The 240764-nt window shown below is 41.9% G+C and overlaps 10 protein-coding genes across 13 annotated transcripts; 6 read left to right on the top strand and 4 right to left on the bottom strand.

The window, feature by feature from the left end:
• Positions 1–39169: 39169 nt before the first annotated feature.
• On the top strand, positions 39170–47187 carry fosb (FBJ murine osteosarcoma viral oncogene homolog B). Its single transcript, XM_034096788.2, has 5 exons — positions 39170–39418; positions 39796–39986; positions 41095–41475; positions 41924–42031; positions 42432–47187. The coding sequence occupies exons 1-5, from the start codon at positions 39364–39366 to the stop codon at positions 43017–43019; spliced, it is 1323 nt and encodes a 440-aa protein (XP_033952679.1). The 5' UTR covers positions 39170–39363; the 3' UTR covers positions 43020–47187.
• A 902-nt stretch (positions 47188–48089) lies between these two features.
• Positions 48090–56314, top strand: c13h19orf47 (chromosome 13 C19orf47 homolog). Of its 2 annotated transcripts, none has more exons than XM_034097961.1 (8): positions 48090–48172; positions 49181–49268; positions 50620–50734; positions 51281–51362; positions 52125–52250; positions 52356–52505; positions 54992–55065; positions 55138–56314. In XM_034097961.1, exons 1-8 carry the CDS (start codon positions 48154–48156, stop codon positions 55678–55680), a joined length of 1197 nt encoding a protein of 398 aa, XP_033953852.1. In that variant the 5' UTR covers positions 48090–48153; the 3' UTR covers positions 55681–56314. The 2 variants fall into 2 exon arrangements, with proteins under 2 accessions (XP_033953852.1, XP_033953854.1); XM_034097963.1 differs by having other exon boundaries at positions 52356–52430.
• Positions 56315–58242: 1928 nt separating this feature from the next.
• On the top strand, positions 58243–83223 carry ttc9b (tetratricopeptide repeat domain 9B). Its single transcript, XM_034096712.2, has 3 exons — positions 58243–58980; positions 78018–78200; positions 79282–83223. The coding sequence occupies exons 1-3, from the start codon at positions 58533–58535 to the stop codon at positions 79374–79376; spliced, it is 726 nt and encodes a 241-aa protein (XP_033952603.1). The 5' UTR covers positions 58243–58532; the 3' UTR covers positions 79377–83223.
• Positions 83224–85102: 1879 nt separating this feature from the next.
• On the bottom strand, positions 85103–115824 carry map3k10 (mitogen-activated protein kinase kinase kinase 10). The gene is given in 12 exon segments (XM_034097688.1): positions 85103–87178; positions 87751–88279; positions 89181–89452; positions 89541–89653; positions 90366–90504; positions 90595–90658; positions 90660–90718; positions 91790–92033; positions 92728–92903; positions 94742–94890; positions 95669–95849; positions 113031–115824. Coding segments are annotated over 12 exon segments (3477 nt in total). The 5' UTR covers positions 114181–115824; the 3' UTR covers positions 85103–86777.
• Positions 115825–117895: 2071 nt separating this feature from the next.
• sipa1l3 (signal-induced proliferation-associated 1 like 3) lies at positions 117896–202817 on the top strand. Of its 3 annotated transcripts, none has more exons than XM_034097796.2 (24): positions 117896–118047; positions 164524–164611; positions 175248–175971; positions 176649–177630; positions 180208–180338; positions 182449–182637; positions 183172–183346; positions 184266–184369; positions 185902–186059; positions 186740–187322; positions 188020–188118; positions 188234–188409; positions 191876–192127; positions 192669–192842; positions 193441–193565; positions 194160–194275; positions 194360–194802; positions 196124–196348; positions 196625–196787; positions 197198–197372; positions 197590–197766; positions 198320–198446; positions 199029–199110; positions 199393–202817. In XM_034097796.2, the coding sequence occupies exons 3-24, from the start codon at positions 175486–175488 to the stop codon at positions 199585–199587; spliced, it is 5337 nt and encodes a 1778-aa protein (XP_033953687.1). In that variant the 5' UTR covers positions 117896–118047; positions 164524–164611; positions 175248–175485; the 3' UTR covers positions 199588–202817. The 3 variants fall into 3 exon arrangements, with proteins under 3 accessions (XP_033953687.1, XP_033953686.1, XP_033953688.1); XM_034097795.2 differs by having other exon boundaries at positions 117896–118042; XM_034097797.2 differs by having other exon boundaries at positions 117896–118042; positions 197590–197739.
• Positions 202818–203195: 378 nt separating this feature from the next.
• On the bottom strand, positions 203196–207457 carry LOC117457121 (ribonucleoside-diphosphate reductase large subunit). The gene is made up of 4 exons (XM_034097001.2): positions 207265–207457; positions 204075–206056; positions 203660–203848; positions 203196–203580 (listed from the first exon to the last, which is right to left on the bottom strand). Exons 1-4 carry the CDS (start codon positions 207281–207283, stop codon positions 203398–203400), a joined length of 2373 nt encoding a protein of 790 aa, XP_033952892.1. The 5' UTR covers positions 207284–207457; the 3' UTR covers positions 203196–203397.
• Positions 207458–208088: 631 nt separating this feature from the next.
• On the top strand, positions 208089–214361 carry qpctla (glutaminyl-peptide cyclotransferase-like a). The gene is made up of 7 exons (XM_034097002.2): positions 208089–208785; positions 209909–210055; positions 210130–210423; positions 211511–211672; positions 212232–212331; positions 212420–212536; positions 213221–214361. The coding sequence occupies exons 1-7, from the start codon at positions 208570–208572 to the stop codon at positions 213364–213366; spliced, it is 1182 nt and encodes a 393-aa protein (XP_033952893.1). The 5' UTR covers positions 208089–208569; the 3' UTR covers positions 213367–214361.
• A 272-nt stretch (positions 214362–214633) lies between these two features.
• On the bottom strand, positions 214634–216660 carry six9 (SIX homeobox 9). The gene is made up of 3 exons (XM_034096890.1): positions 216259–216660; positions 215388–215548; positions 214634–214796 (listed from the first exon to the last, which is right to left on the bottom strand). The coding sequence occupies exons 1-3, from the start codon at positions 216658–216660 to the stop codon at positions 214634–214636; spliced, it is 726 nt and encodes a 241-aa protein (XP_033952781.1).
• Positions 216661–217124: 464 nt separating this feature from the next.
• On the bottom strand, positions 217125–224497 carry six5 (SIX homeobox 5). Its single transcript, XM_034097941.2, has 3 exons — positions 223431–224497; positions 220323–221737; positions 217125–219813 (listed from the first exon to the last, which is right to left on the bottom strand). The coding sequence occupies exons 1-3, from the start codon at positions 224114–224116 to the stop codon at positions 219170–219172; spliced, it is 2745 nt and encodes a 914-aa protein (XP_033953832.1). The 5' UTR covers positions 224117–224497; the 3' UTR covers positions 217125–219169.
• A 9785-nt stretch (positions 224498–234282) lies between these two features.
• Positions 234283–239781, top strand: tbcb (tubulin folding cofactor B). Its single transcript, XM_034097602.2, has 7 exons — positions 234283–234415; positions 235675–235817; positions 235947–236090; positions 236932–237025; positions 237405–237596; positions 238490–238562; positions 238663–239781. Exons 2-7 carry the CDS (start codon positions 235698–235700, stop codon positions 238775–238777), a joined length of 738 nt encoding a protein of 245 aa, XP_033953493.1. The 5' UTR covers positions 234283–234415; positions 235675–235697; the 3' UTR covers positions 238778–239781.
• The last annotated feature ends 983 nt before the right edge of the window (positions 239782–240764 follow it).

Below are 240764 nucleotides of genomic sequence, written 5' to 3' on the forward strand. Positions count from 1 at the left end.
TGCTTTTGTGTCAGCTTTACATTAACCCAGTCATTGATAGCTGTAGCCTCAACAAGGCTTTTAAAAACATCTGCAGGCCTCACAGGACTCATGCACGTGTTCTTTCAGTCATTCTGTTTAAGAACAGCTAAGAAACTAGAACTACAGTAAGGTCAGAGGCTGTGCTTGGCTGTACTTGGGCACTGCAGAGTTTCAAACTAAATGCTGATAACAGGTCAAATAAAATGTACATTAAAAACAAAGCACAGGCTGGTGGGAATATCATTCGCTTTGCAGGTAGCCATTTTGTCATAACCCAGACTATTGGACAAACCCTGAAATAATGAAACGTCACAAGTTATAACAATTCATCCTCATAAGCTTGAATGTGCAATTCAAAAGTTGTTGGGATATTTTATGAAATACCACAAGGAGAAGTATGGGATCACCAAGAGGTGTAGCATCCATCCTCTTTGGACCATGAATGTTTTTGTTTTTTTTAAATCATACCAATTCATCGAATAGTTGTTGAGGTATTTCAGTTTGGACCAAACCGTAGACCATGCATCGAGCCACTCCGCTAACATGGCTAAAAATATTATATTATTAATTACACCTCTCTAAAACCTTTGAATCCAAACACAAATTAACTAACTATAACACTAACACAAACATTTGGACAACCAAAATGACTGTCATCCCTTACAAAACATTATTTATTGAAGTTCCCGGCATGGAAGCCCCGAGAGGCGCAAAAAGTGAGAAAAACAAATAATCCTGGTCGATGAGTGCAGGTCTGATCTAAATAGTTTTGTCCCCAAGTTTAGGAATCACGATGAGTGTGTTACAATTGGTGTAAAAAAGTTTTGCTCGGATCATTGAACTTTTTTGAGAGAACATGTGTGTTGTCGTTATACTTTTTTTGTCCACAATAGGCTGACGTGTATCACTATGTGTTAGAAATATGACTAAAAGGGTCCATGTTTTTTTCCATATTTTTTCCATTTAATATCTCCATGCACACTGAACACAACTTACATATATTGGGTATGGGTGTTAGGACATTACTGTCATGTCATATTTTTGGCTTTAAATGTTTACAAATCGGCTCTAATCTAATGCTTTAATTTCTATGTAGTGCACAGGGGTATTTAAGGATGACTCCAAATAAAGCAGTTGTTATGACCCCTGATTCTCATAAACGTTATCATATCAACAACACCCATCAGTCAGATCAACAGAAAGAGAGACAGTGTCTGATCTGTCAGGATATAACTGTAAACGGTGTCCTCTCCCTCACAGACAGAGTGTTTACTTTTTCTTTCCACTCTGTTGATTCTGTTCTCTCAACAGCGGCGATGCTCATCCTTCCACCTGCTCTTCCTCTCCCTCCCCCCTCCCCAAGCTGTCCTGTGGGATGTGATGATGCTCTGACAGGCTTTGCGTCTGTTCTTCGAGGTGCTGGTATTTCTGTGCTGTGGCGGCCTGTGCTGGTACAGGAATAGTGGCGGAGTTGTAGAGTGGGGGTGGGATCTGAGGAGGGCTGGGATGCTTTGAGATCTGTGTGTTTTAAGCCATTGTATAGACACAGGAGGGAGACCAGGGAGGATTGCGTAAGTTCCCTGGCTACAAATTTAGCCTGGGCTTGCTCACGCACAAATTTGATGAGCAGTACTATCTCAGTCGTCAGAGCTGGGGTATTTAAAGATGTGAGTGTGTTGGCATGGGATGTGGGGTGTATATATTGCGCCTGTTTATTTACAAGTCGTGATGATGGCTGATCATTTGGGATTCAAAGAGGGGCATTTGCATCTAGCTCAGCAGCTCTCCCCTTCACTCTGCTCTCTGTTCCTCATCCTGCTGTTGCTATTTTTTTCTAACTGTGTTTACACCGGGGTCACCAGATGTTTCATAATCGGTGCCACATTAATATAACATTGACGAAGCATGTGTTTGTATGTTTGTCCAACTTCGTGACATGGCCTGAGATATTTAAAACGCAACAAAGGTCATTCAGGTAAATGCATGGATTGCAGTGTGTCTATTATCTTGAGTAGATGTCTAAATGGAGTATTTTTATGCAGTATTACAATCTCAACCTGTGCCAAAGTCCTGAGGTTAAAGCAGGGCTGCCAACATTTGAGTTCAGCTTGGAGTGAGATTTTGTTTTTGGTGAACCGAAAAAAGAAACGTTCATGTGTACAGTGTTACAAAAGCATTGAACATGTACAAACTAGGGTTTCCCATTAATGTACCGGGCGCTACACAGTGTACCCGCGACTCTTACAATCAAGTGCTATTTTATAAGTGTGTGTGTGTCCTCACCTCCTTTAGGGGGGTCCGGGGGATTTTTTTTTAAATATTTAAGTTAAATTCATCAACCTGGTGCACTTTGAGAGCAAAATTAATTTATGGATACATCTCTCAACACCCATATGAAGCAGAACTGTAAACAGATTTTTCTTGGATATTTTACAAATCACTCACCTTTTAAACTGTATTCTTGTTTTACTGTCATATAGTATTTCATAACTGTTTTTAATTTATTCTCATAAATGGTGACCAAAATGTTTGAGACCCACTGAGATAACTAGACTAAAGTTAACTATCTAAACACTCAGAGAGTCCCTTACCTCACTGAGCTGTTATCTCTCTCTGTCTGACAGCAGAGAGCTCTCCCTCTCCTTGTTTTAGAAACAGCTTCTAATATCCGTTAGCGCAGTTACCTAACAAGATGCTAACAACAACAACAATGCAAATAGTGAATTTGGTAGAAATATACTGTATAATAGTAAAGTTATTCAAGATAATGCCATATTTATTGAAGATTTTACATTATAAATATTCCCCAAAATTATTCAAAATCATATTCTTCCAAACTCCTTGCTGTAGTAGCCTATGACCACCAGGAGACTATTGATGTGTGTGGTGAGTTTGGTAGTAATATACTGTATAATAGTGAATATTATTGTATTCTCTTTTTTCGGAGTTGCACTTTGCAGACTGTCCCTGAGCACTCGTTTCTTCCACGGCTGCCGATAGCGACCAATGTAATGTGCCCAGCTCGGATGACGGCGTAGCCTATTGGCTTGTCTGATCAAAATGTGATTAGAGTTCGTTGTCCTTACCACGGTACAAGGAGACGTCATTTGTGTCTGAATAACGTTTTGTTTATGAGTTATTGATCCGTGAAATCCGAATCTCCAAATATAGTTCCAACCTTACTGAACTAAGCCAGAAGACTGTCTCGTTTCGTAGACCGCTCGGTTTACTGTTCCTTCACTTTATTTTCGCAAACATTTATTTTGGACGAAAATTTAGCGTGAGGAAAGGCATGTGTGGCGTGAGTGCGTGAGATATGGGTTAATTGCGTGACTTTCACGCTCAATGCGTGAGTGTTGGCAGCCCTGGTTAAAGGGTAGGTAAGAATGGAGAAACCAGTTCGAGTAAATTAGAATTTGAAAGTACACAACCGAAAAAAATCTGCCCCTTCCTTCAGGGTCCGTGTACTTTTTGTCAGTTTGATTTTTCGTTTAAAACAAAAGCCAAAAAACGGAAATACCAGCCTTTTTTCGTTTTTTATTTAAAACGAAAAAACGGGATACCAAAGCCGTTTCCCCGTTGTTGTTGTTGTTGTTGTTGTTGTTGTTGTTGTGTGAATAAAAAAACGGATGACAAGAAGACCTAATAAAAAAAACGGTCTGATTTTGGTTTTTGATAACAACTTCATTCAATTTTCCGTTTTGTATTGAAGAATGAAGAAAAGCAGTCCGGTGGACCGGAAGTTAAAGAACATATTTCAAAATAAAAGACACGAGGATATAATGGCAATTCTAAAAAAGACCCAGAAGTCTGACGACCCTTGGCCCCCCTGCTTCCGGCACCCATGCTGACAAGGATACGTTTATCTCTGCATTCACATGCAGATATGCGTTTATAGAGATTAATACTTGTATGCAAGCTCTGTGCATAACTTTATTCCGGTTTGTACGACTTTCGGTTTGTACTGTGTCGGCAAATCCAGTGTCCAGCTTGTCGCTGTGTGACAACCATTGAACAACGTCATGTTTGTTGCAAACCTGCAAGATTTACCTGTGACAAATGTCAGCGATGTGAACAGAACTGTCACCCTACTTTCACCTGCACCCAGCAGCAAGCGGGAGAACGATATCTCATACAGTTCACACAGTAATGGAACAGTTGTTAAGCATTATTTTGTCCAACTAGTCTCTACATTATGAATTTGATGTTTGTCTAAACTGCTAAGAAGCTGACAGCTCAGTTAGAACAGAAAGACATGCAGGCGATAATCACTAGACGCTCAAAAGAGTGTGTGTAAGGCTTACATGAACTGAATTTAAACACTGTCCATTAGTTGATTAATAAACAAGACATTCAAGTCAAAGTTTTAGGCATTTTCATTTGGAGCACGCTGTAAATATGGACTATGAATGAACACATGCAATGTGGAAACACACAAATGGTTTATTCTCAATACTCATAACAGTATCAGGCACAATGACTTTACTGAGAGTGAAGATGAACATATAGTTACTGTATGGCACTGAAGACAAAATACAGTATATTGCATTTACCTCTTCCTCTAATTCTCTCTCCAAAAGTGGCCTTCATCGTTGTGCACAACAAAGTGTTCAAGCTCAGGTTTCTCAGTGATCTAATTGGTTACATAGCTTTTAACATGTGCATTCTGGGGGCAGGGGTTTGATAATTGAGTGTGGTATTTCAGTGGCAGTGTTTTGCAAACAACACACAGGCTGTCGGTTTTGAATAACGTGTCTAATGTAAATAAGAGTGTGTAGTTATTTGGTCAATCCAGTGTCCAGCTTGTCGCTGTGTGACAACGTCATGTTTGTTGCGATACCTACAAGATTTACCTGTGACAAATGTCAGTGATGTACAGAAATGTCGACCTGCTTTCACCTGCACCCAGCAGCAAGCGGGAGACATGTTTCAAGTTGTACTTGTGAAGTTACGTCTACAATTAGGAGGGTGAGTAATTAAGCTTTTATTTCTGTAACGTTCAACTTATTGTTTTTCTTCAACAAGTTTGACTATATTGAAAGACAGAGGAGGGACATTATGTGCACTCTTAATGAACATACTATGTATTTTTGTATGTGTCAGGGTGTTATGCTACAGGTCCATGAGGACAGGCCCCACAGTGAGTTCAGGATGAAGTGTTACTGTCTTAGTTACCGTCTGGTTCAACATGTTCCTGGGGATTTGGCTCATTTTAGACAGGTTAGACACAGCCAATAGTAAAACATCAACTTTAATATAACTAGCACAAGGTAGCTACTCCCCAGAAATTGACTGACTGGTATGTGTGTGCTGCACAGAGGTCACAATTGTGTTTTGTTCCTGTTCTGTTGTTAAAGAGTTATTTTTCTTCGTTCATAGTGTAAAAGTAAATCAATTCATATCAGTATAAGAAGTTGTAAGTATAGAAAAGAACAAAGTCATATAGGAACAAAGATATGACTTATTTTTTACTCCTTAAAATAGCACAATGTTATTAAACCAAAATGTTACCATAAAATAAATAATACAAAGCAAACTGAATACGTATTTATTTTGTTTCTCTTCTTACAGGAGGGGCTGAAAGACTCGACCCCCGTTGAGCTAGAGCATCATGGCCGCAGGTGTGGCGTGTGTTACTCTCCTGCTCCAGTCACATGACTCCCAGTGGATCCCCAGTACTCAGCTGTACAGAGCAGAGCAGCAGTGGTACAAACCAAGAACTATGGCAAGTCTGAGAATAATGTCATTGTAATTCAAATGCTAAAACTACACACTCATCATGTCTCATCATTTCTATTTATTGCTTAAACCCACAGTGTGTAAAACCAGGCCCGGAAGAGAACATGGCTGGGATGTCCACAAATCCAAAGCAGAGAACAATGTCACATGCGGCTTTCACACCAGCGCTTTTCAGTTTCTAGCTCCGAGCGGGAGCTTTTCTGGTTCAGCTCCGGTTTCCCTTTTCAGCTCCCGCTCTGTTCACACCGCCCACTGGCGCCCCAGAGCTGCATCATGACGTCACCGTTTACATCGCTGATTTGCTCCTCAGTGGCAGCCATTACGGCGCTCACAACAACAACAACTGCGTCGGGTCGATGATCGCGTTGATTTAATCACACGAAGCCAGAATAAATTGAATAACGACTTCTCCAACCTTATACTTTGCTCCAGAGTGCCGTGGTTCATTGTTTATTCATGTGTTTCTGCAGCATTTACCGACCGCTGCAGTATTGGCTGCTCTTCCACGGGAGTTTATTCTCCCGTTAGCTCCCGGTTAGCTCACACTGCAGCGGCCGCTCTAAAGTATTCACTGTCCGACTCACACAAGCAGCTGATGCATATCCCCAGTTCCCCTTAGCCTAAGTGAATGTGTGTCAGTCTGAATTGACGCTGTTTGGCATCACAACGCTGTTATGAAAGTTTCTCTGGTATAAAACGGGTGATGTTAGCATAGCAACCGAAGCTAAACTGACTACTTGCATCCGATAGCTGCAATAATACAAAACAACACGTCTGCCTCTCTCCACAATGATCGATAACAGTGAACGGATGGTCAAAGTAAGGTACAAATAAACAGACTCACACGAAGCCTGGTTAGTGTTGCCTGACTTTATTAAGTGTGTTTATAGGCACTACTGCTTGTAGGCAGGCATGACAGTCGACCCATGTTCAGGGGAGGTGGGTTTAGTTTCCTGCACGCCTCGACGTAAGAGAGACGTAAGCGACGTCGCCTCTTAGCTCCAAAGCTCTTGCCTCTGGACCGACAACTTTTTGGAGCTGGAAATGAAGCGGATTCCGGAGCTAAGAGCCGGCGCCACTGCGGTGTGAACTGGAAAACCCGGCGCTTTTCAGGCTCTAGCTCCGAGCCGGAGCTGAAAAGGCGCTGGTGTGAAAGGGGCTTCAGAGAGAGTAAAGTGAGAGATTAGTAGTTATGTGAAAGTAAGCTATGCACACAGAATAGTTTATGTGTTGATGTCTCTGAGAGCTGAGAGCTGCTGGATCTGTCTGCCCTCAAAGTGCCAGGGATCTACAAGGACTTCACCGCTGCTTCTGCACCATAGGTATCCCTGTGAGGTGCCACTAGTGGACTCTGCTCTCGGTAAAGTTCAAGCTGGCAGTCCCTTGTCATATGAACATCACCATGACAGCTAGAAGTCACACTGCTGCCCACCACCATGCTCCACCACCATGCTCCACCACGGCCAGATCTACCACTGGCTGGCTACAGACTACAACCATCTGCATGTGCTTTTTGTTGTTGTGAACATCAACAGCTGCCCTTAAGGGGATAGTTCTGGTCTTTTGAAGTGGGATAGTGTGTGGTATATATCCATAATCAGTGTATTACCTACAGTAGACCAGTGGAGAAACATATAGGAGCATAGCCATATACTGCTGAGGACGTGGGCAGAAGCAACATTTATTTTATTCACCCAAAAAAGCTATATCAGTTTAAGTGTACGTTATTTAATGCTAAATATAACGATTTTTTTCAGATGGGCCTTCATTTTTGGGTGGATTGCTGCTGGATTAGGTTTTGCTGCTGTGCTGGTACTCCTGTCTCTCCTACTAACTGGGGTCGTGTTGATCGCTGTCTTCTGGAGGTTATACACTGACTGGATAAGAACCTCAGCCCCATTTCAAACAATCCAAACTATCAAATTAAAGTCTCTTGAGGTCAAGAGTTATGTGCACAACAATGGAGGCCAATATCGGAGAGAGAATTAGAGGAAGAGGTAAATGCAATATACTGTATTTTGTCTTCAGTGGCATACAGTAACTATATGTTCATGTCATCTTCACTCTCAGTAAAATCATTGTGTCTGATACTGTTATGAGTATTGAGAATAAACCTTGTGTGTTTCCACATTGCATGTGTTCATTCATAGTCCATATTTACAGCATGCTACAAATGCAAATGCCTACAACTTTGACTTGAATGTCTTGTTTATTAATCAACTAATGGACAGTGTTTCAATTCAGTTCATGTAAGCCTTACACACACTCTTTTGAGCGTCTAGTGATTATGGCCTGCATGTCTTTCTGTTCTAACTCAGCGGTCAGCTTCTTAGCAGTTTAGACAAACATCAAATTCATAATGTAGAGACTAGTTGGACAAAATAATGCTTAACAACTGTTCCATTACTGTGTGAACTGTATGAGATATCGTTCTCCCGCTTGCTGCTGGGTGCAGGTGAAAGTAGGGTGACAGTTCTGTTCACATCGCTGACATTTGTCACAGGTAAATCTTGCAGGTATGCAACAAACATTAGTGATGGGTCGTTCGCGAACGATTCGTTCTTTTTGAACGAATCTTTGAAGTGAACGAGATGAACTGATTCCTCCCACAAAACGATTCGTTCGCTGTTCGCAAACGACGAACTTAAAGAACTGGCGGAAACAGTTCAGAACTGTTTCCTACAGTGTAGCTACTGTAATCAGAGCCTGAGCTCCGACACACACACACACACACACACACACACACACACACACACACACACACACACACACACACACACACACACACACACACACACACACACACACACACACACACACACACACACACACACACACAGAAGCGGGACATCCTCCTCAACCTGTCCGCAATAAAGAGGACGGATACCTGAACCGTAGCGTCCAGCTAGCTTAGCGATAAATACACACATCTTTGTATTCTCCTCCCCCTGTCGGCCCTAAAAGCTTCAGATGGTGGATACCTGAGCTCCATAGCGTCCCGCTAATGTGAAAAACACACACAGCGTTAGCGGGACATTCTCCTCCCCCTGTCGGCACTAAAAGCTTCAGAGGGCGGATAGCTGGGCTCCGTAGCGTCCAGCTAGCTTAGCCGCTAGCTTAGCAATAAATACACACAGCGTTGTATTCTCCTCCCCCTGTCGGCCCTAAAAGCTTCAGATGGCGGATACCTGAGCTCCATAGCGTCCCGCTCATGTGAAACACACACACCGCGTTAGCGGGACATTCTCCTCTCCCTGTCGGCCCTAAAAGCTTCAGAGGGCGGATATCTGGGCTCCGTAGCGTCCCACTAGCTTAGCCGCTAGCTAAAGGTAAACATAGATGGGTACATACTATAGAATATGAATAAATCGTCACCGATGTAGAGGATATATCTTTGTATTCACTTTGAACTCGCCCAAATGGAGTTTAATGCTTTTGGATTTAAGCACATAGTCCATGCATGGGTTTGAAAGTATAACGTGCTAGCCTGCTGTAATACATCGTATAGTCAGGCACACATTTATGAGAGATTTAACAATGGCCAATTATATTTCTTAAATAATATGTAGCCTATTCCCAGAGCATAATTCATGGGGCAACAAGGTGAGGTGTAAAATGTGTTTTAATATCATAAATGTTACGCCAGCAAACTTCTTGTACGGACTTTGGCAGTAGTGAAGACTCACTGAACGAATTAAGTACAAAGACGAATCGTTCGCGAACGTGCAAATCACCAGAAGTCGTTCGCGAACCGGTGAACGAATCAGTGAACGAATCTTTCAAGTGAACTGAATCAAAAGATTCGTGTCCCCGAAGGGAATCGGAATTCCCATCACTAACAAACATGACGTTGTTCAATGGTTGTCACACAGCGACAAGCTGGACACTGGATTTGCCGACACAGTACAAACCGGAAGTCAGCGAAATAAAGTTATGCAAAGATTACTTGTATTGTCTATAAACGCAAATCTGCATGTGAATGCAGAAATAAACGTATCCTCGTCAGCATGGGTGCCGGAAGCAGGGGGGCCAAGGGTCGTCAGACTTCTGGGTCTTTTACAGCATTGCCATTATATCCTCCTGTCTTTTATTTTGAAATATGTTCTTTAACTTCCGGTCCACCGGACTGCTTTTCTTCATTCTTCAATACAAAACGGAAAATTGAATGAAGTTGTTATCAAAAACAAAAATCAGACCGTTTTTTTTTATTAGGTCTTCTTGTTATACGTTTTTTGATTCAGACAACATAAACAGGAAAACGGCTTTGGTTTCACGTTTTTTCAATGTACAAAGCTGGTATTTTCGTTTTTTTGGTTCAAACGAAAAATCAAACTAACAAAACGTACACGGACCCTTCAGACTTCCTTACAGAGCCCCTCCTGCAACACACACGAACGCACACATGACCAATGAGGGCACGAGATAAGTTTGTGCACGAGATGGAAGGCTGAAATGCAGGTAGGCCATCCAGTTATTTTAGCCGGGCCGAGGCAGATAATTGGTCGTGCTTTTTACAGCGCCACCTCCACAAAATAAATATTTGTATATATTTATTGTCAAGGCATTTCATGTATTCATTGCTATCGGGATGTTAAGAGCCTTCCATGGAATATAACAAAAAGTGTTTCTGAAGTGAATTACCTACCTTTAAAATAAATGCCACTACAGTATAAAGTACGGCTGCCTGCACCTATCCAACATGTTCTGTTCTGTTAACAATACCTCAATGTCGCCAACAGTAATCTGATACCAGCGCTCCCTCTTTTCCTCTTTTAAAAATGTTTATTCCTCAATGTGTGGAATAAACAGGAATATATTTTAGGTTAGGTAACATGAGGCAAGCAATACAGAAACCCTGAATTGTATAATGACATTATCAAAGAAAGTATATTTTATGTGGATTGGTGACTTAGTGGCCAACACTCAATTAGGGTATCTGCACCAAGTGTCTGATCCCTATAAACTACTGTATAGACGCTTCTCAATACTCAAATTTCCCCTTCTTGACTCCTTGGTCCTCCGGTAGTGACCCGGAAATGAATTTCAGCGCGCCATTTTGAAGGACATCTCATTTCTATAAATGCACACCGAGGATCGAGCGTCGAGGAGGCTCTCTGGAGGAGCTATAACCGAGGATACACTGATGGTTCCTCCACGGATGCATTTCCGGGAACGGTGGAGGCGTGACGCACGGCTGGACTTATCTCAGCCAATGACAGCTCTGCATGCAACCCCTGGATATTATTTTAGAAACTGCTTTCATCGCGTCGCGATGTTTACAGTGAGAACAGCTGTGAGGTCCGTGCAGAAAGCAGAGCAGTGTGTATAATATGTATCACTCAGTATCTTTATTTGCTTTAGTTTAGTAGATATCTACAAACAAAGAATCGATATTTTTCTAAGACCATTTAGTGCTTCACATAATAAAATACACAACGACTGTAGCCTGATTATGCTTTAGGAGCTGTAGGTGTGTGTGGTACAGTGTGTAGACCTGTGTGTGTGTGGTACAGTGTGTAGGTGTGTGTTGTACAGTGCGTAGATGCGGCGGACAGACGGGTCTCAGTTGGTTTGGTGTCCTCTGCTTACTTTTAATACTTGCAAATACAACTTTTGGCCCGTAATTTCAATTCCCCATTTCAGCGACAAGAGAGGGGGGGGGGGGGATATATCCAGTCTCTGATTGTGTTACGTTATTATGAGAGTGCTCTCATACTTTAAATTGTATATATTTATATAAATATATTTTTGTGTGTGTGTCCGCATCTGTAGCCTGTTATTGTCTCATTATACCGCACTCTCAATGAATTCAAAGTAAATATGTGGGGGAACAATGTTCAGCTGATCTAACAGAGATTATAAAAGACAGCTGATGCAGCTGTTGCCACGTAATAATGAACGGACGTCGCTTTAATATGACCGCTCAGAGGAGAGGAGTTCTCATTTCTTTAAACGTCTGCTGCTTCCCCTCCTCTCTCCTCGGTTCCCCTCCTCGGTCCTCCGCTCGCATCTCCTGTGGGCGGGACTAAGTCTCGAGGAGGGGAGTCGAGGAGGGGACATTTAAGAATTGAGAAGCCTCTTATGACTCGTCGGAAAATATGGCATCCAGTACCTGGAGGTTTCTTAAAATTAATAACCATCGCAATGTAACCCCATAGACTTAATTAATATTTATTTTTCCAATACTATACATTACCTGAAAATGACAATTGGACATCCATTTGACCAATGTTGTTATGTTTGCATCCTTAACTGCACACATGAACACACGGCTTTAGTGTAAGCCCTTACTTTGTGATCTCTTGTCAGTCCTGAAAACGAACATTAATCAATTGGATTACGATGATACTCAGCTCATTTCTGCGCCTGCAGTAACCCATAATCTCTGTTTTTAGAAGCCTGTCATGTGACTAAAGTGGGACGGTGTGTCTAAACTATAATTAATTAAACAGTTTTAATGGGACCTATTATCATTATCCTTCCTGCCATTAGTGTCTTAGCGCTCGCTGATGTGTCTTTCATATTAGATATCACATTTTTATCAGGATTGGTAAGGAGGCTGGAATTTAAACAAATCACCTGCCACAATTGTGACACATTTGATATGGTCATATAATAAAGTATGCCCTTATGTGATAACAATAAAACTAATAAGTATACACTAGAAGAAGACAAAAACATCAAGGCACTAAACTAGTGTTATGTGTGTTACTCAAATGCCTCACTAAAAGATGACGTTACGCCAATGACTCGACTACCATGTGTCACATACTCAACTTGTTAGTACACTGTACGCAAACATAGTTTCAGGCACCTTTAAATATTTACAGTTAAAAGTGTTGGCTGGTTGAATGGTGAAAACTTAGTCAAGATATTTCAACTTTTCTATCATAGATCTAGAGATGGAGAGAAGAGTGATACATGAGAGTGATGCACTGTGTGGGCAGAGAAGGCCAGCGAGGTGAGCGGGTGGTGGGGACATGCAGGTCTTTCTGACGTGTGCAGTTTACCCACAGTCCTCTCTTCTACCCCCATATATTTTCTCCTCTTCCTCGGATCCCATCCTCTATCAGTCCCTCTTCCTCACCCACTCACTCCTTTTATTCCTACCTCTTACTGGTCCCTGACAAAAGAGGGCAGTCCTTATGTAAGAAAAGGAGAAGAATTATTCAGGGTGGGGGCTGTGCAGAGAGAAAAAAGGTAGAAACAAAGCCTTCCGGATAGAAACAAGCAGAGAGGCTGAGTGGGGGGAATATTGGCATTGGTTGGCATTCATGCTCCTCATCCAGGTGGTAGAAGTCCTCTTAAATAATGGCAGAGACATCTCTGCAGAATAAGTAGGTCATTAATTTGTCATTTTAATAACTTCATGTGTTGAAATTCCATCAATGCACTGTGTTTTGTAAGCTCTTTGAAGAACAGGTTGTGGGATAATTAACTATTGGGGACACACTCTGGCAAATGGATAAGAAATAAAACTGTGATTATTTGTAATGGTGTTTGAGGTTTTTAAATAGCAGGAATAGTGACTGAAACACAGTAGCCCCTTTGCCCTTGGTAGTAAATACAAATTATAATTTCCTTTTTTTTTTCATACGTCTTTTTTATTTTCTTATAGTGTACAATAATTGATGCCATTTCATTTACATTGTAATATCACAGTACACTCACTACACTTTCAGCGAGTTCAACGGGCTGCTACAGCATCACTTGTGCTTTTCCTGCAAAGATAACTAGTATGGTATTTTCTGATAAAGGAAGTGGACTTTGAAAGTAGTAAAATTTGACATGCCATCCAATATTTCTGTCCAAACAACAGTATCTGAACAAATATTCGGAGTAGCTTTCAACCTCTGATCTCATTCTCCCTCACCCCCTCGCTCATATCCCTCCCTCTATGGCATTTTGCCTCTGACTGGCAGCGAGCTGTTGAAAGTATGCTAGGATTGACGCGCTGCTTGTGTCTGACTCACAGAGAGCTGTGAAATACTGAAACCCACTGATTGCATTCAACTTTAGGCATCCGACTCCCATGCAGTGCATGATACAATAGAGCCATTTGCTTTGCTTTATGCACCTCACGCTGACGTTTACTGGCTGCACTTGGAGCAAAAAAGAACGTCAATTGTTCTGACGCTGTCAACAATCTCAAAAATGCTATTTAGAGGCATTGCCAATATTGCAGCCTATAAGAGCACAAACACTACAATTAGATGATCCTTCTTGTGACACACACCAATAGATTTAGGATGTGACCAAACAAACTGAAGAACATTATCTTAGTGTTCTGCTATGGTAATTGCCACACAAAGCATCTTTTAAATTAGTGCTTTAACATGAAGTTGTCAAGGGCCTATTTACAGGGGGTTGACAATAGGCTCATTCAACACATAGGGACACATGAGTTAGAGGCCTGATACAACTCTGCTGGATGAAACAAGATGCATGAGAACGTTCAAGTCTCAGAAGAGACCACAACTAAAGCTCTGACACATTCAAATGTTTCACCTTCCCCACAGATCACTGTAAGTTCTTACTTTGTGTGTGTGCTGTGTGGGTTCCTATAAACACACAAGCTTGTTATTTAACTGGAGAGGCACAAGGATTGCACCGTATAAACAAAAGAACATTAACATAAACAGGACACAAATGAACTGCAAGGGAGCTGTGTGCCAAAGCAGGGAACAAGAAAAACTGGAAAGTCACAAGTGTACATAATGTAACCGGCTCGAAGTTCAGACACTAATGGCGCGTTTCCACTGCAGCGGGTAGCTCGCTTTAAGCGTGCCGAGCCGTGCGGGGCCCGTTTTTGGTTGCGTTTCCACTTGGCCTAGTTTTGGCCCGGGGCTACTTTTTCACCTTTTTTCTGGCCCGACTAAATCGTGGTTCTAGGGCCAGGAACAACCAGTCTGAGTATGCTAAACTAGAGAGAGAATCGCTGGCAAGGGGGCTACAACTACAACAAGATGAACATATTTGACCGCCTACACTGCGTTACTATAGTAACTGCCCCAGTTCCTAACCTGTAATGGAAGCGCAGCATTAAAGTGAGTCGGGCCTAATAAGGCCTAACCAAACCGAGCGAGGCCGAGCGAGGCCTGCAGTGGAAACGCGCCATAAAAGGGTCATGGGAATTTCCCTTTAGGTCAATATGAGTTTTGTGGTCTTGAATGTTCATTGAGTTGACATGGGGGGGTAAGGGTTAGGGCTGTGCGTTGGCAACACACTGTTAAAACTATAAATATTATAGTAAATGGTTAACATTTGAATGTATTGGGATACTGTATTCAATGCCATTTTTTGCATTTTTTTAAGATCACCAGTAAAATAATGGAAAGAAAGACTCCCCCTTTCCTACCACCAACAGACATAATTCTCAAGATGACTTACCGGCCAATTTCAAGGTTCAAGGTTCTTTGTTTAGTCATACGAACATAGCTACAGTGTAGTTATGCTGATGAAAATCTTGTGTCATAGGCTTCTCCAACAGAGCAACACAAAACACAGATAAACAGAAAAAATATAGTGCAAGTAAATATAGTAAATGGTAATACAACAAGAAAAATAGTTTTAAAAAAGTAAAATAGTGAAATAGTGCATAAGAGTCTATATGCAAGTTATTTAAATAGGATATATAGGCCTAGGTAAATAAATAATTTAAAAATATTTTTTAAGTAGCAGCCAGATGAATAGGGATGTTGTTTCAACTGTTCAGGTGTTTAACAGTCTTATTGCCTGTGGGATGAAACTGTCCCTGAGTCTGGTGGTTTTAGTCCGGATGCTGCGGCATCAGACAGAACAGTTTGTGGCTGGGGTGATGGGGGTCTTTTATAATCCGTAAGGCTTTCTTCCTGAGGCGCTGGGAGTATAGGTCCTCCATGGATGGCAGCTACGTCCTGGTGATGTTCTGTGCAGTTTTCTCCACCCTCTGTAAAGCCTTACGATTGAGGGCGGTGCAGCTGCCGTACCGGGCCGTGATGCAGCCAGTCAGGATACTCTCTATGGTGCACCTGTAGAAGTTGCAGAGTATCCTGGAGTCCATGTTGAACCTCCTCAGCCTGCGGAGGAAGAAGAGCCGCTGTCGAGCTTTTTTGGTGATGCTGGTGGTGTGAAGAGTCCATGTCAGGTCCTCAGTGATGTGGACCCCAAGGAACCTGAAGCTGCTGACTCTCTCCACCGTAGTCACATTGATGGCGTTGGGGGCGTGTCCCTCTCCCTGCTGCTTCCTGTAATCCACAATCAGCTCCTTTGTTTTGCTGACGTTGAGATGGAGGTTGTTATCCTGGCACCAAGATGTCAGGTTTTCAACCTCCTCTCAGCAAACTTCACGATGGTGTTGGAGCTGTGTGTGGCCATGTAGTCGTATGTGAATAGGGAGTGGAGGAGAAGACTGAGCACGCAGCCTTGAGGGGCACCGGTGTTGAGGATCAGGGTGGAGGATGTGATGTTTCCCACCCTCACTGCCTGGGGTCTGCCCATCAGGAAGTTCAGGATCCAGTCACAGAGGGCGCTGTTGAGCCCGAGGTCTCTGAACTTGATGACCAGCTTGGAGGGCACAATGGTGTTGAATGCTGAACTGTAATCAATGAACAGCATTCTCACATATGTGTTCCTCTGGTGTGAGAGGGCAGTGTGGATGGTGAGGGCTATGGCGTCGTCTGTGGACCTGAGTCCACAGGCTCAGTCTGTAGGGACTTGGTCTTGGAACCGAAGGGTCGCCGGTTTACATCCCGATCGGACCAAAAAAAGATGGAGTGAGCTGGTAGCTGGAGAGGTGCCAGTTCACCTCAAAGGCCACTGCCGAGGTGCCCTTGAGCAAGGCACCTAACCTCGAAACTGCTCCCTTGGCGCCGGGTACATGGCAGCCTCTCCTATCTGCATGTGGTTGTGTGTGTGCACGTATATCCTTTGTGTTTGTGCATGTATATCCTCCCCTGTGTGTGTAAACACAACAGAGTGGGGAAATTGTTTTCCCTGTAAGGGATTAATAACGTGTATCTTCTTCTTCTGTTTGCTCTGTAGGCAAACTGCAGGGGGTCCAGAGAGTCAGGGAGGGAGGAGGTGATGAAGGTTTTGACTAACCGCTCAAAGCACTTCATTATGATGGAGGTGAGTGCTACTGGGCGGTAGTCGTTGAGGCTGGTGATTTTTGTCTTTTTGCAACACATCCTCACTCCCAGGTCGGCCTATGTTGACGTTATGTCAAGTCCCCTGCCGGCTTTTTCCAACGCAAGGGGGGGGGCCTTAGCGTCCATTTTCAACGCAAGGGGGGGGGCCTTAGCGTCCATTTTCAACGCAAGGGGGGGGGCCTTAGCGTCCATTTTCAGCTTTCCGGGATGTCCATGTGCTTCTATGGACGCTCATGGAAGCACGGCATTCATTTGTGTCGACTGCAATGTGAGCGTCCATTCTCATTGGATAGCGGAGAATTGTACACCTGGAAGTAAATATTCCCCTTACTGACGATTGATTTTACAGTGATATCTGCACTACTCATCGACTAAAAAACACCAGATTATCCTTGTTAATTACACAACATTGATTGGTTTAAATTGTGTGCAATGCTTTTGTATTTTTCCCCTTCGATTCGGAGAAACAAATCTTTTTTCGGAGTAAATGATGGCAGAAGACACTACACTACCCAGAATCCCCAGCTATCATTTCTCCCTGCAGAAAAAGAAAACATGGCCGAACTTCGTTTTATTCTGGGTGTAAAATGCCTATTTTAAAGTTAGTTTGGCCATTAAAATGCGTTTTGATGTCATTTGATGCGAGAAATATGAGTTGTTATTTCAGATTATGTGTGCAGTGGATGTACATGATCTTTAGTTTGCTAGTTATTACGAAGATTACTTCAGGAAATTGCGTCCAACGTTTTCATTGTTACCAAGGTGGTTGCTAGGGACGCTGCTATCGATATTATTTCTGTTATGTTGTGTAACTGTTTAATGGTGTTATCTTTATTGCTACCCCCTTCCCCGTCAATGTATAGTGTTGGTCCACAGCGCAAACATATTAGTTAACAAAATCCGCATCTAAAGATACGTTATTTCCCCCTGTGCAATTCCAGTCTCACATCTCACAGCACATCGTCATTAACAAATACCGGAAACAGACCGAAAACATTTAAAGAAAAGAAAAGAATACCTTATTCCGAGTGTGCTTGCTTTTCTCTTTGAAAGTCATCACATAAAGGCATTGTAATACACGGTTCGGCTGCATTAAATATTACATATCTGCCGTAGTTCTGTATTTATAGCCCTGATGAGAAGACAAACATGAGGAACTGAAAACGTGACGTGGATCATAAATATATCAGCCATTGAACAACATCTTACATTTCTTTTCACACAATACGTCTCCTTGACGTATCAACACTAATTCGGCTCACTTTTATATTTGATCCAATTGGTAGATAGGCTGTATTTACACCATAAAGGTGCACAGATGATATAAAGAGACACCTGGTGGTTAAAGCATGTTATTGAATTTCATTATTTTTATTATTAGATATTAATAGGATCCCTATAAAGTATATTCATTACTCGTTATTCTCTACTAATAGTTAATTAAAGACTGTATATAATGACTATTTTGCACATCCCGTTCAAGATTTCAAGATGTTCTAAGGTGTATTGACATATCTTATAGGCCTACACAACTATGGTGTAGTTCTGCACTGAATGAAAAACTTGGGTCGCAGGTTCCTCAACAGTGCATTACAAGACATCTATCAATATGTGTGCATACCTCCAGCAATGTTAACTATGTTGAAGCACTTATTTTAACTGATATTATACATAATGTATTATACTCTTATAAGATGTATGCAGATATTTCATCTCCGGCCTTGTCAGGTATTGAACAATCAATAAATAAAGAACACAGAATTGTTAAATATAAAACACAGAATTTGTGTGATTATACTAAATGATTTTCAAATAAACACCACTGCATATTTAACTGTTACACATGCTGATGTAACGCAAATGTTCCAACTTGGGATCAATAAAGTATATCTTATCTTAAGCTGATCGATGGCTACTGCCATATTTGCAAAATGTGCCTCTGAACCTTGACAAGTGCATGTTTCAGGCTTATCAATTAATGTAATGTAATGTAATGTTATCAATTAACAACAGGAGGGGTCACAAACATAAGTCCAGCTGTTAAATAAAGCTCTTCTGACCTTAGCTGGCGTGTGGGTATATATATTAATACTGCCCATTATGGGCACCAGTAGTGCTGCGTACCTGGACTCACATTCAGGTTCAGGTCCGGACTCAAGTCCAGAGGTTTAGGTTCAGGTCCGGACTTATAAGTCCGGACCTGAACCCATGGCTTGTGTGAAGTTGTGTGAGTAACTAAAGTGAACTTATTGTGAGCTAATTATCAATTGAACATTAACTCATAATCAACTCAAATTCAAACTCGTCAGGTTTATTGTGCTCCCTTCCAACTTGTGTCTACATTTCTCTAAAAAGTACAAATGTAAAAAAAACACTTTTTTCCACTTAGTCTACAAATGACTTATGACAGCAACTACAGTGAACTACTACAAAGTTCAAACATGTATTTCATTTACCAAACTAAAGTAACCAAACAGTCCCTGAGCTGACTGAGCCTCAATCCCTAAAACGTTGCTGAAAGGTAGAGTGTAGAGTAGACTATACGCATTACACTGTTACACACCTACTATACAGTATACACTACACTGTAGTGACTGTACAGTCAGAGTGTACTGTACTGTCTGTACACCATGTCTTTTCTACAACTCTACATGTTTACATTAAACAGTACATACTACATACATAGTGATGTACATACTGTTAGAAATTAAAATCAATGTTGATATGGCGTAATTTTGAATTAAATACACTATTTAATTTAAATCAGTTTTATTCTGAAAATCCGAAAGTTCACACTATTTACTTAATACTTTTATTCTGAAAAGTATTCACTTCCGGTTAGCATTAGCATGTGGCGAAACGCTACGTTTTCAAACCGTGAATCGAAGGTGAAATGACATGTGATGTTGTACACTGAGCACACTGGGATTAGCACTCATTTATTGACACTGAATAACGTTTATCAGGGAATGTTTAAATAACCACAGACACCAGAATATACGTAAGTGCCAGTTTTTTTGCGAGTCCAAGTACCGGTTCCTGACGTTCCGGTTTTAACCGGACTTGAACCGAAACTTTTTACAAGTCCAGTACCGGTTCGGCGTACCGGTACGCAGCACTAGGCACCAGCAATTTCCACCCATTTATTAATTATATGTTTTAAATGTGAGTGTTTCCTGTCCCCTAAACCTCCAGGGATGTACACAGTTTAATACTGGCAACTTCTTATTATGGGAAATACGAAAACGTCTTTTAAAACTACAACTCCCAGTAGAGACGTGCCATAGAGAACATGTTGCGAAACAGAATAGCCAGCATGTGTAGTTCTGGGGAGGGGGGGGGGACGCGGTGGACCCGTTCAAATCCAGTTTTGAACAGTCTGCCGTGGTTCCATCCCATTTCAAGTGCTGTTCGAGGCTCGGTAACCCTCGGAGCACACTCTCCAATCACAGAGCTTGAGGACTATCACGGGGTTTGTCAAACAGAGCACATGGTGTAGTCCAAATGATAGCTGGGGATTCTGGGTAGTGTAGTGTCTTCATTGCCTTTAAGGGCAGTTGACACAAACGAATGCCGTGCTTCCATGAGCGTCCATAGAAGCACATGGACATCCCGGAAAGCTGAAAATGGACGCTAAGGGCCCCCCCCTTGCGTTGAAAATGGACGCTACGGCCCCCCCCCCCTCGCGTTGAAAATGGACGCTAAGGCCCCCCCCCTTGCGTTGGAAAAAGCCGGCAGGGGACTTGACATAACGTCAACATAGGCCGACCTGGGAGTGAGGATGTGTTGCTTTTTGGGGACAGGAACGATGGTGGAGTGTTTGAAGCATGTGGGGAATACAGACTGCAGCAGGGACCTGTTGAAGATGTCTGTGAACACCTCTGCCAGCTGAACTGCACACACCCTGAGAACACGGCCAGGGATGCCATCAGGTCCAGGAGCCTTGTGTGGGTTAACCCTTTTAAAAGGATGTGCACACATCTGCCCTGTTTAAAACAAAAGGGCAGGGCTCCTGATCCTTCTGTGCCTCCACAGCCTGGCTGCTCTCAAAACGTGCAAAACTGTTCAGCTCATCTGGGAGAGATGCGCACGCAGACACTCCCGCAGCACCCCCCGCTGCTCCTTTGTCGTCTTTGTCTTGTTACAGCCTTTGAAGTCAGATTCCACCTTGTCTTTGTATTGTCTCTGTCCAATTTGAACTGGAACAAACGAGACAACAAAGCTGGTGAATCTTAAATTGCAGATCAATAAGTGATGTTTATATTTAGGCATCACTTTAATTCAAAGTCACCTTAATGACTTTGACAACTTGAATTAATGACGAATTAAAATGAGGTTTTGTTGATGCAAAAAATGAATGTTCCAAGTTCAAAAGTGTTTGGTTCAATCTGAACTGAAATATTAATCAACTCAGAGCTCCACTTTTTTTTTTTTTAAATCTCAAGCCTTTCAGTGAATACAGTATACACAAGCCCTGTTTACATAGGCGTGCAAGAAGGCCTCCGACTTTGCCAAGAAAGAATTACTGGATTTAGACAATCATTTATGTATTATAAAACAGTTACAGGGGCAGAACTAAACCCCCATGCACCTGAAAGATCATATTATCAAAGGCTTATTTAGAGCTTCTTCTTGATCAATCTTATCCTCCCATTTGTTGCTATGAATTGCTGAGTAAGAACAGCTCTGAGTGAAACCAGCTGACAAAGACCGAAGGAGACTGTTGAATGGCTGAAGGAAAAACTATGGTATGAGAGTATCAGACATTTTGGTTGGCTGCAGTGAAAAGACGGATCAAATTTCTCCAAGTGAGGTTGGGAAAGCCTGTGATACTTATGCAATGTTGTTGAGAAACAGAGCCAGAAGGGGTGTTAACACCCTTCTGGAGTGGGACAGGCCTAACTGTTGCCTAGTAACAATATTTTGAACAGGAAGACGGGGCAAACACGGCCCGCCTTCCAAGAGGAAACAGGGGCTGGCCTCATGAGCACTGTGCAAGCTAGAGGCTTCCCGAAAATATGCTTAGAGACAGGGCAAGCAAAACAAATCACATGAGGGGCATTAGACAACACTGCATCTTGTTTTACCTGGCTTAACCGGAGTCTAGAAACCAAAAACTGTAAACAAACTCAAGAAACAAAAGTGTTTAAAGGATTGCAATCTCAATCATGACTCCAATATGCCCTCCAAATGTAGACATGACTAGAACATTGACTTAGGTATAAACTAGGGCTGTCAAACGATTACAATTTTTAATCAGATTAATCACAGCTTAAAAATTAATTAATCATGATTAATCACCATTCGAACTATGTCCAAAATATGCCATTTATTTATGTATATTGTTGTGGGAATGGAAAGATAAATGAAAGAAGGCGGATATATCCATTTAACATACAGTATCTATGTTTATTATAACATTTTTCTGCATGTCAAAATGAAAGACAACCCACACACCTATCAATCATCAAACCGTGGGGTCTTAATTCATTACGTGTTGATTTCTATCAACGGGGGAGTACTTCAGGAAAGTCGACAGAGGGGGGGGCTAGTGGAGTACTTCGTGACCACAGAGTGTGAACGTTGTGATCAGCTGTTTTAGCGCAGTTCTCCAGTGAAGGGGAGAGTCTCCCTCCGCAGCCGGTTGGCGTAGTTTTGGCACAGTTCCGTTGTACAGACCGACGTTAACAGCAGCCCTGTCTGTGCACACGGAGACCGACTCTGTCGTCCGGTGATCTAACCGCCTTCTGGAAAAGCTTCACAAGTACGTCGGTACGCAAATGCGCTTTGTGACACAAGTGACGGTACGCATTTCAGATTACGCACATAACCTGCGTACCAGTTATGTGCACCCCTGTACCAGAGCCATATTATTACTATTATATGGCTCTGCCCTGTACTACAGCAAGAGTATTCTCCGTCGGGACTTCCTGCAACAACACCACGCCGTTATCAAAGATGTTCTATTGAGAAGACGATCACTACGTGACAAAAGTTTTCAAAACCGTGGCTACTGAAATCAATCTTACTAACTGCTGTCTGTGCAATTTACTCCGCGCGAGTTGGCAGACTTTATTTTGCTTACTTTAACATCATTTTTCATGGTGGATTTCTTGGTATGGGTGTAGCCTACCCCAGCCATACCCTGGCGCTGCCACTGGTGGCACGTATGGGGCGGGCCATTCTGCACATGCGTTAAATGCGTTAAATATTTTAACGCAATTAATTCAAAAAATTAATTACCGCCGTTAACGCGATAATTTTGACAGCACTAGTATAAACATAACCTATGATGAGACATACAAATTTCAACAAGCTGTCAGCAGTGTTTAACTTTTATTTGCATTTTTCCTACAAGCCTTCTAGTCTATGGCATGACTTTTTATTTTGGGAGGGAAAAAAAATTTCACCATGTGTTTTAGGAGCTTAGGGGTCCCTGATATTATTATGGCGGGTGCTGTAGGCTAGGGAAGGCTAAGCCTTCCCAAATATTTGTGTCACTGCATCCTGGTAAAATACAAATATAATGTATGTCTGTGTCTTTGACATTAGCGCTGCTAGCGAAGCCAGTTCAACATACCCTGGATATGTTTGAGTAACAAACAAACTAACAACAACAAACTAACAAACGAGATCTCGCTAAGCGGTCCTACGACGCTGGTTATCAACTCCGTAAATCAAGCCAGGGTTTCTCTCTCCAGCTGAGAGCGCGTTCACGTGAAAGGGGCGGGGTTAGCTACATTTGACTAATCACAAACAGGGACAAGTGTACTGACAGCGCAGCGTCATACTTCATTAATGAAAAGCATACTAATATTAGACAAATATGAGCTTTAAACATCCATGACTTAAACATATAATCCAGGATACAAGCCCAGAGTTGCACCTGCAAGGTGAATACAGAACAACCGGTTAAAAAATAACTAGGCCTACCGAGTGTTTGAAAGCGTATAGTTTTATGATATCACTGCCCCATCTAAGACACGAGTGGATCTGACTTTAATTACATTTGACTCGAGTGTTTCGTCAACATAATGTGTTGCTTAAAATAATACTTCTGCATACAGTAGGCTATGTGACACTGTAAGTGTTGCACGGCCAGATACGGCTGGAGAAGCTGACTCAGATAAGGAAATATATGATATATTATGATATTATATGATCGATGATCTGATTGATGATGTAATATGAATGGTAAGTGCGACACGTCGGCGTCTTCTCTGCATACGGCAGTTTACACTGTATTTCCTTTATCCTGTAATATGACATGAGAGATTTAAACTCCGCACACTGAGTTGATCTCTTTTCTATAGACGCCGGAGGCGAACAGCGTCAGGTAAAAAAAGTTATTTAGCCTTCCCAAACCTGAGCCTCACGCGCCGCCTATGCCTTGTCAGACGGAATAGCCCTAACAGCCTGATCGTGTCCCTTCTGCCAACCCTGTCTCCTAAAAATTACGTTCCCACAGAACTAAACTGCATTCTCAATTACGTTTAGCTAGAAACGTATTTTCTCCCACGTTACGTTAGTTATGAACGTATCTCAAATACGTTTATTTTCTACATATCTTCTAGAAACGTATTTTCTCCCACGTTACGTTTGTTATGAACGTATCTCAAATACGTTTATTTTCTACATATCTTCTAGAAGCATATTTTCTTCCACGTTACGTTAGTTATGAATGTAACTTAAATACGTTTATTTTCTACATATCTTTGCCATTTATTGTCTTGCTTATAATAATGATAATTCGTTATTTATAAATATCATTTTAGAGCACACCTTTGAAATCGACAATCGGGCTCGATATATAGTTAAATTAAAATCAGTAGGCGAGGCTGTAATTTCGCTAGCTGTTACTCTCATGAGCGAGGCAGAACATAATAGTTTTAACATGCCAAAAAGCTGCTGTGTCGTTTATTGCACCTCAAACATTAAAACAAATCCAGAGTTACGTGTTTCTGTACTTCCTCTAAGAAGAAAGGACAGTATCAGAACAGAAGAGCTCTGTGACTTCAGGCTTGATCGCCGTTCAAATGACAGCGCTGGTTTCCCCAAAAGTGGGCGGGGCTGTAAAGTGAAGTAGATTTACTCTCATCTATTATTCAAAACCATTCTATTTATTCTAACGTAAATTACATGCCAGTGTTTTATCTTTTATTTATTTGTTTTTATTTTAAATCGTATAATGTCTGACTTTTTTTCCGTCTGTGAGGAAAAGAAATGGGGCTCAGAGCCTCAAAATACTGAAATCTGTATTTTTTAAAATCTTTTCCTTCTAATTTATTATTCTTTTCTAAATAACACACTGTTATTTACTCAACAATAACACACAATTATCCTTGTTTTTATTTATTCATTTAATTCTATAATCTTGGGCTTTTTAGCCGTAAATAAAGTCACCGGAAACAGACGGGACATTTTGAGCGATACACACCACAAACCCACTAAACTGATTACCCAAGATCCTCAGCTTGAAGCTTGTTGATTGGATGTTTTAGCCGCAATGCACGCTGGGATATGGTGTTGATATTATATGGAGATATGATATCCGACAACGAAAAATAAAATAATACCTAATTCAGAGTGTGCTTGCTTTTCTCTTTGGAAGTCATCACATAACGGCATTGTAATACACGGTTCGGCTGCATTAAATATTACATATCTGCCGTAATTCTTTATTTATAGAGAGAGACAAACAGGAGAACTGCTGCCAAAACTGAATACTTGACGTGGATCATAAATATATCAACAATTAAACAACATCTTCAATTTCTTTTCACAAAATACGTCTCCTTGCAGTATCAATAGTAATTCGGCTGACTTTTATATTTGATCCAATTGGTATATTGGTTATATTTACACCATAACGGTGCACAGCTGATAAAAAAGGACTTGTAGTTTTTAAAGATATTACTGATTTTCTTTGAATATAAGAATCTAAATACTGAGTTGAGAGAATAGTCAGGGGATTTGGGTGATGGGAGACACATCTATGGAATCACAATTTCAATAGCTTACTATTAAATGAAGGATAGCCTATGCCTTTCTGTCTGTGATGTTTTACAAATCAGATATTAATGTGAAGAAGTAAAACAAGAGAAATAGTACAGCAATATCCTGTAAAATTATGTAAAAACATGAATAAAATTACACATCTTCAGATGTTATACATAAGTGTCTACACTAATAATACAAAGTTATTATTAGTATGCTGTGTGTACCTTGTGTGCACCGCCTAGTGGTTAAAGCATGTTATTGAATTATTTTTGTTGAATAATCTTATTTGATCAAAACAATATTAAGAGTACATACTTTCATAGGGGGAAAGTAGAAGGTCAATGATAGAAATATAGAATATAAAAAGTCAAGAAGATACTAAGTGATCTCTACAATAAAACAGTTTAGTGCTGGATGTTCAAAGATATTAATAGGAGGATGTGCAAAACAGAAAAACGAATTAACCTTTATTAACACATTAAAAAATACTTTAGGTTAAGGTCTTCTTTTAAACAAGAAAAAAGCTCTGGGGGTATCTATCTACAGATGAATATTAAGCCTGACAAAGTACTTAACGTCTAAAATATTGCTTTCCTGCAATGTTAACTATGTTGAAACACTTATTTTAAATGATATTATACACATTAATTATACTCTTATGTATGTAGATAGAATAAGAAATGTGCAGAATATGACAGTTTAATGGTGGAGGTATACAGTACACACATATTGATAGATGTCTGTTGAGGAACCTGCGACCCAAGTTGTGTATAAGATCAATACACCTTAGAAAACCTTGAAATCTTGAAAGGGATATGCAAAATAGCCATTATACAGTTTTTAATTAACTATTAGTAGAGAATAACGAGTAATGAATATACTTTATAAAGATCTGCAGATAAATGTTTAGTCTTCTCAAGCACCAACTATCAAATATCTCTCCTGATTGTTGGCACTTGACAATCACCTTCCCTGAATTATATTCAGGTGTAACTAAAGTCTGCTTTAAGGGTTGTTTATATTCCACATCATTAATCAGAATCTGCAAAGTAACTAAACTAAATGTAGTGGAGTAAAAATACCAGGTTAACCTCTGAATTGTAGTGGAGTAGAATAACAAAGTAACAATGAGCTGTCGTGTGGGTATATATTAATGCTGCCCATTATGGATACAAGCGATTTTCACCCATTTAGTAATTACATGTTTTAAATGTGTACACACCAATGTGTTTCCTATCGCCTAAACCTCCAGGGCTGTACACAGTTTAATACTGTCAACTTCTACATTTGGGAAAAAACGTCTTTTAAAACTACAATTCCCAGTAGAGACGTGCCATAGAGAACATGTTGCGAAACACAATAGCCAGCATGTGTAGTTCTGGGGGGGCGTTCGAGTCCAGTTTTGAATAGTCTGCCGTGGTTTCGTTCCATTTCAAAGAGCTTGACGCTCGGCGTAACCTTGGCGCAACATCACGGGGTTTGTCAACGGGACTGTAGTCCCAAACGATAGCTGGGGATTATGGGTAGTGTAGTGTCTTGGGCCATCCTAAATCTCGAAATGTCCCGTCTGTTTCTGGTGACTTTATTTACGGCTAAAAAGCATGCTAAAATGCCCAAGATTATAGAATTAAACGAATAAATAAAAACAAGGATAATTGTGTGCTATTGTTGAGTAAATAACAGTGTGTTATTTAGAAAAGAATAACAAATTAGAAGGAAGAGATTTTAAAAAATACAGATTTCAGTATTTTGAATCTCTAAACCCCATTTCTTTTCCTCAAAGACGACAAAAAAAGTCCGACATTATACGATTTAAAATAAAAACAAATAAATAAAAAGATAAAACACTGGCATGTAATACGTTAGAATAAATAGAATGGTTTTGAATAATAGATGACAGTAAAATCTACTTCACTTTACAGCCCCGCCCACTTTTGGGGAAACCAACGCTGTCATTTGAACGGCGATCAAGCCTGAAGCCACAGAGATCTTCTGTTACTGTCCTTTCTTCTTAGAGGAAGTACAGAAACACGTAACTCTGGATTTGTTTTAATGTTTGAGGTGAAATGAACGACAGCAGATTTTTGGCATGTTAAAACTATTATGTTCTGCCTCGCACATGAGAGTAACAGCTGGCGAAATTACAGCCTCGCCTACTGATTTTAATTTAACCATATATCGAGCCCGATTGTCGATTTCAAAGGTGTGCTCTAAAATGATATTTATAAATGACTATTATCATTATTATAAGCAAGACAATAAATGGCAAAGATATGTAGAAAATAAACGTATTTCAGATACGTTCATAAGGAACGTAACCTGGGAGAAAACATGTTTCTAGAAGATATGTAGAAAATAAACGTATTTGAGATACGTTCATAACAAACGTAACGTGGGAGTAAATACGTTTCTAGCTAAACGTAATTGAGAATGCAGTTTAGTTCTGTGGGAACGTAATTTTTAGGAGACAGGGTTGCTTCTGCCCATAACATGTTTTGGTGTCCATTTCCTGTAAATATCAGTCGATGGTAAAGTAAAAACATTGACTCGGTTTATCATTTTACAGCTGAGCACATTTGCACACTGACTTTGACATTGCCTGGAAAAAAGTGGTCCAAGTGGCATAGTGTTGCCCTGAGGCAACGAACAAAAAAACATAGTTTTAGCTAATTAATAAATACATAATAAGTCTTTAAACAATCAAATATACTTCTTTACGTATTAGGGGTGTAACGGTTCACAGAAGTCACGGTTCGGTTCGTACCTCGGTTTGGGGGTCACGGTTCGTTATGGGTTCGGTACAACAAGAAAAAGCAAAAAAAAGTCCCAAATGCATAATTCCAGGTTTGAACAGTAGTGCAATTCAGTTTAAAAATAAGGAATTCTGACATTTTGAGTAATTAACTGTATTAAACAGTTAAAAACAAACCACAAACAGTACCACACACACTCAGATGGCCATATTATCTATAATGGCTGATGTCAAACAAAAAGGTTTCATCAAGCTGTAAAACTAAAAAGAATGTCTTGAAAATATTAGGCTCCGAGCCGGAGCTGAAAACACGTTGGTGTGAAAGGGGCATCTGTGGTCACGAAGTACTTCACTAGCCCCTTAATTGTCTGGTATTTGTAACAACATTCCCTAAAAGGCATAATCACCACGAACACGACTAAAGGGTCAAGTAAAGTGGGTTTTCTCTGGAAGTTTTTCCTTGTACGATGTGAGGGTCTAAGGACAGAGGGTGTCGTATTGTCATACTGATATTCTGTACAAACTGTGAAGTCCACTGAGACAAATGTAACATTTGTGATTTTGGGCTATAAATAAACATTGATTGATTGATACAGTAACTACAACTAGCTAACGTTGTAGCCTAGCAGAGTGGACCAGTTGCTGTTAGCTGACAGTGAGGCACGTACCTGTCCATCAAAGTGACCACTCCCTAATTTATGCAACAAAAACCTAATATAAATAAAAGGGTTGCGTTATAAAACAATTCACTCAACAATTAATAATCATTAAGGTGGAATCTAAGTATATCCAGAATAATTTGTATTGCATCCAGGGGTAGAAACATGTTTATTTCTGCTGTAAAATTGGGCATTTTAACATTTCTATGGAAATTCCTCCTTTCTGCAGTCATCACCTATCGCCCAATAGATGAACTGCAGTTTGTGGCACTTCCTTATTGGCGTCCCGGCTCTGCCCCAGAGTTTGCCGCTTGATCTAGAAGCAAGAACCGCATACGTCACGCTTACGTCGGAGGGGGGTGAGATTAACTTGAGCTAACAGTTGAAGGCGAGTAAATAAAAGTTGTAACAAGCAGTAGTGCTGAGCAAAGTGTCTAGAACGCAACCACACACTTGTAAAAAAAAAAACTGTTGGTCTAGCTTCAGACATGCCCGCCGGCAAGCGTCAACACACGCCACCGTGTGTAGGGGCCGTCAGGGGCGCCGCCAGAGATTTTGGGCCCCATAAAAAGATATCACATTGGTTACTTACATTTTTTTTTCTTAATGTTCGAAAATTGTTTGGGCCCCTGTCAGTCACGGGCACTTAGAATCGTCCTAACTTTTCACCCCCTTACGGCGCCCCTGGATCAGGCCCGGCGCCACGAGGGGGCAAAAGAGGGCATTGCCCCCTCAGTTGTATTCTTTGCCCCCTCACCTTGAGCATCATTCATCCATCAAAAAGTACAATAAATGTCACAATTTAAATAATAACTTTAAATAATTATCTTCCCCAATACACGTTACTATGTTTATATCAGATATGTGGGCAGGCAGTGAAGAAACGTGTAAAAAAGCCTCAAACCCAAGTGAGCTTGTAGTCTTATGTTAGCATGTGTGCTTAGCTGTAAACACAGTCGGATGGGTGAACAAAACGTCCCTGTTTTCCGGGCAAAGTCCCCGTTTTCGGTGGCCGGTACCCGGTTGAAACTCCCGAAGATGTTACCGTTTTTGAATGTGCGTTAAAAAACATAGAGCAAGGTGAAATAAAACGTTACATGTCAGTAAAAACAGAGTAACAGTGTTGTGCCTTTTTGCAGCGTTAGAGTATTTCTTCTTCTACTAGTTCTTCTTCTACCTACTTCTTCTTCTTCTTCTTCTTCTAATTCAACTCGGCTAGTAGTGTCAATTAAATCCATAGTATTACAACAAAAGTGCTTTAAACGAGGTAAATTACGAATTTATGTTCTCAATCGCCAAGTGTGGGATTGAATATTAAATTAGTTTAGATTAGATTTATTGTCCCCAGGGACATGCTACTTTAACGCTGCGACGCAGCACCTGAGATTACTTCCAAAAAGTTGTTCACGTTCTCAATTTTTTACGTTTAACGTTATATTCGTTCGGTACACACGTGTACCGAACCGAAGGGCCCGTACTGAATAATTTTGGTACGGGTATGTATACCGTTACACCCCTACAAGACAGACAACTATAGATAGCACCACACATGATGGTTACTTGTTATTATTTAGAGCTGCAATGCCTGTATGGATCAGGTTTTTGCAAAAGCGAGCCCTTTTACTAGAACAATAATAATAATAATAATAATAATAATAATAATAATATGTTAGACCTATGTATTATATAAACCGTATTGGTACAATGAGCGAAATCTAGTGACGAATTTTGGAACATTGATTGGATATTCTCATGGCAGTTAGACTCTGACAAACCAGGGGACTTTATTTTTAATCTGTGTCTGTCCATTTGGTGTAGTATTTTATCCAATATTACATTTGTTTTATATATTAGTCAATTTCTTATGAAGTGCCAGGTTTTAAGCCTTGGTTTGAACATTCAATCCTGAAAATAATTGTTCTTTAATCCTGACATGACTAGAGTAGATAGTAAGTAAGTAAGTAAGTAAGTAAATCTGTATAGGAAGACGAGTTAAGGGATAGGATAAAAGGTTATGGTATAATTACAGAGCCTGTCAATGTATACATTGAGGAAATCAATGTTAGTTTGTTAACCAAAGTGCAGCTATCTAATAATGTACTATCTATTATTAAAGATCAGAGGAAAACAGAATGAGAGGGGTAAATCCGGAATAAAAATAAAGAAGCAAAGAGATTGTAGAGCAGTGAGAAGGAAAAAAGCTTGGTGTGTCAATGAATTACATTGCCAGTATTTGTTTGACTGCCCCCTCAGTCATTTCATCCTGGAGCCGGGCCTGCCCTGGATACGCTGCTCACCACCAGTCTTGCTGCCGCCAGGGATAGCTGGGTTAGCTTCAGCTGAATCCGAGGAGGATGGGGAGGCAGCCGCAGACGTACTATCCACCCCTTGTCGCCTCTGTAGGGGCGTCGCTAAATTCGTTGTGCTACTCGTGTGCTTTATAGCGGCACAGCATCGTTTGCAAATAGCTTGTGATTTGTCAAGTTCTCCGTCTTGTTTGAAAAATCCAAACTGTTGCCAAACGTTTGGTTTATATTTATTTTTCGGTGCGCTGTGTATTTCTTTCTCATTGGCCCTTTCTCATTTCATCAAATCCCCCTCCTCGACTCCTCGACTCCTCGGTCCTCCGGTAGTGACCCGGAAATGAATTTCAGCGCGCCATGTTGAAGGACATCTCATTTCTCTAAATGCACTTCGAGGACCGAGGATCGAGCGTCGAGGAAGCTCTCTGGAGGAGCTATAACCGAGGATACACTGATGGGTCCTCCATGGCTGCTTCGTGGATGCATTTCCGGCAACAGAGATGTTTCAAAGACTCGTGACGCACGGCCGGACTTATCTCAGCCAATGACAGCTCTGCATGCATCCCCTGGATATTATTTTATTAACTGCTTTCATCGCGACGCGATGTTTACAGTGAGAACAGCTGTGAGGTCCGTGCAGAAAGCAGAGCAGTGTGTATAATATATATCACTCAGTAGAACAGGCCTACTCTTTTTGCTTTAGTTTAGTAGATATCTACAAACAAAGAGTCGATATTTTTCTAAAACCATTTAGTGCTTCACAATTAAATACACCACGGCTGTAGCCTGTTTTAGGAGCTGTATATTCGTGTGTGTGGTGTAGGTGTGTGTGGTACAATGTGTGCGTCGATGCAGCAGACAGACAGGTGTCCGTTGGTTTGGTGTCCTCTGCTTACTTTTAATACTTGTAAATAAAACTTTTGGCCCGTAATTTATTTTCCACATTGTAGCGACCAGAGAGGGGGGGGGATATATCCAGTCTCTGATAGTGTTACGTTATTATGAGAGTGCTCTGCTTGATTCTGAAATTGTATATATTTATATAAATATATACATATATATATGTGTGTGTCCGCATCTGTAGCCATTATTGTCTCATTATACCGCACTGTGAATAAATCAAAGTAAATATATAAGTCGTCATGAACACATCTGTCCATCAGACAGAGGGCTGCTGTGCCTCCTGTCATCATTAATGGACGTCTCTTTAAAATGACCACTCAGAGGAGAGGAGTTCTCATTTCTCTAACCGCCCGCTGCTTCCCCTCCTCTCTCCTCGGTTCCCCTCCTCGGCTCCTGCGCTCGCATCTCCTGTGGGCGGGACTAAGTATCGAGGATAGGAGTCGAGGAGGGGAGTTCGAGAAATGAGAAAGGGCCACTGACTTCCATGTTTGTTGATAACTTTGACGCAGCTTCCGGGCTCCGTAGTAGCGAAGCAAAGATCAAAGATCGTCTCTGCAGAGTGCTGACAAGTGGATGAGTGGATAGTATTATATATATGAATTAATCGGTTTTTACCGATGCAAAGAGACGAGTTCAACCAAAACTGTAGCCGATGTGCACTCTTTCAACCGGTGCACTCGCATCTTGAACGTTTATGCAGGTGCACCCAGGGCCGGCCCTAGATTTTTGGGGGCCCTAAGCGAGCTTTGTCTTGGGGGCCCCCCTCAGCGCGTTCTCACTACACACAACACGGAACCAACTTTTGTCTAATGATGTTAGCATGAGCACACATATTGTATAAATAAGCATGTAAACACCGTGGACCTAACATCCTATAGGGGGGGTCCTCATCCCCGCTAGGGGGGTCCGGGGGCATGCTCCCCCGGGAATTTAAAAGCATCAATCTGGTGCACTTTGAGAGCAAAATTAAGAGATCGATGGATACATCTCTCAACACCCATATGAAACAGAACTGTAAACAGATTTTATTTTTCTTATATTTTACAAATCACTCCCCTTTTAAACTGTATTCTTGTTTTGTCATATAGTATTTCACAACTGTTTTTCATTTATTCTCTCTGGCTGTCCATCTCATAATGTTCACATAGAAACTAGCTGTCAATAGGAATATCATTCAGAAGAATTATAATTTCATGTAAAAATCTGTCACAAAAAGAGGTTGCACATTTAAATGCAGGTATTGTTATGGCAACGTCAGTGGCCAAACAGCCACATTTACTGCTGCAAATACGTTCAAACATGCTGTCGACACTTAAAGCAGTGGCATGCCACCATTTCAGCTGACCTTTTCTCAGAAATACTGTCACATAACATCCATATATTTCATTGCTAGGTTGATGCTTAGCTAAGCTAACTATGAAACACTTTAACTGACAGGACTCAGGACTCAGTATCAACTGTGTAAGGTAGCTCTAGCTTCATGTCGAACAGTAAGTCAACATTTTCCAGAGAGCTTTCTTTGAAATCACCAGGTAACGCTAAAAAACATTACATTTAGATTGTATGACTAAGTGTTTATTTAATATACTGTATCTGACTAGCTATAGCTACTTGCTAACGGTTTAGCTTACCCCCGCAATTCAAAGTAACGTCAACGTAGCTGTAATTTATGCTTTGCTTACATGTTCGCATATCTTGGACGTTTACTGACATTTACATACCATTTACCTGGCTCAAGTGGTGGCTCTGGGGTTGTTGTGTGAGCCACCACTTGAGAATTGTCGTCTTTTTTAAGAAAATATGTTCTTATGTCCATCTTCAAAAACTCTGAGTCCGACTGACAGTTTATTTTAAACATTGTCACAGCCAGCCAATAAGACAGATGTTAGGCTTGTTTGAGACAAGCAAGACCTGCGCAGACCTGCGCAGACCTGCGCAGTTGCGATCAACGTCTTGCTAGTGCGTTGCATGATGGTTAGACATTTTGTCCGACTTGCTCTGGAGGCTCGCCCACATGAGACTTTGAAATCTCGCGGGACAAAGACGCCCGCAGCCTTGAGAGCGAGGCGAGGCGAGTTGACGCAGTTGCTCTCCACGAGCTGCGGAAGCGAAATGCTTGATGGGAAACGGCTCGCTGGTATCTCGAGCTGAGCGCTCATTGGTGGTTTTTACCACGTGCTGCTGATGAAACTCTCCAATTGGCTGTCAAAAGTGTGTTGTTGTTTTGTGTCAGTTTTACGTCGCCACATCCATTCCCATTTTTCATCATTGTTCCACAATGTTTATCATCATGAAATTAATATCTATATATTTTATACTATACTGCTTACCGTTTTCATACTTTATATATCTTAGCATATTCATACACACTGTTCATACTGCTCACAGGCTGATATCTAGTGTATGCATACCCCTTACTGTTTATTCATCATTCAATTCATTCTATATTTTATTCTGTAGATGGTGTACATTACTTTTCACTTTACTGCTTGTTGCACCTGGTTAGAAGCTAAACTGTATTTCGTGGTCTCAGTACCTGTAATCTGTGCAATAACAATAAAGTTGAATCTAATCTTGAGCAGGAACAAATGTATTTACTTAGTACATATCTGACATTAACGATTAAACACATGTGTGCATTCTTTATAAATGCAAACCGAGTCAAGCCGACTCCGGAGGTGGCGGTATGCACCTTAAAGTTGTTTGCAATCCGCCAAAAAACCGAGAGAAGAAGAAGAAGAATGCAAAGAAGAAGATGAAGAAGAAGAAGCCGACTCGGAGCTGTCCGACTTCAGGCGAGCTTTTTGACACCTCCCCCGGCTGCGATCGGCTACTCTCGTCTACTTTCGAGGCGAGCCGCAATGTGTCTCAAACAAGCCTGTTTATTTCCATTCAACTCTCTGGTTGGTCTGGTGTCTTGCCTCTGTTACATTCACTGAACACGGGAAATTACAATTCTGCCGTCCTCTCTAGTGTCTAGATGAGGTTCAGGTAAAGCACGGTGGATGTATTATATGATTGACTCAATAATATAATACATGACTTTGAGAGTAGGCAATCTAGGCATATTAACAAAATTAATTAAACATACTTATCACGGCGACGGTGTCCTGAGATTATTATTATTTTATTTTATCTTTTTTTTTTTTGTTGCTAGGGGACTACGGGGCCCCTAGTGGCTGTGGGGCCCTAAGCGGCCGCTTATGTCGCTTAATGGGTCGGGCCGGCTCTGGGTGCACCGATGCGAATCGGTGAATCTTAACATCACTAATGCACATGCATGTATTTTTTATTTTAAGTTTTGTACATTTCTAATATGTTAAAAAGTGAAATGTATCTTACCAAGTGGTGGCCCTGAGTCCCCTGCAGCTTTGCTTGCAGAAAGGACTGCTCCACCCCCAGACAAAATGCCACACCCATATAATTCCCTCATTTTATTGGACACCAGCATGTCAGGTGAAAAAATAAAAATATTTAGAGGGCCAGTGTGAGGTCGAAAAAAGTGGTTTGTTGCCTGAGGGCAACAGTATGCCATAGACATAGAGGGTTAAAACGTATTAAATATAAACTAAAACCCGGGACAGCAGTGGACTTGATTGACAAACTGTTTTATTGTGTTATGCGGATTCCCTGGAATCAGAATAAACTGAGCAAATTGTTTTAAATAAAGTAAACTCAATTGAATAACCTGCTACACGATAGCTGAGAAAAATATGCTGAATTAATTCAAAACATAATCACTTTATTAATGCCCATCTTTTCCACATCAGCTGCTGTAGCCACTTGAAGATCACAAAGTGTTATTCTAGTTGTTGAATCTGAATCTGTTTATTACATTTAAGGAACATAGTCTGAAAACAAAGTAGTCAGAATGTATAGGGGTTTGTTTTGTTGATACTTAACCAGTATTGGTTAATGGAGAGATATATTTGAAGAAGAAAAAAACTAGTTAGGCGATTATTACTGAGCACAATGAAAGGTGGGGCAGGTAATTTTGGAGAAACCAGCTCGAGTGCGCTAGAATTTGAATATACACAGCCGGAAAAAATCTGCCACTTCGAGCCCCTCCTCCAACGCGCACATGACCAATGAGGGCACAAGATAAGTTTGTGCACAGATGGAAGGTAGGTAGGCCATCCAGTTATTTTAGCCGGGCCGGCTAAAATGATTGGTCGTGCTTTTTACAGTACTACCAGAGCCCTAGAGGCAGATGACATTTTCTTATGGATTTTTTGTCAAAGCACTTAAGATATTCATTGCTATCTGGATGTTAAGAGCATTCCATGGAATATAACAAAAAGTGTATCTTGAGCCGGTTTCTCAAACTTACCTACCCCACCTTTAAGAGTCACAGTAAAGTAGTTGTCAAGCAAGCAGATTAGTTGAAATAACATACAAATTCACGAAACAATGAATCAGTTGCTTAAATTGACGTTTTAAATCAATGTATTTTAATAGGGCGAGCAGCGTAGATATTTAAACATTGACAGTCAATCAAGCTCTTCACCTTTGGTGAAGAGTAGCCTATCAAATAAACATATTGAATGTCATTCGCAGTATCGAATATGTACATAACTTCCCCTGTTGTGGCTTACTTAAATACAATGGTACACGTTACCCCATTGTATAATAGTCAAACTTCTACTTAACTTTATCCACGAGCAAAACATCGGAGTAGCCCATCCTCCTCCACATCTGCGATACAGTAACAACAACATAGGTCTACCGTGCGTTTCGAACTTTATACAGTCTATGGTTTCGAAGCATTTCACTGGCACGTCGAGTAAACTGTACAAAACACCGTTTTAGTAAACTGCTAACTAGTTCAACGTAACTTCCCTGATTTTACAAAGATACGAGCAACTGGCTTTGACGGTTAAAACTGTGCTAAAACAACAATAACAGTCGCTGTTGCCTGTTGTATACTCAGCTTTCCTCGGATATCCAGCACAGAAAGAATCCGGAAGCCATATTGTCTGCTCCTCCTGCTGTAGCCGGTTACCACGGAAACCTGTTACCAGGCAGCATAACAAAAAAGACCAATTTGTATACGTCAGAGGCACAGCATATCCATGGCGACAGAACAACGCTACACACACTCAGTCTCGAGGATAGCACCGGTTACCTTTAGCCTGAAAACCTGTTTAACGTGAGTGTTTGTGATATTTTTGCCATGTATAAAGAAATGGACACGTGTTTGATTGTGTTACTCTTAAATCTAATCGTATTTTAAGCAGCAAATGGTGATATTAACCAGTTATCTCTGTGATTTCTTATACCCTCGCCCCGGAATGTCGTGGCATTATCGTATATTTATTTCCCCATGAATGTGGTTTGTTTGCCTGCGTTATCAGCTATCCACCTCAACAATTCCACACCATGAACAACTTACATCAACGAGTTAGTCATCCCCGGTTCAGCGGCACTGGTAACGGCAGCTCGGATGGGACACACACGTCCTCCGTGGATCCTCGTTTGTGACGTTGTTGTTGTAGTGCTGCTGACTAATAACCTGTTGGCTGTTATCCCCAACTCTTCCCTTTTGCTCATGCCTTTACACACATGAGCAGTAGCTGTAGTCCTTTACACAGCTGCATGCCCGCCCCTTGACATTCACCGAAAATACATTGCATTTTAGATTTTCATTCATGACTTGCCACCCGATTTTCCCGCTATCTCCCCCACCAAAGCCAGCCTCCCACCTGCCACATTCCCACTTGTGTCCTCATGTAGGCTATCATAATGAATCACTTTCTGCTCCAACGGGTGATGTTTGCAATGACAGGAACCTATTTCCGTCACTGCTGCCCACTGTCCATGATAGAGTTATACTGTTTACCATTTCATGTTTTTGTTCATTGTAATGAGGATATTGTTGCTTCTGTTTCATAGTCTTATTACAACTAAATATGTATCTGAAATTGTATGTTATTCGGTGCTGCTATAGCCTAGCGTAGGTTTGATGCTGTGTTGCAAACCTGTGGCAAATAAAGGCTTGGCACCGTGCCTGCCTCCATGTAAAGGGCGTGTTCAGACACAAGTGAAAAGGAGTCTTTCCTCACATTACGTTAACATTACACATTACGACTCCCCAGGGCGTGTCCTGAGAAACTTTACAGGAGGGTTTCCCTTGAATGCCTGCCAGGATTCCTTCAGAGAGGGACATACATTTGTGTGTGTTGCATTATAATGTATAGCCATATCTTGTTTACTACCATGCTGCTAAAGCGAACCTGGTATGCCATTCAGACAAACTATAGTGGCTTTGGCATGTTATTTATTCCGTTTATGTAATAGTAGCCTAACTGTTATAATGTATTGACGTAGGCTAACCTACATGCCCCAAAATAATGTTCCAGCATAGATAGTCATAAATAGATACTTTCCAAATTTATCTCACCGAAGTTTCTTAAAATTTCCTCTCAGAAATAGTCAGACGGTGAGAAATATCCTGTGCCTATGATAGTACTAAAACATCTATTATTATCCAACAGCGAGGTGAGCTTCTGGTCCATTTCTGTGGGAGAGGGAATCCCTCAACGTCACCAAGGATACCAAACACAACATTCGGTCCAAATATGGGCATGTACGTCAGAGGAACTCCACCTCTAGAAATGCTCTGGTTCTCCGCGAGGATGGATTCATTCATAGGACCAGATCTGCTACTGTGTACCGTAACAGATCACTTCTCACGTCCTCCAGCGTACATAGAGTGGACTTTATGGATACATAATCGCACATTTGACGAGCGGATAAAGGACCACGCTTCGAGGATTTAAAGCTAAACGAGAGGACTTTTTAACACATTGAATTGGGACGCTTCCCCGTAAACACGGGGAACTGGATTAAGCTTCTTCATGCAACTTTTTTGGAAGAGCATTTTACCAGGAAATTACAAAAAGATCAGCAACGGTAAGTCAACATTGATTTTTTTATGGACGATGTGTCTATGTGTTTGATAAAAAAATGCATTCTAAAAGTAGGTCGGAAACATTAATAAGTAGGCTACACATCTTTCGATAGGCTTTTTAAGAGATTACCAAATAAATACTTTCGTGCTTTCTTTACTTTTACAAAATACCTCAACATGTTGTTAGGCATAACATAAACTGGATTTAGGAATATTCTTAAACGATTCATTTATTCATGCACACACAATGAGGCTAAAACTTATGGTGGGGTTATCCAACTTTGTATCCATTATCCGTTTGGTTGGGCTCACTTCACAACGCCTGTCACATCATTCTCCTTTAGTTATGTTTTTGTGTGGGACTGCCCTGCCATTGCAGGTAACCCCGCGCTCTCAGAAGACCTCACTGCGGGAGTCCTGCTCTCTCTCGGACCCTCCGGGGAGATGTACCAAGGGTTCCCCGGCGACCCAGACAGCGGATCCCGTGGGAGCTCCTCTCCATCTATAGAGTCACAGTACCTTTCCTCGGTGGACTCCTTCGGAAGCCCACGGACCACTGTTGCTCCACAGGTAAGACAACATTCAAAAATAATAGCAACAATACATTTAACAATGTTAAAGCTGTTATATTTGCATTTATTCATAACTACAGCAGGTCTTGTGGTAGTTTAGCAATGTGTTTCGTAGTTGAGACATTATGACATAGGCTATCTGGCTAAACTATCATAATAATAGACAAATCAATAGCGTACAACGTACGGTGCTCCTGCCACTGGGTGTTCAGATAAAACATTATTTTGATAAATATATAATTCAGTCTTAATGTAGTAGGTATATCTGTTGCTAGTAGTCCCGGCAGCAGCCCTCAGGCTATGACAACGTGCTCAGTTTACAGCACACCGCAGAACGGAACCCCCGTACGTAAGCAGCGGAGCCTCGCCGTGACGTAAATGCTTGTTCTATTTTGGAGTGCTACGTCGCGTTGCCAAGGGAAACACCAGGGGTGTGACGAGGAGGGGGGAGAAGGCGGGGCCACGCTCTATGAGAGAGATGATCGGTCGAGCCGCCTGTCCGTCTTATCACGCTTTATATGAACATTAACTAATGCAATACCTTCTCCTTCCTGATCTAAAATAAAACACAAAACACAAGCGACAGATTTAAACTTTATTGTATATTTATACAAGCCTAAAATATATCAGTTGTGAGACAAACAATTCAAGATTCAAAACGAGCAAATATACTGATCTTTACCAAGGTATTACAAAAGGCTTCCTAAATTACACCAAAACAGGGCAGGAAGTTTAAAAGATTTATTAAAATAGGCTAATAATTAATATGCATCACATTTAAAATGTAAGGATATTATAAAAAGAAATTACAAAATAACTTTATGTCATTTCATGTATTCATTTGTATTTGACCTTAATTCAAATTGAGTTGAAATATATTGGTTTTTAACAATTGGAACCTTGATAGCAGCATTTGGTTGTTTAAGTTGCCTGTAATGCGGTTTGCGTGGCTCCAATAGGTTATAATTAAATATGACAAACACTTTAAGAAAGCAGTTGATCGAAGCTTGTTTCTGCCTGCATTTCTACGTATGTTTGTCTGAATATGTTTACTAACCTACGGCTTAAGATGATGTTTAAAACCAGTTTTACCATTTCCTGCACAGGAGTGTGTCTCAGCAGGAGCTGGCTTGAGCATTGTGGGCATCGGACCAGGGACCAGTGTCGGAGGGGAAATGCCCAGTTCATTCGTGCCCACCGTCACCGCCATCACCACCAGTCAGGATCTGCAGTGGATGGTACAGCCAACCCTCGTCTCCTCCCAGGCCTCTGGCCTGAGTGGGACTGGGACAACAACAATGACCCAGCCAGTGTCACTGGTTGACCCGTATGACATGCCAGGCCCCAGTTATTCCTCAGGGTCTGCATTCAACCCCACAAGTTCAGACACTCAAGGCCCAGCTCCAGGCCCCATCCGCCAATCCAGAACCCGCAGCCGTCGTACCCGAGAGGAGTCTGTGAGTGAGGATGGAGATGTTGGTGTGTTAGTAAGTGTGTGTGCTTGAATTGTTTGTTTGTTGACATGTTACACATACAGTATAGGTACATTGTTTACATTGGGGTCAAAACAATCAGATTCAACCACAGTTTACTGTGTTGATGAGTAGTAGTGTGCACAAACACTTTCACGGTCATAGGTAACAAGCATAAAAAGACTAAGAGTAACTTCCAGTCTACTGAATGCTGACCATATGCATATGCTAGTATGAAGTTTTGTCAGAGAAGGTCAGGTATATGTTGGGGTCTGTGGGGGGAGGATAAGCATTTCCGCCAAACTTTTAGGAAACTTTTTTTTTGAAAAAAGGCATTTTGCTCTCAAGACAACCATAGCTGGTGTTGTCACACTGACACAGTCTAAACACAATATACAAATATTTTCAACAAAATATAAAACTTTGATCTTAATCTGTTTGATCTTTTTCTCCTTCAACATAGCTAACACCTGAGGAGGAGGAGAAGAGGCGTGTTCGGCGAGAGAGAAACAAGTTGGCTGCCGCTAAATGTAGAAACCGCAGACGAGATCTCACAGACAGACTGCAGTCGGTGAGCTAGGCCTTGTTTTAACTACCAGAATGAGTAATGATCATAATTACATACTTTACCTTGCCTCGCATTGCATTGTGTGTTGATAAATGTGGACATGTTAGATTATGGTTTATGATAATGGGGTGTTGAGCTGTGGTAATGCAAATTACAGTCCTCAATACAAACTATTTATGGACTAATTAATGGTCTCTTACATAAACCAACCTACATATTTAACTGCAGGTAAAGGAGGTATTTTTGCTGGGATGGATACATCCACCCACAAACACTATAGTAGAGGTTTGGAGTAACTAACACATGTTCTCTCTCTTTCTTCTGCACATCTTCTTCCCTCCTCTACCATCCTTTGTTTTACCCTCCTGTTCCTTTTTCTTTCTTTCTCTGTTCATGCCCACAGGAGACGGACATCCTGGAGGAGGAGAAGGCCGAGCTGGAGGCTGAGATCTCTGAGCTGCAGAAGGAGAAGGAGCGTCTGGAGTTTGTCCTGGTGGCCCACCAGCCGTCCTGTAAGATCTCGTACACTGAGGCATCACAGCAGGGCTCGGTGCAGATGCCTCAAGTCCAGCTCCAGCTCCCTCCCGTGACCTTACAACCTCCGGTCTCCATCGTGGGCTTGGCTGTGAGGGAAGACTCTTTCTATCTGCCTCCTGCCTACACAGCCCATCCGGCCTCCACACAGTCCCAGCCTCCGGTCCAGCAGCAGCTTCCGCCAGGGATAATGCAGGAGGTAGAGTTTTCTCGTTCTTTCTATGGCTCAAGTGAGCCGGCAGCAGGCAGGCCGTGCTTCATTGCCAGCGACAGTGGTGGTGGTGGTGGTGGTAGTAACCATGACGAAGCGGCCATTGGCAACTACAACACCTCATACACATCTTCATTTGTGTTCACCTACCCAGAGGGAGCCTGCGGGGTCAGTGCCAACCAGTGGAACAGCAGTAGCGAGCAGTCGTCTGATTCCCTGAACTCGCCTTCGCTGCTGGCACTCTGACTAACCGACAGACACGCGCACACATATCAACACGCACACACATTATGCCCGCTGGAAGTACAGGCTGAGGCAAGTACATACAGAGAACCCATCAGTCTCACTTATTGAAGAATATAGTTTGTATCTGATGGGGTTAAAGTTTACACATTCCAATCAAGAGCCATATATTTGCACATTAGTTACATTAAATCTAACCTTAACCACCAATACATAAATCATTTAATGTTTTGTATTAGAATAGCTGCAACAAGATACGTGAATAAAAACAGTGAAAATATCCACGTTGCAAATCTTAAAATGATTTGATGTAAACTTAAGTAAAAGATTAATTAACAATGAACATTCTTCACTCAGTCAATGATCCAACCAGCACCAGTGCCCCCACCTCGTTCCCTCTGTCGGTTGACTTCTCAAGTGCTCTTGCTCTCATCCTATTCCATCCCTTTCCTCCTTCTTCCTGTTGCTGAATCTATTTGTGAAAATCTGAAATGGGGTCGAAGGACATTTTGTTCATGGTCTTTTTTTTGTGAAAGACAAACTGATGGTTTCTCGCTCACCTCTAACCTTTAATCTGCTCGACTTCCCTTCGCCTCTGCGTGTGTTGTTTGGACTTGCTATATCGGGGATCTGAGTATCCGAGCCTCGTCTGATTCTTGTGCTTACTTCATTCGTGTTTTCTTCTTTTTTAATTCTTCTGCCGTCTGCGTATCTTCTCCTCTTCTGTCTTGTGTTTCTTCCTCTCCCTCTCTCTGAAGTATTCGAACCCTGTGAGCCCGAAGACCCCCACCTGCCCTTGGGACCTTGAGTGACTGACCCAACCAGCAAGCCCTTTTGCACCCTTTCATACAAGGACATGGATGAAACACCGCCCCCCCCCCATGCAGACACTTGCAGTGAACAGGATCTAAATCCTTTTAAGCACACACATAGATAAAGTGATGAACGCAAGATGCGAGACAGATGCAACTGTCTTCTGATGAGCCATGTTTCAATGTTCACATAATGAAGATGGGACACGTCTTTTGTTGCGAGGCCGGTTAAGAGCAAGGACAGAGACAAGTTTAGCAAGGAGGAAGGAAAGGTAGTGCGACTAAGCTTGACAGACTCAAATGTGGACGTGATAGATCAAGAGAATGACTCCCATGCTAACCATCCGTTTTTGGAACCAAATGCAGAAAGAGCCAAATGTTAAAAACATAAAAAAGAAACAAAAGTAGATCTTGCTTTTGCCAACTGTGTGGAGGTGTAGCCTTAGTAAGAACACCTCCATAACACAGAGCCTACATGCGTATGTTAACATCATCCCTTTCAAGTCTCTGAATTGAAGATATGATACTCTGTGTTTTGCTCAGAATCAATCAGATGTGAACCAATGCCTTTATTTACAGGACAAACGTTTTTTAGCAGCGATTCAGGCAACCTCGAAACATTTGGGCTCAGTTGTCTCTGTACCTCCCCTGTTCTCTCAGCGGAGACGAGGCGGGGGTGCGTTTATTGTGAGTGCATCCACTCTGAGACACCTGGCCCGTTTATTTCTTTCTTTATTGAGGTTGATGTGGTGATTGAGCCCAAAGCAACACCTGGAAACAAAAGGGGAGAAGATGTCGTTGAGTTTGCGTCCCTTCGTTGCCTGTGAATTTGTACAATTTGTTTTTCCTGTATGTTTGAGTGAGAATTGTTATACATTTTAATGTTTATGTTTGTGTGTTCGATCGTTTTGCTTTTACCATGGCTTTCACTTGTGCTGTTGCCATTTCTTGTTTTGTTCTTTTTTAATCTGGTGATTTTCTCACAACTGTTACTATTATTATTGCATCATAAATATTATTTCATTATTTTATGGTATTTTCATTTGGCAACTTTGGAGGCACGTTGTGCACTGCAAAAAATGATCATCAAACCTTTATGCATACATATATACAGGTTACACACATATATATATATATATATATATATATATATGTGTGTATGTACCATGATTGTAAAATATGAATGTTTGCAGATTTAAATGGGATATTTTTGTCAATGAAGAAAAAATGTTACCGAGGTTTAGTTTTTAAAAGAATATTTTTCTAAAGGAAGAAAAAAAGTACTGCCCTGTCCCTCAACATGAAGCACGATGTAACTGCCTCTTTCAATGTGTATTTATGTTTTGTAAACAATATAAAGAACTATTCAAGTTACATTAAATGTATGTTTATGATGATGATGTTAGACATTTGTGAGGTCTGTCCAAAAGCTACTGACACCTTAATGCCACTTCATTCTTAGTTAGCACAACATGAGGAAATACAAACTAGTGTCATTTAATGTCGATACAGATATTAAAAGTGTTCGGATTTATTTAAGGACTAAATGTTTCATACCAAGTATGCATTTCTGTCCGTTATAAACATATCACTTAATAAATGGTTACTCTGTAAAATAAATGTGTGTTTTAAGGAGAGCCACAGATTAAGCCTTGATATGAATATGTATTATGATGTTAATCCATGTCCATGTGTACTAAAAGAAAACATGTAGTTTTGTTATGACTAACATGTTCTGTGATTGTATTTTTGCTGAATAAGAAACTTTATTTTCAATAAATACACTTGTTTATTCAAAAACAATCGCTAGATCAATGGTATAAATGTTTAGAGGTGGCTCTTGGCGGTCCGAAAATGGACAGACCTAATTTTTATTTGTTTTAAATGTTGAGTAAGGGCGGTGTTGGATGTTAGAAATGCCTTTTGATTTCTCTCCAAATACAAATGTGATGAGAATATGTTTTGGTGTTAGAATAATCATAAAACATATTCGATAGTTCTCATGTACATAGGTTTTGTGGTGCTACTTATAACAAACTGTAATGGGCCAGAAGGTTATACATGCTGTAGGTGAGGCTCTGGATAAATAAACGCACTGCTTGTATCATCAGAGCGTTTCATTTCCAAAGGAAGCCAATAACACAGTGAACTCCCAGCAGCTGTCGCTCTGAGAGCCCTGTAATCATGTTGTGCTTTCATCATGGTTCAATATGAATTGCCTGCTATATCTTCAACTGTTATAAACAGATCTCAGAGGGCCCTTGGACTTTAAATGATAAAACACTTACTGTTGTCACCACACGTCTATTTTATTTGCCTAGGATTTCATTGACATTATTAAATATTTTGTTTCTGTATGTTAACAATCACATATCATCTGCTAATGAATTTGAAAATGTGACAAAGAGGGTTATAAGAAATAGAAATGTGACAAATAAGACAAATAAGAAATGTGACAAAGAGAGTTATAAGAAATCCTCTAGTAATGTTCAAAGGCTATGTTAGAGTTAACTTAACAAGAGCTTTCCTATTTTTCTATGATGGGAAGAATGTTGGATTTTCTTTTATCTCAATTTGTACACTCTGTTGTCATGTTTTCCCTGGTATGAAATGCAATACTTCTTGTCCTCTTGGATAAACGTTATGTAGCAATTCAGGCAGTGCTCAAACTGACAGCTACTCTATGTCAAGTGTGATGATATATTGTTTGATTCTCCTTTCTGTTACCATATTAAAATGTTATTCAACATACTTCTTGGACCACTAAGGTTTAAGACAATGATCATGACAATCTAACAAGTTTTCACTTATGAGTGATGTGCAGCCACAATGTTCCTCCATTTCAGAAAGGCAATGCTTATTTTCTTATCCATCCCTGTCATCGATGTTTTGTTATATTTACATCTCATTGGAAAAGGTTGCACTTTTGTTACACAGATAAATTGTGATTTGATACATTGATAATGTGTGAAATTACAGAAGTGAAAGGCCCAAAGAAACTTTGTTCAAAATTTGTATCAGACTCCAGAAATGAAAAAGAGCGATATTTAGGGTGCATGGTTAATTACATGACAACGTAATGATGGTGCTTTCATATCAACTGGTCAGTTTTTTCAGTCATCATAAAGTATTGTTTATTTTGAATAACGAATAACTAACTAATCGTTTTAATTTTCTTTTACTTTGAAAAGGACCAAAGTGTTACACATTTTCTAACTCACCTTTGAAGTGAGAGCTCTGTGATCTTCTGTATCCAGATTGCAGCTTCTTCCTTTGTGCTGTCTTATACAACTTTAGATTTTAAAGGTTTGTGTCTTGATTTTTAAGCAGCAAAAAATGGGTGAGCTATCTCTGATTTGAACAAATGGACTTCCTTTCCAATTTGTGAAGAGATTACATAAATAAACAACATATTACAAGATACATGTCTCTCACTTATAAATGCTTGAACTTTGCAGGATTTTCATTGGGCTACTTGAATTGAAAACTATTGAAAAATACTTTTCAATCAAGATGAAACAGCAGCATTTTTAAAAATCATATAAAATGAAAAAATAATTGAAATATTTCTTACTTGTCCAGTTTAATTATACAAGGCTGCACTAACGTGGGGTCATTTGGTCACATGACATGGAAGTTATTTAAATCAAATTAAATATTTTTAAAAAAACGAAGAGAAGAGGCGTAAAGTAGGCCTACTATTTATTAGCAACATCTGTGGGTTTGCTGCTTGTCGACCTGCATCATCTTCTTCGCGAACCTGACTCAAACCTGTTTGTCATGTTCACAAAGAGAGAATAGGAAACTTGACAACAATACACTGTGTCTACAATGTGTTAAAGTTTCTGATTTGTATTAATGTTGTGTATTTTGCACATTGTTGGGACATTTTAGAATCAGACTAAGGGGGAATCTTTTTTTGACAACTTGCAGCAATGACTGGGCCCTGTTGGACAAGAAGTGGTGTAATGTCACAACATTTACGCATTAAATAATACATTGAGGTACTTGCACTTTACTTGAGTGAATTGATATAGGTTATTAATACAAAATATAAATCGACACGCATTGAAGTGATGAACACATTAATGCATCACTATTTTCAATTAAATTAATATGGCAATTAAAAAGTGTCTGGTGCTTAACATTTTCATTTTGCATGATCCATACTTATACTGTTGGTGTTTGCTTGTGAAGTTGTCTGTTAGTTTGCAGTCTTTGCTGTCCTCTAGCGTCCATACATTAAACTACATGACTAGTCGTTTGGGCGGAAGTAGCGTCACAGGAGCAGGGCGAAATGACGTCACCACACGTTTGTTGTAAACATGGCGTCCGTGACAACAGGTGAGAGCATAAAGGCCCGACGAGCCAGCGTTAACACTTTGCAACGTTTAAATTATGTTGGTGGTTTCTCTGTTTGTGAGACATGGCTGTTGTATCCATTCAGAGGATTTATAACCGGGTTTCCTTGTAGTGAATGTCGAAGACGACCGGTCGCGCCTTTCGATTCATAGCTAAAGCTATGCTAATGAGGAATGCTAACAAAAACGTTTCTAGAAACGGATTTAATACCTAAAACGCTTGCTTTCACTTTCATTGATTAAATGAACGTTTAATCCAGAATGGTACAATGAATTATCGACCTTTTACATGTTGAGAGGGGCTATATTTAGCGTGTTCATCATCTTATGCTAACACGAGCTAACCGGCACTGACCAAAACGAATAGCGTTTCACACCGTTCCCCAAATCTACTGTAATATTATTTTTAAAGTATTGGATTGTGAGTGGTGGTTCTCTCTCTTTCCAGGTGCTAAATGATGTTTTAGACGCAGTATGAGTTTTGTCTTTTTGTCAATGTTAGATCATCAGTCACAGTCAAAGCACGTTAGACAGAGTCATTGTTCTGGCAGCTGCTAATGTGCACCCTTTACCCTAAATCTAAATCTGTTACTCAAACCACCGGACGGTTCATAATGGGTGTTATAAATAACCTCCAACTGGCAGTGGTCAGCATGCTGATGTCTGCTCAGGTTTGCGGCCCCCACTAGCGTTTAGAGCCACTGTAGTGTTCAGTATCACTGGGAGTATAACTTGATACTTTTCTTTTCCAGGTCTTTATACTGTTCATATAGTTAGAAGTAGTGGTGGAAGGTGTACTCGGACCCTTAACTTGTTAATGCACACAATACTCCATTACATTTAAAATCATTCTTAAGTAAACCACTAGTTATTTTCTTAAACAATATACTGTATATCTTTTAATTATAAACCTGTCAACATAATAAATGTGTTTGACTGAAATAGTTTCTGTTGTATGGTTTCTAACAGTCTTTATTTTATTTTTCTTAAGCCACGTCGGAGTGGATTCAGTTCTTCAAGGATGCTGGGATCCCAGTCGGCCTCGCAGTCACTTATGCAGTCTCCTTCGTGGACAACAGGTAACCTAATGTCTGCTTTTCATAGGCTGCTCTGTACAGCACACTTTAGCCCAGTGGTTCTCAAACTTTTTCTGTCAAGTCCCCCCTTTGGAGAAAAAAAAAAGTCGGGCCCCCCCCCCAACACAAATAGTCAGGCTCAGTGGCAGCGCCAGAGATTTATTTTGGGGTGCTGTGGGGTAGCTTGACATTTCATAGAGGGTGCTCAAACATTTAGGGTTTCCCATTAATGTACCGGTCGCTACAGTGGAATTTTCTACTGCAACATTCCCCACGCATATACACAATGTACCCGCGACTGTTACAATGAAGGCTCGATAATCAGCACACGGCATATAGGTGTAAGCAGGGGTAAAGTGCTATTTTTATAGGTGATGTGTGGACCTCACATAGGGGGGTCCGGGGGCAAGCTCCCCCGGGAAGATTTTTAAATATTGAAGTTAAAAGCATCAATCTGGTGCACTTTGAGAGCAAAATGAAGAGATCTATGGACATCTCTCAACACCCATTTGAAACAGAACTGGAAAAAGATTTACTATTTCTTTATGGATATTTTACAAATCACTCCCTTTTTAAACTTTATTCTTTTTTTAATGTCATATAGTATTTCATAGCTGTTTTTCATTTATTCTTTTATTTTTTTTATAACTATAATGATCATATAAACGTGTGCCTCGAAAAGAATTGTTTACATTAATGGTGACCAAAACGTTTGAGACCCACTGAGATAACACTGAGAGAGTCCTTTAGCTCACTGAGTCTTTCAGTCTCACAGGAGAGGACTCTCCTCCACTTTGTTGTTGAAAAAACTCCTTACAGTATATCCGTTAGCGTAGCTCGCTAGCACCAGAAGCTAACAACTACGATCTCCGGTACCGCACGCACGCACACAAAATGGCTCGTTCCACACACACACACACAGAGCCGAGCTTTAATGAAACACAGAGAACCAGACGTAATAGTACTGTACTGTATCATATTATTTTCAATCAATAATTTTTCAAAATGATTATTATTTTTTTTTTTTTTTTTTTTTTTTTTAGTAACCATTTTCCCCCCTGGTCTCTCACGCTCCCCCTGTCATGCCTCTGCGCCCCCCTGGGGGGGCCCTCCCCCCACTGTGTTGCGCTGTGAACACGTGCATTTCCTTTGCCCCTTTCTAATCAGACTGTCTGTAAGTGAAATAAAATGCAATTCATTCTTTATATATTATTGCTCACTAGTGGGGAAGTGACAGTCTCTTTCATGAACTGAGCTCTCAATACAATAAACGAATACGTTTCAGTCTTATAACGTTTTCCAAACAGACACAAATATGTATTGATATACATTTTTTTCTGATTTTTCGCTGCAGAATTAGCAAGAACATGCTGATGGACCTCAACAAAGACATCATGATGGACCTCGGGATAACAGTCATTGGTGACATCATTGCCATTCTTAAACATGCCAAGCAGGTCTACAGGCAGGTAAGATCAGACGTTTGATAATATTTATAATCATCTTAATAATAATATTTGACAGAAAAGGCACTTTTAGTTTATGCATCATTGTTGAATTAAAAGAGACTGCATGCAACACACGGTGCAGATTTTTTCCTGCAATGAAAGTGAAGGACACTGAAAGCACCGACGTCAGTGTGCATAAACAGCCAAACGTGAACAATGCCGTTTCACAAAATGTGTGTTTTTGCATTAGGCATGGGCAACTGCCCTCTCATATGTCATATCCATGTTCATTTTGCTCTGACAGCAGTGTTGATTGGCTAAAAAATAAATTAAATAAAAGGACAGCAAACACTACGTCTATAAGAGTGCTAAGTCACATGGACTAGCAAAACATTGGTGACTGCTGCTACTTGTCACCTTTTTGCCCATGTGCTGATATAAATGCATAAAGTATATTTTTATATCTTGACTTTTGTTGTGGATGCAGTCATGTAGAATGGTTGCCTTTCAAAGCTACTGCAGTAGGCTGAGCTTACATAACCTCTGTCATTTGTATCCTCTCTTCAGGACTTGTGCAAAATGGCCACAGAAGCCATCTCCTCAGGACAGACCAGTGTTAAAGCTGAGCTCAGACGAACTGCCAATTCTCGTAAGTGTCTACATTTTATCATATTCACTTTTTTTTCATTGCAGCCTTTTGTGAAAACCCTTTTTCTATAAGCAATTTAAAAGAATGTGTTTCTTCTCATTTCACACAACTTACATTGCTACATTGTACTGAGACAACCATGTGACCCATATATCAGCCCAGCCTGAAGATAAAGAAATCAACAGTTATTAAATCAAAGAAGCCATCATTTAATACTTGAAGCCATTCACACAGGAGCAGTATTACCAGCAGACCTCATGTGATATAGAAATTAACAATTTAGGTTATTTTTCTAACTAACTCGATCATCGCATGATGACGCAGTTGTTATGACAAGTATTAGGGAATTATAAAGAGTAATTCTTTCTTTTTAAAGATAAAGAAAATCAACCTTATCTTATGTTACTAAAACAAGCTGCAACACTTTCTGACTTTGCAGTGTCTAGAAATCCCACATAGAGCTGCACAATGAATCAGATATAATTACTCCATTCTTCGCTTCGTATTCTGCTCTGCAAGCTTAATCTACAATAGTGTATCATGATTTGTGACTTATATAGTGGTAGTGAAGTATGATGTAGCAGCATTACATTGAAATGCTACTCAGTGCGTGGTTTATTTAAATGCAGATTACAACAAAAATATTTTGTTCCTAAAATCATTGAACAAAATAAATTTTAATATTGAGTTAAACACTTTTTTGCTCTAGTCTCCATTTATTTTTTAAACACAACTTATTTAAATGTTTCTGCTTTCCCTCAGCTGCCACTCGTATGATCGCCAACGCTTTGAGCAGCGACTCCCCGCCGGCCACTCCAGCCCGTCGGCCTGACAACCACCTCTCTGTCACTGTGTCCAACATGCAAGCAAACAAGAGTGGCAAAGCGGGTAAATATATTAAACCTCTTACCCCATATTTCCTGTCCCTATGTAGACATCCTGCCTAATTTCTTACCTCTGTTCATCCTCATGTTCCGACCACTCTGTTGTCAGTTGTAAGTCCGCCGGCTGACGAGGGGAACAGTTTGCAGGCAGTGAAGCGCCGACGTGTGACAGCTGAGATGGAAGGCAAGTACATCATCAACATGCCCAAAGGCTCCACGTCTCGTACACGCCGCATCCTGGCCCAGCAGGCCAAGAAAGGTAGGCCTGACCCGGGGGCCTTGCTGACAACTCGCGACAATAAAGCTGGTGCTCCACATCTAATCAATACTTAACATTTTCATGGACTTCATTCATATTCAAACGAAATGGGGTGACTCGGGCTGATTTAAAGGAATGGTCCACTCATTAGATAATTAATCAAAACTTCAGTATTTAGTGAAACGTTATGTTTAAACCATACCCTGAAGAAATCAGCGATATTCCCCGGTAAATAATGATTTTATAGCTCTTTTTTATCAAGACCTGTATATTCCGTCTGGCCGCCGCCATGTTTGCCATTTTCAGTAGTCACGTGATGGTCGTGACGTCATCCATGCGTTCACTTTGTCAACACACAGAAACATGGTGGAGTATTTCAGTTCGGACTCGTCAGCAGAGGAACAAGTTTTGACCAATGTGAAGAGATTGGATGGGGGAATTCAGCCATACATATCAGTATGACAATACGACACCCTCTGTCCTAAGACCCTCACATCGTACAAGGAAAAACTTCCGAAGAAAACCCACAGTTTAAAGGGAACATGGGAGAAACCTCAGGGAGAGCAACAGAGGAGGGATCCCTCTCCCAGGACGGACAGACGTGCAATAGATGCCGTGTGTAAATTGAAAAGATAATACATTTGCAACATAGGTAGTCCAAATGTTTGAAAATGCATGTGTGTATAATGGGAAGATGATATAAGATACTATATGTATGCATGTAGTACCACCCTTGCTAGCGATTCCCTCTCTAGTTTAGCATACTCAGCTTCGTTGTCCCTGGCCATAGAATCACGATTTTATGGGGCCGGAAAAACTGGGGGGAAATACACACTAGTCGGTACTACGCTATATGGAAAGGCCACCAAAAACTGTCCTGGCCTGGACGTTAAAACGGGGCTAGCCGCTGCAATGGAAATGCGCTATAACATACCTTATTCTTACTCCGAGCACTACTTCTGCTCCTCCGTCGCTTCACACTTGCAGAGGGCGATTTCTCTACTGGCCGAACTGGTGTCCTGGTCGGTGATGACACCAGAAAGACCGATGGTACTGCATCTCAATTGAGTAATGGTTGTTCTTTAAATCCCATGTTATGTTTGATCATACTCTCAGAGTAGTCGTCCGGAAATGTGAAATGTTCGCTGCATACATGAGCCTGTAAATCTCTCGGTTCGGGCCGGCCACATTTCGCTAGCCACTGCCTCCGAATGTACTTCTTATGCTTACCTTTTGGCAACAGATGGAACCGAGCATTCCGTGGATTGTTCCTATCCGAATTATGGCAATATTTCGCGATACAGTGAGGCATATTTGAAGAGAGAAACTACAGTAAATAACATGGAGATCAACGTGTCTTCGAAAACCAAACGCATGATTACGTCACGTCCGGGAAATGGCGGCGCCCACAGTGTTGATGTTATTTCGGTATATAATCAGTTTAAAATCACTGATAATGTCATCGGATTAAAAAAAAAAAGAGAGAGAGACTGGCAGAGACTGGTCTGTTTTATCGGATGATAATTTTTTTAAAATGAGTGTCATGAGCATACCATTCCTTTAAGAAAGCCTTCGACCCTCATTACTTTCTCTCGTAGTTGAATCCCCTGTCTTCACTAATACTTCCCCCTGCACCCTCTGTCCCTCTGCTGTTTTTACTGTCCTTTGTCTACATTTAACCCAACTATAACATCTTAGACTCTTGTCTTTTCTGTCCTGTGACACCAATTCTCCGATTGGTTCTGTCTCTTTAAAAGAGTTGCAACTCTGTAAACTGCTACAATGCTCTATTTCTGGTTGCCTGTTTCTTTTGAAATAGTTGATGTCATTAGAATTCATTAATCATTAGTCACCATAATTCTTAAAAACAAAAAATCATAGTATGAAAACACAATTGTTTGTATTTCATTTGATTAGATGTTTAAATATAAAAGCCAGTTTCTCAACATAGGGCATGCTTTGACAAAATACAAAGTCCAATTTTGGGAATACATTTGACTCTAAATACAGATATCTGATTTATTTCACAATCTTCACAGCATTCATTGTATTCCATGGCTTTTACCCAACCGTTCTAAAAGCTGTAAAACTAAGGCTTTGGCACAGTTTAGGTTTTTATAATTTAGAAACAGTATTATGAAATGTTAGCAATTCACTCTTTTGAAGCTGCTACTTTAATTTCTGGAAATAAACCATTATTTTAACTTGTGATCTTCCCTAGTCATGTGAACTTATAAAACACAAGAGGGGGAATCCTCTGCTGGATTGCTGAGGATACGCGTAGTAGAGTACGTCTTTGATTACACTATTGTGCTTCTACAGAGGCTTGTATTGTACGTTATAATCACAGTTTAGTTTAGTATATGCCTCATATATTTTACGTTATACAGCAAGGCTCTAATCAACTCATGGTGCTCTCCTTTGAATTTCCAGTAGCAAATCACAATAGTATTTGTGTAATAACTTTTTCTCTAATCCTTAAATAGGTAATAAGCGCAACTCTGTGTTTTCAAGACTTGGGGCTGAATCGAAGGCAGACACAACAACAAGCAATAACAAGGTAAGGCCTGTCAGGAAACATGAATACCTACCTTTGTATTTAATTGTATTGTAATGGTTGCTTGTCTGGCAGGCCACCGGTGTGTTCAGTCGTCTTGGCCGAGGAGATGAAGAGGAGAACGGGCAGAGGCCTGTCAAAATGGCTGCAGACGTGGATGTTGACGACGAGGACAACAGTGACGGAGAAGGCTCCGTTCTTCAGTATGCCGGCGTGCTCAAGAGAAGCATGCCCTCCCAGAAGAAAGAGCCAGTGGCCAAACCACCACCGACCACCCTGCGGCGCCTGGGAGGTAAATTCAAACTACATCCCTCTGACACCCCCACCTCCTCTTGCGCCCCAAATGGCCTCCCCCCTGCCAAGGTGAGTGTGCTTCAGAGACTGGGCAAGCTGCCTCCATCACACCAGAGCGCCGCTGCGTTGCCCTTACCTGCTGACACACAGGACAACAGGGTGACCAGCACCAAGCCCAAAGCCAAGGAGGGGCTGACTCTAGCCAGCTCCAAGGTCAGCAGCAGCACCGGGGCGGCGGGAGCAGGAGGAGCCGAGGCTGTGGGGGCCCAGATGGATGTCAGGGCTATCAGTGTTTTCAAGAGACTGGGGAGCAAGAAAACCTAACGCTAATCCCTAAGAAAGTATTCAGACTCTTTCGACACGTCCTTTATAGAATTTGTACCAACTCTTTGTTTTTGCATTTTTCCTGGAAACATGTAAATGCAGATGGGAGCTTTTTCCTCTTTTGAGTTGATGGACTGTTTTAATTAGATACAATTTCACGTTTTTTTGTTTTTTTTACCTAAGTCATGCTGCCATTGGAAAAACACCTTTGAATGGACCCTAAACCAATGTTTTCTGTGATTTATGATGTTCCACCTGGAATCTATTTATCATGTCTCAATCATATCTACCATTTATCTTTCTGTAAAAAAAAAAGTATATTTAACTTAAAGCATGAGCATGACATGAACCAAGCTGCCATAACGGTGGTTTTAATTTTACCCTCGCACTCCTCAAATAAGGATGCTGCTGCCAACACTTTCCTTTTCTCCCGAAGGAATAGATCAGTAGTGGAGGTGATTGTTACATTTTTCTTGTTACCATCATGTATTACCTCTAATGTCGGGTAAGTAGAAAAGGCGTTAATGAAAGGCTTATAAACTTCAGCCCTGGATTGACTTGCATAGTCAATTCGGTTTTTACACATAACGACCTCTGAACACTTGAAAAGAAGAAAATAAAACGCTGCACCTCCTCCACTTCTCCTGTGCTTTATGGAGTAACATTCTCACCTCTGAACTAAAGACACCCATGTCACCTCTCTATCACAGTACTGAACGTTTCCTATAACCTACTTGAAGGCTGGGTCACAGTAGGATACTGTTTATTTAAAAATGCAATGTATAGATTTGTTAGACTTGGTTTCACACAGAAACAGTTCTGCTGCATATTTTTCTATGTGGACATCCTTCTGTTATTTACCCACTGAAAGAAACTCAGAGATGCCTGGTGTCAGGGGAGTGGGTGGGGGGGGCACTGTAGGTATAAGTAGTTTACCTTTACCCAGTGTGGACCGTTAACACCTGTGTACTATTCTTCACACCAGAACTTTGTTACACTGTAAATACTTTAAATGTTTAAAATCACATTAAGATTTATTTTTTATGTTTTTAAGAACAAAGTAGAGCAAAATACAGCTTGATCTTTTATGATTCTTTAAAAGGACATTAAGGAAAAAGGTTATCAGTTTGGAAAGAAAAATACTTGGACAATAAAAGAGAAACGTTTCCAAATGTCTTTCCTCTTGTTTGTTTCTTTCTCTGCAGAAAACATTTGCAATGCATGTCATGTTCACATGCGGTACTTTTCAACTCTTAACTATGAACATGACATCAAAGTCAATATTTATATGCCCCTGGGAACATATAGCTGATCATTTATCAATAAACCGATTAAACTCCCACGGCTCTCGCAATGAGTTTGCTGCTGCATAATGTCTGCTCAACTGTCACGGTGGTATGTTAATGAGGCTTCATCTTCCCTCTGCACAGCTGCAGCCAGAAACACTGATGGCATCCAGAGGCTACAGGGGTTGTTCAATATGTGTTTGTGTTGAGGGGATTGTTCAGAGTTTGTTGTAGGCTTACCCTTTATGTAATTATTCTGCACTGGAATTTAATTTAGACACTTTGCACAGAGACAAGTACATACGTTTCAGTGCAGGAAATGATTTAATCAGGAAAACTAGAAAAACATCCTGCCTTTTTACACTTGAATTTGGTAGTGCTATCTCTACAATATGCAGAAGACAGTAATTGGTGTTTCAGAGTGACATGCATGCTGAAGAGCTATGAACACACATCGCTCTTATCCCTTTTGACACAATTGTGTAATTTAATCAAATTTTGTGATAGCTCTAACTTCACAGTTAAACAAATATTTACATCATAACAAATCTATTTTTTGTTATAAAACTTTGATTCAGACTTCTGCGTTGTGTTAACGACATACAAGATAACAACCTTGACATTGCAATTTAGTAGAGGATAATATAGGCTATAATCTTTACAGATCTATTATGACTGTTGATGGTTGGCCACATCACGAGAAATAATAGGTGTAATGGAGACTTTGTCCCCTTGAGGTCGCTCTCTTCCTCCTCTGTCCATGCAGCCCTCTGCTGTCCGTCTCCATATCCTTGAAAACCTTATCAGCTGAAATCGGTATGGCCATAATGGAATGTTTATTGACGGGATGTAATTTAGGTTAACGCTGAATCAGCCTGTTTTTTGTTTTTGATAAAGAAGACTGGCCTGCTACAAACAATGGGAGTGACGTAATGTGCAATCCGCTAAGGCTATTAGTTATTAATTTAAATATAGTAGCCTAATTATGGGATTACTGTAAATGTGAATGTTGTCAATAGGACCCATCCTTTAAAAAGAAAAAAATGGTCCAATACTATGTAAATAAGATGTAGTTTACATACAAAGTATTATGTTTTAATTCCTACGCTTATTTTTACTATGTTTACCTAAGTGCATTGTTGTTTTGACAAATAATCTTTCATAACAGCACATTTCTGTCTTCGGTTTTCACCATAAAATCTGGACTGCAGCAACCAGCAACGCCTCACGACTTCTCTTTTTTTCTCCCACAATGCTGTGCGGTTGGGGTTGTCGTGCGTGCGCTGTTTGTGGTGCTGAAGCTGCGCGTGCTACAGATATTCACTCGAGCATCCCTCCGCGAGACGACCAAAACGAGGAATCAGGTAGCGACGGATAGGAACATTGAGTTTGTTTCTGCTAGCTGTTTCAGCCTCATTCAACGAAATATAAGCTTAAATATTTTCGACATTTATTTTAGCTTAAATTCTTTAAACACACACTAACACCGCGGTATTTGACGCTGTTTTTGAGGCACGAATTCTCTCCTGCTCAGCCGCGTCTCTGCCTCTCCGTCCTGCATCCTTTATGCACAGCACGCTGCTCGGGTCTTCCCCAATAAAACACACCTTAGTGTCCAAGCACCATGGCCCGCTCCCGGCACTCTCACTGAGAGAGATGGAAGCCAAGCAGCACCAGATAAAAAGCCTTAAAAGCTACCCGGAAACCGGTGGCCGGAGCCTGGCCGCGGCTGCCGGAGCAGACGGGTGTCGAGCCGCTGAAATGGACATGGAGGCGAAGATCCAGAAAGCCATCGACTTCAAGGCAGAGGGTCACCGCTGCTACAAGGAGAAGAAATTCCGGGAAGCGATCGGCAAGTACCACCGGGCGCTGCTGCAGCTCAAAGGGGTGCATTTGGTGGACGGGACCACGGGCTCCGAGGTCAACCTGCTGAACCAAGCCACCGGCAAGCTGACCGAGGATCAGCGGAGAGCCGTGCAGACTACCGAGATCGAGTGCTACGACAACCTGACAGGTGAGCAGCACCGGTACACTTCCTACAAAAACATCCAGACCTCTATAGCCTCTGACACCTTTGTTCGTTCCGGTTCACTGGGGCCACACAGCCAGGTTATTTCTGCAGGATTTGTGCAGACGCAGGTGAAATAACAATGAATTCAGCAATAAATCCTACTGTGTCCTGGCGTGATAAAACAGATTTAATTTGTGTATAATATCTGACAAGATAAGTGCATTATTTAGCCTATAGTATCACACTAAATGAACACATTTCAGGCTCTTAAACAGCCCTTTAAATGATGTGTGTGCTGTTTCTTTATACAGCACATTCATGCCTTTTACACAATAGGCCACCTCATCAAAATGTAATATTTTAATTGTAGTAAAAAGAGTTTTTTTAAAGACCAAATAAACCCACAGGGCCAACACGCCTTGTGTTATAATACATGTATGTTTTCATTATGTATTGGTAAGTTCACCAGCTGTTGTGATGTAACATTGACATTTCACAAGAGTCTCTGAGGTGAGAAGAAATCCCCTCACCCATCCACAGGGTGATGTAAGGCTGTGTCTACTGCAGGGTTAACTGAGGAGCACAAAAGATTAACTCATCACTGCTCACTGAAAATGCAGCTGTTATTAGCCTATAGGTGCTACAAAAACATTCATCATAAAAGAGTTGCAATTAATGTTCTTTTTCAGTGTCTATGATGTCCTTGATTCATCACAAGCACAGCAGTACATCAGTGTGAAGGCTCTGAGGCTTTTATTTTGAATGTGTAATGTCGGGAGAAAACCATGCAAAGGAGGGCGTGTCTTATAGCTTTTGTTTGTCAAGCACCTGGCTGATGAAAGCACAAGGTTGGTCAATATTGCGTTGGCTGTTGTGATTGATATTGGGTGACATTGTAGCCCAATGTTGTTTTGTGTGTGCAGTCATGCTATGTTGGTTAAATGCTCCTTAATTGACGTCATGCTAACAGTTGGCAGATCATTGGCTTTGCTACATGAAAGCTATGGTCTGCAGACATGCTGTAGTGTAGGCATACTGTCTGTGGAGGTGTGTGTTGCAATAACTGTTTGTTTACTGCATTTTGTAGATTGCTTGGTATGGGAAGTATATGGGAAGACAGGCCTTATGGTTTTGTAGTAAGCTATTCATTAAGTGTGTGTCAGCTTTCACTCGGAGAAGCACTCACAATATAGTTACTGTAACATATAAAAACGTGTACATATGAATATATTGCCTGTAGCTTTGCTGTGAAATTGGTAATTATTTGTTATTTATGTGCATTTTAAGAAATTATTTTATTACAAAGCATACATAGCAAAATAAACACGTAGATACATAACATAATACATAACAATCGACAAATCAAGAAATAAAAACAAATTGATATTCATTTACAAGACATAGCTTACACATAATGGATACAACAATAATAATCATACCTTAATGTTCAGATCTCATCACCTGGTCATGATAAATGTTGTATTTTCTATAATTTACTAATTGTTTCCATTGTTTCCATCTTTCCGATTCTGTATGTATTTTCTCCAAATTGGTAATACCTGCGTCAATATATGTGCTCCGTATGCAAAGTGCAGCATATCCAGATGGATGTGGGCATCCAGGAGCTACATGATGGTGGAGTTTATATCACAATACTTAAAAGACATATGAATATTATTTTGGGTCATGACGCAGGCAAGTGTGATGTAGTGTCTGGTAGCTTGTGTCCAGGTGCTGCCCTGTCAAACTGTCGTGATGCATTGAAGGTCGCCTTGTTCTGCGCAGCGTTCAGGGCCCTGTCAGGAGCCTGCAGGGCGGCCAACTGTAGCGTGAAGAAGAGAGTGGGGGAGGGAATGAGAGGGACGGTAAAATAAGGAAGGAAAGCGGAGATTTAGAGGCAGGAAAAGCAATTCAAAGGCATGGTGGTAGTTTACAAGGAAATCGGTTGCTATGTATATAAAATCAATCCTAATGTGGTAATGATCACATTGTTATGCAGACCCTGTCCAATTATTTTGGACAAATTGTATTTCTATGCTTTGTTCTTAAAACGTAAAGCCAATAAATCCCCTTAATCATTGTAATTTAGAGCGATATAAGAGAGGAATAGTGGAGCGCGGAGTCACAGAGAGGAGGAGGAAGGGACTGCTAGCACGCGACAGGGAACCATATTTGCCATGGCAACCATCGCCGGGCCTTTTCCCTGTTGTTGTACTAATCTCATCCCCTCCCCTCACTGCTTCAAACAGCAGTGTGTGTATTACACACTCTCTCACACACACTCACACACAAGAGACCTCACTTCAACCCTGCCTTGTCACCGTGGCTGTTTACTACAATAATAGTGTTTATTCTGATTTAAGATGTTATGTGATAGGTTAATAGAATATTTGATTTCACATTCCGGCTGATAAACATGGCCGTTTAAATGACTGAAGATGTCGGTTCCACAGTGTGCCACATCATTAACCCTAAACTCTATCTTTTCTGTACTTTCCCACTTCCCCTCCTCTATCTGTCTCACACTACAGCCAAATGGTTTCTACTGAGGATTGAGATATTTGCTGAAACCTGCTCACAAACCATTCATTTCAGTTTTCTAAACAGGCAAGGTCATTTCCCAAAAGAGCCGGGGACTCAAACATTCCATAAAAGAGAAAATAGTGCGCTTATTGGGGAAGATTCTAAGCTGTGGATGAATGCACATTTGGTGCTCTGGTGCGTATTTCCAGCAGCAGGACGGTGGGAGTGCCTCCACATGTCGCAAACTGTAACTGCATGGCTCATTGATGCGTTCCAATGTTTTGTGAACAGCAAGGAAGTTCTGTGGTGCAGAGGAATAGGATCAAGTATTTAGCTAGTGGCTATGAGGATTGTTTGTTGTTTTTGGTCTTAAAATGACATTTCTTGCCAATAAGTGAAACATAAAACAGCAGAGCCTCCCTTTTTAAAGAATAATTCATCTGAAATTGGAATACTCCGCATGAGGCTGAATCAATACGATCGTCATCTTTCCATAACTCTCATCATTTAAGATGTCTTGGTTCACAGCGCCCATGTCGGAATGATTCATGGTAGGTTCATCTAATTCAGCTCGAGAATTAAAATACTCATTCTTCTTCTCTTGAAAGCCCACGTATAACTTGAGAGCATGTTGAATTCTTCTTTAAAAACGGTTAAACTAAACATTTGACTCGCTGGGATAGATGTGGTGAATATTTTATAATGTTTTTACTTCCAGATAATGTTCTCCCACCCAACTCGGAATATATTTGCGCATTTACATTTCAAATATGACTTTCCTCAGGGGGATGTTATACATCTCATATTCATGGTAAGTCTCAGCATCGATGATGCCCCTTTATGAGTAAAACAAAGGCAGTTCTTTGATGAAGGTTCATGTGTTTCTAGGAACAGAATAACAATAATTTCAGTAACTCCGGCTCTGTCTCAAATTAAGCAGTGACTCATTACTGTAATCCTGCTGCAGGTGTTGTTATGCGGCTCCACCTGGTTACCCAGAGTTCAGGCTGTGGTCGCCCTGGTTATGAGTGAGGAGCTGCTCTCTGATTGGTCGACTGTCTTTGGTTCTAACGGATAAAAGGAGAACAACAAGCAGCAGCACCAATAACGTGTGTGTGTGTGTGTGTGTGTGTGTGTGTGTGTGTGTGTGTGTGTGTGTGTGTGTGTGTGTGTGTGTGTGTGTGTGTGTGTGTGTGTGTGTGTGTGTGTGTGTGTGTGTGTGTGTGTGTGTGTGTGTGTGTGTGTGTGTGTGTGTGTGTGTGTGTGTGTGTGTGTGTGTTCTTATCTTCTTGACATTGTTGTGATAAGGGCAAGCTTCTTTCTTTTGTTGTGCTACTTGTACTTTACATGAGTTTGCAATTGTGTGCAAACTTTATAGTGCTTTACATATAAATACATTTAATCAACATCTATTAGATTTCATGTCCATAAGATAAAAGAAAGTTCATGACCACATAAGAAATCGTTTGATCCAAAAAATAAAAATGTTCTTGGTGGTAGCATCTCATTGTGGAGATGTACTTCTTTCCCTGAACTGAATGAACGGACAAAACAAGCCATTACAAGCGTCTCCTTAGACTAACTGTAACCCATCTACTGAACGATTCACCCACTAGCTCAGGTGGGAACAGTCTACATAAAGCAATCTTAGAGGAAATCAGAGAGAGCCTGAAGATGTTTTTAGAAATAGGAAATAGCAGAGGAATGAATGAGTGGATTTTGATAGAAAAAGTAGAGAGATAATGTGAGTTTGTAACACTTTATAATGGATTGAATGTAGAGAAGAAAAACAGATGAATAAGTCTTAGCCGATTCTGTCAAAACAGAAAGAGGACGGGTGACGAATGTCCTATTTGCTGGCCTTGTTAAGGAGACATATCGAGTCTGTGTGTCCCTGTAGGGCTGCATCTCAATGGGTTACACCATCACCTCCTACTGTGTCTGTCGCCGATCACAGTGGTGCAACATGTTGGCCAGAGGCAGACTCTGAGCCAGCCATCCTCCCACTGCAAACACACTGGGAGGCACGCGCAGTTCGTTTGCTCTTTTCGATCATGAAGAATCACTTTCACAGCTTGTCTCTTTACTTAAACAGCAGCAGACAGACTTTATATCAGTTTAGAGGCTGTAATAAGTTTATATCCCTTTAGATTAGAAAGTGTACACAGAATAAACCGACAAGCTGGATGGTGTGATCGAGTCGTGAGAGTTTTCATTAACTCCTCCTCGCTCTGATCTCTCTCTGACTCCCTTTGTTCCTCCTGACTGGCCCGATCTGCGGATGAGTCATAAGTCTCAGCCTCAGAAGAGACGCAGCAGGGGGGGGGATGAGTGAAATTGTTTGATTTGTAACACCAGCTACCTTTTGTTCAACTACGGCAGCTCCCAGCCACGCTGCTCGCCATAATGATGATCCAGCAATTTCCACCCACTCATCACATTTCTTTTAAATTAGTCAACAAATCAAAACAAAAACAAATATTCTGTAGTGAAATAAGCATACATTTGATACTAAGAAAACGTTGCTTGTATTTACCCAGAGAAATCGCTATACCTAACATTTGCAGAGGGGTTATGAATACCATTTAATATTAAAACTCTTCCCATCAGTGTTTGTGGAGACCCACTGTGCAGTTGGAGTTTACAACCTGGAGCTTATGCTGCTTTATCTAAAGTAAACTCTACGTGAAGTTATCATTTCCTGTTTCCGACCAAGTGAGCAGGTTCTAATGGTTATGAACACAATCATTTTAATCAGGGAAATGTAGCCGCCATTTTTATGTCAATATTCAATCAGTCTTTGTAAATATAATCATCTGAACCAATTCCTAGTTGCATGCTATGTTGACAGAGAAAGCTGAGCAGGGCTGTGCCGGCAGTGTAACAGGATGCGCTGCATGCGCGCTTCTGATCCTAAAGTATCCTATACTGTGGCCTAGAGTAAATACAGGGGGGGGGGGGGGATGTATCCGTCTTCATATCAATGTGTGCACATTTGACTTTGGCATGCCATTTTCAGTGTTGTATAAAAACACAAACAGTAAGTAATATAGAATAAGTTTGCGTCAGGCAAGCAATTTTATCGAATCTCAGTCAGGCATAAATGCAATGTGTACATCGTTATAGCGTGTTCAGACAAACATCCAAAGTGTAATGGATGCCTAGCTACAGCATAAAGAAGCCGGGCAACTGCTACAGAGAATAGCATTAACGCTAACTTGCCTGCAGCTTGGATGCCCCTTTCATGACACCTAAATGCTTTGTTTATTGAAATCCAATCACATTTTTCACAATCGACATAAGGGCAAACTATTTTAATACCATGAGTAATGCAAAGACACATGGATCATTATTAGGGCACATATTCAGATACAGATCACATGTACATACCGGCTGTGAAGGTGTTTCCCATCATGTGTCCTGTGTTCAGAGCTTCGGGCCGCCAGTGAACCTCCGAACCATGACATGCAATTACAGGCCCAACATTACAGATTGAATGAGTCTGTTTATGGGCATCAACATCTGTTCCTTGCTGGACCAGAACTAAAACACAGCGTTCGTCATCAATCAAAGACACACACAGCCGCAGTGCTTTCGCTGCACTTTCTCACTTGAAAACGCACCACATCACAGGCTCTAAGCACAGTCCTGCTGTTATTAAAATAATATCCGCTGTGTGTAACAACGCAAAGCTCCTCCCTTTCATCTCCTGCCAGCTCCGGCACCAGGGGACGAGATGAGATGGACTGAGACGAAGGAAGACGAAAAGAGATGATGGGGAGGATGGACGTGAGATGGAGGGGCAGAGATGAAGGAAGACGAAAAGAGATGATGGGGAGGATGGATGTGAGATAGAGGGGCAGAGATGAAGGAAGACGAAAAGAGATGATGGGGAGGATGGACGTGAGATAGAGGGGCAGAGATGAAGGAAGACGAAAAGAGATGATGGGGAGGATGGACGTGAGATGGAGGGGCAGAGATGAAGGAAGACGAAAAGAGATGATGGGGAGGATGGACGTGAGATAGAGGGCAGAGATGAAGGAAGACGAAAAGAGATGATGGGAGGATGGACGTGAGATAGAGGGCAGAGATGAAGGAAGACGAAAAGAGATGATGGGGAGGATGGTACGTGAGATAGAGGGGCAGAGATGAAGGAAGACGAAAAGAGATGATGGGGAGGATGGACGTGAGATAGATGGGCAGAGATGAAGGAAGACGAAAAGGAGATGATGGTGGAGTGATGACCGTGATGATAGAAGGGGGCCACGGAGATGAAGGAAGGACGATAAGAGATGATGGGGAGGACGGACATGAGATAGAGGGGCAGAGATGAAGGAAGACGAAAGAGATGATGGGGAGGAGAACGTGAGATGGAGGGGCAGAGATGAAGGAAGACGAAAAGAGATGATGGGGAGGATGAACGTGAGATAGAGGGGCAGAGATGAAGGAAGACGAAAAGAGATGATGGGGAGGATGAACGTGAGATAGAGGGGCAGAGATGAAGGAAGACGAAAAGAGATGATGGGGAGGATGGATGTGAGATAGAGGGGCAGAGACGAAGGAAGACGAAAAGAGATGATGGGGAGGATGGACGTGAGATGGAGGGGCAGATGAGGGGAAAGCAAGGCTGTGTGAGATGAACCGCACTGTGCTTGTAGGAGGATGGTGAGTAAATCTGAGGGGAATAAATGTAATGCGAGGGTGAGAAGGGGGATGGGGGTGAGGTTTGGTTGGTGTTTTTTCTTCCCTCTGTGCATGTACGTCTGCCATTGGAGAGGTGGCCAGAGCCTCCATGTGCCAGGGCTGCAGATGGTGTAGCTTTGCTGTCAGGAGTACGACTGGCACTCCCTCTACTGTAACACTCACACTGTACTCTGCCTGTGCCATCTCTAAAAAACTCATCGCAGCTGAGAGAAAAAGGATTTGGAGCATGGGAGCAGGGGTGAGTCAGTAGAAAAGATGAAGAGGCTGAAATGGGGGAGGGAGCGAGTGTACTGGACAGAACTCTTAAATATGATGGGATTATATGACCGCTGAGGGGGGTACGATTTTATAGGAGAGCCACAAGTAGTGAAAGAGAGGAGAAAAATGCTCGCCTCTATGACCTCTTAGGGAGAGTTTTTAGAGCTGCATTTTTATTTATTATTCTATTGTGAGGAGGAAGCTGAGAAATCCAATTCAGGCCAAGCTGATATATATCAGAGCCCTGGCAGGCCCTGATGACTCCTGTCACAAGAGTAAATAAGACCCAGTCATCTGTCAGGAAGAAAAGAGAGTTTGAGTTTAATATGTATGCGTGTGATTTCGATTTTCGGACTGTAATCATGTTCTGATGTGGACTGACAGTTGTGTGAAGAAATGAATACATTGAAAGTGTCTGTCAAAGCTTTTTTTTTTTGTGCGCAGTTGAAAGTCATGGCATCAGCTGAGAGGAAACTGAAAAAGATGCCCTGTTCTGACACCCTCAGAGAGAGAGAGAGAGAGAGAAAAAAAAAAAAATGCAGAATATTCATTCTCTGTAAGCCTTCAGTAATGAGAATTGGCTGAAGCTATTTAAGCATATCTAACACCCTGTGCTCCGGCGGACAGTGCGGAGTAAACCAATTGGCTGTTTATGATTACCCGCAGAGCTCCATGCTGATACAAAGCCCATGTTGGTCTCTATCTGAGCTCTGCCTACTTCCCAAACATGCTCTGCGGGGGTTGACATTGAAAACTCGTCCTTGTTACATGCTGTTTGTGACGGCAGTGACATGTAAAGGTTGTGCACATCTTTCTTATCCCTCGCTGACAGTGATCCTCAGTGGAGCAAGTAACCAGCACTTCCACACCAGTGCTGTCAAATAAAAAAACAAATATGGAGATCAATGTGAAGCTAAAGCTGCTATAAGCAATCTGTATACTAATAATAGATGTGACTGCTTATCTCTCAAGCCTGCAGATATGAGGGGCTTTAAAGCATCTGTCGGTTACTATCTGAATGATACAGAACATTTTAATATAAAATGCAATAAAAGCATGTTTCCCATCACTGTTATTATTGACATATTTGGAGTTGTGCACATATAAACAGCTAGTGCGGATATCCTTTTTAATTAGTTGAAACTATTTTGGTTTATGTATTTATTTGAGAAACGTCTCCTCGTCGCTTCTCACAAATCTGTGTCCGTCTGCCATTTTGTCTCTTCAGTGTTGTTTAACTTACACACATTTGATTTTATGGAGACATGCACTTTCCTACTTTAGCCAAAACTTTTTGGGTGATATGTAAAAAAAGAAGAAGAAACAAGCAGATACAAATTCACATATTGTTTGAGTTGCCTACTACCACACTCATTAGCAACCTGACGACCTCAGCAGGCAACTGTTTCTGCACAAACATCTCAAACAATGTCATTGTACCTTTCTGACAGACACAGTTGTTAAATAGCTGTCAAACAAAGTGAAGCATTTAGCCGCTAAGGTTCCAGGTGATTCCTTCAGGATTAGAATGAAAGAGATTTAGGGCTTAGACTCATCAGGTGGACACAAATATCACTGCGAAGGAATCTTTATGTTGCTCCGTGTCTGCTCGAAGTGCAAATGTTGGAGTAGGGACTGATCCATATTGGAAGAGAACAGGCTGCCAACACGTGGCTGTATCTTTTTTGGTAATTACGGAAGCCCATGCTTTAGTCGTTACTCCAGTTACTGAAAAAGCTTGAACTACCTCCCAGATTAAGGCTGACTCGATGCGATTGAAAGCCAAACCATTTGGCAGCTCTCTCTGTTGGCCTTTCTAAAGACTCCCTCATCTATTTTAAAGCCAGCATAATGCAGAGAGCATGTTTCTCACAGCTACTGTTGTAGGGGCATCAAATGAGTTGGGTTATCATCACTGTGTCACTGTATGTAATAGTGTGTGTGCTGTGTGGAGGTGTGTTTATATCAGGTGCACCTAGGGTTGCAAAGGGGCGAAACATTTCCGGTACATTTCCGGAAAGTTTCCATGGGAAGTTCAGCTGGGGAATTTTGGAAATATTCGATGCAAAATTAAACAAAAAACATGACATTTCAACAGATTTTTAATTTAATTTTTTTTAAATGTTTGTTAAGTAGAACAGAACAAGTTTTAATTATTTTATTGAATAATTATTTGTTTCATTGAAGAAGGAAAACAGGAATGTTGAGTTAAATGTTACTCATCCCCCCCACCCCACTCATTAAAAAATGAACAAAAATGCACCCCCCATCCAAAAATCCCCACTAAGTCCCATTCAAAATGTTAAATGAAAAGAGCCCTTCTCCCTCCAGAAAGTCCCATTAAACATGCACATCTTCCTTCAAGCAATCCTCTGCTTTTTGCTAAACCCTTTCAGTCAACGGGCTCTTCCTGGGCCTCATCAACATCCAACTCTGAGTCTTCCTCTTCCTCTTCAGTGTCCAGCCTTGTTGAGGATGGCTCTGTGTCGGCTCAGAGAGCCTCAGGTTTGCCCGAATGCCAACCAGTTTTTCCACTCTCACATTTGTGAGCCTGTTGCGATGCCTGTTGCGACCTTTGTGTGGTCTCAATAGCCATGCACTAAGCAATGTGCTATGGCATGGATATTCAAGTGTACTTGAATGGCATCTGTTTGTTTTAGTCAAGATTATGCTAAAATATACTTTCCCCAACTATATTTAAGTTCCCTATGAAGAGCCAACCTTCAATTTTGAAAATTCCCAGTTTATTCCCATAAATTCCCATGGAAAGTTTCCATCTTTGAAAATTCCCGGAATTTTCCCGGAATTCCCCGAACCTGCTGATCATTTGTTTTGTTTTTTACAAATAGAGGAACAGTTCAAGGAGCCTTCATTTCTGTTCTGCAAATATATTGCTTTGCATTGATTTATATTGCAACGCATCGCATGATATTGCAACATCGTACGCAACGTAACTTACAATAAATGGATTTTTACTCAACCTTGCAGTACGGCTTCTTTGTATGGATCCATGAACCATGTCGGACAGACCTCCCTTCATTAGCCCTCTCAGCAGCTAAATTGTTTCTTTGTGGATAGTCGCTAACTACTGTACATAGATTATCTGAACAAACCTGACAAAAATAAAGTGTGTCAATTTTAGCAAGGAAGGCCTTAATCTGACTGTACATTATTAGAGTGTGTGTGCAGAGTGTGTCACTGTTTGACAGTAGCCAAAGGTCTGCTGAGCAAGACCAGACTCTGCTTAATGTCCACAGAATATCAGATAATGGCCCGGCTAACAGAATGATGTCTCTGCCCGGGAGTTCAACTACAAGTGTAACCTCAATAAAAGTCTTGCTTATTCTTTATTAACTGCACTTATCTACTGTTTGAATGCCTGATTTTACTTATGAGAGTTAAAGTACTAAAGACAGTACCAGATCCTTCTTTGACCCTTGGACATTTAAGGAAATAAAATAAATGTACCGGTTTTAATGAGTTAATTAAAAAATTATGGCTACATAAACTGCTCTTCATTTCCTTTTGAGGCCTCAATGAGCTCTGTAGGGTTACAGCACAGACCAGAAGAAACTGCTCGGAAATGGAGATGTGCGATGCAGAGCAATAAATGGTTTCATCTTTGGTGGAGTCATAGAGAAGACAGCTTCCTCACTTGTATAAATATTTAAGTAGATGACCGTTAATCCTGAGTCAGCGACTATTTCAGGAGCGCAGAACAATGTCGGAGGGTGTTTGATGAAGTACGGTGGAAGGTGGAGGAGCCTAAGTTTGGGTTTGAGGATAACGATGTGCGGTAAAGGTGAAACTGAAATATGGTTTCATCTCCCAGTCATGGAAACACTCAACATACTGTGTGATTTACAGTCAGATAAAGGAGCAATAAGTCAGTAAGACTATCGTATAAAACTAACGGCCGCCATTTTAGATAAGCCCTTTGCGTGGTCTCTTGACACAGAACGGTAGCGTGTTGCCTACGTTGTAACACGTGACGATGCGTTGAGTATCATAACCTTGGAGTGAGGTTAATGCAACAAATCCCCAGCTTGGTTTCGAAATACAATATCTATATATATATATATATATATATATATGTTATAAATTAGCTAAAGAAGTAAAGGCTTGTGACTCAGTGACGTAGCGTTACATTACATTTCACCCCGTGACATAGGAGCATCATTGCATGGGAATGAAAGTCCTTTGCTTGTCTGACCCATTTGATGCCAGCGCTTGGTAAAAAAACAGATGGGTTTACATTGGATTCTTTGAGGTTCCTACAGATGCTAAAGGGTGCCATGTACATTGGTATAAAGGCACCCACATGTCAGTAGTGAGACCAGCCTGCTCTGTTCTATAGGAGATTCAGAGAGGGGGTAGCATCCCCACTTATATTGCTACTGCCTGTGAGATCTATCAGAATAATCTGCCCACTTTACTTCACTTCCCACTGTTAGTGAATTCTAGAACCCTGAAGGCAGGAGAGACTGAAAAGAGTCACGGGAAGCTTATAAAAGTTAACAGCATTTAATTACACAAAAGATGCGGTGGTGTACAAAATGAAATGTGCGAGTGGAGGAGCTCTCCTCATCTGACAGGTCAGTCCAGGTCAGCAGGTAGAAGAGGTCAATCCTTGGCTTGCTCTTCCTGTTGTCATCTGAGGTCTTCTCCTATTGGCCGGCGTCGTCGGGGGCGGGTCCAATGCAATTCCTGCGTTGTTCTACATCATTCTGGTGTCTGTGGTTATTTAAACATTCCCTAATAAACGTTATTCAGCGGCAATAAATGAGTGCTAAACCAAGTGTGCTCAGTGTAAAACATCACATGTCATTTCACCGTTGATTCATGGTTTGAAAATGCAGCATTTCGCCACATGCTAATGCTAACCGGAAGTGAAGCATTTTCAGAATAAAAGTATTAAGTTAATAGTTAGTGAACTTCAGGTTTTTCAGAATAAAACTGATTTAAATTAAATAGTGTATTTAATTCAAATTACGCCATATCAACATTGATTTTAATTTCTAACACCACCCAGGATTAGTGTTGCACTGTGGGTAATCCCTGCCCATTTGTTTGATGTACCAGCAGTTTACAAGCATGACAACGGTGTCAGTGTCATTAGGGGATCAACATGACAGGTGGGGGGTCCAGACAAAGCCTAGAGCCTGAAAGAGCCACCTCTGTGTTACATATTTGGAATGACTTGTTGATAAATGAAACTACAATATAATAAGAAGATGAATCCACAAGGATGTCAACAATCCTGTGGGAGCCATCAGGGAAGTAGTATGATGAGAGTCAGGCAGGACCGCAGAGACTGGATCAGCCACGACTCGAAGTCCAGGACTCAGATCCAGTGCTCAGGATAGAGGATCCAGGACACAGGACCACAGCAACAGGATTAGCCTCGACTCAGGATCCCGGCGTATATGTATATATGTATATATGAACTAGACTGATCCCCCATTATCCATTCACATTTACCATTAAGTTTACCCCACTCACGCAAAACATGTTCAGTCTGTACTCCTCATATTACTCATGCTCATTAATCGTAGCTCTGACTCATGTTGAATGCTGGTCCCGGCACTCCCCCACTCCTCCAGAGGAGCCTGTGGAGGCCTGTGAGACGCACACAGTCAAACAAGAGCAATAGGAGTGTAATTACGAGGGTTTTTTGTCACCATATGGAGCTGCGTTAGTCTTCCGCTACAGTGTCACATAATCAGAGAGATCATCTGCACCACTTGTTTTAAGTCAAATGGTATTTGATGACAAGATTTCCTCTCTGCGAAATGATAAATCTCAGCATCCATGTGAATTTCCGCTTTGGGAAATGGCCTATTTTATATTCCTTATTTGAGTGATATAAAATATAATACAAACACTTAGCTGCTGTATTATGTGAGCTTCCTTTTAACAGCATTAGATGATGAAAAACAATCCTTACAACAGCTCTGAAATCAAATGAGGATCATGTTGAAGGTGGAGGAAATGCTGTGTCATCCCAGTGCTGACGAGCCCTTTTCATAAAGCGAGCTGAGAGCTAGCCTGTCCCTCTCAGAGATAGACGTTCACAAAAGGCTTTGGGTGGAGCTATTCATAGAGACAGAGACTGTCCGAGAGGAGACATGTGACCTCAGCATGTTGGATCGGATTCTGCTCAGCGATTGAAAGTGTGAGAGGATTTCATGATGATCACTTTGCACGGTCAATTTGTCTGTAAATAGATATTTTGCAGGGCATTTGTAAAGGAGATGGTGTAAGGTGAGGACAGTGGTGCACAGTGACACTGCGGGAACCAATGGAGGAGTGAAGGATGAGGGTTGTGTGTGAGAGTGAGAGTGAGAGTGCAGAACTAATTACAAGGTGATCGACAGCAGACTAATCAGCGGGGCCTCGAGTGGCTTTAATTAGCCGAGTCGTGGTGTTGCGCCTGGTGTGATGGAGAGGAGGGGAACACAGGTCCAGAGGGAAGGGGAGGGGATGTCGAGCAAGAGAAGGAGGAAGGGTCAAAGGCATTTTACATAGGATCACTGATCTTTAATTACATCACGACATTACCTCTTCATTTCAATTGAATATTTTCCAGCGTATTTCAAGGCATATTAAACCTAATAAACTTTTAGTGTTTTCCACTTTTATATTTGAGCTCCCACTTTTCATCTGAACTGTTCCCTTTAATGTCTCTCAGCATCTTTATGAATACAAAAGGGCTTGCAAATATCTGAATACTTCTTTCACGATATTTTATAACTGTGTTAGGATGTTTATTACTATATTGTCAAGTCAAGAAATAAAAAGTCCATATGAGATAATGGATATTCCTGTAGGAGTTAAATACTTCAAAGTATTGTCTAATTTGATCAAAGACGAGTTATTAAAGTGTCAAGGGTCGTCTAATGAAAGAAATATTGCAGTTTGGTTAACGCTTTAGCTTGCGATAGAAACCATGTATTAGACATCTTTATATGGCTTTGACGATATATATCATTTTGTGGCTCAGGCTTAATCCAATGGTTACTCTTTTAATTCGTCCACCGCACAGTCTGTCATTGGACAATCTGAAGAACCGCAATGCATTTTGGGCGGTTGAGTTTTTTCCAGTCATTTTAAAACCTTTAAAACATTCAGGGATTTCTGGTGTGTACCACATTTCTGGTGTGCACCAAATCCAACTACAACAACACCATCTGTGACGATTATAATTATTAACTGTCACATTTTGTGCCTTGCTTCCTTCACTTCTCTTATCCTCTGTAGCCTACTTCAGAAGTTCTCTTATGTCCCTCGGCTGTGCAATATTTCCTTGTCCACGGATATAATGACCGTAAAGATCTTCTGATTCTGATTTAGATGTGTCTGTGCTGTCTCTATCTCTGTCTCTCTTGTCTTATTTTGGCTTCCCGCCTCTCTTTCTCTATCTTTCTCTTTTATACCTCGCAGGCTTTGGAACATCGTCTAAAAACGTCTCTATGTAGGCTCAGTTTTTTCCGACATGATGCCTGAGGCGAACACCGGGGTTCCTGAGCATGTGTGAACCACTCCCACTCACCTCACCTCTCATTGGACTGAACACAACAGAAAAGCACATTCACAAACTCACATTGAATGCTGTTCTGCACCTGTTGGCTTTGTTCTCGGTTTCATAGTTTCATTGATTTCCAATTTCCCGTGTTTCATCTATTTTTACCTCCCCAAATCTGGCTGTGAGACAGGTACCTCAGAAAGTGATCGTCATGACGCTGACAATAAATGTGCACACACAAAGCCAGTGTCGCAGCTCATTTTTCTCTCCCTGTCTTCACATCAAGTTCCTCATTAAGCCAAATCCATCTTGTCTGCACCACTGTTTTCCTGTCTGCGGTCACACCTCATTATTCTTCGTTTCTTGTCTCACATGTAGCCTACTCGTAAAAAGTTGTTGAATGCTGCATTTTTAATTAAAGCAACAACTAGCAAGCATATCTGCTATTCTGTTGATGAAGAGGGATAGCCTTCCGTTCATTTAGACGTCAGAGTTTAAGGTCATGGTTTCAGGATCTTAACATTTGATTTGTATGGATGTGATGGGCCGTATCTCCTGGTTAGGGGCGTTCTCTTTGGCTCTTGATGAGGTCTGTCACTGATTATTGTTCACTTAACGGACAGAACATAATTATTTTCCACATCCCAAGGTGGCATTTTCTAATTACTTTTTCAAACAACCCATTCAAAACGTAAAGATATTCAGTTTGCCAGCACATACGATGGAAATATTCTCACATTTAAGAAGCTGGAGAAAGAGAATTTTGAGAAATATTTGTTTTGCTCATTTTTGAGTGTATGTTCCAGGACCTGTTGGTATTGCACTGATTCCCAAGCTCTCATTCAGAGATGTATCCTGACTCATAAACAAAAAGGCCTTTTCGTTTAACGCCAAGTTATAAACAAGCCTTATCTAGTATATCGCAAAACAGTTTGGCCTTTTTTTGTGGCTCAAAAACTGAAATCTATTGAAACTGTTGGTCTCATTTTATATCAGTGATATGTTATTATCTGCTAATGTAAGGCATGAAATGAGATCAATAAATCCCTGTTATTCTTATCTTAAACTCCACCTTGACTGTAGAATCGTAGGGATGGGTGAGATTTAACTTCTGTTTGTCATGGATGAGAAGAGGGAGACACACCTTGTGGAGATCTACAATACATACTTTTTTTTGTTAAGCCTTGTGTCGTAATCATCTAACATCCTTTCTGATTTATATTGAAACCCTTTGAGGTAGTCCTGCACTGCCGTTAAACATTTAAAATAAAAACTGGACACAAACAGAAAGCCCTCAGACTCACATGGCTCTGTCTCTCATTGACTGAGACACCTTGGCTCCGGTGATGTCGTTCTGCTGTCTTTCTGTGTCCCTGCCTGCTCCGTTGGGCCTGTCATCATCACACCCTTAATGCATCTCACCACACTCTACATTTCCTCTGGCATGCCATCCATCTGCCTAATGGGCCAGCAGGGTGTGGCCGGCCAGCCATAGTGCACACTGCTTCTGTGTGTGTGTGTGTGTGTGTGTGTGTGTGTGTGTGTGTGTGTGTGTGTGTGTGTGTGTGTGTGTGTGTGTGTGTGTGTGTGTGTGTGGGTGTGTGTGTGTGTGTGTGTGTGTGTGTGTGTGTGTGTGTGTGTGTGTGTGTGTGTGTGTGTGTGTGTGTGTGTGTGTGTGTGTGTGTGTGTGTGTGTGTGTGTGTGTGTGTGTGTGTGTGTGTGTGTGTGTGTGTGTGTGTGTGTGTGTGAGTGCCAGTGAACTCTTTAACTGCGTCGGCCATTATGGAGTGTAACCGAATCCTCTGAAAGCCGCTCTCTACTGCAGGGCGGTGATGGGTGTGAGGAGGGACGGGAGGAGTCATGTCGGAGTCACACGGTTGTAAAAACAAATAGAGGAGTGGACTCTGTCGAGAGGTGTGCAGGAGAGGAGGGCGTCTGAGCGGACTTACTGTATATGAGCACTGAAGACGGGGAACAGATCCTCCTTTCTGCTCATGAGCTTAACTGAGAATTAAAAGATTGTTAGGCTTTTACTCTTCTTTTCACCAGACAGGGTGTGTACTTCCTTCTAATAAAGATGGTATTAATGTACTTAAATACTGTATTTAACAACTTTCATACAAGAAACTGCAAGGGTTGACAGGAGGAAACAACAAAATAAAACCGTTTATTAGACTGCAAGAGCCAAACCTCGTAGTAAAGATCTAATTTTTAGAGAGAATATGTGTATTATATGTGTAATGGAGGTTTTACTAAAGGTATAACTTTGAGGTACTGGAGTATTTCTATGTTATACTACTATCACTTCTAATCCACTGCAGTACACTACAACAGATTTCTTTATTTTATAGATTGAGATTATTAACACAAAATAAATGAACAAATACATTATGACACATTGATGTTAGTTTTGCTACCCGTCAGTACCTGGGGTTTGAGAGGTCAAAATGTCAGCTGTGAGGTTATACCTCATGAATTTCATTACATCTTTCCATTTTTATTTTGTGTTAACCAGCAGGGATCTCGTGAGAATATTTAGAGTAATTATAATTAGAAATAATAATCAAGCAGAGTATCTTTTAAATGGCGACTCTAAAGCCCATCCCCCCCCATGTTAACTGCATATGACGGAGCAGAGTTCATGTCCACAGCTGTGAGACTTGAGGCAGTGACCCAACACACACAGACAGACAGACACACACACACACACACACACACACGATATGCCGCAGGAATCGAATAGACATGTCACTTTAACGTAAATACCAAAACACATTGATTGTTATGGAATTGGTCCATCCCCTGATGTCCATGGTGAATTATTTAGTGTGTTGCACTTGAGTTGTCGTCGGGCGGACCCTGGACAATATGTCTCTGAGGCTCAGGGGGAGATGACAGGTAGAGGACCACAAACTGCTTTTAACACACTCCCCCCTCACCCTGTAGTCTCCCTCAGGTCTCACCTCTCGCCCTATAGTCTCCCACATATAAACCTCATCTTCCTCTTCCCATGCCCTTCGTCCTTGCCTCCCCCCCTCTCACTCCTGAGTTCTGACTCACCCTGCCTCCCGGCTAATAGATCCTGACTCGTGTTATTCACAGAGCTGTCTGCGTGCGGCACACTCGGGGGGGGGGGGGGTACAAGGAGAGAAAAAGGAAATGTATTTGTGATGTATCATCAAATAGATCAAGGCACTGGATGGAAAGTAGGATGGAGACATAAACCTCAAGTGCTTGTGATCACCAGAGGGAAAGTGGTATCTGAGCCATCAGCTTTAGTGGACTAAAAGCAGCGTGTGTGTGTGTCGTTGCTAATGAAGTTATTCTGGTCTAAGCTGATTTTAGCAGCGCTGAAGAGAGTTGCTGCTGCAACACACATCCATGCCATGAAACACAAGTATTTTACATTGCTTTTTTGTTCGTTTTTAAGATAGCAAAGTGCCAGTGGCTTCAGTTTTAGATCTCCTGCCCTCTGATCTGTACTTCACTGCTCACATCTCCTCCCAAAGGTCCTCTGCGGTAACTGTCGCTCACTTGATCTCTGCATCTGCCCTTCAGCTCCTCGTCCCTCCTGCTGTCCTCGCTGCTCACAACACATCTGCTCAGTCAGGAGAATAAGACTTGAATATCCTCAAGATTTGGTCCTTACGATGATAATGTCCTATTCTAGTATTCTGCATGTCAGGCTGAGCAGCCGCATGTAGAGTCATTACTGTCCTGCCCGGGGCTCTAACTGCTTGCACGACTTTTTTTGTGTCGTCTCTTCGCCGCGAGACGTTTAATGTTAATTTATTTATAGTCGGCTCACTGCCATCCTGAGGAAGAACTGTGGAGGCTACATTTCACTGTGTCCCTATTAAAAGGCACAGAATGAAATGTCAGCAAATGATCCCATCTTTGTTTTACACTCATGGGACGTACTAAACTTCCCTAAATGAGACTCGAGCAACTGTTTTAAATGAGTGATTATTACAATACATTTTTAAGTAAATGACTTACTTGTTCCCACCCTTTTCTTTCTTTTCTGCAGCGTGTCTGTTGCAATCAGAGCTGGTGAACTACGAGCGGGTGAAGGAGTACTGCCTGAAGGTGCTGAGCCACCAGAGGGATCACTTCAAGGCCATGTACCGAGCCGGCATCGCCTTCTATCACCTGGGTGACTACGAGTGTGCCCTGCGCTACCTGCGTGACGCCAAGAACCGCGAACCCTCAGGTGAGCCTGTGCATTCAGTTACACTCGCATAACAAGAGACATGGATACAAATATAAGTATTGCTGCGAGTCTAAGATGATAAGTAGGTACATTGAATTATAGTTGAGTGGATGTAGTTCATGAGCTTAATGTTAGGAAGAACTGTATATAGGAAATATGATAAGCAGCCATATTGCTTTATAACATGCATAATGCAAACTTTGTTTAAAATGTAACATGCTTGGCCTCTTAGATCAACCAATATAAAGACATGTTAACTGCTCAACTTTTACATTAGAGTATAAATATGTATAATATTTTAACTCATGGTGTGTTGATAACTCTCTAATACGTTAGTTCATTTAACAAGCAGGCTCATTGGTATTCCTTCCTCCTATACTTCACACTCATAATCACACGTGACCCAGATCATCCTCTCCCCCAGCAGCACTCCACCTCCTCCCTGGATGCAGGTGTAGATAGATACATGTCTACATGTCCTTAATATTACCTTTCTAAGTTACAGGGAATCCAGAATGCAGTGGTGTAGGGTTTCAAGTCCTTGTATAATCGTGTGTTATGCATCTGTGTCTTACCTGTGCTTATGTGATGTGTGTGTGTGTGTGTGTGTGTGTGTGTGTGTGTGTGTGTGTGTGTGTGTGTGTGTGTGTGTGTGTGTGTGTGTGTGTGTGTGTGTGTGTGTGTGTGTGTGTGTGTGTGTGTGTGTGTGTGTGTGTGTGTGTGTGTGTGTGTGTGTGTGTGTGTGTGTGTGTGTGTGTGTGTGTGTGTGTGTGTGTGTGTGTGTGTGTGTGTGTGTGTGTGTGTGTGTGTGTGTGTGTGTGTGTGTGTGTGTTTTGACTGCATGGCAGCTGCGGAGATTCATGGGAGTAGTAGTTTATCCCAGTTGTGCTGTTGGTGATTGGTGGTTAAAAACAAATGACACTTCATGGCAACCATGGCCAAATGGTAGCTCTGTTAAAACAACTTGTAATCTCTGACATTAAAGGAGCATAATGTAACTCCAGCCCTTTAACTAATGACATTACAATGATTGAATCAATGATGTGCCTCTCATCCATTACACTTCCTCTCCCCGTCTCAGACACCAACGTGCTGCGGTACATCCAGCTCACAGAGATGAAGATGAGCAAGTGCAGTCAGCGAGAGCGAGAGAGCTGCAAAGAGACCCAGGGCTAACCCTCGACCTTTCGACCTCCTGACCCCATCGACCTTTGACCCCGCGGCGACCCTCCCTCTGTCCTCGATCGACTCCTGGCAGCAGCACAGCCCACAGGCGAGAAGAGACGGACCCAAACACCCGCCAGCAATGGATACAAACGGGAGACATATCAAGCTCTGTCTGCAACCCGACCTCCTTCTCTCCCCTCTTCTTCTCCCCCTTTTTCTCCCTCAGGTGCTGTGGCTCCTCTCCGTAGACGCAGACAGTCGATCAAACATAAAAACAAAAGAAAAAATGCTGTATTTTACTCATACGAAAAATGAGCTTCAAAACATAGATATTAATAATTGACATTTGCGTGATTTAGTTAATGTTTTAAAGACATAAGATGCATTTAGTTTCCGCTCTCTTTTTCTCTCTCTTTGTCTTATTTCAAACTCTTGAGGAGAATATGGGGATTGTGACGCTCGACCACACCGGGAGGAGAGCATGAGTGTGTGTGAACATGAGCAGGGGATAGTGAGGGGTGTGTGACACATATCAAGACCTTACCCCAATTTGATTGTACATCGTCCCCCAACAGGGCTCCCTGGGGCCCCTTAACGCAGACGGTGGGACAGACTAGCTCGGGAAATCTTTCATCAAGTAGAGAAAACGCCTGCCTCTCTGCTTAATCTATCGCTCTACTGGCTCTCTTTGCTTTCCTGGATGCCATGTATCTCACTTTATGGGCCGTTTTCTTTTTCGATTCAAGGGCTAAATCAAGTGTTTGAAATGTTTATTTTGCTTTTGGTGTTCATCAAACTCAGTAGAATTGAATCTGTGTCTCAGTGTTTCGCTAAACTGGTGTGTTTTGAGTCTTGTGTCCAAAGCCCCTCCTTGGTCGTGGGTCGTTGTTAGGACTGTCGAAGCTCCCCCCCCCTCCCTCCCTTCCCATCTTCCCCGCCACCCTCGTTCTCCTGTTAACGATGTCACAACGGAAAATAGCCAATGGGATCATAGTTCCAGCGACCGCTGTTGGCTAGATGGAAATCCACTTTAAAGTTTCACAGTGAGAAACACTTCAAAAGTCTAATCGGAGGTCCAACCTTTTATCACTAATGCTGAAGCTTCCCAGACATCGATAACTCACGGAGGAGACTCTGGGCAGCGTTAGTGCAGGGGAAACAATTACACACACATCTGTCCCGACAGGCAAGACCACCATCTAGGAGCACTCATCTTTAGTGCACTTCAACAAGAGTGTGCCGTTTGAGATTTCTTCCTCTTTAGTGTGTTGACAAAGCTTCTGTGCTGTAAGGACAGTTAACACACAGCACTAAAAACACCACTGATGATATGGTTGTTGATATCTATGGCTAGCTGTCAAAATATACATAGATAGTTTGCTTCTCTTGTGACTTGGAAAGCCAAATTATTGATAATGCAAATATTGCTTTTATGATAGATTTACAACAAGCTTAAATCTGCCTGCGCTGTTCTGCAGAAGGTTGGATTGAGGATTTATGAAAGCATGACCTGGATTTCCCTTCTCTCTGATGTCATGAAACCCAGTTTCCTCTTGTGCGGGCCCACCTCCTGCATGTACGTGCGGCTCCAGAGAGTTACTTCAGATGTATGGGATGGGGATCATATCTGCTCTATTGCTTTCTGTCATGGCATGCTGCCACACTGTTCTCTCATACCTCCATGTTATCCATTATGTCCCTGATGAACACAGAAGGTGGTGACAGACTGTGATCACAGCAGTGGAATATAGATCAAATAAACGTGAGGAAAGAAAGAGGACTTTAATGAACAGGGTCACATTCTGCCAAGGTGACAGATAAGACGTTATTCCACTGCGTATCCAAAAAAGATGTGGGAGATGAAATCAAAGAAAGATTTCCTTTACCCATTTTTCAGTGACCTGCTAGGAGGTAAATAGGGACAGAAGTGTGTCAATGGGTCTCTGGAGAGATGGCGGCATGCGCTGAGGGGACCGACATGATACAGAGGGGCTCAGTGGGGGGGGGGGGGGGAGTAGAGCAGCTGCAGCAGAGACACAACATTAGAGGATCAGAGCTGGGAGATTTATTATTACACATAATTTGGCTAAAAGTATGGAAACCTGATACTTGAAATATTTGATTGCCATCTCATACACTAATTGCATGTGTTAATCTTCTATTATAACAACCATTACTGCTCTGAGTCCAAATAAAGTACAATTGGACTCTCAAAGTAATGGCATACTGTACATGTAGGGACCAACACTAGACAGATGATTCACAGCTGAGATTCGGTCCTGTGAGAATAAGAAAGTCATCATTCACTTTTTGGAGCAGCATTACGTTTTCCCCCAACTGAAAGTAAGAGACTCGAACAGAAAGACCAGGGCTGTCTACTGAATTGTGTAAGCCATATGCTGAACATGATATGACATCGATTTGTATCAATATATAAATAGCTAATAGTGTTTTCCTAGTCTTAATGTTAGTGTAACGTTTTCTTAAAGGAAAAGTTTGACATATTGGTAAATGTTATAATAATGATGCTGCAGCAGCCAGCAGGTTAGCTTAGCTTAGCACAAAGACTGAAAAACAGGTGGTAACATCAAACAAAGTTACAAAATCCACCTGCCAGCACCTCTAAAGCTCTCTCATTAACATGTTGAATATTGTTTATGTAATCTGTAATAAGTCTGAAGTAAAGTGATTAAACATATTTACCAAACTGTTGAACTACTCCTTCAAGTTATCCCACTGTTTGATTTGAATGAAATGCAATCAATGTTACCGATTTATCAGGGAAACCAAATCAACACAACATCATAAATTAAAGGTGAAAGAAAATAAGGTGTAATGATGAGTCAAAAACATCTGATCTCTCACCTCTGGGGTTGAGGCTCTGGTATCAGAGGAAATAGATCAAAACAACAGAGAGTAATGGCGCCCACAGGCTCGGTCTCCATGGCTGCCTGGGCTGAGTCTCCTCACCCTCGGGCCCCTCGGGGATCGGTCTCCTCCCATGGTCCTCTCTCCATGGCACTAGTCCGCCATCTTGTTTTTGTCTAGTTGTGCCAAGTCATTCTCGCTCAATGTGTTTTACGACCGCCTAGGGACAACTAGCTGCACATTACACAGGTTCTTGATTAATGGTAGAGTGACTTTCGAGGTTGTTATTGTGAGCATAACTTGTGCAAATAGAGATCTCTGCATCGGTGTAGCTTTGAAACAAACAACAAAAAGCACAACAACAAAAAAAGTCAAACTACTGGCTGTGTTATTTTTGCTTTGATGTCATTTGAGGTAAATGTTTGTCAAATGTCAGAGTCGTTTTTGTGAATTATATGATACAAATGTACAAAAAAAATAACAAAAATGTAAAGTTTTATGGTTGTGAAGAGCTTTACTTTATTGAAATACTTTATCAACAGAAAATAAAAGCAAGATATAGAGAAAGATAATTTAACTGAAGCTCCTCCACAGAGCTGCTTTGTGACTGTTTATGTATTTGTTGGTCTTTCTGTTGACGTCCATTTTCGTCAGGGGATCCAGAACCGGCTCCAAGTATGAGCGTCCTTTGACCCTCCTGTTTGGATGACCTTTGACCTCGACTCTACTGTGTCTCCGCAGTAAGACGAACAGCAGAGAACTTTGAGGAACTTGTGTCAGAGCGCAGAGCGGCTCCTCACAGCCACAGATCTCCTGTTTGTTTCTGTGGCCGTGGAGGGGAAAGGGAAGCGCGTCAAGGCTTTGACTGCCTTTGGGCCTTTTTCCATTCAACATCCAAACATCAACTCCATCACTGGTTTTACTGAACTGCTAGCCCGGGAATGCACTATTGATTGGTAAATGAAGAACGAATAAAGTTTCAAACAAAGAGGAATGTTGTTGTTAATTTTTAACAAACTTGTCTTTGTCAACATTTTCTTCAACATGGGCTCAAGTTATTTTATCCTTAAAATACTATTTGACTCACATTTATTTTGTATCATGTAAATTACAAACCACTATCACTTTACCTTTACCATTTTAATTTTTATCTCATTTTAGTGTATGTCTCCTACCTGAATTTATTTGTAACCTTGTACTGCTGCAACAACATAATGTAGCCTACCCATTAGGGATACAGGTGCATCTAATTTTTTATTTAATACACATATCCTTTTAGTATAAAGCTTCACTCCTGGTTAAAATATGTATTTTAAGACAAAGAGAGTCCTGCAGATCTGAGGACCATTTGGCAGGCAGTCTGTTTAGTGTCTTTTAGTTGTTAAATCCTTTCGTATTCAGAAAGAGTATGACGTGATGCTCCCAGGAACAAAGAGAAAGAAAGCTGGCCACATGGTGAAAAACGGTTGAGTAAAGATGATTAACATGTCAGTCTGCTGTCAAGGCAGATAGAGATGTGTGTGTGTGTCAGCTGTGAACTGGCCTGCTTAATCTTTATTTTTGCTCTCTCTATAACATCTCCCCACTTCATTTTTAGTCCCAGCTTCCCCTTTCTCTGCCTTTTTCTTTGTTGTTACTTTTAATAGCATCACCATGGAAGTGAAGAGGGGTTGCTAGGTAACTGGCTGGCGTCTGGAAGCGCGTGTGATTGGCGGTCACGCTGACAGACAGTGTGAGTTTGCATCATCTGTATACACTGCATGTACTTCGACTAAGGTTATCAGTTTGACATTTCACAGTTTGTTTTCTTGGTATTTAGAAGATGTAGTTCCACTCTTACAGCTCCAAATGTGTTTTTAAATCGTTGTTAGCTGCGTGGGCAGAATAATTGCTCCTTCATCACGCGTTCATTGTAACTGCAGAGTCAGACAGACACTATAGGAATTCATCACACGGAGAAAAACAGCAGACTGGGAAATGACATGACATCATAGGCCTCAGTGGGGACCCCTGCAGGACTGAGTCTGCTACTGCAGCCTTCTTTGTCTTCAGATAACCACCAGTGCAGGTTACTTTATTTTGTGATAATTACTACTTCTACTTCTCTACATTGCAGAGGGGAATGTTGTTTGCATTTAACTCCAATACATTTGTATGATAGACCTAGTTACTGGTCGATTTTCAGATTAGAATTCTCAGAATAAACTCATGAAGAACACATTTTTACAACAACATTAGACGATAGTGCTCATGTTAACTAATGTGCATTTTCCTTTTACATTTTTGTAATTATGAATACAAATTCAAACTTAGCTGTCAGAGAGTCCTTCCCCCTTAACCTCTCAATCATTTCTATAAATATTTCGAGGCACAAATAATAAATAATTGACACCACACATTATTTTTAACAGTCATAAAAAAAGTTTAGTTTAGTTTTTGTTGTTCTCCTTTACTCACATCACTATCTCTCAAATGTATATTGTGATTCTTTGACGCACTCTTACATTTTAAACTATTTTAAATACCTTACTGCATATAAAGCAACTCCAACTCGGGAAGCTACAAAATTGCTATCAACATTGCTTCTCCCAAATTATAAATCTATGATGTAATATTCATTGGTAAATCAGTCAAAGGGGGAATTGTACTGCAGAATGAATACCTGTACTTTTATGTACATTTTTCAGGAGATAAGTCTGTACTTTAAAAGCAGAACTTTTGCCTATAAAGAAGGATTTTACCATTGTTGTTTTGATATTTTTAGTAAAGGACCTAAATACTTCTCCCATCAGTAATCGCATCAAACATAATCTGTTATACCTCATGGATATAATGGACAGATACAAGATTTAGCAGTGACACTAAAGCATCTTTCTTTGATTTTTATTTGTCTCTCATTCGTCACGTTTCACACTTATTCTCCATTGAACCCAGAAGTCACAGGTTGAGACTGGACACAACAGTAAGCAGTGTCCTAGGTTTTTTCCTTGGTTTTTTCCTGTTATATTTAACAAATATATACAGATATCCCAGGAAGAGCATAGTCATAACAATTAATTTGTCCAATAATAACAATAAATTTAATAAATACTCAGTGTTCTTAACCACACAAGGAGAATGAGTTTGCGCTCACTCTACTTCCAACGGGATTGTCATCATCCCGTACAAATAATAACACATACACACACACACACACACACACACACACAATCACACCCACACTCACTTAGAGAAATGTGCACTGCCAAGTCAAATACTACCTGCAGCCCAGACAAACTTTTCGACCTCTGTGCGAAAATAACTCGGCTGATTAAAGCTGATTTGTTAGCCGTAAGTAGAGTCCACGAGAGGCTGCACAACATGGCTCCTAAAGGGCCACACATGTTGAAAACAAGTCAGACGTGAACATGAAGCTTTCGAATGGTCCATCATGAGGTCGACTTTAAAAAGCATTTCCCCTCAGTTTCCTTTTTTCGTGTCTATTTCAGTGGCATGAGCGGAATCCATACTTAGTGCTACTGACTGCTAATGAGGAATGTAAAACGTGTAGAAGACAAAACAGATGAGCTCTTATTTCGAAGATAGTGCCCCATTACAGAGAACCATTCATACGTAAAACAACATGCACTGAAAAAGCACCAGCACATACAAAAATGAACCCATTTTGTTCTTCCACACATGTACAGTAATATATACACATTCACACAGAGATACACACCTGGTCTGCCAAACCCATAGAAAAAATATGTTTGCTAACAGGATTCAGATGGGATGGTGTAAGCACTGAGAAAATAAACTCTTTGTTTCGTACTGTACAAGGCTGAGGATTAAACCAGTCCATCAGTGCTGAGAGACAAAAGGCTTGTTCCTGTCCTGGTGTTGGAGGGGAGAGGACGAAGACCCCCATGCAGAGAGATGAGGAGTGAAGAGGAAGGCAGGGGGGATGTTTGTGCAGCAAAAGAACCAACAACGTGCAAAATAAGAACAAAGACACTCTATTGTACATTTTTAACAGTCCTACTCCAAGTGTTGACAATGAAACGATGTTTAGGGGAATGTTTAAGAAGATTTATCGCTTTGGAGTGACAGATGTGAGCAGAAAATGGGCAGCGTCACAGAAACGGCACAGGCAGATGAGTCGGGATGAACAGTTAGCAAATTCTGAAAACGTTTTAGGAACTTGAATGGCTTTTGAAGGTTGTGAGTTTGTCCTGGTCATGTCGCACTAAGAACCAGGGAGAGATGGCTTTCATAGAGGGGGGGAGAGAAAATGCTGGGTAAGGTTGGGTGAGCACACTACAAGGCTTTTAAAAGGCCTCCAGGACCCTCATAGTCGTGCAGGTTGGAGACCTCTATCAGGGAAAAGGCTTGCTATATGGGTTTCACACCTTATTAGGATACTCAAAGGACACATGAGAGGAGTGGCTTCGGAGTGCCTAAAACATGACGAGTGTTGTTTTTCTTAGCAAAAGCCTCAGTGAGTGCACTTTGCTCAGTAATGTCCCGGATCAGGTCCAAATGCAGGAAAGGGGACTTCTTCCTTCACAACAAGTACGTCTGTCCACAAAGAGCGGCCGCCTGCCTCTTCCCACACAGGGGGACGGTGGGGTCTGTGCTCTGGCCCTCCGCGTCCAGGTCCATCAGGGTGGGCCGCGTTGTGCTGGGGCCGCTGTCCCCCGAGCCCAGGGGGCTGTCGCAGCTGCTGCTGGGTGACGAGCTGAGGGTCCGGGACAGAGAGTTCAGCTTCCAGGGGTCGGGCCTCCTGGTGGGGGTGGGCCGCGGACGGGGGGCGAACTCCAGCGTCTTGGGTCTCTTCAGGGGGCTGATGAGGGAGAGGGGAGCCGGGTCAGGGATGGGAGGAGCGGGGGCCTTACGCCGCTGGGGGACCGGGAAGATGATGGAGGGCTCAGGGAGGCGGGGGATGTCGAGGATTTCTAGAGTACCTGAGACATGACGGCGAGAAACATGAACAAAATGTAGCAATTTAGTTGTTTAAGCAAAACTATTATCTAATTCTAGCTTCTCAAAATGGAGTAGGAGTCTCTTTTCCTTGATATGTGAAAGTAACCCTGAACATGTTTCTTTGGGGACGAAATCAAATCTGCAGACCTCGAGAATAAAAAAACATTAGAGGATATATCATTGTCCTTTTAAGTAGTAAATCTGAAAGATATATTTTTCAAAGACCAAAGGCAGTAACATTTTGAGATCATGTGGTTTGGAGCAGGAACTGCTTTTATAATGAATCCCCAACATCTTAGACTCATTTTCAGCCTCTCGGAAGCTCAGACAGGAAGATGTTTATAGTCACATGTCCCACAAACTATTCAAGCATATATGTCCGTGATGTATCTCTAACACAAGGATGTCTCTAAATTCTTTGGCACCAAAATACTCCGTATACAAAAAGGAGAACTGTAGTTTATGTATAAGTACATTTAAGTACATTTACTCAAGACAAGTATTGTACATTACTTATCTTTGCAATGTCATCAAAACATCACTAGTCCCTTACCTTTGTAAGTAGTGCGGTGTGGCGCCCCCGGTGGAGGGGGCATCGGCATGCTCCCATCAGACGGCGTCCTGTGGTGTCCCATAGTTTGGGCTCGGGGTCTTATCGCCCCGTCTGAAGGGGTCCGTCGGTGTCCTCTGCTGAAGGCCACAGACACGTGGGTGGGCGTGAGCGACTGGTTGGGCTCCTTCTTGAAGCTCTCCGCCCGCAGATCCAACAGCGGGTTGAGGGCCGGAGCTGGGGGAGCCACTGGGGTTTTGCCCCCCGTCATCGGGGTGAGGGGGTACTCGTCCGGGTCGGAGGGGAGGAGGGACTTGGTGGAGTTGCAGTCAGAGAGAGAGGACAACGAGAGGAGAGTGACAGAGGGAGACGGGTCCATGCAGGGGAGAGCAGAGTCGTGATGTCTGGAGAGGGAGAGGGAGAGGTTTCTGCTGGGGGGGGAGGTGCTGCGGCGGAAACGTCCCGTCCGCTGGAAGAGACCCTCCTTCTTCTTACGCTGCTCCTCTCGCTGGTCCTGCTCGTCCTGGAGCACCTGGAAACATCAACACACTGAGACCACCGAGCAGCACTCAAATAAAGTCACCTTATAATCAGCTGAACAATTTACCAACTCCCTTCTCTTTAAAAACAAGCTGCTTTACTTTTTAAATAATTCCTTCCTCAGCCTACTATAGCAACTACAGCAACAGATTACTTCCAAATCATTAGTCATTGATCCTCCCACTGCATGAGGGGATCAATGGAAGAAGATCTCAGTGCTTAAACCAAATTACATATTTGGTTAGACACTCTTTTGATTCCACCACAGACAGAAATACACATAATTAACACGATGCTGGAAATCCTTAGTGCTTATTGTACAGCATGGCACAGATTATTTAGCAGCTTGTTTCATCCCACAAATCAGTGTGAGATATGGAGGCGGTACGATCATAAGACGTCGGCTCGGTTACATGTGTTTCTTTGTTTAAAAAGACAGTGTTTCTGCCTGCAGGAGGAAGCTGTTTCAACAGGGCCGGTACCTTCTTGAAGGAATAATGAATGTGTGAATTCATGTATAGCGTTTCACCACAATTTCAATCTTAAAGGGATATTTAAAAAAAGAGCCAATTTAAACAAACTTCTTATGAAACAAACATCTTCTGTACTTTGTGGTTTTCATTTGAAACACCACATTGGTACATCTTAAAATGTAATTGTTCTCTCATGGTACGGAGCGGTTTTAAGGTACGTTCATAAATTGAAATTAATCTTTATATGATATAATTTAAATTATTAACACATTCTAAAGTGAGGCTGAAAAATAAAGGAATTCCTTTTGTAGATTATAAGAATAGAGTTTAAGTTTTTCTCTGTTTTCCTTCAGTTTTCTTTCAGTTTTCTTTCAGTTTTCTTTCAGTTTTCTTTCTGTTTTCTTCCTGTGTTTCTCTCACCTGTAGTTTCCCGTGCTGCAGCAGGTCTTGCCCCAGTCCGACAGACGCGAGCAGAGAGGCACAGCCCAGCAGGAACATGTCGCTCTTCTTCCTCTGGCTGCAGCGCCGCAGAGAGTCCTGGTAGCTCACCCCCGGCCCCAGGCCCCCCTGACAGGAGCCCGTGTTGGGTCCCAGGCCGCCCCACAGAGGGCCCGAGTCCTCCACTGCCCCGTTACTGCTGCTCTCTGGGGGCAGCAGGGACCCCGGGGACTCCTCCAACTCACAGCACTCCTCTGTCAGAGAGAGCAGAAACAGGTTAGTGAACAAAGAGTAACGATGATTGATTGTTGTCACTAATTTATGATGAAAGTAAAGACTCACCCATCTCATTGAGGCTGGAGAAGCCGGCGCTCATCGGTGCATGTTTGGGGGATTTTCCCAGATTTGGTGCACTGGACGACCAAACTTTGCTTCCCTCTCCGAGTGACTTCAGTCTGCAAACAGAAACCATGATGTCAACACAACACCAACCAGAAGTAACTTTGAAAACTTTAAGATAACAAGAAATAAAACCAAGGAGCCCTCAAACACAACATAGATATCTTTCTCAAAATGTCCACAGACTGTAAGGACCTGGAGGGTTCTGCTTCCCTGTGTAACAAAAACCTGTCCAGAAAAACACGAGTAAAGACATCTACTTCTCGCCTGTGATAACTTTAACTCAATACAATCCTCATGATACACTTTTTGTCGCTGCAGTTTCATCAAATACTTTGAATTGATCCTCCTTTAAAAAAAACGTTGCGCGATTGTGAGGTATGAACAGTTTCTGAATTTCTGCTACATGAATCTGTCAATATCTGTGTAGATTTGCTATGAAACTAAATGAAATACACAGATCCATGCTGTTTTTAAAACAAAACTTTGAATGTTTTTTACGTTTATGTTTTATGTTTGCATTAACGTTCTATCATGCTTTAAAAACGTTCCCAGGACTCTGGAAAAATGAGCTTTTGTATCCCAATAGGACCTTCCTGACTTAATAAATTGAAAAGAGAATAACAAATCCAAAACTCATTCCCCCAAACCCGAATCTTTGAGTTGGGTTTGGGTAAAGAATATAGCACCGCATAAACTATGAATGACTTTATCAGGTAAAACAGATTTGACATGAATCTCAGATACGTAAACTCATATTTCACATACTTCTCCTCCCCGCCCACCCTCTCTTTCTGGAGGGTGGAGCTCGGCCCCCAGGTGCGTCCTTTCTTCTTGCTGGTGGACAGATCCTCCTTCTTACACACTGCGCTGCGGCCCCACGTCTTACTGCCGTCGCTCGGTGTCACTGAGGAACAGTCGGATAACATTACTGTCACACCGTACACACACTGTCTCTCACACGGGATGCTTTCTGGCTTTGGGTGTTCCCACTCACGTCTTATGGCTCTCAGTCGGGGAATGACCCCCGGGCTGGCGGGGGGGGGTGGTGCTCTCGCTCCTCTGAGTCTTCCTCTTGTCCACACAGGGGGACGCCTGAACTGTGATCTTATGCTCAAAGCCTACAGGTGAGCGAGAAGAGAAAATATGTTTACATTCATCCGTTTCATTAATAGGACATTTCAACTGTTTCTAAATATGGGAACACACGCAGCAAGGTACTGTTTATTATGAACTTCAAAAACACACAATTTAAACAATAATACAATATATTGTCATGCAGCTCTTCTTTGATATAAAATAACTACCAGGCATTATATACATGAGAAGCATTTCCATACAACAAAAATACTGTACTTATGTCTGTTGATTGACAGAAAAATCATCTACAACTATTAGCGATAAGCGATTGGCTTTTGACTAACAAAACAAGAAATGTTTAACTATTTTCTGACATTTCTAAAAATATAATCAATCAATTAATTAATCTGGAAAATAACCTGCAAATCAATTGATTATAAAAATAATTTGTGTTTAAAGCCCTATCTCATTAGCAGCTTCTCTGCTTCGCCGTTGTCCCTCCATACACCTCAGCCTCTCATCTGCCTCTCTCTTCCAGCTGATCACCTGTCCCCATTTGACCTCATCAGCCAGTTGTTATACTGAGAGGGCTTTCCCCTTTATTCCCTACCAGATTGTCCATGTTGCTTTTATATAATCACACCCTGGATCTAGAGCTGGCTGCATGTAAGCGTATAAATCGTTGTCAATAAATCTTTAATTGAACAACATAAACTGTGAATTCCCTACAATGCAAATATTTTGAAAACAAACTGCTAAAACAAATAGTATATATAAAAAAGCTGATGGCTTAATGCCACATATTGTTGTCAGTTTGGTCACTAAATATTAATAATTTGACATGAATAATAATGAACGATAATTATATTGTCATATCAACATTTCAACCACAATTGCCTAAAAAAACTTGTGAAATGTTGATGATACATTGAAGTCATTGGATCATAGTGTGTGGTTTTTCTTCTCTTCATATTAAAGGACACTTAAGTGATATTGAATTAGCAGTATATCAGTGTTGATTACGTGTATTAATGTTGTCAACAATACAATGTCCTACATTTGCACACTTAAAACGTAGTGAACAATGAGCCTGCAGTCCCCTGTCCACCCACCAGAGGGCAGGCTGATGCTGTTGCTGTCGCGGCCCAGCTTCAGTCGGCTCTTCTTGAAGTTCCCTTTCCTTTTCTTCACGCTGGGTTTCTCCTGGTACATCTGGTGGATGATGATGTTCAGCTCTCGCTCCACGATGTCGATCTCTCTCTCCGCCAGCTCCTGCTCTCTCCTCTTCAGCTGCTCCTCCTGCTCCTTCTGCTCCTCGGCTGCACGAGCCAACGACTCCTCCCACGACCTCAGCTCCTGGAGAGAGGCCGAGGAGAGAGAGGAGAGAGAAAACCAAAAAGAGGAGACGAAGATGGGTGAGGATGACGAAAGGACATGGGACACAAAGGAAAAGAGTTAAGAGGAAGAGGATAGGGTAAGTGCAGGAGAAGAGAAGATAGGTAAGAGGATGAGGAGAGGGGTATGAGGAGAGAGAGGGAGAGAAAGGATAGAGGATGAGAGTGACAGAGGAGGAGAGGAGAAAAGGAGAGCGGAAGAGGAGAAAAGCAGAGGAATAGGAAGAGGCAGGAGAGAGGAGGAAGGAGAGATAGAGGGGAAATAATGAAAGGGATGAAAAGAGGAAGAGGAGGGAAATAGGAGATGAGAGGGTAAGCCAGTGAGGAAGGAGGTAAGGAGAATAGGGGGAGAGGAAGGAGAGAGGGTGAGAGGGAAAGGTCATTAGCACAGCAACACGTCCTCTGACACTTTGTTTGGCAAAACGCTTGTTGCCAAGGTAATTGTGATTTGCAGAAACAACTCAGATTGGGATGTGGTGATAATCCTCCCACTCTCAATATGGAAATTGATGACTTCTGCTGAAATCTAATTCTATTTTGGAAGTCCTCCGAAAAATGTGTGTGTTTTAGTTTCTTCAAATACTTTAATGTCTTTTAAACCATCTTTAGTGATGATGTCCCCTCTGATAAGACCGGATCTGTTTCAGGGCCCTCACCTTCTCTTTGGCCCTCAGCTCGTCAAACATCTGCTGGATCTCCAGCCTCCAGTCCTCCTGTAAGGAGTGGAAGGACTCCAGAGGCATCTGAAACATGGCCGACTGCTCGATGGCCAGCAGGCGCTGCAGGATGCTGCTGAAGGAGGGCCGGCTGCGGGGGTTCGGGCTCCAGCACTCTGAGGGGGTAAAGAGGGGAGAGGTACCATCCAGGTTAGCGACATGTTTCATGTGTTACATAGCTCTAACAGATGGTTATATGAGGTTTATTGTATTAATTTGAGCACATGCTGTTAATCCAAGTGGTTTACAATAAGTGCATTTCATCTCCGAACAAACAGCAGCTTGGTGTTGTCAAAGTCTTTTGTTTTTTTGCTAAAACTGACTTAGCTGTAAATGTTTTGTTTCGACTCCTGCTGTCATACTATCCAGAGAAATCATACATGCCCCTTTCCATGTTTTAAACAACCCGCTTTATTTTGCGTCAGTACATATCATTGATGCATTTCCTGTTATTTAAAAAACTTGACACGTTTTCTTACTTTTACTTTTATCTGTCTTTCAAATTTTCCACCCAGTTTTTACCACTCAGGCTTATTTATTGCTACCTTAAAACATACCTGTACATTAAGTCCTTACCATGCAGTTTAATAAAAATAACGTAGGCATTTACTAACAGCTGGTTACAATAGTCTTTGTCAAATGTTACTCAAACAGTAAAAAAATGTGTACATTTACTAGGTACTATTGGAGAAGCATTTGTTGCCCCTTCATATGGAAATACAACTGGTTGTGGCTTCACCAACAATACTTGTTAGTAGGTTCAATTCAGTGTTGGAAAACAATTCAGAAAAACATAATCTATCGGCTATCGGCACTTGTTTATTTTTGATAAACCATGCATTTTTGGTCTGGATATATAATTCCCTTTCTGGCACCAACCAAAGTGTAAGGGAGCAGGATGGGACAGCATATGGCGGGCATGTTGAGCCAAACCCTGAGTGACAGAGCTGCAGACACACAGTGCACACCTACAGAGAGCAGAGCTCGACAACACCAGACCATAATCGTCTACTTAAACGCAAAGTAAAATGTCATTAAAGGGCTGTTTCACAGGCTGAAAATATATGTTATAGCAGGTTATTTTACTAAAAATACATGAGCATAAATAGTATGTTGGTAAAAGCTGTAGAGAGGAGATGAAAGTGAGATGATGACAGGACGGAGTAAACAGGGAGCAGCGAGGGATGACAAAGGAGAGATTAACGGATGAACACGGATAAGAAGAGGAGGAGTGAGAGGGGAAGTGAGGAGGAAAAGAGCTTTGGGAGCAGAGCGGGAGGGAGGTGGATGAAGTTGGCTGACAGTTTAAGAAAGCTCTTTTTGAACCTGAGCCTGCTGCTTATTCATCTGCATTAAAAGGTAGCTTCAGTGTTGAGCATATTAAGGCAGCCTGGATAAAAAGCAGGTGTGTGTTTAAACAGAGATGACCTGCACGGTGAAACCAGAGCTGTTAATACTCCGCTGCTGTTAACAGAGCTGCTGCCTGGATTATTTGTGAGGGGAAGAGGGCAGCTCTGGGATGTATATAATGCAACCTAATGAAACCGTCTTCATCTATGTTTAACTCTTAGTGTTCATCTCTGCTCCTAGATGAAGATCAAAAACAACTGTAACGCAAATATGTGTGTAACGTTACAACACTTTAAAGTGGATGGGAACCTCCAAAGGGCTTTTTTTCAAAGTGAGTTTCTGTGTCACCAGTGACTGGTGTACAGGAAAAGAAAGGAATCTCAAGGGCACATAAAGTGAAAGTAGACTTGTCAACCATGAATGAATGGGACAAGTGAGACATGCATGAAGAAGTCATAGAAATCAAAAAAGACAACGACTTTTGAGCAGTTCGTGTCAACTCCGGGCTTCTTGAAAATCCCTTTGCAACCCAGCACAGCAGTTTTATCTCTGTTTTCTTGGATTTAATAATCACTCAAAGGGTCCTGGTGGTCGGGCTGCTTACCTGCCAGCAGCTGAGCGAAAGGTTCAGGGCACGTTGACGGGACAGGAAGTGTTAGTTTGTTCATGGCGACACCGTAAGCGACCGCCAGCGCGTCTATCTCTCTGTAGGGAACCTCGCCGGTCAGCAGCTCCCACAGTAACACCCCGAAACTGAGAAGAGAGGCAAACAAGGAACATTTTTTTATTAATTTCTGTTTTAATGTAACATCTGATGCCAAAAACTATCCTTCAACACAACGATAGTGACCAGCTCTTATCTGTGACCGGAGCTCACTGAATAACAACTGAAGGATCCTGAAAATAACTGTCAAACTTCAAACTAATTGACATACATTCCATTACCAAACAACATTCTGACACTCACTTTTTTGTAAAGGTATATTTACATGAAAAACATTAACAACAATCTGCATGTATTCACGTATTGTACTTATGTGGTACTTAAAGTGAACTTGAGTGTTTCATATTCTACTCTTACATATTCTTTTATATTCCATTTATCTCACAGCAGTAGATACTAATTACTTTACAGCTATTATAAATTAACTGACTTAAAACCTGCCCTATAAAAACTATGCATAAGTGATATTTTATAGATGTATTTTTTATTTGTATTTAATTGTTTTACTTCAGTGAAATGTATGTTTAACTGCAAAGGGGTCATTTTAAATTGAAGTTTTTGTTTTCTTTGACCCAAGTTAAGTATCTCAATACTTCTCAACCTTCTCAAACTTCTCAACATGGAAAAAAAATGATCACAATCCAACTTAACAAAATGTAATAATATTCTTAATTGAACCCAGATTTCTTTATGCATAAGTAAAACATCTGGCGTTCACATTGTGACACATTCATCTCGACAGCCCGTGTGAGGACATTTGTCACTGTTTAAATGAAAAGATGAATCACAGAAGAGTGACGGCAGTACCTCCACACGTCGCTGCTCTTGGAGAAGAGCGAGAGTTTGATGACCTCGGGGGCCATCCAGGCGTACGTCCCCGCCGCGCTCATCTTGGTGGTCTGGTGCCACTCTCTGGCCAGCCCGAAGTCCGTGATCTTCAGGGTCCTCCCCCCCAAGTCTTCTCGCTCCGCAGGCTCCTGGATGAGGACTGAGGAGGAGGAGCAGACAAAGATGTTAGTTCAAAGCTGGCATTACTCTAAACACAGAGTAGTATCATACAACAACAGACAAATAAAAACGCTTTCTGAGACGATCAAGTAAAAGCTCTCTGAGAAAAGATCAAAGAGGCAGACATTTTCAGCTGAATACTTAAGTCAAATGTAATGTTAGAAGTCCTTTGATCTCAATAATCAATAGTTTTCTGACTACTTTGATTATAGTAACTGTAATATACTGTATTGGGTGTTGGACTGTTAGTCAAACAAAACTTGCAGTTTGAAGATCTAGGCTTGCTATTTGAGAAAATAGTGATTTTCCGTATTTTTCCCATAATTTTGGAAATGTATGAACCAATCATCGATTTTATAGGAAATGTAATCCGAGGGTAAGATTGTTAAACAAAACCTGTATAAGGAATACTAACTTTTAACCACAAAGTCTTACTGTTTTAAATTACATTTAAGTTGTTCAGACTGGCAAGTTCTGAGAGCGAAAAACCCTGAAAAAAAACAATCATGGAAATAACTTTAATACTCCAAATATCCAAAACTTTGCAACATTAAAAACTCAATGTCAATGGTGTGTTTGTTAAATAACACAGTCATGTTTACAGTGCAGGTGTGTGGTGTCAGGTTACTATAGAGGGCACTACTTTCCCTTAGGGTCCAGTACTGTACCGATACGTTAGTGTCTATTTTCCGTACAGTGATCAGTCATTTTGATGTATCCTTATTAATATTAGCATTAAACTAATCTCCCTGTCCCTTTTCTCTTTCTTCCATGTACAACTTCCTCCTTTATTTCCACATGAGAGCTGGCTATGGAAATATTTGGAGTGTACACAGTTCACAGACTCTGAGTCAGGTCCGAGTTTCTCTCTCTCTCTTATCTACAGGCCTATGCAAAGGGTGGTGGAGAGAGACCACACACACACACACACACACACACACACACACACACACACACACACACACACACACACACACACACACACACACACACACACACACACACACACACACACACACACACACACACACACACACACACACACACACACACACACACACACACACACACACACACACACACACACACACACACACACACACACACACACACACACACACACACACACACACACACACACACACACACACACACACACACACACACACACACAGTTTCACGTGATAAAGGTGTGCCTCTGCTCTGTCCACAAGCTCCCTGGGAGACGAGTTTCAGTGATAATGAACTGATCTCAGAGCAGTCTGTAGTACGTATTTCCATAGGCAGAGAGAAGTATTCACAGACTGTATCACGCTGTAAGATACTCCAGGAAAAGTACTATCCAGATCAATTGATATCGAAAATAGTTGGTAAAGCAACAGAGCACTGATCCGCAATCATTTCAGTTGAAATTGTGAATATTTCCTGCTTTTTTATTGTTCTATTAACTTATTCTTTATTGGTTAGGTAAATAACACCTCAAGCTTAATATTTGTATAAAATCCTCACATTTTGTGCATGTTACATTTTTTCATCGTCACCTTTCCAGCTAAACTAAAACTAAAAGTATAAAGTAGCAATAAATGAGGAGAAGTATTTCTCTAATAGCAGTGGTGGAATGTAATAAAGTACATTTGCTCAAGTACTGCACTTAAGTACAATGTCGAGGTACTTTTCCTCAGTATTTCAAATGTAACCTACTTTATACTTTATTACCTTTTGGAAGCCGACATTGTGCATTTATCTGAAAGTGTCAGTTACTAGTTGATTTATAGATTCAGATTATAAGGTGATAAAATAAAAAACAACTTGAAAACAAACTTTGACATATAAGTATAGGTAAAGACATCCAGTAGCAGTTTGTAAAATAATTGTTCAAAAAATAAGCTCCACCTTAACCAGCTAGACACGAATGCATAGATAATCATAACCTAGTCATTAAATATATGCTTCTTAAATAAAGTACTTTGGTAATTTAAGTATATTTTGTTGCCAATATTTTTGACTTTTACTTGTAACAGAGTATTTTTACAATTAAGTATTTCTCCTTTTACTTGAGTAAAAGATCTAGTACTTCCTCCACCACTGTGAAATAGTCTCCAGCCATCTTTTCTATTCTGATGCCGACGTCTCTGAGGGACAGCTGTCTCCTCGGGGCTAACTCTCTCTCTGTGTCTCTAAAAACAGAAGATGGAGTGGAGACAGACGCAGAAAGAGCTAGAGGACAGGATCTGTTTGCATGCTTAGATGGGTGTGTCAACCTTTACTAGTTTGCTTTGTGTGTGAACATGGAGCACATCCATAAAGGGAAAAGGACATCATGGCATGTGGATTGAGGGCGGGGTGGGGAGGAGAGAAGACAGACGAGGGAATATAGAAACTGAACAGAGGCCTGTTTACAGAAACTGAGAGCGAAGCAGCACTTCCACCTGCTCCCACTCTCTTTCTGATTTAATTATAACATCATTGCGTTACTCTCACACCTCGTGGTTCATCTTGGTGCAGCTTCTTCACACCATTCATTCATTCTTCGTGCCACAGCTTTTCCCTGCTCCTGTCATGTCAAACACTAAAGATCACAGTGTGCGTGCCAGCTGGCAGCGCAGGAAGTGCAGCGAAACGCAGACAGCACATTTCATAACAGTGAAGGGAAACAAAGTCCTCAAGGTGAGAGTGGCTTTTACACAATACAATGCTGCTGGAAATGTTATTTTAAAATAAAGTAGTTTGTTACGGATGAGAATAAATACAGCTGACAAGCTCCCTGGTTACTACAAAGTCCTCCATAGCAACAAGCATTACGAGAACGATCACAGGCATCATCACACAATCAGTTGACTATTTCTCAACTAGAAAAACTGCTGCTGCTCTTTAATGTCATGATCAAATGATGCACATTCACTGTTTCAGTACAGCACAAAGAAGATGACCCATTTATTTTTACATGCAGCGTTGATATCAATAACCTGTGTTTGAAACTAGGTGTGCACTATATTGTTTTTTTCTGATATATTCCAAATAATTTTGACAGATTGCTGATATAAAGACATGTTTTCCACCTAATCGAAGAGAACATCCTCTGTATCTTTTCTGTCCATCCTGCACTACATAAATATGCCGACTCTTATCTACCTACTGGTAGATATAGTAGACATAAATAACATTATCTTAAATGTCACTCTGCAAAAAAGGAAACTCCTCAACTTAGGTTACATAAAAACATGTATTTGTATGTAACATATCGGCCTGTCTAATCAGAGAAAATGTTATTTTTCTGTATAAAAGCCTTTATCTGCTGATATCGATAACATGGTGACATTACCGTGCATAGATATTTGTAACCTACAGAGAGGTGCTGAATAAATGTGCCATGGCTGATGACTTTAACACCAGTCTGCAGCCGCGCTAGCAGCTCTGTGAGGCTGTGAAAAACAAACAGCACGATAAAACATGAGGTCCAAAATCTGTTTGTGCATACATGTGCATGTACACAGGGCCGGCCCTAGACATTTTGGTGCCCTAGGCTCTCTCTCTCGCTCTCTCTCGCTCGCTCTCTCTCTCGCTCTCTCTCGCTCGCTCTCTCTCTCTCGCTCGCTCTCTCTCGCTCTCTCTCGCTCGCTCTCTCTCTCGCTCGCTCTCTCTCTCGCTCTCTCTCTCGCTCTCTCTCGCTCTCTCTCTCTCTCGCTCTCTCTCGCTCTCTCTCGCTCTCTCTCTCTCTCGCTCTCTCTCGCTCTCTCTCTCTCTCTCTCGCTCTCTCTCTCGCTCGCACTTTGGCTGTGAGCTGCGGGCTCCTGCTAAGTCAACATCCCCCACTTCATCACTTACAGCGCAAATTGTACAGGGCAAATGCAAAATGTTGCCGGTCCAGAATGCAAAGGGTGTTTACTTTATTCAATTATTAACGTAAATGTATTACATCAAGGGCAGAACATTTCTACCGTTCCTGCATGTACACCATCCTAATTAAGTGTTTTGACATTCCTATAAGTTACTAACTCTTCGCTTCATTGTTAACTCCCTTAATCCCAAGAAGATTGGTGATGCAGCCGTCGTTATGCCCCAAAGCTTTGGAACAAAATACCTGTAGATATCAGGGGAGCCTGCTAGGTGTAAGTCTTTAAATAAACAAAAGCTAAAAACATATTTGTACAACTTAGCCTTTTAGGAAGCTAACTCCTGATTTTGTTTTGTATTTGCACTATCCTCCGTTTAACCGTACCTATTTTTTATGTGTATTCTTTGCTATTTTATGTTTGTTTTTATGTATTTTACTGGTATCTGTATTCTATTTGACATCAGTTTTTTTCTGTGCGCATATATTAACTGCTATGAAGCATTTTCTACTGATATTATCGTAGGAAAGGTGCTATACAAATAAAGCGTATTATTATTTAGGTATATGAATGTCAAACAACTTCAATATAAAGATCAAGTTTATTAATAAAAAGTATTGTCAAGTATTCCTATTCTTGCTGTTGATTCATTGATGACATTCCTTTCAGCAGGATATCCAGATAATATAGAGACAAGGCTCCAGGTCTTTGTTATGTATTGTTGTTGTATATCTCTAAACCCATTCCGCACTGGCTCACTGTGGGAATGCACCAGCTGAGTGCAGCCTCAGAGGACTACAGGGTTTACATTATAAAACATTCAAAGAAGTTGCAGTCTAACAACAACAGTAGCCACGTTTTATTGATCAGCTGTCAGAAACACATGCTCATTGTCACACAGAGTGGCAGTTTGCTGCCTGTGTGACGAAGTGTAAACTTAAACCTCTAAAGTCTCTCTTTCCTCCGCCCTTGGACCCTGACCCCGGCTAAGTGTTGAGAAATGCCGCCGAGCTACTGTTCAAACACTGAAGCAGCTAGCAGCCTTTCACCTGAACAATGATCTCCAGCCTGGTTAGTAAGTGCTGTGAGAACAGGTCACACATTCGCCAGCTCAGATACTTCACCACACAGGAATGCAATCAGACGTCTTCTGAGTGAAGGTATTTTTGCCATACATCAAAGTTTATTACGCCATAAACAAACATGTATGAGCTAATCTGGAAACTCCCTGCAGAGGAGAGCCAGGGCAATGAGGAAATTATTCAGTTCATAAGTTCTGGAAGTATTTCATGCAGGATTTGGGGTTTTCAGGGTTGGTAAATGTTATTTCCTCCTTTAGTGACATCAGCATTGTGGACTATCTGGAGGTGGTGAAGCTGATGGTGGAGAATAAGACTAACATTTAGTCATCTTGATTTCTATTAAATATAATTGAATGCTACTTTTAGGCAATTGGATTTTGATCTCGTAAAAAAAGACAGGAAACAGAAATGCACAGACACACAGTTACAAGCAAAGGAGCGGCAATTGTGTAAACAATAAATAAAAAGGTTTCTCCTCATTTTGACAATAAAAACGAAATAACAAATGTTAAAACTTGACTTTGATATATTGTCAAAATACCAAATCAAATACCGCTACAATCACACATTAAGACAATCCTGCACTTTGATCTGGATATAAGACACATCATAAAGACTTAAAGAAGACATGAACTTCTGAGTCAGTCTTTAGAGAAACCCTGAGAGTGAAGGACACACGGCGCTCGCCTGGTTAGTCCTTATTGTTTTGTGTTATTTTAGCTCAGTCAGTCTGCTGTGTCATTAACTTGTTGTTATGGTAACAAGGGCAGAGGTCACAGCCCGGCCCTGACGCTGGGAGAAAAGAGGAGAAACCCTCATGCCCGTATGAGGATGCTTTGTTTCTCTTTTTTTTTCTTTTTACCTCTTGCTTGATTTTTGGTTGAAAGCTGCACTAAACAGATTTTACATGTTATTTAGGTGAATTTGATTTTAAATGTTTGCTTTTAAAGCTCGAAACAGTTTGGCCACAATCTATATTTCTAACCTTTACCTCCCTTTGTGCTGTTAGGGGCCCTAGATGCTGCGTCCTTGGTGTTTCCTAAATCCAGACTAAAAAGCTACGGTCAGAGAGCAAACTATAAGAGCCTATACCAGTTTTATCTTTTCATAAATCAAACTTTTATTTTCTAACCTTCCTGTTATTTTACCGACTAGCACCAGTTGTTTCATGGTTTTCATTATAATGATATTTTATTGCTCCGTTTAATGTCTGATTGCTTCATGTCTTTTGTTTTATTCACAGTGCTATCGTCCTTTATTGTTTTTATGAATAATACTTTCATGGTTCTGTTGTTTTGACCCTGTAAAGCACTGTGTATCCCTTCTTCTGGAAGGTGCAATATTCATAACGTTTATTGTTATGCTCTCAGTGAAAAGCAGAACGTAAAGTTTTCTGCAGACATTTCCCGTTTCCTCTTTCTAACCCATCCTTCTTCCCTCATCAGTCCTTCCCCCCCTCCCTCCTCTCTTTTGCAGAACAGGTGTAGCCTGCAGGGTTGAACAGCTGTTGCCGTGGCGCCAAGTCAGCGAATCGGGTCCCTACAAACTCCCCACAGAGTGTGTGATACCTCCTCTGACTCCAGTCCTCACCGCCCTGAATGCCACAAGCTGCTGGTTTTTTAGGCACAACACCTCCTCAGTGCTGGTCCCAGCCGTCTGTCTGGGGGGGGGGCGATGTGTAACTTGACTGTCATGGCAACGAGCCGACACAGATGAGATTTGGGCCCGCGGGATGCTGAGCAGCGAGCCCCCAGCCCCCCAGGCCCGACGTCTCTGTTTCTGTTCAGCAAAGATCAAAACCTTGCTATCAATAAAAGTAAGCCCCCTCTCCAACCCTACCGCCTTACCATGCCTCTTCATCTTCGTACCCCCTCTTCTCCCCCATAGTCATCCCCACCTCCCTCTGCCGGTGCCCACTGTCTGCAGCTGTCGCCAGCCTGGCTACCATCACAACACACCAGGGAGCAGACGTGGAAGAAGAGACGCAGGAAAAGCAAAAGGGTTCAGGGAGTTATAAAATACAGTAACTGAGAGGTAGATTGTGTGTACAAAATGTGTTTGAGGTGGTGGTGAGATTTGGGGGGGGTTAAAGCTGAAGAGGCAGAGCGGGTGGTGGTTTGAAGATGATGAATGGGGGAGGGGAGACAGTGGAGGAAGGAGGCAATAAAGAGACAAAAATGACAAGAGGGAAGAGCTGCAGAAATGAGGGCAAGAGAGGAGAATGAAATATGGGGAAGAAGCAGCTGAAAGGGGAGAGGACTCAAGAAACAGAGAGTGGGATGGGGGAGAAAAGGAACAAGCCCTACAAGAAAGAGGGTAGTAATGATGAGTGGGTGAAAAGATGTCGGCATAGAGGTAAAGAGAGATGACTGGAGGGAGAGCTTTTGTCATTTTCCTGGCTGCACATGCCTTTGTGTCTCAATTGGTCTCTCCATTTTCCCTTCGCTTCCACACATCTCGACCCTCGAGAGATTTCAAGCAGAGGAACCAAATCTCTTCAAACAGGCACGAAAAATGTAAATTCAAGTCCATTTTGTTCAAATACAGTGTGAGGAATTCAAATACAAGGAGTAGATGTATAACTTGCGCAAAATCATTATGTTATCTCAAATTTAGAAAATGTAGATGTGTGGTGAACTTCACACTGCAGACAGGATTTTTAGAGCATTTCAGCACACAACTTAATTAAGATTAAAAACGTATGAACACCAAGTGAGATGTGCAGCGAGTCACAAGGTCTCCAAGCTTTGATACGGAGGTTGTAGTGAGTATGCTCCCATGTCATTGATACCCTGGCCCGGCTCCACTCGGACCACCACAGGCCATCGGGGCTCTAATCCTGAGCAGTGGCACAGTTTCACCCCGCAGCCATTCACTTTGTCTCCATACAAACAGCTGCCAGATTCGTGTGACCAGGCAGCCTCTCTCAGAAGAGATGGAGGTATTAAATGAGGCGGCTTTCTTTCGGGCTCCTATTGCGTGTGTGGTATGTAGAAAAGGAGAACTTCAAGTGTGGGAATTTTGAGTTTCTTCATTTTAACTTGTGAACATCTGTAATTTTTTTGTGGTCTACAACTGAAAAACATTGTGCTGAATGTTAAAATAGACATACAAACTAATGTGTTCTTCAAATTCAAGGCAGAATCAAAGAGTCTCCCATCCTTGCAGAGGAAAAAGAGGAAACAGGGGTGCTTCACTTTCACTGAAAAAAATACAAGCTTGTTTCCCCTAATAACATCAGGGACAAACTTGGAATGAAAAAGCATCATAATCACTTCCTGTCCTGATCACTTTGGTGACTTTTGCTGCAGCAATGTCCCCTCTGTGGGACGAATAAAGGTATTCTGATTCTGACTTATAATTGACAAAACGCTACAAATACCACCAATGAAAAAATCAAGACACCTTTTTTTACTCGTCGACTGTTTCTACCATCTATTTTAGGAAAACAAACTCATCCAAGTGTGTTTCTATTCTTCTTATTAATTATGCAAAACGTTACCCACCAACAGACACAAATCTATTTCCCCCAACAAGAGTCCTTTATTGCATGAATATATCTGACTTCATAACATCTCTAATGTCTAATTGATGAGCACCATAACGCTAAAATAACACACTGGTGAAACTGAGCCAATTGCAAACAATTTCAATTGATTTAAGAAGTTATGGACGGACCTGAGCTCTCATTAGGTTTTCACAGGAATCAACTCAAGCGAACGACACGTCAACGTCCTGGTCAACATGTATTCATGTCAGATCTCTTGTGCACACAGACGTTGAATAAAACATTCAATTCTAGTATTGACTCCAAACATGTCTGTTGTCTGACTGAAGTGTCCTCTACTTGACTCCACTATGTAAGTGGGTGAAGGACTTTGGATTCGGGGACACCCAGCGCCCTCTCTGCTTGGCCCGGCCCCCCACTCTCCGTGCCAGGCTGCTGGCAAACAACAATGACCCTCTAACAGCGAGTCAACAGCCAGCGAACATACAACCGTACAGGAGGTCAATGTAAGCGTGAGTGTGTGACTTTACTGTGTCTATCGCTTTGTCTGCTGAAATGTATGGCCTTCCCCTTGTGTAGTGGTGGAAAACACAGTGATATTGTGCATATATTCAGGAGTGTTACTCCACTCGGACTTAAGGGACACAATTGGGATTAGGAGCTAAAGTAGATTTCATAAAACAACACAAAGTACTGTTTTGCAATGTGTTTTCCGTCTGGTAACACTTCTTTGTCGTCTTTATTTTAACTTCAGACGATGTCTTGTGCTGTTGCTTCTCAGACTGAAGAGCTGAGGTGAATTAGAGGCGATGATGAGGAAAGGCACTGCCTGTGGCGTTTCATGTTGATCTTACTGCACTACTGTTTGCCTGTTTCTGAATCAGAGTGAAAATACACTTTGAGCCTGTTTTGCAGACGGGGATTTAGAAACCCTAGACGCTAGCGGCTAAATGTTCCAGGCTTCTGTCTGTTTATGCAAATACACTTAAATATATAATCCACTGGTGTACAGTGTGTGCTAGTGAGTATGGATTTCACGATCCAAAATTTGAACAGTGATCATAAGCAGCAAAACACACCACAGTGTGTTTATGACCTAAAGTGTTGCTCAGCTGTATTATGCAAATCACAAACAGCAGCAGGATGTGTAAATGTGTGTCAGTATGCTTGGCAGCTCCACAGTGCAGCAAGGACTCTTTCTCACTGATAACTGGCTCCAGATCAACTTTATATTGAGCAGTGGAGAGAATAATTGTGATGTGTGTGTGTGTCGTGTCTGAGTGAGAGGGCGCATGCATGTGTATTCATTGGCAATCATGCAGCCATTGACTGGGTGTCACTGTTTGGTTTAGATGTGTCACTGTAGCTCTCCCTGTGTCTGTCACTCACTGAAAGTCAGCAGTGTTTCCATCTGACAGCGAGGAGATACAAACATCTGTTAGCAGTGTGGCCCAGATCACGTGATGCAGGAACTGAAAACAGTCTTCTCACGATCCTTAAAACTCTACACTGTTTGATGCCATCAGCCTGACTTCTGTTTGTTTTTGTAAAGTACTATAATCTTCTTTCAACCTGCGTTTTCTGTCAGCTGTGGGAATCCAACCCTTCTACAAATATGACAATTATGTCGTGTGGCAGCATTATTGATGAGACAACTGATGTACTCAATATCTCTCTGGTTTCCTCTATGATGTTGCGGCTCTCAGAATAAAACTGAGTCTGAGTAAAATGTCCTGAAACATTTTTACAAACACTTGAGATTGTTGAAAAATCAACTCCATTGCAGCTCTAATGTAGAATCCAGATGCTGAATCTCATCAGGACATGACATGCCTATTCCGTTTAAAGTAGCCTACAGCCACACTACACTACTATTGCTTTAAGCTAAATGCTAGCGCCAGTATGCTCACAATGACTTGATGTTTACCAGATGTAATGTTTATCATTTTCACCATTATTTTTAAGGTTGTTAGCATGCTAACATTTGCTAATTAGAAATAAACACTGAAGTGTAGCTGAGGCTTATGAGAATGTAGAATTGGAGGATGAACCCCTCTTTAATGGTCACACATGCACACAGTGAAATGTGACTCCTGCATTTCACCCATCCTAGTACTAGGAGCAGTGGGCAGCTATTGTACAGCATGCATGTACAGTATTCAGATATAAAGCAAAGTACCGTACACATTTTAACTGATAACTAAGTGGGATCACCAACATCATTACAATGATCATGGATCCCTGGACAAAGTGTCATGGCAATCCATTAAATAGTTGTTGAGATATTATAGTCTGGACCAGTGGCTTAAAAATAAACATATAAAGACAGTAACTCAATATTACTGCAACTAATTTAAATTACAATGTATTATTTGAATATATCTGACAATTTATATGCTATTAAATGTACTTTATGTACAGTACAAGACGAAAAGATAAAGATGCTATGTCTGCTTAAACTCAAGAGGACAAGGACCTAGATTTACCTGCACATGTTGGTTTGCAGTTGTAAATGGATTTGAAGTGTATTGATTTAATGTGGCTTGCAGTCCATCAGGACCGTTAGCCTTAATCTTTAGCTCACTGAGAAAAGAAGAGTGATTTGACCTCCTGTAAAACTGGTCATACTCCATTTTCCTGCCTTTATTTCTCCCTCCCCCATCCATCTCTGTATTCCCTTTCCCAAACAAGCCTCCAGGGGTTTCTCCACAGCCACTGCATTCCTCTACCCATCCTCCCTTGCTTCCATCCATCTCTCCGCTCTGTCATTCTCGACCTACAGTCGCCCATCGCTGCCTCCATCTCCCATCCTTCGCCCACCATCCCCCTGCAGTGACTCCTGCCATTGTGAGTCCTGCTCTCTCGCTCTGTCTTGGGCTGCTGTGTGAGAATGGGGACATTGTTGCCCTATTGCAGCGTGTACATGAGTGTGATAGGAGGAGTGTGAGATTATGAGTTCCCTGCCCTAGCGCCAGCATGTCCTGCTTTACGACCTCCATACGCACACAGGCCAAAGAACCCGACTGCAACACAGCCTGTAATCATTTGTCTGGAAGACTTATTTCCACTTTCAGATTGGTATTAAATGCATTTTAGAATAAGTACGACATTATTTATAATGCTAATTTAGTTATTTGTTCATTTAATGTGGAGCCTACAATTCTTAAGTAAGTCAAAATAAGTGCACAAACAAATCTTTTCTTTAGACTATTTGAATTACAATGTGAGGTATGTTGTGATATCTTCGGGAGATATCGTCTGGATGGACACCACACGTATGATATGATACATGTTTAAATTTAGGAACAGCTTGTGCAGCTATCTCCAGGTCTCAATCACTGAAACGCATTTCACTTAAAATACATTTAAAGTATTGTTAGTGCAGTAATAACATAGCAGTATTCCCCCACCATCATATCTGAAATGTACCTACATTCTTAATCAATAAGACCCTACACATACATATAGCAAATGTATTATATTCCTCAAATCCATACCTATTAAATACTAGCTATCTTACACTTAAGTCACAGTCTAGGCCTCCACTGCTCTGTCTCTCTGAGGGATTATCAGACAATCCCTCAGAGAGACAATTCATCCTTTCCTCAGCAGATTGACATATTATCACACACACAAATACAAACACAAAGCCAGATGTAGGCTTTTTAAAAACAGCAACTATTGCCATATCTCGCCATGTTAATCGGTTAACTAGCTATTACATCATGTGCTGTTGTTGATGTTGTGGTAACTAGTACAAGACTATATTAAAATAAAAACACCCTAACAAATGTCTTACTTCATGTGTCTTTTCTTGCTTTGTGATCTAAATACTCAATGAGCAAACAGAATACTTGACAAGCCTGCTCTGAGATACGGGGCTCCCACACTATTCAGCTGATTGTTGACTGTGTAAACATGGCGTCCATTTGAAGCGACAGCAGTCAAAACAGCTGGTAATGTCAACCGCACAGTGTCTTTATTGAGTGTGTCTTTTAGGTTTTTTCTATAGAGCTTTGAAGCTTCATCTGGCAACAACACATTTGAACTTATATTAGGTGGAGACATCTTATCCAACAGGTGATCAAAGGGAAAATGAAATGATATTTGTACGTATGTATGTAAACATCCACATTGAGACATCATACTACATTTACCATACGTAAGCGAAGGCTGCAGGTACAGTTATGACCCGGCCTTTCTGTAACTGCGACAGGTGATCGGCTCACCTGTATTGTCTTACCTGCAGCAGACCCAGAGCCTCTATAGAGCTATATAACGTTTCAGTGATGTACATTTATCTCAAAAAGAACCATGACTAAGTCTCATATCAGGACAGCGTTAATGAAACAGATCAGCTCAAGGTCCACTCACTCAGCAGGTTAGTTTAATGTATATTAATATCATTCAATTAAGATTTATCAGCAGATGAAGTCAGTTGATTTATTGTCCTAAAACTCAGATGATCTTGTGCGTATCCACATTGAATTAGAAATATATGAATAAACTTAAATGACTTGTGTCCCTGCTTTTGTTTGAATGTCAAATCTAAATGACTGGTTGAATAATTGATTAGTCAATTAATCAACATTAAGTTTACAATTTCCCAGTTTTAAGATTTTCAAATGAGAATAGTCACTTCTTTGTATTCTGCAATCTGAATATCAGACAACAAATACATTTTTCAAATGTTAATGTTTGCAGCATTTTATACATCATACAAATGGAAGATAAAAGTAGCAGCCCTTATTTCGAACAATAGTGTTATAGTGATCAAAAGCACTATTAATCTTCTCATTGCTTTAATCCCAGGGGTTAATCCTGCCAATCAAAGAAGACTGGTGCCCTATGCTTGGAGAGACTAGAGGCTGATCCGGGATCAGAGCGACAGGTAAGGCGTGACCACCAACCCACAAACATGCTGTGACATCCCTCTAAGGAGGTCACGGTAATCAGATTATCCCCGTTACACAGACTCACTGCAGGCCTTTAACGACATACAACAGAACATTCAGCTCCCACAAGCACAAGGAGACACACCTTTTAAAAATCATTCAATTGGCTGGGATAAAATTAGATGAAAGCATGTGAGTGAGCCTAAAATAAATCCTGTGTTGTCAAATGTTTGTAAAGCTTCAAGCACATACTGACTCTCAGATCAGTGTCAAGTTTTGCTTTTATCAATTCTTCAGAGCGAGATGAAGATAGTGGCTTTGTTTGAAATCCCAAACTGTAGTGCTGCACACTACATCCTTTACATACTCCCTACTAATGTTGTGCCAGTTCACCTCCTGGGCACTGCTGTCGTGCCCATTAGCAACTGGACCCCCACACTTCTCCCCACACACTGTGGGGAGAATATATTCAATACATGCCCATATTACCAGGGTAAGTTAACATTGTACTGTGTGTGCGGTGCTGTTCACATACAAAAATTAAGATTTCATTCAAATCCACCATTCAATTTTCTGACTGACGGCCTGGTTGCCAGTTTTTCTTTTTCCAAACAGGAATAATTTGGATAAACTGACCACATATTGGGAATGTAAATGGTTTCTTTTTGTCTGAAAAACTTAATAAAAGTGACATAACAACAGATACTAGTGTGGCTCAAAATATGACATGGCTGATGGCTGGTCTAAAGGCACCTAAATGCAATGCATTGTGGGACAGTTAACTATGTGCAGCTAGCTCAGTCTGCATAATCAGAAATTCATGCAAATGTAGTATACATCCGGGTATGTCTTGCATATACAGTACAATAACCACTATGCAGTACGCCTGCACTGCTGTTCATACCTAGTATACATTGTATGTTGGTATGCGATAAGAATGCAGCATGTGTGTGTAGTGTACTGGTGACAGGAGCAGGTTGAAGTCACAGGAGGCTCGGGGGCTGAGCGGCTCTGTAACCGCGGTGATGCCAAGTGGTCGGCGGTTTGAAGAGGATACCTGAGACCAGCGCACCTGGACAATGAGCTGAGGTGAAACCCTAAACTGAGATGAACCGCTGTTTATCCCCCGCGCTCCCCTTCTCTTGTTCTTTCCCATCACTGTCCTCTCTCGCCTCTCTCCGCTCTCTCTGGTCCCCGAGCTTAATTTCCCTCCACGATATTATCTTTTCCACTCTGTTATCCTCAGTCTCTTTCGCTCTCCTTCAATGCTTCACCCTCCTGGGCATCGGCATGCTAATGCAAAGATCCCTCAGTACGAGTGTGAGTCACAGTCTAATCACGTACTTAATGATGAGCACCCACACATTTCCAGTCAACATTCAGGGGAAAAAAAGGGTCCATGAGACATTCCTGCATTCATTCAGTTGCTATTTTCACACAGACAGAACTCTAAATTGGGGCTCTGACATTTTGTGCAGCATCTGACAGCAGCTAGCAGCAGCATGACTCAGTGACACAGAAGCAGTGCCATGTCACCATGGAAAGGCAGAGTTATGGTGTTGTTGCCAAGGCTCTGCTGTCCAATACGCATCTGATCCCCCATCGTTACTGTTATTGAGCCACACGAGCAGGAGGGAAAGTAAAGAGATGGGAGCAGGGTGCACATGTTTCAGAGTGAGACTCAAGGAGAGTAAGGGATTGAAGATTAGGACACATTTTGGGCAGATCAGCAGCGAGTGTTTTTAAGCTTCACTTTCTGCCTGTCTCCTCCTTTAAAAGGGCCCTTTAGTGAGCATCCTTCGCACCCCACCCATATTTGTACGCTCCCTCCCCCATCACTCATGTCACTTGGGATGAACGCACACAGTCTGACCAGCACGTATACACACGCATGAAATGCACTTAGATGCTCGCTGCGTGTCATTTCTTTGATGCACCAACAACTGCAACTGCGTCTTTAAACAGCAAGTAGCACAAAGGACCAAAAATAGCTCAGTGAGTTGCAGAGCAGAACTGCTCTTCTTTAGGAGGAGAGGGAAGAGGAGTAAAAGGAAGAAGAGCAAGAGGAGGTGCAGAGAGATGACAGGGAAAATATGGCAGAAGTAGACCCTCCAGGACTTAGGCCTCCTCACTGTGTTCAATTTAAGTTTCTCCTCTCTACCCAAAAGACCCCCCTCAATGTTATGAAAACATTATGATATCATTTTTGTAATGCCATGAACTGATTATGAGAAGGCTCAATGTTTGTACATTTGTAAATGACAACTTATTTGCCCATGTGGATTAACACAACCCAACTATAGAAGCTAAACGATGCGACAACATAGAGTGTGATTTATAATCAATAGAGCAATATATCACAATATGCTCTTTTTTTAATAGTTGATTTGTTGATAGTATAAAGGTATTACTTTTATTTGATTTTACTGTCCTGTCCCAAGTACTGTAAACAATAATAGATTTTTGCCATATGTGAAAGATTTATTGAAGGATGATGATGAGAAATTAGAAGATTGATTCCACTCACATAAGGACAATATGAAACTACAGCCAGGAGACTAAAGGTGGTAGCTTAACTAAGCACATAGACCAGAAACAGCTAGTATGACTCTGCCACTAACAGGCTCTAAAGCTCATACAAAATGTAATAATCATTATCAGACTTTTATTTAACTTCCTGTAGTTATCAATCTATTTTGTTGGAGATTTGCCCTGAGCTGGAGATATCAGCCATAGGGATACAGTCGAAAGGCATCAATGTCTCTTCTCAAAAATGATGACCAGTTTACTCAAGAAGTTCCACAGATCTTGATTTGCTTGCTCATGGACGAGAGGCGTGTGACTGAGGAAGAAGTAAACATGAATGCCGTCCTACTCGGCTTCGCTGTAACGTTAGCTATAGCTCAGGTGAGCTCAGGAGAGCCTCTCATCCTTGAGTAGATGTACTCTTCCTTTTGCTCTGTTATAGGGTAGAAAGAAAAAGGTTCCTGCATGAAACTGCACACAACAATACCTCTGGATTATCGTCAGTAACTGGGTCACCATTTCTGGAGAGAGAAATTGCTGTTTTTTTGGCGCTTTGAGCACCAAAAGCCGAGTGCCTCATAGTTCCATTATATTCAAGAAGTCTGGGATCTTTACAGACATTATCTTCAACACCGATCAACTCACACAAAAATAATCTAGATTCATAAATATTTCACGTGAACTGCACCTTTAATGGCTAAATTGACCTTTTAAAAATTGTACTGTGAGAAAGAATAAGTTGTGCAAGGTGTACTTAGTGTAAATATTGAAGTGACAAATTCAATATTTAGTGACAAATTTCTCCTAAGGGAAACAATAAAGCTCTATCTTATCTTATCTTATCTTAAGTGTCTCACTCAAACTTTGGTCATGTGAAAACAGGTTTACATTTCTCTTACCTGTAAGTAACTCCTATTGTCAACATGAAGCATAGTCACATGATAATAGGGCTGCAGTTTAGGATTATTTGTAAAATGGATTCATTTGCCGATTACTTTCTTGGACTATAAAAAAATGTCGATTTCAGTTTCTAAAAGTCTAAGCAGATGTATTTGTCTTTTTTTTCAGTACAACACCCAAAGATATTCAGTTTAATATTATTTAAAACTGAGAACAGCAGGACATCTAGTAAGTCTGAAAACAGCCTTTTCTGTCAATTTTGCACGAAGATGTCTCTAACAGTAATCAAAAATAATTGTCAAATATTTTTCTGTCGAACATTTAATGGATTAGTAATATTTGCACTTTATTTGATATTAACCAGAACATCTACATGAAACTCAGTGATTATAAGTGTCATGTGTTTGCAGTACTTACTGTTGCTGGATTTGAGGTCTCTGTGGATGATTGGTACGAATGCCTGGTTGTGCAGGTAGTCCATCCCTGTTGCAATCTGGACCGCCCAGTTCACCAGGACCCTCGGGGGAATCTTTTTCCCAGCAAGTGCTCGGTTCAGAGCCCCTCCTCTGGCGTACTCCATCACCAAGCACAGGTTGGGCTCTCGCAGGCATACCCCACGGAGAGAGATTATGTTGGGGTGCCGGAGCATCCAGAACAGCCTGGCCTCCTGCCGCACACTCTCTGCTGTCACACTTATATCCTCGTCTGGGTCTTGCCTTGCGGCCTTCACTGCTACTTCTTCTCGAAGCCATAATCCTTTATACACCTTCCCAAACCCACCCGCTCCAATCACCTCCTCCAGGGACAGTTCTGAGAAGTCTATCTCCAGGGGGCAGTCGCCCACCCCGCCTGCAGTCAGTTGCTGGTAGTTGGCAGCGCCCCCCCTTGTGACATAGTTGCATGGAAAGATACCCACCTTGTCCTGGATCTTGCCTGTCCACCAACCCTCATCCCCAGACACTTTGGAGTCTTTGGAAAGAACCTCGAGGAGGTCTCCCCGCCGCAGGGTTAGTTCCTCGTCTGCTGTGGCCTCGTAGTCGAAGACTGCAGTCCAGTAGGGGTTGTTTGCAGCACAGTGGTGCCCAGGGTGGGAGTCTGGGGAGGACGAGAAGGTGGAGGAATTCCAGCTGCTGCCATTCTCCACCTGCACCATCGGGGCCGGACACATTGGTGGCGGAGAAGTCATATTCGGGGGCAAGCAGGAGGAGGAGGTAGTAGATGAGGGGGGGTCAGGAAGGATTAGGCAGGGGGGAGGTGGGGAGCAGGAGCCCCCACAGCTGGTGCAGGACCGGGGGGCTGCTGTGCTGCTCGCTCTGCCGTATGGATGCATGGCAGCCAGACTGTTGTTTGACGCTGTAGGCCTGCCCTCTGTCAACTCAGGGACAAAATCCATACAGGGCCCATTGACAGAGACGGGGAGTCCTAGACCACCAGTGGGGGGATCAGGGATCAAAGGATCAGGGTGCTGCAACTGCTCTCCCCCATCACCACATCCCGCTGTGGAAACTGTGCCAAATCCTCTCACCCGTTGCTGCTGTGCTGTTGCTACGCTGTGTGTAAGTAGCATGTATTCCCAAAGGCAAGTTCATACAGGGACAATGTCCATCAAGTCAAATATTGACACTCAGCAGATCCATGAATGTAACCCCCTCAGAAACGTAATTGATTGTTTCCACTATTGTGCCTCTTGGAAAGCTTCTGCAGACTTTCAAAGCAGCCTTGATTATGTATTTATCTAAGAAACAGCAGGTCATCAGTTAAGATCAGGTCCTCATCAATCCTGATCCCTCAATATGTGCCTACAACTAATAAAACAGTAACATAGTTAATAATGATGTCTTAAATTGCTGTTACAACTAAGTAGATTGTATCTAGACTCAACAAAAGCTGGACTCATGGTTTGTACTTTTGAAATGTTGCCTCATAACCTCATGAAGTCAATATCAGCCAATGGTATAGCTACTTGACTGAGTGCTAGAGACACTCAGGGATGATATTAGAACAACAGCTGAGTAATATCAGTATTAAATATGGAGTATATAGGCTGCCAATAAAAACAGCAGTCTGTGTTTGAGCTGAGTGAAATCCTCTGAGCAGGGGTCTTCATTATTTCTCATCCAGCCGAGTGTACATGCACCTCCCCCGTCAGGCCGTCTCCATGAACACGGGCTGTTTCCTCTTCTGTGTAGAGCCTACTGTGAAATATCAGCGGATATTCGCCCTACATCCCGAAAAGCCGGTCCAGGATAATTCCTACAACCATGAGCCCGTTCAACGTCCATGAATATATTTTATCAAAAAGGCCCCGTCCATTTTAAGAGAGCAGGGGAATTACAGAAACAAGCCGGCGGCAGGTATTCAGTACGGACCATGTTCAACATCCAGCCTGAGCACAACAAACCCGCCTCCCTCTATGTGCAGCGGCCTGCTTCAGTCGCCTCTGCTGGGCTACATTTGTGATGGAGACCAGTCCTCGGTGGGAAAATAAACTCTTCTGGACTGGAGACAGGGAGGCAATGTCAGCATGTATCATTATCCTGCTGCCTCAAGAGCACGCGTGGTAGTTTTAAATTAATAATTAATAATAGCGAAGGATTGAAATGTCCACGACTTCTTTAGAAACCATCACACGGCGGCAACAAGGCGGAAAGTATGGTTTGCATGCAGCCTTGCACAATTACAGTATCTCTCATCCGGGTGGACGAGATGAAACAAGGCGATGAATGCTCCATGTTACCTTCATAAATAGATAGAGCGCCCCATCATAACAATACAAATAATTATCTAATAATAGGCTATTTAACGTTTATTTAGGCCAATTATTTGCGCTAAATGTTGTATCCAGTCCCCACTTGCGTCTTCCGCCGCTAACGGCTTTAATACGTAAACAATTAACGCTTAACTCACTGTAACCTAACCTGGACAACGATGGCAGCAACATACACCGATATCGTCGCATGGGCGTGTGATGCATCCAAGTAAGCACCATCCAGGTCAGTCTCCCAATTTGGCATCAAAATGAAACACTCCTGGCAGTCCTTGCTTGTGCTGCTCATCCGGCTGTCCGGAGGTCCATCGTATTCAAACAGGCTTTAATTCCAGAGAGACGTGACATTTCGAGCAGCGAGCTGTCAGTCTGTGGGCTGACTTTGCATCCAAACACACCGGGGCGCAGTCCACATACGTGGGAACAAGTGCTTCCACTGTGCAGATCTACAAACACAGGGATGGGTGGAAGCACGCGCAATGACTCCCATCACGTGTGTGCAGATCTGGGTTCAGCTCCACGTTCAGGGCGGAGTGAGGGTGTGCTGTTGCACTGTGGGTACTGTAGTTTCTGAGGGATCTCCTGCTGACCTACATTATTCTGGCAGCTCGTATAGATTAAATAATTGGCAATATTATAATCATAAGGACAGTTACGAGCTTGTTAACTTATTTTACAATACAGTGCTTTGTCCTGTTGCCTACCTACAAGTGTCTGCCTAATAATGCATTGGAATATATTGATAGGTGGATTTATACTTATTGGAAAAGATTGCTTCTTGTATTCTGTCCCAATAGATGCCAGGGATGTTTCTCAAGGACACCTAATCTTACATTACATATCTACCCTGATATCTATAAGAATATAGAATTACTATAACCTGAACATGTGTTATCAGGTTTTTTTTAAGGGGAGATAACGTGAGAACAAATAGCGTCCTATTTCTTCTTGACATTGAATAACATTAGGTTTCTTGAGAAAAATAAATAACATCACATAGTGTATGGAACCAGTTTTTATTAAAACAAAGGCACCCCGTGACGAAATGTCATTGTATTACAGAATACAATCGATATAAACTCATTCTTATGCTACACTGACCCCTGGTGCCTCATGAGTGAAACACAAAGTATTTAGTGGTTTTGTTCAGTGGTTCATGTGTTGTCTTTGTTTGTTTGAATACATCGCAGTAACTAATGCCAGAAGAGCTGCAGAGATCAGAAGACATACACCAAACAGGCAGCTGATCAGAAGACGTTCTGTCTGGCTGTGTTGCCTACAGATGATACATTTGCAATTTGTAATAATCCCTCTTTCACATTTGGCAGGCTGTCTCTTTAATATTCTTGTGCAATATCAACTTGTGCATTATTTTGTTTATATCTTACCAATTGTAGCATATGTTTATTTGTATGTTTATTTGGGAAGGCAGGTCAACAAGGAATTTGTTTCTTAAAATGGTCGTATTAAGTTAATCATGGTAAAACCTGTCTTTGAAAGTTGTGAAGCAGACAGTAATTGATTTGACTCTGTGCAATAACACACAAATGTTATCAAATACTAGCCACTTACAAAGTTAGTTACACATACAATGTGTTAGACTCGTATACATTATTTCATTGTTGCTTCACATATACCTTTTAGAGATTTTTTTATTTTTCGTTCTTTTATGGAATGTTTATGTCTATTTATGTAAGTACATTGAGAGCAATTTTAAATTGAAGACAATTTATTTGTATGTAATTTACACACACTTCGCTAATAAAGCTGCTTCTGATATCAGAGGACTGATTTTCCTTTGCAACCACAAGGTTGTGCTATTGACTAATGTTTTGACCATGTGCCATTATAGATATAAAAAATGCATCTTGTGTTATTTCTTTAAGCGTTTCCCTCAGATGTAGTTTTCACTTTTACCTGACTTCCATTATTAAACATATGTTACAACGATATAATAGAAAACAACACTAAAAAAGAAGAAGACAAATAGATTTATTTTTTAATGCTAGAGTTTCTATTATTGGCCAATGTATAACGTAATGATCTTAATAGCGGTTACATTTTTTTTAGATAAGTTGCTATATTGTTTAAATGTATGAAATAATCATTTTTTAAGAATCCATAATACATCTTTGAATTGAATAGTAGATATACATCACAAGAGTAGGTATGACGACATGTTCTAGTATAGTAAAGCATCCAAAACAATATAGATAAATAGATAAAAAATACACAATATAACATGTTCAGGATGAATTGGAGTATTCTATAAAATACCAATATACTTAGGCCTACAGCCACAGAAACATAGACATAAACTACAGTAACAGAAGAAAAAAATATGTACATAGGATATACATTACAGTTGTGCAAGGTAACTGTTATATCATACTCATACTAAGGTTTTATTATTGGTGCAGTATTTTTACAGTATTTACAGTATTTTGGTAGCAGCGTGCTGCTGTGTGTTACTATCGTAGGTTGCGCCAGCCGGAGGTGCGCATGCGCCGTGAGTGTGCGGGTGGTTTCGGTTGAGCATTCTTGGCAGCGTCTCGCTCGGTGAACAGGCAGTCGACCGACGGCTACAGCGACTCTTTCCTAAATGTCTGGAGATTAATGTTAACGGAATAGGAGCCGAGAGAAAACACCGGAGCAGCATTAGGTAAGGTGTGTGCTCTTTTCAGGATTCTCTGAACAGTTTGGGTTGATTCAAAAGCGCTGAAAAGTGACGAGCAGGGAGCTGCGAGAGAGAGGCAGCCGACCAACTTCAGTCAATGCAGAGAACAGGCTGTTTACTACGGCTCAGCCGGCACTCTTAGCCCCGGCTAAACACATCCACACAGCTTCAACGCTTCACTTAGACCTGCGGTCATTCAATAGAGTAGATGTATTACCTTAAATATGCCGCTACTCGCAACAATTCATTAACTACTAAATATTCTACAACCTTCCTGATAATTAGGTTGCTAGTGCGCATGCTCGAAGTGCCTAGGATTTGTAGTTTTTCGAACCTAAGTTAATCACAGTTATGAGGGCCAAAAGGAAATGTTAAGACTACAAGTTCCAGACAATGGGAGCTTTGTTTGGGGGGCAGAGCTAGCCTACTAGTTAGCCTGGACGCGCTTTGAATTTCGAGTAGTTGTGGTGCAAATCGGAAGTTGCCTTGGCTGGAGATTTGTTTCAGAATAAGCTGCATGGAGAATGTTTTGCACGGGCGGTTACGAACACACACACGTATTGTTTTATCGGGGTGTTTCAGTAGTTGTAAATGCCTCAGGTTTGATATGAGCAACATGTTTTAAATGTGGTCATTAAAGGAGACCTGGTCGTGGACGGACATGCAGACTCTGTTCAGCTGTCAAAAGACGTGTGTGTGTGTGTGTGTGTGTGTGTGTGTGTGTGTGTGTGTGTGTGTGTGTGTGTGTGTGTGTGTGTGTGTGTGTGTGTGTGTGTGTGTGTGTGTGTGTGTGTGTGTGTGTGTGTGTGTGTGTGTGTGTGTGTGTGTGTGTGTGTGTGTGTGCGCGCACACGCGCACTTGATAGAGAGGTGATGATGCCTCGGCGTGTCGTCTCCCTTTCATAGAGATCCCCCTTGTTGCTGCTGTGTTCCCCAGCCCTCAGGAAATGACACGTCGAGGATCAGCATGATGGATCTATCGTGCAAGAGCAGCAGAGCATTGCAGCACTGCACATATTCTGGGCTCCATTTACTCTGGTTGCCTCCCATCTGGAACTAATGGAATAATTATTACAGGGGTAAATCTGGGAATGATGCCTTAATGTCTTACCTCGATTATCCTACTGCAAACCCGCCTGTAAGAGCAGATGTTGAGCACAGCACTGCCCACTGTTTGCTGCATAATGGCCATATCCTGCATTTCATCCCTCGTTTGAGAGGAGAACAGATTTGAATACATTTCTCAAAGGTGAAGTTTATGCTGAATGATACTGACATGGTTCTCCATATTGTAAATCCAAATGCCTTTGATCAGAGGCTATGCACACTAGACTGTTGAAGTGTCTTCTTCCAGAACGAGTCCCCCAACCTTTCAATGGTTGTTTGAAAGTCTTCTATATCAAAAGCAGAACAACACAAACCTGCTGTATATCATGGCATGTTTCGTTCTGTGCTACTCCAGATTCCCCGGTTGTATGATCTCACTAGCGTTTTATTTTCCTGTCATTCTTTCGTAACTCTACACCTGCCTGCCGAAGCAAAGAATTCCATAAATTGATAGTTGAAGGAACAGTGTAAAAGTAGCTCAGCATGATTTATTACAGCAGAGTGCAGCACCATGTCCCTGAAAGCTGTTATTGATGTATAGAAAACAACAGGAACGTGTGACTTCCAATGACGGTCGCAAACCAGAAAGAAGTTAAAAATGGAGAGTAGGTAGAATCTGCAAATGCGCTGATTACCTAAATGTTTTTGTTTATCTCCTTAAATCCTCTATTGATGGGGCCTTTATACAGTCAGTGTGTTGCTGCTATGGTAGCCCTTTCTTTACTTGTCTTGTGTGCAAGAGGCCAACACAAATCTCATTTGTCTTACTCTTCAAATATCTTAATTCCCGTGTTCTGTTTTTACATTGCATCGTAATTCTGCACAGTGTAGTATAGTATTGGGTTATATTGCATTTAAAGATTTATATTTCTGCTATGCAGCCTTCTCGAGTACCAAACCCTTCGCTAAATGCCGTGTAGTTCTGCAGATTTTACACTTCGGGTCCAGATACTCAATCAAACTGTCACATTTCCTCTGCTATTGAGAACAAGTCTAATGTATTTACTATGCGATATTTATGAGCTCTTAATATGTTTTCTGCAATACTACCCAATGGAATTTGTAAATCCCTGCAGGGTCCGTAATATCTGTATACTTTTTGGTATTTTTGCAAAGATATCACATTGTCCATGTCCATTGTAATCTACACTCCTTTTGGCCCACATCACAGAGTTGTAAAGCTCCTCCAGCAGACAGACTTGAGTTGGCACCACACTGGGTACAAGATTAGATAACAATTACTCACTGCCTGTGATCTTGAGGAACATCTCATATTTTCTGCTACTATTTCAGCGTTTCATAGCAAACAGCTACAAGAACAGAGGATAGTATCTTCAAAGGGGGGCCACCTGAGTTAATTCACCTGTGAACATGGAGTTGAATCACTATCTCATATCTCACTTAATATGACTCAGATTTCTTTCTTGTTCTTTTTATTCCTGACGACGATTTTAAAGAACTCACCCAGCTCTCCGTTGGGTGTATAACACATTTCCAGAAGGGTCTTTTCTGTGGTGTTTTTAAGGCAGCTCTGGTTAAAGACCTCCTTTCCTAACCAAGCCATTGGCAGCTCTCCTGCTGGTTGTTATTTTAGAATGAAAGGCCTCTTGCCAGGTTTCTATTTAATCCTCAGAGGCTGCTTAGTTAAATAAAGGTTAATAGAAACTAACAATGTTGTGCTCTCACAGTGTGCAGATAAAACACACACACCTCACACCACATCCATCACAGTCATTGGCTGTTTTTGATGGGTCACAGAGAGGAAGAATGATACCTCGGGCTAAAGATCCCATCTGGTGTGTGTCACGGTGCAAAGTGACGTCCGCGCCGTACATGTGTGTGTATTTTCAGATTGTCTTACACTTGAGCTTACAGAGTTCAGCCATTGAAATACATTGCAAACGGCTCTCTCTGCTTATTGCCGGCTCATGCTAATGGTTTATACTCCTTTTAAACCAACACTGTGATGCAGGTTCAGCCCATGTTGGTGGTAACTGAATGGCTCAGCAGCACACGTCACCACGTCTGGCATCACCAGGTCTCCCTTGAAAAAGAGATCTATGATCTCAATGGGACCAATCTGCTTAAATAAAGGTTTGAAATGAAACCAACCGGAGCTGAAGGCAATGGAGGCAATCATTGACTGTGGTCACATGTGTCGATTTGAATGACTCTTTTCTGATCACATCATAGCTCAATGAATTGCTGGAGCTCAGCTGACCATACTATTCTTCTCCAGATCTCCAACATGCTACAGTCATCAAACTCACTTAGTTCATACATGCAGGTTAAAGACATAACAGTCATTTTATTCTAAATTAGGATTGAAAGACTTTAAAATAGATAAATAAAAGACCTCAAATCACCCCACGTCACTGTGAAAACAGTCAAATCCCAATATTCACATAAGTCTGATTTTTAACAAGATTTCACCCACAAGAACAAACAGAAAGCAGCACAGAGGGTGAGAGCTGTGTGGGCGAGAGACTTGGTGTGGAGAGGAAATAGAAATGTGGTAATTATGAATGTAGTTTGGTTCTGTGTATTTCTATGGAGAAGCTAGGATGTGTGTGTGGGAACAGTGACGGCCCCAATGACCTGGAACCATGGATCTGCACACCTGAAGAAGAACAGGTGCATCAGAAGCAGAACAACTTAACCGTCGTGATTACCTCTGGGCAATATAGTTTTACCACTTTACAGTCAACCTTCATAGGCGTACATACTTCAGTATACATAGAGGCTGTGTAAACAACAAGATTATTTACCCAACAACGGCATTAACCGCTGTGATGGTTGTTTAAACATCATAAATTAAAATACAAGGAGGAACCAAGACAGTGCTGTTTTTTAAACCCATTTGCAATGGACTAACCTATAGCAGCACTCATGTAGATATGCGTTCAGTAGCCCTGCGTCACACACGTGTATTAGTCAGAGTGCACGTGTTGCCGTTCAAGATGAAATGGCATCAGACCACCATATTGAAAGCTCCCCCGTCTCCACTCTCTTTGATGTATTTGCCTCCCCCGAGGGTCTTATCCATAAGTCAGGGTGCATGTTTGTGTCAAGAGGTCAGAGATTTACAGAAAGAGGAGCACACACCAATGTTTCCTGAGATGACTGCTTTATAGCCTTCTGCACCGCTATCAGACATTTGATAGGTAGGCTCTTCTTCTTCTTCTTCTTCTTCTTCTTCTTCTTCTTCTTCTTCTTCTTCTTCTTCTTCTTCTTCTTCTTCTTCTTCTTCTTCTTCTTCTTCTTCTTCTTCTTCTTCTTCTTCTTCTTCTTCTTCTTCTTCTTCTTCTTCTTCTTCTTCTTCTTCTTCTTCTTCTTCTTCTTCAATCCTGCCTTCCAGCTCACTGTACCTTCTGCCCGCCTGACCACCATGGGGTCAAGAGCCTTCAGCCCCTCTGCCCCCCCCCCCCGTCTCTGGAACTCTCTCCCACAAGAAATCCGCAATGTGGACTCACTCTCAACCTTCAAATCCTGCCTGAAAACCCACCTTTTTAAACTGGCGTATTCAATATCTTAATGCTTCTAAACTGATTGTTGTTTTTCAGGCTTTGTTTTTTAAGTCTTGAATTACTGTTTGATCTTCTTTGTTGCTTGTTTTTAATTATGCTCTGTAAGGTGTCCTTGAGAGCTTTGAAAGGCGCCCATAAATAAAATGCATTATTATTATTATATCAAACAATGTGTGTAGGTTTCCCAGACTTAGCATAGGCTACGTCCCAGGCTACATCCTTCTCCCTTTGCCTCCTCTCTGCTCCGGGGATGTTTGACTGGGTTAAATATAGCCTGCTGGTTTGAGCCAGAGGATAAACACAGATGTGGAGGAGGCCTTTCTGGCCACAGGTCGGCCTGCGTCCTCCCTCCTGGTCGGCCTGCGTCCTCCCCCCTGGTCAGCGTTGGTAGCAGAGGGGGAAAGTGAGAGAGAATGCCTCTATCCGTCCCCAGCACACTTTAACAGGGTTGCTGGACTCAACACTGAGCTTTTGACGGGTTAACAGGATGTATACATTAGCTACAAATCATTGAGACAGCCTGACAAAGTGCTGCGCATAAAGAGTGATTTACGCACACTGTCTATTTAGCCATTGAAAGTGGAGGCCACTCAAATATACAGATGGTTGTCCACTTAACACAGAGTGTCCTCAGCCCTGTCAGGGGTGAGTTCAAACTAGACTATTCATTTATTTGCTGTTTATATTCTTGACACATCAGTTGGTTGTTTGAAAATGTCCATCATAGTTTACGAAATAGAAGATGATGTGTATGATTGTTGTCAATCCAACATCAAAAGGTAGATGGACTGTGCTTATAAGGCGCTTTATCAGGTCTTTACGACCCCTCAAAGCGCTTTACATATTGTATGACATTACAAGTCATTCACACCTCATTCATGCTCTGGGAAGCATTCATACACATTCACACACTTGGCGATGCCATCGGGGGTAACTCATGGGTTAAGTATCTTGCCCAAGGATACATCGACACGTTGACTGCACGGGCTCCCTCGAAGCCACAGTCGCCCTACAACTGACTTTTACTTCAATGATACAAAACAAAGAAAGAAAGCAGAACTTTTCCATATTTGAGAGACTAAAACCTAATGTACTGCCTATCTAAGTAATTAGTTAAATGATACATGTATTTCCTCTAATATATTGTTTTAATTCTTCTCACAGACAGGACTGTAAGAAAAGCACACATGACTGTTTGGGTTATTTCTAAATTCTCACGCTCAATCCAAGGCCATGAGGGTTAGGAATCTGCGATAACTGACGATAGGCCTGCGTAGTCCTTGAGAAAGATCAAACAGCTTATCCACACAACATAAAGAGCTCTTATTTGTTACTCTACCCCGTTTATAATAAGTATCCCTAGCCTATAGTGAGTATAGTCCTTTATCAAAAGGGCCTGATGATTTTGAATGTTGTTTCAGTGCCGTGTTGAAAGAAACGCGTGATGATAGAAGCACAAATCACTCATTGGCTCTCCAGGGAACAGGCCTTGTTGTAAAGACTTGTGAAACCTTCAGAGACTCATCCTTTGATAAGAAATGTCTTCACTGCCTTTATTCCCCAGACTCCTTGTTCCTTGTGTCTTCTTGGGAGTTGTGTGTGGCTTAAAGGGGAAGAGCGTGTTGGTACACCTGCTTCATATCTGTCTCTAACTGAGGCTGCACACATCGGGGGGGGGGTGTGGGTGGGTGGGTGTGTGTGTGGCTCTGTCACATACATTGCAGAGGAGGAAATGAGGAAATCTGACATGACTGGACAAAGAAACAGCTGATTCTGTCTACGTCTGGTTTTTATGGAGTGAGAAGGAGTAAATTAACTTTGTGATACACACACACACACAACTCAAGTCATGAGCTCGCTCGCTGTTCAACTTAATCTGAGCTGTCTGCGCTACGGTTCTAGTTGTATAGGAGTATAAACTGTATAGTAGTCTTCACTCAGTGATTGGTGAGTGTGGGCAGTTGCTGTTTATTTGGTCATATCATTGTAAACTGGATATTTGGGGGCTTTTGACCATCGGTAATAGGAAACAAAGACAATTAAAGACGTCACCTTAAGCTTTGAGATAATGTCACAGGCATTTTATTTTTGTAAACAATTTACAATCACTAACCAGAGAAATCAGGAAATGCTCCGCATGTGAGGTGCTGGAACCAGAGAAAATTGTTCACAAGACCTTGATGATGATTTAATTGATTTCTTGATTAGGGTGCTAATGATATTACTTATCCACTAATCACTTGAGCTCCAAACCACACCAGGCATTTTAAATAACACATTCAGGAGAAATAATGACATGAGAAGAAAGTGAGTAACTCAGCCAGTGGAGATCTCATGAGATCTCTGTAGCATGCTTTGTGCTGAGGTAAAAAACACGTCTTAACTTATAGATTTTCATGTTGAATATAACGACAGGATGTTTGACCTCTTTGATAAGGAATGTTAATGTAAATGAGGAAGTTTAAAAGCCCTTCATCTTAGTCGTGGCCTGAATCACTGGATCAACAGGGGACTGTAATGACCCAGCCCACTGCACCCGAACAATGAGTCAGTCCTTCTTCCTTAAAGATGAGTACATGACCATTTCTGTAAAGCGATCGAAGCATCATTGTAGCCCCAAGATACCTCGTGTGTTATTTTGCTCCTTCTGGCTCTCTGCTTCCCGTTGGAGGTCAAGCTGTTGGACAGGAAGTGAGTATGTACTGAGGAGGATGCAAGTGTGTGGTGGAGATGAGTGTAGCGATGAATCACACAATAGGCATCAGAGAGAAATGACTTCACACTGCAGAGGTCAGGCACGGAGAAGAATGAGCAGTTCACATGACACGAGTAAAACATTACTCGCAAGCTCAGATAAATGTTAACACAACCATTCTCTGGCATGCAGCTGATATCCTGGACTCTGTATTTGTCCATCCATGTTTGGGATAGTTTAGTATTTACTCATCTCAAACAGTTGGAGGAAAGACGGTTGGAGTGAAGGGCGTAACTCCAAACGGCATCAGGAAACATGAAGATAGATTTGCATGTTTCCTCTCAGGATGTTGTGTTTGTGACCTGCTCGTCTGTAAAGCCCTGGCAGATCAACACACACAGCTCATGTGTGTGTTTGGTTATGTGTCTGGGTGGGATTTGGTCCTTTTTTAAAGATGTTTTTACTTTATTTAGTTTGTCTCGTTTTGAAATGTTTTAGGAAACAGTTGGTGTCTTTTAAAGACAGGAAGAGTCTTTCTTTTCTCTGATTTGTGGTATGTGTGCGGGAAGCCGTGCACACATACATGCACACATATGGTCCCCCTGTCCCCATGCATCTTCACGGCTCAGATCGCAGGCTGTGACTGCTGACTGTGGAACCATTGTTTCAATGCTAATTGAGTATAACATGTGAATAACTCTTGGCCCAGTTCTTTTGGTACTGTATCAAAGCGTCGCCTCATTTCCAAATCAGATTTGATACCAGGATGGAGACTATTCACTGAGCTGTTTCTACACAAGTGCATTTGGTCTAATCTGCACTGAGAGGGTGTGTTAATGTGTTTGCCTCACTGAAGCAGGGCAATATGTTAAAGCCGCTCTATGAGTGGGATTTAGAGTAAGGGGATTATACAGAAACATACAGCTGTTTTGTTTAAGGCCTTAAACATCTTGCTTATCATGTAATCCATTGTGTGTGTGTGTGTGTGTGTGTGTGTGTGTGTGTGTGTGTGTGTGTGTGTGTGTGTGTGTGTGTGTGTGTGTGTGTGTGTGTGTGTGTGTGTGTGTGTGTGTGTGTGTGTGTGTGTGTGTGTGTGTGTGTGTGTGTGTGTGTGTGTGTGTGTGTGTGTGTGTGTGTGTGTGTGTGTGTGTGTGTGTGTGTGTGTGTGTGTGTGTGTGTGTGTGTGTGTGTGTGTGTGTGTGTGTGTGTGTGTGTGTGTGTGTGTGTGCATTAGCGATGACTGACAAAGTGACAATGAATCTAGTTGAATCAATATTGTCAATATTTTTGGAATAATTGATTATTGTTTCTTTTGGTCAATTTGCCAGCAGATAAGCACAAGCTCATTGCCTCTCTACGTGGCCGTTAAGACAGAAGAGCAGAGGTTGTGTTACATCAGGTAAGATGAGAGGATGAAATATGACGCTTGAGGGCCAGTTGGAGTTATAGATCCATTAGTTTGAAGTTTTGAAGGAGAAAAATGGCCTGGCTGTTTATTATATAGTAAGGAAGGATTTAACAACTCAAGTAACGCCAGGAATATGTGCCTGCACATATATAACCAATGAGGTGCTTTGCTGATTGATGAGCAAACGTCAATGTTTGTTTATAATGGATCCCTGAGCACCCCACCGTCTCATTGAACTGACCTTGTTTTGTTCCCCCTGAAGGGCTTTAGTCTAAAGGCTCTGACACACCAACCCGATTTTGGGAGTCAGAGGCTGTCGGGCATTCGCGGCGCCGTAGTCAGGTTGGTGTGTCCCGCACCGTCGACCGTGACACGCCTTATTTGGACTGCCAGACCCGATGTTGAATCGGCCATGCATCGGGTCTGGCAGTCGGACCAAATAATCACTCTGATTGGCTGTTCAGCTAGCAAATCAGTGCATGAGAAGCGAAGTGGAAGTGAGGGACGTAAACAAATGATTTAAGAAGGCACACACAGACTGCTATTCATTTTCATCTCATCATGGCGATCTGGAATGATGCAAACGAAGACCTGCTCATCACCTTGATCCAGGAGAGGCCAGCTCTGTATGATATTACGGAGAAAAGATACTCTTCTTCTTCTCTGTCTTCCGGTTGTTGCCTCTTTTGAATGACGAATACACACTACCGCCGCCTGCTGGTAAGGAGAGTTATTGCCACTCATGCACTGAAAGTCGGTGCGGTGTGTTCCCGTGCGACACATGGCCAAAACGCAGGAGAACACGGCCAGGCAACAGCCGACTTCAGCGTCGGCTAGTCCTCTGGTGACTGCTTGGTGTGTCAGGGCCTTAAGGCTGCGGCCACACGAGGACGAAAACGGCTAAACGCATAGGATTAACGCAAACGCAATCGCAAACAAGCTTCCGTCCACACGCAATAGTTATCCGGATAGTGTCTGTCCACACGAGACCGCTCCGTTTAGCTCCAACCGCTGGAGAAGCTGCAGTACATATGCAGGAGCCTGTACGTGGCGCTGTAACTTCCTCCACAAAAGCAGCGAAGAAGCATGGTTGTCATGGTTGCCCTTCTGTTTATTCTCCGCGGTGGGGGCCGAGGGAACCGGGCAGAGTTTTTCGCCAGTCAACGTGTATTAAAGTTGAAATCTTCCGGACAAAATTATAAAAGTGCCGGTCAAAGGTCTTCTTTGTTATTTATTGAGCTTTAAAACAAATGAATAACGACTCTATATAATATAATAATAAAATACCTCTCTTTGGACAGCGTCAGTGTCTGTCTCATGCAGCAGCTGATCCAGTAATGAGTGACCCGGCCGACAGTAAAAATAAACATATTTATAACTAGTTTAGTTTGAGAGGTAATTAAAATATCTAAGGGTGATGATCTGACTTGAAGTGTGTGTTTTGCTGCAGCGGGAGGAGCTGCAGGTGAGCAGAGCTGCGTGTCTCCGTCCTGTCAGATTAGACTTGACTCGCGTTTATGTCCATATCGAGAGAAAGATACATAATCTGAATTCAGTGTGCAGTTTACTTTGACGCGGGGGTGAGCAGCAGAGGTGGGGAGAGGCGGGGCTATTGCCTCATCATTATTGCTGTAGATGTTGCACAAACAACTGTAGCATGGTCAATAGCGTCCGGAGCACGATAGCAACTCTGCGATCCGCCATTGTTGTTGTTGTTGTTGGTGGCGAAACACTTCAGCAATGGCGCGGGGTAAGCGGAGGTGAGCAGAAGAGGTGGGGAGAGGCGGGGCTATTGCGCAATCACTATCAGTGATCTGAAAATGTTCGGATAGGGCGCACACACGGAGCCGTTTGACCCCCCAGAGAGTTGCGTATGCCTTTCTATCCACCTTGGGACCCGTTATCGTTTCCTCAGTCGTTTAGTGCCGTATTCGGTCGTCCTCGTGTGGCCGAACGGTCTATATGACACTAAACAGTAACGCAAACGACCAAATTCGTCCTCGTGTGGCCGAAGCCTAACTCATGGCCTTAATTGATGGGTGACCACAAACTACAGTAAACAAACTCTATAGTATCTTTTGGTTGTGTCATTAGGCGCGTTCACACCGAGTACTTTTCACCCGTACTTTTCGCGTTTAGTTCAGTTAGTACCCCTGATGTTGCGTTCACACCAAAAAAAGAACTAATACCTCATTCACACCAACGGTGTTTCAGGGCCGGTTCGGAGCTGGAGCTTGAAAAGCACAGGGTTTTCTTGTTCACACCGCAGCGGAGCAGCCTCTTAGCTCCGGAATCCGGTTCATTTCAAGCACCAAAAAATTGTCCGGCCAGAGTAAAAGCACCACAGCACATCGAGGCGGGGGGCAGGGGCGGGATCAACTCCTGAACAACAACAAAAAGCCGGCGTTTTATCCAGTTTGTACACAACGATGGAGAAACTTCACAAGCAGCAGTGGTCCACTGAAGAGACCAGCTACCAACTGGGAATCTGGTCTTCCGAAGAGGTACAGAGGAAGCTGGAGCACAATCGGCCATTGTTGTTGTTGTTGTCGTTGTGAGCTGTGAGGGGTTTCCGTGCGCTTTGGCTTTATGAAGCTGGCACGCAAACGGTTACGTCATGACGCAAACGATGACGCAATGACGCAGCACCAGTTGGACTCTGGGCAGTGTGAAAAGAGCCGGAGCTAAACCGAAGAACCGGTTCTGAACCTGAAAAGCTCTAGCACGGAGCTTGAACCGGAGTTGCGTTGGTGTGAATGAGGTATAAGTGCCGGGAACTTTTCACCCCATTTTTAGCGCCTGCTGAGAGCAGGTACTTTCCTGGGGAAAAAAAGTACCACAGTTCTGATTGGCTGGGCGATTGTAGAGCTGCCATTTTATTATCCTCGCATTAGCATTATTAGCATTAGCATTCGGCCAGCACACAAACGCAGAGAGACTAACTTATGGCAACACAAAAGAAAACATGGGAGCGGTGGAGATGAGGAGGTGTCGGCGTTCTGGCGATTTACTCGGAAGGCTTCAGTAGCTTCTACTGAAGCCAGTCCCCAACTCCGGGGACTTCCGGCCGGGGACTTCTGGTGGCAGTATACGCCGTGAAGTTGTTTGCGGCCTGCCAGTAAACCCAAAGCAGAAGAAGAAGAAGTGACATCAGCGGCTCATTTGCGTAATCTTCCATCGGGAACTTATTCCGGTGTGAACGTGATCGGCTCTTAGTTCCATAGGGAAACTAAGTGCTGGGAACTAAGTACGGCAAAGTACTTGGTGTGAACGCGGCTCTTGAGGTTTCTGGCTGTGTTGATAAGCCCCTTTAACCCACCGTATACAACTCAAATACAGCATCTTCACAACTAATGATGCTAGTTGCATTAGGAGGGTAAGGTGTTGCATAAGGTATCACGTCAGAAGTTTTTCTCCTTAATCTAAGAGAAATGCTACAATATTGAGTGTCTTCAGTGTAGCATACCAATAAATAGTTAATTACATAAAGTGTATTATTAAATACATCTCAAACAAATCCATTGTGTAGTACCACAACAAGCAGGAGCCATCTAGCTGTGCCCTGTCTCTCCAACAGCGCTTAGGGGTAACTATAAAGTGGCCTCTTCCAGCAGGAGGACACACATATCTGATCTTCTTTGTTGCTGAGTCTGAGACAATTCCTGAGCCTGTGAGCTTTTGTGTGCCTCCCAGGGCTGTTTATTTAAGTGCTTCATTAAATTGTGATTAGGTGTGCTGATGCCACCCTTTGAAACTCTCACACTGTTCAGTTTGCAGCGACTCCACTCTGCACATCTGGCTGCTGTCCAGCTGCTTTTCAGATAATGTAAATATACTTATGTCCCAGTCAAAAGCATCGTTGTAACTATTCGCTACAACTTTAGACAGTGATACAAACTGTCATCCACACACTCTTTTGAGAGCTTTGTTAAGAGCGTGTGCAGCAGTAGCAGCCCGTTGTCTCCCAAAGGCCAGAGAGCAGGGGAGGGAAGTGACTGAAGTTAGGGTGTTTCTCCCCAAAACAGTAGAGCCTGTTATCAACGTGGGAGAGGAGGAGACAAACCGGCTGATAACTGAAAGGGGGAGACACGGCGTGACAGGGGAGGGGGATACAAGGGCACAGAGAGAGAGGCTCCGCACAGGGAGACAAGAGAGCCGGCCCATGTGCTTCCATCTCCTCTTTCACCTCCTCGATTCGCTCTCTCTTTCTCTCTCAGTTTTCCCCATGACCTCCGCAGCTGAGCTCTGATTAGATAACGAGATAATAATTATAACCAAAAAGGAGAACGATAGAGTGGGAGTGAGGACGACAACAAAACGTTGAATGTGATACGACTCCCCCCTAGAGAGAGGATGTATTGTCTCTTGTCTCCTGAGAAGATGTGGATCTCTGAAATAAGAGATAAAAGGGACAACAGTAGACACGTTGTCTCTGTGCTGCAGCGACCAGGTCTGTGAACTGAAGGTCGCTGCTATCACCCGCATGACGAAGCTCACTTGACCCACTTTGTAGGCCGAGGCGCTGAAACACCCTCAAAGTCTCGTCTCTCCTTCGCCTCAGACATGCACTTAGGCAACCTCATGAACTCGTGTCACTGCTCTCAGCCCAAACACCTCAGCGCACACATGGCTGCGTCCATTAAGCAGATTTCTGACATGCAACTACTGCAGACGCTCTTTCTTTGTTTCCCCTCGTGATGTGCATGTACACATTCACTTGCACAGTTGTGTACAGACTAGGCAGACTTTTTCCAGTGGTTCCCACGAATTTGACAGGAATGTTGGCAGCCCAGTGGGGAGCCTCGAGGCAGTGGATTTGTGTTCCTCGCTTCACAGTTGAAAAAAGGCATAATCGACTTTTTGGTAAATGCCTCCATATACTTTTTCAACAAGAGTTAGATTCGAAAATCAATACCATGCTCAAATACTAATGTTGAGCCAGGAGTCTCTTAGCCTAACTGGAAAAAGGATTTTTATGAAAAATCTACCTAGCATTGACTCTAAAGCTCTCTAACTGATATATTGCCTTTTGTTTCATCTGTACTCCAAAGTCAACTTATTGAGTGGTTATCTTCTTATCTAACTCGCAGCAAAAAAGTGTTACCCTCAAATGTGAAATACCAGCTTTTTAACTCTCCTCTCTCTTCCCCACGTTCCACCTTTCTTCCGTTGTTTTTTCTTTTAGCCGTCTGCGCCTGAAAAACAACTTGTATGCTTTTGTGAGCACATGTGGAGCTCAGTGTTGTTGCACATGCATGTGTGAGTGCCCGCATGGCTTAAGAACCACACCCTGGACTCACGCCACGCTTCAAACCAAACACAGAGGCGACTTCTGGAGGGATTTAGCTTGTTGTGACAACGCTCTGCAATGCTTTAGATCTTTGGGTGAGGACTGAGCAAAGTGACAGCCGTGCAGCCGGCCTCCACGCCATCCCTGCTCCTTTAGCCACGGCAGAGTTTTGAGGAAAGTGATGACGGTGATCCGGCGCTACAGTCCCTCTGTTGGCGTTTTATTTGAGGCTGGTTGGAGCAGACACACCTTCCACTCGGCTGTTATTTCTGGCCGAATTCCACCTCAGAGATGCTGCTGTCGGGCCGGATGCCTGGGATAGTTTTGAGGGGCTGAGATCTCTATCGTCGTGTAAAACTCCCCCTCACCTTCCGCTGTGTGATTGATACTGCAACCTGAAACCAACAAGCATACATACATTATTACAGCTACTTCGGCATCAGAACCATATGCTGGCTGGGTTAATACAGGTCTTAAAGGAAGTCAAGGTTAACCTTCTGGACTCTGAAGGGAAAGACCTGACGGCACTTCAACCAGATCCTGTGTCCCCATTTAGCCTTTACCTTTAAATATTTGCGATACACACACACACACACACACACACACACACACACACACACACACACACACACACACACACACACACACACACACACACACACACACACACACACACACACACACACACACACACACACACACACACACACACACACACACACACACACACACACACACACACACACACACACACACACACACACACACACACACACACACACACACACACACACACACACACACACACACACACACACACACACACACACACACACAAACACAAACAATGCTACCGTGAGTTAATAGGAGCCACACCTCTCTCCTCTAATCCTCCTTTAGTCGAGACAAACCCCTCTTTATAATATCTTCTGAATAGACTGCGCTCACCACCTGCCTCTCATTTTGCAGGAGTTTATTGTGTATGAAGCACTTAAATGTTAACGGATACTTTTTTGCTGTGTATTTTTAATCTTAAAACAAACAATAAAAACACAGAATTGTATTATGGCAGCCAAATTAGAACAAATGGTGTGACGGGGAACAGAGAAATGTGATAATTAAATAAATACTTGTTATACTTCATTCATTAAGATATATATTTTCAGCAACATTAACTTAAGAGCACTGAGTTATCTTACTTGCAGTTCCCAACAGAGGGATTCAGAGCTGATCCTTTCTCCAGTGAGTTTAGCTGGGTGGGGTTTCTTTCTTCTGCTTTCGTAGGATCAGTCTTCTGGCACCCAGAGACACAAAAGCAGTCGTGTTTAATTTATATTGTGTAATACTAGTTTCTTTAGCAATTCCTCTAACCGGCGCAGGGGTGAAAGGGATACCTTTAAGAGTTTTTTTTGTTTTTTTAAAGTAGCGTTCCATTACCATCAGAATAGATGGCAATGTGAAGAACCTTTGACCGTACGACTTTTGCAACAAGCACAAACAATAGGAGAATAACATCCACCTTTAATGGCCAAGTTTGTGTAAAGAAAAACAGAAAAAATACCTGAGAGTGCAGCACTGAGGCGGCCATCTCTGGCACCGCGTTAAGTGTTTTCTATGTGTGTTTTTGAACAAGTACACAGTGTGCAGTTACTTTTGAGATTTACCTCTGGTGCTATTTGCTCTATTTTAATTCCCTTGGCTTGCAAGCCGCATTCTTTGTTTCTATTTTCTCACAGTTTCTCGGTTTTGTGGAGCTCTGTTTCAGCCCAGTCTCAATGGACCTACTGTACTGTACTCTGTTTGCTCTCACTAGTCAAAGTCCCTCAGGCAAACACTGCCTGGTCTCTCTGGGGCCCGGGACAGAGCTGCAGCAGAGCCCGGCCCACCGAGCTGCACGATACAGTTTCACCTTAGACTCATATTACCACAGTGTGTTGTGGTGTGGTGTTGTGTGAGAAGTGTATGTGTTTCTGTGTGAGCCTATAAGTGTTGGCTAGGGATTCATGGTGGACTCCAGATGCAAGTAAGTGAACACACAGATCAATAAATGGTCACTAGGATGTAAAGGTTTTAGCTCTACACATAGTTTGAGTAAGTCAGGTGAAGGGGGGGGGGGTGGAAACACCAGATCACACATTACAGCAGGTGTGAGAGGAAGAACTGCAGACCCTTGTTAAAAAAGAAAGAGATGCATCCCCCTTCGGCAGGGAGACTTGCCTTCAAATGATTCTGTGGTGTCCAGAAGAAGTTGCGTTTTCACATTTTGGTTCACGCCTTTTTTTGATTTAATATAACTCCCTCCACCTTTGCAAATCCAAGTATTCTGTGGGACTTGAAATTGCTCCCCTCGGCTGGTGTCGGCAGACGGAGAGAAAAGACGGAGGGGGGAGGCCGGAGCGATTATGAGACTCGGGGTGTGCTTTAACCCACTTACCACACCATCTCAGGGTCTCCTGCCAAAACGATGAGCTTAGTGGATCTAATCCTCTTCCCAGAGAGCTGATAGTTTGTTGCTGCTCTCTTTTCTTACTTCCTAGCTATCTGTCTGACTTTGTTTTATTTAGCACTATTTGTACTACTATGATTTTTTTTGTATGTGTCTTATAAGTGGATGCATATGAGTGTGGATCTAGCCATTTCGTTTGTGAGAGTTGTCAGGCAGTTTCCTGGTCATAAACACAGCAGTGTAGTAGCTAGTAGCCCTGCTGTGGTTTGAAGTAAGCCCTTCCAGCGCTAACACAGGCTTGTTTATCTGCGCCCCCCCCCCCCCCCCCCTACAGACTGGTTTGTGCTAGGCTGTCTGACTACAGTCTAGTTTGAGTCCATCATATCCCAGCTTTCAGCTAGCATCACATGCCCTTATCCCCCACACTATGCCGGGCTCCCTCTCTTAATAAAACAGGCTCATAACGCCACGTTCCTTGCATTCTTGGGTCCTATGTGCAGGCTTCTCTCCTCTTTTTTCACATGCATGGATGGCTCCCACTGAGAAATGCAAACCACAACATTAATGATGCCAACAATGGTGCACAAAGCTTTTAATGTGGCTAAATCTTTCAGGGTTTTATTTGCCAATAATGGGTATTCATAGATATCCACACAACATTTCAAGATGCTTGCCGCTTTTGTGCAAGTGTAAAAAAAGAGCAGATATGAAGGAGGAACAAGTGAAGGCTGATTCACTGGTGGGGGGTGTGTTGTTGAGCAGCAGCAGCCCTGTCACTGTAGGTTTACGTCTGGACTTCCCCCCCCCCCCCCCCCTCCTTCTAGCAGAGCGGAGTCATGGCAGAATCGGGGTCAGCTACGCTTCCTCTCAGTTGCTGGCCGGTTTCTTATTCCATCCTTCTTTCCTCAAACCAAACTTTCTGTTCTCTGTGTCTCTTCTCCATATCTGACCTCTGCTTTCAAAAAATGCAGTCTCGCTTCTTTCTCCTTCTCAAAACCTCCCTTAATATCTATCCTCATCTCATGAATGTAGTATGGAAACCCCCCCCCCCCCCTGTTCCTGTTAAGGGAAGAGGACGGGGTGGGATTGATAATTAACAAAGGCTGATTCTAGCACTGAAAGGCTGAGCTGTCTGGGAAGTGTGTGGAGGGGAGTGAAGGGTGGGGATGGTGAACAAATTGGGCTTTTTAAACAGAGTATCAAATGCTGAGAAGAATGACAGAAAGCACACTGATGGGACACAATGAGTGATGTGATCTAATTTAAAAGAGGCAGTGTTTGTATTTCCATGTTTTTGCCAAGTCCTTGCAGTTTAGCCATGGCAGAACTCCTCTTTAACAGCAGCACAGTGCGATGGTACAAAGTCCAACACTGCATAAAAGCTCTGATGAGCTTAGGCAGCCATGAAGACTCATTAGCATCCCATAAAAGATCTTTGTCCCCTCAAGACGACATTATCTCTGGTGAAACTACCACTAGTGCTGTGTTGTTGTTCATCCACAGTACAATGACACGCTATATGTGCTTCTAAAGGTCAGAATCTATGATTTGAATAATTCCTCCCATAAACACATTGTAATGTCACAACAATAATGTATTGTTGTGTTGGTTCATATATGCTAGGTTATTTATTTAATCAAGGAAAGCAGTTTAAATGAATGAATGCAAATCATATCCAAAAGTAACCCTCTGCATCATCAAAGATTCAGGCCTCCTCTGAGGCTAGAAGGCAGGGCCTGGCGTGGCCTGGCACAGCCTGGTTGGTTAAACAGATGGCTCAGTGCAGGCCAGACAGACTCTTAACCCTCTGGGCCCCAAGTGACACCAGGTCTATTTCTACAGTACGTAGATACAGTAGACCTGATTGTTTGTTCCATACAAAAGTGTAAACTGTATGTGGTTCATGTCCTGGATGTTAGCAGGTGGACTCATTGTTATATGAAAAGAAAGTCACGTAATAGTCGTGCAGGTAAACCCTTTTAAATGTGCAATTTTGTTAAGCTTTCCAGTCTTTTGTGTCAATTCCCCTTCATATTGGACGGTCAAAATGAGAGTTGTTTTGATCTTCTCATCTAACTTGCACGTATTTCCCAAAACATCACACTTCCCACCTTGATAGAAACATTTCAAAACATACAACGACATAAAGCTGGTAGCGCATCATCTGCTCCACTGTCAGTTGGTGGTCCATTTGTCCAGAAATAATCATAAAAAGACACGTATATAGCATGTTCCTTTGCAGGATACAGCTTCCTAGACTTTGAGTTTCACTTGGTCAACCACACATCTGCCAAGTCAGAGATCCCGGACTCTAATCCTGTATGAGTCAATTTAGAGACAGGCTGGTTAAAGCTTATCAGAAAATACAAGCTTGTTGGAATTAGTCACTGCTTTATTTCACCTTCCCCATGTGACCACGCCTTTTATCAAAGATAGGTTGGACTGATAGTGCAACAACAAAAAGCAGTTCTCCTTATTTTATAATACAGATGTGGTTGCTGTGGTTTAGTACAGCTGCGTCCTCCTGAGTCTAGGTAGAGGATAACAGAGGCAGGGCCTGAGCCAGCCCTCAGTCAATATTTGCCTCAGTGAGTGCCTAGCCACTGGCAGGAGAACAAAATGGTCTGGAACATTTCCTAGGCCCCGTCTACACGGAGACGAAAGCGAACCTTAGTCGTTTTCAAAAAAGTATTCCGTTCAAACGGAAACGGCTCAAGAAACGTATCCGTCGACACGAAAAAGCTGGAGACGCTGTAGTACATATGCTGGGCCTGTAAGTGGCGCTGTGCAAAAGCAGCGAATAAGACTGATGACGATTATTATTATTAGGGATGCACGATATTGTTTTTTTGAAACCGATACCGATAACTTCCTGCTTCTCAAGACCGATACCGATTTAAAAAAAAAAAAGTTACGCCACTAATTATTTTAACGCGATTAACGCATGTGTATTTTTTTTTCCTTGGCCGCCCCGTAGTTTCAGAGCGCATCGAGTTTAAAATACCATCTACAAGCTGATGCTGACAGCCCCGCTCCTGCCGCCCGCTTGTGGCAGACCACACTTCCACGCTCCCCGGCAGGCACCGACTGGCCATCTGGAGGACCGGGAGGGTGTGTGTATGTGTGGCCCGAGCGAGCGAGAGAGAGACCTTACGTGCATTGTTGTTGTTAGCATCTGGTACTAGGTAGCTGCGCTAACGGATATAAGGAGCTGTTTAAATGAAAACAGAGGAGCGACATTTCGCCACAACTGCGCCGAGCACTTGACTTTATGCAGGAAGCCAGACAGTGGGACATTGTACGAAAAGTCAGCACACTCAGCATGGATAGTGCGCAACATGATTGCAGTGTCCAGGCAGCTCCGGTTCGAGCATATCCCTTGAGTTGCACATAGCTCCAACGCGCGCACACACACACACACACACACGCACACACACACTGTATTGTATTATTGTCTTCGTACACTTTTAACACACCATCGTAGCGATGGCGATGTTTCAGGTGACTGATCAGGTTCGAAGTATTGGGGAGCGCTGGATTTGTGAAGAACTCCCCTCTTCCTAAACCACTAATACCACAGTACTGGCAAAACGGGAGGAGTCGAGTGAAAAACAAGCGCCCCTCATCCCAATCCACCCACACCGCAGTATTTTTTTCTTTTTTTTTACCCAAAAAATATATTATCGGGGCTATTAATACTGGTATCGGGTTTATCGGGATGACGCCATAATTCCTAATATCGGACCGATAATTATCGTGCATCCCTAATTATTATATTATTATTGTTGCTGATGGGTAGAGTGAACTGTATATTTTGCACTAAAATCTGTATCATGGTCAGTAGCGTCTGGAGCACGAACGCAACCCTGTGATCCGCCATTGTTGTTGTTGTTGTTGTTGGTGAAACGCATCAGCAATGACGCGGGGGTGAGCAGGAGAGGCGGGGCTATGGCGTCATAGTTTTCAGGAAATGATCGTATAGGGCGTACACACAGAGCCACAAGTGTTTCGTCCTCAGACCTACCCACTTTGGGAGCCGTTATCAAAGTGTATCCCGAATCCGTGTTTCCATTTCGGCCTCGTTTGGACGAACCGTCTATACCAGGAAAATGTCATTGACACATTTAGCACTGTGAATACAAAGGCAACCGAAGCATCATACCGAGTGGCGTTACGGATAGCTAAGGCAGGTAAACCTCACAACATTGGTGAAACGTTACTCCTCCCTGCTGCTAAAGACATTTCTGTCTCAACTATTTATCTCCGAGTGCAAGCTGCCATCCTTAACCTCAACATGTTTAAAGCATTAAGATAAAGAGGTTTAAAAAACCTATGAGAACCGCAGTGACGCGTCGTAAAACCCGGAAGTAAACTTCTTCCGATTCCTTCGTCAAAAACGCAATGCAATTTCTCCATAGGATTTTGGAAAATAGCTCGAAATAAGGTCTGTGGTTGACACACATTTAAGAGAGGGATCACGTTTTGTTCAGCCGGATAATCTCCACATGTCAACCCTACTTTTATAATTTTTGAATCATAAATCTAGTCGCCAGAAGCAAAATGCTAACGTTATGCTATAAACGAACCACAAGCTAGTACAGCAGCTAGTGCTGGGGGGAAACGATTATTTTGAAAACGATTAATCGGGCGATTATTTGATCGATTAGTCGACTAATCTAACGATTATTTTTCTGTTGTTCAATTCATAAAAAACGTAATGTAAAAAAAACGTAATGTAAAAAAACATTTTTTCTCGATACTGTGTCTCAGGGGATCTTAATATTTAAGAACCTATTAATGTGTTATACCAGATTAACGGAAATAATCTCAGCTAACTGACGATACAAACCATGTTTACCAAAACAAAACACAAGTCTCATAAGAAGCATCTAAATGACCCCTGAGCGAAAAATGCTAACGGACATTGGCACAGAACTCAAGATAAAAGTACCCTTATTACTTATCGTAGCTGCACATACAAGATATCCGATTAAAGCTGAGACTCCACAGATTATGTAGGTATATAGTATCATCACTGAGTGATCCGGACTCGCGACAGGGGAAGCACAGTCATCACAACACGTACCTTTACAGAGCTTCTAGGGAGATCGTCTCACCTCCGTAGCTGTCAATCTGATCAAAAGACGTGTTCAATTGCATTAAAAGGAGAAAAAACGCGGCTGAATCGGTTAATCCATAGGTTTTTAACGTCTATGTATACAAAAATGATTGAATTTATAATCCATAATTCCATTTTAATGTAAAAATCGGAGAGCAAATGCTAGCTGCTAATGGTAGCCACCATAGCTAGAACTGCTTGTTGCTGTGGGTGACCCACGTGTGTGTGTGTAGCGACGCGTCGACGCGGAAATATGTCGTCGACGATATTTTGAAGTCAACGTTGTCGACGCGTCGCTACAGCACTAACAGCAGCAGGGTCGCAAGACTTCAACGTCACGCCAAGTTAAGATCGTTTCAACTGACTTGCACTGAAACTGCACTTTGAACACTTTAAATATATTATTAACATTTTAAACTGTACACCCCGGTTATCTAGGCCCTTTTTTTGTTTGTTTAATGTATACCACGTTTATCTAGGCCCTTTTTGTTTTGTTTTATGTATACATGTCCAACCCAGTCTCACGGCATTTCGTGTTCACCAACACGATTTTTAATCTATTGATTCGTGTTCACCATCACGATTTGCCCCTTTTTTTCGTGTTGCACAGGACGATTTCAAAAGCAATGTATTTCTACTGGTAACGTGTTTCGTGCCTGCAGGCTGCAGCACGTCTTTTTCTCCGGTCGGGTCGTGGAAGACCGGAAGCTGTGTGGTTCATAAAAACATGTTCTTACTCAATATCAAGCCACAATTATTGCTTTTATTTTAAATCGTATAATTTCGGACTTTTGTTGCCGTCTGTGAGGAAAATAAATGGGGCTCAGAGCCTCAGGATACTGAAATCTGTATTTTTAAATATTTTGTTCCTTCTAATTGGTTATTCTTTTCAAAATAACACACTGTTATTTACTCACCAATAACACACAATTATCCTTGCTTTTATTTATTGGTTTAATTCCATAATCTCGGGCTTTTTTGGTGTCCGTCAGGAACTGAATTTCAAAATAAAAATAACCGGAAACAGACGTAGGCCTATAAGGGACATTTCGAGCATCATTGCGATTGTCAACATTTCTGAGTTTAGGATGGCCGAAGACACTACACTACCCATAATCCCCAGCTATCGTTTAGGACTACAGTTCCCGTAAGGTTACGCAGAGCGTCAAACAGCTGTGTGAAATGGAACGAAACCACGCCAGACTATCCAAAACTGGAATCGAACACCCCTCCAGAACTACACATGCTGGCTAGTGTGTTTCGCAAAATGTTCTATGGGACGTCTCTACTGAACGTTTTCGTTTTTCCCACAATTAGAAGTTGCCATTATTAAACACATTGGTGTTATCAAATGTAAAACATATAATTAATAAATGGGTGAAAATCACTTTTGTCCATAATGCGCAGCATTATATTAATGCCGTATACCCACATGACAGCTCATTGCTACTTTGTAATTCTACTCCACTACAATTCAGAGGTTAACCTGGTATTTTTACTCCACTGCATTTATTTGAGTTACTTTGCAGATTCTGATTAATTATGTGAAATATAAACAACCCTTAAATCAGACTTTAGTTACACCTGAGTAAAATTCAGGTAAGGTGATTGTCAAGTGCCAACAATCAGGAGAGATATTTGATAGTTGGTGCTTGAGAAGACTAAACATGTATCTGCAATTGACATGAATGGAAACAAGTAATAAAGTATATTCATTACTCGTTATTCTCTACTAATAGTTAATTAAAGACTGTATATTATGGCTATTTTGCACATCCCTTTCAAGATTTTCAAAGGTTTATTGACATACACAACTACGGTGTAGTTATGCAATGAATGAAAAACTTGGGTCACAGGTTCCTCAACAGTGCATTACCAGACATCTATCAATATGTGTGTACCTCCACCATTAAACTGTCATATTCTGCACATTTCTTATTCTATTTACATACATAAGAGTATAATTAATGTGTATAATATCAGTTAAAATAAGTGCTTCAACATAGTTAACATTGCAGGAAAGCAATATATTAGACGTTAATTACTTTGTCAGGCTTAATATTTAATATTTAATGTTTAAATAAAGGTTAATCCGTTTTTCTGTTTTGCACCTCCTCCTATTAATATCTGTGTACATCCTGCACTAAACTGTTTTATTGTAGAGATCACTTATAGTATCTTCTTGATTTTTTATATTCTATATTTCTATATTTATACTTTCCCCCTATGAAAGTATGTACTCTTAATATTTTTTTAATCAAATATAACATAAAAACAATAATTCAATCATGTGCTTTAACCACTAGGAGGTGTACACAAGGTACACACAGCCATAACAACTTTGTATTATTAGTGTATATGTACAACATCTGAAGATGTAATAATAATAATAATATATTTAATTTATATAGCGCTTCTCATCTGCCAAGACAAATCTCGAAGTGCTTCACAACAAGGGATACTAATACGCTTTGAGATAATAAAAGACAAATAATGTATAGTGTATGATGTATAGTTTTATGCATGCTTTCACATAATTTTACAGCATATTGCTATACTATTTCAGACTCAGTATTTACATTCTTACATTCAAAGAAAATCAGTAATATCTTTGAAAACTACAGTCCTTTTCTATCAGCTGTGCACCGTTATGGTGTAAATATAACCTATCTATGAATTAGATCAAATGTAAAAGTCAGCCGAATTAGTGTTGATACTGCAAGGAGACGTATTGTGTGAAGAGAAATTGAAGATGTTGTTTAATTGTTGATATATTTATCATCCACGTCAAGTATTCAGTTTCGGCGCCATTTCTTCCAGTTTTTCCAAAGGTCTTCTCATCAGGGCTCTCTAAATAAAGAAAGTTCTACGGCAGATCTGTAATATGTAATGCAGCCGAACCGTGTATTACAATGCCGTTATGTGATGACTTTCAAAGAGAAAAGCAAGAGCACTCGGAATTAAGTATTATTTTATACTTTTAAAATGTTTTCCGGATTTCATATAATATAAACACCAAATCCCAGCATGCATTGTGGCTAACACATCCAATCAACAAGCTTAAAACCATAGCTGAGGATCTTGGGTAATCGCTCGAAATGCCTACGTCTGTTTCCGGTTATATTTATTTTGAAATTCAGTTCCTGACGGACACCAAAAAAGCCCGAGATTATGGAATTAAACCAATAAATAAAAGCAAGGATAATTGAGTGTTATTGGTGAGTAAATAACAGTGTGTTATTTTGAAAAGAATAACAAATTAGAAGGAAAAAAAGATTTAAAAAATACAGATTTCAGTATCCTGAGGCTCTGAGCCCCATTTATTTTCCTCACAGACGACAACAAAAGTCTGAAATTATACGATTTAAAATAAAAGCAATAACTGTGGCTTGATATTGAGTAAGAACATGTTTTTATGAACCACACAGCTTCCGGTCTTCCACGACCCGACCGGAGAAAAAGACGTGCTGCAGCCTGCAGGCACGAAACACGTTACCAGTAGAAATCGTGCTGTGCAACACGAAAAAAAGGGGCAAATCGTGATGGTGAACACGAATCAATAGATTAAAAATCGTGTTGGTGAACACGAAATGCCGTGAGACTGGGTTGACATGTCACACTGTGGGAAACGATATTTCTGGATGTATAACAAATATCCATGAAATAAACATACAGTATAGGCTATAAACAATTAAAGGGATAATTGGGAAGGCATTACAAATGTAAATATTAGGGATCGTTGGAGCTATGTGCAACTCAAGGCATAGATATATAAGTTATTATATATACAAAAGTATGTGAGGGATGGAATATTAAATTGAATATAAATGTAAAATGTACATACGTCCAAGAGAAGCTATGGAGCAGAGAGTTCTCTGCCAGCCAGAGGTGATTTGTTATTAGTTCAATATGTCAAACTGATTTCCCTGACTACAATCTTTAGTTACATGGTGAAACGTTATGCTGCTTGTACTAATTAGACTTATCATATAAGCCACACAGGTTTTAATAGGATGTATTCATTATCTTTACTTATGTTGCGGTCTTTTCAGCAGTGCCATCTCTAAAACGGCGATACAGTCACTACCCATCATTTAAATTTCACCGTGACATGGACAAAAATGTAACGTCAGCTTACCTCATGGCACGAATCCAGACTCTCCTTTGGAAAACATTGGCCGGGAAACGATGGAACGAGCACGTTTCATGCGAAGACCTGTGGCTGCAACCCAGAGCAAAGCAACTAACCATTGCGTAGCTAACTAGTAGCGCTAGCTTTAGCTAACGTTAGCCAACGAAACGAACTGCCGAGTAAAATTGGAAAACACTGGTAATTAATTGTTCTATAATTTGTAAAACTACGGTGTTAAAAATGACAATTTCAAAAATACAGATTCTAATGGTCAGATATAGATATACAGATACTAAAGATAGGCAGGTACTTGCTTTCAAGCAGAACACAGGGGAAAACAAACTTATCTGGAGTGTTTACGTGTTAGGCGTAATGACGTACAACGGCCTCGACTGTAGTCCTATTCAGCCACTCGGTAACAACCATCGTTTTTCAGACACGTAAATTCTTCAAAAATCACCAGTGGGGTCACTGCTGATGTATCTACTGTCGTAGAACAAAACGTGATTTATCTCTTAAATTTGTGTCAACCACAGACCTTATTTCGAGCTATTTTCCAAAACCCTATGGAGAAAATGCATTGCTTTTTGACGAAGGAACCGGAAGTGCTAAAAATGCTAACTTACTTCCGGGTTTTAGGACGTGTCACTGCGGTTCTCCATTGTTTAATGTTTTAAGAAGGTGCCGCTCAGCCAATCAAAAAAGAGAAAGGTAGCGAAAACAGAGCATTTTATGACATTTTCTCTTACTGGACCTCTTTGAAATGCAATTGAATACCCCTGCATTATAGCAACAACAATAATAATACTAATAATAATAGCAATACTAATTGGGAGGGGGTTCTCTGAGGGGAGGCTCACCTTCCCACACTTTGGGAACCCCTGGTCTATACGATAGAGAACGTTAGCGGATTCAACTGATATCGTCTCCGTGTGACAGAGGTACAGCATTTCTCTCCTCACCTCCAACAGCTGCCACTGTACGACACCCGTTCCCCATGTTCTCCAGGTCTGTGTTTATAAAAAGCATCAGAGCAAAACCACAGCACTAAGTGGTTAGTGGGTGGCTGCAGCAGAGGCTTCATTGAATGCTCAAATGTACAGCATGTGTAGCTTTAGCTTAACGTTTGCATTGTGAGCTGCTGTTGTGACACGCCATCAGCAAACAGCTTGGACACCGGCCACCCAGGGAGAACTGGACACTGTTTGGCACCTATACTCTCTTCTCTAGCAGAGAAAAGCCTCAAATGAACAGTAGCGCACAGGTGGGAAGAGCAGCCATGATGACATTAAAAAAAAGTGAGAAAAAAGCAGCAGAAGACGGGAAGGATGCCAAGAAAAAAATGGAGGAAATCATTGGAGATGCAGATATACTTCTGAGCAGAAAGGTGTGGACTGCGGGTAAAAGTGTGTGTGTGATTCTGCAACATGTGGCACGTAAAGAGACTGGCTCTTCTCATTAACCAGACCTCCCTGTTGCTTTGCATTCCCCCCCCCCCAGTACAGTTGCAGTGCACAGGAAGTTGTAGTCTTTTAAGAACAAGACTCGGACAGGGTTCCTGGGAATCCTAAATAGTCTTAAAATGCATTGAAATAATATAATAATAAAGTCGTAATTGCTTTAAATATTTGCTAAATTGTTAAAAAAAAAGACTTAAATGTTAAAAACAAATTGACAAGCAAAGTATAGGATTTTATTATTTGGATTTTATGATTTGTTGTTTTTCTGACATTGCATTGGAAAAGCTCAAATATCTGTTTATATCTATTTGTACATCACACAGATCTGGATAGCTAGACAAACATACTGGTGTTGCACTTTGTTCAGAGGGACATTTTTAAAAAAGTCTTATTTTGTCATGACTCTGCTCGGAGTATTCTTGCTGTTTGGAAATAGAATTCTTCTAGGTTTTTGTTTTGCTCCCAGTATTTACTTTGACTCATAAATGTGCCATTTGGATTATATCTAAGATGTTATCATCTGACATAATGTATAAAAGCAAAAGCTCTCCCACAGTTCCAGCTTGTATTAAGTCAGGAGTTTAGTGTGAGTGCATGCAGACCAACACACTGACAGCGTGACTGCTCGTTGATGGTGGAGGTGTGCAGTGACTCATGGCGTGGTGAAACTTGATTGCCTGGTTTTCTCAAAGTCACCCAGCTGCGTTGTGTGTGCTGCTGCCATGAAGTTGTATTTCCTGTTTGGCCAGGAGTTCCAGCAACCGGCAGCTTTATTTGGGGGTTGTGTGTTTGGGCTGTTTGAACGTGTTTACATGTCGCTGTTCCAAAAGAGACACACGGATCCATACACATCAAAAATAGATTTGCCTTTACAGCAGTGAGATCCCTTTTGTAAAATCATGTAAAATAAGGTCTTTGAGGAACACTTACAATCTCAAAGCTATGTCACTGCAAAGAACTGAAAATAAACTGCAAAAACACAACTATTTTAACCAGTATTCACTCAAAAGTAAAAAAAAGAAACAGGAACTAAAAACAGTTCTTGTGGTTTCCAATTGGCATAACCTCAGCTGCAGTATATTCTCGGTGTGTCGTTGTATTTATAGATGATAGGAATACACTTGCAGTCATCTGGATCTACCCACATCTCTCATTTGTTACGTGTTGTATTGTTTCATTGGACATTTGCCAGCTACAATCATGAAAACAAGTGACAGAAACACTTGTAATATAGGTGGATGAGTTACGTTACAGTAACTACAAATGTGCCCTGTGCAAAGCTCCTGATTGTCAACTATTGTTCTGTATAGCATACTTTTTTTAAGATCAGGCACTCTGAATGCCAAATGTCTGACTTTTTCAGTCAGAGTGGCAGTTAAAACGTAAAGGATCATATTTTGGGGGTTCCCCTAGCATTCCTCCTCGTGGTATTTTTCCATGTTCCTTTCCTGTGGATTATGTTCAGCATTTCCAAACCTCTGAAAGTCTTTCTCCGGATAAAAGCAAGGTCATCTCAGAAATGTCTCACCATCCTGACCACAGAGGCGACTCAGGCTAACGGATACATTATTTGGGTAACTATGAGTTCTTGTATTTAATAATTTTTCACAATTTGTAGTTTAGTTTAGTCTTTTACCCAACAGAAACAAGACTTAGGAGTCAGACAGTTCTGTGATCAGTGGATTTCCTCTCATCCAGACACTGACATAGACATACAGCTGTTTCTCTCTCATACTGGGTCCCTGTGGTCACAGCAATAAATATAAAAAAGTCTCAGTAGGCCGACTTGAGTTGAAAGAGCTAGTATTTGTCTTCACTCAAGAGGCGAGAGGGGGGAAAGGGAGGAACTTGGGAGTGGTAGCTGTGTTTTTAATTTCCTCCAGCAGCTCTGAGCCTGCCGCTGGTTTTGCGCCGCTGCCTGTCTGCAGTCTACAGTGGATTGAAAGGGTCTGGGTCAGGATCACCTCGGGACAGGGTGGGGGGCGGGGGGGTAGATGCCATTAGCCCGTAGACTAGAGAGGTTGGGTGAGGACAGGAGAGAGATAATTAAAAGACTTGATTTCAGCAGCTGTGTCTTCCTGTTCCAACTCAGACTATAACCCTCAAGTCAGCTGTTTTTTATTGGTCAACATTTACACCAGGGATGGGCAAATGGCACCTCCTCTTTTTGCGGCCCTCAGATTAATTTATTAACAACGTAATTAATTTAAAAAAAAAATATATTGTTTATTTTTTTACTTGTAGTACTGATACCGTCCACTCCTAGTTACGTCGCGAGCTGGGTACATGATTTCGTTCGGCAGCCAAATACCGCAAAATAATCTGTGACGCGTTTGTGTCTATTGTGCTCTCAAGAAACACCGGCTGTTGTTATGCCTGCTGTGACGTTAAGTTGCCGCTTGTAATTATGCCGTTACAAGCTTAAAAGTTGTTTATCATCTGAATTTGGCGAAACAAGTTTAATATTCTAAAAACCAAAACTTTGTTTATTTGAAATCAGATGAAAACAAACTGTCACGGACCCTGCCATGTTATCTATGATGACTATACGCTTTTCATTCATAATGTAAGCGAGAGGAACAGCAGAGTGCGGGTTGACAGGTGCCTGTGTTGACATTCGCCTTATTGTGTGTCAGTGTCTTTGGTTCAAGTTAGACAACTAATGTCTGAGTTAGTGGTCATGAGTTCATGTTTATGTCATCGTAATGGTTAATCTTGATGCACACACATGTTCCGTGCGTTCCAATAGTTTAAAATAGTTTTATTCCACTGTTAAATAACCTGTTCAATACAAACATGCCACTTGTACAAATTAAAAGGTCTGTGAACTGATATTTGTTTAGTGAGCTTATTGGAGGATGTTCCCTGAAAGATTGTAAAATGTCAATAAAGATGTCAGACTTAGTATATTTGTTAATAATTACATACAATTTGTGTGTGTGTTCCAAGTGAATCTGCGACCCCCTGGTGGCCAGTACATGATGTGGCCCCATCACCATCCAAGTTGCCCATCCCTGATTTACACCATACGACGAGTTCTGTTGTTCACATGGAGTTTTATGTCTTGCTGTTCTGATAACATGTAAACTATAAACTCTTCTGCTTTCTGCTTGTCCAGCTTCTTGTTAATGTTTGACATTGACTTGATGGAACATGTATATTCTGTATTGTTTCTCAATACAGAATTGTGTGTCATTGTGGAAAAAATATTTTGATTGCAACAAAAGTTATTCCCTCATGTAGTGTCATAGCAGACTGTATATATTGACTCCTATAGATCACAAAAATGACTACACGTTATCTTCCTGCTGCTCAAAATAAAATGGCTTTACTTGTTCAGGTTAAACATGAATTACTTTACTACATTATCATGTAGACTGTCAAAAAATACTAAATATGCTGAAGCAATAGTGGCACCCTCCATAGAAGTATTTCAAGGCCTCCTATATTCAACTTTGGCCTTTCTCACTGATTTCTCAGAGGATAAATGGCAATGCTCCATCATCCCGTGTCATGATGGGGAAGATTAGAGAAGAAGATGTGGCGGTATGTCTCGGATATTTGTTGCTTAGACTTGTTGTCCTGCAGGAAAGTGGAAGTCTCATTCTGAGTCAATGGGCTAGATCTCTTATCAGGCTTCTTTTTAAAGCCGTGTGTCCTGAGAAACGTTTGATGGTGGCTGCCGACACACATCCTGTCACATCCCATTATGTCTCTGCTGGATCGAGGTGAACTTGGGCTTGAGTGCACAATTTGTACCTGGAGGTGTGTGAGATGAATGTAAAGCCCTTAACTGTATTACCTTGGCCAGTATATTTGACATCCTTCATTTAGAAAAGCTCAAGCGGTGAACGTGGGGTTTAACTATAAGAGGCAAATTAAAAGTGAACCTGTTAAACTTCTTCCTCTCTGTACTGTCACTCATTTAGTGGAGGAGATATTTCACTTTATATGTTTTTGATTTGGCTGGGGGATAGTCCCTTTCTCTGGGATTAATCTGACTACACACAGTATTACAGCCACAATATTCCAGGCCTTTCCCACACTTTGAACTAACAACTGACTTTGGTACAAATCCAGTTACAGTAAATAGTGTTTGTGTAGAAAACCCCAAAGGAGTATGTCATTTCAGAAACATCAGAGGAACCGGCTGGCCTTATTATCTCTATCTCTGACCGCTATCTCTCAGACACTCTCTCTCCAACAGATGAGCTTATGTAGGCTCTTCACAAAGGCTGGGTGGAGGCAGCTGCAGTCAGAGTTTTCAAAGCTGAAAAATAAGTCAAAAGGCATGACTCACGTTGTTAATACTATCTTCATTTTCGAAAGTAGTGGCGTTTGTTTATACAAGTACAAACTCTGACCTCTCGCTTGTCTGAGGGAGTCATTCAGTCAGAAACCGAAGGGAAAATGATCTGCAACAGTCAGGTTTGTCTCCTTTGAGAGCTCACAAAGTCGTCCTACAATCAGGCCTTAACTGCCTCTTCTCTCAATGGCACCATTCAGGACGAGTGAGAGGCCTAGTTAAAAAGGAGAGAGAGAGAGACAAGCTGGGTTTGTCCTTCTTTGTTTGACTGCACTGTAACCCCCCCCGCCCACACACACACACACACACACACACACACACACACACACACACACACACACACACACACACACACACACACACACACACACACACCACACACACACACACACACACACACACACACACACACACACACACAGAGAGAGCAGTGTCACTTCTCATTAATCATCCGTGTTAAAATGAAATTTGATGGAGAAGTCACTCACTTGTACTCTCACCTTCTTCAGGTTGAAATAGGCAACATGCTACCATATGACTCTCTAAAAGTGTATGCTCTCATGTCTTCCTCTCGGTGGCATGTTTCATTGACAATGACATTGTATATTAGTAAGTCAAATAATCGGCAAATCGTTTTATCTCTAAAGTCATCGAGCAAGGCAACTAACCGTCAGCGATCATTGCAGCACTTCATCGACTCGAATGGTCTGCATTGTTGTTATTTTTTCTTCAGTTAGTCTTAAATGATGCCAGATCCAGTCCTCAGCCTTAAATACCCCTTTTTGGCCAGTTTCTGTGCATGTACTGATTAAATAATCTGTTTTTTAGCGAGGTGCATGGAGGAATGCGCTTTAGGAAGGTTTTGATTGAGGCTTACCCCGTGCTTCACCCTCCTGATCCGGTCACTGGAGGTGGGGAGATGGACTCGTAAGCCTGGTGCTTGGCTGGGCGTCTGATCAGGGGGCCGGTGAATGAGAGCCTGCATCTGTTTACGTCAGACCCCTGCAGCAGCACAGTATATATTTAGAAAAAGGAGGAAGGAGTGTATTCCAAGAAGGCCAAGCTGTTAACCCCGACCTTTGACCTCCCTTTGAAGTAGAGAGCTCCCTTTTAGGGAAGAAAATGACATCACATGATCACAGTTACTTGACTTTCAGGCGTTTTCTGTTGCACATCTCTATCTGTGGGTTTTGCAGATGATGAGAGCAGCTCTTCTGTGCCAGATATAGTGTTTCTATAAGAGAAGCTTCCGGAGGAAAGCCCTCGCTCCCCCCCCCCCAGCTGTTTGACACATCGTCTCTTCTCCCCGCTGGAGGCCTGCTCTTCCTGAAGCCTCATCATCATTTAGCCTCATTAGTCTGTCACTGCTCTCATTCTGTTACAGGAAGAACCTTGAAAAATAACCAGCAGTTCAGGCTCACACACACTTACACTTACACACACACACACACACACACACACACACACACACACACACACACACACACACACACACACACACTTACACACACACACTCATATGTCGACACACTCCTGCCCCCGCTTCCTCCATGAAGGAGTTATTGTAGAAAACGACCTGAGAATATATTCAGATTACCAGAAGGTATACATCCTGATTTGAGTCTTGGGATAAATAGAATTTTCTTCACAATCTTCTTTTGTATTTTACAAGATAAGCTTTGTGAATGAGCCAGTGTTTGACAATGTCTACATGAGATGCAGCTGTTAAAAAACGTGCCTGGAATAACTAGGTCCTGAAATAAGCAATATTCTCATTCTAAATAAAAAAAAAAAAAAACACTTCATTTTTCATTTAGAATAGAAGATGAGTACCTCACTCATGTTTAACCCTCACAAACATGATATAGATATATAAACCAATGTTTAATACTTTGTAATACTTGTTTTAAATAGTGTACTTTTATTAATTTTGTTCTGGTCTTTTATAAATATGATCAATAAGAGTCTTTGGAAACTAAAGTACACATTTCTGACGTGTTGTTGTTGCCACACAAACAGTGACTGCTCCTGCTCTGCAAAGCTGCACCAGCTAATCATTATTGCGCTAAACAAATTGAACATACCCGATGTATTTACTGTAGTTGAACAGCTCTCACTCTCTGCCTTCAGAACTGGCAGCTCCTTGACAGCTGAGCAAACGTGAATCCAGCATTATTCCCATTATAAAAGCACCTGTCACGATTCTGTGCGCCAACAGGCATGCTGTCCCTGCTGTCTCTTGACAACGCACAATATTCTTCACATATTTCTGTCTGTAATACACAGTAAATGTCAGAGGCCCAGCCTATAATGATTCTTAACATGTATTCTTACTTACTAACTTGCTTTAAAAAGCACCTGTCGTATAGTAATGGGGTACTTAAAGTATCTTTTGTCAAATAAATCTGCTGATAATTAGGAAAGGGTTTGAGGTGTAATAGCATGTTTAATTGCTCTAAAAGTTGTCATACATCAGTGACACTAACCCCAATGTAAAACATATGACCATTACTAGTATTGGCAGCAGTAATAATAGTAGTATTTGTTAAGAAAGTTCACAGAACACCAAACATGTTTCAGAATCGGGATGGTTGTAAGGCTTTAGTGTTTTGAAGCACAATAGCGAGATGAAATGAATCTGCATTAGATCTGTAGCACAGTTATTAAGCAATTTAAGAGATGAACCTTCATTCATTAAATACATTATTTGAAAGGTTATCCTTTGAAAAATAAATACTTACTTGATAAACCAGTCATTTGCAAAACTGAGTTTCTACACAAAAGCTAATGTAAAAGCACCTCAAATGAGCATTAATAATCATTTAAAAAGCAAAAACAACCAATTAGTCGACAAAGAGGGAGGCTGTCCTTGATTCTAAAATACAACACCGAGTACGAACACACACAAAGCAATCCCAAGAACATTATCTTTTCCCACAGAAGATAAATACTACTAAATGATTTAAAGAATGTTAGAGCTAAGCTATACCACACTATCTTAAGTGCTGTAGTAAACAAGCAGCCCTCCTCAGTCTGTGTATAAATGAGTGTGCGAGTTGTTTCCTCAGTGCTCCATGTGCACACCCCTCGGGTTAATGAGTGTGTAGCAGCAGTAGCCCGCTGTTCACCCCTGAGACGTCTCTGTGAGAGCCGCAACAGCTGTGACGGTGTAAGTCACCCCGAGGGCCCATCGCTCGATACACACACACACACACACACACACACACACACACACACACACACACACACACACACACACACACACACACATTAGGGCTGCTCGATTATGGCAAAAATCATAATCTCGATTATTTGGTTCAATAATTATAATTGCGATTATTCATTGACTTTGAAAACTTACATTTATTGGAGAAATGTTTTAACAGTTGATTACCCTAAACTTTAAGTATAATTCAACTGAAAACCCCCCAAAAAAGAAGTAATAAAAAAATAATCGTTTTATTTTGATTACATTGTTTTCGTAATCGTTGCAAGCCATAATTGTAATCGCGATTAAAATACGATTAAAATACGATTAAAATACGATTAATTGAGCAGCCCTAACACACACACACACACACACACACACACACACACACACACACACACACACACACACACACACACACAGTCACATCGCACACCATGAGGAAAGAAGCTGAGGCCTTAACCTATGCATATATGGGTATAAATCGTAATGTTTTTTTATCATATAAGACCAAGATATGATTACTTGGTGTTTTAGTGACTCGTTGCCACTCACTTCCTCCAAGTCTTGTCAGGAATGTGCCCCCTGGCCTGAGTTTTGATCAAAGGTCAGTGATGTGTTCATTTCAACAGAAAGGCTCTGAGCCGTATGTCACTGCGCAGGAATGCAGTTTGTTAGACAGTCAGTCAAACAGGGCGACAGGTAACTGACACAATCTGATGGCTATCCACAGCCACCTGACGCCCGGTGTAATGCTTTTATGAGCCAGTCGAATGGGTTTGTGTTGAGAAAAAACGCACTGTTGTGACAAATTCCCCCTTTCAGTTGTTATATGTACCTAACATGCAGGCCTGGACTCTCTTTCTTCTCAGTTACAGGAACTGTCTTTGGACAAAGGGGTCGTTTTGTGGTGGCCTCACCCATACAATTCCCGCCATGAAGTGCCCTTAAATGTACCTTTTTAAACTCTTCTGCTAATCCCCCTGACTTGCTCTGTCCCCAGTTCAAAGCTCTGCAGATGTAATTAAAAAAGCCTGTCCCTAGTTCGCTCTGAAGCTTGGCACATGGCTCACCATAGATAGAGTGAGACAACCATATATACAAAATGCTAGGAAATAGATGGAAACAAAAACAAGTAACAGATGCTGGAAGTCTGCTGATGAGTGCACTTTTACAGCCCTGAGCCCTCTGAGTTCAGAGCTGACTGCTTTGATGCCTGCATGGCACGTGGTCGTGAGTTGAGACGAGAGGACACAGACAGGAGGAGGGAGGAGGAAGAAATCTGAGGGCAGTTGTGTGAATGATTGCGGACAGAGAGGTCAAATAAACTGTAAAAAGGTGTGGGTGGGTGTGTGTCTGTGTGTGTCTGGGTGTGTGTGTGATGGAGGAGGGGATCTGGATTAGTGCGTCTTGTTATTATTATATTATTGTTATTTACGGCTCTTCAGGTTGTTTGCCCTGATTGCCCGACGCCTACATGTGTCTTTTTTGCTGGTGCACCTTCCCGTTCCTATGGCAACCAGCAGCAAAATAGCGATCAAATAGCTTCAGCAGCCTTTCCAAGTGGTTTTTAGTTAAAGGCGCTCAGTGTATTGCATATGACTTCATCACTCTTATGTTGCCCAGAGTGAAAGCATGCAGCCAGTGGACTTCACTCAGTCCTGAGAAATTGATGATTTTCAGTTTATTGTTTGTGTCAAGGAAGCTTCGATGGAATATTGTAAATATGGTGCAATCATCAGTTTCTTGGCAAGTAATAATCAATAAACAAAAGCCTACATGTACAGTTGGCTGCGAATTATTTCCCAAATGCTCTCCGAGTAAATGATTACAGCCTTTTGATGGATAGCTGTAAGCATGGGGTTTGTTGACTGGATGTGTATCAGATAATGCAAACTGTGCATGCTTACTTTGCAAGTTCATACTGGAATGTTAATAAAGGCGGATCGTTCTCATATTTATAATAAATCTCTGCTCATTGATCAGTCACTGATCGATCAGAGGAGCTTGGACCTTGATTTATTCATGGCGTGTACAGAGCGCACTGCCTGGTTTTATTCTGCTTTTCTGTTGGTTTTCCCTCATGCGACACTCCCCATCTTTATTCAATCTGACTGAAGACCTTCACAGCGGGGCAGAGCCGTGTCAGGAAACAAAGCAAGATCATGTATTCGATTGCAATTGGAATTAGATGAGGTTGCTAGAATCACGGGGGAGGCGGAGGGGCATGCAGGGGAACAGGAGTGTGAAAGGGATGAAAGTGTGGCAGTCCCCACCTCCCAGTGTTGGAGTGTGAATGGGGCTGCCCACCCCTCTCTGCAGGGGGTTCCCTCCCTCTCCTGCTGCTAGTGCTCTCATTATACACTCCAGACAACAGCATCATATGTAAGGAATATATGCAAACATACATTATTCAGAGGGCACTGAAGGGGTTGATGCCTTATGAAACTGTGTCAGACTGTCATCATGTGAAAGCTGAGGCATAAAAAAGGTCATGGATTTACATTTTTGTAAACGATGACATTAGGCTGCAAAATGTCTAAATGAAAGTCTGAAAGCTTGAATGTCCAAGATACAAATATTATTGGTTGGTGTTTTGTTTTTTTTTACCATAAAACAAGACAACATCTTTACATTTCTTGTCAAAAAGTTCCCACATTGGGATCAATAAAGTACTTCTATCTATCTATCTTTTGTCTAATACTAAAAAATAAATTACAATATTATGAATCAGCCAATTCTTATAGTTCAGAAACTGGATCCCTTTGGAGTCTGCCATGACGCTTGGAATTGACAATTTACTGATTATTAGAATAGTTGCACATTTATTTTCTTTTGAAACAGATTCGTGTTTTTCATTTATATCAGTTGACGTATATTTTCTAGACATACACTGAAACGTTGTTAGTAAAACATCTGGTCCACTTTAACAACCAGTTTGGAGTTGGATGTTTTAGATTGACTCTGCCATACGATAACATGGCATGTGATTGACGCTCAAACATCAGCTCCAGTCCCTGGTCACCCTTTAAAGGATAAGCTGTTCAAAATAACATATGGATAAATAACAACCTGATCTCACCAGAATGCGTGACTCCACCACGACTTCTTAACACCACAATGCGTGGTGGAGTCACGAACTTTGTTACATTTACGTGTCGGCACCACGCAAACAACCCCAATGTAAAGTGAATGAGGCTCCTTTGTCGTGGTGCACACACGCATTTCTACAACGTCCCGCAGTGAGCTTTTATTCTATACAACGTTTTTAAAATCTACTATAAGCTTGTAGTAACTCACGGGAGGCTTCTTTTATTTTATTTGTATTCATAATAATTTTTATTTTTCGTCAGAATGTAAAAATTACATTAGTTACGAATTTGTGTTCTCAAAAAACAGTGCATTGTGTGTAATGCAACTGTGATTTTTATTAAATTAGTTAGTTTTTAAGGAAGGCCAGAGCTTCAGCTGTGTCAAATAGATTGTTCCCTTCAGTTAACGTTATTTAAAAGATAATGATCATGTCCCCTGTATTGTATTACGAGCGTCCATTCCCATTGGATAACGGAGAATTTTACACCCGGAAGTAAGTAGCCTATTCTCCTTACTGTCGATTGATTTTACAGTGATATCTGCACTACTCATCGACTAAAAAACACCAAATTGTCCTTGTTAATTACACAACATTGATTGGTTTGAATTGTGTACAATGCTTTTGTATTTTCCCCCTTCGATTCGGAGAAACAAATATTTTTTCGGAGTTTTAGGATGGCCGAAGACACTACACTACCCAGAATCCTCAGCTATCGTTTGGGACTACACCATGTGCTTAGCTTGACAAACCCCGTGATCAGTCTTCAACCTCTGTGATTGGATGCGCGAAGTTTACACAGAGCGTCAAAAAGGACTTTGAAATGGAATGAAACCCATCGACGGCACACTATTCAAAACAGTCCAACAGTGCTATGCAATAAAACAGATACACAGAAAAAATTGTGAAATAGTGCAATAAGAGTCTATATACAAGTGATTGGAATATGATATATTAGATAAATAATTTCTAAGTAGCAGCCAGATGAATGTTATTTCTAAGTTCAGGTGTTTAATAGTCTTCTGGCCTTTGGGATGAAGCTGTCTCTGTGTCTGGTGGTTTTAGTCCGAATGCTGTGGTACCGCCTGCCAGACTGCAGCAGACAGAACCGTGTGTGGCTGGGGTGATGGTGGTCTTTTATAATCCTGAGGGCTTTCTTTAAGGTTAACCTGGTATTTTTACTCCACTACATTTATTTTAGTTACTTTGGATTAATGATGTGAAATATAAACAACCCTTAAATCAGACTTTAGTTACACCTGAATGAAATTCAGTGAAGGTGATTGTCAAGTGCCAACAATCAGGCGAGATATTTGATAGTTGGTGCTTGAGAAGACTAAATATTTATCTGCAGATCCGTTTAAAGCATATTCATTACTCGTTATTCTCTAATAGTTCATTAAAGACTGTATAATTGCTATTTTGCACATCCCTTTCAAGATTTCAAGATTTTCTAAGGTTTATTGACATATCATATACACAACAGTGTAGTTATGCAATGAAAGAAAAACTTGGGTCACAGGTTCATCAACAGTGCATTACAAGACATCTATCAATGTGTGTATACTTCCACCCTTACACTGTCGTATTCTGCACATTTCTTTAAATAAAGCCTTATTAGTTTGCACATCCTCCTATCAGGCACTACACTGTTTTACTCTAGATATCATTTGAGTATCTTCTTGATATTTTCTATTCTATATTTATATAATTGACCTTCTACTTTCCCACTATTTTGTATGTGCTCTTAATATTTGAATGTTTTCATAAAATATAACACATTCAAAAGTGCTTTACAAAAATGAAAGACATTAAGAAAAAGGCATTTTAAACAGTCATTAAAAAGCAACACAATCTTCCTGCATTGCAAAAACTCTAAACGTGTAATAGCGTGCTTTAACCAGTAGGTGGTTTGGGTTAAAAGCATAGGTTAAAAGGCTGTCAAGTTTACAGTGTTAACAAAATAAAATATACTGCTGTTTCCGGTTTAGTTTACGACGAATATTATTTTGTTATTGTTTTGATATTTGTAACACAAAAGCGATGGAAAAAACCCATAGCAACCAAAAAAAGATGGTCTTAACATGACCCAGTTGTCTAGTAGTTAATAAAAAACAATAATATCAAAACAAAATATTACTACTAACTTTATTGTGAAATTAAAACAGAATGGTAAAAGAATAGTTTCCGGTCTATGCTGATGCCAGATCTCTGTAGATAAATAAAGAACTAAGACAGATGTGTAATATTTAATGCAGCCAAACCATTTATTACAATGCATTCATGTGATGACTTTCAAAGAGTAAAGCAAGCACTGCTGAATAAAGTATGATTTTCTCTTTTACGAAACGTTTTTTTTCATATGGAATGCAGTTGGAGGTCAACCAATCAAAGAGCTTGAGGGCTGATCACGGGGTTCATGGTGTAGTCCCAAACGATAGCTGTGGGTAGTGTAGTGTCTTCTGCCGTCCAAAAACTCCGAAAAAATATTTGTTTCCGAATCGAAGGGGGAAAATACAAAAGCATTGTACACAATTCAAACCAATCAATGTTGTGTAATTAACAAGGACAATTTGGTGTTTTTTAGTCGATGAGTAGTGCAGATATCACTGTAAAATCAATCGACAGTAAGGAGAATAGGCTACTTACTTCCGGGTGTAAAATTCTCCGTTATCCAATGGGAATGGACGCTCGTAATACAAGACATGATAATTATCTTTTAAATAACGTTAACTAAAGGGAACAATCTATTTGACACAAATTCGTAACTAATGTAATTTTTACATTCTGAAGAAAAATAAAAATAATTATGAATACAAATAAAATAAAAGAAGCCTCCCGTGAGTTACTACACGCTATAAAGTAGATTTAAAAACGTTGTATAGAATAAAAGCTCACTGCGGGACGTTGTAGAAATGCGTGTGTGCACCACGACAAAGGAGCCTCATTCACTTTACATTGGGGTTGTTTGCGTGGTGCCGACACGTAAATGTAACAAAGTTCGTGACTCCACCACGCATTGTGGTGTTAAGAAGTCGTGGTGGAGTCACGCATTCTGGTGAGATCAGGTTGATAAATAAATATTATAACATGCATCAATCCCAGAACTGAAGACTTCAAATGAACCGTCTGTGATGTGAACACACTGTATGAATAATACTTCAGTAGGCGTACTGCGAGTACTGACACAGCAATTACTCTGAAATATTCATGCATCACATTTCTGACCGTAATCCCTACTTAATCACAACAGGACATAACACAGACACAGTCACTGACTCCCTTTTCATCCCAATCACTGTTAGCCTCGCTTCTACCGTCATGAGAAAACATGTTCACGTCTTTACTTAAAGAGCCTGTGACAGCATCCCAACAACTGTTGTGCAATGAAATATTGGGCTACTAGTAATCTCGAACCGTCAGTTTAAAAAAGAAAAAGCGATACCGTTCCGTTAAATATCAATAATTTCGAACATCGCGGGGAAATTCCTTCGACTCATTTTGAAGTTTTGGGGGAAGCCGGAAGTGACATCAATGCGGGAACGCTTCGAGAGCCAAACACGGACAAAGTGTGTTGTCATGCGTAGAAATGGTGAATTACTGAGATTAGGCACGTTAATAACGTTTTAATGAAGTTGACTACAGTATATTCATATTTGTCAGTGCTTTCATGTCAATTCGGCGAACATAAACATAAATGATCGTGGTGAAGATGATGATTACATTAGGATTAAAAATCGGGAGTGAGAGCTGCTGAATTTCCTCCCGTAGGATGTGATATAAAAACAAATCGATTATTTTTGTAGTTGTAAACTCAAGTGGATTAAACTACATTTATTAGTGCTTTCATGTCAATTCGGCGAACATATGATACATTAAATGATCGTGAGGATGATGATTAAAAATCGTTTGTTTGAGCCGGTCTGCATTTCCTGATGAGAAAACAAACCGATGCTTTTTGTAGTTGTAGTACACCAACAACATGGATTAAACGTGTGTTTTTTTTACCACAATGTTGGGGAAATGAATGGATAAAATGCACGGATTATTATTATTCCCACTCCGATCGGGACACTAGGTCAACCGTTTCCCCGCAGCGAGACTCCCCCCGTTGACAGTTTACGTGGGCTGGGTGCAGTGGCGGACTGGCCATCGGGACGAATCCCGATGGGCCGGTACCGAAGTGGGCCGGTCGGATAAGTAACTAGCACATCCCCCATAGGCGGCGCGTGAGGCTCAGGTTTGAGAAGGCTAAATAACTTCTTTTACCTGACGCTGCCCGCCTCCGGCGTCTATAGAAAAGAGATCAACTCAGTGTGCGGAGTTTAAATCTCTCAAGTCATATTACAGGATAAAGGAAATACAGTTTAAACTGCCGTATGCAGAGAAGACGCCGACGTGTCGCACTTATCATTCATATTACATCATCAATCAGATCATCGATCATATAATATCATAATATCATAATATATCTCCTTATCTGAGTCAGCTTCTCCAGCCTCATCTGGCCGTGCAACACTCACAGTGTCACAGACTGTATGCAGAAGTATTATTTAACACATTATGTTGACGAAACACTCGAGACAAATGTAATTAAAGTCAGATCCACTCGTGTCTTAGACGTGAACGCGCTCTCAGCTGGAGAGAGAAACCCTGGCTTGATTTACCGAGTTGATAACCAGCGTCGTAGGACCGCTTAGCGAGATCTCGTTTGTTAGTTTGTTGTTGTTAGTTTGTTTGTTACTCAAACATATCCAGGTTCTATTGAACTGGCTTCGTAGTACAGGGCACAGGTGGCTAGCAGCGCTAATGTCAAAGACACAGACATTATACATTATATTTGTATTTTACCAGGATGCAGTGACACAAATATTTACATATTTACATTTACTATCTACAGCACCCGCCGCCCCTGACATCCCCCACTCCCCCCGTTGACAATTTACTAGCGGTACCGAAGTGGGCCGGTCGAGAGTCCCGGGATGATTTTTAGTCCCAGTCCACCACTGGCTACATGACCATAATGATCGCCCAAATTGACGCACCTCATTCCTAAACTTCTAACAACAGATACAACATAAACCGATCCTTCAGCCTCATATGAGCTCTCAGACACGTTCAAAATTAAACTGTCATCGCTGTCTGAGCTTGCTGCTGTGTGCACCGTCGTGCGTTTACATGCAGATGCTGGGATCCTGAACCGTGCAGCTGGAGCGCTGTGCCCGCAATGACGTCACCCATCATTTGGCGGGACTTGAAGAATCCGCGAGAAGATCCATAAAATTGTCAACATTGAAGGGCAGATTAATGGTTATCAAAGTACAAATATCCAAAATCAGTTCAGTAACGGTTTTCAAGGGGACAATATTTACTCAAATTGATGGGTTTGGATGATGGGGGAAAACCGTGTCACAGGCTCTTTAAAGCATTTGAGTTCATTTAAGTGTACAGTCATTTATGCTGATCTCATAGTCCTACAGTGCTGAAAACATGCTGTATGTACATAACACACACACACACACACACACACACACACACACACACACACACACACACACACACACACACACACACACACAGAGTAAGCCATCTGTTCTCTGGCTGTGTGACAGTTATTCTGTCTGGCAGGATTCACAGACTCCACGCCTGAATATGAAGCCAATATACGGCCGGGGCTCAAGAATTCACCAGTCACACAAATGGACTTTCCACCAGGCACGTGTGGACGTCTGCTCTGAGTTAAGCCCCGCTCTCTGCACTCCACTGCTCCACGGCAAGGTTCGGTGGAGTTTAGATGTACAGAGGTCGTTTGTCTTCATCCTGGTGATTCCCCTGTCAAACTGGTTCTGCGGTGTGTTTTGAGACTTTTACTGCAATATCAGGCAGTCAGTGGACCCAGTGGACAAGTTGTTGAAGCTTTTACACATCCAACACCTTCACATTAATGTTTTGCTGACATAACACAGTGGTTGAAAGGACTCTCCTAGATATTTTTTTTAGATGCAGGAACAGCAATGCCTTTTGATCCTCACACCAAACATGTTAAGCTCAGTCTGTGTCACAGAGGGGATGGCAGTTTCACTGTGGCAGTTTGGAGGTATGTCGTTTTGTCGTGTGTGGTTAACCAGCTGGTGTTTGTCCCCTCACTTCTGATGTTATTGAGATTCTGACCACTTAGTCAAACATGTTGTAAGTAGGGCTGCACGATTTTGGGAAAAAATCGAATTGCGATTTTTCTGACAAATATTGCGATTCGAATTGCGATATTTATTTTTAAGCGACCCAATGGAAGTTTATTGTAAAATGCGGCCATAACTCCGGCTAGGAAGGTCGTATCAACATACTCCTGTCTCTAGCACCCCCGCAGCCCGAGCTACGAGTGAAAGAACTAAACTTACATGAAACTTCCGTTGGGTTGCTTTAAAGTCAAGCTCCAGTTTAAGATTCACCCTTTTAGATGTAGAACATGTGATGGAGCATTACTAACCTGACTCAGATGGTTTGTTTCACCAAACTATCTTGGAAAGCTCCATTGGAAGCCATTTGGAAAGGGCAGGCACTTTCAAAAGCAGGTGATTGGATCAATCTGTCTATCACCTTCTATCATGGGCCACTTCTGATTGATTAACAATGGCTGGTACATGTGGAGCACAGCACTTCTGATTGGTGTGGATGACTGACACACAAGAAGAAAAAAAAAAATTTAAAAAGTAAAAAAAAATCGCAGGCTTTGCGATTTGATAATCGCATCATCTCGAATCGCGATTTCGATTTAATATCGATTAATCGTTCAGCCCTAGTTGTAGGTCAGTTATCAGCATCTTGCAAAACCTGTTATTGCCAAAATATGCGTCAAAATTACCCCGACCTATCGTTTTCTATGAAATCCCACATTTTCTTTTATATTAATGCATAATTTCTTAAGTGGTGGGCCAAGCTGCCTGTCTGCTTTGGTTTGAAACAATAAGGATCCCCCCCATTGAGGGACGACCCGGTTTCTAAAGTGAATATTATTTTCTTCTTAATCATATTCAGTGTATTGCCATTTGAAGTTCTTGCACACAGCCGGTTTCTTAGGATACATCTTCGTTTTTTCACAAGTTTCTGATGGAACACACAAGTATAATACCCAGCCAAAAAAGGAGGAGTCCTTTCAAATGTCGTACCAGATAGACTTATTTTAACAGGCTGATGTTTTGGAAACAATGTGCCTTCCTAAAGTGAAGCTTGACAACATTATACTTACATCCTCAGGGGTCCCTGGACCTTCAAAATCCTCTGAATACATACATATCTACTAAAACCCTATTGCTGACCAATCAATTATCAATACCTATCAAATGCACCTACCAATTGTGCATATGTACGTTGATTCAGTTTTCATGAGGAGTTAATAATGGTTTGCTCTGAGTGTTTGCCTTCCCATGGGATTTGCCTTCCCTAATGTGATATGTGTCCTTGAGGAAGTGTGATAATGGATTCCCACAGTAGTTTACCTTTACACAGAAGCCCTAGTATACTCACTTTGAGGCTGAAGTCTGTGGGGCCAGGCCTGCTGTGGTTGGGAAGTTTTCACTTACAGTTTAATTTCATTTTCAGGGCAGTGGAGTGAAGCCTGAGCCTTAAGTCCATGCTGACGCCGCTGACTTAAGGACTGATGCTTTGCTATATCGTAAAATAGACTCACGATCCTCACTGCCCCCCATCAGCTAAACACAGTGTTATTATTCTTGACGTGACAGGGTAAGTGGACCCTGATTGATCAGTATTGATTGGAACTGTATTTGTCAGACAGTAATGGGCCTCCCCCTCAGGACATTATGTCTGCTGATTCCCGACCTCCCCCCATCTCTGGCCCCACTTCACCCCTCTTTTTATGTCCAACTTGTATTTGAAGAGCCCTCCCCCCCTTCATTGGTAGACCCCTCGATCTCTAATGAGAGTGCACTGCCTCCTCGTTCACCTTACCTACAACCTTCCTCTGTATTTCCATCCAAGAAGAGCTGGAAGAAGGAGGCAGTTGTGACCCATCATGTGTGTGATTCAGGGTTCTTTATTTGTCCAGAGGAAGCTGTTTGGATTCATTGTTCTGTGATATCATATTTGGTGTGTGTGTGTGTGTGTGTGTGTGTGTGTGTGTGTGTGTGTGTGTGTGTGTGTGTGTGTGTGTGTGTGTGTGTGTGTGTGTGTGTGTGTGTGTGTGTGTGTGTGTGTGTGTGTGTGTGTGTGTGTGTGTGTGTGTGTGTGTGTGTGTGTGTGTGTGTGTGTGTGTGTGGTGTGTGTGTGTGTGTGTGTGTGTGTGTGTGTGTGTGTGTGTGTGTGTGTGTGTGTGTGTGTGGTACAGATGCAGCACACCGCCTCGGGCATCCCTGTTCAGACTCTTGACAAACAATAGACATGTGTGTGTGGATGATCAGACGAGCGTGGAACTGATTACAGCTGCTCTGCAGAAACACAAACACACACACATACACACACAATTATTACTGCCACACACAGATGATGTGACAAACCAAAAACGACACATCATAATATGGTAACTGTGTACTGATAAACATGTAAGAAAATCACATTAATAAAATTAAATGTTCATACAAAACCCTTCCGGCAAAAAAGCTAAGATCTGACTTGGATGTGTTTTTAGCAAGATCTAAAATGTTTTTCCTTTTTTCCTACAGAGACAAATACTGAGCCTTCCCCTCCTGCACTGTGACGTCCATCATCACCTGCTTTACCTGCACTCTGCACAGCTGAAGGTGGAACAAGGTGTGTGTGTGTGTGTGTGTGTGTGTGTGTGTGTGTGTGTGTGTGTGTGTGTGTGTGTGTGTGTGTGTGTGTGTGTGTGTGTGTGTGTGTGTGTGTGTGTGTGTGTGTGTGTGTGTGTGTGTGTGTGTGTGTGTGTGTGTGTGTGTGTGTGTGTGTGTGTGTGTGTGTGTGTGTGTGTGTGTGTGCGATTATTATCCTAATGTAACATTTGCTTTTCTTACAACCAAACATTAGTTTCAGTGCTATGTGATCCAGTTGTCTTGATACAATTGATGTAAGCAATGTGGTTCCAATTTGTATTTATCTATGTCTGTAAGAAGTATGATCATTTTCCTTATACTTACACGTGGATGTGTCGTCTTTATTCTGCCTAACTCTAAACCTAACTGGCTTCACCTCACGCCGAGTGTTTAGTCAAAGGAAAAGAGGTCTTGATGAAAGGCTAATTGACTTGATGACCTGGATATTTTTCTGCAGCGTAGGGGTGAACAGTCTGCTTTCTGCAGATAAAGCACTTCCTCATTGACAGTTTGTACTGATAGTAAAAAGCAGGTCACCTGTTAAATACTCTCTGCCTTCGAAGGAGAGCTTCACTAACAATCTGCCACAGTAGCCTCAAAACAGGGACACCCACAATGCAATGCTCTGAAGTCTGAACGGCTTGCTGCAAATTAATGATGGATGTTGTCATGGACTTCTTATCAGCAGTCTTCTGATTTACAGGACTGTTGTTCATTGGCTTCTATTCAGGAAGCACTTTGACCTTCCTCTTTTCTGAATGCTTGGGCTAAAGGCCCTGACACACCAACCCGATTTTGGGAGTCAGAGGCCGTCAGAGGCTGTCGGGCATTCGCGGCGCCGTAGTCAGGTTGGTGTGTCCCGCACCGTCGACCGTGACACGCCTTATTTGGACTGCCAGACCCGATGCATGGCCGATTCAACATGTTGAATCGGCCATGCATCGGGTCTGGCAGTCGGACCAAATAATCACTCTGATTGGCTGTTCAGCTAGCAAATCAGTGCATGAGAAGCGAAGCGGAAGTGAGGGACGTAAACAAACGATTTAAGAAGGCACACACAGACTGCTATTCATTTTCATCTCATCATGGCGATCTGGAATGATGCAAACGAAGACCTGCTCATCACCTTGATCCAGGAGAGGCCAGCTCTGTATGATATTACGGAGAAAAGATACTCTTCTTCTTCTCTGTCTTCCGGTTGTTGCCTCTTTTGAATGACGAATACACACTACCGCCGCCTGCTGGTAAGGAGAGTTATTGCCACTCATGCACTGAAGTCGGTGCGGTGTGTTCCCGTGCGACACATGGCCAAAACGCAGGAGAACACGGCCAGGCAACAGCCGACTTCAGCGTCGGCTAGTCCTCTGGTGACTGCTTGGTGTGTCAGGGCCTTAACGGTAGCTATCTTTAACTTTAGTGTCAACAAAGGTGCTGGCCAAAAGACCTGAAATACTCAATGCTGTTATTGTCTTTTATTTCTGTAGTATTTATGAACATATTGAATAGGGGAGTCTGCGATTTGCTTACAGAACACTGGGAATAAAGGGTTACATGTTTAGAAAGGGTCACCAATAAGAAACTACTTTATTTATTAATATATTTTTAGGGCAATAAGTAATATTGATACTGAAAGAAAGCAGTGATGGGATGCAACTCCTTACCTTTATTCTGCTAAACACAATAACCAAATATTTTCTCAATTTGTAATTAATCATGTGGTCAATACAAATGTTCTGATCACATTATCCTATCAGCAGTTGACTTCATACAACTATTTTATTTGGATACAACAAAACCTCAAATATATAAAACAAAGAAAGTTGGTTTGTCATGATTCTACACAGAAATACAGACCGAAGAAGATAATAGGTTCACATTATTCAGTGCCGTTGCTTGTTTAACAGCTACTTGCTTTAGGTTAGAAGGTCCATCCTTTACCAAGACCTCCAGGTTTCATGAAACCTTGTTGAGGGTCCTGAAGGAGCTCACTGAATCCACTGCAGCTAACGCCACGCTCACATCTGACCTTCTTAAATGCTAAAAGTCTCTGCCAAGATTAAAATAATAGTTTGTTTTTGAATATTCATTGGCAAACAGAGAAATGTAAACATTTCTGGGCAAGACACTTCATCCGAAATTGCTCCTGTGGGGATTACCCACAGTATTGAGTATGTAAGTCGCTTTGGATAAAAGCGTCTAACAAGTAACATGTAATAATAATAATAATAATTTTAAGTATCTGAATATCAACAAACTCCTCAAACCCTCCACCACTCTTGGTTTTCTCACCACCTCTCATCCCCTGCAGCCAAACCAGTTAATGATGATGCCTGGTGATGTGGGCTGCGAGTCGTGATCCTCCATCTGTGTGTGTGTGTGTGTGTGTGTGTGTGTGTGTGTGTGTGTGTGTGTGTGTGTGTGTGTGTGTGTGTGTGTGTGTGTGTGTGTGTGTGTGTGTGTGTGTGTGTGTGTGTGTGTGTGTGTGTGTGTGTGTGTGTGTGTGTGTGTGTGTGTGTGTGTGTGTGTGTGTGTGTGTGTGTGTGTGTGTGTGTGTGTGTGTGTGTGTGTGTGTGTGTGTGTGTGTGTGTGTGTGTGTGTGTGTGTGTGTGTGTGTGTGTGTGTGTGTGTGTGTGTGTGTGTGTGTGTGTGTGTGTGTGTGTGTGTGTGTGTGTGTGTGTGTGTGTGCCTCCTCAACTGGAGTTGTCTCAGTGTCGTGGGACGGCAGCGTGACAGACAGGCAGATGGAAGTGACACCAGCGACATCAGTGGGATTCAGCAAAACAATGTAGACGGAGATCCGTGGAGACAATGACAGAGGGGTCGGGAGAGACTGGAGGGAAAGACTGGGGAAGGCAAATTAGTCGGGAGGAAAGCAGAACGAGGGGAGATCCGTAGTTGAGTTAAGTCTTAGAGGGATGTCTCCTGCAGATAAAACAAACACACTTAGAAGCTCAATATAGACCAGAGTCAGAGGTGTATTTCCTTCCAGCACAATGTTCTGATATAGAAATGTTGTTTTCAGAGTTTCCCGTTGAGTTTATTCAGGGTTTCAGCTTCTCTGACACACTCCAGGATTGCCTGCAGATAGACGTGCATGCACATTTGTGATACTTCCATTTTTCTTTTTGCGTTTTCTTTTTGCTTTAAAGTAAGTTTTTCTGCCATAGAAAAACATGGAAACACTCTTCTCTTATAGCAGCTTTATGTGATGTAAGGGCGCTTTAGCTCCATTCGGCTCGTATCGCCAGCACAACATTAATATTTGTTTATCAAATCTGTCTTTGTAGAAGGGAAAGTAGGTTGCTTCTACAATCACATCAGGAATAAACAGACAGACACACGCCGCCATCCTGTAACCACTCCTCATGAAGCTTTTACTCCACTCCACAGCACAGTGAAACATCCGGGCCCCTGATCCTCACTAATGATCTAACCCTAAACCAACATCACCTCTACCACTTCCTTTATACACACTGATGTGTGTAGTCTCAAGAAGAATCGTTTTTTAGTCTTTTCGGTCCACCATAAGTTCGAAAGGCTTCATAACAAAGGTCTCTTTTGTATTCCATATTTAAGTTAAAGATTCCTTATGTGTTGCATTTATACTACAAGACAGATTGTATGTATTAGGGAAAACAAGATCTGACTTTAACCTTCCAAAATCCTGTGTTAAGAGTATCTTGTCCTCTTAGACAAGGTGTCAAATCCAATCAAGTGTTACTTATATAACACTTTTGCATCGGGTAGCCTTACAATTGAAAAGCATACGACACCAGCTGTCCTTTGTCTGACAATAATAATAATAATAATTTTCCATGCAAAAGCTAAAATGTAAGAAACCTCAGGAAGATCAACCGAGGTGTGTGGCTTGAAGGGAAGGGTCAAGTTACAAGTAGGTCCAAGTCAAATCTCAAGTATGCAGGTCAGATTTTTTTATTACATTGCATTAGCTGACGCTTTTATCCAAAGCGACTTACAATAAGTACATTCGACCAGGAAGACACAACCTTGAAGAAAACAGAATCATATAAGAACATCAGGTTTCAAAGAGCCAATCGTTTCAAGTGCTGCTCAACTGGCTAAGCCAGTCCTTTATTAGTATATAAGTGCTCTGTTAGCAGTTATTTGTTAGTCATTCTATCGCTCGAAGTAGAGTCGAAAGAGATGAGTTTTCAGTCTGCGCCGGAAGATGTGTAAGCTTTCTGCTGTCCTGATTTCAATGGGGAGCTCATTCCACCATTTTGGAGCCAGGATAGCAAACCCACGTGTTTTTGCTGATGGGAACTTGAGTCCCCCTCGCAGTGAGGGTGCAGCGAGCTGTTTGGCTGATGCAGAGCGTAGAGCACGTGCTGGGGTGTACGGTTTAACCATGTCCTGGATGTAGGAAGGGCCAGATCCATTCGCAGCATGGTATGCAAGTACCAGTGTCTTGAAGTGGATTCTAGCAGTTACCGGAAGCCAGTGGAGGGAGCGGAGGAGCGGCGTGGTGTGGGAACATTTTGGAAGGTTGAAGACCAGACGAGCCGCTGCATTCTGGATGAGCTGCAGAGGTCGGATGGCACATGCAGGTAGACCAGCCAGGAGGGAGTTGCAGTAGTCTAGGCGTGAGGTGACGAGAGCCTGGACCAGAACCTGCGTTGATTTCTGGGTCAGCTGTGGGCGTATCTTCCTGATGTTGAAAAGCGTGTATCTGCAGCAGCGGGTTGTAGCAGCGATGTTTGCAGTAAACGACAGGTTGTTATCTATGATAACACCCAGATTCCTTGCAGTCTGAGTCGGGGAAACAACAGAGGGGCCGATGTTGCCGATTAATCAGACACAAGCACTGCGTTGCCAACACTACACATTTTTCAAACCGTCCAACATCGCCTATGGGTATGTTTATGTGTACTCATGTCATTTAATAACCTCTAGATACTAGTGGCTTTAACTTTATCTTCTACATGAGTCATTGGTGCAGATCTGATGGCACCTCCTGGTCGTTGCCCTCCTTCAGAGATCTTGGTGTCTCGATGCTGGTTGTGTTTCCTGGCAGCGCTGCATTGTGTTGTGTTACCGTGTCGTGCTCGGCTCTGCTCCTGTCTGCCATCTGCCAGTCATATGTACCACCATCTGCTCTTCAAACCAGCCCATAATCTAGCTCGCTCTGGCACCGTTTGCTTAATTTAAATACTTACAGTAACTGCTGCTGTTGTTTGATGTCTGGGGAGTTGTTACTGTTTTAAAAAAAACGCATTTTGTCTTGCCACAATGCCAGCAGTTTACGTCTTCCTTATCATTGAATCATTTAGATAATCACAGATTTGTAGAAGCCTTTGGTCGTTGCCCGAACAGCTTCTCACTTGCTTGCTGCCATACCTTCCTTCGTCACTCCCAAATAATTAGGTTGCTATTTGTTTTGGCAGCAGCAGAGACAGAAACGTACTGTCTCTCATCATCTCTGATATCGAATATACATTTGTGAGAAGCTCTCCAGGCTGATCTCAGGTCTGCCTGGATGACATACCACCAGCAGCGTCAGTAGGCACCTCCTCCACACACACTCATTCCTCTGGAAGCTGTACTCCTCTGCTAACTCTGTCATTACTACCATCTAACCAGAGTAATTACCAGCCTCGGTGTGTGTTTGTGGTGCCGAGCCAAGTGTGCATCGTGCAGAGCAAGTCGGGGCGGGTGTTTAGGGAGAAGCGGGAAAGATCATGAATGGGATAGACGAGGAGAATCAAAACAGGGGAGGTGCATCCCAGAGCCGAGTAATTACTGTATGCGAGCAATTAAAAGTCATTACACGTCTGCACTTGAAGTCTGAGCCAAAGATGTGCGATCCTGCTCAATTCTTACTGTATTTGATGGAGATTAATTCTTTTTTCTCACAGGATTCTTTCTGGTTTTTTTATTTAATCTTTTTATATGTTGTGCCTCTGTTCACGAACGTGATATATCCAGAAAGCTGAGGGAATTCCTTCAAATGTAGCCCTCAAGTCCACTTGTCTTCAAGGATAAAATCATTAAATATTAGTGGTCAAAGGTCATTGTGAAACTGTACAAAAAGTAGGTGCATTATTTGTATTACAGCAACAACATAGTGTTTTTATTTTCTTATTTAATGATCACTTGTGCAAAACTGATCATTTTCTGTTACCATAAACAAAAACATCCCTGCTTCCTGGATAATTGAAATAAATATAAAAAACATGACATGCACAGTTCACACAGGGGGCACTGTGAAGCTGACCGTAGAGCGCCACGACCAAGCAAGGAGGCAGAGAGTTCAAATATAACCCGGTGTGGGCATTTATTAATCATGGGCACATGATTCACAGCCTCAATATGACTGTTACCCGTGCACACAGTCACCAGCAACAAGGACCTCACACACACACAGGAAACACAGAGCCTAAATACACACAGACTAATCAAGCCAACAAGACACAGGTGAGGGGGGAGGAGACAACACAGGGCACCAGGTGAACACAATCAGCAGCAACAGACAAGACGGGAGGGGGAACACTTTTCAAAATAAAACGGGAAACGGAGACAGACAAACTAAAACAGAGAGATCGCGACAAACAGATGCATGAATTACATATAATCACATGCTTCCTGGCAATGTTCCAGGGTGGAACAAATCAATATCCTTTGCCAATAACGAAGCTATATAATCCGTAACGGAGGCCGTGATCTATGGCCCCAGAGATCACCTCCGTTACAGGCACACTTGTTAATATGTGTGCAAGTCTACTGTTAACATTGCACACATCGTTCAGATTCAACTTCCTCAAGTCAGAAAGACGCTGTGATGCGCCCTGGTGACCAGACGTCTTCATCAAAAAGCCAAATATGAAGTAATCACGGAGCATCAGATGTGTGTAGAGTTCGGAGTGACTGTACGGTAGCAGCAGCTGTCGTTTTCAGCAGATCTAATGAAGGTAAACAGTGGCAGGCCATGCGTAAACAGCACTGTGCTCTGGCACTGCACATCTCAGAGGCTGCAGTAGGTACTCCTGTTACCTCTGATGGTTGCCACACATGTTCGGCATGACTCATAAAACCTGTGTTTCTTAAACTTCATCTTTCTTGGAACCAAAAGACGTGCTGTTCTTATTATACAAGTTCTTCCTCTGCTTTTTCGACCCCCATATTTCCTCATGAGTCTCTCTCCCTTCACCCATCAAGACAGTCCGTTAGCTTTACCACTCCAGCGTGACTTCTACATGGGGGCAACAATCTAGAGAAGAAGGGCCACATATATGAACATGTAGGGCGTGAATGCATGGTGCATGGAATAAGCTGCCATTATCGCAGTTCAAGCAGTATTTGAGATACGTTTACCACAAACGTTGGTATCACAATGACGATATCATTGTGATATATCGCACAGCCCTAGTTCTCTCTTACTCAGCAATGGATTAGGTCTTCGAGTAGATAAGGCCCTATATTTACTGCTGATATTTCAAAATGGTCCTATTGTTTTGGAGATGTATTGGAGGAAATAAAACGGTTTGTCTAACGGTACAGTTATTATATAAGTTGCTACACTTAATGTGTGACTGATCCTTTTTGAGGGGTTTAAAAATAGGGGGATTTTATCTTTCCCACATACCAGTTAGTGCGTGAGCTTCATTTGATGATGAAGGCAGTTCGATGTGGCTGAATGATCTGAAAGAAATGACACCTTGAGTTGAGAATATTTGTCACCCATAATGGCAATAATGAACTTCTATGCATATATTTGCATAATATGGATACATTAGGCACACAGTGGTGGATTTGTCATCGCAGAAAATCCCTACTGTTCTTTTTTTCAACCTCTTTAACTTAATCTATTGCTGTTAGCCTTGTCAGATAGTGTCTACATCTATCGCTCTTTGGCTGTTAGAGTAATCAGGTATATTTCTCTCTGGTGGACTTTGTGCTGACAGAAGTCCCTGGTAAAGATCAGCCCACACTCTCTCTCTCTCTTCAGGAAACTCAGACACATAATGAAGCCATTCTGCGGCTCTGCAGCTGGGGCCGGGTAATCTGGGATTGGGCCTGATAGTGGATCACAGGAAGAGGAAAGACTCTGTCAGGAAGCATGATCAGAGCAGGAGCCTTTGGCCCGAACGCGCCAATGGTTCTCCAAAAACAAAGACATGATACATTTGTGTGGCTGTGATAGGGGGATTGTGTTTGCTGTGAACTGAGTTTGTGTGCGAGTATGAGTGATGAGTAATGCAGTCTTGAAGCCAGAAAATGAATTCAGCAAGGACTCATAAAAGACGTTGTGTAAAATACACACAAACCACTGTGCGCTGCTTTGACACAATGAAAAGCTCGACGTTATGCAAATTAGACTTCATAACGAGGTAGTCTACCCAGGAGTCGACTTCTGTAGACTTTACAAAAGCTGAGGCAGCTAGAGAGAGATGAGCAAAGATTTGTTCTCACGTAGAGATGTCTAATATGTGCATTCTGCAGGCTATTGAAGTTACTGCAAACAGTCAGTGTTTTTAAATGCCAGTAAACAGCAGCATAGGTGAAAGTGCTTTGATTTTAATGTGTTGAGATGGGAGTCAGGATGATTATGCAATTAAACATTGTGTGTGTGGGTGTGTGTTTTTGCTTGAGGTTGAATCATACAATTGAATTCCTGAAAGCCTTTGTCTGAGGAGTAAACATGTTACTGCTAGTGTCTCATTAATCACTGGACACGAGGCTTTCATACATACAAGGTCATTGGCTAACTAAACATAGGGACGAAAAAGTGCTTACATCGGCAGCAAGTGTGGTAGTATCACAAGTTGTGGTGAAGACAAACGGTGTGAACAAAGAATATAAGGAAGGTTTCATAGATGATGATAAATGGAATGGTCAACAGGAGACAAAGAAAAGTAGAAATGCAAATGATGTGCGTTTACCCTCTCAAGTAGTGTTCAATGACTTTGTCAGTCTGAGGAGAGACTTATGATAAAAAGCTTAAACTCATGAATGAAGAGCTCAATAGAGAATGAGATTAAACAGACACTTGAGAGAGGAACATAATATTTGTTTAGATGGGTAGTACATTTACATTTAAGACATTTAGCCAATGCTCTAAAACATCTAAACACCCCACATGTTTTCCACGTGTCATGTTGAGTTTTTAAAAGGTTTGAATTTAGCTCCAAAAATGACCGTATTTTCTAGACTACCCCTTTGATTCAGGTGCTAGTAGTGAACATTAAGGTTTGATGAAGCTTATTGACACTTAAGTAGGATTTAAGTAGCATTCATTTATTGATTGTATCTTTAGAAATTATCAAACACTGCTCGCAAAAAATGTGATATGATAATAATGAATACTAGTACATTTCATCCCCACTGGTTTTCCGATATCAACAGTATCATTGTGAAACAGATATGAAATACCATTTTATTTGGTATTAAATGTCTTAAATGTAACAGTGAGACTTCACAATACAGATAAAGTGTTCTTGATGTATGAGGCTCTTGTTCATGTTTGCATGTGAATCACTGCCAGCATATTGTCATTGCTTGCTGACTTCATAATGTGGTCCATCCAGTGCATTCATAACCTCATCGTCATAATCTCCGATATGAATTCTTAGCCGGTCACTCAACAACTGCGACATTCACAGCCCAAGGAATGTGACCATGTAATACAACTTTTGTCCAGACTTCCGGGAACTTTATGAGTGAATCACCACCAGTTAACGTTTAGCCTTTTAAACCAAATCGCTGACACTATCTTCTGTAGCCGTGCCGTGAAGACAGGAATGCCTGTAGAAATCATCACATTTAACTTCGGTAGAGACACGAGTTGCCTCTGAGTGAACAAGAATCTCACTCGGCTGGTGGGTTTCTAAGACTTGATGCGGGGTGACTGTCATATTAAAGCATGCTGCTGCGGTTCACTGAGCAATGTACCGCTCTCGTCCCTGCTCTTTCTCCACTCCGTCACACTATTTCTGGATTCACCCCACCTCACCACTCCATCTGTTGGGTCACTCTGTGCCTTCGCCCTCTTCTGTCTCTACTGCAGTCCCTACTCATCTCTCAAAGCTGTTTGTGGTTTGGCTTCTCGCTGTAATACGTATTGAAAAGAGTAGCTTCTGTCTTAGACAAATGCAGCCCACATCATCACTGTGGGCCTTTTCCTAAATGAGACTCATGTCTAAGAAAATATGCTACAGAGCTGACATGTTCAAATGTTCTCTTTGCATCTGGATTACTTTTGAGTGGGATTATATTAGCTGGAGTGTTTCAGTGGTTTTAATCTGCAGCCTAGCGGCCTCAGCCTTCATGTCATCTGGGTATATGAGTGTTTGTGTGTGAGCGCACGTGCACTCCAGTGCACAGGGTGTGTGATAATAATATCCCTTGTCAGCCTCCTGAAGATTAGCCTCAGAGGAAGAAATCCTCTGTCATATCCCCTCACCTTATTCTCTCTCTCTCTCTCCCTCCCTCTCCCTGTCTTATCAGTCTCACATTGTTTTACAGTTGAGTGACTCGCTCTCTTCTAAATTCAGCATTCAGCCTGTGGAGAAAAATGTGGGTCACATAATCTCTGTTTCAAACGATGCAAATTGTTTCTAAGCAGATTTATTGTAATACTTTTTCGCTTTTCTTTTCAGATCTGCATCAGACGGAAAACAGTAGAAGACGACGAGTGTTCCTGACTCAAACTGGTCCTCCATGGACTAGTGAAGTGACTCCCACCGTGCCGGTTGAAAGCAATGTTTTTTGGAGCTGGAGGCCGTAGCACCATCAGCCGAGTGTGTGTGGGGCCACCCCTCTCCCTCTTTCCCTGCACACCTCCTACCATGGGATGCCAACCCCCTGCATCTCTGCCCTGAGCTCTCCTGGGGCGCCATGAACAGCTACAGAGACAGAGGGGTGACCTGCACCTCCTCCGACCTCCTGGATGATGGAGGAGGAGGAGGTTTTATGCAGCACACTCCCTTTCGTCACACCCCCAATGGCCACCCGGCACTTGGCCCCTGCGACCCGGCCATGTTGCCGCGCATCTCTGTGCCCAAAATGGGTGTTCGGGCACGGATTGCAGAATGGCCGCCACGCCGTGCACATTCCAGGGAGTCGCTACTTGAAAACGGGCAAATTAGCAACCTTCACTACGGAGACGACTGCTCCACTCTTTACTCTTCAGGTTTGTCGTCTGACATGGGGCTGGTGCGGGGAGGAGTCGCCAGGCTACCACGGAGACGGTCTAAGGACGTCGAGTTCAGAGGTGGAGGGTTCAGTGTTGAAAGAAATCCACATTATAGCCTGAGAGTGTTCCCTCCACTGAGACAGCGCTCCAACAGCGAAGTGACGCTGAGCGAACAGGACGAAAATGAGGTGAGTGTTGGAGCTCCAGCCGCTCGATTCACACCACAGTGACCTGGCATGCTGCTCTATTCACAGCATGACAAGGAGCTGCTTTGACCCACAGTGAGAAACCACACACTGTACTGACTGTCATGCTGCACTTCTCTGCAATTAGTTTGCGTGGTGTCACAAAGAACTTAACAAGAAGTAACAAGATTATTATGCGTAATCATAATCCAGAATGCAACTCCACCTCATGGGCAGAAATAATGATAAAAGAACAAGAGGTATGTTGTACCTAACCATTAGAGGGGCATAGTTAATGTGTGGTTCACTACTTTCCTCTGTTTTATTCTTCTGTTCTCTGTGGTGATGTACATACCAGATTATCTCACAGCTAGCTTCAATGGCAGTTCATGGCCCAGTTAACTGCTTTTAAATCCATGCTAAATATACATATTTGCTATTATAAAAACCTGTGATTATTTTTTTTCAAACCATCGAGCAGGCATCGTGTAAAAGCACCCTCAGTGTTGTTTTGAATCCAATGATATGTCACCGTAGATTTAGGGGGATGTTAACAATAACCCTAATCGAAATTTGTATAGATATTGCAATTATATCTTGGATTCTGTTGGCCAGGATAATTCGTAGTAAAATCTGATATAGTGATGGCACTAAAACTTCCTACCTTTTTTTCTTTTTAGGTGGAGGTCCGTGGCGGTGGCGGGATGGGGAGCATGTTCAGAGAGTACGGCAGCACCTCCTCCATCGACATCCAGGGCATCCCTGAGCAGAGTTTCTTCGACATGCTGACTCAGTTCCACCAGGAGAGGCCCGACCAGCGCAGCTCTGCACCCGTACGACTCGGAGAGCTGCTGGGAGCTCCAGAGTCGCAACCAAGCGCACCCCTCCCCTCCGCTCCCTCACCTGGTCCCACAGGTGGGGAGGACAGAGGGACAGGAAGGAAGGACGGAGCTGAGAGAGTGAGGAAGAAGAGCGGGGGCACAGAGTCGTCGCTGGGCACCTCCTCTTTGTTCAGGAAACTTCGGAGCTCAAGTCGAGGTGAGCTGGACGGAGGGAAGGGAGAGACTAATGAGGACGGGGGAGGCCGGGCTTCTTCTGACCCCTCCTACAAACCGTGGGTGTGCCCCAAGACTTTTGTCCACTTTGACGCTCAGAGCATCCTGTTTGACTTCCACGAGGCGGCGGCTCAGCGGGGTTACGCCGCCCAGAGGAGGAACACCGCCACGGGGGCCTCAGCTGCATCAGTGTCCCTGTCCGTCTCCAAGTCCTCGGGGCAGAGCGTGAACGAGCCGGTTTACTCCAGCATAGAGGATCTGACCCTGAGCCTGGACCCCGGCTCCATGACCCCCTCCCTGGGCATGGACCCCCTGGATGGGCCTCCAGGTGCCCACAGCTCGAGCCACCTGCTCCTTTGCTGCCCCCACTTCCTCAACGAGACCGGGGGCCACGGGGAGCGCAACATCAGCTTCTTGAGCTCCTCAGCAGAGCGGGACAGAGGAGGAGACGGGGGGAGGGGCTGGCTGAGGAGGAGCAACGCCAGCTTGTCGGTGCTCGAGGTGCCTATTGAACAGCAGGTGACCAGGCTGGACAGACTGAAACTGTACGGCATCGAGCATGTAGACCTGGGGGCCCGCTACTACAGAGACTACTTCCATGGGAAAGGTAACACTGATAAACATCATCTATAAGGCAAATAATAGCAATTCATATTCATTGATTGTTGATGCAAGCTCATCACAAGAATCAAAATCCCTGTAAAACTGATTATACATGGTTATGGTTTGCAGTATTTCAACATACATTTTGTTTAACTGTGCTAGCTGTTATACACGTGTTATTTTATTAGAAGTAAATAATAATAGGAATTAACAGCATTCATTCTCAACTAGGACAAGTTCATTTTCATTACACCTTTCCAAAGAAAGCAACTCAACTCTTTTCCTAAAACATAAAAAGCCATTAGGACAAGTAGTATAAATCAATCCCATGCAACGAGTAACCTAGTGATGAATGAGCCATCTGGACGTTTCCTTGGGCTCTGAGATGATGAAGATTTTCACTATTTTCAGAAATGTTATACACTAAATTATTAGTTAAATAAACAAAATAAATACAAAATATATACCAGCAATTTATAGAGACCTGGGAGCTCTGTGTATTAGTCATTGGCAGCTTGAATCTTAATGAAAGATTATCGCCAGGGTTATTTTAGTGCCTCTGCTGTGTATAAATCCCGTTTTCTACTCTGATTTGTGTCCCTCATTTCTATTGGACTGTTGGAATTAGACAGTGCAGAGGTTGTTTCTCGGCGTCATTCCCCACATCTCCTCCTGCAGCTGTTAATATCCAGCTGGGCCTGAGTGAGCAGAGGAGCGTGGGCCAACCTGGCAACGCTCCCAGAATTGATTACACATGTACCTGCAACTGGACTGTTGATGATACCTCACCTGCTGCCTCTCTTCACGTTCTCTGGCATTTCACCTGGTCGGCTTTGTTTTACAGTGTCAGAAGTAACACCTAACTTCCAGAGAGGAAAGGTGTGTGTGTGATGTGTGCCCAATTCTTTGTACGGCCGCTTGTTTGTGGGCACTGCTTGTCAACATCACCTTTTCAGACGCTGCGGATGGAACTTCCTCTTGGCAAGCATTATCTGCTGCACCCTAATTAGTGACAGATGCTGTGAGGAGCACATGTGTGCAAGCAAGCGTGTGTGAGACAGGCCTGCAGCCACACAGATAAAGGTTATCATTCCAAAAATATGTTCATCTGCTGACTCGGTTCATACTAAGCTGTCCCCACAACGTGTGTGTGTGTGTGTGTGTGTGTGTGTGTGTGTGTGTGTGTGTGTGTGTGTGTGTGTGTGTGTGTGTGTGTGTGTGTGTGTGTGTGTGTGTGTGTGTGTGTGTGTGTGTGTGTGTGTGTGTGTGTGTGTGTGTATGTGTGTGTGTGTGTGTGTGTGTGTGTGTGTGTGTGTGTGTGTGTGTGTGTGTGTGTGTGTGTGTGTGTGTGTGTGTGTGTGTGTGTGTGTGTGTGTGTGTGTGTGTGTGTGTGTGTGTGTGTGTGTGTGTGTGTGTGTTTTTTTTCTGTGCTGTGTCAGCAAGCCTCATCAAAAAGCTGACATTTCCACCACAGGACATGGCATGAGAGCTAAGCAGGCCTGAGTCTCCGAACGTGTACTGGTTCATTCCAGTAAGACGGGGGATAGAGGAGGAATACTTGTCAAGCTAGATGTCTCCCAGAGTGTCTGCAGTATTTGCCTTTCGACTCCCACACTGCCTGCGGCGTTGGCATGTCCCCGGGTTAGCTTTGGAGCTTTAGAGGAGGACATGCAAGATGCTCGCGAAGTGCGCCGATAGCTTTGTTTCAGCCTCTTAATGAATAAATATGTTATGTGCCAACACGGGAAACACGCCACAGAATGTTAATTGGCGACTTATGACACTGGTTTCTTTAGAGCCTTATTGTTGAATACACATTTTAATTGTATTTCATTAACGTTAAGCTCCTGCACATCTACATCAGAAACATTTCCAGCATTTCTATAACCACACACCATTTAATCTTCACCTTTCTTAAGTAGCAATTATCATTTCTCCTGGTAACTAGAATGGATTGTTCAATTACATGGGTATTGATTACTAGATGTCATTGTCTAAGTCCTGTCCTGCTACACACACCCTCTGATGTTTCCTGCCAACCTCTCTCTCTTGAACTCTTATTTTTTCTATCTCTTTAAGGTCAAGTGCTCTTAAATATTTAAATCATATGTTTTTGTAAAGCTGTTTTTTAAGCACCATGTAAATATTTTTAGAAGAACCATTGTTTTAGATTAAAACAATGGTTTTGTGGATGATTAATTTTTGGTCTCTAAATGTCAGAAAATAGTAAACAAATAAAAACTAAATTGTTTCCCAAAGACCGAGTTGATGATCAGCCGCTAGATAATCTATTTCAACTATGTAATCAAAATATTAGTTTATCATGGATAGTTTATCATTGGAGAATGTGGATATGTTTATCAAGTGTTTCACCCATTCATTGGTTCATAAAAAAATGTATGCTATTTTTGGTTGACATATTTAATTATTTTGTTTTGTTAAACATACGGTCTAAAACCCTTTCAGTTTACTGTTTTCAAAGAGTGATAAAACCAGTAAATATTCACATTTAGAAGCTAAAACATGTACATTTTGGTATTTTTGCAAAAGTTGCTTACCATCTCTCCTTGTCCTTCACCAGAGCATTCAAACTACTTTGGGGCAGACGATAAGATGGGCGCCGTGGCTGTGAGCATCCGCAGGGAGAAATTGGATGACACCAAAGACCTGAAAGACCAGTACCAGTACCGCATCATCGTCAGAACCAGCGAGGTATGAAGATCTGCATGTGTTTGTTTTGAAGATTTCAGAGTGATGAGACATTGATGAGTCAGTATGAGTGTGCACACTCGAGTTAATTACCTACTTTCATTTACCTCCCTTTGTGTTCCTACCTGTAGCTCTCCCTACCCTCTCTGCCCTTGTTTTAACCTCCCCCTTCACCCCCGCTCTCGGCTCTGCCAGTGGAAAATTCCACCTGCCCAGTCTCAGTGCAGCAAAGCCAAACCAAACACCGGCTGCTGTGGCTAAAGAGTTTGGCTGCATTGAGAACACACTGCATCTTTTCTATTTTTGATGGCTCAAATACTCATAATGTATTAAGTTAGAGGCTCGTGATCATCGAGCATGAACTAAGAATCTCACTCAAAAATGTCTGAAGGCTATAAACGAATCTTTATTTACTTCACTCTTACTCCCAGATCACCAAGTCTTGATTCAGCTCTTTTGGGGTTGATTTGTGGAATCAATATGCCATATTTCATTATTACTACTGACGGAACATAACTAGGCAAAAATGGTTGCCTCTACTTCCTGGTATAATGTACAGGGTGCCCTTAAAAACATGTAAGTTCTCTGGTTTCCTCCTATTAACATTTGTTGCCATTTATTTAAACCAAAACGACTTATCGACGCATCCAAATAGATACTCAACTGATATGCAATGAAAATATTCTATAGTTGCTGCCCCTAGTGTAATCAATTACTTTTTTTCTCTGTTCTTGTTATGGATGGCATTAGAGGGATCTGTTTTAATATTTAGTTTGCCTTTTATAAATGATAAACACCTGTGTAGCAAAGTCCCTCAAACACACAGCAAAGTTAGCTTCTGGTTCATGTCGTGGTCTTCCTCTGGCTCTGTGTTGTTGTAGCTGGATTACATGGCTGCCTGGCCTCATCACCTTAGCTCTCGCACAACAATGGAGCTTCTCCGCCACCTAAGTACACAGAGCAAAGCTAACAGACCCAGCCAGCTCACCAGCGCCTACTGTTCCCACACAGAGGAAAAAGGAGATTGATTGCAGACTTTATTCTCTTTATTCTCTGTACCCGCAGCTGCTCTCAAATATCCTTTCCCCCAAGTCTGTCATTCAATTCTGTGCAGCAGTGCTGACGCAGAAAGGTGGATAGACTTCCTCTTTCTGACTCCATCACACATTTATACACGCAGCCCGCTCAGCGGTCACTCACCTTCTGTCGCTCAGAAGCCGACGAGCTGAAACGAAAGCTCCATAACTTTAGACGCACGTCAATCAGGTTTTATTTCTCTGCGGCACTCTTGTGTGTGTGTGTGTGTGTGTGTGTGTGTGTGTGTGTGTGTGTGTGTGTGTGTGTGTGTGTGTGTGTGTGTGTGTGTGTGTGTGTGTGTGTGTGTGTGTGTGTGTGTGTGTGTGTGTGTGTGTGTGTGTGTGTGTGTGTGTGTGTGTGTGTGTGTGTGTGTGTGTGTGTGTGTGTGTGTGTGTGTGTGTGTGTGTGTGTGTGTGTGTGTGTGTGTGTGTGTGTGTGTGTGTGTGTGTGTGAATATGTCTCGGACAGAGACAAAGAGTGTAGCTTCAAGGCAGCAGACAACTATTATCTGATGGACCCTCTTCAGTCTACCTCAGGCTGCTTATCATCCACCTCTGCATTTTAGGCGTTGTTCTGTAGCTGAGCCTGACCTCTGACCCCCTATCTTTGTTTCAATAACATTTCTACAAATGTTCTCCTGTGTCTTTCTTGTGTTTCTATTTGTCCACGCTTTTTCAGTCCTACCTGTTGTTATTTATTCTCTTTTTTACCCTACCTATGTTGTGTTTTAGAAGTAGAACACAGAAAACATAGCTGGTCATAATTGACACAAAATGTATAATAATAGTAGAAAATACAAGAAGCCTGTTTACCCATACCAACAAAGAAAACAAAAAAGAAATATAAATGAATAAATAAATTATGTTAAAAAAAGTATGCTACCAAGCAAAATATTTATACTTAAAAAACGATTGAAGAATAAAGTGGAAAAAGTGTCGTTAATAAGTAAGTGGGTCAGCATGCATTCTGTTCCTAAGACAGGAAAGAGGTAAATAGTAAAGGCAAATGTATTTTTATTTTCTCTCCTTTCATTCAGCTTGTAACCCTGCGAGGCTCCATTTTAGAGGATTCGGTGGCGACAACGGGGAAGCACGGCACAGTGCGGGGTCTGTCGCTCAAGGAGGTGCTGGAGCAGGTGGTCCCGGAGCTCAACATCTCCTGTCTGAGGCTGGCGCTCAGCACACCCAAAGTCACCGAGCAGCTCCTTAAACTGGACGAACAGGGGGTGGGTTATGTGTCTGTACTTGCCACTGATTGCTAAGCTTGTGTGATAAAACTTGAAGGTTGAAACTGCTTTCATTAAACAAACACGAAGTCAGGCTGGCGTAAATGACAGCATAAGGAAAACATATGACACACTTAATATGTGCTCAGATAAGTTGTATAACAGGGTCTGAAATCTGTATAACTGATTAAGCGTTAGTGCAAAGTATGAAATCAGCAGCAAAAGCTGAGTGGAGCAGGGCGTAATATGTTTGAGCATGACTGTGTAACCCTAAAAGCTTTAATGTTTAACCATGCTATCTCACCTTTTCTATAATGGAGGCTGAAGTGCAAGGTGGAGGTATTTCTGCCCGGCCATCAGCTTGTTTTTATTTGTAAGGGTGTAAACGATAAAGTGGTACTCAGTGTTCTAGTGTATCCATAAATAAATCGTATGTACTTTGACATTAAGTTGCCTTAGAAGCATGTCAGGTGTTCACACTGCAGCGGTCCAGCTGTTTGTTTGTGTGATGGTAATAGTATCTCCTTCCTGTAGTTGAGTCAGAAGCACAAGGTGGGTGTTCTGCTGTGCCGAGCGGGCCAGAGCACAGAGGAGGAGATGTACAACAACGAGGAGGCGTCGCCCGCCTTCTCTGCCTTCCTGGAGCTGCTGGGGGAGCAGGTGCTCCTCAAAGACTTCAGCAAATACGCAGCACAGCTCGACACAAAGAGTGAGTCTGCATGAGAGCCGTTCATGCTCTACGTCCCATACATTAGGTGTTTTCATTCCCATGTTGGTCATTAGACACCGGAGATGTTTTAAAGAAAAGGGCAATCTGTCAATCTTACTTTCTCACTTTACAAAAGGAAATAAAAATGTAAAAAATTAACATATGTTGCCATAAGCATTTTTAAGAAAATAATTAAGAAAGTAAAAAAGTGGCGTAATTGAATTAACTGCAGCAGCACAAGGTTAAAGATATACACCATGTTAAGTTCACGTTAATTGATTTCATCTCATAGATCATCTCTTAGATCATTTGTATATTTTAAGTTGATAATGAAACAACATGAACAAGCCCATTTTCTATCCCCTCTTTTTTTTTACTTTCATCCATGTAGTAACAGCAAAGTGCTTAAGATAAGACATTTGAGCAAATACATGATAGACATATGAATGTCTCATCATACTGTGTATAGCTTGTTTACTGTCAAGCATTATAATATAGGCAGCTACATTCTCTACCAATGTATGAGGAGATTCACTAAAGAGAAGCAATAAACATATTTTCCCAAAGAGAACAGAGGCCCCAAGTTGTTGTTCTTCCACAGAGAGACCTTTTCTCTCACAAGCATTGTGGTTCATTGTAACCACAGAAAGAACACTCCTTTTATGTCTGAATAAAGCCGCATGGAACATTTCCAAAGTCGACACCAATAGTAGAGATTCCATTATTTTTATAAGATGTAAGAAGCCAGCAACGTTATTTCTTTTATGTCTTCTATGCAAGTGTCCTGATCCCAGTTTAATTACAATGCCAGTCTTTGAAATCTTTTGATCCCTAGAAAAACATCTGTTTGAACCATAAAGTGTTTGGACTCATCTGTAGTATGATGTCTGACATGAAACATGAACATTTCTTTCCCCAGCGGACTCTACGGGCACCCACTCGCTGTACACCACCTACCAAGGCTACGAGGTCATGTTCCACGTGTCCACCATGCTGCCCTACATGCCCAACAACCCACAGCAGGTAAGAGCTTTGGTTGTCTCTCAGGCCATGCTTTGATGCGTACAGCTCGGAAATTAAAGCACCACTTTTCTTTTCAACCGGTGACTGTCCATGGTTGTTCGTTACAGCCTCTTCTGTCGTAATCCAACAGCAAGAATTCATAAAGTGGAAACTTGTGACTTGTGTCACCATCTTCATTTAGAGTCTCTTTCTCCCTCTTTCATTAAGCCTCTCCCGTTTTTATAGTTTTTGTTCTTTTCTGTCCTCTCGTAAGCGCTGGCTTTTATATTTTGGCCTCTCTCACTCTGCCTCTCGTTCTTTAACGGGATCCGAACAGGGTGGGGTTCAGTAGTGAAGAGTTTTTATGTTCTCCCTCTTTTCTTTTCACTTCTTTAAATAAAGCTGCTTTCATAAGTGTTCTCCTGGGTGCTTTTCAGCCTGGACTATGTCAGTGACCTGTGTGTAACATAACATTTGCGTGTGGCTATCTTTTATAATTTGCATGAGTGTTTGCGTGAGAGGCTCACACGGGTAGAAACATGTGTTCAGACAGGCCTTGTGAGGATTACTGTACAATGTGTCCGTGGTGAAGGCTATGGGGAAGTTAAAATGCCTTTTTATATTTTGATATACTTTATTAATCTATCGTTTCCTAACCTGATCTATTGTTTCCTATAACCATTTCCATCATCCAGTTGAACATCTTGTACATTTTGAGTAAACGAGTAATGTGAGGGTTCTACATTTTGAATGAATTCGATTAAAGGTGTTTGAACAGTTCACATTACTTCCAACTCTTAAACCAGAAAGTGCAGTTTTATACATGGCACAATATCTCCATCCAGAGGTTGGGGGGCTGCAGCAGAGAGGAGTTTTACTTTATCAGATGAGCCTGTAGGTGGCAGCATCTGATATTAAAATGACTTGCAGTAGATAAACGGAGGCGTAAGGGTTGAATTAAGAATATAAATACTGTGGCTTTTTAAATTCACGAGAGGGAAAGAAGAGCGCAAGCACAGCCTGCACACTCATCTTGTATGTGATGAAATGTTCAGCTAATACCATTTGACTAACTGTATTCCGAATTGATGCTGGAATAGAAAAACAAATGCATTCTAGCAATAACAGTTCATGTTTGTAACGACATTGACCACAGCTTCCAGTCTCAGTATGAGTGATGGATGCTCCTGTGGCACCATGCTGCAGAATGTGTGTATTTGAGGCCAAATGGTGGGCAGGATTACATAATTGGTATTTTCACACTTCCCTCTGCTGATGAGGAGAGGATTGGCAAGCATAGCTCCACAGACACAGCCTGCACTCCGTGCCTCTTACACGAACACAGATAGATGGACAAGCTAACACAGACACAAATAGCCCACACAGAATCCGAATAACAAATTACATAAAGCGCTGTTGTTGGTGTTGAGCGTCTTAATCTCTCATTTCCCTTGTCAGACTCTATCGTTGAATGAGTCGCTTGTGTCAATGTCAGTCATGTTAGCTCATTTCATTAATTAGTACTTTTTTGTCTCTCTTCTCTTCTTCCTTAGCTCCTGAGGAAGAGGCACATAGGAAACGACATTGTCACCATAATCTTCCAGGAGCCAGGAGCGTTGCCTTTCACCCCGCAGAACATCCGCTCCCACTTCCAGCACGTCTTTGTGATTGTCCGTGTGCACAACCCCTGCTCTGAAAGCACCTGTTACAGGTAAATGTTGTCAACAGAACCAGCACGTGTTTATATTCTGGATGTTACAATTAGTACAATAAAGGATTAGTTGCTAAACTGAAAACTATTTGCTGTTAAAGTTATAGTTAAGGGCGGATTTCAGTCTCCTAATCATGGAGGGTTTTTGTGTTTTTTTGTGTTTTTATATCATATCAAAAATAATTTATGTGGGTTTTGGGTCTGACAAAACAATAATACTAATAATAATAAACTTTCATGCTTGACACAGCCCAAAGTGCTTTACAGAGTATGACAGAAAATGACAATAATAAATGAGGAAAATAATTAAAAACAAGGTGTAAACAAACAAAGAGTTATACCACTGAACCATAAAACAAACATGAACAGTGATACTACTAAAACATTACAATTGCCTCAAACTATAAGCCAAATTAAAAAGATAGGCCTTTAATTTAATTAAAACAATTCCAATTGAGGTTGCTGTTCTAAGATCAAGACCATTAAAGACATTATCTGGCACTTTGAGAAACTGTCATGGACATTTTTCTCTATTTCTAGCATTTATAGACCAAACTATTAAAGGGCGTGTTAATGAATAATAAAAACAATCTTTAGTTTTAGCCCTAGTTCATATTCGGGTATACATCTTCAAAATGACAGTTTGTCACAATTCAAACCTGTGTCCCTTTTCCCTTCAGTGCTGCTGTGACGAGAATGAAAGACGTGCCTCCCTTCGGCCCCCCCATCCCCAGCGGCGTCACCTTCCGCGATCCAGAAACCTTTCGTAACTTCCTTCTAGCCAAAGTTATCAATGCAGAAACCGCAGCGCACAAGTCGGACAAGTTCCACACCATGGCGACCCGAACGCGGCAGGAGTACCTGAGAGACCTGGCGGAGAACTACGTCAGCAGCACGCCGCTCGACACCGCCGGCAAGCTAAACAACCTCATCTCCCTCGCATCTAAGAAACGTGAGCGCTCCAAGGCGAGAGAGGGGGCGGAGCTAGGGGCCGCAGGGGCCATCGCCTGGAGGGTTCACGCTCAGGACTTCAGCGGGGGGGGGACGGAGCTGCCCTGTGCCCTCGGTCTGTCGGCTGAATACGTCCTCCTGACAGACTGCTCCACTAAAGAGGTGGTGTTTAACTGTTTCTGTGCGGACGTCATCGGCTGGAGTCCGGAGCGGCTGACGCTGAAGATCTTCTACGGGCGAGGAGACCACATCGCCGTGCGCGTGCCGGAGGGGTTTGCACAGGACATCCGGGAGGTGGTGCAGAGGTTAAAGGTGAGAAAACGTATTTGTTGGTTAAGACATATAGCTTTTGTTGAGTTGGGACTGTAGTTTGTGCTAAACAAACAAAGTTATGTTTATATTTTATCATCCAGAAACACTGTGTTCCATGGAGGCCTAAAGTTTAGAAGTTTAGTTTAGAATTCATTTGCATCCTTAAAAAATGTCCTCATTTCTTGACCTATGCTTGTGAATTAAGGCACAGTAAACATCCTTTGTTTGGTAACCTTAAATTAAGGGTAATTTAAAGGCAATTTAAATAATCAGGACTCAAATGTTGTCCCCACAGCACAAAAAGCACCATTATTATTTTCTATCAAGTATCTGATTGTGTTAATATGTGATTCTTTACAGTTTTGAACATTGGTGAAAATAGTTTTTCTTTGAAAACACTCCTAAGCATCCTGGAAATTCAGGATTATTAACAAAATCCACTGTGAAAGTAATTACTAGAAATAGGCAGGGTTGCTTGTCATCTTCAAAAGTATAATACAGTCCTAATAGATTACTCATAGATGAACTCGCTTTTTAATGACGTTGTAATTACGTTCTCTAGCTGATATTGTGAAAATCCTTCTAAGATGTAATTTTATGATGTTTCCTTTGGAACACTTGGAGACATACTGTAAGGACATGATCATTCTGTAAATCTAATATTTATTTATTCTAATTCTGTCCTGTCCCTGGCCAGTCGTTGACGGTGGGATGTGAGACGGTGGATATGACTCTGAGAAGAAACGGACTGGGACAGCTGGGCTTCCATGTGCGGCTGGACGGCACTGTGGCTGAGGTACGGCCAGATGACCACCACACAAGATCTTGAATTTTCACTTACAAAGAATCTTGGCTTTTCATAATGTGCCTGTTTTGCCTTGACCTTGTTGTTGGTGTTTTATCTGCTGCAGGTGGAGGAGTATGGCTTTGCGTGGCAGGCGGGGCTGAGGCAGGGAAGTCGCTTGGTGGAGATCTGCAAGGTGGCCGCGGTGACGCTGACTCACGAGCAGATGATCGACCTGCTGAGGACCTCGGTCACGGTCAAAGTCGTCATCATTCCTCCGTACGAAGAGGGGGGGCCTCGCAGGTGTGTAGAAATATCTTTGAAGATGAACTAATGAGGTTTTTAAAAAGCTCTGGTGAATACAGATGTTAAGGCTGTAGGCTGCAGCAGAGTGTTAGAGTGTTAGAGTGTTAGAGTGTTAGAGTGTTAGAGAGTGTTAGAGAGAGAGAGAGAGAGAGAGAGAGAGAGAGAAAGAGAGAGAGAAAACACACAAAAGCATGGCAGAGGCCAGACTTCAATGCTCAGAGAGGATTTTGTGTGGGAGTGTGTGAAAAGAGGAAGCGAGCGAACAGAGAGAAGGAACGATGTGTGGTTTGAGAGGAAAAAGGCGGAATGAAGCATTTAGAGAAGAAAGAAAGAAGCGTTTTAATTTTATGGGAATTATCAAAAAATCTGCCTTTCTTTGTTTCCCCATCCTTTATATCCTCGACTCGCTCAGCTTACTATCGCCTCACTTCCCCTCCTCCCACCATCTATTTCTTTCCCCTGCCGTCATGCTTTTCCAACCTTTCATCTACACACACGGCCTTGACAAAGACAGAATAACGAGGCCTATGAGACGCTGATGTGGTGCTACATGACGGTAATGTAGGTGAAGAAAGTGTGTGTGTGTGTGTGTGTGTGTGTGTGTGTGTGTGTGTGTGTGTGTGTGTGTGTGTGTGTGTGTGTGTGTGTGTGTGTGTGTGTGTGTGTGTGTGTGTGTGTGTGTGTGTGTGTGTGTGTGTGTGTGTGTGTGTGTGTGTGTGTGTGTGTGTGTGTGTGTGTGTGTGTGTGTGTGTGTGTGTGGTCATTGTGTGTGTGTGTGTGTGTGTGGTCATTGTGTGTGTGATTGCACAGTGGTTAGTATCTTTAATGTTGGAGGCAGTTTAATTACACCAAGTAAAATCCCTTTGACACACACACACACTCACATATATACACACTCTCTCTCAAGTAGCAGCTGATAATTAGAGTCTTGCATTTCCCCCCCCCCCCTCTCTCTCTTTCTCTCTTGGACTCGTTTGCCAATGTGTGCCAGGCAAGCAGATTGCATGAGATTAAGGCCTGGAATCTGCAGGAGAAAAAAAAAGGAAACCTCAAAAATACATAAATATATAACTGAGTGGAAGTGATTAATTAAAAATGAATGCACTGAGCGAGTGAAAGGGGGAGAGAGAGGCAGGCTTTATTGAGCTGGAGAGGCAGAGGAGCGCTCGCTGAGGAGCGAGGTGGGTGGAGGAGAGAAAGAAAGCGGAGTTGGAAGTGTTTTTCCTTTTACGCTCTGACTCGCCGCCGTGCTCATGCAAGACGGAGGGGTACAGAGGGGGAAAGGCGTGATGTTGTAGTGTTCGACCACGTGTGCAGCTGTCGCCTCCGCTGCTGTGATGGAAGACATTTGTAGGCTTTGCTCTCGCTAAGGTTTGTGCTACTGATATGTTACTGTATGGATATGTAATGGTAGTATTTCTTGATTGATCAAAGCCTCCTGACCACGTGTTGTGTTCATGGATATTGATTAGGGTATTGTTTTTGGTACTGCCATTATTCTTTGTTCTCTACTACTATTGTTATTTTCTACAGATGTATAGGTGTCTGTTCTTTTATCTCCCTACAGTTTATGTTTAATGTTTGACAGTCTTGTTACAGAGCAGATGGATGGTTTATTGTGTCCAGGCTCTACCATTAATCTAGGCTGCACACTAAAGAAAATATATCTTCTTAATTCTGCTGGTATCTATTTAGCTAGTTTGGGTGTTTTTGTATCTGTTAGTCTCAGCAACACAATTGAGGTGAATTAAATCGAAATTATTGATTTATTATAATTATAGCCTAGAAAAAGTGTTATTTTGTGTATTTTTACTTATCCTTAAAAAAAAATACATATTTCAAACTGTTTCACAATGTACAATTTATTTGGAAATATCTTCTGGTAAAGAAAATGCTGTTTACAATTTGTTGCTGTTATTTGGCTTATAGCTAGCCACTAGCGACACTTGACAGAACGCACCTGTATCTCTTAACTCATACACGTTAATATAATTAAACAGGTAATAATTATTTAAAAAATACTGCTGTGCAATTGTCATGATTTGCGTTTTAGCAAGGCCAGATTAGAAAGAAAAAAACTATTTTTTGCACCAGGCTGTAAAGTGGAGCATTTTAGCATGATCGTGTTGGAGCCAGCCTCAAGGGGCCATTTCCGGAACTGCAGTTGATGGCGCTTCGCCGCTTCATTAAAACAAGCAAATGAAATGCAAAACTATGAAAGAATCAAGACCTTTTTTGTAAAGAAAGCAAAAGCCTGAAGAACAAAGACATTCATACTGGATAGGACAACAACAAGTATTCCTAGTTCAGCCTTAAAGGTGGGGTAGGTAAGTTTGAGAAACCGGCTCCAAATCGCTAGAATTTGAAAATACACAACCGGAGAAAATCTGCCACTTCCTTATAGAGCCCCTCCTCCAACACACACGAACGCGCACATGACCAATGAGGGCACGAGATAAGTTTGTGCCCCGATGGAAGGCTGACAGGCAGGTAGGCCATCCAGTCCGTTTAGCCGGGCCGGCTAAACGGACTGGTCGTGCTTTTTACAGTATTACGGCTTCCACAGATGAAATGTTTTAATGGATTTTTAGTCAAAGCACTTAAGATACTCATTGCTATCGGGATGTTAAGAGCATTCCATGGAATATAACAAAAAGTGTATCTCGAGCCGGTTTCTGAAACGTACCTACCCCACCTTTAAAGGTGGGGTAGGTAAGTTTGAGAAACCGAGAGGCAAACAAAATCCATAAAAAAATGTCATCTGTAGAAGCCGTAATACTGTAAAAAATACAACCAGTCCGTTTAGCCGGCCCGGCTAAACGGACTGGATGGCCTACCTGCCTGTCAGCCTTCCATCCGGGCACAAACTTATCTCGTGCCCTCATTAGTCATGAGCGCGTTCGTGTGTGTTGGAGGAGGGGCTCTGTAAGGAAGTGGCAGATTTTCTCCGGTTGTGTATTTTCAAATTCTAGCGATCTCGAGCCGGTTTCTCAAACTTACCTACCCCACCTTTAAGCAAAAATGTTTTAGACTAAAAAATAATTTTTTTTTTTGTTTGTTTCTTATTACAGTAAAGGAATATATTTTAGCCATTGGTCAAAATAATTGTAATATAGACAGTTCCTTGGACTCAAATTTCAAAATTGCAATAAATATTATAAAATAAAATTTGGCACATGGCTGCCCTTCTCTCTCTCCTCCCCTTTTCCCCCCTTCTCTTGGCCTCATCTTAAATACATCCTCTATGCATATTTGATGCCTTATGCCCGCTTGTCAGTTGCTGTGTGAATGAAATAATGATGAGTAAAACATATTTGGTTGGGTCTGGCTGGAGTCCACAGAGTTGATTAATAAAGCTGCAGAAAGGATGCTGCTGCTTTTTACTGAGCTGATCCAAATCATGGTGGAAAGGTGAGGATGTTTGAGTGTCAGGCTTCTGATCCCTTGTGGTGTGTCTCCTCAGGGGCTGCACAGAGGAGTATGAGATGAAGACCATGGAGCAGAAGCCAGAACCTGAGCCTCTGGCAGCCGGCTACAGACCCTCCCCTCGCCCCACGTGGCGATGGGACAGCCCCCCCATTCCTCCAGGGCTCCACAGTGCCCCCAACCAGCAGCGCTGGGCCCCCATGGGCCCTCCACCTCCTCCACTGCCCCGCTCACACAAGACCCTGATGCCTGTTCCCTACAGGGAGCCCCAGCACCTAAACTCTAAGAGGTGAGACTCAGAATGACGGTGCACAATATATGTAGTATCATTAGATTACTTAAAAGACCCAATTGGGTTATTTTGTATTTGCTGTGAAATCCTTTTGGGGGCAATGTGATAAAGGAGAAAGGCAGAAAATCTGTTGAAAGAGATTAGGGACTTGGTGTGGCAGCATCAATATCTTTAATTAATTTATCTGGGTTATCTGGTAATGATAATTGATAGTAACCTGATGTACTCTAACACATATGTATATTAAAAGGAGCAAAACGGTTTGCTGATTTTTATTAAAACAGGTTTGTAACGTAACTTGGGTGATCCTCTAAAACTAAATATTTAAGAATTTAAACTCTGCTTAGTTAAGGTGTTGTCCACTTTGATTGACAGGCAGGTGGCTTGCCGCTAGCTGTCTGCTCTGTAGCATTTTATAACTCAATCTAGCAAAATAGCTTCTTGTGTTCTAGTATCATCCTCCCCTCTCTGTGATCTCTCTGTTGTTCTGTTGGTTACCGTCTCCCCCTCTCTCTCCCCCCCTCTCTCTCTCCTGCAGGCCAGTGAGCTACCCAGAGAACCACTACAGCCTGTCTCCTGCAGGGATGCTGCCCTACAGGAACCCCTCAGCCAGCTTCTCCTCGCCCTCCTCCGGCCTGGTCGGCTTCTCCTCGATGGGGCCGCCTGGAATCACACCGGGCCCCTTCGTACGCTACAAACCCTCCCCCGACAGGTGTGTGTGTGTGTGTGTGTGTGTGTGTGTGTGTGTGTGTGTGTGTGTGTGTGTGTGTGTGGCCTTTTGTTTTCAGACCTCCCTGCCTTTACTCCTGTAATCTTGACTAAACATGTCCGATATTACTCATTACAACAGTTTTGTGTGCTTTGGGGCGGATTATCTGTGTTCATGAGATGAGGCAGAGTACTGTGTTCAGATCTGCAGTTAGACGTGTACGAACACACTGTCTCCCTGAGGAAGGATCTGTTGTGTGGGCGGCTCTTCCTCAATGTGTGGAGGCTGGTAACATCTCACCCAACCGGAGAAATGTGTTTTATTCAACTGCCATCAGGATGCAAAACAGAAACTGAAATTCAAATCCAAGCTCTCCATTTTAAGGGCTTTCTTAAGAGAATAATTGTAGTGTGTTTTTAGTTTCAGTTAGGAACATATTTCCTTCCGTCTGTGTGCGTGCGTAGAGTCAGGACATAAAACTACTGCATGTATACATCTAATTAACTCACATTTTTCAGTAGTTGCATGTAAATCCTATTAGTATTTATGTGTTTATTAATCAAATGCCCTCCCTCCTCTTATGATCCTATATGATGTGTAGATATGGAGCAGGACAACGCCCCCTGCTGCCGTATGAGCCTCACCTCAGTGTGGACGTCACCTCCAGCGGAGAGTCTTCCTCAGGCTTCACCAGTCAGGAGAGCACTATGGAGCGCTGCAAAACAGGTACGCCACCAAAGACTAACAGCAGACAGGAAAGCTGACTAGCTGGTTGACATAGTGAAGAAGATATTTTTTAGGAGTTGGTAGAGACCAAAAACTGAGCTAAAAGAGATTGAATCATTTTAGACTTGCATTCATCAGGTGGCCAAAACAAGACTACTAATCACTGATAAAGTTGCTCCAAATTTGCTGGCAACTGTTGGCTGTGGCCAAGAAATGTAAACACAGGTTGTAAGTTAATCATACTTAACTTTAACTACATTTATTGTGCGTTTTATCTTTGCAAATGAATTACACTCACTTGTATGTGGGATGGTGACATGGTGACAATAGAAAGTAAAAGCAAATGTACTTAAGAGGTGTTGGATTATTTGTATACACTATATCAAAGTGCATTACCAAGATATCAGTATTCAATTGTTTAAATATTATTGTTATCAGTACACAGAGTAGATAACCAAGTAGAGATGATGGTGTGATTGGGTGTGTTGGTGGTCAGTGTTTAAATGTGCTATAAGTATTTAATCCTCTTATCCAACCATGGCGGTTCAGTGTCATTTGCTTTAATCCTCTGAGTGTCTGTGTGTTTCTGTCTAGAGCCCCTCTGGCACATCCCAGCGTCGACGTCTCGGGGGCCGGGTGGTGGAGGGGGGCAGAGGAGACCGACCAGACAGGATGTCCCGGGGAAGGACTCTCCAAACAGAAACTCCAAGGTCAGACTCGTCACCTCCCGCTCTCATTTCTTCTCTCCTTGCCTGCCTGAGTGTCTCTGAATGTTTCTCTCTTGTCCTCTACAGGGCGAGACTCAGTACTCGAGCCACTCCAGCAGCAACACTCTGTCCAGCAACGCCTCCAGCGGACACAGCGACGAGCGCTGGTTCGACGGAGGACCTGCAGGTGAACGGGTTCCTGGGGGTTGCCTTGGCGACCCAACAGAACCTGACCCAGACCATCTCAACAAGGGGGGGTCCAACGACAGCGGCATCGACGCCTCGACCCATTACAACAACACTCGCCTCGTAAACATGCCCAACAGCCACAAGCCCCTGCAGTGCTTCGGGACGTACGGGGGGGGGCAGGAGCTGTCGGTGGGGAGGAGTAGCGGCAGCAGCGGGGAGGGGAGGAGGCGGGAGTCGTCTCCCATCATACCAGCTGCAGCCAATCAGAACAAAGGGTACCGGACCAGGACGTTCCCGCCTCCTGGATCCAGCGCTGAAAAAATGGATGCTTTCAAACCCAGGTGAGACGCCGACTCTGATGTGATGCATCTTTTATGGCATTTTTCTAACATGATACCTTAACCTTTAATGCTGTTCATCTCAATTGAGAGTGTGAGTATTAAGCTTTAAGAATTAAATGAATGAAGCAGCCATTATGTGCCACCACAATAGTACGACGACTCTATCTTTAAAGGGTACATTAAGGATGTCAAGCAGCTTAAACCTGGAGGAACATACAGCTGCATCATGTGATCCCTTCTGCTCTTCCTTCCCCCAACATTATAACTGCATGCAGACATAAGACACACATGCGTTCAAAGGCTTCGTCCTCTCTGTGTTGGATTAAAACCCTCTGTGTTTAAAGCCTCAGTACAACCGACTCTGATGCTGCAGTCTGTGCCTGGGATGTTTTGAAACATCAACAAAATATAGATATTAAGTAAAAACAGAAGGACACTGATGATTCATCGCAGGTATTGTGAATAATTTTACAGATGGTGTTGATGTTTTGTTTTGGTCAGAAGGCTTTCTAAATGATGAATAATTCAGTTGGGTAATTTAGCAGTTTGTTTTTTTTAAATGTTGGTTGTGTGTTTTTAAATGGTGAAGGATTGGTTTGATGGATAAAAGACACGTCTGGTCGCTTGATGGATGATGGAAGTTCCTAACTCTTCTGATGTTTTCCTCAGCTGTTACCGGTCAGTAGCTGTGTGATGCTGTTGTTAAGCAGACAGTGCTACCTCAACTTTAATTGCACACTCTGTCTTTATTGCCGGATCAATAAAGAGGGGGAAAGGACGATGCTACGAGAATTAATTATGCTTATGGGGAAAGGCAGAAGAGAGCAGAAAAGTAAAACTTAATATCGTTTTTTTCATCCTTTTTTAAATGATATGTGTATGTCAGCCTTACACACCAGAGGATCACATGATTGTTACAAAGGTCTTTATAAAGGAAGAGTTTAGGTCTTGGGATCGAGAGTTGAATGAGGAGATCAACATGGTCAGCTGAGCTTAGCATTAAGACTGGAAACAGGGAAACGCGTACCTTGTAAAATGCAGTTATATCTTCTGTGAAGAAAATGTTTTTCCCTGCACAATCATTTCTGTGATCTGATTATCTTATTTTAAATTGAAAATGTTCTTTAAATAAAAATGCTTCATCACTTCATAAAAAACTGAAAAGGCTTTCCCTCTAGTACTACACTTGGTGCGCATGTCAAATCCTTTGTGTCCTCTCACTTCCTATTTAGCACTTGTCTCATCTATTTCAAAAAGAGAGAGAGCAGTTAGTTGTTGATTGTGATGCATTAACCCGGTGTACACCTGTGTGTCCTCTCAGGGCCCACACACCGCAGGGTTACAAGACTCCGACAGCTGAGAAAGCCCGGCCCGTCCGCGCTGCTACGACGACACCAACTTCCTCTCATCTAAGCTCCATCCCTCTGTCCAGCTCCGCTCCAAAGGCTTTTTATGGAAAGAGCAGACAAAGCGCCTGGCTGAACGACTACAACGGCTCCTCGCCCTCAAACATCACCACGACGACCAACTCTGACAGCAGCAAGAAGTAAGTTAGTTAGTAACTGAGAGCTTCAAAAGAGAACCTTTCCCTCTTCTGTTAAAGGGACTGTACCGAAAAGCTTCACAATGTAAATAATGATATTGACTACAAATTCTAATTCAACATTTGATCATACCAGATGATGGTATTGAGTGTCTTCAGTGCTAATTGAGCCTAAAACCAGCTACTGAAACATTGACCTGTTAACGGTTAGATGTTGGGAGAAGATACCCTTTGTGTTTTTGGTGCTCATGTCTCTTGTCTCGTGTCTCGTGTCTTCAGGCAGGTGGACACCAACTCAAAGAACGTGTTTGGACAGCCTCGGCTCCGAGCCTCGCTGAGGGACCTGCGTTCTCCACGACGGACGTACAAAAGCACCATCGAAGACGACCTGAAGAAACTGATCATCATGGACAACGTGGGGGAGACGCCCCAAAGAGACCCAGTGAGGAACACACCAACACCTCACAGTTAGATCAATTATATCGTCCACAAAGTACAAATTCCCCCATCAATATGAGTTTACAAATAAGTAAAAACATTGGGAGGGCTTGAAGTTGAATCATGCCATTATATACAGTCCAACAGGCTTATGACACAAAGTACTAATGTGCAAATTAAGCAACTTGTGGGATGTTGTGTCGCCCTGTATGATTAACTTTGTATTTAATAGATATGCACTATGGACAAATACATTATTGTAGACTTATGGGAGTCTCAAGCGCCCTCCTGAGGGAAGCAGTTCAAATTGAAATGTGACATAGTTATATGCATATATTTGATGTGATCTGTAAGCGCACGTTACTTTGATGAGCTTGCACACGCTCTGATCTCCGTCACTTTTCCTCCTTTCAGTCTCCCAGACGAACTCTGCAGCGCACCTTTTCAGACGAGTCTCTGTGCAGCGGGCGCAGAGAGGCGAGCTTCGCCAACTCTGAGAACCCGACAACGCCTAACGACGTCCTGTTCACGTGCACGCTGCCCACGCGCAAACACGCCGTCTCTAACGTCCACGTGCAGAGCAAGAAGGGTGAGTTTAAACAGAGTGGACAAAACCTACTCTGCTGTGTTGAGTATAAGCTGCCAAGTTTCATTCTGCGGCGATACAAGGAGCTTAATAGTGAAAACAATCCTATTATGATTGTTATGTACACTTTATTTGTTGCTAACATAAGCTCCACTACCTTTCAGTATGTCCTTGTTTCATGAGGAGGTTATTTGACTCACTGCAGCTGTTCTCCCCTCAGTGCCTCTGTCTGCCTCGGAGCTGTCTCTCACTGAAGTCAGAGACAAAGTGCCCCCCCTGAGGAGGCTGGACCCCGGGCTGATGCCTCTCCCTGACACAGCCTGCGGCCTCGAGTGGTCCAGCCTGGTTAACGCTGCTAAGGTGTACGAAGGTGAGGCAGCAGACACCTCAAGACTAGGTTTGTTCAACTCACAAAAGCATCCATTCACATCACACACAAACTGTAATATGCACAACAAAACATTACACATGCAGAGAAATCATGGAAATCAGAAATGTCAAAAAGAATCATTAAAACCTGTATGTACAATTCATGTATGGTTTTATTGCTGATTTAAACAAATCAAAATCTCCACAAATTATTAATGCTCAGTTGTAAAAAAATGTTTAAGAAGCATAAAACTCACTGTTGGACGTGGGACATTGGATTTTGTCTTCTGTCACATGACACTCCTGGGAAAGAAAGAGATGTCAGTACGATGGTCTTAACCTTGTAGACGATCTCTCTCTCTCCGTCCCAGCCACTGTTTGTTTCTGTCTCTCTCTCCTGTCCCTGGTGTGCTCTGCATTCACAAAGCTCTGACAAACACACTAAACTCAAGCCAACACTCGATCCTAAACCTCACCTGCTGCCAGGAGCTGTGATTGTGTCTTGTACCCCGAGGGAAACCTGGGGGAAAACGCCTCTTCAATGCAGCTTTTTACAAAGTGTGGTTCTATGTCTGTTGCAGCACAAAGAGCAGTTTCCCTCTTCTCACTGACGGAGCCGCAGGGTGGGGGTCCGGACATGAGACCCGTCGTCAGTCCAGTCCAGTTTCAGACTCCTCAGACTCCACGGACCACGCCGACCTTCAGCGGGTAACTGAACCTCACTTTGTTGTAGATACGAGCAGCCAGAGAACTGTGTGTCTCTGCTGCCACCTGGTGGTAATCTACTGTCAGGCTTTGAGCTGAATCCCCAGCTTGTTGACTCCTCTGTATTTCACTAGAGTAAACACTTTGTGTGTGTGTGTGTGTGTGTGTGTGTGTGTGTGTGTGTGTGTGTGTGTGTGTGTGTGTGTGTGTGTGTGTGTGTGTGTGTGTGTGTGTGTGTGTGTGTGTGTGTGTGTGTGTGTGTGTGTGTGTGTGTGTGTGTGTGTGTGTGTGTGTGTGTGTGTGTGTGTGTGTGTGTGTGTGTGTGTGTGTGTGTGTGTGTGTGTGTGTGTGTGTGTGTGTGTGTGTGTGTGTGTGTGTGTGTGTGTGTGTGTGTGTGTGTGTGTGTGTGTGTCCTACCATTGAGCAGCACTTAGTATAAGAGCTACAGTTCAAACAGACTTACACAAGAGTGAATGCACATTCAGAAACACCTGAAAAACCTGTCCTCCTACATTACGTCTGCACACTGTTTTTATTCTTAGTGTGTGCCGTTGCTTAGTCATCTGTTCTGTGCTTTGTTTACAGTGACGAGGTGCCCAACGATCTGTCCGGGCGGCTCTACAACCTGGAAGTGATGTTAAAGCAGCTGAACAATGATCTGGAAAGAGTGAGAATCTTCTTTTCACATTTTTGCTTTATTAAAGAGTTGGAAGAAGAAAATAATGTATTAGTTTGTCTGTCTCACACTGTAATGTATCTGGGTTTGGAACTGAGCTTAAAAGGCACAATCATTTTGGACTTTAAAAAACTGGGATGTTCCTTTTTTCATCTATTTCTGACATTGTATAGACCAAATGATTCATGATGAATAACTAACCCTTTAATAACAGTGAATTTCTAGTCCGAGTCATCGTTTCTCATCTCCTTTTCTCATGTCTTGTTGCCTCAGGAGAAGCATGATAAAGTGGTTCTGCTGGCAGAGATGGCCAACCTGCGGGAGAACAACCAGCGGCTGCAGGTGGAGAGCCTGTCGGCCAGCGAGCAGCTGCGCAAATTCAGCAGACTTTATAATGACAACGACACGACCGAGAGCGACAACGAGGCGAACTCCTTAATGTACGAGGCTGAATCTAAGAGGGAGTGACTCCTGCAGGAGGGGGAATAGAGCACCCGGCCACAGAGGAGGAGGAGGGGGGGGGTGCTCCCACTGGACTGCCTTAAACCGTAAAGAGAGCAAGGAAACAGAAAAACTGGATTTTTTAAATGCAGAACCACTCCCAGAGAGCCTCCCTCTCTTTTCTCTGAGCCTGTTTATTTTTATAAACTCAAGTCAAAAAGTCTTATATACTTTTCATATATATAAATATGCTACTATGCCAGAGGAGCGAGAAGGAGAGGAAACTGTTTTAGAGAATCATCACCTGGAGAGGCCTAATACTGTTCCTGCAGCGAATCAGCCAAAAAAACAACAAGACTCATTACAGACTGCATCTCCCAGAATGCACTAGAAGTAATGGAATCTCTACAGACATTGTACTGTAGATACATGCCTGTTCTCATGTATCAATATTACCCATATTGTTGTACTAAAGAGGGGTGGGTGAGTGTGTGTAACTGATGGTACAGCGAATTCTCAGAAACGTATTGGCACAACAGTGTTTGTGCTCACGAAGCATTCTATTCCCCTCTGGTGTGTGTGTGTGTGTGTGTGTGTGTGTGTGTGTGTGTGTGTGTGTGTGTGTGTGTGTGTGTGTGTGTGTGTGTGTGTGTGTGTGTGTGTGTGTGTGTGTGTGTGTGTGTGTGTGTGTGTGTGTGTGTGTGTGTGTGTGTGTGTGTGTGCGCGAGCGCGAGCGTACGTGTGCTATGGGACGTTTCGAGTGCTGAACAAACTAGTTTACCGTAATATGAAATCTTGTGGGCCACGATATTTTTCTCTCCTCCGTTTACATGGATGAACCTGTGGCCCTTCAGATGTGAAACAAGCCATCGGCGTGCTGTGTGGGTGTTAAAGGTCGATGTCATGAAGCTCAGTGATATTAATTATAGTTCCATATCTCTAATGTAGTGCATTGTTTTGAATATTATCTTCTGTTTTTCAGCAGTGCCGTTTCATCTCAAATCTAAATGGACTGGATAATTATTTTAACCTTGAGTCCTCATCCCAGTACGTCTTTGAAATCAACTTTGTTTCCTAACATTTAAAGCAGTAGTTTGACATTTTGTAGAGGTTTTAGTTTTATCATAAAGATCTCATACAGGGGAGAACAGCCAGCTTGACGGCCCACATGCACCTCTCAAGCTCATTATTTAACATGATATCTAAATAATCTAATACCAAAAAAAAACTATTTAAAGGGACAAATCCTCGTCTAATGGACTATCTGTTGTGGCTGAGACATTAGTTACTTCAAGGAGTCTTAGCTGAATTTGATTCTTGCAATTGATATCCAAAAACAGACCTGCAATTACAGTTTCTTGGCCAAAAAGGGCAAAACATTTAGAAACATAGACTTAATGTGCTGAAAAGTCGACTTTGTAGACAAAGCCAGGCTAGCTGTTTCCCTCCTTTCCAGTCAGTATGCTAAGCTAACCTTGTAGGGTTGCATTTTTAACAGACAAATATGAGGGTGGTGTCAATCTCACTGGTAGAAAATGAGTGATGGTATTCTCCAAAATGTCAAACTATTCTTTAAATACAACTCTAAACGACGCTGCCATTGGTCACGTGTGCTTACAGGAAACATTTACTGTACATGAACCCACAACACTTCTGCCTGTGTGCGAGGATTTGTCCCCGTGTTCTGTGATGACCCAAGTGAACACATGAGACACTATTTATACCGCTCGCTTGCTTACCGATATTGTCTACTATATCTATTTTTCATACAGAAATAATGTTTTTGAACGCTGGTACTGAATGGACAATACATCCGTGCTGAGGATGACTCTTCCTGTGTCAGTTTTGATATCGCTGACGAAGCATCTGCTACTTCTTATGATCCGGAGGTCTCTTCTTCTCTGGTCTGACTGGAACTGTAAATCCTAAACGCTCAGGTTCCTCACAACGCTTTGAATAAACTAAACCATCAGTTAGGAGTGGGCGATGTGACACATTCAAGCCTGAGAGGATGTAAAAATGGGTTTTGCCAAAATGTTAAAACCATTGTAGTGATAAGGTCATTGTAAGGAACGTTCATTGATTTAATACTTTGTTCAGAGGCATTTCATTTGCTGAATTAGGCTTGAACAGAAAAATATAAACAGTTTCTCAATTGATCTTCATATAAAATGTAAGTCCTGAAAGGCAAGTGAGAGAACTAAATCTGGTGATCCATTTTCTAAATTTGATCTTAACTGTTTTCTGACTTAAAAGCAGGTGAAGAAACGTTTATTTGATCTGTGAAACAAGGGGGTTTATCGAGATAAATGTCCCTTTTTTCCATCTGTTAAAACTGTCAAACACAGAAGGGAAAACTATTTATATCAGTCTTACAAATTGGATCAATAGATTCCTTTCTGGAGCGATGTGTCACATTCCTTTTGGAGGGCAGAAAGCACAGCTGATACCTGTGTATTGATACTGCTGACAATAACTATAGAAACGTTTTAAAATCTAGTATTGATTTACAGTATAACACACTTCCATGATTTTGGCCACACTATCGCTCACTTCTACTGGAAAATCATTTTATTTCACTGACTCAAGAGGGAACATGTGCTGTAGTCGGACTCATTTCCTTCTGCTTTCAGCTCCTTTACTCCTCTGCAGTTATTCAGATTTGATACGAGTAACTTTTTTAAATTGTTGGACCTTTTTGCGTCGGTTCCGGAATAATACCTTGACCAGTTTCTCTGAAATAAATGTTCAGATCCTCCAGAGAGAAAGCTCCTCTTCATGTCGTGACGCTCTCCTGCTCCTCGCTGTGACGGTCTTATTAGTTTGCTTACGAGGACCAAGGTTTCTTTTTTTAATCTAAAGTTTGTTCATGTTCTGTATAATTTGAAGCTATTTAAAGCACACACACCTCCTTATTGAACAAATCAATAATGCATTACGGTCAATGGTAATATAACTAGGTTTTTTTTTTTTTAGATGTTAAATATTTCGATAATTTATTTTTTAACACATTCCCACTGTTCCAGACAGTAGTGAAGATGAGGGTACTGTGTTTTTATTTGTGTATGCCGTTTGACTTCTGATCTCTGTACAAAATTGATCTGTATGATTCCTCGTCGTTTTGTATTTTCTGGCAGGCTGCGTGATGCCCAGACGACATATTGGTTGAAAAATTGTTTTTCTTTGGGTTGTAATAACTTGTACATTTAAGTGTAAATTATGTTTTCATTATTTTATAAAAAATATATTAAAAATAATCAGAACGTGTGATTTCCTTTAAATGTTAGGACAAGTGTTCCATATCAGATATCCCTGCCGTGGTACTAAACCAGTTCAACAGCTGCCCGCAAACAATTAGCTTTGTACAGAACACCAGACATACCAAAACGCACTGAGTTCATTCTATAATATGAAAAATAAAAGGGTTTAATTGAAGTCCAAACATGCAATTGAGTTGACAAGTATTTTCTAGCTCATTCACAATGGATCTTTGGCCATTAGAAGTAAAGGCTCAATATTTGCTCCTCCTCATGGTAACATGTTTTCGACCCACATGTCCTACCTTTCTTTATGCTATAGTTATGTGTTTTAGCTTAAATGTTTTTAGTTATCTCACAGGAACAGGATGAAACAACTTGCATGTAAAACATTTTTATTACAAATTCATTTCGAGTTCCAACATAAAAGAAAACATATTGTGGTTAATATTGGACATAAAGCGAGTCGACGGAACACTTATTCAATAAAATCATTTCTATACATTCTGACAGTGTTCAGAGATAATTGCTCAAGTTTCTGGAGTAGTTACAGGTGTATAACATCAGGACTGTGAGGCGTTCAGGACCCACACATCAGGCAGTCGTCTCTGTTCTCCAGAGAGCACACCATGGCAGCGAGGTTAAGCTCCTTCACCTCCTCCGAGTCCTTCTGGGACTCCTTCAGCTGCTCCTTGTTCAGCGTGAACTGGATGGGGTTGGCAGCCGGCTTCGTCCTCAGGTAGTACATCCCTGTCTTCAGACCCTGAGAGAGGAAGAGGAGGGTTTAACACATTTTGTTGCATTCATAGTAATAGCTTATCTTCTACTTTCAGCTCTCTTACTTGTTTCCAGCCGTAGAAGTGCATGCTGGTCAGCTTGCCATAGTTCGGCTCAGCGATGTGGATGTTCAGGGACTGGCTCTGGTCGATGAAGGCGCCGCGGTCGGCAGCCATCTTGAGTATGGTCTTCTGCGAGATTTCCCAAACGGTTTTGTACAGCTGCTTGATGTCATCTGGAATCCCATCAATGTTCTGTTGGGAGAAAAAAAACAATCGTCAGAACAAATTAACAGAGCGGAAACAGATTGACAGCAGCAGCTTTATTGATCAAATGACATTCAACATTTTTGACTAAAGTAAAAAAAAATTCAAAGCTTTACCAAAAAGAAAAAGCAGCAGAGTGATCATACCACTCAAACAAAGTAATGAAATCAATATCTTGACAAAACAACGCATTTCCCATGATGTGGATGAGTACCTGAATGGAGCCGTTGTGCCCGATCAGCTGGTTCTTCATCTCCTCGCTCCACAGCCCCTTCTCCGTCAGGTCTTTGAGCAGGTGGGGATTAACGATCTGGAACTCTCCGGAGAGCACCCTGCGGGTGTAGATGTTGCTGGTGTAGGGCTCGATGGACTCATTGTTGCCCAGGATCTGAGCGGTGGAGGCGGTGGGCATGGGGGCTAGCAGCAGGCTGTTCCGAATGCCGTGCTTGGCGATCTTCTCCTTCAGCAGCTTCCAGTCCAGCAGGTCGGTGGGGGTCTTGTCCCACATGTCGTACTGCAGGATGCCTTTGCTGACGGGGCAGCCCTCGTACGTCTCGTAGGGGCCGTGCTCAGCGGCCGCGTCGCAGCTCGCCTCCAGGGCGGCGTAGTAAATGGTCTCAAAGATCTGGATGTTGAGCAACTGAGCCTCGGGGCTTTCAAACGGGAAACGCATGAGGATGAAGGCGTCGGCGAGACCCTGTACGCCAATTCCAATCGGCCGGTGGCGCTTGTTGGATTTCTCCGCCTCAGGCACGGGATAGAAGTTAATTTCGATGATCTTGTTCAAGTTCTTCACGATCACTTTGGTGACTTGTTCTAGTTTTTTAAAGTCAAATGTCTTCTCAGGGGTGACGTACATGTTGAGAGCGATGGATGCCAGATTGCAGACGGCCACCTCGTCGTGGCTGGTGTATTCGATGATTTCTGTGCACAGGTTGCTGGACTTGATGGTGCCCAGGTTCTGGTGGTTGGTCTTCCTGTTGCAGGCGTCTTTGTACAGCATGTACGGCGTACCCGTTTCTGTCTGGGACTCGATAATAGCGTGCCACACCTGCTGAGCCTTCACCACACGCTTCACCCGACCCTCCTTCTCAAATGAGGTGTAGAGCTTCTCAAACTCCTCCCCCCAGCACTCATCCAGCCCGGGGCACTCGCTGGGACACATCAGGGACCAGTCCTGGTTGCTCTCCACCCTCTTCATGAACAGGTCTGGGATCCACAGGCCGTAGAAAAGGTCTCTGGCTCTCTGCTCTTCCGTTCCCGTGTTTTTCTTCAGCTCCAGGAAGTCAAACACGTCAAAGTGCCAGGGCTCCAGGTACATGGCGAAGGCTCCAGGTCTCTTGTTGCCGCCCTGGTCGACATAACGCGCTGTGTTGTTGTAAACCCTCAGCATGGGGACAAGTCCGTTGGAGTTGCCGTTGGTGCCGGCGATGTAGCTCCCCGTTGATCTGATGTTGCTCACGGCCACTCCGATCCCTCCCGCTGATTTGGAGATGAGGGCGCATTGCTTCAGCGTGTCGTAAATGCCTTCGATACTGTCATCCTTCATGGCGAGCAGGAAGCAGCTGGACAGCTGAGGCCTGTTGGTGCCTGCGTTGAAGAGCGTCGGGGATGCGTGGGTGAACCACTTCTCCGACAGCAGGTTGTAGGTCTCGATGGCAGCATCGATGTCCGTCCCGTGGATCCCCACAGACACTCTCATGAGCATGTGCTGCGGACGCTCCGCCACTTTGCCGTTGATCTTCAACAGGTAGGATCGCTCCAGAGTCTTGAAACCGAAGAAGTTGTAGGAGAAATCTCTGTCGAAGATGATGGCCGAGTTGAGGCGGTCTTTGTTCGCGAGGACGAGGTCAAGCGTCACCTTGGAGATCATGGGAGAGTGGCGTCTATTTAATGGGTTGACGTAGTTGTACAGGTCCTCCATCACCTCACTAAACACCTTCTTCGTCTCTTTGTGCAGGTTAGAGACTGCGATACGTGCGGCGAGGATGGCGTAGTCGGGGTGTTTGGTTGTGAGGGTGGCGGTGATCTCAGCGGCCAGCGTGTCGAGCTCCACGGTGGTGACGCCGCTGTACAAACCCTGAATCACCTTCATCGTAATCTGGGTCGCATCCACAAAGTCAGAGTTCAGCCCGTAGCACAGCTTCTGGATTCGGGAGGTGATTTTATCGAACATGACGCGCTCCTGGCGTCCATCTGAAAAACGAGACAAATAAACACTTCAGTTAACACAATCCTCACTGTGTACAGACAGTTATCAAAATTATACAATAAAAGAGTAGAGATTTAACAGTAAACTGCCTTAATAAGAAATCATAATGAAGCCAGTAAGGTTGTTACATCAGTTTACTTTCTTTTAACAATACAATTAGAGTTGATGCATTTCATTTTATTGTTATATTTTTAGATGTCTTCATCTTTTTTTAAACCTTTTCTCATTTCAACATATTTGTCTAAAATATCTTCTTGCATTTACTTCCTTTTAACACTTTCCTTTTCTGCATTACAAGCCACCCAGTGGAAAATTTATTTTGCAATAAGGAAAGCAAATAACCTCAATTAAAAAAGGGAGGTATACATTTAATTATATAATTAAGGAAATGTTAATTATTTATCAAATATGAACACGCCCATGGTCTAATTGAAACTGTAAAGTTTTCACAACCATTCCACAAGTCCAAAAATAATTTGCCAGAAATGAATTATCTAGGGTAATCTTTGTGTGTATCCTTGCCTTGTTGTTAAATAATACAATATATAATTGTACTTGTTCCTTTAATTAAAACTGGCTCTGTATAAAGTCATGAAGCAAATTAGTTTGATTTTTACATTATCTGTGCAGTTTAACATCAACTAGTTGACAAAAAGCTACTGCTGCACGTTTTTAAAGTGAGTGTTTGTCAAATATAACTTCCTGGTCTTCAGACTACAATGTCTCGACCAGAGCCTCACTGGGACACAGTGACATGCAGAAAGGCCTGTTCAATTATATATTTTGGCGCGAACTATGACAAAGGCTCATAGCAATAACACGCAGAAAGGCTAACATTTCACATTTAATTAGGCAATGCTCGTGTACACGGCCAACTGGTTATCAATGTGAATGTTTAAAAGGACGTGCTTGTTAACTTGGCAGATGAGTTAGTCAGAACAATAAATCCTGTCTGTAGCCTGTTAGTGACACTGGTTAACTAGAAAGCATGACTTAGTAAATTAACTTTAGCCTAACCGCTTAACAGTGCTTCACTGACTCCAGCATGTCGTTTGAGTTTAGATAGTATGTTATATAAAAGAGTCAGAGAGAGGAAGCATAACATTGCATTAAGACTGGTAAATCCACATTATTATTGACCGAGCACTGTAGCTAACTGAGGCCTGATCCATAACAACACAAAACTGCTCACCTCGCTTAAGCACATGCATTCTGGCAACGTGTGAAGTAACTCGTCCCCGAGAAAACAGCAGCTCTCTCCAGCAACTTGATCTTCTCCTTTTGTGTCAAAATGTGCGGAGGGACACTAATTCTATGTCCACACTCAGAGGAGAACGCGCGACTAACTCGTGAAATATCCCGCTAACGGTGTATTTGTACGGAAGGCGTCGCCGCTGAGGGAGTAGATGAACAGGCATTCTGACCAATCAGCATGGAGATATTGTGAGACTTCCTGTCTGAGAACCAATAGCAACAGGTTAGAATATCAGCTTCCTTTTCCGTTAATTTTCCCGGATTACATTGTGGCGGGATAGAGAAGTAGGTCATATAACCAACAGGTTTTGTTTTGTTTTGTTCTGTTGTGACATGAACCAAGACCTCTAGTTATCATTTACTCAATACACAAGAATGTATTGAATCTATGAATATTAGAAAAATAACTAAGAACATTTACTCAAGTATTGTACCTAAATACACTTGTTCATGAAATTGTACTTTACTTTATAATCTCCATTTTTATTCTACTTCATTAAAGTTAAACTTCACTACATCTCAGAGGGAACATTTGTGCACCCTATTTCTTAGTAGTTACCTAACATAAAACCATTCTTTAAATAAAGCACAAATGTGTTCTTAGGTGCAGTACTTGTGTAAATACAAAATGTCACTTATGTGCTTTCATTTTAATTTTGTATTTAACTATATCTTGAATGAATACAATTGACTAGTTCCTTCTACAGGTCAGTAGGTGGCGGTAGCTCGCCAAAATGCAGTTTGCCAACCATAATTAAAAACCTTAAAGAAGTCCTCCTTTGACAAGAGAACACAGGAACACAGAGGTTCCGCCATTAACATACTTTGTACGTTTTTGAATGGACTACTGCACCAGGAAAGTTATCACAAGTGTATTATATTATCTCTGTTTTTCAGTTATTTATCCTTATAGCTGTTAGTGGATACAAATAGGTTTAACACAGCAGAAAATTGTTTCTGCTTGCTACACAACCAAACAGATACCAATTTCTGTGTCGATTATACAAATATCCAGGATGAATTTGCAGTAAAGCAGCCTTCAAAGACCGGGGCTGCTATGTAATGTAAAGCATGGATTTGTATGATGGAGTAGCACTGCAGACTGCTGCATCTGAAGCACCGGGCTGACAGACAGCGTGCTGCAGCTCCACTTCCTGTGTGGATATCCCTCCTACTTGCTCCACAAGTCTGTTTGGACACGTCGCTGTTGAAGGACTCCCGTCTCGAAGCCTCCTCTCCCGTCATGTCCAGGTCTAGTCGGAAGTACAAGCCTCTGCAGCCGAGTAGCGGCTCCCTGCCCGGCTGTGACCGGCTGCGGATGCCCCGGGCCCGGGTCCTGCTGCTCTGCTTGCTCGGGGTCCTGGTGCTGGCGGTGGTGCTGGGGGTTTACCTGTCCAACGACACCAGCGATGGACCTGGGAACCGCATGCCAGCAGCTGCAGATCTGACCAAAGACAGGGTGAGAGACATTATGACAGATCTATAACACAGACTGTTCAACTTTACCTGTCTGTTGTGGCTTGTGGGACCTCAGTGTTCACTGTCTCTGAAATATAATAGCCACTACCAGATTGGGTTGCATTGTCTGAATGTTGGTGTTATAACATCTTGTAATCAGATATGTGATGTGTTAGTGGGGACTAAATATTGGATACATTAAAGGGCCAAATTAGTGACACCTAATAATAAACAAAAACTTGTAGATGATCATATGCCTAGTGCTGAAACTATTTGTCAATCAATGTATCCACTATTACTTGATGGACAGAAAGATAATACATTAATAACCTTCTAACTATTTTTTATTTTATTTTTTACAAAACTTAGAAATATTCTCAGATTCTAGCTGAGTCATGTGATAAGAAACTTTGGTCCTAATCCTCCAGACATGTTTTTCATTAAAAAAAATCTGCTGCTGGATACAAGGTGGCCCCCTCTTCAATGAAAAGTCCAATTGTTTGAAAACAGTCTTTAAATGTCAAACTCAGACAAAAAGCAAGTCCAATACCATCATCTTGAACATTAGGGACATGTTATGCATACTTATCACTATCATGTTATGTGCAAAACAATTCAACACGAACAATTCTGCAGTTTAATTCACAATGTAAGTGATTGTTGGCTGCATTCAAATGGGATGTTATCTACTTTTCATCCAAGCTAAGTCAATTCTAATTTAGAATTGACTTAGTTTAACTGAAGCCCTTTGAGGAACATTTGGGACTATATAATTAGAATTTCTAATTACATAATTCCAAAATTGTAGAAAATGCAGCACAAATAAACAATATTTATCAGGACAATACTGAGGAACTGAGGAAAGATCCCTCTTTCAGGATGTACGGATGTGCAGAGATGCCAAATGTAAAGAAAATAGTGGAAGGAAATTATCATTTAAATGTTTAAGTTGCTGCCAAGCTCTTGTCAGATTTGGAGCACAACCCCTCCTCTTCACCACAACAAGCCGTAAAGAAGACATACTCTATTAATTCTCTGTGTTGCTATCACACTTTGCTGCCTTACCTTTTGATTACATTGTTTTTCTTGATTTATTTTCAATTAATTATTTCCCTTCCATCCAGTTGTCCCACAAAGCCAGCAAGTGCTCTCCGGCTCAAATCCGCCGCCTGGCCTCTCAGGTGGATGGGACCCGCCTGTGGGAGACCCACCTGAGGCCCATCCTAATCGAGAGGCTCCCAGGGACTCAGGGCAGCCTGGCTGTGCAGCAGGTGTGTACATATTTATAGTTTCCTACTCTTTACATATTTTCCTCACTCGCCTCTAACCCGCCCTCTCTGCTCAGCACATCACCTCCACTCTGTCCTCGCTGTCTGCCGGCTGGGCCGTAGACTTGGACTCCTTCCAGTCCGTGACCCCCCGGGGCCAGGTCCCCTTCACCAACATCGTTGCCACTCTGGATCCTTCGGCCCCTCGCAGGCTGCTCCTGGCCTGCCACTACGACTCCAAGGTCCTGCCTCCAGACCCCCGGGCCCCAGAGAAGGTGTTTCTGGGGGCCAGTGACTCGGCCGTGCCCTGTGCTATGATGCTGGAGCTCGTCACCTCTCTGGATGCCCAGCTTTCATTGTTCAAACAGCAGGTGTGTGCAGAGTTGTGTCTTGCTACATGTGTTTTTGATGTCCAGTATATTTGCTATTTTGTAAAAATACTAATACCACACAGTGAAAATACTCCACTGCAAGTAAAGATACTGCTTTCAAAACCTCAATAAAGTAAACGTATGTAGGTTTTATCAGCAAAATGTGACATTTTAAAAGTAATGATTTTGCAATTAAATGTTCCCTGTCAGTGTTTGATATTATTTATGATGTGTCTGGATATTACTGCTGCATGAATGTGTAAGTTGCATTTGACCTCTGTTGGTGATTAACATTTACTTTTCAGCAACAACAATAATGTGAGGTAACGGTTACGGTAGTTTAATCTGATACAATGCATCATATTCCACAAGATCATCATATTATGTTACTATTTCTGTCCTGTGAGTGCAACGTATCTCTGGAAAAACATTGAATCATTTCAGCTTTGTGACAATACATGTGCCAGCTAATCAAAGAGGGTTTTTTAAATAGTTTATACTGAAGTATGATCTTTTTTTTAACTCATTAAGGAACAAACCATCCTTCAGTTTATCACAAACGTTAAAATTGACACACCTGGAAATACATGGTTTCACTGGACAGGATACAAAATGTAATCTCAAAAGTAATCTTGATTTTGTATTTTAGTACATGACATGAGTTAATCTACGTGGTTACACTCAACCACTGCAATGTGCAGTGTTTACACCATGGTTTACACTAATGATATAGATACAGGCTGGAGCAGATGTTGACAAATTAGCTTTCCTATTTTACAGTAAAAATTATTTGACACAGAGAAAATTAGATGGTGATAATAATGACTTGTATTTTCCCTTTTTCTTTTATACTCTAATTGTATCCCTCTGCCTCTGTGCCTGCAGTACAGGATAAGAAAATGCTGACTCCAGCTGCTTGTTTTCTTTGCAGCAGTCATCTGTAAATAGCAGTCTGCCTCCAGAGGCTGTGATTGATGTAGTTACTAAAGGAATACACACTGCGACATCTCAGCAGGAAGAGAAACTGGCTTCAGTTGCTGCTATTTGTAAAGTCAATTTAAATGTATTTCTTCCCTCTTTCTCCAAGAAACTTCCAGTGTCCCTTCAGCTGGTGTTTTTCGATGGGGAGGAGTCGTTTGAAGAGTGGACGCCCACAGACTCGCTGTACGGGTCCCGTCACCTGGCCGAGCGCATGGCCAACACGCCTCACCCTGCAGGGTCCACACACACCACCATGCTCCAGGCTGTGGTGAGAAACAGACACTCTCGTCCTTCAGGGACACACTCTCAATTATGTATGAGCAGGCTGGATTTAGCAGACTGCCTAAACAGAGCCCATTTTAAACTTAACAATAGCAGCAGTGTCTGTATGCAACCACTGACTAAAACTAAATTACAAGGATCATTCAGACTTGCATTCCTTTTCCCCCTTTTTTCCCTTTTTCCCCCTTTTTTGTGAACTTGGTATCTCAGGAATGTCTAAAGGAATTTTCCTCACATTTGTCAGAGACGACCACTTAGCCCCAACGATGAACTGATTCGATTCTGGAGGTCAAAGGTCAATGTCGTTGCGACCTCTCAAAACACTTTTCTTCAAGAATTATTATGAGGATTATGATAATTTTACCCAAATGTCTAATTGTGGATAAAATGATTATGTTCTTTTAGAAATAAATGGATGTAAACTGTAACTTTACCGATTGGCGGGGTATGCATTTTATGTGTTCATCAACATTTCCTGAACAATGATTTAAAAGTAAATGAACTAAAGATTCAGTAGTTGTTTTAACTTGCATTTTCCTCTCTAGGACCTCTTTGTGCTTCTCGACCTGCTCGGTGGTTCTGATCCTCTGATAGTGAATCACTTTGATAACACCGCTCGCTGGTTCGACCGTCTGATCGCTGCAGGTAAGCATCGGCTGTAATTATTCTTATGAATATTTCAAATCTAGTCTGTTGGAGGACCTAACTCTGTCTTCACCCCCTGTGCTCTCAGAGAAGAGACTCCATCGCCAGGGTCTCTTGACCTCTCACCCCTCAGAGCAGACGTATTTCAGAAAGGATGTTTACCTCGGCCCTGTGCAGGACGACCACATCCCCTTCCTACACAAAGGTCAGTGATAACACATGTTCATAACATGCTGTCAGTGATCATTATATTAATAATAACTATATGTTTATAACAGAATAAGTAAGTAAGTAGTAGAATAACCATATGCGATATAAAAACATGAATCAAAAAAGCTGAACAAAAGCTAAACAAACTAAGGGAAATCATTCAAACATCAAAACACAAAAGATAGCAGTGACTAGACAAATTAATATAATGATAAAACATTGTAAATAAACAGGATTATATATTAGAATAATACAACTTAGGAAATCCAACATCATATAAAAGCAAATCTAGGGGTTTTTCTTTTTACAAAGGCTACATTTGATCACACTTCAGACTTTGTCCTTTTCAAAGGCAGAACATTCTCTGAAGCGCTGTCACAGCATTCACACAAACTCACGTGGAAGTTTGAAACAGAAACACTAACTATTGGAAATATTATTGTGAAACCGGTAACTGTTTCATCTCTAGTTGGAGGCCAGAGAGTGACTTTTGGTTAATGCAAGAAAGGAGTAAAAGTAGTCAAGCCGAGACAAAATAAATGCTTGAATTCATTTTTTCTGGTCAGTGTAAGAACATTAGTTTTAATTCTGGAGTTAGTTCTTTTTTCAAGAAAGTAGGACTAGACAACCTTTTTTTGATCAGCCCTCTCTTTTCTCCCTCTCCACACACAAAAAACAGGCGTCCCTGTGCTACACGTCATCGCCACTCCCTTCCCTCGGTTCTGGCACACACTGGACGACACCGAGGAGAACATGCACCGCCCCACTGTGGTGAACCTGACCAAGATCATGGCTGTGTTTCTGGCAGAATATCTGGGCTTCTGAACACAAAACCCTGACCAATAGCCGCACTGGAGTACTGGTGCGGTTTGTCACGCTGATGACAAATAATTACTAAATAACCAGCATGAAATGGATCCAAATGCACAAGAGCTGAACCTGGTGAAATGAACTGAACTGTTGTGTTATCAGTGTACCAGGATACCAGCTAAAACTTGACCAAAGACTTGGCCCGGCTAGACCGACTCCTGTCCAGATGTCTGGGATGTGATGTGTATAGACAGTCTTTATTCTACTTGTTGAAAGGTGGTTAGATCATGGTACCGGAGGAACAGTTGGGAAAGTTAATCTGTGAATCTTAATTATTCTTCATTCCTGTGAAAAAATAGATTATGCCTTTTTAAAGTTATACTATGCAGGATTTTTATTTTAACAAATGTGAATATACCCTCACTAAATAATCTGTTGCAATCATCACTTATGACTCGATAGCATTGTGTCTTTCCGTCTCTCTCCTCTGCTATGTGTCATGGATGCAGAGCAGAAAGGCCACAGCAGCCCAATATAAGGTGCTTTTTGACTGCATTCACAAACAATTCAGCAATCTAGGTTGTTATGTTTATTTGTACCCTAAATCTGCAAAAAAAAACAGAAGTGACCAATTCTTCCTCAGATACCTTGCTTCCTGCAAACATCGCTTACTCTCTCTTTTGTTGAGTTGGGGAGGAGGCACCGGCTTTGAAAGATGTGTTTAGAAACAGCAAACAACAATTCCTGCATAGTATACCTTTACAAATAATTGCCCTGTTAATGCGATTGAGATGAATACACTGGTTCATGTCTGTGAATAATTATTTACCTCCACTTACCTGAGGATCCTCTTCGCCTTACGACCTGCTGTTATTAAATGCTATATTATATGGCTATACAGCGAATGTGTGAAGGTGTTATTACAGTGAACTGTTCAAGATCCAGAAAATATGTACTTACACCATGTACAAGGCGTGGTCTGCGAATAAAGCTCTAATGATTTAGAAGAATTGTCTTCGACCTTGATGCGATTATATGAATTGAAAAGAACATGGGAAAATGCTGTTTGTGTAAGTAGTACATGGGGACATTTTTCCAGTAGCATCCCTTCTTAGCTTTCCTTTATGATGTTAAAGAAGAACGTCTGCTAAGTCATGTTTTGGTAACAAACTTTACTTGCTAAGTATTTGTTTTATGGACACCAGAACATAGAATTTACATTTCAGTCGAAGCAAACTGTTAAGTTATAAAAAAATGAAAATGAAACACTTGAATGGCAGACTCAGTGGAGGCCTCCATATATGTGACGTAGAGGAGGTGGTGGGTGAGAGAGGGGAGGAGCAGGGCGATGGTGTAGGGGTAGTGGGCTCCCTGGAGGTGAACAGTCGTTGTCAGAGGAAGGGTCCCCTTCTCCTGAGGTCCCTCCAGAGCAAGATATTTGAAAACTGAGGGAAGAGATGAGGAGAATCTAAACCAGATCACATGTTGATGATGCATCATGTCTTAATTGAACCACAAGGGGACACTGTTGTTCTTTGTAAAAAGATACTCAATGTTTTCTACAGAAAGTTACAGATTGCTCAGTTTTTACATTATCTCAGATTGTTTAAAATTGACATTTAACCACATGTTTTCAATCTAGATTATTAAGGTGTTAAGTTAGAGTGTTAAAATACCTCAGATCAAAAACTGCTAAAAACAAGTGTAAGAGTAACAGTGTCATAATTTCTTGAAAGAGACATTACTCATTAGATGCATTTGGAGCACCAAAAGCCAATTGCTTAATTATAATTGAGAGAAGTTAGACATCTCCAAGGTCAATATCTTAAACAATCTGCAACTCACAGCAATCTAATAAAAAGCACTGCAGGTCAAATCAGATCTAAGTGCTGATTTAGGTTTACCAGGCCACTAATTTACTTTTTTTGAGATACATTATTTGAAATAGTTTGCAGGACTACAATGGCAGATATGGGCTTCTGTACGCAAGACCTTTAAATATTCAAACTATAGACAACTGCTGCTCCGTCACTGACCCCTGCAGGTCCGGGGCCCGGTCCCTCTGCCTGTGGTTCTTGAACCAGTTGCTGACCTGGGTGGTGGTCAGGCCGGTGGCCGCTGCCAGCTGCCGCTTCTCCCAGGTAGAGGGATAGGGTTTATAGTGGTACCACTGACGGAGTATACCCCGTGATTTCTCCTGTAAGTATGTTAAACAAATAAAGTGAAGCCTGAACATGTTTAATAATAATAAAACAATAACACATTTCAAACACAAAGACATACAAACAAGATGGCTCTTTTAAAACCAGAGATCAGCCCAGCTAGGTAGGCTACATCTGAAGTTTAGATGTTAGCAAATGTAGCCTATCACTTAGACACTACAGAAAACCTTTTTAAATGACATGACTTTCTAAGTTTTCCATTCAACACTTGTTCATGAAAATGTGTTGTTTAGTGAAGTTGAATGGTAGCCAGTTAAAAATGTTTCACGTTGGACATTTTAACCATTGTAGTAACTTCTAAAGTTTTGGAAGAGTTAGTCAGATTGGTGCTCAGATAAAGGTAAAATAGCTCCACTAAAGTATGAAAACACATTACAGTTTAAGTCCTGTAGAAGTGAAGTATCACCACTAAAATATATTGTAATTAACAAAATGTCTCCGTCTATAAACAATATTATTTGTATAAGGTACTTATATCAGCACTTCAAGTTAGTTGGATGATATATGGAGCATACTTTAGGTATAAGTACTGCAAAACTGTGCTGACAGTAGGCACAGTAAATACATTACCTATCCAAACTGTTGTTAGATTGCTAATTTCACAGCTAGTCAGAACTCATTAATGTCTTACAATGTAGCACCAGTAGAAAGCTACATTAAAAGTTGGGGCACACATGAAGAATACCTTAAAACAGTAGCTGGTCTCCTCTCCGTGCCAGATGGTGTGTGGTAGAGGGAACTTCCTCCTGACGCGATACTTCCCCACTGCCCCCAGGGGTCGGCCCCTCTGCCTCTCGGCCTCCACGTAGTGGGCTCTGAGCCAGAGCTGCTGCAGGAGCGCGTGGCTGCGTGGGGGAAAGGGGAAGTCCTCCAGCAGGGTGTAGAGGTCCGTGAAGCGGCCCTGGTGAAACGCCACTGCAGCTTTAGCCTTCAGCACACTCTCCAGCTCCCCAGGGCAGAAGGAGGAGAATGAGGAGGAGAGGGAAGGAGGAGGAAGAGTATGAAGAAAGCCAGCAAGACGATCCATGCAACCGCTCTGCAGGAGGACCTCACACATGCATGCAACCTGCTCTGCTGTGAAAATCATTGCAGTGGAAACTGGTCCCAAAAGTCTGTGAGTAGAACAAAAGGATGTGTGAGGATGTCTTCTAACAACCTCTAAAGTCCGTTGATGAAAGAGTGAATGTGTGTTTATCATTTCTCATCATGTCCGGGCAGAACCGAATCGCAGGTAACCAGAGATGATGCGGGCTGTAACAACAAACCATGCACTCCTCCTTCTCTTGAAAAAACACAAGCATGCACAGCCTCACACACACTTTGGATTTGCTTTTGTTCTGGCATTCACCCACAGACAGAGTGGTTCTGCCATGCAGACAAAACACTCATTTGAATAACATTTTCCTGCCAAATTAGAAGCAAAATCCTCAGACGAATAGTTTAAGCCGACAATAATTCAGTTTCCAGCACACGCACAATAATAAAAGCTGAACCTTTTTTTTGTAAATGTAGTTTATTACAATATAATGTAATATAAAAAATAGAATGCATTTTAATACAAAAACAAGAACCTTGAAAGCTTGACACAAACAAATCCCTTTCACAACTATCATAACATGTTATCTTTGGTTATATCTGGAGTCATATATGTGTCATGTAGGAGACGATAAAAACACGCCCAGGCTACAAACAAACGGGTACAAATGTGCGTAAGCCCACAAAGGCTTCAATCTTTACAAACTTTGGTAATAAATGGCTCATAATAGCAAACGCAGGCTACCATATTTTACATATAAAGACACAATTCCCTTTACCCCGAAATTTCAGTAAAATGCATAATAAAATTGATTTGTCCAAGCCATCTGATAATCTACCTTAAAGGTCACTGGGCACAAAATACATTTACATGTATTAACAAGGGTTGACCTAGTGTATTTAAAAATGTCCCTCAAATTGATTTCATACCTATAGTCTAAGATAATGAAGAAAAACCTCCATTGCACAACAATGTGGCCTTCCAAGGGCATTACTTCCTATCTGCGTTTTTCCAACAAGGAGTCATTTTCTTACTGATTGATACATGCTTTAAATAGATTAAAATGTACAAAAAATACATACAAAAACATACATATAGAAAATACAACACAAAGGGCCTTATTGTAACTAGATGAGACACTGAAGTGAATTCTGTGTACCATAATTGGCCAAAGAGTTTGGCCGCTACCTGTGTTATTATGAAAGTGGAAAGCTCGTATAATACGATGATTAGCGTATTTATCAGTATCAAGGTGTGGTATTAAAGTCCATTTAAGAGGATAATATTTGGATTTTTAAAAAGGGCATTTCAGAACATAATGAGTCCAGCCACTGTCATAACAACACAGCAGCGCAGCGTAAACATGGGGTGAATGAAAGGTGCAAAATATACAAATAGAGGAGATCGAGCTCTGAGACCAAAACTGTCACATTGACTCTCACTGGAGATCAATCAGACACTTATGTGGATAATATTCAAAAAAAGTCATAAAGTGAATCCCATAATTTGGACGGGTGTATAGCACTTAAACTGTTAAATGTCAAAACGTATCTTTTCAAAAACATCAAACCTGTAAGTTATCAAATAAGGCACTTATCAATATCAACTAGCTGAATTTGGATGCATTTAAGGGATCACAGCAAATCTTTAGTGTCATGCTTCCTTTAAAAACATTATTCAAAAAGCTTTTTTTCGTCTCCCAAGTGTACTGGCTTTCAACTGAGTCATTATGGTACATACAATCTGATAACAAAAACTAAACATGCATTGCATAGAGCATAGACCCTTTTATTTTCCATGTTATTGCTTTACTAATGGAGGGCATTCTCACTGAAAAACTGCAGAACATGATTTAAAACAGATTTGACTGATAAAATGCAGTTAGACAGCATGTTTCAGCCCGGGCTCAGTAACTTGTAATATAAAATACTGTTGTATAGCCCCATCGAAGCACAATGGTTGCACAAAAACATATAGTTCCTTTTTGTGAGGAATATTCTATATTCCTGGAGTGTTGGAAGAATAAGCCCTGAATCTCTTTGTCAGATTGTCCATGTATAGTTGCTGTGTTGGATCCACAACAAACTACTTGTACTGCCAGCAAAATCCATCTTTTCCAAGTACAGCTGAACTCTGAGTGTTATCCACAAAACTGTGAAGAAGAGCTGAGAAAAAAGGCTAAGCCGCAACGCCTTGCATAAAATTGTCTTTTCGTTTTTAACACCAGGACGTATACCTGGGCACGCAGACCAACATGTATTTGTTCTTCTGTCTGCGTCTGATAACAGATAAGGCACGTGTGGATTTTTGTAAAAAGAATCGAGACGCATGAGAACATTCCATATAACCCTGCCCATCGAGGAAGTGGAGCTGCAGAGGATTAATCTCAAAAGTGCCAGCTAAGTCCATGTTGGTATCAGGCCCCTGTGAGAGCGTCATCGCGGTACCGTCAGTACCTGAACATTTTAAAATAACATTTGGCATATTCTTCTATCTGCTGTATGTTTTATAGTTTTTGTTCTTTTTGAGACACTGGGTTGCGACCAGCAGAGTAAACAGACTACAAGCCCAGGTCATCATCCACAGGGACAGACTGCAGCTGAGTGAGTATCTTGGTGTCCCCGTCCATCTCCTCTGGATCCCCCAGAGCAGAGCTGGTTTCCACATCCTGCTCGGACGAGGGGCTTCCCTGGAGCAGCGACTCTCCTCCAGGAAGCCCCAACAGAGCCGGGTCGACATGTAGGTCCCCCTTTCCGCGGACATCAAACAGAGTTAGACTAGCTGACGTGGAGAGGGGCATGGGGCTCCAGACGGGCTGGGACAGCTGGATGTTGGGTGTCCCCCCACTGTACATGGGACTGAGGGTAAGCATACTCTCTGGAGTGAGAGTGTTTGGAGCTGTAGAGGTGACTGTATGATCTAAAGCCGGGATGGAGGGTGTCCCCGTCTCTGGAGCACAGTACGGTGGAGTAGAGTTGATGAAGTTTAGGGTGGATGATGTAAAGTGGGTCGGGCCTGAGGTGGAAGAGACTACAGGAGGGGTGGAGGGGGTGAGAAGTTGACTCAAGCCATTTGCATAGATGGGTAACGCCTCCGGGACCGGTTTCAGTGGCAGGCTGGTGAGCTGGATGCCGGCTGGGATGGTCAGGATCAGTTTGCCTTCGTGGACACTCAGGTAAGGGCTCCCACCGAGCAGAAGGTTACCTGTGGTGGTGAGGAAGGATGAAATGACAGCAATAAGGACAGAGTAACAACATCCAAAAAAGCAACGCAGCAGTTAAGCACCGTAGGAAATATTCTGTAAGTCTTGGTTATTTATCTCTACAGTCATTCATACTGTTTTGGGTCAGAAGATGTTTGTCAGATTGTTTCCTGAGTGCATTATCTTACAGTCATATAGATAAAATAGCCCATTGTTTTTAAACATACTCTATACATCATGCCACAATTTGAGAATACTTAGTTTGATTAGTTAGCTGTTTTGTAATGGTTTATTCAGCAGTGGTTATTCCATTATTCAACTGTTTTATCTCCAAATCTTATATTCAGTTTTATATCAATCTGTCAGAAAAACATAAAATCCTAAAAGCAGGGATTTTCTTTTTTTCAATGTTGATTGACTTTTCTCAAAAAAATAAATCGCTGAGTCATTTTTGTAGTTTGGCTAACTGTTATGTGCTCTGTTGCTACATGTATTAATGAATTCAGTGTACCTGGAGCAGCAGAGGGCAGCTGAATGATCCCAGAGTTGAGGAGCTGCACACCCGGGGCCATGTTGGTTTGGTGACCCACATTCTGCAGGGGCCTCAGCTGGTTTATCCTAAGAGGCCCCTGAGCGACCCCTCCATGGGCTGAGGTCAGGATTTGTAAGGGCAGTCCAGCAGAGGGGATGGACAGAGAAGGACTGGCAGGAACCACTTGGGGGAAAGAGATGGAGGAGGAAGTTTGAATGGGGGAGACGGGGACCAGCTGAGGCATGGAGAGGGGGACTAACTGTGCTGCTGTGGAGGCTTTGGGCACTACTTGTGTCGGGGAAGAAATGGATATAAGCTGTGGGACCTGGATTGTGCTCGTAGAGGAGTTTGTGCTTTGTTGGAGCTGATTGTTAAGCTGTGAGATAGAGACTATAGTGGTGGCACCTTCAGGCAGAGTACTTAAAGCATCCTGGTGCAGTCTGGTGCTAGTGTTCACTGTGTGGTTTAGGAACTGAGAAGCTAATGAGGTGAGGGAGGAAACTGGGACTAACTGAGGGCATTGGGACACTGTGGCTCCTGAAGAGTGCTGCACCAGCTGGGACACTGGGATACCCTGGATGGAAGGCACGACCTGGGGCAGAGAGAAGACCTGAGGGGAGCAGCTGCTGCTGGAAACCAAAGAGCTAGAAGGGTTTAAGTGGGAGCCAGCGGAGGTAAAAACAACATACTCCCCATGCTGACTGGAGAACGGCAGGGCAGAACTGGAGATCACCATGCCTGCGGACGACATGGAGACCGGGAGAGACTCGTGGCGCTGGGGGATTTGTGCTAAGACTAGTGAGGGGAGACTGGTGGGGGAGGACAGAGTTGGTGAGGAAGGAGATAAAGATGAAGAAGAGGAAGATACTGTCTGGATGCTGCCCTCTGATTCAGGGACGCTGATGAAATTCATTGCATTGCCGCCGTCTGTTTTGGTTTGCAGGGGAAGAGAGATGACGGAGACCGGGGAGGTGTTAGTGCTAAGAAGACTGCTCTGCTTGGCCTCCATGGACAAAACCTCCTGCGGTGTGATGGAAATGGCTTGCTGCTGATGCAGACTAGTTTTGGTTATTACCTGAGCCCCGTTCAGAATCAAAGGAGAGTTGGATCCAACAGGACTCAGTGTGACTGTCTGGCAATCGCCCAAGCTCAGCCCGTTAATTATGACACCAGCACCAGTACTGGAGAGGATGGAATTTCCATTAAGTAGTAACGGCTGAGAGGCTGTGAGGAAGCCACCGGACCCGTTGAGGAAGAGCTGGCCTCCGGCGCTGCAGGGGACGGCAGAGAGAGAGATGATGGAGGCCGTGGAACTGGAAACCTCCTCTGGTTTGTCAGGGCCGTCGTCCATGGGGCTCCCCTCGTCATCGGTGCTGTGGTTCCCATCAGATTCACTGGAACGGAGGAGGAACAAATGGGTCAAATTAAAAGAGAAATGTCTGAGGCAACTGAGAGGGTTGGGCAACAGGATTTAGTCAAGTGCACAACTTGAACACACAAACACTTAATAATCCATGTATTGCATTTGTACTGTTCTGATCCCTTTAATGAGTTCATCTTATTACATACGTAATCTATGTTTTAAAACCCTAATTTCTGTTCAGGGAACTCATTTCACTCACAGGTTTCAATGGATTATGCATTGTTAGACCGGGATTATTTAAATATGTGTATAAGAGAAAAGGCAGAGATGCTTGTACTGAACTATAGCTCCTAAACTCCATCAGACTGAAAACATTTCAACAATACAACATCAGTATCAGGCCTCATCTTGCATCATGACATCTGGTTGTGCAACTCTACTTTTGAATGTATTTACAGCGATGGTAGACAGATTAGAGTTTGAAATGTACATTACTGTGAATAACATTTGAAATGTGTCTTATGTTTATCAGTTATATTGAAATACTGACTAAAAATGTTACTCACTCAAAAGTTGTCCTTATTCCAACTTTTACACATTTAATCTCTGATGAATTAACCAATCAATCAATACATTACATCAGGCTTCTTAAAAGATGATTACATGTTCATGACTAGGTCCATTATTTGTCTGCAACTGGCTTTCTGCAAACCCCTTAGTTGAATTGCAAAATGTTGGGAAAGTACACCAAAAATAGAATTATGTTTGCATTCAAACTAGGGACAAAACTTGTATTGTTGTGTGTTGCAGTGTACTTTAATGTGCAAATTGCTTGTATGTGCAATATATACAACAAACCAAATTCTGGTTCTCGTTAAAGAATAACTTTTTTAATTGTTAGCTTGCTCACACTGGCGTATAGTATTCTGTATTTGTCTGGATCCAACTCAACCTTTTCTGGTCATTTTATTATCTTATCTTATCTACAAAACTGACCATACTCTGTGGTGAATCCGGGATATTCCTAACAACTATTTTAACCGAGTGTTTGCTTGGTTTGTGTGGTCAACCATACAGATTGTGTGCCAGACCACTAGCCTGTGATAAGATAAGTACGCTGTATTATCTCTTATCTCCTCACGATGTACCATCTCATCTCCCCCTGCTTTGTGAATAAGTAGCTGTAAAACTGAGGTTTCCCCCAGCCTACATAGCACCCCCCACATTCACTGGTTAAAGCCTTTACTCTCACCCCGTCACCCTACAGGCCCTATGCAGCGGTGCAGGATTTCAGGAAACTTGAGCCATGATGGGCGACTGGATCTCACATTTCATAACAAAGCAACATGCTCCTGGTCTCGGACCTGTATGGCTTTACTGCTGTCAAAAGTCAGCTCCCCCGGCCATTATCTTACTTCATGCATGTTATAAAAGTTCTTAAATACGTTTCTTTTTACTGACGTTTGAGGTTTACATGTTCTTTCTACTCTGCCCTTTGTAGGCCTGCATGTCTTTGTTTTACTATGAAGGTCTGGTGCGTTCAGTAACTTTTTTTGAGTGATTGTTAATGTCTAAAAACACAACACAAAGCAACCAACCGCTCTCAAAACAAAAAAGGGAATGTCAGCTGTCTACTGGATAATGACTTTTGAATTACTCCCTCGGTTGAGACTAGACTCATGGGTTAACATTGTTTCCAGTGCTGTTGGGTTATCTAAACTTGCCTTTTGCTGTGTGTCCCGGGCGGGGTCCTGTCCCTCTGCCTGCGGTTCTTGAACCAGTTGCTGACCTGGGTGAGGGACAGTCCGGTTACTTTGGCCAGGTTTTTCTTCTCGTCCGGAGTGGGGTACCTGTTGCTCTTATAGCAATCTTTCAGGGCATTTCTGGACTTTTCTTTAAAGCAGTACACGGTCTCCTCTCCGTCCCAGATGGTTTTGGGAAGGGGAAACTTCTTCCTGAGCCGGTACTTGTCCACTGCGCCCAGGCTGCGGCCCCGCGACCTCTCCGCCTCCTTGTAGCGGGCTTTCAGGTACAGGTCCTGCAGGAACCCATGGTTAGACGGGTGGAAGGCGTAGCTATCCAGGATGGCGTACAGCTCCTTGAATTCGTCCCGGTGGAAAGCCACCAGTGCCTGGGCCTTCAGCATGGTCTCGTTGCCACGTAGCAGCTCGGACGAAGGAGGTATGGTGGAAAGAAATCTCCACAGGCGATCCACATTGCCCGCCTGCAGGAGGGCCTCGCACAGACATGATACTTGGTCAGTGGAAAAACTCAAAGACGAGTTTTGAAAACTTTGGAGCAATTGTTCCGAAATGTGCACCGGATCTTTATCTTCTTTGAACTCCGTGGCCGTCGGCTCCTCTGGGCTGTTCTCGGATTGTTCTGTAGACTCCAAAGACAAGGAAGCCATTTTTACGTTAACTTTTTTTCCTCCAGTAGTTCCTCCTCCTCTCTCTCCCTCCCTCCCTCGTAGCGAAGCACTCTCTCCCGGTCTCTGCCAAACCACGAACGTGCCTGCAAATTACAACAGCCACGCCCCTTGTCTGTCTTTTGTTCAAAGTAACTTTATATATGTCACTAATTAACATATTGCGGAACTTAAAGGTGACATGTCATGCTTTTCCGGTTATTACCCGTCCCCTTGTGTGTTATGAAGGTTTTTATGCATGTAAATGGTGTGCAGAGTCAAAACCCTCAAAGTACACCATGTAGCGAGTAAAACTCTAACACAAAACGCCTCGTTGGAGATACGTCACTGTCCATTTGATTCTTCCGGGTACATCATGATGTCATGTCGTCCCCGGAACAAAATGGACCAATCCGTCGAGCCGTTACGTTACGTCCGCGGAGCCGTTACGTTAAGCCCCCGCTGATTAGTCCAAATTGACCAATCCACGGACTTCCTCACACACTCAGTGCAGGCAGCTCAGCTGATTTCTCCTCCCTGGCTCCAGGCTGATAACAGACAGTTGGGATCGCGGCGAAATTCTCTCTGCAGACCCATTCTCACAGCGTTTATCAACCTTTTTCTTACTCAATATCAAGCCACACTTATTGTTTTTACTTCGGCTGTGACTTTGTGTGTGCTCAGGGTGAGTTTGGCTGTGTTTCGCTGTGTATCGCTAAACAAGGAAATCACACCTCCACGGAGTTCAGCGCGATTCACAACGTCCCGACTGGTCCCGAAGCACACTGGGCTCACAGAGAGGGGGGGGGGGGGGGCAAGAGCTGCAACGAGCCGTTTAGTGGAGAAAGTGAATACTGCTGAATACACATACTTTCAGAGACAGCAAGCGCATTTCGTGGCATCTGCAGACAGTGGCAAGTCCTTCCGGCATATGCCACAGAGGCCGCTACTCTGTGGTAGCTGTGGCAAGTCCTTCCGGCATATGCCACAGATGCCACAACTTGCCGAGGCATCTGCCGCTGCTCAACGGGAGTTGCCACAAGATGCTAGCTAGAGTAAGAGAAGGTTTACTGTAGCTGCCACTCGCCTTCCGTGGCAAATGCAGCTATTTAAACCCGTATTTATCGTGTACAATTTCGCTGTTTAGGCATGACTTTATCGAACTGATCTGTACCCAGGACTGATGTGCGATCTCTATTTTTCAAAAAGATTATACATTATCATTTCTATTCAATTTTACTTGGAGCATAGTTTGCTAAAATAAACAAACGTGCTATATTTATGATGAAATATTGGCGAGTGAGCAATTGTCGCTTCTTGAGGGGAGTTTCCACTGTTTGCTACGATAAACCAGGTGTATGACTAGTAAAGACAAATAATTAACAAATAAATATCACGACGCTGAAGTTGGCTTCCGATTCAGAGCATCCGATTCGGCAGTTAAGGGGAAAGTTAAGGGACATTTAATTTACAGCGCTGAGCGAACAATCCTCCGTGTTTGAACCTCTTAAATCGCTGCATAGCCGATTTATTTAGACTGGATTATCCCAGAGAGTCTAAAGATTCTTTATAACCCAGTTTGAGATTTGTGAAACCTTTATTCTATTTGTGAAAATACAAACAAGGGAGATTTCAGTGCTTTTTTCACACCCTGACCACATTAGACCAGGTCCTGATCTAAAACCACTAGACCTAGACTCATCAAATCTGGACTGGATTATTCCAGAGGGTCTAAAGATTCTTTATAACACAGTTTCAGATTTGTGAAATCTTTATACTATTTGTGAAAAATACAAACACAGGTGGAAGACTGAGGTTGCTGCAGCAGGCCAGAATCAGAATCAGAGAGTGAACCTCCCAGCTGGGCAAGCAGGGCACAAACAGGAAGACACCCCCAGTACCTGCCAGAGGACAGCAAGGCAGGGAGCACAGACAGGCAGAAGGGGTCGTCACAACATGTTCTTTTGTTTTTGTTTTATTGTTCTGTCTTTTTATTTATTTAAGTATTCCAGTAATGTATGTTGCATGTTTTAATTTGATTGTATTTACTTGTTTAAATGAAATTTGTTTTAGGTTCACTTATAACATCTGTCGAGGGACAACAGATGAAAAATAGCCTCTTGGCTAACTCTGGCACATTTACAGGAATGTTAATTAATGTGCACTGTCCCTGTTAAACAAATGAATAAATAAATAAAAATAAGTGTATGCTCCTCATTTAGGTGATAATTCTTTAGCTACAAAGTTTTCGTATCTTAAATACTGTTTCATAGCAAACAAAAAAATGAAAGAGATGTTAAAGGAATTCAGGTTCATGAGATAAAGAAAAAAGCTAACCTTCAGTCTTTCATCCACTTTGAACAGCTTCTGCTGCTTTGTCCTAAAGCAAAATATGAATAGCAATTATTTTTCTGAGAGAGAAGACATGATTACAATGAACCAACTTTCTCATACCATTGTTACCAAAGTGTTATTTTCTAATCTTGTAATGTTTTTCACATTCCAAGCAATCCTAGTACTCAAGATGACATACTGTAATTAGGCAAACAAAGCTTGTTGCTTAAAGTAAACTTGAACAATGCTAGTTATAGACTATATTTAATTTCCTGCGAAATGTTTTGCCTGCAACTGTAAATACATTACTGTAAGTTTATATAAGTATACCTACTTATCTGTTTAATTTTTATTTGCAACAAAAAATTATAATACATTTGAGAAGTAAAGACTTTATTCTTCCTTAATTAGCTGTCCATACTTACCTGATTTGATGAGTCTAGTGGTTTCAGATCAGGACCTGGTCTAATGTGGTCAGGATGCGAAAAAAGCACTGAAATCTCCCTTGTTTGTATTTTCACAAATAGAATAAAGGTTTCACAAATCTCAAACTGGGTTATAAAGAATCTTTAGACTCTCTGAGATAATCCAGTCCAAATAAATCGGCTATGCAGCGATTTAAGAGATTAAAACACGGAGGATTGTTCGCGCTGTAAATTAAATGTCCCTTAACTTTCCCAGTAATAATCCAGTCCAGATTTGACGAGTCTAGGAAAAGTGGTTTTAGATCAGGACCTCGTCTAATGTGGTCTAGATTTTTAAAAAAAAGCAGCAAAATCTCCCTTGTTTGTATTTTCACAAATAGAATTAAGGTTTCACAAATCTGAAACTGTGTTATAAAGAATATTTAGACCCTCTGGGATAATCCAGTCTAGATTTGATGAGTCTAGGTCTAGTGGTTTTAGATCAGGACCTGGTCTAATGTGGTCTACATGTAAAAAAAAAAGCACTGAAATCTCCCTTGTTTGTATTTTCACAAATAGAATTAAGGTTTCACAAATCTGAAACTGTGTTATAAAGAATCTTTAGACCCTCTGGGATAATCCAGTCCCGATTTGATGAGTGTATGGTCTAGTGGTTTTAGATCAGGACCTGGTCTAATATGGTGAAGATGCGAAAAAAGCATTGAAATCTCCCTTTTTTAATTTTCACAAATACAATAAAGGTTTCACAGATCTCAAACTGTGTTATAAAGAATCTTTAGACTCTCTGGGATAATCCAGTCCAAATAAATCTGCTATGCAGCGATTTAAGAGGTTCAAACACGGAGGATTGTTCGCTCAGTGCTGTAAATTAAATGTCCCTTAACTTTCCCCGTAACTGCCGAATCGGATGCTCTGAATCGGAAGCCAACTTCAGCGTCATATAAATACCTGTATTGACACAGCAACGTGTACACTGGTGTTATTAGACTTGGCTACAGACTTAGGGCAGCTGTAACCAGTGGCGTTTCTATATGTACAAAAGTGGTGGGGCACAAAAAACTTAGATGTCTATATATAAGCTTCTGCAGTGAGGTTCATGGCTAGTGATGCACTGGCACTGACTCTTCAGGTTTACAAATATTATATTTTGACCTAAATCAAAATATAATATTATTTTCAAAAGCTTTTTTTGTCTGATGCTTCAATTAATTTTAAACAGACAGTTCAACAGAAGGATACCCAAAAAATGTAATTTTATCATTTAAATATTGAATTGTTCTCTCTTAGTAAGATCCCATTTTCAATAAAATTGCAGTCTTACCTTGACTTGAAGATTAAGTCAATTTGCCTATCCTTCTGGACAAAAATCGCTATTACTTTTTTGTAAAAGTCCTCCTTATGTTCTTGTAGTTTCAAAAGTCTATCATAAATCTAATCTAATCAATAGATTTATGATTAGAAAATTATAAAAGTAGGGTAGACATGTGGATATTATCCGGCTGAACAAAACATTCATTTATCTAACATGTTTGTTTCCCACAGACCTTATTTGGAGCTATTTTCTAAAATCCTATGGAGAAATATCATTGCTTTTTTGTCGAGGGAAGCCATGCGCAGCTTACTTCCGGGTTTTAGGACGCCTCGGATAGTTTTTGCTTTATGAACGTGTACAACAGAGAAACAGATTCTTCATGACCAAAGTTGGAATTGAAATAAAAAAGGAAAGTGAAACTTATGCTCGTCACCCTCTCCCTCCGGTCCACGTTAATACCAATGATCCCAATACGTATGATTGATGAAAGATCTTAAATCAATACAGATGTATTTATTATAAACGTTAGTCCTTAACATCTATCTCTGTGTATATCACCATTCAAACATCTTTTAGAAGCTGAACAAACTCCACACAGCTCAGTAAAGACTGAGAGATGTTGACTTTATTTGATCATTTCAGTAAAAACTAACGTTCATATTTCTCTCTTTATTATAATACTGATGAACGTTCATAACAAAGCACTTTGGCAACTTACCACATACGTTTTAAAAAGCTTAATAAGCACCGTAACTTTCATGATATAATTTCTCCGTCATAATCGGTTGTTTCCGTGAACGGCCGACTGTTGAGTGACGGCAAATGCTGCGGCTGCAATGCATTGTGGGGCAGCATTTTCGCTTCTCCTGTCGGTTAGGGAGGTCCAGTGGTTCCTAAGCTAAAGGAGGTTATAAAGGAAGTTTGAAACCTCCTTTCCTATCATTCTCATCATTCTAGAGAATTCGAACGGCACTTATCATGGCTGCCACTGAGGGACTTCCGGATCATTTCACTCCTTTAGGAAGGTTCCTAAGCTAAATGGACTATTCGACTTCAGCCCAGCTCTCTCGTCTCCTCTTCACACACCACACTTTTCGCGGCACACGTACTTACAGCCAATCAGCTCTGAATGATGTGAGATGACGTATGGTGGGGATGGCAGCACTGTCACTACCCGATCCGTCCCCCTGCCCGATCGGCACTGCGCATGTGCGAGATGGTCCGCCATATTGGACAACTCCGGACGGCAACACCAGATGGACACTTGACACAGTGGCTTTTAGCAAAGCTCAAAAAGAAAACTCGAGAGAGATGAGTTATTGTGAGGAATGAATTTAACTTCTGTTAGACAGCCATATGCCATACATTTTTGCATACATTCACAGTAAATATGTATTCAGTATGATAGCTGTCTAACAGAAATTAAATCCATTTCTCACTTATTCTGACAATGTACTTAACCCCAAATAAAAGAACCCAATAAAAAGAGTTGTTAAATAATAGTGAAGTCACGTTGTATTAACAATAACTCATCTCTCTCGAGTTTTCTTTTTGAGCTTTGCTAAAAGCCACTGTGTCAAGTGTCCATCTTGGGTTGCCGTCCGGAGTTGTCCAATATGGCGGACCATCTCGCACATGCACAGTACCGATCGGGCAGGGGGACGGATCGGGTAGTGACAATCTATGGCTGAAGTCGAATAGTCCATTTAGCTTAGGAACCTTCCTAAAGGAGTGAAATGACCCGGAAGTCCCTCAGTGGCAGCCATGATAAGTGCCGTTCGAATTCTCTAGAATGATGAGAATGATAGGAAAGGAGGTTTCAAACTTCCTTTAGCTTAGGAACCACTGGACTTCCCTAACCGACAGGAGAAGCGAAAATGCTGCCCTACAATGCCTTGCAGCCGCAGCATTTGCCGTCACTCAACAGTCGGCCGTTCACGGAAACAACCGATTATGACGGAGAAATGATATCATGAAAGTTACGGTGCTTATTAAGCATTTTAAAACATAGGTGGTAAGTTGCCAAAGTGCTTTGTTTTGAACGTTCATCAGTATTATAATCAAAAAGAGAAATATGAACGTTAGTTTTCACTGAAATTATCAAATAAAGTCAACATTTCAGTCTTTACTGAGCTGTGTGGGGTTTGTTCAACGTTTAAAATATGTTTGAATGGTGATATACACAGTGATAGATGTTAAGGACCACTAATGTTTATAATAAATACATCTGTATTGATGTTAAGATCTTTAGTTCATACAATCATACGTATTGGGATAATTTGTATTAATGTGGACCGGAGGGAGAGGGTGACGAACATAAGTTTCACTTTCCTTTTTTATTTCAATTCCAACTTTGGTCCTGAAGAATCTGTTTCTCTGTTGTCCACGTTCATAAAGCAAAGCAGCAGCATCAGAGCACGGAGCAGAGTCTCTAGATGAGTTCACAGCAGTCCCTCGTTCTTATTAAACATCCATGTTGTAGTCCGCTGTATAGAAAACTGTGGTTTCCATAGTTTCCCCACAGCAGCAGACGCACACAATGACGTCCGCTGGCGCATCATAAACACGTCGGATAGTGAAAGTGCATTCGGATTCTCTAAAGTACCGCAGTCTCTTCTCCTAAGTCCTTTTGAATTCTCCTATCCACTATCCCTTAACCCCGTGACGTTTCACTCAGAGGTCAAGGAATAGACGATAGGGTTAGAACTTAGGAGCTGATTTTTAAACTACCCGACTGCAGCCTGTGCCACAGAGTAGCGGCCTCTGTGGCATATGCCGGAAGTACTTGCCACAGCTACCACCGAGTAGCGGGCTGAAGTCGAATAGTCCATTTAGCTTAGGAACCTTCCTAAAGGAGTGAAATGACCCGGAAGTCCCTCAGTGGCAGCCATGATAAGTGCCGTTCGAATTCTCTAGAATGATGAGAATGAAAGGAAAGGAGGTTTCAAACTTCCTTTATAACCTCCTTTAGCTTAGGAACCACTGGACCTCCCTAACCGACAGGAGAAGCGAAAATGCTGCCCCACAATGCCTTGCAGCCGCAGCATTTGCCGTCACTCAACAGTCGGCCGTTCACGGAAACAACCGATTATGAGAAATGATATCATGAAAGTTACGGTGCTTATTAAGCATTTTAAAACGTATGTGGTAAGTTGCCAAAGTGCTTTGTTTTGAACATTCATCAGTATTATAATCAAAAAGAGAAATATGAACGTTAGTTTTTACTGAAATGATCAAATAAAGTCAACATTTCACAGTCTTCACTGAGCTGTGTGGGGTTTGTTCAACTTTTAAAAGATGTTTGAATGGTGATATACACTGATAGATGTTAAGGACTAACGTTTATAATAAATACATTTGTATTGATTTTAAGTTCTTTTCATAGTTCATACAATCTTTGGGATCATTAGTATTAATGTGGACTGGAGGGAGAGGGAGACGAGCAGAAGTTTCACTTTCCTTTTTTATTTCAATTCCAACTTTGGTCATGAAGAATATGTTTCTCTGTTGTCCACGTTCATAAAGCAAAGCAGCAGCATCAGAGCACGGTGCAGAGTCTCTAGATGACTTTACAGTAGTCCCTCCTTCTTATTAAACATCCATGTTGTAGTCCGCTGTATAGAAAACTGTGGTTTCCATAGTTTCCCCACAGCAGCAGACGCACACAATGACGTCCGCTGGCGCATCATAAACACGTCGGATAGTGAAAGTGCATTCGGATTCTCTAAAGTACCGCAGTCTCTTCTCCTAAGTCCTTTTGAATTCTCCTATCCACTATCCCTTAACCCCGTGACGTTTCACTCAGAGGTCAAGGAATAGACGATAGGGTTAGAATTTAGGAGCTGATTTTTAAACTACCCGACTGCAGCCTGTGCCACAGAGTAGCGGCCTCTGTGGCATATGCCGGAAGTACTTGCCACAGCTACCACCGAGTAGCGGCCTCTGTGGCATATGCCGGAAGGACTTGCCACTGCCTGCAGATGCCACGAAATGAGCCAGGCCCTACTGCATACTTTACAGAGATGCTGTATGCGAAACCAATGTGAGTTTGGAAAATTGCACAGTATAAATCTATTCTAGTAGACCTCAACAATGGAATTATGATCAGTGGAAATGGCCATGACATGGGACCTTTAAGACTGCAGTATGCTTATATACTCGATAATAAACAAAACTACTAGACCCCCTTCTCCTTTAATTAAATGCTGGAAGTCAGTGGTGGAAAATGACAAAAGTACATTTACTCAAGCACTGTACTCAATTACACTTTTGAGAGACTTGTACTTTACTTAAGTAATTCAATGTTTACTAATGTTGTTCTTCTACCCCACCACAATTCAGAGGTAAATAATGTACGTTTACTCCGCTACATTTATCCTTTAGTTACTTTGCAGATTTTGATTGAAATATAGAAAACACTTTAACAAGACTTTAGTTAAACCTGGAGTAACATTCACAAGCTACCCTGCAGCATCAGTGTGCCTGGCCTGGGAGGTCTCTAATGCAAATACTGTACCAACATGCATAATTAAGTATGTCACACAGCAGCTATAATTTGCATTTGTGACGTGCTTCATTTTTTGATTTTTTTTTTAAAAAGATTTGCATCATGCTCAGGTCATTATAGTGGCAATTTCACTCTGTATTTAATAAAGAAAAAACTATAATTTACTCAAATAACTTTCTGTGTGGGGGGGGGGGAATTATTTGGCTGGATTGCATGTTAGTGCATCAATGACTTACCAGTTATCTCCCACTCAAAAACAGAAAGTTTATGATTGCACATGCCTTAACCTTAATCCTAGTTATAAATGATAAACTGTTTGTCAGACACCGAATTGTGCTTTTAATATGTGTCTGAAATATGTGAGCATGGCCAGCAGATAGTTTGAATGAGGCAGGGTTGTCTCCATCATCAACAACCAGAGGAATGTAAATCCTCGCTGTGGGACTGTGGGATGTCTCAGCCCCCCTCTGCCCCTCCTTCTCCGGGGTTTGGTTGTCTCATCTTTCTTTGATCTCATCTTTTCTGCCCATACATGCTCTGTTATCTGTGCTCAATGAATACTTTGGTCCACCGAAATATGTCCATGATTAATGAAAAGGCCAATTTTATTTATTTTTTCATAAATTGTCAAATGTTCTATCAAACATCCAGCATGACAACGTTAGAAATAGTTTTAGGAAATGTACAAATGGAGGATTTACAGCTCAAGCCTGTCCAAACAGGCCTCTGTGGACTACATTCATTTCATAAAATATCAGATGTTGTAACAACAATGTAGGCTACTTTACAGAAGCCAAAATTACAATGGACCCAGACATGGTGTGGCTTTGCTGGCAATTATTGTTATATAACAGTATCTATTGCCTTAGGTAAAGCTGATTATCAGATCAAACCCTATGTAGCAATATTAACTTGTCACAATTTATATTTTGTTATTACATAGTCATTATTACAAGTTTCTGTTTTATAGCCGGATCGTGTGACTTATGCTTATTATGACACTTGGCTTTATTCCAGTGCAATGGTAGATTTATTCTTATCCATGCAAGACTCAAAACCCCACTGCCAACATTTATATGATAATAATAATAATAAATAAGTCGCTTAATTACAATTGTTTTATTTATACAAATTAAAAGGTAATCACCATCTCATATATAATTATATCAGGTTAAAATCCAAATTGAAAACAAATTCGGTTATCATTTGGGATGTTAATATTCCTATAAAATGAACCTGCGTGGAGTCTCCATGGTTTAAACTGGACGATAGCGCCACAGTGTGGTTGTTTCTGTCGCATCACTCCTGCTCCTATCTCGATTGCTTGGCTTCATTTGCTTTCCCTGATGTGATTGGTGGTTTCATGTTTGGGGGTGCGGTAGAAGAACGTTCCAGAAATGGGATGTATGAGACCATGATTTCGCAGTTAGTCATCAATTATAATAAAAGTGATTTACTGCTTTCATTATTTTATTTTAGTTAATAAAACGTGCTCTTTTCAAGGGGTCCCTTTTAAAAGTTAGTTAAATACTGATGCTCGTTGAATAAAACAGCGCGCTAATGTGACGTAACGGGGTGGGTCGTCTAGTGGTCACGTGATTTTTGGCGTGATAAAGCAAGAGAGGTATCTAAACCGTACACATCTTGCTGCGATACTCCTGTTACTCAAGAAGGGATACTCTGTTCATTTGCTTCAAACTTCTGGAAAAATACCCCTTTTTTAAGTAAGTATGGCAGAATTACTTTATATTGTAGCGTGTTTATGGTATCCAACGTGACTCTGCTGTTGCTAGCCATTCTAACAGAAGGTGGCTAGCTACACGAGCCATTCTAACCATTCTAACAGAAGGTGGATAGCTAATGTAAACTAGCTAACGTTAGCTAAAATACAAACTATATTAAATGATGAAAGGTCTTAAAGTGTATAAACATGAGCAACAAAGATGGTAATTGACCAAAGTTAAACGTGTAACTTCAAAATGCTGTGTAACACTAAGTGGTAAACTACTAGTAAGAGGTAGGGTAGGGCGGGTAATTTATTTTAGACACGTTTTGTTATATTTGTTGAAATGCTCATTACATCCCTACAGAGATAGAAACATATATTGCCCTGACAAACAACATGATACAAACATATCCTTATCTTTCCTAGTCGGAGGAGTTTAATTTATACTGCGACGTTACCCGTTGCGCATCACTACAGTGTTACCCTAGTTGACAGCTGTGCTCCTATCCCAGGATGCATTGCTGGGGGTAAAAGAGCAACAATTTAAGACGACCTGTGAGTGGGCAACCCTTTGATCCTCGATATGGTTGTCTTTGTAATCATATCTTAACATTTTATTTATAGCGAACAGAACACTGTTTGTGTGTGTGTGAGAGAGAACAACTACTGTGTAGGTACATTTACTGTGGTGCTGCAGCATTTTGACATTCTTATTTTCTTGAATATTTTAATGGGTTGCAATTGAATACTGTACATTGACTCCACTACAATTTCGCATATGGCTATACCATGCGTGTCATTTGACAAGGGTTAGGATTACAAATGTTGAGATACTGTGGACAAGAGAAAATATTCTCACATTTACAAAAAACTGTGTTGTACATAAAAATACAATTTTTTTAAATGAACAATGTCTCCATAATGATTAATTTTACTATTAACACGTACAGTACATGTTTTTGCTAATGACTCACGAGTACTCTCACTTAAGTAATATTTTGAATACAGGACTTTGACTTTAAATGAAGAACTTTTAGACTATGGTTTATTACTTTTACGTGGGTAAACGATCTGCAAACTTGTTCCTCCACTGCTTTCAAATTGATTCGATCAAAGTTTACTTGCCGACAGGTTTTAATATTAGGAATTATGCAACATGACACCAGGAAATTACCTTTTAACAGTATTTATACACAACTGTGGGATCAATTTGACTCCTGTTGGCTAACATGTCACATTGTTTGCCTTTGTTTTCAGTTTTTGCGGATTCAACCAGCATCATGGACGGCGGAGTGACAGTAGTAACCAATCCTCTTGTGAATGTGCGCCTAACAAGCTCCATCTCCTCCTTCGAGGTGCAGCGCAGGTTCAATAGAGGGATTAGTATAGCAGAACTGAAGGTGAGACTCAGCTTATCACACATTATACATATTTCCTACACTTTGTACTGACATTATTGTTTAATAAAGGCATCTCAGATCGTTATCAGAGACAATAACATCCATCTCGATTGTTTTTATTGAAATTAGGGAAAATTGGAGATGGTTTTGGGTGCAACTCCCTCCTGCATGGACCTGGACTTGTTCAGCGCCTCTGACAAATTCCTGCAGAAAATGGACGACAATGAAGCTTTGCTGGGTTCCTTTCCTGTGGATGATGACTGCAGAATACATGTAAGTAGCTACTCGGTTTGGAAGATCTTTTAATGTGGTTGCCCAGATCATATTATAGACAAAAACAGGTAGCCAAATGTATTTGGTTCCAAATCCAATTCTGTTTTCCTGCAGCCCTAAAAATATTAGACATTTAAGACAACTTTGCAGTGAAACATTTTCCAACTGGTTTTAACATAAAAACCCATCCATATAGGTTGTGTTAAATAGCACATCAATTATTATACTTTTTTACTTAAAGGTGGGGTAGGTACGTTTGAGAAACCGGCTTGAGATACACTTTTTGTTATATTCCATGGAATGCTCTTAACATCCTGAAAGCAATGAATATCTTAAGTGCTTTGACAAAAAATCCATAAAAAAAATGTCATCTGTGGAAGCCGTAGTACTGTAAAAAGCACGACCAATCATTTTAGCCGGCCGGCTAAAATAACTGGATGGCCTACCTGCCTGTCAGCCTTCCATCTGTGCACAAACGTATCTAGTGCCCTCATTGGTCATGTGCGCGTTCGTGTGTGTTGGAGGAGGGGCTCTGTAAGGAAGTGGCAGATTTTCTCCGGTCGTGTATTTTCAAATTCTAGCCATCTCGAGCCGGTTTCTCAAACTTACATACCCTACCTTTTAAGTTTACCAACAAGTGCGAGTTTCTAAAACAGTGACCGCTCAAATCTACATTTATATTTCACAATACATTAATTCTGTCAATAGGAAAAGAAAAAGGATGTCATTGTTAAGTTGCTTGTTATAAGCTTAAGTGCTTTACAGTTAATGGCTCACACATGCAAAAATACCTGTGGTATTTTTTCTTTAATTAGCGTCTGTTTTTAATCTTGAATCACAGGTTACCGATAGAAGTGGTCAGATGAGCGAGTTCAGTGATGTTTCCAAGGTGGAGAAGTTTGAAATCCCAGAGGACTCTTATGAAAAGAGAACAGGTACAGTCTACATATTTAAGCATCTCTTTACTTTGTCATTATCATAGAATTAACAATTTTTTTCAAATACAATATATTTCCCCCAATTTTGTGCTCAATTGTGGCTAACGCTGCAGCAACGCTTAGCAAAGCTTATCTTGGCTGAATTGATTTGTTGTTAAATATGTCATTCATCTGAAATGAACCATTGTCTATTCATTTCGTGGTTCCAGCCAACTATTGATAAAGCACTTAAGAATGAAACCCATTTATAGCTGCAACAATGCCTCATCACAGCTTTTATTATTTAGAGATAGTGGTGGTAGTATGCTAACCACTGAAATATGGTAAATACATATTTTGAAGTAGTCTGTTCTTACAATCGAATTTCTTCCTTCAGATTCAGCAAGGTCATTCATGAAGAAACATCGGGTTGGTGTCTATAACGAGGAAGAAATGGCCAAGAAGAAAGCTGACCTTGCTGCTCGGGAGGAGGAGCAGAAAGCTGCTGCTGATGCTATTTCTGTTGGCAGCAGATGCCAAGTGCAGGTCTCAGGGCAACCGACAAAGCTTGGCACCGTCATGTATGTTGGTAAGTGTGGATAAAGCATAGCTTGTTGACTCCCTTTAGGACATCGGTTGGCTGAGTTGTACGTCTTTGTGGTGTGTCATGGTAGACTAAGTCCTCTTATACCTCATTCACACCAACGCAACTCCGGTTCAAGCTCCGTGCTAGAGCTTTTCAGGTTCAGAACCGGTTCTTCGGCTTAACTCCGGCTCTTTTCACACTGCCCAGAGTCCGACTGGTGCTGCGTCATTGCGTCGTGACGTAACCGTTTGCGTGCCTGCTTCATAAAGCCAAACCCAACAGCGTGGAAACCCCTCACAGCTGACACAGACAACAACAACAACAATGGCCGATTGTGCTCCAGCTTCCTCTGTACCTCTTCGGAAGACCAGATTCCCAGTAGGTAGCTGGTCTCTTCAGTGGACCACTGCTGCTTGTGAAGTTTCTCCATCGTTGTGTACAAACTGGATACAACGCCGGCTTTTTGTTGTTGTTCAGGAGTTGATCCCGCCCCTGCCCCCGCCTCGACGTAAGCGTGACGTCTGTAGTGCTTTTGCTCTGGCCGGACAATTTTTTGGTGCTTGAAACGAACCGGATTCCGGAGCTAAGAGGCTGCTCCGCTGCGGTGTGAACAAGAAAACCCGGTGCTTTTCAAGCTCCAGCTCCGAACCGGCCCTGAAACACCGTTGGTGTGAATGAGGTATCTTTCACCTGATTTACTCTGGTTCAAATGAAATCATCCTCAAGCTTTAATTGTGTAACAGTTGTGTTTGCTCAGTACTGAGTCAATACAATTACCTTTTAACCAAAAAACAGTTTTGTTTTTTGTCAGTTTCAGCAAACAATGAACATGGAGAATTCACGATTGTGACAAGTTCGAGTTCCTGCTGTGAATAACACTGTTACTTTAATTGCAGGAACAGCAGATTTCAAGCCGGGCTACTGGGTGGGTCTGAAGTACGATGAGCCCATGGGAAAGCATGATGGAACGTAAGAACACCATTTTTCTTTTATGTTATGCACAATATTGATCATGATGTTCTTGATTTTTGCATTTGACCCTAGCTTTCTTTAAATTCTTTTCCCACAGTGTCAATGGCAAGCAATACTTTGAATGCGAGGACAAATATGGAGGATTTGTGAAGCCCCAAAATGTGACAGTGGGAGACTTTCCTGAGGAGGATTTCGGTATCGATGAGATGTAGGACTGTAATATGAGTGTTTCTGCCGGGCAATGTGAGTGTCGACCTCAAGCTGTTTCCATTCACCGACTAGAGAGGATGCAAAGTCTCTGTCATCATAACAAATGAATTTTCAGTTTTTTGTATTTTTACTTTGTGCCTCTCTGTGGGGCATTATCCAAAGCACGGTGTCTAAAGGTCTGTGATGCTCAGATTCTCTCTCACTACACAACATGAATGAGGAGAATGTCAGGTAGTACATCTCCTGGTTTGCTACATATGAGAATGGTACAGGATAATCACACCAACAATGTCTAATAAAGGGGCTTTGGTTGCATGCACTTCGGTTTAATTTACTTGCTTTTGCAGTACCTGTTGCTTCCAAATGTTCTGAACATGGGAGTCATCTTTGTAATCTGAAAGCCTGTATTGACAGTTTTAACACCAATTTCTCTTCAATGATTTTTGTATCTGTTAGTACAAAGAAGATTGTCTATAACTGTTTATATTTGGCTGTTGTCTTTGCATTTTTTTGATGACTGTTATATGCTGATAGTTAGCATAAAAAAAGTCCTCCCTAAAATACTTCAGCATTGCCTTATTGAATCTCTTGCCTTGTATTCCAGACTAACACACAGCATAAACATTTCTCTTTATTAAAATAAGAGCTTAATCAAACATATTTAACCATATTTCAGTCAAGTGGAAAGATCAATGAATCTCCTCGAACAATAGTCTCAATATTCTATTGTGTAACACAGCTGCTTAGAGCTTCATGTATACAATGTCTGGGAAGAGATTTTTTAAATGTATAGGCGGATATTTCTCACTAAACAACTCCTAAATTCCTTATATTTCTTATCATTTGTATGCAATCTGATTAAACTCATTTTAAGGTTTCCAAATGGATACAATATGTAAATCCCAGTTATATTTCTCGGACTGAATAACTTGTCAAAAAATGAAAATGCATGCAATTGAATGTGTTCTGCTCATATTGAACCTCTGAAATAAAACCGTATTTTAAATTGTGGGGCTCCAAATGTGAACGATTACGAAACACTTTTGTACTACGAAGTATACAAATGGATGACAAAATCTAAGAATAAATGGTAATAAGAACTACATTTTCAAGTCCTCAAATATGTCTCAGAAAACAATCTGAACTGTGACATTTATATTCAAATTAACTATTTATTTAATTTGAAGTCAAACCTAACTTTGTTTTTTTGTAATTTATATAGTTCCATATAAGCCTGACACATTGATTTTCATTCAGTTTAAGTACAATCTTTAGCACTTTCTTTTCATGTCCTTTACAATTCGGATTGGTGGTTTAAGTGATTTACATTTGATGTTACATTTAGAAGCAAACCTGTGTGTTTCCCATCTGTAAGTATAAATGTACTTACAGATGGGAAAATTATATGTATTTATAAGTCATATTTAAAAAAGGTAACGGCAACAACTATCACTCTCAATATAACTCACTCTCCATTGTAATCCCAACAAAGCTCTGAAAAAGGAATAATATGCCTTATTTATGCTTTGTTTTTATTTGACTTCCAACATCTTTTTCATCGTCTCTAGTTTACAGAAGAAATGTTATATGTGATTACCACTTATACAGAAATGTTCTTTTTTTTTTCTAAAATAATCTCTAAAGTGCTTGTGTTACTATGTGCCAAAGGGTAATGCATATTAATAAAAATGATTTGCCAGTACAAAGGTATCGGATTGAGTCAATTTGTCTGTACATGCAGTATGACACTAACACAACTGAACTATTAACCCACTATATATAACTTGTTTTGCTCAATAAGAACAAGTGCCTTTGTTAAATACAACAATAAACACACTGCCTACACATTACATTCAAGAGAACCGAACAGGGTGCTATTCAGAAAGTATGTAGTGTGCAGAATATTCTGTATTATACAAATTGTATCATCCGAGTATATTTAAATATCAAAACAAACACTTCTCATGCAGAAAGGCCATTGTCTAAATC

The sequence above is a fragment of the Pseudochaenichthys georgianus genome, chromosome 13 (assembly GCF_902827115.2).
Source record: "Pseudochaenichthys georgianus chromosome 13, fPseGeo1.2, whole genome shotgun sequence".
Taxonomy (NCBI): Eukaryota; Metazoa; Chordata; class Actinopteri; order Perciformes; family Channichthyidae; genus Pseudochaenichthys; species Pseudochaenichthys georgianus.

Excerpts from the sequence above, each read along its gene's own strand:
- c13h19orf47 (XM_034097961.1), top strand. Across the intron at positions 50,735-51,280 it reads CCAAGCAGGTCTACAGGCAG|GACTTGTGCAAAATGGCCAC; the intron begins GTAAGATCAGAC and ends TCCTCTCTTCAG. Across the intron at positions 51,363-52,124 it reads CAGACGAACTGCCAATTCTC|CTGCCACTCGTATGATCGCC; the intron begins GTAAGTGTCTAC and ends GCTTTCCCTCAG.
- ttc9b (XM_034096712.2), top strand. The coding sequence starts at position 58,533 with ATGCACAGCACGCTGCTCGGGTCTTCCCCAATAAAACACACCTTAGTG. Across the intron at positions 58,981-78,017 it reads GTGCTACGACAACCTGACAG|CGTGTCTGTTGCAATCAGAG; the intron begins GTGAGCAGCACC and ends TCTTTTCTGCAG. Across the intron at positions 78,201-79,281 it reads CAAGAACCGCGAACCCTCAG|ACACCAACGTGCTGCGGTAC; the intron begins GTGAGCCTGTGC and ends TCCCCGTCTCAG.
- sipa1l3 (XM_034097796.2), top strand. The coding sequence starts at position 175,486 with ATGAACAGCTACAGAGACAGAGGGGTGACCTGCACCTCCTCCGACCTC. Across the intron at positions 188,119-188,233 it reads TGGACGGCACTGTGGCTGAG|GTGGAGGAGTATGGCTTTGC; the intron begins GTACGGCCAGAT and ends TATCTGCTGCAG. Across the intron at positions 196,349-196,624 it reads AACTCTGACAGCAGCAAGAA|GCAGGTGGACACCAACTCAA; the intron begins GTAAGTTAGTTA and ends TCGTGTCTTCAG.
- six5 (XM_034097941.2), bottom strand. The coding sequence starts at position 224,116 with ATGGCTTCCTTGTCTTTGGAGTCTACAGAACAATCCGAGAACAGCCCA. Across the intron at positions 221,738-223,430 it reads CCCGGGACACACAGCAAAAG|TGAATCTGATGGGAACCACA; the intron begins GCAAGTTTAGAT and ends CCTCCGTTCCAG. Across the intron at positions 219,814-220,322 it reads GCTGCCCTCTGCTGCTCCAG|GTAACCTTCTGCTCGGTGGG; the intron begins GTACACTGAATT and ends TCACCACCACAG.
- tbcb (XM_034097602.2), top strand. The coding sequence starts at position 235,698 with ATGGACGGCGGAGTGACAGTAGTAACCAATCCTCTTGTGAATGTGCGC. Across the intron at positions 237,026-237,404 it reads CTCTTATGAAAAGAGAACAG|ATTCAGCAAGGTCATTCATG; the intron begins GTACAGTCTACA and ends TTCTTCCTTCAG. Across the intron at positions 237,597-238,489 it reads TGGCACCGTCATGTATGTTG|GAACAGCAGATTTCAAGCCG; the intron begins GTAAGTGTGGAT and ends CTTTAATTGCAG.
- fosb (XM_034096788.2), top strand. The coding sequence starts at position 39,364 with ATGCAACTTTTTTGGAAGAGCATTTTACCAGGAAATTACAAAAAGATC. Across the intron at positions 39,419-39,795 it reads TTACAAAAAGATCAGCAACG|GTAACCCCGCGCTCTCAGAA; the intron begins GTAAGTCAACAT and ends CTGCCATTGCAG. Across the intron at positions 41,476-41,923 it reads ATGGAGATGTTGGTGTGTTA|CTAACACCTGAGGAGGAGGA; the intron begins GTAAGTGTGTGT and ends CCTTCAACATAG.
- qpctla (XM_034097002.2), top strand. The coding sequence starts at position 208,570 with ATGTCCAGGTCTAGTCGGAAGTACAAGCCTCTGCAGCCGAGTAGCGGC. Across the intron at positions 210,056-210,129 it reads GCAGCCTGGCTGTGCAGCAG|CACATCACCTCCACTCTGTC; the intron begins GTGTGTACATAT and ends CTCTCTGCTCAG. Across the intron at positions 211,673-212,231 it reads CCACCATGCTCCAGGCTGTG|GACCTCTTTGTGCTTCTCGA; the intron begins GTGAGAAACAGA and ends TTTCCTCTCTAG.
- six9 (XM_034096890.1), bottom strand. The coding sequence starts at position 216,660 with ATGATTTTCACAGCAGAGCAGGTTGCATGCATGTGTGAGGTCCTCCTG. Across the intron at positions 215,549-216,258 it reads AGACCAGCTACTGTTTTAAG|GAGAAATCACGGGGTATACT; the intron begins GTATTCTTCATG and ends ACATACTTACAG. Across the intron at positions 214,797-215,387 it reads CGGGCCCCGGACCTGCAGGG|TTTTCAAATATCTTGCTCTG; the intron begins GTCAGTGACGGA and ends CTCTTCCCTCAG.
- LOC117457121 (XM_034097001.2), bottom strand. Across the intron at positions 203,849-204,074 it reads GGCACAACGGCTCCATTCAG|AACATTGATGGGATTCCAGA; the intron begins GTACTCATCCAC and ends TTCTCCCAACAG. Across the intron at positions 203,581-203,659 it reads ACTTCTACGGCTGGAAACAA|GGTCTGAAGACAGGGATGTA; the intron begins GTAAGAGAGCTG and ends TTCCTCTCTCAG.